The sequence below is a fragment of the Rhinopithecus roxellana genome, chromosome 3 (assembly GCF_007565055.1).
Source record: "Rhinopithecus roxellana isolate Shanxi Qingling chromosome 3, ASM756505v1, whole genome shotgun sequence".
Taxonomy (NCBI): Eukaryota; Metazoa; Chordata; class Mammalia; order Primates; family Cercopithecidae; genus Rhinopithecus; species Rhinopithecus roxellana.
The window spans coordinates 109,450,436-109,694,228 of record NC_044551.1 but is presented as its reverse complement, the minus strand read 5'-3'; the positions used below and the strand labels follow the sequence as shown (position 1 = coordinate 109,694,228).

The following is a 243,793-nucleotide window of genomic DNA, read 5'->3' as shown; positions in this document are numbered from 1 at the left end:
AGTTGTTCAGAGAACTCGTTCTTTAAGAACCAGCACAAATATTGTGACCCTAACGTCTAGGGAGCTTCATCAGTACTTTGTTCTTACCTCCAAATGGCAACTACAAAGGCCATGTCAGTCTCTTTGCAAATGAGGAGGTAGAAACTACATTCTAGTTAACTGTGTGCCTAACAGAGCCAGGCGCTATGGATGTAATTCAAGAAACACAATTGGAGATGGCAATTTAAAGGTTACTGGGTCACTATAGGTATGAACTGAGGCCTCAACCTGCAGCTTCCCACACTCAACTGACTTAAAACATCAAAAAAAAAAAAAAAAAAAAGGGGGCCGGGCGCGGTGGCTCAAGCCTGTAATCCCAGCACTTTGGGAGGCCGAGACGGGCGGATCACGAGGTCAGGAGATCGAGACCATCCTGGCTAACACGGTGAAACCCCGTCTGTACTAAAAATACAAAAAAACTAGCCGGGCGAGGTGGCGGCGCCTGTAGTCCCAGCTACTCAGGAGGCTGAGGCAGGAGAATGGCGTAAACCCGGGAGGCGGAGCTTGCAGTGAGCTGAGATCCGGCCACTGCACTCCAGTCCGGGCGACAGAGCGAGACTCCGCCTCAAAAAAAAAAAAAAAAAAAAAAGTCAGAGGGTCAAAAGTAAAGTACTATAGCTGAAGACTTATTAAAATAATTGTTTTAAAAACACCCCAGAGGAAAACCTGATCTAGGCATTTCATAATGCTCTTTTGCAAAAGAAGAATCAAGCGCTGTGTCCCAGTATACCTCCAACTGTGTCTACTGGGTTACAAAAGATAAATGCTAACAAGGAGTAAAATCCAGCCCCCTCCACCTTATTAATATGTAAAAAGACTGAAGTCACATCTGTGCAAGGATCTATTTTTAGTGGACCCTACATACTAAAATCCTAGCTTGATCTCTTAAACTATCAAGCCTACCATAAATGTTTGATGATGAACAAGCCCATAAAAAGAAAATGCATAAAATGAATAGAAGGAGCCAATGCGTGCTCTGCCTTTTAATTACCCGTGGCTTCTGCGAAAATCCTGCTCCAGGCCAGGTTTGAGCAGAGCAACCGTCAATAATTTGTGTGGGGGTGGCTGGGTGTGGACAGTGCAAACAAATACATCAAACTCTATAGTTATGTACGCTTTGGAAGCCAGATAGAAATGGAAGAAAGAGTAGAATCACACCCACAAAGGGTGGGGAGAGCAGCTTAAAAAGGAAAAATTAAGAGATAAATAAAACCATTCAGGACACAAAAAATAATGTAGAACAGTCAGGTTTTATTACTTTTAAGTAATAAAGAGCCTTTTCCTTGCTTTTTTCCTTTTTTCCCTTTCTTTCTTTCTTTTTTTTTTTTTCCCTTTTTTACAACATACATTAAGTCGTGAATCAGACTAAAGTCTGAGATGTTAGGGGATGTGGAGATGGAAGGAAAATTGGTGACATCACAATATTTTTACAACTTTACAACAAATACAAATCTGAATTTGTTGCATCTACCAGTGTCTAGCAAGGGTGGAAAGCAAAGGCACACTCGGGTTTATGGACCCTCCCCCAACACACAGTGGGGAAAACAAATGGGAAGAAATACTTAAATGCAGAAGACCAGCTCAATACATGTGGGTATTTTAGGGTTAACACCAGAAGTGATGGGTTGTGGGGGCGTAGGAATGTGGATGTAAGTTTTGACACAGGTCTCCTTAACAGTTGAGGCAGTGAGGCCCACAAATACTAGACAAGACAGCCGCTCACGTCAATGATGGGTGCTGCACAGCCAGTACTCTCAGGAGTCAAGCATGGGAAAGAAGGGGGCAGGGGGATACAGACCCATCGCCTTCCTAATTTCTATATTTCTAGAGAAAATTCAAGGAAGAAAACAATATTTCAATTTCTAGAAAATACTTCAGGGTTTCAGGGGACAGAGTTTACAGGATGTGAACATGGATTCCATTACAAAAGCCCCCCCCCAAAAAAAAAAAGTGAAAACAACCACCACCACCACCTACCCCTAAACAACAGCAAAACTGCAATGGACTTTTGGAACAAAGGGCTCTCACCCTCAGCTAAGTACTTAGGTCTGAAGGCAACCACACTGATTATGGAGACTCCACTTTTTCACTCAAAACTGTCATTGTCAGTCTTTTTTTGAATTCTTTTTAAAGACAAAACTAAATCCAGAAGATCCAACTGGAAATAAAAACAGACAAAGAGACCACCAAATATACTGTATGACTGTTTAAAACAACAACACTGCTCATGGTTTACAGTATATGGACACTTCCTTTGTTCATGATAGAGTAAACAAAAGTCCCTTTTGTGTTGAGCAAATGAAAACCAAGGGGAGAAAAACACACATCACCTCCCATCCCCTAAAAACAATAGTAACAAAATAAAAAATAAAAAAAAAAATCCTTTGCCCCAGTCAACGTTTTTGCAGCATCCATTGTGGTCGGCCTTGTACTTGGAGTTACTCGTTAATCACAGCAGGGACCAGCCTGCCTGCATCTATTTCCATGTCATTTCTTTGTGTGCACTGCATGTGTGTGCTGTGCACATGGCTTGGGGACTCCTCCCAGGTGTCTGCCCAGCCACACACAGCCTGCTCTCTAGCCAGTGGACACAGCAGAGAAGAGGAATGGGACGCTACTCCCTTTTCTGCTAGCAAATCCTTATTTGCTAATCACCATATTGAAATAATCTAAGGCAAGAAGGGAGCTCTCGAGGATGAAAGGGGATTTGCCACCCACAACACTGGGGTCCATGCTTGGCAGCACAGCCAAAGGGTGGTTCGAGTTGGCACAACTAGAAGGCAGTGTGAATTGGAGGGTGTGGTGCTGCCCAGTGTTCTCAGGCTGCGGCATGACAACTGTCACCACTGCATTCTTCCATCTGCTTGACTCCAGTATTTCAGAGGGCTGGAGGGGGGATGGGGGGAAGGGAGGGTTAAATAAATATCTGCACTTATTTCAAAAGGGGGAAAAGTTGATCATAACGACAGTTGACACGTGTACACAACTCAAGGTGTAAGGCACAAATTTACATGTGGAAAACAGGCCATTCACAGATGTAACCCCACGAAGAACCCGTGTGAGCAAATCATTAATTTATGCAAGGTAGCAGCCAGCATATTAATTAGTTCACACCGTTTGTGGATTTTGTTTGCTGTCTCACATGCAACGTGAAATGAGATGGCGTATTGCAAGCTGGTGCCTTCACAGAAAGTCGGAACCATGGACAAAACCATGTTGGCACCAATAGGATATGATGTGCCATTCTAAAAGCTTCTCTCTTGATTGCTTTAGAAATTAGGATCTGGAAGGACTTTGACATGAATTAATTTTTTTGCATGTTTATAGGCCAGAGACATGACCAGCAAATGAACTGATAGATTTAAATAAATATTCCTCTCCTAACTTTTTCCTTTAGCTACAGACCAGACAGTCCAAACACAAAGCTCAGAATTCCAGCTCCAACTTATTTACTCAGTGAATTTATTGTAAAAATAAAGAAACTCAATTATTCCAGTTAATGGTTTTCATGTTAAATAGTTTAACTTTCAGTGGGCTTTCGGAAGAGCTGTTCATAGGATGATATCTGGAAGAGTCCTTTCTTTAAGGAAAAACAGGGTGAACAATAAATAAAGAGTTACTTGCGTTAACGGTCACGTTATTTCATTAAAAGAGAGGAGGAGCAGAAATCTACGACATAGTTGCCCAACATGGCATTGATCTGCTGTAACAGAAAGCTGTAACACTGGCGGGCATTTCACAGTATTTGCGCATAGTAAACTTCTGCCATTGTTAAAGTCTGAGTTAGAATTATCAATGAATTCTTTTTTTTTTTTGTCTTTTTAAATTTTCATGATTTTAAAAAATGTATTTGTGTTTTGCAGGTTGGAACGCAAACCCAGTGTGGCCACGTCCCGTTAAGTTATGGACAAAATGTTTCAGTTTCCGTTCACCTCTGTGCGTATGTGTGTGTTGTGTGCATGTGTGTGTGTATATGGGGGATGGGGTAAGTATGTGCTTTTGGCTCATGTTTGTGATGATAACTGAAGTCTTTTGTGGGACCGACCTATTGTAGGGTGTGGGGGAAGAGTGAAGGAAGAGAATGCAGGTGAGTCCCCGCCGTTGCAAACCTTCACCAAACCACGCGGCCCAATTTTCGTGCGTACCCCTGTGTCCCGGAGAGGAGGACCCAGCGTCCTCGGCTCGTCTTCGGCTCTGCCGCGGGCCCTCTTGGTCTGGTGGGTACTCGAGGCAGTTGAGAACCTTGCTGAGCGGAGCGGGCACCTCGCCTTGCCTGCTGGTTCGACACCTGACCCCCTCCCCCGGGATTATGTACACGCATCATTGGGCTTCATGGATGTGGAAAGGGGAGCAAAGGAAGGTTTGGGGGGCACGTCCGGCTTTAGCGAGGGCGTGCGCTTCAGCCCCGACCTGGTCAGTGAGTTGCAGGCGTTGAGGCTGGGCTGCCTGGAGACAGTCACGGCCTGGCCAGATGGCTGGGAGCTGTGCACCTGGATGGAGTCCACCCTCTGCGGGGCGGGCGGCGGGTTGTCTCCCCTGCCAAAGCTCTGGTTTCTGGAGAGGTGAGAGGAATTGGAGGAGTTAGTATTGTTTCTTTTGAGAGTGGTGGCCTGGTGGCTTCTCGTGAGCGAGTTCGTGGGGTAGCTCCTCTTATAGTCAAGCCCGTAGGAGGAGGAGTGGTGCATTTCCAGCCGCTTGCTCAGGCCGGTCTGAGACAGGGAGGCTCCCGGGGGGCCCAGGGAGGCCTCCCGCTGTGGAACTTTGGGGGGCAGGCTGTCCAGGTTCTCCACAAGGTTCACCCCATGGCCGGGGCTCTTGCTGCTGAGATGTTCCTTGATGGTCTTGTACTCCAAGGTGGCTGCCTGGTCCTCCAGCGCCATCTGGGCCACCTCGCTCCCTTTGGGTTGCTCCACGTACTCATGCTGGTAGCCCTGCTGCGTGATGGGCAGGACCACCACGCTGGGGATGTGGCCGGGGGAGGCCCGCAGGGGCAGGTCCGTGGGAATCACAGGGGAGCCCATGGGGGGCAAGTCCTTTGTGCAGGCATTGATGAGGTTCTGGTTCCTCTCCCACTCGCGGCTGCCGCGGCTGGGCTTCCGTTTCTGCTGCAGCGTGGGAGTGGACTCGGGGGTGGGGAGGGCGGTCAGGTCCAGGTGGTGCTGGTCTGCTTTAATGAGCATCTTGGCCGTGCTGCCCGGAGTGGCGAGCTTGCCGTTGTGCATGAGCGGCGTGAGGATGGCCTCCGGCTTCGGGTCTTTGGATTGAGTGTCCCCGAAGAGGCCGCCGAGCTTGGTGACGCTGCTCATGGAGCCCCGGCGCGAGTGGCTGAGCTCCTTCTCCTTGCGCTGCACCACGGCCACGTCTTTGCGCCGGTGATCACAGACGCAGTAGACCGTGATGCCCGAGAAGACGGCGCCCATGACGAAAGCCAGGATGACTGCAATGGCCAAGAGGGTGACGGGAACCAGCTGGTCGTGGCCTTTGAGGAAACTTTCCCGAATCACTCCTGCAAGAGACATCGCACACGGCGTGAAGACATGAAAGCACACCCCGTTTTTGTTTAGCATTCACCTTGTTAATTAGTAACAGTAGTAAGTGACAACAGCACCTCGGCACAACTTGTCTTCCAAGCTCAGCTTGCCAAACATTGACTCATTAATCCTCCCCAACCCCTCGTGTGCAGTATGTAAATGGACTCCATTTGTAGCCTTCTTTGTTGTCTAAAACAGTGCTGTTCAGGCCGGCTGCCGCGGCTCATGCCTGTAATCCCAGCACTTTGGGAGGCCAAGGCAGGTGGATCACGGGGTCAGGAGTTCAAGAGCAGCCTGGCCAAGATGGTGAAACCCCCGTCTCTACTAAAAATACAAAAAATAAAAACAAAAATAAAAAAATTAGCCAGGCGTGGTGGCAGGGGCTTGTAATCCCAGGTACTCTGGAGGCTGAGGGTAGAGAATTGCTTGAACCTGGGAGGCAGAGGTTGCAGTGAGCAGAGATCAGACCACTGCACTCCAGCCTGGGCGACAGAGCGAGACTCCACCTCAAAAAAGAAAGAAAGAAAGGAAGGAAGGGAGCCAGTGAGTGAGGGAGGGAGGGAGGGAGGGAGGGAGGGAGGAAGGAAAGAAAGAAGGAAGGAAGGAAAGAAGGAGGGAAGGAAGGAAAAGTGCTGTTCACTCTCTCCAGTACCTGCACTTTCTACTCTGCTTCACTCCGTGGAATATGGGAGATTTGGGCTTTCAAAAGTTATTTAGCTTTCTTTCCCTCTTTATGGCTTTTTAATCTTCCCCTCCTAGAATTGGGATAACCAAGTTATCCTGAGTCTGGAGGAAGAGGCAACAATTTTATGCATGTTAAACGAACAAATCACACAACACTCTAGGCTTCCAGGTGGGATGTTTTCCGATGACCCCCTTGTGGCCACCCGAGCCTCTGTCTGGGGAAAAGTATGTTTGCCTTTCAAGCAACTAGCGGAAAGACGGTGTGTATCATAATCTATTTACACTGAGAGAATAAAGCTAAAGTTCACAGACTACAAATGTTTGTGCTGATTTTGTATCACCTCTCAAAAAAACAGTGCAAACTCAATTTCAGGTGAATATGCTGAATATTTGAATGAAGCTCTCTCATTGGAACTGAAAGAAGATTTAGAAATAAGACCGTTTGGGGCCCTGTAGTGGGTTTAAGTGTTAGGTCCCATTATTGCACCTAGAGTTTGCTGTCACAGTGAGATTTTTCAGCAAAGCTAATCTCTTCAATTTAATAAAAATTACATGACTACACCTGTCCATAATCTTACACTACATTAACCAGGATTCAGTGTTTCTGAAGGAAGGTGCTTTCGCTATTCCTGCCTAATCAGCCACCCAGCTGAGCGACTCTAATCAAATGCAAACACTGAAGCTTTTATTTTTTAACGCCAAGTGAGAATACACATCACAATTGTCAGATCTTAAGTGCTTGATGCAGTCACTAAAAAATAAAATCTCAAATACCTCAATTCCTGCCTCTGGAGAGTGAAAGAACAGGAATACATTAGAGGCACTGCATGGGCTGAGGAAATGTAAACATTGTTCCTATTATGGAAATGATAGCAAGACAGAAAATGTACCTTCTGGGGTCTCGGGAGACACATTTTTCATCTACTAAATCAACTCTTTCTGGAATATGTTTAATGTATTTTACTGGCAGGTATAAGTGGCACAGAATTAGAATGAAATGAAATAAAAATCTCTACCCCTTCCCAAACCCACAACACGCAACCCTTAAACTTCTACTGAAATGTTGTCTTTGTCACAGCTGAGACCTTGAAGCTTTGTCGTGGGGGTTTTTCTGCTAAAATATTTTGATTTCTGAAGTGATGGTTCTAAAACCCAGGAACCTTAGCCTGAAAAGTACATTCTCTTTTTCTTTCCTTCCTAAGGGTCCTCCTCCCTTCAGTTGTGACATCACAGTTGGTTGCTGTGGAAATGATTGTCCTGTGACAAAGGATTGTGACTTAAGTAGAAGCAGCAAATATCTCTTAAGAAATAAAGATTCTGTGATCCAACAAATACCCTCGGTAATAAAAGGCAGTCGAGGCAATTCACCATAAGGAAAGAGTGTGCAAGATGGTAAGATATCAAATAATTTCCAAATGTGATGCTTTTCAAATATTTCCAGATTTATCTCCGTCAGCTTTTAAGGGGTAGAAACTAAGAGGCAAAAAACAGCCGGAAAATTTGGCTGTAACTCACACCTTTTATGTGTGAAGCTCCCCAAACAGCGGGGTGTCCTGCATTCAAATATATTTTAATACCTATTCACCAAGTTAGTGTGCTAATGAAAATTTTCTTTCTTTCTTAAATTTGCATTTCCTTATTATGCTAAAATAGCAACTGATTTTTCTTCAATTTTGATTATGTATGGGGTTCTACTGAGCATCATTTTTAACCCCCTACATATAATTGCACACAAATGTACACCTGTGGATAAAATGGGTTTTAATTTCCCTCATTGACTTGGTGATTTCAGTGGGAGTTTAACACAGGCTAGACCCCAGTGATGGGGTAGGGGTGTATTATGTATGTTTTTCATGGCAATGAGTATTTCATGAAACCCTTCCAGGCAACCAAATTTAGGGGGACTGGATATTCCCAATAAATGTATTATTATAATAGGAAGCTATTTATAATTGACTTTGGCATTCTATTATTTAAATTGCCCTCTCAGTTTAAAAGGAACGTGGAAAGAGTAAAGCTAGAGCAATTCATTGATTTCACTGGGAGAATTGCAAATTTTTCACATGTATCCATTGCTTCTTAGCCTTACTTGTAGCTCCCAAATATCATTCTTCTTTCATGTCTGAAGGTCCTTGGCTATTTTGGACTCACGAAAGCTACTTATTCTTTCACTGGGAAGAACTCTTTTTTAGTGGATGATATTTGAGTTCAGGTTTTTGGTTGTTAACAAGTTAAGTAGGATCTGACCTTTCAGGAAAATGGTATCTCAGACAGATTTTTTTCCCCTGTCTCATTTTGTTATATAAAGAGTGGCCTTAAAAACATTTTTGCATCTCTTCATCTATCCATGGGGAGGCACAGGGCTTTCCTCATCTGCTTGTGTAAATTCAGAAATGTCCAAAGATAGAAACAGATCAGAGAGTAAGTTGAAAGTGCAGTTGAAGAAGATAAGGTAAACGTTATTTTTGGAAATGACTTTCAAACTTAAAGCTTTCTGCTTGTATCATGAAAAAGGCCAAAGAAGCATTCACAGAAATGATCAAGTCAACTTTGTGGCATAGCCATTGTGAAGGCTTGGAAACAGCAGACTTGTCAGTGGTGGTGATATAAGCAGCTAGAGAAGATCTCAGTGGGCTTGGAATTGCAGGCTCCCACTTACTGGCTGAGCGACCTTTTGGCAAGTGGTTTAACATCTCTGGGCCTCAGTTTTTTAATCTGTAGCATGAGGTGAACACATCTAATCTTACTGCCTTACTGGGTTGTTACAAGAATCAAAGGAAATAAAAAATAGGAAAGAGCTTAAATGCTGTAGTTTGCTGGATAAATCTAAAGCTCAAAAGAAGCCACAAAGGAGGAGTGGTGGGTTAGTGGCTCACACAGGGCTTCCAAGTGATAGGTGCAGCTGCTCCATTGGATTCCATTTGCTATTGGTCTCCCACTGGAGAGGAGTAGACCTGTGCTTCCAGGTCTAAACTTCATGCCTTCTAAATGCAGGCAAAAAGGTGATACGAGATTTCGAAGCAATGTAAGGGAACACATACTGTTTCAGGATGCCTATAGTTACTGAACTTTGAAATAATTAAAACAACAAAAGTGGAAAATGTTGGCAATTATAGTTGGATTCTCAGTGGAGTACAAATCCTGGGCAAGTACCACATTTTTTCTGCATATATAACCCTTGCCATCCACAGAGTTCTTAGTTGGGTAACTCAATACGTGATTGCTGAATAAATGGCCTTTCAATACATTGTAGAGCTATTTTTAAATGAACTTCTAAACTTAGTGGGTCATCTTTAGAGTGACTACCCCCTTGCTTTTGAAGTCATGGAAATAAATTCTATCCAATCGTATAAAAGAACTTTAATAGTAACATCTATCAGACAAATAAAAATAAATCTATAAAGGTGCTCAGTAATTTGCTGAAAACAATAAGAAGAGAAACTATTTCAAAAATGAAATTAGTTCTGGGAAAAATCCAAAAGAGTTGATGACGATAAATGGGTTATTTGCAACAACTGAGTGCTCTAGTGGAACTGAATAATTAGAGAAAAAAAAAATGCATCCCTGCAAAGGGCAAAGGGCAAAGGGCAACAGGCTAGAGCTGAGTATCCTTTGCTTCAGATGTTGCGTGGAAACCCTGGGCAAGTGAAGGGCCCTTGGAGGGTGGTATACTTCCCTTCTCAGGTATCCTCCCACTGCAGAGAGAACAATCAGAGTTGGCTTCTCTACCCTAGGGTCTTGAAATTCTTTCCTCTTCCAACCCCTGCATCCTCTTCTGCTCTCACCAATTGAAAATGGGGCATCAGTAATGAAAACAGTATTTGAAAACTCCTTTGCATTGATTCATTAACCACCAGCTATTTCTCACCAGTCATAAGGTACTAAATGGTTATTCTTTCCACCTTCCTACTGCAGGAAGTAAGGCACACCCTGGCTTAGAAATTTCTCTGAAATCATGTCTTAAACTGGCAGAACTGAGAAAGAATAGAATCTCCACTGTTTTTTGATTTTTGTTTTTTTTTTTCTTTTCCTGAGGTGAGAGTTTTCAGATGCTGGAGGGAGGCCTCAGAGAGGCAATTTGAAGTTCTTTAGAGTCCAAAGCAATGAAAAGATTATGAAGGACCCCGCCCCCAGGCCCTGCAACATGTGATTCAAAATAAGAACAATTGTAAACTGTAAACCAAGAGGAAGCCCAGTACAATTCTGACTTTTCCTGTGATGACCATGTTAATAAATTTTGAAATATCAAACACTACATTCCTTATTTTAAAAAATGTTTTCTAGTAGCCCTGCTCATGGATACTATTCTGTGCAAAGGGAACCTAGCACCAGGCTCTGAGACACTTTGCTTTAGAAATGATGTTTTCCCCTAACTTAGGGTTGGGGTGTGTCTTTATTATCACTCTCCTAGTATAACAAGGTTTTGGCTCCGAGCATCTTTGTGGCTGCCTTCAGCAAACATTTACCAAGCACTGCACTAGGTGTCGGGGAAGGACAAGAATGAATGAGGCATAAACCAGCAGGGAAGAAGGCAAGTGCTTGCACACAACTCCATCCAAAGTGTGGCTATGTCATGAGATATATCACTTCTGCTTCAACAGTGGCCAAAAGCTTTACATTGGAGATGGCATTTGAGCTAAGCCTTAAAGATGCATAGGATTTTAGCTGGAGTGGAGACAGCGACAAGAACTGAGGCTTGGAGGGAAGGAAAGGGAAGGCCGTGGTAATAGCAAATACTCTAACTCCCTTCTAGTCTCTTAGGCTATAGGCATGAGCCACCCTTCCATACTCTAGCTTGCTTCATGGCTCTCATACAGGCTGTTCCCTCTGCCTGAATATCCCTACTCACTTTCCCACTCATCAGACCCTATCTTTAGGGCTCAGCTTAAATGGGGAAGCCTTCTCTGACTCCTTAGGCCAGGTAAGTTCTTCCTTCTACAAGTGTCCCCAGAGCTCTGCATTTCCTTTATCCTAAAATCATCACTAGTATGATAGTTGTTTTTCTCACCTGAACTGCTAAAACTCATTACTGAATCTTCAGGCAGAAAGGTGCTCAGTAAATATCTTTTAAATAAATAGTAAAGGAATGCATACATGAATGAGAGCACTTGTAGAGAAAATATAAGAGCAAGAGCTAGAAACATCATTTGGAAGGCTGTGGACAGCCTTGAATGATTAAAAAAGAGGTTTAGAAGATCTGCCACTCATAGAAAGAAAGTTCTTGGTGAATTTATCTGCAGTTTCTCTTGCCCGAGAAAGCTAACTTTCAGCTTGCTCTGTTCCACATTGAATCCATTATCGAAAAACTCTTGGCTTCAAAGAGTCAGTATCATCGCATCAAAAGCACAGCTAGTCTACCTGCATTTATTATTACTGGTTTCAAAATTAAAGCTTTCAATCTACTTATCCCCTGTACGTTACACAAACAGCTGGGAGATGTTATCCGTCCTATCAAAATGTGAAGCAAAAGAGACAAGCAAAAATACGTAAAACCAATCACACCTATTAAGCTAAATACAAAGGAGGAGCTCTACTCACTCCCACCCCAATTACCACCCTAAGTGTGTAAGACCCAGGCAGCCAGTAACCTACCTCGAAATGGTTAAGTGTGCACTTTCCCCTCTCACCCCCTTTCACTGGATGGCCTGTTTCTGAGCTGCTGTGATATGATGGATGTGTCTGTCTCCATAGTGAAGTGATTAATAGGCATCTGTGTAAAGCGGACCCGGTGACCACAAAGACAACAAAGCCTCTCTGTGTCCTTTAGAGAAATATGCAAAGGCAAAAAGGAGGATGGACATTTCCTCCATCACTGAGCCAGAGAGGGTTTGTGTTGGGTCTGAGAGCTAAGAAAGATGGCAAAACACCAAGAAAAGCCCCGGAGTAGGATCCCCTAAAAATAGATTCTTGATTCTGCTTTATAGTAAGACAAGCCTACAATTTCCTTGAAATCCTCATAACAACTTGAGTGAATGGAATCTAACAGCCCAATTTTTCTTGTTTGCAAATCTTATTGCAACAAAATGCCAGGCTCACGGTCCTGCAAGACAGTATGAATGAATGAACTAATCACGAGCCAGGCATCACCCCGCTAACCACACAGGGCCCGCTGTAATCCCTATTAAGAAGAGAAGAAAACAAACAGGGGAAAAACCCTAACTGGAGACAATTTATTCTCAAAGCCACACCCCAGCCAATCGAGATGACCACACTGAAAGTGAAATGGGAACTCTCTGTGGTTATCTGGGCAGGAAGCAGCCTTCTTCTTGTCTTACGGCATAATGTGAACCAGATGGCTTAGGAATAAACTGACATGCCAGCAGCCATGGAAATGGGCTTGGAGTTTATAACTCAAACTTTCCTGTTCCCTTAAGAGTGTGTGTGTGTGCGTGTGTGCGTGTGCGTGTGTGTGTGTGTGTTTCCTGGCAGGCTACAGATTAGGTACCAGGAGGCGCCATGGTCTTCAAGATATATAAAGTTAATGACTGACCATGCCAAAGTAGAGGTAGCTTCCTGGCCTCGCTATTTAATATCCTCAATTCAGAAGCTATTTTAAAACTCACATATTGAAATAATGCTTGGTGTGGTTGACTGTAGACGAACCCACTTCCACTGCCATCACCTTTAAAAGTGATGCATTTTTCGTTGGGATGTCATCACAGGAATAGAATGAGCCTGGAATTCATTCGATATCATTTTTTTAGAGAAGAAACAGCTTCATTTTTCCCTGTGTGCTGGGAACGCTCAGTTCACTGTTCCTCCACTGCTCTACTGCTTTAGAAATGGCATTGCCAATGGGAGTGCTACAGCCAGAGCACGGACTGATGTCTAGACTGAGAGTCATGATAAGATAATTTTTAAAAGCCATGCCCTGGAATGTTGGTTTGTGGTTTCATGTGTTAGAACTGTTACTGTCCCTGTAAAGGTAATGATTCTTTTATGTTGGCAAAGTTTTAGCGGAGTCTGCAAGGAGTATTTTCCTGCTTTTTGAAGTTTTCTTTCATCAGTTTTCTTAAATAAGACTAGAAACACAATGTCTAAGTGATTTCTAAAACCAGACAAAGCATTTCTATTTTCCAACTTCCTGGTCCCATCTTCTTCCTTTACTCTCTCATAAGGCATCAAAGCCACAAAATGGAGAAGTGGACCTCCTTAAAAAATTGTGAAATTTGGGCCAGTCTTTGCTTGGATTATTTGATTACTTGCTTTGATTTTTCTCTATAAACAAAGATAAAACAGATATGAAGAAACAGGTCTAGTTCAATACTGCTAAATCTTCCAACTTGAATTTTCTAGAAATGTAGTTCTTGAGATCTAGTTAAAGATGAGACTGGGTGTTATTGGTTAAGAACATAAACTTTGAGCTCATAAAGACCTGAGTTTGCATGTTGGCTCTACAAATAGCTAACTGTGTGACTTTGGGCATGTCACTCGGTCTCCAGGCCCCAGTAGTGTTGGCTATAAGATGAGCATTGTTGGAAGGATGAAATAGGTTGAATAAACGAACACAAAGCAGTTGGCATTGTGCAGAAAATGTGTTAATGCTCAATTAATAATGTAAGGACAGTGTTTCTAGAATGTTTGACAAGTTGCCTGTCTTGTACAGGGTCCAAGATTAGACTATTTTAAGGCAACACTTTGGTAGGGTTCAACTGTGTTAGCCGAGAGTGGAAAAATAAGGATTTAAAACTACAACAAAAGCTTGACTAGTGAACTTAAATAAGACAACCCATCAGCAATGTGGAAAATGTCCTGAATCAGTGCCACTCAGCATTAACATCACCTGGAACTAGTTAGGGACACAAATCCTCAAGTCCTGCCCAAAGTTTCAGCACTAGAATCTCTGGGTTAGGCCCAGAAACCAGGCCTCCAGATGATTCTTATGTTCCCTAAAGCTTGAGAAATGCTGTCCTGAAATGCCATAAATAATATTCCAGAAAACACATCTAAATGTTTGGCTTTAAAGTCCAACCTCAGACACCACTGAGGCAGTGTATAGCCAGACTTTCAAAATAATCTGTAAAATAAATAATAAATAAATGCACTAAGTATTCCTTGGTGTTCAAAGTATGTTCTACGTCTTTAATAGGTCTCATTGGATAATTTCGTTACTATGGCTATCATGCTCTGATCAAGAATATGAAATCGACCTTGTTTTATTGGAAAGACAATCAAATTCCTAACACTTTCCCTGGGTATCTGTCAAAAGCATGGCATATAGCGCAAAATACTGTGCTGCTACTCCTGCAAAAGAATCAACCCAATTTGCTTGCAGCAAAACGGCTGAAAAATGCTTGTGGTCTCTATTTGCTCTGGTATGAAAACATGGAGGGGAACTTCTGATACTCCTCATGTCTGTAACTGTGGCCATGAGATAGTGACTGGTACCACACAGCTCACATATGTCCTAGACTGGGTCAGCCCAGGCATAACTGGTTCTCAAATGCAGAAGGAGCAGAATGCTTGATGGAGCCCACCATTGGATAGAGTGGCCTCCTTTAAAGGCCTGCATCTAATATCATCTCAAAACTCACTCCCTCATGTCAACTTACAGCTATTAAGCAACGTTTGAGAATGGTTTAGGGGATGCCAAAATCTTTACCTTCATCTCTGCATGACTAGACAAAAGAAGAGAAACTCACGAAGGTTCTTCTCCTTTATATTCCCGGGGTGAAAAGAGGGACTTGAGTTCATGTGTCATTCCCCAAAGTAAGGTCCTGATTTACAATAATAAAAGATGCCTAGCACAACAGTTCACTCAACAGAGCTCTGTGCTTACTGATCTGCTGAGTTCAACTGAATCTGCAAATCCATAGAATTACATAAGACATTTTAAGTTACATTAAATTTCTGCTGTGTGCTTTTAAATCATGGAGTGCAAGACCCATCAGCACTTAGGGTATATTTATTACCTTAACAAATGTCAGATGATTTTGTCCAGTGCTATCTATTATTTATGAATAACAAGAGGCTGTAAGACTGGAAATGACATGCTTTAATATGTCCAAAAGGTTAGGCATAATGCAGTTTGCTGCCCTATAAATTTCTCTACACCATTTTCCTTCCTAATAAAGCATTGTCAGTGGTTGACTATACCGAACTTCCATTATTTCTATACAGTTCATGACTGCCTCTGATTTCAGTAAAAAAAAAAAAGTAATTGCAGATATCTCTTTGAAAAGGAATGCATCCTTTTGAAAAATATGAAATTTGAAAATAATTGGAGTAGAAAAAATTTTATTACGCCATTAAAAATGAATCTCTTTACAAAGATAGTTGTCAGGCTACAGACTTATAAGAGCTTAAGAAATATTAATTAAGGGTGACAAACCTTCACATTGCCTGTAATTGGCTTTCTGACACCAATTAAGATCCCATCTACTGTGCACCCAGTATATTTTAATACATCCAACTGCATTTCAGTAGTTTACTTCAGGGCGTTTCCACAATTTAAAGTGCTAAGAGATTTACATATGGTGAGGTTCACATGGCTCCTTTCAGTCCCTCAGAGCAGCCCATAGGCTTTGCAAGAGTTTATCTATTACTTGCATAACTTACGTCTCCCTGGAACCAGCAAATGAACCCAGCTTTTTCATCCTCTGTCTTTCCAGGATAATGGTGTGCGTGATGTAGTTAGTTTGAGCAAGCCCTACGTAGTTTGAGGCCATTCTCATGTATAATGACAAGAAAAGAGAACCTATTCTCAGGAAATTACCTGATTTCCACTGTTTTGCCCTCTGTGGACTAGTTTGCCTATGGAGCAGTGAAGTTTGCAAAGTAAAACTTCTAACAAGCCTTTTAAAAAAAAAACTTGATGAAATTAGGCTATCAGAAAGAAAGGTCTGAGATAAAGCGAATATTATTTTCCCACTTTTCCACATAATGCAAACTACAAATTGATTCTTCACAATTTTATTGTTAGGACAAAACAAAATCTAGATGAACACGGTGCCGTTGAACCAATTAAAGAGCAAATTTTTAACTACTCCAGATGTTCTGTTAATAAGATCACACTTAACCTAGTCCCCGTAGTCCTTGAAAGTTCCATTAAGCTGTCAGAAAACTTTGTCATTGTGTGTGTTTTTGTCGAAAAGATGGGAGAGAATGGGAAGAGACTGAGGGAAAAGGGTGGGGGTAAAGTGTCATGTCAAGTAGATGCAACTTGAAAAAGTGGCGAGAGATTAAAGGTGAGAAGCACCTCTAGAAGGTGAATTGATTTTTTTAATACCCTAAGGTTTAAGTTGGCGTTTTAAAAGCAAAAGTTCAAGCCTCCATAATCATAATTTAAGTCCTTCATTTTTTGAGAAAATGAATGTTAGGTTAAAAAATAAAAGGTTAGTGGTATCCCTAGAAAAGAAAATTCAAATACTGGTGTGCAAATTCAGGCAGGCAGAGAGATGAAACAGCTTTCTACATGGCTGACATTTAACTTTTTTTTCCCTTCTACCCTTTCCACAATAATCTCATCAAGACCTTAGATAAATTCAGCAAGTTGTCAAAAGGATACAAAATTAATTAGATCAAATCTACATCTATGCCCACACTACTGAAAGAACAATTACAGCCTCCCACATGGGCTTCTCGGCTTTGGACCCTCTCCCCCTGCACGCATTCAAACATGGAAACCCACATCATCCATTTGAGAGCCCAGCACCTTACTTGCTCACAATATCATTTTCCTCAGTCTCTCAAAGAAAAGCCGGAGACTACATGTAGATTCTTTTTCTCATAGGTGACCAAGAAATATTAATATAGTAAAAATAAACAGTGGCATCCTGGATTATATTATTAATGAAGCCACCATGCTCAGCTGAACCCTACTGTTTTAACTAAAGAGAGGAAGAAGCCCAAGTTTGGAGTTCAGCTTGCCTGGGGTTTTACCTAGGATAGAGCTAGATAGGCAAGAAGCATCTACCAGGAAAATGCCAGCGATGTGCAGTAACAGAAACTTTAGATACAAAATTGATGCAAAATTCCACTTCCCAAACTTCTTGTGTACATGTAATTACTAACCTAATATGATTAAATGACCAATTTATTATATATGTATCGCCTATCAATCTTGCTATCTTTGTCTTTCCCCACTTCTACCCTCCTGTGGTCCTTTTCTTCCCACCATCTACCTTCCTACCCTCCACTGCCTGTCGCTAAAGCCAAAGCTCCTTGGTATGGCATTTAAGGTTCCAGGCTATGATTTCAATCTCATTTTCCATTCCAGTCCTCCATATACTTTAGTCACCGCACACTCCTTGCCTCTTTATCATCACACTCTGTCATTTCACAGCGTGGTGTCTGGGTCATGGACTTTATTCAGCTTGGAATGCCCTTCTTCTTGTGAAATCTAACTTTTCCTTCAAGACTTTGCAAGGTCTTTCCTGTGTACCCCACTTGGAATTAGTTGTGCCTCCCCTTAGACTCCCTTAGTACTCTCCCTCTCCCTCTTTCCTTGACTTCCCTTACTGTCAGACTTCACTCTGCCCCAGCATTTAGATCACCTTTGGGTATCCCTCACTAAACTGTAAGCTGTCTGAATGCCAGGTTTACGTGAAATTCAAATTAGTATCTTCTGTAACACTCAGCATAAGGTTTATATACAGCACATGTTTGTTCAATTTCTGGTGAATGCAGGAAAAAAGAAACAAAGGAAAGGTTGCTGTCTTGCCTTTCTTTGAGATGAGATTGTCACCATTATTAAACTATTCTTTTTTAGTGCTTTCAGAATTCCAGTTCTTCCCCTCCAAAGCCATGAAAATGACAGATGAAAAAAAAAAAAAGGAGGGCAGCCATATAATTTAGGAAGGAAAAAGGAATACATATGGTTAACATAACAGTTGTTAAAACTTTGAGGTTAAGTAAAACATAAGAGAACAAATAGTTTTAACCATGCTCTTCTTTAAGAACAATTTGATTTCTGAGCCTTCCTTACTTGAAAGTGGCATTTGAAAGCCTGTTTTCAGTAATAATCTTTAAATTACTCTTTATCACATTTCAAACACATATATAATATTTCATAGTCATTCTCTGAACTTAAGTATGCTAAGAATATTTTTCGTGGAAAAAGATTTTTTCTTAAACATATCAGAATATGGGTTATTCTAAATTTCTAAGAGTTAAAGGTCAAATGTAATATAGAAATCAGATCTTATATATTCACTGAGTAAGTAATCAGTAACATCTTCTATAGAATTATCAGGTAGTAAAGAGTATAAGTACTCTCAGTTAATTTGGATAAACAAAAATGTTTTAGTTAAAAGTATGTCCTATGCAATATTTGGGGTATACTTACACTAACAATTATTTAGTTTTGTTTCAATATAAAAAATATTATTCAGGTGTAACTGCAATTCAAATAAACTGAGCATCCTATATTTTGCCTAGCAACCCCTCTTCTTCTCCCAAGCAGTATGCTTTAAATGACTCCCACAAATATTCTTTAAACCCCGTCTAAACTTTCAGCGATTAAAATTGTTAATCTCTTTTTTTTTTCGAGACGAAGTCTCCCTAGGCTGGAATGCTATGGCGCGATCTTGGCTGACTCAACCTCTACCTCCCTGGTTCAAGTAATCCCCCTGCCTCAGCTTCCCAAGTAGCTGAGATTACAGGCAGTTTAGAGTAATAAAAATGATGGTAAATCTTTACTCTCTAAAAATTAAGCTATTTAATCTCTAAAAATTTAGAGTAATAAAAATGATGCTAAATCTTTATGGGGCAGATATAGCACAATTTATAAATAAAAAAATACTGACGAACTAAATATTAAGAATTGTATTATATTTTTCATAGTCAGCAACAGTAATAGCTTATGTACCAAATTTCTTATGAACTTTGAAGGATACCTTTCCTCTAAGCTTCAAAATCAGAAATAAGTGATCTCTAATTCAAAAGAGTTTTTGGAACCATCACCATCAATTCACTATCTCTTCATGTTCCTTGCCTCTGACCATGCACGTTCCTTGCCTCTGACCATGCACGTTCTACCGGACTCAGTTAATTTTCCATTGTTGAGTGGAAGTGAAAACCCTTACCCTCCCATTATTAGTACTCCCCAAGACAAAGGCCCTTTTGCTGAAGTCTCCTTGAAACCGCCTTGCTGTACTCTCACATTTAAAAATGACTGCAATAGGATCATTTTTACTAACAAAAGGAATGCAAATTAGTATGAGTTTTGTTTTTTCTTGAAATAAAGCTCAGGCTTAAAAAAAATAAAAGCCTGAGTTTGCCAACACTCCCACAAAAATTTTACATATGACTCCTTTACCAAACATCCATCACTTTCCTCATCTTCCCTGTCAAGTGATGTGTTATTGCTGTAATACTGGTACTGAGGGCAAGAACTGAAGGAAAGGAGCTGAAAAAACTGTTTCACAGTTCTATGTCCTTGATGTGTTCAGCCAAGTTGTCTTTACTTGTCTAATATATATTTTTAAAGTCTGTGGTGTGTGGTTTTGGCATTTCATAAAGAGAATGTTAGTCATAAAGGCCTTTTGGTGTGCTTTCGTGTTTACCTGTGCTCCATCTGTTTGGTGTTTGATATTTCTTGGGCAGGAACTATGTCTATCTCTAATATAGCCTCTTACTCCTTATTGGCATCCAAATTGCACCACAGAGCCAGTGATAAATTCTGCTTCAGACACCTCAGAAAGTGTTTTTGTTACGGTAATATTACTGAAGAAATGGCAGAGAAAATGCAGCCCAAGTTTAAGAGTCAGGAAAAGAGGAGAGGCCTATTTTTCTTCCTTTATTACAGTCATCAGGAATAATTTTCTCTGTCCATAAAATCACTTACATATGACTTGATAGGAGCCAAAAAATTACCTTCTGTGTTGGGAGAACCAGGGTGCTTTAAAATCCCAAATCCATTAGATTTTAAGCATTGGAGAGTGTTAAAATGTAAGAGTAACCAGGGGGTAGAATCTATTATTAACTATACTCACCTAAAATGAGATTTCTCAGTCTGTTAATAAAGACAGCTGACACTGAAGGCTTAGAACTTAGAAAAGGTAAAGTTTGAACGGGAGAAAAGGAGAAGGGTCAAGTGTAGGCTATTGCCAGGCTGGGCAACACTGTGTAGCACTAGATTCCTTATGGATATCAGCAAAATAGATGAAAAGTGGAAAGGCTACACATCAACTTTCCATAGGCCACAATTTGAGTAATAACTAGCGGCAGACCACACTACGGTGCTTGCTGCTGGTGTGGAGAAAAAACTTGCCAGATGTTTAACAAGCCTAGAGTAGCTAATTTCTTATTAGTCTAAATCCATGTTACTTTAAATTCCTATTTCACGAAACTTTCTACCCCCAAACACAAAGTTCGGTAGGTAGCAAAGAAATCAGAAGGGCACTGGATTGTATAATTACAACACTTGGAGTGACACATGTATTCACTTGGTTTTGCAATACCCAGCCAGGAGAGGGTATAGTGGTCATCAAATCTCATTCTTCCAAATGTCAGAACAAAGTTCTTGGTAACAGTTTAACCTTCACTGGACTCCTTAAATTGCTATAGTACATAGTCACCTAAACTTTGGTCATTCAACTACCAATACTACAATTTTAATCATAACAATGAATCTCACCTACCATATTATTTACTTAGTATTTTTATATCCCTCATAACTCCTGCATTATTTACTTAATATTCTATTTAAATTACCTTTAAAATGTATTTCAAAGGGAAACTTGGTATCATTATCACAAATGAAAAAAAAAGTATCACTTTTCAAAGATAAAATGTAACCAGAAAAATAAAAACTAACTTAAAGCCAAACAATGTTAATTCCAGCTAGGTGCAGCTGGAAGACAAAGCCCCAGTGTAAACCCTATTCTCTCTTTGTCAAAAAGAGAGAGTAGCAAGTTTAGGGAGTTGTTAATGAGAAAACACCAAACTGAGGCTTTTCCTTTCACATAATCATGAAGATAATGCAGAAGACTGAAAGAGCAATGAAAAGGGCATAAATTTCCACCACATGACTCAATACTCTTGAAGGCCATCACATCCCTGCCACCTAAATCATCCCGTGTAAGGTGCTGCTCATCTCCCTCAGAGGCAATACTGCTGTAGGCTACTGCACATTTAAAAAATAAATAATTAACTATAAAGAGAATTATTGATAACCTCTGTGATTTATAAAATTCCATTTAGGATTGTGAGATATGGACAATACTAATCATAGTTATAGATCTTATGAATCTTACCAGAATATTATTTCCCAAACTAAAAACTGCTTGCACATATAGCTTATACACTGATTAAAATATATTCAACATTTGCTATCCATTTTAGGTTATTCACTTAATCTCCAATTTAAATTCTGTTTCTATAATATGTGTTATTCTCGTCTGTAATGGGCATATTTTCTGGACTAAATGTAATAATGTGATAATATCTCACTTTAAGGATTTCCCAAAAGATAGAAGCATACTACAACTCTGGCATTTCTGATTAAATGGGAACTGCTCTATATTTACTATTTTGTCTGTTTTCTGAGAGCTCACGATAACTCTTTATTATAAAATAAAGTCTGAAGTAGGAGATTTTTATTCTGTTCAGGATATATTCTTGTATCCTCATAGCAGTGGTCAGCATTTACATTTCATATGTATGCTACATAGCTCTCTTGGCTGCTCTGGACATGGCTAATTTCCTTATATATCTCACAGACTTCTTGGAAATCAGCTTTAAAGTCTTGTTACTTTTGGTAAGGAATAAGAGGCACAAGGGTGGCTATTTGTTCTCAGTATTGTTTAGCCTAAAAACGAAAGCTCTTATTTCTTTTGATGTGGGAAGCAGTGGTGGGGAATAAGCCAGATCTAAAAATAAACTGGGTTTTCTTTCTTATTTATATGTAATTAGAGCCCCTTTGTAACTACCTATTGCCACCTCAATAGTTATAGGAGGAATAAATAATATGTATTTTTTAATGTGGCAAAACCAAGAAAGAAGTAGTCAGGGCTGCATCTCATTTATCAGCTTGGTGACTAAAGGGCTCACTCCAGAGGCTCCAGACATCTAGGGACCCAGAGATAAAACAGAGCAGTTGGCTGTGTTTTCACTAATGAATCCAGGGCTTGAAAGATATCAGGCAATTTTAAAGAAAAGCAGCAAGGACAAGAGACATTAGACAAGGCCAGTAGGGTAATGAAGGGCAAGGCCAGTTACTGAGAGAGAAAATTACTTCATTTTCTATGATAATGCTTCCGCGTGCTGTGCAGGTCTCTTCTCACGCTTTGTTAGTATGACTGTATATACATACAGCATCAGAATGCTACTCACAGTGTAGAAGGAAAGAGCCTTGGAACATTCCACAGAGGGGCAGAGGGCTTGGGTCTGTTATTTTGAAAGGGGGAGGCTAAGAACAATGGTAGCAGAAGGGAGTTAGGCTGCAAGGTGAGGAAGGGTGTTTTGACAGAATGTGAGGGACGCACAGGATTAAATCAAGACGAAAGACATAGCAAGAAAAAGAAAGAAAAACGCAGCAAACATACTCTGGAAATGGAGAATTGTTTGGAGGATGAAGTGGACAAAGAATGGGACCAGCTCACTGGCAGTCAGCGTATCTGCAGCGTAGAGCCATGGGCATGCCTTGCTCACTGGCCTTTTTACCAGTGACCATAATAAAATGGGCAACGGGCACTTGACTCCTCAGCGAGCTGGTCAGTGGACACATTTTCTGCTTAGTGGGGAAATGTGATGGATTTTAGAAACAATTCCAGAGTATATTTAGCTCCTAAAGCTGGGGCACACAAATGTCACATTCTCATGAGACAATCGACCCAGTAGAAAGAGCACCCATCACAGGCCCTTAGAAAACCCATGAAACTCTTGCATCCCGGGAGATGCTGCATACACGGATGTGACATCATTAAGGCACTGACATCAGGGAATGAAAAGAAGCAAGGGGCATCACAGATTGGTTCAAGTTAAGGGATGCCATGATGAGTCAGAAAAGGAGCAAGACTTTTCCAACGGAGTAACGCCATCACCAAGTCATACCACACAGTGCTTGGCAAAACGAAACGAAAGTCGAAAATAAATCATGAACATTAAACAAAAAACAATTTGGAACAAAATGGAAATTAAAATCATAAAAACTATGATAAAAGGAACATTAAGCTACATCTTTTGTTTAAAATTTCTGCACAACTCATTGGCATTGCCCCATCAAACATACAACCAATGGTAAAAAACAAACTCAAATTTGACAGGGCAAGGCAAGGAGTTACTAGCACAAGAACAGTGATCATGTTAAACACCCATGCAATCACCTCTGCCACCATTGTTTGACAATATGTAGACTGCTTCCAGCTTTGCCAATATAATAAGACCCAAGAGAATGAACAATGCCGAATTTTAAAATGATCTGTCAAAGTGTTAATTGGACTCTTTGAGAACCTCCATTCCTTGGGGGGAGTTAACGATTACAGAAAATTCACGCTACCCCTCTCAGTGAAGTGAAAAGAAAATTACTGCAACCAACAGCTAGATATTTGGTTGGCATATTTAATGCTTTATTGGAAAGGCTGTTTGTTTTATTTTGTTTCAGAAAATCGCAGTGGGCAAAAACAAAGTGATTTCTACTAAGTTTTCTCTTCTTGAGAACACAGAACTAGCACATCTGAGGTCAGGAGCCACACATAGCAAATAATGGCATATGCTAAGGCTTGTAATCTGTCGGGACAGTTTCTCTTCTATCTGGAGCTTTCTCAGGATGGAAAGAGCAGGGAATCCCTCAAACAGAAAGAAGCTGATGAGACAAAACCAGCTTACAAAAAAAAAAAAAAAAAGAGTTGGCCGGGAACAGCAGCTCAAGTCTGTAATCCCAGCACTTTGGGAAGCTGAGGCGGGCAGATCACCTGAGATCAGGAGTTTAAGACCAGCCTGGCCAGCATGGCAAAGCCCTGTCACTACTAAAAAAAAAAATACAAAAATTAGCTGAGCGTGGTGGCAGGCACCTCTAATCCCAGCTACTTGGGAAGCTCAAGCAGGGAGAATCTCTTGAACCTGGGAGGCAGAGGTTGCAGTGAGCTGAGATCGTGCCACCGCACTCCAGTGTAGGCAACAGAGTGAGATTCCATCTCAAAAAAACAAAAGCAAACCAAAAAAAAACAAACAAAGATTTGAGGCAGGGCATATTACTAAGGGGAAGGGGAAGTCTATAGAAGAACATAAAATCAGTTAAGAGGACATGCTCAAGAACAGGACAAAAGGGGCTCCATCTTTACATTTTGACTTGGCAAATAGAGTAAGCAGAGTGCCCAGCACTCTCAGGAGATGAGAAGCAAAACAGCAGATGAAAACGTAGCCTGAGAGTCTGACCAGAAAGCATTGTTTAAAAGTGAAGATGGAGATACGTTTGCGGAACACTCTGGGGGAGGGCCCGATAGCGACTATCTTCCAAGGGTCACGGTGGCTGCTCTGCCCTCGAAACTCAAACTCCCGCTTGGATGAAACTCTTGAAAACATATAGAAGTAAACAATTCTGAATGGGGGGAAACAGCTCAGCAACATAACTGGGCTTTTCAGTCTCTGATTTACAAGACTGTTTTTTGGACAAGTAAAGGCCTCTTTGGTTGCAGCTGCAACTAAAGTAGGATGTGTTACCAGAAGCAGCAAATGGCAAGAAAAGAGATGACATTTCCTGTCTGCAGCTAAGCAAAGAAAGCAAAGGAGAATTTAGGACAGTTCACAGTAGAGTCCCTTTCATTTAGTGTGGCTTCCTTTCCGTTTTAAATGCATAGCAATTCTGCTTGATTAAATAACATATTTTTGTCTTAGCTACTGTCCTCTAAGAGCAATTGCAGTACGTCTGAGGACCATGGCTCTATTCAAATTCAGCACCATGCAAGAGTGAGAGATGCTACCAGCCAGAAAAGACTTTGCCCTGCTATTTCTCAATTCACTGATTAACAGGGCCTTTACTTCAATTGCATTCACTTGCCAAAGCCCGAACCGCATTCCATCACATTATGGTGGGAAAAGAGGGTCCAAAAATCTCAGAATGAGACTAAGAGGAATGGCAAGGAATGTCAGAAGCCAGCATGTGCTTTGGGCCAAGCCACACCTTTTTTTGGGTAGAGGAAGCTCAGAGGATATATTATTTGTTTTGTGTGGTTTTCCTTGCTCAGAGAATAATTTAGGATCAAGCCTCACATAGAGGATGGGGTTGCAGTCTTTTCCGAGAAACTTTCCATCATAGCGCATTGGAGGTTCCTTAAATGCTGCTAAAATTCAGCTGGAAGCAGTTACACAGTCCTCCCCACTTTTCCCTCCCTCTCCCCCGAGAGGAAGAGGCATTTCCAAGGCCTTACCCTTCTTGTCTTGGTGATTATGGGAAGACACTGCCCCCAAAGGGTCTGTGCTGTCAGGTGAGTCAAGCAGATGCTTCCAGTCCAGCATTCCTCCCCTAGACTCATACCCCTCTTGAGCCGTCGAATCTGATGTGGTTGTGCTGGGCAAGAGGGAACTGGAGTGCCCTGTTTTCGTCACAAATACAGTTAGGAAAACATCATCGGAGAGACCCACATTCCCTTTGCTCAGAGGCCTGGAGGTGGGACACCCAACCTGGCTGTAAGACTGAGAGGAGACCGCCCTAGAAATGACACAGTTTAGTGGTGGTGGTGGTGTGGGGTGTGTTCAGCAGAAAGCCCCTTGAACTTGTAGTTAGAAAATGAAGGGTCAGATCCTATCTCTGACACTTGCTGGGTGGGCCTTGGGGAATCACTTAACCTCTTCCTGTGCACCCAGTGGGGATAAAGACACCTCTCAGTGTTGGGAGGATAGGGACATAATGGTGAAAGCATCTTGCATAGTGTCTGACACATAGTAGGTGCTCAAGAAAGGCCAGTGTCCTTCTCTGATATTTTCGTGGCAGGACTAAACACAGAAAGTGTCCACTCCAGGAATCCCATTTGTGACTGATGGGGCAGGTTTCTGGTAGTGGGTAAGTCTTGTCCCTGTCACAAGTAACTCAGTTACTCTGCACCCTTCCTATGGAGGTTCTACGGTGTGTCTAGTCTTCAGGTTCAACTCAACTTCACAGGCATTCCTCTTTCTGGGAGTAGTTATTGCTTTGCAAAGGGATCTATTCCCACTGTCTTTTCATTGGAATGGAGGCTTCAACTGCTACACACTATTACGGCTGTCCCTTTTGTGTCTTATTTCAATAAAAATAGTTTCCATTTTTGAGGCTGCATTGACTAAAATGATTCAAATTAGAAAAGGATATATTTCTGAGGTTCAGATAAGCTACCATAGGATAATACGAGAAGAATGGCTGGGTTGAGAGTTACAGTAGAAACTCTAGCCATTTCCTGTGAATTCGTTCATAAGCTCTCCCTCCATCGTTCCACAAGGTTGAATACAGATTGTATCAGGTGCTTTGATCCAAGCTGACACAATGATTTAAAGAAGCACTACTACCTGTTCTCTCTGGCAGAAATAAAATATGACCTCCTTGTGATTTTCAACTGGAGTTTTTGGATTACATAGAGCAACCTCTTGAACAATTTTTAAAAGATATAAGGGCAACTACTGTGCATGTATAATTGGTGCCTTTGGTGGAAAGTAGGGCAGACTCACAACAACTCCAAAAGCTCCAGCCTTGAAGTATGATCACCATGCACATGATAAATAAAATATTGGCCTCTAGAAAGACAGATTATAAGAACAAGTACAGTGCATTCTTCTTCTTTTTTTTTTCTACAATTATTATTGGAAGTTGAATTCCCCCCAGGAGACTATAATATTGCAAATTACAGACAAAACATATATAACAAAGATAGCTTTTTATCTTCTTAAAACTTTGCTCAGCAGGAAAAAGGAAGCCAAGTGGCTCGTCCATGCGATGGTGACTTCTGTGGAGTCACTACACCTAAATGCTGCCACAAAGCTTTGGTAACATTGAAGAGGTCCCTTTCTGTGTGGCACTTGTTTGGCTCTCACACAGCTTCAAACATCCAATTCGTTGAAAATAGGCTGCTTCGTATCCAGCTGCTAAAAGCATGTTCATTTAAAATTCAAGGAATGCTTTATTCTAGACTTTGTGTTTTTACATTTCTGAGTTTCACATCTCATGTCATGATACAGATAAGAGAACAGGGGCAGGAAAATCAGCCTGAGAAATGGAAATATAGAAGTTCCTTTATTTCCTTTCAGCTTGCATTGAGGTCTAAAACATAACTTATTTTTTTGCGCTCCTGAATTCAAGACTACTCTAATAAAATATAGGCTCAGCCTAAGAGAAAATTCAGTGCCCAGCATAAGCAAACAATTAGAAATAGCTTTGTAGGGAGTTAGAAAGAGAAAGTGAGGAAGAAAAAAAAAAAAAATACCTCCCCTCCAAGTAGCAAGATTTCTTTTACCTGAATTGATATGCATTTTGAGCACTTTCAATTTAACTGTGTTCAAGGGGCAATTTTATGGTAATGCCATAAGTATGGTTTAGGGAGAACATTTCTTAATACGGTAATCTAGGGGAAATATATGCCTAAGGGACACATTCTCTGTAGAAAGATTTCCTGGCCCATATGCTGTGAATACATGGAAAACTCATTGGTAGTGGAAAGCTATGGCTGTGAGAGGAAATTAATGTGGACCAGATGGTAGTTAGGTAGGAAAGTGTTTGACACAAATGTGAGAAATCAGTCTCTTCTTCCTATCACTGAAGTGTTAGTCTAATACCCACCACATCTCGATTTGCTACATGTAAACCTAGAGAAACCATGCCTCTGATTTACTCGAAAGAAAAAACTGAGCATCATGAGGTTTGTAATCTTTTAAACTTATGCTTGAGGATAGGAAACACGTGCCAGTGGTGAAGTAAACAGTCAGAGAAAGCAACACCTGATTCTCAAAAATTTTAGAAGCACCCTGTAAAAGCACTATTAAGCAGTAGTCCTCAGTCTGAATTCAAAGATGTGTTATTACTCTCCAAGCTTAAAAAAAAATGACAAGGAAACCACGTATATTCCTTCTTCTAGTCTGATTTTTAAAGTTGTATTATTTTTGTGCATTCCCTAAGAGACTCTGTAACCAAAGTCATGCTACAAAAATAGGCAAACATTTGTGGAGGTGATATCTATGTCAATAGATTTGAAATCTATTTTTGTTTTGTCAGTCCAATAAGAAAGGTCACATTTTAATCAATTGAACTTATACTTTATCATTCTCATAAATACAAATAAATAGGTATATTTTGAAAGTTAACTTTAATGCAGCATGTTGTTTCTCTATATCTACAAGTCATTGTAATTCCAGAGGTTAGACACCCTTCATACTACTCTAACCTATTAACAATGTTTGTAGACAATTAGACACAAAACGGAGACATTAAATCAATACAAGAGAGGAAGAGAGAAGGAAAATAATCAGGGCCCAATTCACTAAAAGGGGTTCTTGCATATGTAACTGGTGTGGCACAGAGCTTTTGACAAGCAGAAAGTCTGCATTGTTTATTGAAATGATCCCTTTTCCTAGGTTGGGCATTTCTGGTTTTGTAGTTGGCTCTGTGAGCCTACACTCAGCCACAGAGTGCAGGACATGCAGAGGACACAGCTAGAAACAGTGTGGGTGCACTTTTTACTTTGGAGTTGGCTTCCTTGTCTATATCCATGCTCATAAAAATAGCAATTTATTTCTTCTTTTGGTGCTACAAATCAGCACCCAGTACAGTGCCTAGGACACAGTAGCCACTCAACAAGTTTTTGCTGAATGAATTAGTGAAATCTATTCTGGGTTTATTAATTCCAAAATTAGCATCCCTTACAATGGTTTATTTTTTAAAATTGCCAATATTTTTGTAAGTACTGTCTGAACCAGTCGTCATTTTGATGGTCAATTAATCATCGAACTGCTTCACACTGAATAGATTTAGCCTGAAATGGATAGGATCATTAGCTGAAAGGAAAATTCCAGCTCTTCTTTAGTTGCCTCCCCCAAGACCTGCAAATGAATGAGCATCATCCCTTAAAGTGTTAATACGGAAGCATTAATCAGTACCTTTCCTTTTGTAAAGGAAATAAGAGAGAACATAGCTTGGGAGTGATTTTTGCTCATAAGAGTATCCCATAGTTTAATTATTCTATCTATTTAAGAAATTACCTGGGAGTTAAAATTGGTCTTAGTATGACTGATGAATGCTGTGCAGGTTGCTGGTTCAATTTGTTTCAAGATCTTAATGTCTCAATATCTGATAAAGACTATTCAATTATAGGAAATGATCGCAAAGTATCATGTTGGAAAAGAGCAGATACGAAGTGCAGTTTTTTTTCTCAAGGCAGCCTAAGCTAGACGACATTTGCCTCCTGAGCAATTTTTCTTCTAGTCTTTGGTGTTCAATATTCTGGTTTCAGTCATAGATGAGGGAACATTAAAGGTGGATGAATTCTGTGGGCTCATCTACTCCACAATGCCTTACTTCACAAGGGGACCAGTCAGGAGAAACCAGGCAATGTTTTCCATACCTAAACAGTTCCAGGGTATAAGCCAGTCTTTTAAGATATTCAAAAAGGCTTTTTATGTATGCTAATTTGACACAGGCAGTGAGAGTTTACAAAGAGCTATTAAACACATTTGTAGCCATCATGAACTATTTTTTTGGATCATAAATCAGCATTGCTTTCTTTTCCTTCCCCTTTCTTTTCTTTTCCCTTTTTTAAAATGTATTTTTCTCCCTCCCTTATTTACCTACTTCTGTACTTAAAGACTGTCCTGGATCTGTTGCTTGATTATTTATCTTAAACACACAAACTATAAAATGGCTGTGTATACATGAAACTCTCAGCTTCCATTATAATGCAGAGGCTTAAATCTGCCATCACACACATGTTTTTCATACCATATTTTTTTAAAAAAAACACATGGATAGTTTACCCTAATAAATATTTGGGGGTACCTTGAGAAATGTAAATGGAACAGCTACATTTCAACTTCTTACATGAAGAGTTCAGAATATTCTGTTTATGGGCTTAATAGCTTTGTTTAATATAGTGATTGTATATTTCAGACCAAGAACAATGAGATAAATCCTGTTTGCACATCATTTCCACTGCGTCACTCTTCCTTGTCTACATTCTGAAGAAATCGCACTGAAAACATGTCTAAATATTCATACTCTTTTTGAGCTTAAATTTCAGGGGCCAATTTCATACCATATTGGAAAGTTTTGTCTAATAAGAGCCTGACATGTGTGTCCTGTATAGATTTTCGCCAGCAGAGGGTATTGTCTTGAATGCCAGCATTTTGGGGGATGGTGCACTGTATCAGCTGAGGAGCTATAGTCCATTAGTTATCAGCACTGTTCCTTTGTCTTGGATATACTTATGTTCGAAAGCAATTTCTTCTCCCTCAAGAACTCATTAAATGTATTCATCAAATTCCCTAAGGTTGGCATATTTCATGTTCCCTGGATTAAAAATTTAGGACTCAGTCTCCCACATCAATTGTCTCACATAGGCAGAGTGATTTTTGAAGGATGGTGAAATTGATAAATAATTTTAGTGAATTGGAGCCCTTAAGTAACAAAGAATCTGGTCCATGATGTTTAGGAATGAAAACTATAAACTACTGCCAGATGAATGACTTAACGAATTAAAAAAAAAAAAAATCCGTAAACTGACCATACACTGTGTTGTAAGACATTTCATGATCTGGTAGAGGAGTTGAAATGTCTATAAAAAGACAATGAGGATAAAAAATTAATTAAAAAGAAACTTAAGATTCTTAAGATTTGAACATACTCAAGGGGATTAATGAAATAGAAATTCTCAGATAGGTTTCCACCAGTGTGAAATTATGAGAGTAATATCTTCCTTACCATTCAATGCCACAAAGGAATCTGAAAGACAAAAGGGAGGAAAAGGTTACTTAATGTTTTACACTCTGCTTAGTGCGACTTACATAAGTGGGAATGAGCTAACACAGAACTATGCCGACGTACGTATGGTCCCTGATACTAAGTAAGTGCTTTTTAATTCCTGCGTGTAATGTGAAATGCTTTATACTCAGTCCAATTTCACACCTCCATATCTCTTCCACCAAGTGAATTTCCTCCAAGTCACTGCCTTTGCCAAGAGGCAGAGAAAATGCAAGAGTTGGCAAACGAAATGGTAACCGCAATTATAGGTGACTTCGAGAGTTTAAACCCTTCTTTATACAGAGGGACATGCATGTGCATAAGTGATACCTGGATTACACTTACAAAGAAAACATTTTTTCTTTACATTCTCTTTTTACTTCATCCTCACAACCATGCTGTGAGAAACTGTCCAGTGTTACAGTGCTTTGAAATCATCAGGAGTTTTAGTTTGGAAGTTAAAAAACAAACCCTTACACATATTAGGCAACATATCTGCGTGTGTGCTGTGTGTTGGGGTCAGATCTCTGGTTCACTCAGCCTCTAACACTGGCTATTTGTGATTTCCTCATTTCCCTTTAACATCCTGCTAATTGTGTACCAGTTATCATGACTGCACCAGTTAGAGAAACCCTCCCTGAATACCTGTGTGGGGATAGGTCTGTCTAATAGAGGTAGTTCATGCTCCAGCAGGAACATGGGGAGAGGAGAAGCCATGAGGAAAGGCAGGGAGGCAGAGGGGCAGCCTGACTCCTGCCCTGAGCAAGCACCCTATGTGCCTCAGCAAGAGTGAGGTTAAAGGTCAAGGACACACTACAAAGCACGAAGGCAGATCCAGGGGCTTGCCACTAAGATTACTCTGGAAATAAAGAATAAATCACGGGGTTGGGACCTGAGAGCCTCTCCTATGCTACATACAGAGGTTTCCTCAGGTTCTTCTGCCTGAGAACGCAGATAAGGGTGTGAGCCTACTGGTGTAGTGGGCATTTTATAGACACAGTAATAACCATTTTTACATGTTTCACGTATTTTCTGATTTGATCCAAATCTACACCCCTATTTTTCTACAGACACCACTATCACAAGTAATATAAATATGATGAAAATGGCTCATTAACATCAGTTAACTAAGCTGTTAAAACACACACACACACACACACACACACACATGCACACACACACATCTTAAACCTGTTTCCTTGCAAATAAAGCTATAATGCACCAAGATGATTAAGGTCAACTGATCAAACATCAAGCTATTTCCCTGATACAGATGAATGCACACACGTAACATACATCTTTTGGTGATGACACTTCTCCTATGCTTATTTATTAACTCATCAATTTTGTGTGAAAAGACATAATAAATAAGAATTTTTTGCCAATATATAATATTTGTAAATGAAAAAAATGTATATGGCAAAGATTTGGAGATAAGGCTGCCTTTAGCCCTCTTTATTTCATTATAACTAATCTCTAAAAAAGGTAAGGTAGAAAGTTGAATGACACGTTAGAGTCTGAAATTTCAGTACTCATGACTGAAAGATTAGAATTATATCCATGATTTTCATTATAGAATCAAATATCAGGATAATATAACTTCATTCCCTTGGGAGCTATTATTTGCTGCCATTTTGAATGCAAGCTTCTTGAAATTCAGCATATGTAACATTTGAAACAGCACAAACTAAACATATTTTCCAAGAGTATGGTATTATTCTTTAAATTAGCATCAATAAAGCATTTTCAGGAGAATATTGATATTAATCAGGTCACATGACAACTGGGCAGAAATTTGAGCCAGATCCTTTACATAAAGTTCTAACTAAAATGTTACCAGTTAATAATGAACTCTGAGATTTACATAGTAGGCCAATTCCTATAAAAAGGTTATTTTGAATTGCCTTGTACTTGTGGGTTATTTCTGAAATTTTTTTCCTGTCATATATGGCAACGGACACAAATCTAATTTAAAAACATAATTACTTTTGATAGTCGATATGTTCAAGAATAAAGCAGGCCCACTCAATTAAAAAGCTAGAGTACAATGATCAATCTTTTTATTATTTGGCTAAAAATGACAGTATAAAAGCACATTTTTAAAAACAGCAAAACTGTCATTTTGTAATGGAAATGCTGATTTAACTTACTGCTTTGCTACAATTAATATCCTCTAGAGTGAATTTGTTCCCCTGCATTAGAATTAATGAAATAGGTGCCAGCATTTATAGTGACAACATTGACAACACTGGCTTTAGAACAGAGTGCTTTCTTTATTTGATATTTAGAAGATGATTTCTGTCATTTATGTATGCTTTAGTGTCTGCTACACTCAGATCCACATGTGAGCTGATGTATCTAGGCCGTTCACTGAAAGCATCTTTGCCCAAAGATAAAAATGGATAAAAGACTGTACTTACTGTGACAGTCCCCCAGACCATCTGTATTGCCACGCTCTATGTCCTGCTCAAAAGTCAGTCTTTTACAAAAGGAAGGGAAAGAGAGACAGAAACGAATACAATAATGTGAGTCTTCAGAAATGAGTCTTAAGTTTCACTAAAGACAGTAACATAGTTTGATGAGTGGTAGGTGCAAAAAATAAATAGTTAACAGCTTGAAAATTTATCTCTGAAGTTTACATCTCTGAAGTTATAGAAAGTCTTAGGTGACTCTTCAAAGAGAAGCCATGGTTTAAGCAGTTAATTCAGATATTATTCAGGGAGATAATAAGCTTGCAGATTATTTATATCCTTCTTTAATTCTCTGAGCATTTCTTAAACATTTAAGAAGTTTAGATGTTAAAATACACTCCTCATAGAAACAATATAGAAGTCTATAAATTAAAAAGAAAAGTCTTTTTCTCTCTACTCTTTCACTCCTACCCTTGCCTTCCTAGGCAAGGTTTTTTTGCCTAGACATTTATCTAGCCAAAAGTGTTCAAAGGTCCAAGTGGCTACAGAGGAGACAGGAGCTGGTGGTGCATTTTGTGGAGACCACCTGGCTATTTGTTTACCCCTAGCCCTGCCCCAGTCATTGGGAGTATTACTCTCATTCTCTTTGACAGGCTCATGTTTCTTCCAAGTCTACTAGGTCACCACTGGGCTGTACAAGCGACATGACATTAAGAAAACCAATTTTAATAAAAGCTATTTTGATTTTTAAAATAAGCACACCAGAGTCACCTTCCTTTGGGGGCACTTTGTACATATTCCCATAATATAATTGAAACTCTTATTTTGCAACTGCTTTCAGAGCTTATTTACGAGCCATATAGGAAAACTATTTTGAAAGTCACAGCTTGATCTAATAATCCACCATGTTTTGTTTCTAATCTTTTTTGCCACATTAAAAATCAAATCCCTCAAAAGATGAAGATTTCTAGTGGTCATGACAGCCAATATTCACGATGCCCTGGGGCCCACTCTCCAAAGGGCACGCCCCATGTTTTGAGCAATGCCAGCATCATTGAAATATGAATGCACACCTTAAGGAAACTATTTTGGAGTTCTTATATTGACTTAAAAATAATTTTTAAAATATCAGTCTTATAGCCTTTGGTCACATGTTGAACACAGAAAGGACATAGGTCATTTCATAGCTCCCCTCTCCATGCTTGGTGATCCTTTCTCCTCCACTTTGAGGGGTCCAATGAAAAGGGACAAACCTCTAATATTACACCATGTCAATAATGCTACTTGCAAAGCTGTTCTAATAATATACAGTGACTCAGACTTTTGCATTAGTCAAATTTCCAGGTCAGATTTTATAGTTATCATCAGCTCTGTTTATGAGAATACTTGTCCTCAAATTATGCAGGTGGTGGTCATCAGATACGCCCTTGGTCTGTTTGTTTAGCTATTCTGAAATAGGAAAGGAGGCACAGAGTGATGTAAAGATGGTTCTGTTCCCCCTTTGGATCTGGGGAGGTTGCAGAAATGGCTGTGTTGAAGGAAGATCTGTGCTGTCTGACTTCCTAAATTGCTTGCCACAACCCATCAAAGATAAACATTGAATACTTTTGCAAATGTATTTTGGATTTCACATCCACTGAAGTAAAAGCATAAAAAGAAACCTCTTAGCCAATGCCATCTAAGCATTTAAAGCCAAGGTAACAATTTTAAACACCAAAATCACAGGCATGGTGGACTGGCCTCATCTAGCTGATCTGTTGGAGAACTGCCAAGAATTGATTGACTGCCTAAAGAGTAACAGGGTCAACCGTTCTTCAGCGCAGGAGAAGGTTTATTGGATGTATACACCATGCTTGCAGTACAATTGCATTGCTTAACAAATGTTCTGCAATTTCTTCTCAGCCCTGCACAGTCAATTACAAGAGCCAGTTTTGCTATGGCTAAACAAACCACTCACTAATCTAATTGGTATCCTATTGCTCCTTTTCTCTGCTTTTCTCCCACCATGATGATCAAGCCAGGCACTTTCTTGTCTCTCTCTCTAGGGAATACATTGAAGCCCACTGTGTTTCCATTCTGTGTTTTTAATCAGTCCGAGGATGATTAATCAATTGGAAATCTGCCACATGTGATGTGGTGAGGCTCCATGAAATGGGAAAGGGAAGGAGAAAGGCTGACAGTCCCGTTGCTGGTGTTTGTGCACAGAAAGCTGTGTGGTGGAGTGTGTGAGCAGAGCAAATCTTACATCTAGAATACACCTTGGCTGGAAGCCACTGTACCCTCTCCCACTCCTCAGGCTCCTTACCTGCTGTTGGGTGATAAATGGGTGCAGGCACCACCTTCCTTTATCCACCCACAATACGGGTCTCTGGAGGCAATACAGGTTCTGCAGGAAGAGGATGACCATGAGCTACCTAGGACTGCTTCCTAGCCACCACGGACTTTCTAATTGTCAGCGAGGCAAAATACATACTTTTTACACTTCCCATGTCGTTCACACCGGCCAAGGGGAACTTTTATCACACAGGTAGAGAATGCAACATACAGAGAGCTGCTTGCTCTGTCCAGCTGCATGCCCATGATCCTTTTGTCTTCGACTCCATCATAGCTGCATCTAATTTCATCAGGCAAGATAATATCATTAATAGACTCTTCTCTTTTTCTCGGCACCACCCTCACATCCCACTTCCCAGCCCACAAGGCAATCTCTTAATCTGATCTAATTGGCAGTGAAACAAACAAATCCTTATACTCATGCACACATGTAGACACACAATATGTATGTATCTATATAAACACACACACACACATTGGCAAGGAGAAAATAACGCTTTTTAGATGTTAAAAAATTTTTACAAACGCATTAAAAAGTCACCTAAAAATGCATAAAACCTAAGTCGGCCATGATTTTCTCTGAATGAAAGGGACCATAATAGCATAACAGATAATTACTAAGAAAGAACCAAATATTCTACTTACTTTTCAGGGTTGTAAACGCTCATCTCCTCCAGGAAAAGGCTGTCATTTAGAAAACCACTGTTTCCTATCCTGGCCAAAAACTTCAAGATGATTCCCTTCTCTGATCCCAGAAAAACCACAGTGTGATTCTGATACGGCCCAGCAGCCGTGTCCACTGCAATTTTGGTCAGGCGGTATCTAAAATGACAGGAACACATTTTTTATCTCTTTGTTAGTCTGTCATTAAAGTGTTCCCTGTTCCACTTCAAACAGCCGTGCCATAGCTTTCTAGTAACAACCTCAAGAAAAATGTATGCGTATAAATAATGTTCTCAAGTGGTTCTGGCCCTTTATTTCCATTTGCAGAGCATTAGTGTGGCTCCAAAGGGGAGGAAGGAGGTGTGGATGTGTGTGTGTGTGTGTGTGTTTGTGGGCCAAGTCCCATAATACATAGCCAAAACCACCTGAAACCACTTAGCAATAATCCCTTCCGTGAACAACAAGGAAAGACTAATGTCTCCTATGATGAAGGTAAGAAGTAATAAGAAATTCATTTAACTTTTAATTTAACATTGAAAAGCAATGACTACCATTTCTCCATACTCCTCCTCTGAGGTACAAAGCCTCCATCAACAACATGTCTGATTGGAAACCTTTCCAGTTGTATGTCAAGGGGCTGGGAGACTCCTCAAGGATGAAGAGGCAGAGTGCTAATGGCACTGCTAGAAACTGCAGGGACCTGCAAGCCAAACAGTATCCATTTAAAGCTGAAGGTGAAGGGCATACCTAGGATAAGTCCTACCAGCAGTTTACTTTCTCTGAAATCTCTTGGACATTCGGCATTCTATGGGGACCCAGTTGTCCTAAGCACCATAGCTGGAACCAGAAAACAGACCCTCCTGCAAGTTATATACCATGGTTTCCATTTTATGTGCCAGAGCTATTACAGTGCTTTAATATATTTTAATAAAGTCAGAGTATAAAAATAGTGGTAAAGTCAATTAACATTTTGTTTGATGACTACCACAGTGGGATGGTACTTGGGAAAGCCTGTCGAACTGTTTGGAAATAAGCTCTGAATAAATACAAGGAAGAGTCTTTTTAATGCAATCACAGACCTCTAATTGGCTGTCCCTTCGCTGTTGGCCACCAGTTCAGAAAAAGAATACTAAACTAGGAATCCTTCACACTGGCGAATGTGGTGTCTGTGCTCTGTGTGACAGTGAACAATCCATGAGCCATGCTCAGGTGGAATCTACTGCAAGTTTTGTAATCATTTCCAACCAATCAGGTATCCACATCCATTCACTGGTTCTCCTTCACTGCTCCTCTATTTTTGCACAGATTGGATCAATGGGCTAATCCAGAAGGAAAGGTATTTCCTTCCTCTAATTGCTGGCGTGTGTCCAACTAGCCTGAAAATATTGGAACTCTTCTCCCTGGGAATGTGTGTATGGGGGGATAGTGGCATCCAACCAACCGGCCAGCATTCCACAGCTGAATGAATGCCCAGGATAGCAGAAGATGTTTGTGGCATTTCGAAGCATGATGCACCGATCGGTTCTCCGAGCATGAGATGAAGTTAGGAAATTCATCAGGACACGGTTTGCTTGACACCCACCTGACCATTGTTCTCAGGAACCATGGCCTGTTGAAGATGGAGGGCACTGCCTCATCCATGAGCGGGTGCGTCTTGATGAAGTTCAGGGTGTCATCAGGAAACTCATTGGAGGTTGCATATCTTTCTAAGGAGGATGAGCCAGCACAGCAACCTGGCCTAAAATGAAGCAAAGGGTGAAGAAGGAGGGAGCTCATTTTGTGCCTTATGGCAAATTCTTTGAATGAACTGCTTCTCTAAGCATCTGGAATGGAGAAGAATGTACTGCAGCCTGAGAGGAGGAAGTTGAACAATGCAGAATGCCACCAAGCACAATGTGCTGAGATTTCCTCTGAGCCGCCTCCTCATTTCATAGAGGAGCCTCAGCCAGCACAGTTCAGCCTCGGCTGGGGGCAGGCTGGCTTCCTCCCAGAAGCACAAACAAACTTCAGTAAACAGTGATGGAGCTTGAAACAAGTGAGTGAGTGTGGTTTGCACGTATCTCGGGGATGGTTTTACTTATCCAAAAAGGCCTGCTAGAGATTCCTCATGCATTTACTCTATAGAGGGAGAGAATTAGGTTGACGTTTTCACAAGTGTAGAAAGCAAAGACTCTCCAAAAGCCAACAGGGTACGTGCCAGCAAGACTCCATGTAATCATGTTTCATTACCTGGGGCTCCCTCAGAGAACATTTGGGTTTTGTTTCTTATTGTTGTTTTTATTTTTGTTTCATTTTGGCAGGTATAAAAAGCCAATTATATCAGATTCTTTCCTGAAAGGTCATTTTCTTGTCATTGAATGACGACCATAAAAATTTGCTACTACAAGAAATTCTATGGTTTCAGGAGTCAAGGGTTATCCCAGCAAGATCAGATTAGGGAGACAATGAAGCCCATCTGGTCCAGACACCTGGTTTGCCTGGGTGGTGCAGGAGAGGAGACTGGACCCTCACGACACCAGCATAAACCACTCCTATGCCCACACTGTCCCAAGGCAGCGTCCTGGGAGCATCCTGACTGCTGCAAGAAGGACGAGGCAGGCATGTGGAAGTATGTGGGCAAACTCACTGCCATTAGTAGAAAATCACTTAAAGTATATGTGCTGGTATTGGTTGAGTGATACCATCTTTACACACCAAGGGGTATTACATAAGAACTTTCTGAAACCCAAACCCTCAGGCTTAACTCCCCTTCCTGCTTATCTAGAAGGTAGTTAACAATCCCAGGCAATGATTTAAGACTATCTGTCTGAGGTTGCTGGGGTGTGCTTTTCACACCTAGTTTGCTATCCGTAAGTAACAGAGTATGAACATGCTAGATAATTCAGGTAATGAAGATGGATGAACCACTAAGTTTCTCCTCTGGGTATAATTGGTTTATATTACCTAAGTTAGTTCATGTAAGTGTACTTGGCCAGGTACATTGTGGGGAGGACTGGAGGTTGCGGAAGAGAGTTGAAAAACAAAAAATTAGTAAGATCTTGGGCTTCCTTCCAGAGGCACACAACTCCGGGGGAAGACAGACACCATGGTTGTTTCTATGGAACCTGGAGTGCAAATGCTGCGATGGAGGTGTGAGTGTGTGCCACAAAGAAAGGCAGGCAAAGGGCTTAGGGGGGACTTCCCTCCTGTCCCAGTTAGGATGAATTAGCCTGTTTAGGAAGCGACTACATAGGACTGAGAGGTCTCTGGGTTGCCTCTGGACCATAGTATCTCATGAAAGCAATTGTAAGGCATGATCTGGGGAGGAGGACACTGCACTGTATTTGGACCCAAAACAGACAAGAATCTGGCAGACCAGAGACATCTTAATGGTCCACCCTACCCACTGTATTCTTCTCACACTCGGTCTGGAGTCCTAGACTCAACTCTGATCCAGCTTGGCCACAAAATCCAGAAAACACTATTTACGTTTCATATTTTATTTGGGTTTGAAGACATGGGTCTCTATAAAATTGAACGGAAGCATAAAGAAGCAGTGGAAATCATTCCCCCTGCTATTGAACTTGTGCAATACCCTTTACCTCTCTGGGCCTCAGTTTTCCCAACTATAAGCCAGTAAGGCCTCAGATGGTTTCCACCATTGTAGTATTACATTGGATAAATAAATATCTGAAGGTTAAAGCAGAAGACTAGAGGAACATTGGTTTGACTATATGAGAAGGTAACTTTGGGTTTTGGTTAATGAGATGAAGGCAATCTGCTTGGCTGGCGTGGAAGGCACTAGTGTGCAGTTCATAGGATGTTCATTATCAGAGGTGCAAGCTTTGCCATTTCTAAAGTTTAAAATAGCCATATGAATATTTGCACATACCTGGGCTTAGGAACTCGTTCATCAGGAACTGGTGTCCAGGTGGAATCGGGAGACTTCTGTTCCTTGAATCTCCCAGTAAAAACACTGGCAATGTCAAGCATGTCATAGGCACAGACTGCAGACCCAGGGATGCTACAACATGACATTTCACATCAAGTGTTACTCACGCACTGGTTATGCATGTAGTTTGGAACATACTCCAGAGAAACTTTCCTCGTACAGCAAGTGAAATTTAAAGTTCATACATTGGACAACTATAAATGTAAGGGATCTTAGTACACAAAGAAAACATTTCTCTCAATCAGATTTGCATCAGTTGCCTTAAAGAATGTGCTAGTTGTAGCAAGCTCACAGAGAGGAAAAAAAACCCTTCGTGTCTACATTGCCTCTTGAACTGCTTTTGTTTATAAAGGAAGAATTGTTGAGCTAGTGATGGAAGTTTCCTGAATTCCCTAATACTAATTATCAATGACCTCTCTGAAGTTTCTGGAGAGCATTCTGTATCACTAATATTGGTGAAAATTTGAAACAAAAATGCCCTCCCAATGTCCACATATTGCTTCTTTGTATTTGGTTTTTCAAGCCAAGAACTCAGGGTGTGAGAATATGTTTGTGGGGAAACCCACACACATTTTATGTTAGTCTCTGTACATTTAAATTTTTACCTTCCTGATTACTTACATAAGACTACACAATTTAAGTCTCTAAAATGCCATCACTTTGCAAATAAAGTACTTTATAAAGTGCTAAATAATAAAAATGGCCCTCAGCTCCACCTATAATTATATCCTTGCCTGGCACCCCTGGAAGGACTTACGCTTCTTTTTTTAATCAATGATGGGAAGGAATGAATTATTCATTCATCTGGGTACACTGTTTACATTTGGACCCACATTTGTTTTTGACTAGAGTTGCTCCATGATTTTGATCAAATAAATTACAGGCACCAGCTGGCCAAGAGTTTTAATCAGGCTTTGAGATAGTGGGTCATTACATGGCCAGAGCGCCCAGGACAGGAGACATGGGTGCCCTGCAGTGCGGGAACACCATCCAGGGCAGGGAATATCATCCACAGAGAATGATTTGGTCTTGAATTTTGCAAATGTTGAACAGATATAAAAATAACTTCATAAATGATTAGGATAATTTATTCCATCTTTAATTTCATAAGAAAATTATTGAATAATTGCTTAATAATAATTGCTTAAATAAAGCAAGAAATAGGGAGAAGCTTAAAATGCTTATTTAAAATAAAGTGGCAAAATAAATTTTAAATACATATAAATGTATACACATATATATGTTGTTCACAGAACTAAGTGTATAAGACAGTGATAGGGCGGGCGCAGTGGCTCACGCCTATAATCCCAGCACTTTGGGAGGCCGAGGTGGGTGGATAACTTGAGATCAGGAGTTCAAGACCAGAGTGGCCGACATAGTGAAACCTCATCTTTACTAAAAATACAAAAATTAGCCAGGACTGGTGGCGGGCGCCTGTAATCCCAGCTACTCGGGAGGCTAAGGCATGAGAATTGCTCGAACCTGGGAGCGGAGGTTGCGGTGAGCCGAGACTGAGCCACTGTACTCCAGCCTGGGCGACAGAGTGAGACTCTGTCTCAAGGAAAAAAAAAAAAAAAAAAAAAAAAGACAGTGATTCTCATTTGTTTTGGAATTTCAGAACCTTTGCATTATTTATTTAGTTCTGTAAGACTCTCGTCACATATTCCTTTTCTGAAAGTAACACAATTACATATAGTATTTGCCCTACATATTAAGAAAAATAGGATAAATGCTGTTTGAAATATTTTATGATGCATCTCATAATAACTAAAAATATCCTAGGGTTTCGTAGTCTTCCCGAGGTTAGAATCAGTTGTAAAATCCTTTTTTCTTCCTTCCTTACATTCCGCTCTCCTTCCTTCCTTTCATTCCTTTCAATTTGCCTTCATTCCTTTCTTCCCATTTTCCATTCATTCAACATATATTTATGGAACCCCTACTTAAGGCAGTAAGTGCTCCACAAACAACATATGGTCTTTCCTTCAGTTGGCTCACAGTTCAGTGTGGAGGCAAGTATAAGAATAATGACAAAAATAAGGAGAATTGCTTGAGTCCAGGAGGTGGAGGTTGCAGTGAGCAGGGATGGCTCAGTGCACTCCAGCCTGGGTGACAGAGCGAGACTCCATCTCAGGAAAAAATTAAAAAAAGAATAATAACAAAAATCACAACAACAACATGAGGTGACTAGCTGACATTTGAAGCATCTGCAGGGTTTCAGTGGGCAGATGTTGGTCAGGTGGGCAGATCTTGCAAAAAGCAAAGAGTGAGCACAGCATGGCACATTCAAGGAGCAGATCTTTGCTCCGATCAGCCCATGGCACAGGCTGCATAGCAGAGGATGGGAGGGGATGAACTAGAGGAGGAAATGGGGTCAGACCCTGTGGGGGATTGCGTGTTATGTCAAAGAGCAAGGGCTTTATCCTCAGGGCAAATAATGGATTTGAAACAATTTGATATGACCAAGTGTGCATGTATAAAGCATGAAGTAGAGAGGGATGAAACCAGAGAAAGTGAAAACAGAGGGACTATAATTTATAGATGACAATGGGTATGCATATTTTTACGTGGATGTTAGATTATCAAACAAGTATGATTTCCGAGACTGCATAAGCATGCACTAAGTGGATACTTCTTAGGGTCTTTTAAGAAAATACTATAAATGGAGTTATCTATAATATTTAAGGGCTTACTACTATATTGTAATCACAAAGTAACCCACACCCTTAAAAAACAAGGCAAAACAAAATAGAAACTAGAAAACTAGAACTGCTCTTAGATTCCACTAGTCCCTGCATTTCCATGTGCCAAGACAGTATACGTTTACCAAATCCTAGAGAGACAGCTTCTGATGTATGAGCAACAGAAGCCTGAATTTTTAAATATCATTGTTATCCGCAAGTCTGAAAATCCCTACAGATGTTTAAAGCTTACTTAAATCGAACTGAATACTTCTTGGTGCAATATGGGTTCATATTTTCGTATTATTTTCAGTGGGGAGCTTGACTCTCATCCGCTGTATAATTGAGGAACATGATTTCATCCTTCATGAAGTTTGGTCTGTTCCGGGCTCTACTCAGTTCTTAAGCATTTCTTTCTAGATGTTATCCTCTAGTTTTATCATTTGTGTGTCTGTTATTTAGGCACTCATCATGTTCTTAAAAGTCTTTGTAAAAAGTTTAATTCAAAGCGAAATAGTGTATTACTAGAGGAAGATACTCAATACAGAACACCCAAAATTCTGCACAGAAATGAGAACACACCACATGAATTTAGATTTCACAACCATGCACACAGTTAGGATCATTTTCACACAATAGTACTAGGATTCTGAAATCTCATTGGCTTAACAGAGAGATGAGTACTAAGGAAAAACACTAATGCTTATCTTCCTTCTGTTCTGTACACATTTTCACTGCTCTAGGAATAATTATTAGTGCCTCATTTAGTTGCCCAAAGTCTTAGTCTTAACTAAATACAAAAATAGGAGTGACTAGGCTGACACTCATAATTTGTAGGTACAATGTTTGATGATTTATAAATTATCACTAGGACCCTCCAGAGTCAGATTCCGGTGCTGTGGTTGGGGTCTGGGTTGTGACCCAACTTATTGAGTGAGCTTGCCTAAGGGTGACTTTGTTGGACAGGATAATAACCAAAGTCCTTTATAACTCACTTGAATCCTAGATTTTACCCTGTAGCATTTTAATATATTTCCAATGTTTTAACTTCAAAAGGTACTGATCCAGTCATGAGAATATTAAAAGTCAAATACTGCAAATTATTAGATGACCTAGAAGAGACAGGAGGAACATTCTTGAGTTCCAACGCTGCCTCTTCCATCTACTGACTACTTGGACCAGGTAGTATAATATGTTGAGCTCAGATTCCTTAAGTGGAAAAAGAGGACAATATTATCTAGTTTCTAGGATTACTAGAAGGATTTACAAATAACACATAAAAAGTGTTTATGTAACAGGCTTATATAAATAGAAGATATTGTTATAATTTATCTAATGACTTCCCCTAAAACCTAACTTAATAATGCTTATAAACTACTATTAATTTGTTGATGAAAGCTAAGTGTTAAGTGCTTCTTAGCTACACACAGTGAATGCAATTTTCATTCAGTTGCAAATATTGTTTATTAGAAGAGAACCCCCCGGGAGAAGGAAGCCAGGAAGAATTGATGAGGTCAACACAGCTAGGGCATGATTACCTGTTATAAGGTGTAGAAAAGGTTGCCAGGACAACATCACGCCCATTGATACGAATCACATCTGTAACTGCCTGGAGAATGTTGAAATAAAAATGAGAGTCTCCGGGAACTGAGCAGTTCAGGCGCGCTTTCAGGAACGATGTCCACTGTTTCTCCAGGACTCTTTGAGATCCTCCCATATCATTCTTACAAACCTGAGCCACTCTTGGGAAAACTACCTGCAGAGGGAAAACACATAGGGAAAATGAAATGCATTCATTCTGCAAGAAGATCTTAGTAGAATTTCCATCCCTTGAAAGCAGAAACAAAATAACAAGGTGCTTAATTTAATACTGTTTCTAAAATCAGTAGAAAAAAAAAAAAAAGAAAAGAAAAGAAAAAAAGAGGAAAACTCAGCATTGGAGCAGCATGTTTTAAAAGATAAGGCTGTGGCATTTAATACAGAGCCATAAATCCTTCAGGGAATCAGCTCCCAGCCACATAAACTCATCTCCATACAGACTGCTTAGCTTTTTATTTCCTCAAACAAAAGCACACTTTGTATGCACCATCTCTGCCATCCTCACTAGCTGCCTCTGGGCCCTGAATCTGTGCAAGCCACCCTGGCATTCTATGTTACGCTTCAACTTAGGGACCTTGATCTACTCTCTGGTAAAAAGAACTAAAATGGATATCCCCTAAATGTTGTATTGCTTTTTGCAATAAAGACAAAAATCAAGACTCAATTTGATTAAAGATACCAGATAGTTACGGTCTCTGTGGAGCCACTCAATTAGGAAGAAGAAGAAAAAAAAAAACTGTTGAGTATACCTGGAAATCACATCTCAAGACACTTGAATCTTGGGCCAGGTGTGGAGGCTCATGCCTGTAATCCCAGCATTTTGGGAGGCTGAAGCGGGTGAATTACTTGAGGTCAGGGGTTCAAGACCACCCTGCCAACACAGCGAAATCCTGTCTCTACTAAACACACAAAAAAATGAGTGGGGCACGGTGGCGCATGCCTGTAATCCCAGCTACTTAGGAGGCTGAGGCAGGAGAATCACTTGAACCAGGGAGGCAGAGGTTGCAGTGAGCCGAGATCGCACCACTGCAATCCTGCCTGGGCAACTGAGCAAGACTCCGTCTCAAAAAGAAAAAAAAAGATACTTGAATCTCAGCATGAAACCAACCAAACATAAATTTTCAATAGAAATACTTAAGAAATTTCCTGTGATTTGCTACTGTTCTGCAAAAGCAGATAGGGCTTCCAAGACTGTTACTAGATTTATGGTTCTCATTTCAAGATCATTGATAACAACATTTGTCCAAAGGTGTGGGTTTCTGAAAATGTTACAAAGTGAGCCAGGGAAAGCATCCCCTCTTACCTTTCCCATGGTGTTATACTCCACTGCTATTTCCCTGAAGAAGAAGTAGATATAATCTCCGTAATCCACAGCTTGAACAAAGTATGGTTCTGTAGACAAATAGGCACTTTAATTGGGAACATGTCATACAGAGTTAACAGAATTTCAATCAAGTGTAGCCAAAGACATGTTATTAATTAAAAGTGTAGGGCCATTAGACATTTGGTTAACACTAACCATTTCTAATGACTTCACACATGCAAGCACTGGTGATTTCACAAGGCATTCACACTTACACATTATATCTTTCAGAAGCTTTGCAATCAACAATGAAGAATTATCGAATTTTGCATATCTCTGTAATTTTATTTTCCACAATGGAATGCCCCTATTACAGAGAAGATTTTGTATACATTGCCTTGTCACCCTGACTCATACAGGGCTGTGAATAGCTTTTCTCCTCTTCCCCACCACCTCCACGCCCCTGTCCCCTTCCATGAATGCATTGTTCAGTTCCTTTCATGCAGGGCTCAGAAATGAGAGCTTGAAGCAAGAAAAGATGAATGTAATGTATTCTATTGTTGTGGCATTGGTAGTTTTGTTAATACTCCAGAAACTCAGGGGAAGGAAAAAAGGGAGGTAAATAAATCCGTTGAAAACAAAGATGCAATTTACATGTTTCTGTCTGTCAGAAGTCATTACTAAAATGAAGCTACAGTCTGGTCCCCCCAGACTCTAGATCTCCCACAAGATATGTATTCCCCTCCCCTCCGACCCTCCTTCTTTTAATTGTTTGTTCACCTTTCAACCATTTCGAATCGTGCTTGACGGTCCGCAGGGTAGGGCTTTCTCCAAGACTCCGGTAAATGACTGCGTCAATGGCAAGGAAGTCAGTCACTGTGGCTGAGTATAGCTTTCCATCTTAGAAGGAAAAGAAAAGAGGTGAACAGGGTGGGAGCAAGTCAGTGGGGGTGGAGGAATAATAAAGACATCCCTTAGATTGCTTTCCAACATCAGGCAAATGAGATAGGACAACTGGGAAAAATCCAAGAGTCACTGGGAAAACTCTTGGCCCACATTCCTAACCATTTTAAATTGGGATCATGAGAGATGAAACATTTTTCATTTTTAAATTGCACGGCAATGTTTTTTTTTTTAAGCAGCAGTACCAGCAGCAGCTCAGAGAACAGGGTAAATGAAAAATGTTTGCTTCACTTGATTAGCTGGACCTTGACTGAAACCTCAAGGCCAAGGATCCTTGGACACTACGACTGCCACCACACCATGGTAAACTGGATTAGGTGAGAGCCCAGGGAAAGATGGATGCTGATTGTATCCCCAGAAATTTTGGGCACATGCATAAGTAAAGGAGTCCTCAGTCTGATCAGGTGAGAGGAGTTGAAGAGAGAGGGTTCATATGCAAAAAAGGGCTGACTAAATTGCTGCTGTCCTGGGAGTCACAGCTCCCCTTGACCTCAGGTTTGACAGTTCACTAAATCCTGGCAATCTGGTTTCAATAACAGGTATTTGCCTCGGTATCTCCAAAGTCACAAACTAAAAACATTCTGAAATACAACATGCTAAAGCAAAGAAGAAAGGGGAAGGAGTGACACGGAGTTCAGACAGGTCTTTCTTCAATAATTCATGCTTTGGGGGAGATATGATTGAGAGTAGATCCCAGGCATAAGAGAATAAAGCAGACTGAAGATTAGTCTGCTAGACGTTTTTGTTCCTTCCTGGCTTAGCAAATACTCTGCCAACAAATAATCAAAAGGGGTGTTCCAGAATAGCAAAATCTATGTTGAGTAAATAGAAACAAGAATTATATTCAAAATAAAAAAACTACTTCGGTGATTCACTTTTAGTGGATTACATGTATTCATTAGCTGTATGTCAAAGTGACTTATATACAACATAGTACTGTTCAAGCTCTTTTATATGTAGTGTAAACATAATGGTTTATGGTTTTCTTTGTTTGTTTTAAAAAAAACTCATATCCAAATACACTTAAACAAAGATCTTGATGTCTGTCTTTGGTCTTAAAATAATTAAAATTTATCCAGGTTCAATTTAGAGATGTCTTAATATCTGCAATATTAATAGCTATATATCAATAAGTTTTAACTATTTTGGTAGATGTAAACTGCAGAGAGCAAACCTTTAAATTGCCCCAAAAATGTCTACTAATCTTAACTTTTCTTACGGATTTTGAGCCCCAGGTCATAGACATTCTTTATACATTTATGACTATAGAATACATATTCTATATTCCTATAGCCCCAAGCCATACAGATATACCTGGGTAGTGAGGGAAGGTAGAGGGGAACGTAGGTCATGGTGATGGCTATTCCTTGTAACTACTCCCCAAACTCTTTTTGTTTTGCATTCTTTTAAAAACTGAGTATCTCATCAGAACATTCACTTGTAGAACAGAATACTTTTCTGCCACTGTTTTTTTTTTTTTTTTTAAGATGGAGTTTCACTCTTGTTGCTCAGGCTGGAGTGTAATGGCAGGCACTATCTCAGCTCACTGCAACCTCCACCTCCCGGGTTCAAGTGATTCTCCTGCCTCAGCCTCCTGAGTAGCTGCGATTACAGGCATGTGCCACCACACCCGGCTAATTTTGTATTTTTAGTAGAGACAGGCTGGTCTTTTTAGTATTTTTAGTTGGTCAGGCTGGTCTTGAACTCCCAACCTCAGGTGATCTGCACACCTTGGCCTCCCAAAGTGCTGATATTACAGGCGTGAGCCTCTGCGCCCAGCCTCTGTCACTCTTAGTAATATGATACCATTCATTTGCAGTGAGCATCTCCTATTAATAAGGGCTGAGCTTTTATGAGATTTCAAACACTTAAATGAAAATCTATTTAGATACAACACTAGGGGTGGGGACAGTCATAGTATTAACTCATGTGACTTGCTCTGTATAGCTCCTAAAAACTTGGTGGCCATAGTAAGTTCTCTGCCTATTCTACCTTTTCTACCATAGGCTACAGTAAGTCATCTTTTCAGTTTACATTTAAATTATGTTTTTATTTTATTTTATTGAGACAGGATCTCCTTCTGTCACCCAGGTTGGAGTGCAGTGGTGCAATCACAGCTCACTGCAACCTCAACCTCTTGATCTCCATGCCCACCTAATTTTTTTCTTTTTTGTAGAGATGGTGTCTCACTATGTTGCCATCTGGTACTGAACTCCTGGGCTCAAGCGATCTTCCCGTCTTGGCCTCCTACAGTGCTGGGATTACAGGCGTGAGCTACCACTCCTGGACCTACAGTTAAATTTTAATTCTCCCCTGCAGTCCACATTCTCCAAGGTCCCAACTAATGCAGGTTCCAAGTGTCAGTGAGGGCCTCCAGCAGGAGTCATGCACTTGGGAATATGCCCAAGTACTCTCTCCACTTGCCTTGCTCATACCTTACAAATAGGTCTACAAGACTTTGTGTTCTTGACAGAACTGCTTCTCAGTAATACTGTGCTCTCATTTAGGGGGAGAACCTGAGGAACTTGCCCTTCTTAACTTGACAATCTGTCACTGCAGATTCAGGCCCACACATGGATGACACTGAGGGAGAGGTTCAGGAAGCCAGGAACTAATCTTGTTTCATAATCAAAGCCCTAGTGTCCCTCATCCAGCCTGTATGTGCCAGTTTTTAGCTGTTGTGATGGAAATTATAGTTAACTGCTTTATTACAAGCTATAACAATCACTATTATACCAACACTTCGCTTACATCCACCTCCACATACACAGCTGGTAATGAATTCCTAAATAACTTTCTAATTAAGGCACACAATCTCATACACAAAAATCCCACTAAATCTGAAAATGATGGTTGTTTGTGATTTCTTTATATCTTTTGCAGTGGAAAGAAGGGGTAGTGTTGGGGAGTCGAGGTCAGCCTAAGCAATTAGCACCCTCCCCTCAGCCACCATGGTCTTTCAGCCAGAGATGGGCATGTAACCTAATCAGGTCAATGATATTTGAGAAGATGTTTGTTGGAAGCTTGTGGGTATATGGCCTCATTGCTCTGAGAGAGCTTCCAGAGGCTTCCTTTTGTTTCTTTCCCTTTCTTTTCTATATGTGGACAAGAAGACATGTAGCACTAATTGGGGCTGGCAGCCATCCTCTGATTGTGAGAACCGCCAGTCTCATCATGAGGTTGATGCAGAGCATGGGAATAAAAAGCAGCTGCCTCCCGGATGACACTGTTGAGTTGTTGAATCTAGCCAACCCCAAAGTCCATCCTAGCTTGAACAATAAATGCACATCAGTAGGGGGTTTTAAATTTAAATTTTATTTTTTTTTTACATTGGTGGTTTGAGGTGAGATTTTCTATTATTTTAGCCCAAACATTCCCTGATTCATCACGTGTTCAGTGCTACGCTGTTTTCCTTTCCTGAAGGCACAAACGCATGGGTAAGTGTGGCACAGACTTCGTTTGAGAAGCAAAAGTACAATTTTCATACCAATTTCAAACGGAAAGGCATTCTTAATTACAGTATTCACCAGAGAATCAAAGCACAACTGTGACTCCATGAATCCTCTAGAGCAGATTCACAGTGACAGGATGAAACACGCAAAAGCAAATGCGACGAGGAGAAATCAGGTCGCTTACCTGCAAACAGTGCAACGTTGGCATGTTTGGCATCATATGGGCATCTGGCCATTCCGCTGAATTCATCCCCAAATGGTTCCAACGTATCCATCTAAGTGAAATAATCGGATATAATTACAAACAACAACCTTTTCTTTTGCCCTAAACCCTCAGAAATAATGTCCAGGATGTGATAGGCCTTTTTAAATCTGTAACCACTTTGAGATGGACCCTGTTGAAGCCACTATGTATATTTTTAAAACTGTAGTTAAGAATCACATAAAATAGCTGTGTTAAAGACATATTTTTAGAGGAAAGATGGTCAAATCAGACATTCTTTCAAGCAGTGTACTCTTCCACCCAGCACATTTTTTAATCAAAGTCTTTTTCAGATATTTTATACCAACCATGAGCTTTCTGTTGAACTCTGACAGACTTTGTGGTCTGTGGGTCTGGCATGTATTCAAAATGATGCCTTAGCACACAGTGATGCAACGGATATGCCTTTATCCTAAGCTGTGCACGCTCTAATCCTAGCAATAAGGAAACAATAGACAAGGGGTATATGGTTTTCTTTATAATGTAACTAATCCTTAAAAAAAAAAAGTAGCTATAGCTATAGCTGGTCAAAGGCAAGAAGTAGTGAAGTACAAATATATCGGTTTGTGAGGTTGGAAAGGTCCAGAGACAAAAGCCATGGTGAATTCCTCTTTCCAAGAAGTAAAAACTAACCCTTGAAGCAGTCATCAAATCCGAGACTTCACAGCAGCTCCCGGGAAGTTAAACCACTATCGGGTACAGATAATTATACAAAGACCCAGCCTGATTTTTGCAGAAGTTCAAAAGGTTTAGAGAACAGGAGGAAAAAGGCGGGGAGTGCAGTTTTAGATTTATAGTGTGTAGCCTTCAAAGCTCTCCCCCAGATAATCTTGATAATCTAATTTGGAGCTATAACCTTTCTAACACATTCAGCAGAGCAGTGCATGGTAGAGAGGCAGATACTGAAAATTTGTTACTCTCTTGCTTCATGTCGCTCTAATCAACTTGATGCTTGTGTGCTATGATAAGACTTGGGTTTTTCAGTGGAAGGCTGGTCGTTGTTTTCACTTTGAACCTTTGTCCTGATCTGTTGATAAAAAGCACTTAAGAGAGAAGCTGTCATTCTCCCTGCAGCCAAATACATTATGTCCCATATCATCAGCAATGTCACGCTGTGCCCTGAGTCTAAAAATACACTTTTCAGAGCAATGCCAAGAGTTCTTACTACCATTCACAGTGCTAGGCATATTGTTGGGAACTAAGCATAAGCAACATCTCATCTGCGGCTTCTGAGAGGCCTGGGCTCCTGGAGCATGTCTCAGCAGGTGTGGCTAGAACAAGCTAGAGGTGATGGCATTACTATAGGTGTAGAATCGTGGGAAATGGAACATGTACAGGAAGAAAAAGCCAGATGATTCATGGCCTGTATATCACTGTGCCAAGAAAACCTGTAATTTGTCATAAAAGATAGCTTTCCAACTAAGGAATTCCTTGGGATTTGTTAGAAGCATTAATCTTAATGAGTCCTAAATAATGACAAACAGGGATGGAATATTAAGTGGTAAATCAAAGTTGAAGCCTTATCTGCATGCTGTCACTAGCTAGAGTAAATGTTGGGCTAGACTGGCTACCTCTATTATACACTGATAAAATAATTTTTTAATAAAAATTATTAAGTATAAAGATCTTGTCTTTATACTTAAAAACTTGATCTTTTGTTTATAACAGACCTTTATGTACTAATTTTGATTTTTAAAAAATATTGCATTAAAAATCTAACTAATATTACTGAATTTTTTGGTGCTCCCTTCTGTTTTGTGCCTGAGCCACGCGCCTCACTTGCTCCACCCTAATCCTGGCCCTGTTGGTGCCCATTTCCAAGTGTAAGATGGAAGATGAGTATGAGGGTCAAACAGACCCTCACTTCACTGTACATGCCAAGAAAAGACAGGGGGTCTTTCTCGTGAGCTTGCTGGTGTAGATTCCAGCCCATCATTGCTTTTCTCATTCTTCCCACTCCTAGGGTTTCACTTTATGATGATGGAACCTAAATCTATATTTCTCCCCACATCTCTCTCTAAACCAAAGCTTACTGATCCATCTTCTTGCTAGATAGCTCTATTCATGTCCCATAGGCAGTGCTGTTCACAGTGCTTGGCATTCTCATAATGTGCAAAATGGAACCCTTACCTTCACACTCCCCCAACCCCCAACCCCAGTCTCACGGCTCTTCCTTTATTTCCTGTCTGAACTGGTGGCAGCCCCATCCATCTACTCACCAAGAGATGGCCTAGCAGTTATGCTTGAGTCACCGCTCTCTTTTCATCCAGGATAAAGAGAGATTGATAATAATTGCTTATCAATGATTAAATCCTACCGGTTTTTGTCACTTCAGTATTTCCTGAATCTATTCTCTTCCCTTCATCCCTGGGGCCATCTACATCTCCAGCTTTTTTCTGTTAACAATTGTCACTTCACAGTCACACAATTCAGAACCAAATAAGGTTTCTCAAGCTCAACAGGCCATTTCTTACTCCATGCCTTTGTTCATGCTGTTCCCTGCTAACTGGAATGCTTCTCATCCTTCATTTGGCTAACTTCTCCTTACCCTTTAAGACAAAGGTTAGGCATGACCTCATTTAATGCTTCCCAAAAATTAATTAAGCACCTGTTTGGGAGGCACTATGTGAGGTTCTGGAGAAGCACAGATGTGATCCCTGGCCTTGTAGAACCTGTGTTTCTTAAGGGCGGTGGTGTTTGTGTTCCAGGTGTGAGAACAACAGATAGGAAAGTTTGAAGACAGGGGCTCATTTTATGAAGCTTTCCCAGACTCCTCACCTCATGCATGGCAGGAACTTTTGTGTTGTGCTTCCATAATCCATTGTATGATGTCACCATGGCAGCAACCCCATGAAATTGTTTTCTTCTCCCTGCCTGGCTTCCCTAAGAGTTGAGGCCTCCTGTCTGTCTTTACAACCTCAGCGACGGGCCACAGTGGAAAACACAGTACATGTTTCCTTCGAGAAAGGCTGGCAGAAAGATATACAAGGAAAGCTAATAGTGGTGCAGCCAAGACCTCAGATCGCTGCCACCTCTGCTTCCACGCCTGGCAAGGTCCCTGCTCCTTCATCAGTACCTCTATTATAGCTGCATTAAAACAGCTAGATCTACTAACTCTTTAAGACGGCTTTTTTCCCCCTGCTTGCATAAAGCCAAGGTAAGTAAGGCTGTGGTCAAGAAAGCTGAGTGCTCAATGGAATTAAATTCCTGTGTTCTTGTAGGAAAGTCTATAGTTTCAAATGGCATGCTTTTGAGATACCTTTTAGAATAGAAATCACTCACCATATAAGTGTGCTTTTGTGCTCAGAGGTTAGATAGTGGGGTGGGAGGGAGAAAAAATAGAGAGAGGAAATCCACATGGTGTACATGGTAAGTATGTCAGTCTTCTGAACAATAGAGAAAAGGGTCTTACAGAAACTAACTTTGCTAGGCAGGCTCTTTAAAAATGTGTCAATCAATCCTCAACAAACAGGAAGCTTAGAGGCCTGCTCAGGATCACTCATGTGGAGCAATACATTACGTTGAACAAGTGAGAGGAACTCAGGTGGTGTTGAATTACCCCTCTTAGGCTGCTGCAGGTACAGTCACAGTAAATTATGAAATGCCTCCTGGCAGTGTGGTTCTCACCGACAATAGCATTTACCTTATAGTTTCTGCAGGAAGGGTTGAAGGCATTAGTCCCACAGACAAACAACGCATCATCGTTTTTCTTCAGAAGAACTTTAATAAAGTTGTGGCACTCATCCTGAAAAATAATTCAAACTGTTTGTATCGTGTCCATTCAATACAGAAACTGATTCTTCACTGTATGCCATGGTCAGTAAGGTTAAAATGGAGGTGGCTGAGGACTTCTCCCATTAAAAGTTCAAGTTCCTCCTGATATTAACCACAAGATGATGCCGATATCAACGATTACTTTTTCAACAGTAAATAAAAACAAGGCATAGAATGGAAGAGTGTGTGTTTACTTTATGTCACAAAAGGAAGGCAAGCTTGGAAATGCCAACGTCCCATCATATTAATTTTAATGCCAGATGCTCCAGTGTTCCCTGATGTACAAAGCTGCTGGCTGAAGTGTGTTTTTATGTTGTCATATGACCAAAGGCAGAAAACCCCGCATGTCTGCGGCAGCCTTTTATGAGCTCTTCCACAGACTCCCTGTGGGCCTTGGACTGCAGAGGTGGGCATCGGAGTGCACTCGGAAGACTCTGTGCAGCCGGCTTTGTGTCCATAATCCTGTGTGTGCCTAAGTTGTTCATGATGCAGGCCTAGCAGCTGTTGTAATGTTTCATCACATTAAAAGCAAACTATTTTTGCAAATTAAAGCCTTCAATAAGTTGATGAAAAAAGCAATTACTGAGGGAAAAGGGTAAAAGAACAATCCATTCTACATCACGGTCTATGGCTGGATATGACAGTCAAAAACTTAACCCAAAGTGGCAGCTGCAGGAGAAATGAAAATTGCCTACCTTATGTTTTCCCTTCATTCTGCAAGTGTCTACATCAGCCTGTCTAGATTTCCATGTCAGTTTCTGCAGGGATCAAGAAAGAAATCAGTTAGAGCCCAGAGGTTGTTGCATTTGATTTTAGAAGTAAGAGTTCCCTTGGGGAGACTAAAGCCTGAACATATATTTATTGAAAGCTTTCTGCACCCTTTCTCCATGATTAATTCACCATAACAACAAAAGATTCCAGATGAAAACGTTCGTTTAATTTTGAACTCCTATCAATTCATTAGACCACAAAATGATCTTCTTCTGTTTGAGATAAAGATGAAGGAGAAAGGAAAGAATAAACAACAGTGTGAAAATTTTACATAAACTATCCAAATTAATTTGCCAAATTATGCTCATTTTGATAAAATATGTGTCCTTGCCCTTTCCTTTCAGTTGATAAATCAATTTTTATAAAGAAGGCTTTTTTCTGAAAATATGGAAGTCATTTTCTTAAACATAAAGAGGACATTGACTCTAGGTGGACAAAGATTTAATTCAGGTTATACTCCTTCACATAGATTAATGGACTGAAGGGATCTTCTACTCCTATGGTACAGGTTTTATGAAGTAAAATATCCCCATGTGGAGTTATGAGGAAAGCTTAGCTTATACTTTATGTCTGTCTTAAATGGGTAACAATCAAGTTCCTGAACCACAACAGTCAAATCAAACTTAATACTGCAAGACATGGAAATTAACATTGAAACCTTTGTAGAACACATTTGTGGAACAAAATTTTACTTATGGAAACTGATATTTTATTGGACAAATGAGGCAATATTTTTATAAAAGAAATGTAGAAATTACCTAAAACTTCAAAATGTATATGTACACATATATTTGATGAATAAAATATGAAGTACATAACTGTTTCTGAACATGGATTAAATCGTAACCTATTCCCCAATTAGGATTTCACAAAATGCATGTTGGTCTCTCTAAGTTATGATTAGCTACATCATCTTAATGCACTTAAAATACATATTCTGTTCAAGAACTATCCAAAGGTCCTTCATTTTACAAATATGGCGTTAAAACAACTTACTTTGCTACAATAAATTTCTTCCGTGTGTGATGTGTCTATATCAACAGTATAAATATGGTCCCTATAGGCAAAGAAAAATTAATACAAGGTCAAACACAGAGTCAAAACAGTTCATTTTCTGCTTAATGAGTTATGTCTTATCAGGGCAGATAAGCCCATATCCATGTTCTTAAAAAAACATGATATCCACATGCAAGAAGAAAAGAGCGCAGCCTTCAAGTGATGTCTCCGGATCTCATTTAGCACCTTCTGATAAATCATGGCATTGTGCTCCAAGGGACACCTTTTATGAAAACTTTCCTGTATTAACTCTTCTCTCTGACACTAGATCTATAACATCTGCATATATGTAGCTCAGAAGGGGGGGCTCTGAAAGTTAAACTGGCCCCAAATCTAGAAAACAGATGGGTTCGTGCGCCCTTTCATTATCTTCAAATACACGTACCAAATACTTGGTATTCAACATGCCACATTTGTTCATCAAGAGGGCTAACAAAAAACTGATCTCCATCTCCATCTTTCTTTTGAAAATATATTTCCATCTTAACTTTGATTATTTGATCGACGGGATGGATGACGATAAAGGTAAAATTATTTCCAGAAGCCACTCTTTTCCTCATAATGATGGTCAATTAAAGTCTAAAATGTACTTAAGCTAAAGTTTACATTTCTTGCTTCTGTTCACCTTCCTGTTTTGCTGAGAATTGGGTTGTCTTTACAATTTGCTGCCAATCTAGCCTTGGAAGGGGAGAAAGAGAATCAGCAGCTCAGGTGTGGGGCTATATTTAAACATCCCCTTCTGTGTGAGCTGAGTACAAGGGCGTTTTTGTCTGGAATTCGTAAGAAAGAAAAGAACTACATTCAACAGAGGAGATGGGGGCTAGTGAGGGAAAGCAAAACAGCTCATTTTCCCTTGAAATAACATTGACTTTTTCTAAAATGCAGGAAGTCCTGGGGCTGGAAAATTACCCACAGCTTTAAACCAGGACCTCAAGTCTTCTATGCAGACTTTTAAGCCACCTCGTTAGTTAAAAGAAAGAGTGGGGAGCTGATAAGAAAGGAATTATTTGCAGGATTCACATATATATATATATATATATATATATATATATATATATATATATATATTTTTTTTTTTTTTTCAGTTCTTGGAAAATCTGTTTGATTCTTGTTTTAGAAAAGCACAACACAGAAAAATAACAGGCCATCTCACATGAAAATAAAAGGAGCAGGAAGGGCAGTTGGCTTAGAAAATTCCCTTGCCTGCTACTGTGAGTGTGCATGGGGTGAGAGGGGGAAGGGCATGGTAAGGGGTGGAGGAGTAGGGGCCTGTTTTGTAAATTGCTGAATAGGGAAGTTTCTTCAGACTTCAGTAGGCTGCCAGAATTGCCATGCCCTTTAATTTCAAGGCAGTTTTATTGCATGTTTATTACTTGTTTGACTTGATTGGTGGTGCTGTGGTCAGACTCATTATTGGAATGGAATTGCCTATTACTTTGGTATCAGGTTTGAGATGACTTGAGGCTTTTCCTTGCCTGCCTCCCCTCAAAACTGAAGTCGGAGCTGAACACACGAATTGTAAATGAACAACTGATTAATATGCATTGGCAGCTCCTCAGAAAGCTCTCAGATTGCCCCCTTTTGGCATGGCCTGTTTATGTTAATTAGCAGTTTAGAGATTAAAAAAGAAGAGGAATTTACAAAGTGGATAATAATAAAGCAGAATTGAAAGGGGTTCTTGCCACCAACACTCACTCAGTCCCCTGGGTTCTGGAGGGGACTTGGCTTGCGATTGCTGACACCAATTGTCTAGAAGAACTGGGAAGCCTTTTAAACATAGAATTCTGTGAATGAAATCTTCTTTTGGACAATGACAATCTTCTTCAATATCCAAAAGCTCACATGGCCCTAGCAAACAAAAATGGTGCTTTATGGTAAACCACAGACCATGGTCAGGGGTCATTCCCAACCATCTTAGTGTGCATCCCAGGTCTCATACACTGTTCTTCCTGAATTCAGTTATTTGAACATAAACTGACTTAATCCTAGGACTTCCTCTTTCCCCTCCAGCAAGCACCACTGAATTGTGTTGCCATGGCTTGAACCTGGGCGGCGGGGGGCGGGGGGAGGGATTTAGCTTTAAATCATGTTATTTGCTGCCTAGAAACTTGGATCTCTCAGAGCAATGTTGGGAAGTGTAACATTAAAGTGAATTAAAGTTGGAAGCGTAAAAATAAAGTGTAAAATTAAAAGGAGAGAAGAGGCCCTAAATATGGTGGGCATGGAATCCCTTCAAGAATTTGTCTAAGGGTGTGTGTTGAGAGGAAGTGGCTGCGTATGGTGTGAAAACCAATATGTCAGTGCTACAGTGATATAAACTTGACCTCTAATCAAAGATGAGTTTATTTAATAGTTTCAAAAATATTAGTGTGTTTCTTCTTTTTATCCTTCTATTTCTTCTTTCCCTTACCTTCCTTGGGGTGAGGAGTTAGAATAAAACTGTCTTGGTTTTAATGAGCTAGAATAAAGGTCACTTTTAAGTCTGCATAGGACCTTGCTCCTAACACTCGTGTAGCCCTGGAACCTGTGGTCCACGCGCTGCTAAATCATTGAGTACAAGGGCAGTCTGTTATACCATTTTTTCCCCCGGAGACTCAATTGGAAAGTGAACAATTCACAAGAGATTCTTAAGTCAACCTATTTCTCACAGATTCAATGTTTTATCATTTGTTTTGATCAGCCCTTGAGTACTAATGTCATTTTCCAACCCTATTATGTTTAGGAAAATAAAAATGACATTTAAGAAGGAGCTGGTATTCTATCAGAGAGGTGACTACTGAGCATCTTATGGAAAGGCTTTATAATGACTACTCATAATGACCATGTTCTTGGGCAACAGCTATTACAAGGGTATTCTCAGGACAAACAGTACCAGCTCTATTCCTCAGTATGCAGCAAAGTACAGGGAATGGCAGCATGGACTCTAGAGCAAGACCATCCTGGTTCAAATCCTGCTTCTGTCATTTTGGCCCCATCATTTCACCTATCTGTCCCTTGGATTCCTCCTATAAGACATGGGAATAATAACAGCTCCTTCTTATAGGGTTGTTTCCAGGATTGGATGAATTGACATTCATAAATAATCTACAGCTATGTTTGTTAATTGTATGTGCACAGCATACTAGTTGTATATACTGTATAAGTATTTGTAAAGTAAAACTTTAGAAAAGTATTTGGACATTGCTTCCTGTAGCCAAGTTGGGGGCAGTTTCAGGACGTTTTAGTCTAGCCGTTTTTTTTGTTTTGTTTTGTTTTTAACTTTATGTTGCACAGCTTGTCACCTCAGAACATCTAAGTGCTTTAGAAGAATCAACCACTGTTATTTACTTGTTCTTTCCTTATGCCAGATAGAAACGATCTCCATTTCTAGGCCGGGCATGGTGGCTCACACCTGCAATTCCAGCACTTTGAGAGGTCGAGGTGGGTGGACCACTTGAAGGTCAGGAGTTCGAGACTAGCCTGGTCAACATGGTGGAACGCCATCTCTACTAAAAATACAAAAATTAGCTGGGCATGGTGGTGGGTGCCTGTAGTCCCAGCTACTCAGGAGCCTGAGGCAGGAGAATTGCTTTAACACTGGTGAGGAGGAGGAAGTTGCAGTGAGCTGAGATCGTGCCACTGCACTCCAGCCTGGACAATGGGAGTGAAATGCTGTCTCAAAAAAAGCATAATCTCCATTTCTTCTCCCTAGTGTGAAATGATTAAACAGTGTAGAGCCAAGAAAGACCACAGGGAACACTACAAGATAGTGCTCCATATTGCTGTTCATTTGGAATTATTTTGAATAGCTACACACTCCCAAAATGGAGGATCATATATTGTTGGACTCCTTAGGGACTTCATTAAGGTAATCAAATACAACATCTCATTTGGCAGAGGATACTTATGGATGGCCACAGAAGTTGTGGTCCGGCTAAATTAAGGGCAGAATTATAACAAAAGCCTAAATTTCTGTGATCCCTGTTTGAGCCGTATTCTTACCATGCCATTCAGCCTTAAGACGTCAGTCTGTCTGTCTAAATAACATTTCCCCAATGGATGAATATTTTTTTTACTAAAACCAAATAAAAACCTTCTGAAATATATATTATGCTTTCTTTGGTTGTCATTGCTGTTCTTTCAAAGTGATGATATGTATTATGAATGATATATATGATAACTGCAAAAAATATAAATAGGTTTAATGCACACACCTACATTTACACTATATAATACATGTTTACACATTCTACTTAATTTAACAAATAAGTATTAGGCCAGATGAGGTGGCTCAGGCCTGTAATCCCAGCACTTCGGGAGGCCAAGGTGGGTGAATCACCTGAGGTCAGGAGTTCAAGACCAGCCTGACCAACATAGTGAAACCCTGTCTCTACTAAAAATACCAAATTAGCCAGGCATGATGGTGCCTGCCTGTTATTCCAGCTACTTGGGAGGCTGAGGCAAAAGAATTGCTTGAACTCACGAGAGGGAGGTTTCGGTGAGCTGTGATTGTGCCATTGCACTCCAGCCTGGGCAATAAGAGCGAAAACTCCATCTCAAACAAACAAAGTATTGAGGAGCAGAGCATTCTAATGGGTGCTTGAATAAATATTTGCATATATGTTCAAGATAAACAGTGGATTATTTGAGTGTAAGTGCCCAAATATGCTATTATTTCTATTTAAATCCACATAGGGTTAAACAGACACAGACAGTTTTGAAATAATGATTGCTTGACAAATTACAGGAGCCTTTAAATTAAATAACACTCTATTTAGAAACCTCAAGATCTCAAAAATAATGCAGAGCTGGTAAATTTAGGACCTTGGGCTTTTGGACACTCTGAAGGCAGACAAGGGGAAAGGGCCCCATACCTAGCAGCAATGTAGAGGGTTCCGTTCATGATCATAATCATCTGGATGTCCAGCCTGTGCCTCTGTGTGGTGTTCCGTCCTGGCTTGTGGCCCACAAACACCGGATACTGTTTTGTATCTGTGAAAAGAGGAGATGGCGCAAGAAAGGAGAAACAAATCAAGCCAGGAATTGACAGGGTAGGGAGGGGAGGGAAACAGGCCACAAAAGAAAGCCGTGTTTAAGTCAGACCATGCCACCATTTTCCATTTCCATATGAGTCTGTTATTTTAGGAAATATGATAGAAGAGTGCTCTTTAAGGTTCATCAAGTTAGTTTCATTTCTAGATGATAATAAGCCTGGATTTATATTTCTAAGTGTCACAATTTTTGATTTGTCTCTCTTTCTCAGGGCTCAACTTGCTAGCGAACGCTGTGCATGAAGGTGCTCTTTTCTTCCACAGTTTTCTTTTCATCTTCTGTAGAGCTAAGCCTGAGGGGCAGTCTGCCAAAGATCTTGTCTCGGGACAAAACTATTTCAAAGCAGCCTTCCCATCAATCACCACAAATGCAATGTGGTCTGGAGGCGAGAGCCCTTGTCCAGGAGCCAGAAGAAAAATACAGTCTCCACAGGCGTCCAGTTGGAATAATCCACTATTGAAGGCAGCCCTGCGAGGTTGGTTGGCATTCTAGGAACTGTGGGAAGTTCACTCTTGAGTTAAGCAGTTGGCTAACAATTTCACAGAAATGTGGGCTTTGACAGGACAGGGTCAAACTGAGTGTAGCCAGTCAGGTGATCTGAAATTTTCCCTGACTTGGTGAGTCAATGAGCATATTTCTCTTTTCCTATAGTTCTCTTTGTCTGAGAGTGGGCAATTTGGATTCAGATCTGACCTTTAAAAATACCTACATCTCAACATCTCTGCCTTTACACTTACAATCTTGAGAGCACTGGTGAGCCTCCAGAGAAACTCAGGAGGAAAGAAAGATGAGCCACATTTAAAAGGCACTTGTTTTCTGGAGAGGGGTGGGGGTGTAAATAATGACTAGAACCATTCACAGATTTATGCTCAGACCCTCACTTCACACCCTTGTAGTATCTGACCATTACTCACAATGGGTATCTTATCAGGGGTCTTACTATATTTTATTCACAAGAGAGCTTGGTATAAGACAATCTTGTGCTTTCCCTTCCACTGCTTTGAAATTTCATGTACCCATTCATTAAGGAGATTGCTAAAACAGTTCAAATGTCTCCAAGATCATGGATTTGAGTGACCACAGAGGGGTGGTTGATAGCAACCCATTTCGGCTGGAGTCCCTTCTTTTTTTTTTTTTTTTTTTTTGAGATGGAGTCTCGCTCTGTCACCAGGCTGGAGTGCAGTGGTGTGATCTCGGCTCACTATAATCTCCACCTCCCGGGTTCAAGCGATTCTGCTGCCTCGGCCTCCTGAGTAGCTGGGACTACAGGCACACACCACCATGCCCATCTAATTTTTTTTTTTTTCGTATTTTAGTAGAGACAGGGTTTCACCATGTTAGCCAGGATGGTCTCCATCTCCTGACCTCATGATCCGCCCACCTCGGCCTCCCAAAGTGCTGGGATGACAGGCATGAGCCACCACACCTGGCCCCGGAGTCCCTTCTATACTTAGGCATCCAAGACAGAAATCTTACCTCAAATGGAAATAAATAAATGTTTATTAAGTTTAGAACCTTGAGTTAGGTGGACTCTGCCATTTCAGGAGTGATGACCTTGAACTACACATTTGTTCTTAATAATGCCCTTTGACTTTGGACTTTCTAATTGTTTTGTGTGTCAGTTTTGCTACCTCATTTTCTTCCACCCCAGAAGGAACAGCTGAACACTGGGCATATGTGGATCTCCTTAGTATCCCTTCTGAATGTTAGACACCTTTCTATGGCTCACTCCGTGTTTGTTTTGGGGTGATTACTATGAAAAGAGATATTTAGAAAAAAATGCTCTCTTACATTTTTATTGTAATAAAATACTTAAGTCTTTTGAAGGGCATGAAAAAAAAGTGGTAAATTGAATGTTCCATGCAACACATAGGCAGGACTCTCCTCTTTTGAGGAGACATCTGAATTCTTAATCATGTCAGTATCTACTCCTGACGATGAAGCAGAGACCAAAGGAAAGTTACAAACAGTTAAAATGGGTCCTCTATGAATTCAAAATTACTCTTTACCCAAGTCTATTAACCATGTAACTTCTAAGTCCAAAAAATAATAATAATTTTCTCTGAAGTACTCCAAAATGGTCATTGTTTTTTGTTCATATTTTGCAACAATCCCTATATATGAAGTGTATGTAAAGGTGAGTAACATAATACTGCCAATACCCAGATCACAGTGATATTCTCCCACAGGTTGATTTTAAGACATGAACACCATGGCCTTCATGTAGTAGCTGAGACTCCATCAGGGTTACAAGGGACGTTTCAAATCCTCACACATGTCCCCACAACAACATCTGATGGAGTTATAGAAAAGTCATCCTATCAATTTGACTAGACTTGAATTATCCACCTTTGCCACGTACAGAGGTCTAAGAAGTCACCTTTTCTATTTCATTTTTCATTTTTATTTTTGGCTAGTCCGATTCAGGCTAAAATGTTCTCAAAGGGAGACAGTGAGTGAGACCATGGGTACTTACAGTTGCCATGCGAAATACTGATTGGCTCAGAATCTTCTGGGAAACCAGCCCCAGCAAAGGGTAGCAGTGTGAAATATAGCAGCAAGGCTTCTGACCTCATAGTAGTTCAGCGGGGAGACTTTATTTCTCTACTTCACCCTGCCAAAAAGTGAAGAACAGATTTTTTTTTCCAAGTCAGCTTTGTTCAATGCCATAAAATGAAATACCCTTAAAGATAAATTCAAGAGGAAAAAAAAGCTTCTGCTTTACATCTTCTACATGGTGAATTCGCTGATTTTTGTGTTTGGAACTTGTACCCGTTACCTACTGTTACCTCTTTCCCCATGCATCTGAGCCCTTTTGCAAAGTTTCTCCAATATGGTACAAAGAGCTTTAGTTCCTTTATCCTGAGCCATCTTTAGGCTTTTATAGATGGCTATTGCACAATCATGAAACTCTGCATTCAAAATCACTCAGAAATTTGAGGTGATTGCCAATATCAACAAATAGGAGATTTCTGATATTAATCTAGATTTTTCAATTTCTTTGTAAAAATCAAAATACCTGCCATACTGCCCTAAATGACAGTTTCCTTAGGCACCACACCTCCACTTCCAACACACAGGTACAGACATGCACACGCACACACATACACACATCTATAACTCGTCCTCTTTACTGATTTCCATTACCTGCTTGACCCCTTCATTGAGATATTCACCCCTGACTCATGTCATTCTACAGTGACTTAGACATAAATAAATAAAATCACACAATCTATATTTAAAGAGAAGTAGGCAGATCCTTTCACACTCTAAAGATTACTACAAGGAGAATCTGAAACCGCATTCTGAAACGGTATTGCTGATTTAAAAAGTCGTATCTCTGCATATTTTAGTCTCAATACTTCCTTGCAGTGAAATAGTAGTGAATAAAAATGTCAGATATACTGTTCTACCCATCTGTATTTTCTTGATGAAGCTCTTTATGTGCAGAAAAATTCTCCTAAATCTTGGAAACAAAAACAATCCCATGTGGGACTGCTGGATACAGTGAAAAAAAAAAAAAAAGACTCATAATATGGTAAATATCACTTAATTATCAGGCATATTGCAAATAAGCATTGATCTATCATGAAAATTAATGTAAAATGAGGGTATCTTTTCATCTTTCCAGAGCAGTAAACTCTTTGAAGTAGCCTGCCAAAGATTATCTTTTTTGAACAAAGCTATTTTACAGTAATCCATCAATCATTTAAGATTTGTGTGTAGAAATGTCAAACTTAGTAACCTAGATGTCTTTGAAAGTTAATTTGGCAAACAAACTGCTAACTTAACGCTTTTTGGAACACCCCATTTTGATTACATACCTATGTCTCTTCTCTTCATGCCAAAAAAGTATTAATCAGTCCCAAGTGTTGCACTGTAACTTATAATTTCACAGGCACAGCTAGGTCTTAAGCATTTCTTCAATTGAAAGGTGCACATTAATTAATTTGCTTTATCTTGAAAATCAAAGAGGGAGAGAGATCGAGAGAAAAGCCTAAACAGTTCCATATCTCCATCTCTGATGTGTAGATTAAAATTAAACTTTAAATGATTACTTGTTCATAAGGGTGAACCATTACGAAGAGACATAAACATGTATTTATTAGACAGGTGAGAAGCAAGAGTCTATTCATTCATTTATTTGCCAGTTCTTCCTATCCTAGAGAATCTGAACTCAAAGGAAAGAAGCTCTGAAGTGCCCTGATATGCTTCTCATGGCTCCTGTTCAGTTCAGTATTAAGGGGGAGAAATAAATCACAAAAGTAAGTAAAACATAAACAAGACACCAGTCAGCTGTTAGATTTTAGGAGAGAAAGCATCTGGCGGGAGGGGGAGGGGGCAGGGAGAACTGGCAACTTTTACCAGGAGCTCAAGAATAGTATTATACAGAAGCATATTGCCTCAGAGAATTTGTAGCATATAATGGAAGAAAAGAGGAAACTCAAAAGTCTGATTCTCATTCCTTTAGAAATGTTTAGAGATGTATGTATGCTTTTAAGGCTTAATTTTTCTTGACATGACAAATGAGTCTCCATCCTTCAACAACTGCATTCATTTTGGTGCAAATGTCCTACAAGCTAACAAGACAATGTCCTGCTACTTTATTATATCCCCCAATTTTAATTTTTTCCATCTTAAGATTGCATGTGTCAAATGTGAAATTGTCAACCCCAGAAGCTGGCAGGAAGAGCAGTGCATGCAGAAGAAATCTATTATGCAAGTCAATGGCTATTCTGGCTATCCCTGCAGCCAGCATCATGGCTGAGATATGTCATTTAAATACCTCCAGGTTTACAGCAGGGCTCTCTGCCAGGAAAAATAGCTGTTTTATATGTCTTTCTATCATTATATCATCAGGTAGTTAACATGTACATCATACGGGTGAAAGTGCTCTGAAAGTATTGGTTCATCTCGGTCAGTCCACGTGAACACTAAAATTTTCTTCAGTTGAAGTTTTGATGTATTATTCCCTTTCTACTCAATTTTGGGCCCTAACCCTTGTAAATATGTAGACAATAAATTTTCTTGTTGAAATGATTACTTTGCGGAGGGATCCCAATTCCATAACATTGTCATTTCTCATCCAAAGAACACAGGCTTGGGTCTGTTTCCTAAGATCACGCAATACAGACTTACACCAGCCCAGGAGAACAAAAACAAGAACTTAACACTGAGTTTATAAACCTCGAGTGAGCTGTGTTGCTGCAATTTAAGAGGCTGTTTAAGTCACTTTCAAAACTTTGAAAAGTGCTACCCACATGCAGCATATTTATAGGTATCTGCAAACATTTGTCTATTTCCCTGTCTGTGACTGTGCTTGTATAGGCTAAATATAACTTAGACTTAAGCAGCTATTCAGAAAATTAGATAAAGGAGGACTGTCAATATAAGGATTCTAAATAAAAGCATTTACTTCATAAGTAAGCCTATTATATCTCAATTTTCCATCTACTTGTCTCAGCCTTTCACTCTTCTTAGCCTGAAGTGAAATGGCTTTTGTAAAACATACCACTACTGCAAAGTTATAATCCTAATTTGCCCCAAACCCCCAAATTCACAGAAAACCTTAAGAACATTCTTCATTTTAATAGCATCTGCTTAGTGAATTTATCAGGTCTATTTAGGTTCATCTGAAATTAATTTGTATTGACTATCTACACCCAAACAAAAAATTTTTTCACAATAATTTTTCCCTACAGTTTTTAAGCCCAAATTGGGTCACAGAACTGTGATGTACAAATGGTGTTGTGATTATTGGTTGCCATGAGCCAGATGAACCATGCAGAATGCTAATTGGCCAGGAAACTAGCTTTCAGGTATTCCAGATTGAAGACGAAACAAAGGAGACCAAAAGAAGGACTGTCTGAAAACCCGGCGAATGCATTCATGTTGATAATTTTTTTTAAATAATAAATTCTTTTCAATTACTAGGGCTTCCATTTATGCACAAGGCTACCTCCCACACCCTTGATGTACAGCGGGTCATTGTGTCAGCCAAGCGTGAAGCAAAAGGGATGGCAGTGGAGCTGGAAATGATTACAAAGTCAGAGAATGAGTCCATCAATTGCCACATCTTACTTCTAATGAGTCAGTTTAATAAGCCACGAGGACTGGGAAGCCATGACAAGTGGACCCAGCCAGAGTACCACTCAGGCTAACCCCTGACTCTAGTTCTAATCCTCTGGCCAACTATCCTCCAAATTCTGCCCTGGAAAATTCTATGGGGGCTCACAAACTTGTAGTACCTGGCAGAAACTGACTCACAGAGAAGAAAAAACCTAAATTAGCAACATTGAGGGAAAAATAGGAGATTTAATAAACAACTCCAGATTTCTGACTTCTTTAAAAAAATCAGAGGTCGGGCTTTGCTAGTCCAAGTCTCCACCTGACAAAACTCTGGAGTTGAGCATTGGCTGTCCCAAATAGGGCTCTCTGCAGTTGGAAACATTCCCAGCCCTTCCCAATCTCTTAGGAGGCCTTTCTTCCCCATTCACCTCATCTGCCTGCTCTTGAAGGCTCAGAGGGAACCTTTATGCTACCCAGGTACAGGACATCAACGCTGCAGTTTGAGGTATTCTGTTTCTCTTGACCATCATCTGCAAGTGGCTGAGCAGCCTTAGCAAGTGGCCCATGAGGAACCCACTGTCTATACACACAAATTAATGAACATTGCTTGTTTTAGAGACCTGGTTGGGCTGCCCCACAAACTGTCCACATGTCCAGCTGCAGCAAACGATGCATAAATGCTTGGTGCATCAAACTGCATGGAGGCCTTGACTGTGCGAATACAATTTGTGTCCTATTTGGTACACGTGGCAGCATCTTCCAGAATGTTGGCACACAGGGAACATTTTAATAATAAGGGATAGTGATGTGAAAAATAATATATCTGGAAACTTGCAAATACAAAATGCTCTTAACAACTCCAAGTGTGGGCTTGAAATAAAGAGGAAATGATAATAGTGGCACTATTTTTCCATGAGGAAAGTCACTTACTACCATGTCTCAGTAATTCTTTTAAAAAGCTCATTTTCTAATATCATATGAAGTTTTAAAGATAACCAACAATTCCTGCTGTCATTAACAGAAGGAAGGGCACATTAATAGCATTGACCGGCCGGGCGCAGTGGCTCAAGCCTGTAATCCCAGCACTTTGGGAGGCCGAGACGGGCGAATCACGAGGTCAGGAGATCGAGACCATCCTGGCTAACACGGTGAAACCCCGTCTCTACTAAAAATACAAAAAACAAGCCAGGCAAGGTGGCGGGCGCCTGTAGTCCCAGCTACTCGGGAGGCTGAGGCAGGAGAATGGCGTAAACCCAGGAGGTGGAGCTTGCAGTGAGCTGAGATCCGGCCACTGCACTCCAGCCTGGGCCATAGAGCAAGACTCCGTCTCAAAAAAAAAAAAAAAAAAAAAAAAAAAATAGCATTGACCGTTTCCTCACCTGTAAAAGGAAAGGATATGAAATGTAATGGTCTATAAGATTCCTCTGGCTCTGTGATCGCACTGTTCTAAGTGATTCTGCCTCAGTGAAGAAGGGTGTCTCTCAGTGTGTGTGTGTGTGTGTGTGTGTGTGTGTGTGTGTGTGTGTGTGAAAGAGAGAGACAGCGCGATTAGGAAGGATGGTACAGGGAGTGGCCTGTCTCTGGGTCATGTTGTAACACATTCCAAGGCCAGGAACATCACCTGGAGAGATGAGGTAGGGGCAGCAGGGGGAATAAGGTGGCCCAGGCTGAGGCAGGGCGAGGGGCTAGACCTCCACACACCTTTCCTCTTTGTCCTAAAGGGCACTGGAAATGTAGCTGGGCTCTTGTTGTTGTGTCAGCCACTCTCAGATCACCAAGGAGGGCAGGCAGAAAAAGTTCTCTGCAGCGGGGCAAGTGACCTTTCCAAAACAAACAGGGCAACAGGGCTCATTTTTCCCTCTACACTCTTTCCTGGTTGCTCCTAAGCAGCATGTGGTTTGGAAACTCTAGGGATATTCAGCGTGTCAATGTGTGGTACTGTTTGTGGCAAGCATGAGGGATAGAACGAACTCTCTTCCATGTAGCTCTCACTGGACTGCAATAGGCACATCATGAAAAGTGGTGAAAAGTTCATCAAGCTAGAGCAAAGAAATCCCAGCCTGCTATACTCCCTAGTCTGAACTCCAGGACACAGTTCAGGTAGATAAGCAGTTCTAATCTGACCACAGAGAAACACTGTTGTGACCATTTAATCTTATTTAGACTTCAGTTGAGTTTTACACTAAATCTAAAATTTTCATTTTTATTAACTCAAGTTTTTGGACATCATCTTTGTACAGTGTGACTGCCTCCAAAAGTCTAAATTGAAATTGATTTAAAAGCTCCTACATGAAATCAAACTATTGCAATAACATAGGAGAGCAGAAGAGAGCAGAGGGTGAAACCCGCGTTTTGAAACCCCCTTCCCCCTTACTAGCTGGGACCTCTGCCAAGATGCTTAAGCTCTTTGAGCCTCAGTTTCCCCTTCTTTATATGGGTAATATACTGTCTTGGAGACTCTCCATAGTCCTCAATAAATGTTTATTTATTCTTCAGCTAAGGTACTAAAAATTACTTTTTAATAGCTTTTCTTGGACTTCCTTACAAAATTCTCGGGGAGGTCCTAGATTCGCTTCTAGTGTTCTAGTGCTTCAGTGGGAGGAGAAGTCCCCTTCTCTCCCTCCCTCCTTCTCTCTCCCCCACCCACTTCAAGTCACTGAGCTTCTTGTCTCTGGAGGTGGGCACTTGGAGAGGCTGGAGAGTCTGTCTTGGGAGTCACACAAACATTGTGTGGTTTTTAAAAAATATAAATCATGGCATTCACAGTAATGCAAAGGAACATAATGATGTGGAAAATAAAGAAAGGACTGGGTGAAAGTAGGGGTTTACTGAGTATCTTCTGTGTGCAAGGTACACATGCCTATTACTTTATTGAAACATCACAGCAGCCCAGAGAGAAAGGCCTTATGATCTCTGTTGTAAACACAAGAGTAAACTGCGATTCAGGGAGGTGAAGTAACATGTCTCGGCAGCACATAGCAAATACAGTTGTCCTTCAGTATCTGTGGGGCACATAGCAAATACAGTTGTCCTTCAGTATCTGTGGGGCACATAGCAAATACAGTTGTCCTTCAGTATCTGTGGGGCACATAGCAAATACAGTTGTCCTTCAGTATCTGTGGGGCACATAGCAAATACAGTTGTCCTTCAGTATCTGTGGGGGATTGGCCCCAGGACCTCCCCAGAGATTCCAAAATCTGGGGATGCTCAAGTCCCTTGAATAAAATGGTATAGTGTTTTGCATGTAACCTATGCACATCCTCCTGTATACTTTAAACCATCTCTAGATTATTTATAATACATAATACAATGTAAATGCTATGTAAATCGTTGTTTCACTGTATTGCTTAGGGAAAAGCGACAGGAAAAAGAAGTCTGTAGATGTACAGATGCAATTTAAAAATATATATATATTTTCTCCCAGTGGTTGGTTGAATCCACTGCTGTGGAACCCATGGATAGAGAGGGCCAACTGTATTTACAGCGCAGTAGTCAAAGGGTAAAGACAAAACGCAAAGCCAGGTCCGTAGAATGCCAAAGTTTATGTCCTTCCCAGGGCATTAAAGAAAAAGGAACAGAAGAAAGATTGGAAAGAGAAAGGTGCTGGCGTAAATGGAAACTGCACTTAAGATCATATATAGGCTGATGCATCTATGCTTATGTGGATGAAATGGCTGAAAGTCCCTAATGGCTTCAGTAATAAAAATCTATAAAGGGAGTGCACAGTTGCTCCCAAACATGTAGGCATGCAAAGCCTCATTCCACTTTATGGCCCTGTGATTGCAGTCTTAAGGTGATAGAAAGATGCAAATGCTTCTCAACCAGTTTTAGAAATTGATTCTCTCACGAACAACACTGTTAAGTAGAACCACTTGCCTGCTTGCAGCCTTCCTCAACCGTGATGTTTTAACATCAACACATCATAGAGAACAGTGTCAGTTGCAAAGGGTAAGAACAAAGTTGCCTGCTTCAGTAGCTGATAGGATAAACAGATGTGGACATATCTCAAATCAATAAGGAACCTCTGTCCAGAGAGAGATGGGAAAGCAGGTGTTCGTGTTGAATATCCAGCTGGAAACCTGCTTCACAGAGACTGCAACTGCTGATCATTCTTGCACCAGAGGAAAATTTAAAGAAATAATGAGTGTTTAAATAGTAGGCATCCTTCACTGACCTGGACAGCTCTGTTTCAAGGACTGCAGCATTAGGAAGGTGCTGCTATCCACAGGATGCGGAGCTGGGTCAAAGAACACGTCCCATTGTAATTGTAATTAGAAACAACCTGGGCCCATTGATCCTGTTTGAAGCCTTTACTGTACCCAGTTTGCAGGAACCATGAGGGCCACCTGTTCAGTGATATTTGCATTAAGATATAAGGTTCGGGCAAATGAGAAAAATAGCTCCAGCCTCTTAGTAAACCATCCGGTCTTTCTTTCCTCCTCCTCTCAACCATTAACAGAGACATAAAAGCACCCATTTTGGAGGAAAGGGAAATGCCACAGACCTAACTTCAACACATTTTGGAGAGTGATGATGGCATTCAATGGAAGATAATAATAAATATCGACTGGGTATAATAGATGTTCCATTTTAGATCTGAAACCACTATCACAAAAGCATAGAAAAACTGTGAATTCATAAGTACTTCTAGAAAAAAAAACCTTTTCGAAAAATAAAGGTTGGTTGTATGCCTATTATCTTTTGAGGGAGAAGGCAAGTCTTACCTTTCAGTTGATTCTTTGCTATGCTGGTTTTCTTTCTCTCTACCCACCACCCCCCACCCCAAACACACAGCCCCGAGCCAATGCACTTTACTTGGATGTTTATTGCACATTTATTGCACTTTACTTGGATGTTTCAGATACAGTCTCATGGCCCACTGGGCTCTAGGCATGACCTTAGTAGGCCTGAAAGTATTGTGGCAAACTATCTTCATCTCAGAAGCCTGCAACAGTCTTAACCAGGCTTACTTGTGGCATGCCCTAGCTTTTTGCTGTCTCCATCTTTGCAAACGTTCTTTGCTGGTTTGTTGTTGGCTTAAAGGTGGCTACCTTATTTTGAATTTTATTTGTAATTTTTGTGGGTCCATGGTAGGTGTATATATTTATGTGGTACATGAGATGTTTTGATACAGACATGCAATGCATACTAATCATATCATGGTAAATGGGGGTATCCATTATAAAGGCAGCTTTTTTTTTTGAGATGGGAGTTTCACTCTTGTTGCCCAGGCTGGAATACAATGGTGCAATCTCGGTTCACCACTCCTCCTCATGGGTTCAAGTGATTCTCCTGCTTCAGCCTCCCAAGTAGCTGGGATTATAGGCATGCACCACCATGCCCAGCTAAGTTTGTATTTTTAGTAGAGACGAGGTTTCTCCATGTTGGTCAGGCTGGTCTCGAACTCCTGACCTCAGGTGATCTGCCCACCTTGGCCTCCCAAAGTGCTAGGATTACAGGCGTGAGCCACCACACCTGGCAAGGTACTTAATTTTTAACTCTTAATCTAAACCTTTAGTTTTAGAATTCTAGACCTGATTTTGTATAATTCCTCTGGAAAACTCTACTTAGATGTATGGCTTACTTGTAAAACTCACACAATATGTCCCCAGACTGTAATCGTTACCTTCATTCCCAAAACTTCCTCTTGATTTTCTTTTTTCTTTTTTTTTTTAATTTCCAACTTTTATTTTGAATTCAGGGGTACATGTGCAGGATGCTCAGGTTTGTTACATAGGTAAGCGTGTGCCATGGTGGTTCGCTGCACAGATCATCCCATCACGCAAGTATTAAGCCCAGCATCCACTAGCTATTCTTCCTTATGCTCTCCCTCCTTCCATGCCCTGCCCTCTGACAGGCCTCATGTGCTGTTCTTCCCCATGTGTCCATGTGTTCTCATCATTTAGCTCCCACTTAGAAGTGAGAACATGCAGTATTTGGTTTTCTGTTCTTGTGTTAGTTTGCTAAGGATAATGGCCTCCAGCTCCATCCATGTCCCTGCAAAGGACATGATCTTGTTTCTTTTAATGGCTGCATAGTATTCCATGGTGTATATGTACCACATTTTCTTTATATCCAGTCTATCATTGATGGGCAATTAGGTTGAGTCCATGTCTTTGCTATTGTGAACAGCGCTGCAATGAACATGTACATACATGTGTCTTTATATCAAAACAATTTATATTCCTTTGAGTATATACCCAGTAATGAGATTGCTGGGCCTAATGATATTTCTGCCGTCTGTTTTTGAGGAATCACTACATTGTCTTCCACAATGGTTGAACTAATTTACACTCCCACCAACAGTGTAAAAAGCGTTCCTTTTTCTCCACAACCTCGCTAGTATCTGTTGTTTTTTTACTTTTTAATAATAGCCATTCTAACTGGTGTGAGATGGTAAACTTGTGTAAACTTTCACGATATTGCTGAACTCGAACATCTGCTTCAGATGCAGAAACAAATGCCTCCTATAATTTGCTGTTAAGAAAACTGAGGCCCAAAATGGTCACTTGCCAAACGTAGGACAGCTCAAAAGTGGCAAAGATGAGCAGCAGCTGAGAACTCCTGACTCCTCTTAGTGAGCTCTTTCCCTGCCTTACGCTACTTTCAGAAAGGAAGCCAGAATTCATTCATTTCTCCTTGGCTTGCTGCCTGATGTTCATTACTACCATTGTCTGATTCCCATCTTACCAACTCCCTGTTTTCTACTGGGAGGCTCTGTGTTAAGAGGCTGATGCAGATAGAGATGGAAATGGCCCCTCCCCTTGCATCACCCCCAGGACCTCACTATTCAGTGGATGGTCCCCATAGCTTTTGCTCATTGTTCCAAAATAGAACACATAAACAAATAACAATAATCTTTCAAAAAGAAATTATTACTCTGTTGGCAAGAATACCACCTGGAAGGTGAAGGTGTTGCAGAGGTATGTAAGGTGGGATGAGTGGTAAAGGTTTCTGGTTGGAGAAAGCCTCAGAGGGTTGCATGACTGTTCACTGTGGAGGGGGCAGGTGGGAGCCAAGACATTTCAGGTAGAAGGGCCAGGTCAAGATAGCAGGGTGTTAAAACAGACAACTCCATGCTTATTGGATTTGCAGACATCAAATTAGACTATTTCATTCTTTGCTTAAGGAATTTCAAACATTTGTCTAAAGTAATGGATGGACTTTTTCCTTTAACTGAAAGTTTGGTTTAAAATATTATACCTGAGAATAAAGATTGTGTCTGATTACTATTTTTTCTAAGAATATGACAGAGAAGAAGGGGCGGGGGAAGCTCTGAAGTGTAAGCGCAGAGTATTGGTATTCATTTGCTTGAGGTGTTGAGTAGATGGGTTATTTTTGCATTACTCTCCCTAACTTTTTCTTTGTAATTTTATTAAAATGAAACAAACTGCAAAAAATAGTAAGCCTGAATCCAGGCATTTTCCCAGCCAGTAAAAAGATATCTGGAGAGTGACTTTAAAGGAGCAAACCAGAGATAATTTAGCAACTAGAGTTTCCCACATACCTTTGTCAAAGTCCTGAGAGGATTTAAACTAAAATAAAGCAATTGATGAACTTTGACAGGATGACTCTCCCTAATAATTTCTCCTCTGCTTACTCTCAGTATAGTTAATAGAAGTAGAATCTCCCAGTCACAACTCTAACCTGCCTGATCTCCACTCTGCCTGGGATTGCTCAGGCTTAAACGGCTGCAGGAATGTGTTCTTTCCCCACTTTTAGAGTGGAAGTCAACTTCAAACGTGGCTCCCACAGAATTAATAACAACCTGCAGGTCTCTCCATTGAGCTCTGAATAACAGCCCCAAATAACAATGTCATCAGTCACGGATGATTTAAACTTTGACCTAACCCTATAAATCCTTACTGTTTTCTTGTTGTTTGTCAACATTTTTGGTAAAACAGTCTCACGACCAGGAAGAAAGTGAAAACATTTCCTTGAACTAAAATGTTGGCGTCAGGTCCTTTGGTGTTTGCTGCCTATGTTGCCTATGTCAGTCCTCATTGTATTTCTTGCCTCTTTCAATGAGCACCGATGCTTTCCCAGAACCCTGAAAGGCAAAAATAGAGTTTCTATTTGATTACAAGCTTCTGATTATACAAAAAGAGGCATAATATCATTTCAGGATCTGCTCCATAACTAAGCATGATATTTATGCTGACTGGTGCTTATTATCAGTAAAGTATCTGTATACACAGTGGATTCTCTGTTTATCTATGTATGTCCAGACACATCGAGAACAGATATGGTATAGAAGAATTGTATCTTGAATTTCCATAATTTTCCCACATTTTTGGGGAAATTCATTTCATTTATCCATAAAAAGCCTGCTTTCTGTCTCAGTGAGCTAGGTGAAAATTGCAAATCCACACATTTAAACCTATTATTAAATTTGATAGACATTTCAGTTTTTCTCTGAAATTAATAATATCTTTATTGACTTTGCTCATTTACTTTACATGTAAAAATGACTCCTTAGCCTGGCTTGATACACTTAGCAAAATAACATAGGTGTTCTCCAAGGCAGTTTATCAGTTCACAAGGTGCCTCTTCCCAAACCAGAGTCAAATCTAGGATGTACCACCCCATAAAATGTTCATTTGCTTTTAATGTGAAATCCTACCTTCAGAATTAATAATTATTCCCAAACATCCTGAAAATATGCTTCCTCAGAGCGAATGAAAATAAATTCTAGGAAATTACGGGTTTGTTTGAGTGTCTCTACCACTTGATGACTGGACCCCTTGCACAGGTGACTTCAGGGTCACTGCACAAACGGAGCAGTCCTGTTCTTTGGGAAGTGGCTGAGCGTACTGAGGCAGCATCTGGAGGAGTCATTTGGTGTTCATTGTTTTTGAAGTCTGCCCTGAGGCTCCTTCAGTTTAAAGGAAAATACGATTGGCCATCCCGTTTCTCTAGATCTGGATGAGGCCAAGGTCATCTCGGGAGCACAGGCACACAATTTATGATCTGCAATTACAAACAAAACGAAAACAAACCCTGTAAATCAGAATGTTGTTTCTCCTCATTGTGTGACAAGCTTGAGTTGGCACGAGACTATCTGTAGTCCATATTTATCCCTCTTAGAATGAATATTGATACATTTTGCTGCAAATGATGAATAGGTGTGATTATTAGATATTGCCCCGGACTCCACTGGTGTATGTGTCCCATGTTACTTTTCTAAAATCTAAACAACTTAAAATTCTGAAACATATATGACCCAAGGGTTTCAAAAAAAAAAAAAAAAAAAAAAAAAAGATTGGGAAACTACATGCTTTCATTCTGAAGAGATTAAAAACAGGATAAAAGGTGATGGAGAAAGGAAATCCTTGAGAGTAAATTCCCGATACTGGTTTTGCTAAAACGAGAATGTCTCATAATTATCCCACAGTGTGTTGTGAAATTCTCACAGAATTTTAAAAAAAAAGTAATCTGATTTCACATATTTTTAAAAGTGTATGTCATATCATACTTGCAAGAATAATTCAGAGATGAGGAATTGCTGACCGAGTTACTTGTTTTTCATTTCCTATGTTCTGGGCTTATGATGACAGTTTTCCAGGCTCCTCTCCAGATAAGGGACCAACAAGGAGAGACTTCCACAAAATAAGTGATGTTCCCAGAGCAGATGTAATCTTGGTAGCAAGGTCTCAAAGCTTCTTACGAGTCAATGACACCATCCAGAAGCAGCAGAAGTGACTGCCTCCCCAGGCTCAGCAACCCCTCCACCTGAGGGAGCTGCATTTCTTCCCATCTAATAGCCAACTACAAGGGAGTCAGCACGCCTTCCTCTCTCTCTGTAGTAAATGGATGCACTTCACAGGCTTTTTGTGCAGTTGGGGGTGGTTTCTCCAAAGGAGATTCCATGATGTCAGAGCCTGTAATCATTTTCTCCCCAATGGAAATGCCTGGTCATGGCATTTTCCAATCCCTGGCATCGGAAGCAATTGTCAGCTGGCAGTATCTGCCCTCTGCTTTGTTACATGTACCTGCCTTTAATTTTCAAATGCCTGTAACTTTCTTTTGATAAATAGCCCCAGAAATTTAGGGACTAGATAATAAAATGAAGAATTTGGATTTCTGGAATATTTGGGGAGGACAACTGTTATCTTGAACAACAGGTAGGGGTGGTAGAAAAGGAAGACAGACTCTCTCCCACTCCTCTCTGAGGTGCCCTCCACTCGCTGTCCCTCACCTTTCTTTCTCCCAAAGTGGACACTGGGCGTCAGACAACAATGTAATCAATTTTAAGTCTGAAATAAAATGGAAGCAAATGGTTAATAGCAGATAACTTGGATATGAGGTTAATTACTGCAATCCAATTATCAGGAGGGAAGACAGCACATGAATATCACCAATTAACCCCTAAATCAAATTTTAAAATCACCATTCCCATAATTAATAGCACAGCAATCACTATAATTACCATCTCTGCCAGACCAGAATAAGGAGGAAAAGTGAAATTATCCAATAAGCTTGAGTGTGACAAGAAGAAACCAAACTAAAGTGCTGAGATCAGACAAAAGAGAGCAGATAAATCAGAGAGAAAGTGAGTGTGAGACACACACCCAGCCTTGCAGGCATGCCCAGGTGTGTCACTCTAGCATAGAGTGACACGTGCAAGGATCCCTGCACGTGTGTGCTCGCCTTTCTTTGGGAGGAAATGGAGGCACGGAGAATGGATAAACGTCTCTAGAAGCTACTTAGCCCTGGTTAGTGGGAAGCATAGAGGTCCATCTGCATCATCCGGGCTTTCACTGGTAAGGATTTCAAGGTCTGAGCAGTGAGAAGGAAAAGACACAGCTATGGAACACATGGAGAGGAATAACACATGAACGTCTTTCAAAGAGGAGACTCCCCAGGCTCACTTTGAATTACTAAAAGACCAACTCAGAATAATTTTCTTCTCAAACACAGTATTTTTCATATTTGGTTAACATAGTCTTCATCTCTCCAAAGAGTTAAAAAAAAAAAAAAAGTCATTCTAAGGTGTTATGCAAGAATAGGCAGATGTGTTCTTCACATATCTATTTAATCAGCTCTTTCCAGCAGCACTAAGGCATGAAAGAAAGGTTGAGTGTCCTCCAGAATCCTCAATGAGGAGAGAGCAAAGTACTGTGTGGAGCTCCAATCTTGCAAGATTCCCCAAGCGGGGACACGGCTCCACCATTTGAAAGTAAGGGAGCTAAGGACACCTCCTCCATTCTCACACAAAAGGTACATTTGAGGAGTCGTCATCAATAATTTTTCCAGTTTTTTGAAAGTAACTCTATTCCAAAGGAACACTGCTTTTGTACATCACAGGTTACCTTTTTAGTGTCTGGGGAGGTACAAGCAAGAATATGAGATGTGAGAAAATATCGTAGAAGTGTGTAGGCATTGAAAGGATGTTCCTTTCACTGTTCAATTAAACCCAGAAACTGCTTTTGTTAGTAATTTTCCTTTACTCATTCATTTACTCATTGAATTCAGTCACTTTAGAAATGGCTGTTTCTAATACGTGCAAGCAAGGCACTGTGCGGAAACAGTGCGGATATTGGGGGCATGGTCTCAACCATGGGTTCTGCCCTTGGGGAGTCTCCAGACCACTGCAGACTATACATAGGCGGCTAAAACGATGCTGTGCGTACACGCGTGCACACACACACACATTATACATATAATACATACTTACATTAAACACTGTGAGTGAAGAGGACCAAGAGACATAATATCCAAGTATGAATTCTATTTCCAAAGCACATGCCAAATCTGCCCACTTCCCTACGTTCTATCTACAATCCTCTTAATCTAACCTAACCTTGGCTCCTGCCTCATCATGACAATAGCTATCTACTTAATCTTTCTACTTCCACTCGGCCCTCCTTCAATTTAATCTCCACACAGCAACCAATGGTCTTTTAGAAACATAGATCATGTTATGTCCTCCCTTCCATAAAACCTTCCAGTGGTTTCTTAATGTATTAACAACAAAATCAAAACCCTCTGTTCTGGGCACAAAAGGCACCACCCAACTGGTTGATCCCATCATGTTCCATTCCACAATTTCCCACTCTGTTCCAACCCCTGTGCCTTGCTTTCCTCAAATGCACAAGCTCTCATTCCTGCCTCATGGACTTTCTGCTCTCTCACCTTGGAATGATCTTTCTTCCAAGATCATAAAATTTCACTTCCTCAGACAGGCCTTCCCTGAGCCCCCAAAGCAAACCAGTGCTTTTTTTTTTGCATCACTTTATTCTACATTTCTGCAATGGATTTGTTCCCAGTTGATATTTTCACATTTATAGTATTACTTGCTTTTGTCTGTTCCTCCCCTCCACTAGAATGTAAGCTCTGTGTGGGTAAATTTGTCTTATTAATCACTGTATCCCTCCCATTCAAGAACAAAGTCTAATGTACAGTAAACTCTTAACAAACATTCATTAAATAGTGAATGAAGCTCTAAAAAAAAGAGTTTATCAGGACAATTTCTGAAAAATCAGTACTAAAACAAGGAAAAGGGGAGATGCAAGGGGCAGAGACTGGCATTTTCAGATATCTGAAGAGAAACCTAGAGGACAGTTGTGAGGGTAGACCTAAGATCAATGGGTAGCAACTGTAAAGGTAATTTCTGCTCAAAATAGGGAAGAACTTTCTAGCAGCCCTGTAACACACACATGGACTAGCCTACCTAAGGGGATGGAGAGGCCAGATGAGTGCTAGGGCAGAAGGAATACTCTCCAGGAGTTTAGACATAGGTTGCAGGGCTGGACCAGACAATGTTTAGGGTCCCCATGGAGAACCTGACTGCCTATGGTTCTTGGATCCTCTGACAAGTCTTTCCTCCCACGTAGTGAGGAAGTACTGTTCAGAGCAGAAAGCCACAGATGGTCCAGAAGGATCCTGCTGTGGACTCAAACTCTTGCTGGCAGCTGCTCCCAGGGCTCTGTTGTTGTAATAATGTCCCTGGAATCAAAAGACCAAAAGAAAGTCCTCAGGCTTTGGGCAATCCTCATTCATTGTCTCCTAGTTTGACCAGATTGTATAGGATATAGGTCTACAGCCAAAAGCATTTGCAAGGAGACAGATGGCAAGAACCTAGTGAACATCATGGGCAATGACAGAAAGCCTCTAGGGGTGAGGACATCCAGCATCTATACAGCTCCAGCTCTTTTTCACTCTACAAAGCCCAGAGGTCTTGAGTGTGGAACACAAAGTGAAGCTCTGGTTGTATGGCCTTCCTGGGAATGTCAAGCACTGGCTTGTTACTAAGGCTCGCTTGCCAATGACACGCAGACCCCAGGAGATGGTTTAACTCTACTCTTGTCCCAAAGCCCTTCCCAGTGACTCATAACTTTCTTTGACACCAGAACAGCTGGGCCAGCCAGCTGGAGAGAGGACATACAGATGTAGCTGGCTGGAGTCTGAGGGGTAACGGGGCTCTCAGCTGTGCAGTCGGCCTAGTATCCTGCAGTGGGCTACAGACTGTGGAAGTCCCCTCCTCTGCAGACAAGTTGTGGGTGGGGATATTGGCTCTGTCATGACCGTCTCTCATCCTACAATACATGTGTGTTTAGAATAGAAAGCACTGCAGCTCTTCCTCAACAGCAACTTGGGGGATGTTTTATTTCTTTTGGGAATATTAGATCCTTGAGCCAATCCATCTGGAGAAGGTATGAGAGAGAGTACTCTGGCCAGAACATACCATCTACCCAGATGTCTCGGCTTAAAACCGAGCTCAAATGAGAGAATGTGTGAAAGGCTGAGAAGTTAGAGGGGTTAGGGAGAGAAGTAGATCATTTTTGTTTCTGAGAAAAACATTTAAAACAAAGATTGACTGACTGCCCTTCCACTAACATAAGTTTAGATTCGTTGATTATTCACCAGAAAAAAAGTATGAAACATATATGTGTAAAATCCTTACTAGAAATGGCTTGCTTAGGCAACATTGTGCACATTGAAGGTACTTATTAAATATTTGTTGATTTTGATCCAAATAGCTTTGGGTATTTTTAAATATCAGTGCATTGAGTACCCCAGTGATTGTAAAGGGGGTTATTTTTGTTAATGAAACTTGAAATACAAGCCAAGACTGATTGATTTTTTAAAGTGTTGTGAATATTGCAGTTCTCATACATAAGCAACTAGTAACGGTGTCTCTGAGGGAGGAGGACTAGGAGGTCAGATTTGGGTAAGAAACTCACTTTTTATGTTGGACTCTTTTATGTTTTATTGACAATATTTTTCTTGTGCATGTGTTTCTTTTTTAGAACGAAATAAAACTAGTTACTATTTTTTAAACTCTTTGTCTCTAGAGACAAACCTGGAGCTTAGACCTACTGATAACCTGCCAGTTCCCACTAAACTAGAAAGAAAAAAGGATTTTTCCCAGGATCCCATCTCTTCCCAGTATGGTCAGCCAATAGTAATATTCTGGAATACAGGATGCGGGTGAGGGAATTTATAGGCATTGTGGTGTCAGTAGTGATAATTCTAGTTGATCTGTGATGCAGATGGATGTATATGGCGGCTGGTGGTTTACACAGCACTGTAAACCCACCTGCATGCCATATGAATGGCTGTCTAATTTATTAGCTTTCAAATAAAAATGTAGCAAACTCAGAAATGCAGAACGCAATGAAGTCTAACAAAAAGAATCAGATGGGCTCAAAGCAAATAACCTTCATATTTTTTATTTCATTTTCTATAAGTGGGATTCCAGTACTGTGGATGGGAACCTTTTTTTCCCCCTGCTTCTCTATCTGTATGTTGATTTCTGGGCTGCCCCCACGTTCTCTGGCTTCACTGGCCTTTCTTCCTGTTCACTTCCCACGGCAAAGGAAGCCCAAATGCTGCTTTTGAAGTATCCCCAAAGGACACCTGACATTTTAAAAGTTGAACGAGTGTCCTCCTCTGGGACAGTCATCTTAGACCGTCTCAGAATGATTGCTCCCAGAGAAGACAGGAGATTGACTAAACTAGAGAGAAAAAAAGACTTGATCAGGAGAGCGAGGAGGGCAATGTGGAGAGGTGCCCACTGTGCAGGGATGTGATCAATGAAAGTTTCCTCCATCCCATCCCAGCACCCTTTCTGGGAGGTGAGCTGCACATGACCGCCTCCTCTTTTCTCTTTTTATTCGTTTATTCAACACTGAGCTAAGCGCGAAGAAAGGAGCAAAGGCATGTTTCCTCCTTTTTTGGTTCTTCTTCGCCTCAGAGCCGAGTCTATTTCGACCACTTTGAGGTTGCTTTTCTCACCGGGTGGGTCACATTATGCTTTTTCTCTTGGGGTTTAAGGTTTTACTGGGGTGGGAGACAGCAGTTTCTTTTCTTTTCGAGACAGGGTCTTGCTCTGTTGCCCAGGTTGGAATGCAGTGATGCAATCTCTGCTCACTGCAACCTCCACCTCCCAGATTCAAGCAATTCTCCTGCCTCAGCCTCCCGAGTAGCTGAGACTACAGGCACGTGCCACCGTGCCCAGCTAATTTTTGTATTTTTTGTAGAGATGGATTTCATCATGTTGCCCAGGCTGGTCTTGAACTCCTGGGCTCAAATGATCCACCCGCCTCAGTCTCCCAAAGTGTTGGGATTACATGCATGAGCCACTGCACCCAGCCTACACAGCAGTTTCGGATTCCAAACTGGACTCCAGCTTGAACCTTGGAGGCTGGTGGCACCCATAGGAGTGTGCATGTTCTCTTGCCTCACTCCACCAGTACGTGCTGCTCTATCCATAACCAAATGCAAAAGTACATATAAAACTGTAAGTATAAACCAGTGCTTTCCAAACTTGACTGCACACTGGAATCACCTAGAGAGCTTCAAAAATTAAAGATGCCTGTGTTCCATACCCAGAGATTGTGACGTAAGTGGCTTGGGTGTGACCTGGGCTGTGAAAAATGTTAGTAGACCCCCAGGTGATTCTAGTGAGTAGACAAGTATGGGAACCGCTGATACAAATACAAGTGGCATCCATATTACAATCTTAATCCCTTCCATTTCAATGCCTTCAGCCACAGCCCGAGATAATTAACCATGATTCAAAGACCTTTACTTGTGCCAGCTGCATGGAGTGGCTTTAAAAATATCTAAGTTTATTTCATGCCCACCTACCCTCATGCCAACCCACTTACAAAATATAATTTAATCCATTAAAAATTACAGGGAGCCATACAGAAACTTCTTTTCCAGCATGGGGCGTGCAAAGTATTTCTAATGCAAACACAGACAATACGTATGTTTTCTTTTATGACAGGGTTGAAATAAAACAGACCTAATTATCCCACCCAGATGCTATGGAGAAGAAGCTGTGTGAATACTGCATGAGGAAGCCTATCTCCCAGTCTTATCAAACCCACTTTTCTCTTCAACTGTGCCCTGGTAACCTGGGAAATATTATAAATTTTGATTACTGATTGCTGCATTGTTAGTAACTGACTATTTATCATCGGTAGCTGGTCACCAGTGTCAGTCCAGACTTAGTTATCTCAGCTGAAGGGAAAGAATTGCTGTCCAATTAAAGCAGCATGGAATACATGACTTGTCTCTCTGGCGCTAGCCAGTTCATACTCCTTTTCACGTTATTTGTATTGTCTTCCTTTTCTTATTACAAGCTCAGAGTTGTGAATCTTAGGTTCCCTGGCCAGAAACACATAAATATCAAGAGGGCAGCTGTCAGACCTTTAAAAAAATCATGAGCAGTCACCACTAAAAACATAACAGTAATTACAGAGTTTCCACTGGCAAATGCTACACTTAGGGTTAAAGACATCTTTCAACATAACCATTTATTTTCACAGGTTCCTAACCTCCTATAGAATGTGTGTATAATTACATGGGTATGTACACACACACACACACACACACACACACAATTTTTAGTTTATTCTTTAGGGGTTAGGATCAGATGCTCTATGCTGTGTTACAGCTATTGGGCCAACGACAAGGAAACAAGGAAACTATTTTTCTACTAGCACAAGTATTTTATGTAAAGATCTAGGCAATGGCATCTCTGAACTCTTCATTTTTCTTATCTTGCTTTTGCCATTAGTTTGATATTTATTTTGCATGTCTGCCCATTTGCCTATCTAGACAATTCTTTATTCCTGGAGCAAGGACAAAAGTTTATCTTATCTGTGACTAACTCAACCCTGATCACTTTGTAAACATGGCCTTTGAAGTCTGGGTTGTTTAAGAAAATATTTATTGAGCACCTACTGTGTGCCAGGCATGCTCCTGGCACTTAGTATTATCAATGAACAGAAGAGGTCTCTGCTTTCATGGAGCTTATATTCTAATGGGCTTCCACCCTAGTCCTTCCATTAGTGGTCAAGTGGCCTTGGGTTATTTAATCTGTGTAAGGCTCAGGTTTCTCTGCTCTAAAGTGGGATAATGATGCTTTCCCTTCATACAGCTGTTATTAGGATAAAAAGCTCCTGGCCCATGAAGAGTGATTTAATTAAGGTAAGCTTCCATTTTCTTCTCAGTCCCCTGTATCCTTGGGGTTGGCACTGGGAAACTCAAAGTATCCTCACCTTTCAGCATTGTGAATTTTGTATACTTGTTTCCTATACCTATACACCATCACTTGTTTCCTAAAAACATTTTCTTACTGTAGCTCCAATTTCCCCCTGTCCTCAAAACTTCCCACCCACAGCCTTCTGTGTCTTGGACTGGAGCTGCCTGTATTTCTTAGAAGATGGTAACTGCAGTTTGGTGTTTAACCAAAATTTTGTGGAAACTTAAATTATTCCTTTGGGAAAAGGAGGGTATATTTTTCAGTACCGTGCCAATGTGAAAAGGAGGAATAGCCTATAGTCATTGGCGTTGAGTCATTATCTACTTGGCTTATAGTTCTCTTCCCAACTGCATTACAAACACCTCAAAGGGTAGGACCATTTTACTTCTATTTACTTTCAGCAATTTAAATTAAGCATTTATTGTCTACATTTATGAGCAAGGAACTCTTTCAGGTGCTGTGTTCAGTACAAAGATGAAGGCTGGTTGGAGGAAGTAGCACTTAAAAACCTCTCTGGAATCTTTTCACCTAGCAGCCAGCTGCCCTAGGTTAAGAATATGTACCAGAATGTCAATAAACTGCCCCTAACAAGAAAGTTTTAAGAATGTTTCACTCTTCGATTGAATTGGGCTGGTGGGTGAGGGCTTTGGAGGGATGGCTCTTATTGGATCTTCCTATGCCTTTTTTTCTCCCCTCTTTTATCTTTTGTGTCTTGCACAACTCTTCCCATGACTACGGTTTTTCTTTTAAATCATTTTTCTATTAACAACCCCTCCCCACTCCACTTTTCTGTCCTTTCCCGTTTCTGCCTTGTGAATTTCTACCCTTCTCTAAAGACACTCTTCAAACATCACCTTCTCTGTGAAGTCTCCCCTGATTCCCACTGACAACTAACCACTCATCTCTCTCTTTTTTCTTTGAAAATACTTGAGTGAGCTGTATCATAGCCATCAAATTGACATCATTTGTTTACTAATCTATCCACACCATTAGTCAGTGAACTTGGCAAGGGCAAATGAATGTTTGATTGGTAAACAAATGGATTAATGAATGAATAATCTAACATACAATCCCTGTCCTCAGAGGATTTACAATTTATAGAGTAGACAGGTATATGAATAAAAAGCTGCAAAATAAAGTGCAAACACATACGTCGTATAAGAAAGAAAAACGCCTTCTTAGTTGGCTCTGCCCTGACTCCAACTCCTTTATTTTTTTGAGGTAGAAAGTATGTCCTTGCTACATTCCTTTTTTGGAGTTCTTTTCTTTCATTCTTTTGGAATGGGAGAGAAACAAGTTGCTTCCCCAGGAAAGCCTGCATTTTCCAAGATCACCCATGGCAGGAGAAGCCAACTGCCATGCCAGAGGGGCACTCAAACAGCTCTGCAAAGGAAGTCCCTGTGATAAGCAATTGAAGCCTCTGCCATCGGCCATGAGAGCGCCATCTTGGAAACAGATTCTTCAGCCTCAGTCAAATTTTCAGAAGACTATACGTCCAGCCAACTTCTTGACTACAATCCCTTTATAGATCCCAAGCTAGAACCTCCTAGCTAAGCCACTCCTGGATTCCTGACCCTCAGAAACCCTGTAAGAGAATAAATGCTTATTCTTGCCTTAAGCTCCTAAAAAAAAAAAAAAAAAAAAAAAAAAAAAAAAAAAAAAAAAAAAAAAAAAAAAAAAAAAGAAAGAAAAACGCTATAGATTTTAAGTTTTAATTTTTCCAGGCGGCTTATATTACTTATTTAGCACACTTTATAATGAACTGATGCCCTTGGAAAAGTTACTATAGATTGCACTAGGCTTTCTTTTTAAAGGTCTTAGTGCTAGTTAGCCTCAGAAATCCTATTATATATACACGCCCAGGTAACCCACATCAGACTGACACACAGCATTTGCCTTTCTACTTGCAAATACAGGTCTTGAAATATACATGAAATGTAAGATGCTGGTATTCTTACAGTAACACAACACTCACATTCTATGAAATCCCTGACCTAGTTACATTGCTGAGGGCATAGCTTAAGTGCATATAATGCCCAACATGAGGAAGAAACTGTTATCTTGAGAAAAGTAAATTTTGCATTCCCCAAGTTCTGTATTATTAAATCCATGACCTTAATTACATTAGAGTGGATATTTTATTCAATTATATGGACAATGAAATAAGAACTGAGAAAGATATAGCTGGCCCAGAATCTCCTGGGTGTGAAAAGATGATGATATTTATTTTGTCTACTCCTGACAATAAAGTTTAAACTGTTACTTAATGCTCCAGCAAAACATCAATTCAAACAGAATTTAATTCTTCACAGTCATACTTAACATTTTACATTTTTTATCCGAACTAAAAAAAAAAAGAAGCAATTGAATATTTCTGCCCTAAAAAATGGATAGAGTTGGATCTTTCAAAATGTTGGAAAAAGAAAATTAAACATGGCCAAAAGACGAATATTGCCAAATTAAACAAATGGATTTGGGCCTTGCTAAATAAAATAAACTATTCCTAATGCTTCAATACAAGGAAATACATGGGCTTTTTTCTACTTGCACGGAAGTATTTCTCACATAAGCACTTTCAAAACAATGATCTTTTATGCCCAATAAGCCATGAAAAGTTGAAAGTATAAGTGAGGTTGAAGAAGAAATTCTTTTCCATCTTCTTCCTAAGAGCTGATGTCCTGTGTGCTGGGAGAAAGAAGTTGGTAACATGTACATTTAAACTCAAATTTATACAAATGTTTTTCTAACATATTCTTTGTGGTTCAACAATTATTTTATTTTTTTCTTGTCAAACCAGTTGGTTCTAATGAGTCTAATTATTAGTCTTCGTAGTCAGAGTTAACAGTATAACGTAACAGTTAGTAACGACTTTCAGTTAAAAGTCAACCCTGTGATGCACAAAACCTTGGATAAGATTAAATTTTAACAGCTTCCAACTAATCTACAGGCAGAAGTCCAACTCAGGTGTTACTATTTTAATAACACTCAACTCTAAAAAGCATAAAGCAAATGCATATTAAAAGAGGAACAAAGATGCGAATTAGAGAACTAAACGAAGGAAGGAAAACAATACAGGTTTTTCCTTAATTAACAACTTTTGCAAGATATAAGTTGCATATAGAATTTCCTTTAGGTCATATCATTTAAGTGAATCTACTTGTAAAGCAATTTAGAACTCTCCAGGAACAGTAGAGTTTAAATAACTAACCAACAAATGTGTAGTCTTTTCTTTTGCTTCCTTTTCCTTTCTTTACTTCCTTAACAATTGGTAAAATATTCTTAAATTATTAATATAGTACCCGATTTGCTTCTCATTTCCCAATTTCATTCATTAAAACTAAAAGCAAATAGCAAGCCTTAGTAAAACTTCTAGCCAGGTTTCTTGCTTACAAATATAATGCGGATTTCTGAAAGTGCCCAGTTAAAGGGAAGTACAATCCCACAGACTCCAGTACCTCGCTGACCAGTGCCCCCTGCCCAGCCCCATCCTCATTTGCCTTTACAATATCAAGCTGATACTGCAGAAGCAGTTGATTGTCAGGAGAGCCAGCTCAGGTAAATTAACTTAATGAAACAGATGACTTTGTATGTATTGAAACTGACTAGGCTCAAATATCCACTCAGCTAATGAGCTTGCGATAGGACCCTGGGAGAGGTGTCATCTTCATTCTGCCACTAAAAGCCTTTCTGCAGCCCTGTATCCTATCTTCCTGTCTGAAAACCAGGCAGAAGCTTAACAGCCGCCAAGCTTCCAAAATGCAAACAGCGGCAGTTGCCTATCTAAGTTGTGATTGATGGTACACAAAAATACATGGCTACTTCATAGATATTCTAGCCTGCAACAAATTAGGGAGCTAAACCTTTGTGCTAGGCAGATAGCCAGTGTATTGTGGGGGACTGCTGTGGCTCTATAATTATATCCAGCCTGATGATAATCTGTTCTACCGCTGTGAATGGCTGTACCCTGGGACTTTAATTTCACCGTCCCCTTCCAGCAGATAATGCCTGACCCTGTGTCACTTTGACTGTGAAACACATGAAAAAGACAAATGAGTTTTTCTCTGACCATGTTAAACTAACTAATGGATTCTAGTTGTGAAACTGGCATAATAATAAGCCAAGGCTCTGCTGGTACTGGGTGGACATTCAGACAGTCTCTAAGGGTGTTATTAACCTCATGCATGTAAACAAAACACAAACACCAAAAAAGAATCTGGCCAGTGTGAAGAAAGTCTGTTTAGTGTGAATAGGGATTAACCACATATTTTATATTCCAACCAGTTATTTTAGTATTTTGAGACACAGCTATAAGAGAGTGTTGAATTACTAGAGGTGAGGAAGGATGGGAAGGAGGGCTTGCCAGAGGTTGGTTAACAGATACAAAAGTACAGCTAGATAGGAGGAATTAATCCTAGTGTTCTATAGCACTGTAGGGTGACTATAATGAACAACAACAACCTATTGTATATTTTCAAACAGCTAGAAGAACAGATTTTGAATGTTCCTAACACAAAAACATAATACATGTTTGAGGTGATGGATATGCTAATTACCCTGATTTGATCCTTACACATTGTATGCATGTATTAAAATTTCACACAGTATCCCATAAATTTGTACAATTTTTATGTGCCAATTTAAAATAATAATAAAGGAGGGAAAAAAGAAGACCACGCAGCTGGAGAACATCAGAAGCAGGATTAAAACTCAGGTCTCAATGGTTCTAAAACCATGAAGAATTTCCATAAATCCACACTGTTTCAAAAAAGAAAGAGAGAGAGAAAAAAAGAGCTGTTTTATGGTCTAAAACTAGGCATTAGCTGAAGGCAAACTAACACAGGAACAGAAAACCAAATATTGCGTGTTCTCACTTATAAGCAGGAGCTAAACACTGAGTACACATGGACACAAAGATGGAAACAATAAACACTGGGGGCTGCTTGAGGGCGGGTTGGGGGAGGGAGCACAGGTTGGAAGGCTACCTATTGGGTACTATGCTCACGACCTGGGTGACAGGATGGTTCATACACCACACCTCAATGACACACAATTTACCCATGGAACAAACCTGCACGTGTACCCTCAGAACCTAAAATAAAAGTAGAAGAAAAAATAAAAATAACAACAACCACAACAACAACAAAAACTAGGCATTAATTGAGCGATTTTATAATATATCGAAATATAACATTTCCCTCTTTCCTTTCAGAGTTGTATTTGGTTTTCAGAAAGTGGCTATAATTCAATATCCTTGAAGATATACTCATTTGAACTAAATGTTGTAAATGTTAACTATCTTAGAAGAGAAAATGACCAGTGTTTACATTACTTTCATTCCAACATAAAAAGGCACTATTGCTTCCAGTAATTAGTAAAAGACATTATAATCTGTACAGAGAGTAATTGTGCAAATTCCAGTCTTGTAGTTATGTAGGCACTTCCTGTTACACATGGTCTTAATTTTTAATATGTATTTTCTTTTAGCTCGCTAAAATATTACAGATTTCATATTAATGCAGCTGAAAAGATAAATGTCCTTTCCCATGTTCCCATCAGAGGTCTGTGTGTTGTGGGAGGTTAAAAAATTATAACTCAGCTGTTCCATACCGTATTAAGATTGAAATTTGGCATCCCAGATGTGAATTTGTTTCCAAAATGAAACAGCATCTGGTAAGCTTTTTTTTAAGAGAAAAAAATATTTTAGAAGCTTATTTTTAAAGTAGACTCATATTGGGTTTATGGGTACTTTTAAGATAAAATTGTATATAGTTTTATTTAAAACTGTTTGGACTTCTGATGGGTAAAACCCCACATTTATCTAAAATTTTTACCTTTAAAAACAGGCTAATGAAAATCCAGAAGTTGCATTACCTTTCTTAATCAGTGATCAAAAATACATGCTTGCCTTTTCTTTAGGTGGTATATTTTCAAACAAGCTCTCTCTGCCCAAGAGGAATTTATTTTTGCAAAGTAATATTTTATTGTGTGTTTACCATATGTCAGACATAGATCTAGCTCTTGATGTGTAATGACTCATTTAATCCTCACAATAGCTTGAGATATATGCCATTATTATCCCCATTTTACAGATGAGGAGACTTCCCAAGGTCACATGCTAACTAGTAAGTTGGGAACAGGGATTTGAACCTGGGACAAACTGGCTCTGAAGCTCACATTCTTAACTGCTATGTGCATCGCCCCTCTGATCATAGTCATTTCCCTAATCTTACATTCACTAAACATTTAATAAGTGCCAATTAATCTATGTGGAGGGCATTATAGGAGAGTTGAGTGTGGGGCTGGGGGAGGAGGTGGGGATTGGGAGGATACAGAGTAGAGAAAAGGGGTCAATAAAGTTTTTTTAAAAAACGCAATCCCCACCACAGTTCTGCAGGTCAGATGGACATGACTCAATGTCTAAACACAAAGTAAATGCTACACTTTGCAGATTGGTCCCTCCAGTTTTGGGGAATTGTAGGACCCGTAGTGCAGTGTCTCTGAGGCACTTAGGTCGCTCTGGATGTTATGCCCAGGTCCAATCTACCTTGTGTGAAGGCCCTCCTGGTCAACTGGAGACATTTCCCAGGACCTTCCTAAAAACACTCAAAATCTGGTGGTGAAAGTCCTTGTGTAACATTCTGAAGCTAGGCGTCCTCCATCCCTTGCTCCTGTTGGATATAGTGATCCCCAAGTTTCTCTTCAAAGAATCAGTATGTCAGTATGTTCAGTCCTCTTACTCTTTGATTCTCCATTTTAAAGTTTAACACCCTGGTTCTCCTCGCCCCCTTGCTTCTAGTTTCAGTAAACAACCTTTTCCACCAGTTTTAATCAGTAGTTCACATCTGTTCCCCTGGTCACCTGCTCTGTCCTGACTCATCCTGGTCACCTGCTTTGACCTGAGTCACCCCTGGTCACCTGCTCTAACGTAAGTCACCGTTAGTTACTTGTTCCTAACCGTCCTTCCCACCAAACCACTCACACCACCACTCTGGTTCATACCCCTGCTCTCTTTAAAATAGCCAATGGGAATTAGCTTAGACTGTGCAGTCCAACCCTAGCCAATAAGGGAAAGACACAGCGGTAGGGACCACCTGCATCAGGAATAAGAACCCCTTCCCCTCCCTTGTTCAAGTGGTGTGCTCTCGCCATTACTCCATTCATGAGTCACACCCTTCTATAGAAGTAAAAATTGCCTTGCTGCAAATTAAATTTATGTTTGAATGCTATTTCTTTGTGGCACCGAAGAACAAGCATTTCTTTTTTTTTTTTTTCTGAGACGGAGTCTCGCTCTGTCGCCCGGACTGGAGTGCAGTGGCCGGGTCTCAGCTCACTGCAAGCTCCGCCTCCCGGGTTTATGCCATTCTCCTGCCTCAGCCTCCCGAGTAGCTGGGACTACAGGCGCCGTCACCTCGCCCGGCTAGTTTTTGTATTTTTAGTAGAGACGGGGTTTCACCGTGTTAGCCAGGATGGTCTCGATCTCCTGACCTCGTGATCCGCCCGTCTCGGCCTCCCAAAGTGCTGGGATTACAGGCTTGAGCCACCGCGCCCGGCTAGAACAAGCATTTCTAACATTCTCAACCTCCTAAGTCAACACCATTTCTTGATGTGATTTATGCCAAACACTTAAGACACTGCTGTATTTTGGATGGATCAAGCCTACTTAATCTTTAATCCTAAAATTGAAAGAAGCAACTGGGGGTCTTCGGTATAGAAAGTGGGGTCAGGCGGCCAACAAAGGGAATATGAATGTATATCCAAGTCACTCAGAAACTTTTATGCAGGTGCAAGAAACTTATGTCAAAGTGGTCATAAGGCTGTTTAATAGGAGACAGACAAATGTAACTCCACATTTACTGCTAGAAACCAAAGCTTTGTGTGAAATCTTGAATTTACAGGGAAGGAGAGAGGGTAGCCTGTAACCTACCTGTTCTTTTCCTGATCCCTTCCCCCCAGTCCTGAACTCCTGGAGATTGAGCCCCTTTGGGCTTTGGTGACCCCATCATTGGGGTATGTTTATGTGATTGTTGATTTTGCTGTACCGGACACGCCCTTTCCCATTTTCTAACCGTCTTATAGCACATGCTGACTCTTTTCCCTTCCCTTCTCTTTTCCCTAGGAAAATCAATGAATCAGTAAAGACATATCGGTACTGGAAAAGAAAAAACAAAGTCCTCTGTATGTCACGGTGCTGTGTTACTCTTCTCTCAAACTCCAGTGGACATTAGTAACAATCCCTCTGGATGTGGTTGCTCTGAAAGAGCCGGCTCTTAGCATTTTGTCACACTTAGCCAATTGTTAAAGTATCATTAACAGGGACCCAGACAGAGATGACAGGTGTAAACAGTTTATAATTTACAAAGTGCAGGATCAGGTTTCTCCACCCCCTCTTCCAAGAGCTCTCAAACACATCTTAACTTGGCCCTGTGTAGGCATGGCAGAAATTCTTACAGGATTGTTTGAAAATAAATCCTATCATGCAACTATTTGGTAAAGTTTTGGTCTTTTGATCTTTTACTGTTAATTCAAACTATGCAAAGCTATGAGTTAATTGCTAAGTTAACATTTCAAAATGCTCTGTACAACTAAATACACACATGTGCCCTGGAATCCTCTGAGTGGGCTTTCTACTCTATGTCATAGATTTCCTTCTTTGTTTTTCCTTTTTTTTTCCCCCACTAGTGGTGCATTGGAGATTGCAGGTTTGAAATGCCTAACAGTTGAAGAGACTCGACACTGCTGCTCTGTGCACAGATGTGGGATTTCTTACGCCTTTTTAGTCAGACCTACTTAGCTGCCTTCTGCATTTTTCAGTGCTGACATGTTTCAGTAAAACTTTGACTAACTGGAATACTTGGGGGAAGGGGGTTCTGGCTGAATGACTTCCTGGTTAAACTAAAAGTTATTTAGAGAGCCCTTTTTATTGAAAATCTTTCTAAAATATATCAGCATACTTTTCTCTTGAGTGAGGCAGCACTGTCAGAGAAAAATTGTACAGTATGTAGCTGTTTGGAAGGACTGTGAAACAGATTTAGCAAAGCTGCTAACTGCTCATCAGCCTTTCTCTTGCTGGAAAGCAGCCCCTCTCAGTATCCTGAGGCAGCTTAGGATGCCAAGCCCTACTGCTCTCTTCAAAATTTATTTTGCTCTTTAAGCAGAGGCCTGGATCTTACCAGGGGACAAACAAAGGTCCTGAGGCCACCAGCCCTCACCTTTCATCCCTCACACCTCCAGGCTTCACTCCCTCCAGTCAGTCTCCACTTAGGTCCACGGCTGCCCCTCCTTCACCTGTGCTGGGAATTCATTCTCTCCAGCCTCCACAAGGCAGCCATCTCTATGCCCTTTCTCTGGCAGTTTCATTCTCTCCCAATTCACTGATACTCCCTAAATATGCCTGTCTCCCTATTCCAAGTGAACCTTTCTCTCCACCTTTTCTTCTCTTGAAGGCAAAGTCCTTTCCTTCATTGCTAAACACCTTGCAAGGGTAAGCACAGCCTACGTTTACTTCCTAACCTCTTAGTCATTCTAAAACTATCTTTTATCTTCCTTCTGTAACTTCACCAAAGCTACTCTCAAAAAAGGCCATCAGACTATCTACTGGATCCTATGGCTTTATCTCAGCAAGTCTTACTGATTCTTCCTACATTTAGCTAGAATTCCTTCCCTTCCCTGTCTTTGCTGCCACCATTTTGTTTTGCTGAAATGCACATGTGTGCAGCATAAATCAGACCATGTCACTCACCTTCAATGCTTCCCACTGCACTTGTAACAACACAGATACTCCACATCTACATGGCTCACAGCCTGATGCTCAGCTCTGGAGAGCTCATGCCTCCTTCTCCACCACATTCCAGTCTGTCTTTTGAGTCCTCAAACATCCTAGAGCGCCCTCTGCTCCTTCTCCCTAATGAAGTCCTCCCCTCACTGCTTCTGGCTGGCTTCTCCACCTTCAGGTCTTAGCTTAAATTTTACCACCTAGGACAGAGTTTCTTTGACCAAACCATCATCTATGTGGGTTCCTGAGAGCCCCTCCTCACCACACCACTCTTTTCAATGCGCCCCATTCTCTCCTTTCACGCTAGTGACCATAAGCTGTAGTGGGAAATGAGCTTGTATGTTTACTGGATGGTTGATCTTTTGTCTCCACTAGGCTATGAGTTCCTTGAGTCCTTGGATCATGTCCCTTTTTCAATGGACACCCACTGCTTAGCCCAGGATCGGGCACATTATTACTGAATGAATGAATGAACAGATGAAGACTTTATACTTTTCTGCAGAAGGGCTGTCTAGAATGACTACAGAAATCTGACCAGACAAGTAACTCAAGAAAGAGTACCTGAAGAAATTCAAATTTTAGGTTTTGTAGCATTTTAAATGTCAGAAAGATGCTCACTCATCCTTGCATATACATAAATCAGGCCGCTCAGCCTGGGGGAGAAAAGCATTTAGCATAATACAGATATATATCCTGTTGCAGGAAATACACAAATATTGTGTTGGGAGTAGTGACTAGGATGGCCTGAAGGAAGGAAGGAGGGTAGCCTGGCAATGGATTGCTGCTAGCTCAGTGAGAGGAGCAAGCAGCACAAAAGCCCGGAAGGAGAAGGAAGTGGAGTGATGATGAAGGAAGTTTTACCCAAATGGGGAGGCCAAAGTTAGACCAACTAAGAAGGTCACTGACCTGCGGGAGAAACAGGGAAGCTGGGTAGAAAGTGAGATGAAGAACTGCAAGTCCTGCACAACACAAAGATGTGTTTGCAGCTGGTTAGGGGAAGAGGACAGAAAGGATTTGGGTGGAGATAAATAGAAACTGCAGTGATAAGCAAAATGCATGGTGGCATGAGGAGGCTGCAGTAAGCATGTATGTATGAGTAAGCAGCAGGAGTTTCTAATAAGTATGTGATTTTGGAGTCTGAATGATTAGAAACCGTGAGCAAGGTAATATCACAGTTACGCTAACTATCCTATCCTGTCCTATCAGCTGAGGTTCAAGGGCACCCACAAAGAATCACCATTTATAATTGATGTCCTACTAATTCCATGGGGTCCTGACACACCTTGAAAAACAGGGCTAAGACTGAGTTAAGGGGGATGTTGAAAGAGGCAGCACTTTCAACAAATGTCCAGTTATTAAATAGGTCACGTTACAACTGCAGGTGTGGAGCTTCTGCTCCAGAGACTGCTATGATAAATGATTTTGTAAAACAGATTACACCTACTCTCTTGATTTTTCAACAATTCAGATTTTCATATACTGAGACTGCTTAAAGCAGAAGTCTTCTATGCCATTCTAAAGCAATAAGATATGCTGGTCATTTTGCATAGCCTTTTAGTTTTTAGGCATTTTTTAAAATGCTTAAAAAATTAAATACCAACCCCCAAATAACTCAATCAACTCAATCCTATTGACTCAAAAGGGAATGGTTTCAGATAAAAGCCCACATGGCTTTTAGTTCACCCAGTTTTTTCTACCTACAAGTAACATAACAATTTCCTTTGCATAGGAAAGTTCTTAGAATCATCAGTCATGAAAACAGATGTTGGGCACAGAGGTGAAGCAGCAGCCAGCATCAGTAAATTTGCCATTATCAACTGCCCACCGCCACCCTCAACCCCATTCCCACCCCCTGTTGGAATTGGATTAGCCTTCTGGTATTATTTTAAGAGTGATTGGAATTTAATTTTAGTTAGGAAGAGCTGAGTCCATTGTTTACTTACAAACAAACAAAAGAATCCTCTCTCCAGCACTAGGATTCCTGCTTGGCTGGTTTTAAATAGATGAAGCTAACCAGATATTTACCATCAGCTTGGTGAAGAAAGAGACATTGTCCTGGGGAGCCAGAGTCATGGGAACTCAGTCCACACAGTAATGCATTGCAAACTGTGAGTGGACTATGACCAATCAAAGTCTCACTGTACATTTCACGGAGGTGGGAGCAAAACAGGAAAGAAAAAATCCCCTACGTGCCAGCATGTTGGGAAGGCATCATTGCAATAAAATTGTGAAACTAATGCTGGCAGGCAAACAACAAAAAACAACAACTGCCACAAACTGCAATATGCTTATCAGGGTCTGACCAAGAAAAAAGAACCCCAATCTTCCACAGAGGACACTGGCAACAATCCCAGGTCCTGCAACTCCTGAATAGCTCCATGTGCCGTGTTCCCTTCAGGTACTGCATTGTCCGCGGGAGATGTTCTCAGCAGTCAAGGAACAGCTGCACAATGCAAGCAGCCTCTGAATGGTCGAAAAGCTTTTTGTTCAGGCCTCGTGTGATTTCTTAAAAAAAAAAAAGAAGCAAAACTGGTGTTCTTTTGTGCTGTACAAAGGCAGCACTTTGCTGACTCCAAGTTCAAGACTCATGGGCTGTTAGGAGAGGAAAGATGGACATTGTATTAGCATGTGTGAAAAAAAGAATAGGAGTTCCTTTAAACCAAGTCCATAATAAGAGCAGCCTGGTATTTGGAACACCTACTGAGCTGGAAGCAGCTCCAACCGCAGTTAGAAGGTAAGTGTTTGCAACAATCACACACACATGCACACATGCATGCACACATATAGACCCATCAGGGAAACAGCAGAATGTGTTCAGAATAAATACATTTCTTGAGAATAGGGCAGTAAAATAAAATATAATCACAGAAAAGTTAGAACTGGGATGTGTGAACTAAGAGGGATGTGACGTTAGTTTGTAGAGAAGCTGTTCTTCCAGAGAAGTTAAATGACTTACTCAAAGACATATGGATACTTCATCAAATCAAGTTCTTAACACCACTTAGGAAGGATGTCCTGGTGCTTCCTGCTCTGCACGTGAAGCAGTGTTGGTTGAGGGGTGAGGGGTCTGTGGAGACCATGTCATGTCAGGGGTTCTAGCATCAGTCTAATCTGAACTTGAACCCCTAGGATATATCAATGCTGAGGGTTCAAGTCCAGTGTTTCCAGTTGCATGACCTAGAGAGAAATTCCTTTATTCTTCAGAATTTCAACTGATTCAACCCCAAAATGGGGATAAAGTAACTTGTGCCTTTAGAGTTGCCACAAACATTAAGTGAACAAAGAGTCAACATTAAATAAATGTTGGTGACTATGCTTATTGCCATGAGGAGTAGCCATAAAGGTGGTATTTTCATCTTCTCAGAAATTTCAATACATTTAGAAAAAAAGAGAGAAAAGAAACAGGAAATACACAGAGAATAAGCATATAGGTATACAAGTAAGCATACGGGGAAAATACAGAGAATTAATGTAGACAACAGGGAACAGGCCGGGCGCGGTGGCTCACACCTGTAATCCCAGCACTTTGGGAGGCCGAGGCGGGCAGATCACGAGGTCAGGAGATCGAGACTATCTTGGCCAACATGGTGAAACCCCGTCTTTACTAAAATACAAAAAATTAGCCGGGATGGTGGTGCATGCCTGTAATCTCAGCCACTTGGGAGGCTGAGGGAGGGGAATCGCTTGAACCCAAGAGGCACAAGTTGCAGTGAGCTGAGATCACACCACTGTACTCCAGCCTGGCTACGTAGCAAGACTCCATCTCAAAAACAAAACCAAACAAAAACAAAACAACAAAAAACTTGGACCAAATACTTCACACATGAACATTATGCCTCTTATCCATTTGTGCAGGCTCATTGGTTTCAGGGTTTTCTTTGCAATGATAGGTATTTGTTGATCCTTTAAAAGCATTTTGTCTTCCTCAAAACAATTTCTTGCTGAATATTTAATTTCATTTTTTTTTAACGAACAGTGGGTGTCCTCCACTTGGACTGCCAAGACGCAACACCACTTTCTGTCCTGAGATGTCAAACTCACACATGGAGCCACCTCAGTGTGTTGGGATAATGAATTGTTTTCAGGTCCATGTTTTCCAAGGTATTTCTAGCACTATTATTTTACATATGTCCTGAAGATAGTTCTGTTCAGAGGAACAGAATTTCAATTAGATGTGTTTTTCCCTTCAACAAGTTTGTGATTTTTTTATCTGTTCTTAAACTCATTAATAATATCTGTTAGAATGTACTTCTTAGTAGCTACTCTTCGTGTACTTATATTAAATATACAAATAATACATGACAACCTTTTCGTGATAAAATAAATAAATGAAATAAACATTTTAGACAAAACTAAAGTCCTGCTTGACCATCACCTTGTCACCATCACCATCATCATCTTGGACCTTTCACCCTACAATATCCCTGGCCTATTCCACAACAGGGGCACCCTGTTACCATGCTGTTTCCTATGTATTTTCTAGAGTTTTCTTTTCCTTCTTTGCCTTTGTTTGTTAAACCAATATCCTTTTTTGTTAATAAATTCTTGGAGTTGGTATAGTTTTCATTGGAAGTAATTCATAGCAACTAAGAAAATATTTTCAACTGTGTGTTTGCAATCAAGCAAATTTTCCTCCATTATCTATAAGATAATCTTAGACATCTACACCCTATTCTTATCTACCACAACCCAATGTCCCCACAATGGCAATGCTAGAGTTGAAGCCTAGATAGTATTTATTTCTTTGGCCCTAGACAACTTTTCTCAACAGGCTTTTAGCCGTGATGATCTGGGCGAGCTTTATACAGTGGTCCTGCTTCCTAAAGTTGAAGGCAATCCAGGGTTGATTCTGTAATTTTTGTTTTTGTAGCTTTCCTTCTGAAGTATATATCACAGATTCCAAATTCTAAGGTTGTTAAAGATCTATAGACTATTGAGTAGGCACATAATGTGACACGCTATGAAAGCATTTTCCCTGTTTTGCAATCTGAGAACAAAACAAATCATTGATAGTCATGACTTGTAAGAATCCTCTTGCCCCTGCAGCTGTACTGGGCAGTGTGCAGAGCTTCCATCCTGCTTCTTCGGTTGTACTCCTGAGAAATGGCTCCCTAGATTCTAGTATGGTTAACTTGTCCTTAGTACAATACATTTTAATAATTCTGTGCTTGCGTGTGTGTGTGTAGCCTTTTACCCCTATAATCCCCTTCAAATCACACTAAAATATATATAATAACTGATGGATTTCCTTCAACAACTTGATCTTCACCACTAGAATGGTTAACACCATTTCCATCAGTGGTGGAAACTAGTTTTCAGGGTCTTTGCAGTTCGGGTACTTTACATTTAATTATTATTTTACTTCTGGCCTGAACTTTTTGTTAACCTCTTGGTTTTTATATAAAATTTTAATTATTTAAGTCATGAGTCATGCTAGTTTGTCTTCCCAGTGTATCTTCAATTCACAGGAGATATAGAATGCATGATATTGCTTCTGTCTGGTTAAAGTAAATTTTTAGTTTATTGAGTAAGCGTTCTTGGGAATTTTCTCATCTCACTGTTTTCTGTTAGTTTTCCTTTCATTGCAAGTTCTTTTTTTCTTATTTTCTTGTGCTAAACTGCATGCTTTTTACAAAACCCCTTTTCTTCCACTGGTTGGTTATATAAACGATTGATCTTTACATGCTCAGTCTGATACTTTTTCCAAAAAATGTGATAGGATTCAAATACTTATTATTTTCAAGGCATGTAGTTACTGTAGCAGTAAAACAGTATATTTTAAATTAGGAAAAGTATGCATTACTATGCCTTTGATTCACAATCATCACTTCAAATACCACTTTAAAAGTAGGTGAGTAAAAATTACGGTAAATGCAAACTAAACTAGGCTCTGCCATCGGTACAAACTTATGCTTGCACAGCATGGAGGCTGTTTTCTGTCCCCTGCCTGTAGATTGCTTCCACCATTTGGAGGTCTCTATACCTGGATAAACTCCTGCTTTAGATGTTCACGAAAGATCCCTTGATTTCTGGCTATAGCTTCAGTTTCTGGCTGTTCCTCCTGGGAAGGCCTGTCCCTTTCATACTGTGAAATCTAGAAGGCATGAATCCCTCCATCATTCCCACAAGTCACTTTAATCTCTACTAGAAACATAATATGGCAAGATAGGGGCTGGGGACAGAGTTTGGCCCCATGTGTCCCTGTTTGCTTGTAATCAAGCATCCCTCATATTTCCTATAGACTGCTGTTGTGTATACGCATGTTAAATACCTCATTTCAAGAGTGAGTGAGAGAGGGAAAAAACTTGGCCCAAACTATCTTTTTTCACTCCAGTGTCTTCCTTGGCAGTTTATTCTCATCTGACTGGCACCAATACCTGCCAACAACTTCTACTTCGGATCAGCATCTTTTGGCACTTAAGATGATAGTATATTTCTACATGGCTGAACGCAGACAGGAAAAGTCTTGTGTAAATAATAATTTCCATTAGCAACACTGAACTGATGTCAAAGTTCTCGATCCATCTCAAGACAACAGAATTCACAATCATGATAATATTAAGATAACAACATAAGTGACTTACAGGGGATATTATTCTGCCCCACTTGATACTATTTGGAAGAAACTACAGGATTCAAATCTACATCATGTCTTTTTCAGGCTGCAAATGCTTGATAACATTCATGTGGATCAGCAGTGATGGGTGTGGGTGTAGACGGTGAACACAACAGTTGAACCACATGCTAGCCTGGCTACACAGAATGCTAATTGATGATGATCAGTGTGTCCAGTGCATTCTAAATTCAAAATATGGCAGATTCAAATGAACACCACACATCTTTATCTCAACCTACTGTGTCCATTTTCAGAACTCCTAGAGGTAAGAGGGGTAAGAATCACCAAAATTCTTATTTGCTTTTTTCATATTTACCAACATTCCATAACACTTGAAAGCAATGTTCTGAAAGGAAGCAACCACATACTAACATGACATAATAAAGTGTTAAACACTGTGCATGTTCCTATACTAAGAAGTCACCCACACAAGTTCATTCTGTTAGTACTAAGTTTGCATTATTGTCATTACAAGTTCAAACACTAATTAATAGTTAGAGCAGGCCAGGTGCAGTGGCTCACGCCTGTAATTCTAGCACTTTGGAAGGCCGAGGTGGGCTGATCACCTGAGGTCAGGAGATCGAGACCAGCCTGGCCAACATGGCGAAACCCCATCTTTACTAAAGATACAAAAATTAGCTGGGCATGGTGGTGTGCGCCTGTAATCCCAGCTACGCAGAAGGCTGAGGCAGGAGAATCACTAGAACCCAGGAGGTGGAGGTTGCAGTGAGCTGAGATCACGCCATTTCTATGTTCATGTTCACTGCAGATGTGTATTAAACTTCCATTTTTCTCTTGTTTAGTTTATACTGAAAATACTTTTTTCTTCTTAGAATAATTCTCACTACTCTGGAAACATAACTGGCTACACAGAAATACTGACTAATATAAAAACAATGCTTATCTCTAACATCTAGACTTGTTATCTTTTAAAATAAGGCCAAGAATTTCATCTTTTAATTGACAGAGTGGTCAAGACTGATTAATACATGATGACTGTTTAATCTTCTCCAAAGGTTTACAATCCGACTAGCTGCCTGACCCTTCAGGGCTGTTTTAACACAGATTAGGTAGCAGAAATACCACTTCCACATGCTGACACAAATTTGTGCTGGCAGAAGAAAAAGAAAAGTAAATGGGACAATATGATAAGGCAAGCAGATGTGTGTTGATAATGTGGTCAAGCCTCAATGCTCCTGACCTAGTCTCCAATGTGGTTAAATTGATGCCAAAACTAGCACATTTTACTTTTACAGTAGACTTTGCAGGCTGTCTCTTCTCTACTTCTCTATTAAGTTCTTTAGTCTTCTGAACTGCTGTTAAAATACATTTTGCAAGGTCTTTGCTTATGTGACAGTAAATGTTCTATGTGACATTACTAATGCAGATTAAATGCATCCTAGTAGAAATAGGAAAAAATAATTATCTTTGGCCTCTAATGAAATAACCTGGGTACTTGAATTTGAAGGCTCTCCTTCCAACCACTTCCTCTATGGGTGGTCCTTCCTTGTCAAAGTGAGTTTCTAGGATCACTGAGAAATTTCCTTTCTGATCCTCTTTCCTAAGGCTGGTGGATACAGCACTGCTCGGATGCAGGGTCCACAGCATGTATGCAGTTTACAGAGGTCTCCTGAGGTCTCCTGTCTGCCACACAGGACTGAGGTTTTTTGTTTGTTTGTTTTTTGTTTTTGTTTTGGAGACATGGTCTCATTCTGTCACCTAGAGTAGAGTGTAGTAGCATGATAATGGTTCACTGCAGCCTCGACATCCTGGGTTCAAGCAATCCTCCCACCTCAGCCTCCCGAGTAGCTGAGATGACAGGTATGTGCTACCACGCCCAGCGAAATTTTTGATTTTTTTTTTTTTTTTTAGAGATGGGGGTCTCATTATGTTGCCCAGGCTGGTCTCAAGTTCCTGTGATCCTCCTGCCTCAGCCTCCTAAAGTGCTAGGATTACAGGCATACACCATTGTGCCTGGCCAACTGAGATCATTGTATCAAAAAGTTGCAAGGACAAGAACAGATTTGTGATTACTGTGATATCACCATTTCTAGTCAATGTTTCTCTAACCTGGTACTTATTGCCTTTAGACTTTGGCATAAAAGGTGAAGTGGCAGAGGATTTATCTGCAGCCTCACCCTCCACTGATAGAGGCAAGTATGCCAGGGGGAAAGCAGTTTATTTATATACCACTGTTAAACATAGTGAACCCCAAGTTTCTCTTCAAAGAATCAGTATGTCAGTATGTTCAGCTCTCTTATTCTTTGATTCTCCATTTTAAAGTTTAACTTCTTGGTTCTCTTCACCTTCTTGCTTGTAGTTTCAGTAAACAGCTTTCCTGCCAGTCCTAATCAGTAGCTCACATCTGTTTCCCTGGTCACCTACTCTGTCCTGACTCGTCCCGGACACCAGCTTTAACCTGAGTCACCTCTGGTCACCTGCTCCGTCCTGACTCATCCTAGTCACCTGCTCTGACCTAAGTCACTTTTAGTTACCTGTTCCTAACTGTCCTTCTTGTCAAACTACTCACCCCACCACTCTGGCTCATATCCCAATAGCCAGTCGGGTTTAGCTTAGATTGTGCGGTCTGGCTCCAGCCAATGGAGACAGGACACAGTAGCAGGGACAAGCTGCGTAAGGGATTAAAAATTGCTTCCCTCGGCCGAGCATGGTGGCTCATACCTGTAATCCTAGCACTTTGGGAGGCTGAGGTAGGTGGATCACCTGAGGTCAGGAGTTCAAGACCAGCCTGGCCAACATGGTGAAACCTCGTCTCTACTAAAAATACAAAAATTAGCCAGGCGCGGTGGCAGGCACCTGTAATCCCAGCTACTTGGGAGGCTGAGTCAAGAGAATTGCTTGAACCTGGGAAGTGAAGGTTGTAGTGAGCCGAGATTGTGCCATTGCATTCCAATCTGGGGGACAAGAGCGAAACTTCGTCTTAAAATTGCTTCCCTCCTTTGTTCAGGTGTGCTGTCACCATCATTCCATCTGCTAGGAGCACCCTTTCTGCAGAAAGTAAAAATTGCCTTACTGAGAAAATTAAATTTATGTTTGAGTGCTATTTGTGGCACCAGGGAACAAGCATTTGACATTTCTAACACCACCTAGTGGGCTTGGCTGCTATGGAAAAATGGCAGCTCCAAATGGGAAAGTGGAGACAAGAACTGATCTAGTCTTTGGATGAAGACTTGGAGATGCCATTCAAAAGAGGTGCTCTGAAGACAGGCATCTCTTTATCCTGCCATCTTCATGGCCCTATCTAGTTCTGCCATTCATCATAACTCTGCAGGGTTAATGGCGTAAGTCCTCATTTGCCTTTTAAAGTCAAGGGACACAGTAGAGCTATCTTAGGAGGCTAAGATGTTTCTTAAAGGGCTACTAAGCATTTTGGAAACAAGATGCTTCAATAAAATAATAAATTATTTCAATAATAAGTGTGTGTTGGAAACCAAGGGCAGAATCTTTGTTTACCAGAGTCAAAGCTCTAAAACCTAGTGATAACCATAATCCCAAAGGCCACTGAGATTAGGATCACTCTTCATATCATCAGGCTTTCTTATATCAGCTCCATTTGTCCACATGGCCTTGGGGCTCTTACGCAAGTACTGGCTTCCTATGACACAGAGTCACAAGCACAGAGTCACAGGCTTATAAAGGTCCATGTTGTGACTTCCCTGAGACACTCTGATTGCTTTATAACCTGAAAGATAAACTACTAACAGACATCTGTACATGCCTACAATGAGTTAGCTCATTAGCTAAAAAGTCTGTTCCTTCTTTTCCTATGATAACCCTACTACTGCACCCCACACTCTATGTGTCCTCACATCTTGTGTCCATGTGTTCCTTCAACCAATGCTTCTCAAATATGAATGTGTGTGCCAATCACCTGAAGATCTTGTTAAAATGCAGATTCATATTCAAGCACTCTGGCATCAGGCCTGAACATCTACATTTCTAATAAGCTTTTGGGTGATGCTCATGCTGCTAGTTCAGGAGCAAGGCTTTAGATTACTTGTCAAGCTGACCATAGGGATGTAACTAGGTAATTACTGGGAGCTCTTTTGTACAACCAGCAGACCACTGCCTGGAAAGCCCCTACACTCATTACAGATCCTGATCTTAACTCCACTCCAATGAACATAACAGCACAAGGGAGAATTACAGTGCTTCCAAAACTCAGAGGCTGCAAACTATACTGAGCCCACCCATTTTCCCTGATTCCGTCTCCTCTCACTTTAACCATTCCCACCTCTTTTTATTGCTCATTATCGCTAGTCTGAGCAAACACAAGCTTCAGCCTGATAAGCAATCAACGGACTTTTCCATAAATATAGATTCTCATGGAAAAACAAAAAGGAAAGGGAACAAAATAGAAAGGTGTTATATATTGAATTTATTTTAGGTTCCAATCCTATTTTTTTTCCTTAGGCTTATTGCCTGATTTCCATTAAGTCATTCTGTTTGCTGTTTGCCTTTGAGTCAGTTTTTCCTGGTGCTCTAAAAGGACTTTAAAACGATTTTTTAAAAATCTATTAGCCTTAAAAGAATTTTTTTTTTTTTTTTTTTTTTTTTTGAGACGGAGTCTCGCTCTGTCACCCAGGCTGGAGTGCTGTGGCCGGATCTCAGCTCACTGCAAGCTCCGCCTCCCGGGTTCACGCCATTCTCCTGCCTCAGCCTCCCGAGTAGCTGGGACTACAGGCGCTGCCACCTCGCCCGGCTAGTTTTTTGTAGTTTTTAGTAGAGACGGGGTTTCACCATGTTAGCCAGGATGGTCTCGATCTCCTGACCTCGTGATCCGCCCATCTCGGCCTCCCAAAGTGCTGGGATTACAGGGTTGAGCCACCGCACCCGGCCAGAAGAATTTATCTTTTTTATTCTAGTGGCATTAAATAAATGCTAGCTAGTACTGTGGGCATGCGTACAAGTGTCCTGAAGAGGTATAGCTTTGATGTTGCTGAAAAATCTCATATTCAATTTTATGGAAATCTTTGCTTTGATCCTTCCAAGTCATCTTTATTGAATTCCTAGCCAAAGCATGCACTAAACCCTCTGAGTGTATTCATCCTACATTTGTATGTTTATTTTTCAAGATTCAAACGTAGAAAATTAACTCCTAAGAATTTGAAATGCCAGCAAATTTCAGACATGCATTGCAGAAAATAAGTGGCTCTGACACATTATTAAAGTGAAAAAGGGCAATATTTTAAAAGCATTCATAATTTTTCCCTCATTTTTTAACTATTTCATTAATATTCTCTAAGTAATGTACTGATTAAGAAGAGGTCTTTGTTTTATCTATTAAGAAAGCTTCTGCAACAGAAGCTTTTATTTCATAACAGTATTACTAACAAGCAAGCATTAAGACTGGCTGATAATGTCTTTGGATCTAAACCAGGGGATAAAATTCAATGATGTAAACTGCTATGTATCTGATACTTAAAAAAAACCCAACCAACAAACACACAAAAAAGCTCTGACTCAACACCCGTGAATGTAAAGTGTTCTGCAAATAAGGAAGGAACATGATCAGCACTATTAATTAAGGTGTATCATACTCAGATCCTTGCAATATGTAAGCTACACTTTGAGAGGAGCTAAAGTGCTTTTAGGGGCTACAAATTAATGCCATCTCCAAAAAAAGTGCTAAACCTTATCCCCGGCCTCACATTTGTGCTGGGGACTCTGACCTCCTGGCTACCATGGTTATTTTGAAGACCACCTACCCTATCACTTACATTTACATCTGCAAACAGGGATGTCTGGCAGCCCTGAAACTTAATTTCCCAGTTTGGGGTTGACCAATCTTGAATTGGCTCCAAACCTCTGTGGTATCAATACAGCTGGACACTACAGGCCAGTTACAATGCCTTCGTCTTCCTTGACGGCTTTCTTCTCTTGACTTGAGATTTGATTTATGGACCTTAGTTCTTGCTTCCAGGGAAAACTATCACACTCTCGATACTGTACAGTTAGATGCCATGCCCCAGGTGGCTGAACAGTAGTTCTCCAGACTCATGGTGCATTTCAGTGAACATCACATTTCTCATCACACTGGAGCAGAAAACTTGCTTTGGAGTGGTATATGGAGGGAAGTTCCAAGGTCCTGCTTGGGTTCTGGAGGGTGACTATGGGCTGCGAATACATCTCAGGGTTTCTAGGAGTCAGGAATTATAAAACAGGCTTCTTGGTACTTGTGTTACTTTCAAGGCTTTTCTCAACTTATGGTGTATAAATATAATGCTACATACCATGGAAAAGTTAGTGTTGTGATTAAATAATACATTTTTCATTGACATAGCTTCTTCAGCTGAAGAGTTTTAAGATATGTTTCCAAAAATCTCCTTTCCAATGGGAAAATTGAGGCCAAAGAACAACTGCCCACAGATTAGACCAAGTCAACAGAAGAGATAAGAAGACAACCTTATTCTCTCTGCCTGGATGGCTTCAATTCACCTTAAAACAGTATTGCTTTGCACAATTCTGTTCTGCAAAAGGGTTTTATCCAATAGCATTATCCAATATCATTTTAAACGCTATGCTTAAATGAATGCTGCCTTGGAAACTAAAATATTAATAGGATAGGCCTGGCCTTCGCTGTATGCAATTTCTACTTCTAGGAAGAAGTATACAATAAGTAAAGCATGATCTTGTAGATAGAGCACTCTAAACCACTGATTTAAAGGTTCTCAGTGCTAGCTGATGGAAAGACCAAATAAGCACATTTCAGGCTTTTTGATGAATCAACGACAAATAAAAATAAAAATCATTATAAGCAAACAATAAAATGGACGTGATAAATCATCTCTTAAAAACTAGATGGAAAAAACATCACATGCTAAATTCCTTTAATATTGCCAGGGACCTACTAAAAGCATACTTTACAAGTCTTTATTAGCCTCTACATTTGAGAGTCTGAGTCTAGAAATAGAAATTTCTCTTGGAGTCAGAGAGGTGAACATTCATAATGGAATAAGTTCCCCCATTCCGAACCCTCCCATAGCATATGGAGAGCTCAGCACTAGAACAGAACAGAAGCACTGAAGCCTGGAAAGGAGATTAGAAGCAGGAGGATCTTGATCATGCTTATCTCCTAGAGAAGACCAGACTACCATAAAGCCCTCATGGATTAGGAAGGGGAAACAAGAATGGGGAGCTGGTATGGAGGTAACTCAAGCTAAAACCCCAGGGACCCACGGTTGTCTATCCTCTGACTGCAGGTTAGAGAGGTTAATTTTCTTTTCATCTCCACCAACATTGCCCAGAGAAACAAAATATAAACAGAGGTGGAAACAGGAGACATGAAATAAGAATAATTTTATTTATAACAAATGGGAAATTACCCTCTTCTCTTCTAACAAGGTGTACCTATCCAATTACTGTTAACAGAATATGCCATATCAGTACTTTTCTGGTGACAACAGGAATGCAGTACACTCTTTACACAAAATTCACAAGGGAGTTTTCCCCTCCAAATCATTCATACTATGTACAAATTATAACACTTTACAGAGTATTTAGTAGTATACAAACAATAATCAGAATGCACAAACAATACTTATGCACTTTCACAAACACCTCTTTGCAAAGTGCTACCTGTACGATTGGTCACAGCACACATTCCATTCAATTAGCTGTGACCCAGAAATACTGGTTGCATTGCTCCTGGACCTTCTAAATGGTCATCCAAATGATCATGTTTGAGTCAGTGATGGATCCTAACCTTGTACAAGCAGAAAATATGAAACTGAATTGCTTTCGGGTTTGAGTGGAAAGGGACTGATGGTTAAAGAGTTAATTCTTTTAGAGGCACTTTAAATCACAGTCATTGTCATGTTAAAATATAAATGTTATTCATATTCATTGATTATTTTAGGTCATTCGTTTTCAAAATATTTCCTCTTATGACTACTTCTAAGCCTCCTTGGTTTTTATTTTAAAAGCAAAATCAACATATCTACTGAAGGTTAGTCACAAATTTCACATTGTCAGCAATCTCTAGATTATTTTAAGAAAGGAGAGATTACCAAGAAAATGATCCTCTCTAAGGTTATCTGACACCATTTCTCCACCTTTGGGTTCTGGACATTGAAACCATGTCTGTGAAATAATACTCCAAAGTGCTAATGTTAACAATAGCTAATGATACAGGAATCCCATGGTAGGCTCTGAGGGCTGGAAACTTTGCCTTTAACTGGGTTTACTGAACAAATGAGAGGGCAAAAGACATGATTTTCCCAGAAATGTTGATCTAATCTTCTTTAATTATCATTTTTTGAAGGATCTGTCAGCATGTGCCCAGTGGACATCTCTGCACCCTGTAGACTGGGGACCTTCCATAGCACCCAGGTGCTCTGCAGTAATAACAGTAGTAACAGTGCCTTAGGTTTACCTGGGCTTCAGGCTTTGTAAAAACAGGACATCATTTGATCTGCACCAAAACTCTGAGAGAAAAGCTTGGCTTTCTAATAATCTTACACATAAGGAACATTATTTTCAGGATGATTAATTAAATCAGAGGCTCCTAATATTGATTGATCATCACAATCACCTGATGGGCATTGACTCATAGATGCCCAAACTTCAACCCTGGAGATCAGGTTTGTTTTGGGCAACCCAGTCCCTCAAGCAGCCTCATGCCTAAAATTCTCACTCTAAACTATAGGAATCTACCATTGTCAAAAGAGATCATAGATCAGTACCAGTTTCAAACGTTGGCATCTGTTAGCACATTCAACAACTAACACTGCACAAAAGGATCATTAGGGAATAGTCTGTGTTCTTGGGGGCCTCAAAGATGAGTGATTTTATGGAATTCATAAAGCATCACTTAGATGAGGTAAAAGTACAGGTCATGACCAAATAGAACATGGGTGAAATAATCTGAAGGGGAAAAGTACAGGAAGCGAGCGACATGCAGGGGCTGTGAGAGTAGGGGAGGTGTCAAAATGGATAAGGTAAGCAACAAAAGTCAAATATGCCCATGTTACAATTAAAGTGTAGAATCAGTCCTGCATGATAGAAAGTCTGTAGCGCGCGTGCACACACACACACACACACACACTCTTTGCAGCTCATCCTCCATCAGCAGAAGATTTACCTTTACAAAGCAGATTTGGGGGGAAACGTAAAAATAGGAAACACTTACCTAGTGCTTATGATGTAATGGGCACTCAAGGGAATGTATACATATGGACTAATTTAATCCTCACAGCAACACTATGAAGCAGATGCTATTACTATTCCATTTTACAGAGAAGGAAACTGAGGTCCAGGGAGCTAGAGCGTGGTGGATTTGAACCCAGGTGCTGGCTTCTCTGCAAGTCACAGTGACATGCAGTCTCTTCACCCATGCACATCTTTTCCTTCCCACCCACCACTAAGTTTTGACCTGATTGTTAAGTTCAGATATAATAGGTATCTCAGAGGTTGTAATCACAAGAAGCTTTCTCTTTCAGCTTCCTGTCTGCAATTAAACACAGATGTGCTACAACAACATCAATAATCCCACTAAAGAATTAGTGTGTCTGGACTGACAACGTAACGTATCAGGAGCCATCAACTTTCTGACAGCTATCATAGGACTTTCAAACATATCTGCCAGATGTTTGTCACAAGGATTCTCCTGAGAGCAAGTCACAGGATTTTGTCTGTAGATTCTGACTGCAGTTTTCTATATTAACCTGAAGAAATGGTGACAAAGGAAAATACAGGCATGCCAATCACTACCCACCTAATGTCACTGACACCAGTCAGAGAATCACTGATTAACCTGGAGAGCACTGCAAGGTGAGCTACAGGCTTGTTCCTGCTCTTTAAAATGTCCTAGAATGTATAAAATAACAGTATTTATGGCCTAAAGGCTTCCTCTGATGTACACATTTCTTTTAAAAAAGGATTTTGTAATCAACCACTTTTTTTAGTATGTTTTAGTTTGTTAAGTTGAAAATTGCAAAGAACAATATTTGGGTAAAGTGATAAAACACATAACTTTACACAGACTATCTTTTTAGTCAAGAGGAGAAGTTCTATTTTTCCAAGCCAGGGTAAAGGCAGGTGCCATAGAAGACTATAGGAATGAAATGAGATGGTGCATATTAAAAAGCTCTGCAAAACTTTACACTAATTACTTGGTCACTCTCTGGGTCAACTAATGCTTTGGTAATAAATGAAATACTCTGGGTTCATTAAAGGGACGCTCTTCTCCATCCTTCAGCATAGCTACATGAGGCCATGGAGCAATTTAGTTAAGCGGCCCGGGCAGTATGAAGGTGAGACAGCCACCGTCTTGGAGGGAGCATCAGGCCACATCCTCTCTACCGGCAGGAAGGTTCAAAACCGATCTATTCTGGTGAGGGGACAGCTATGGGAAAGCTTATTTACACTTACAGGAAGTGTTACTAATGGGGCACTTTTACAAATCCAATAGAAAATAATTTCATAAGTGTTGCCAAAACGTTGCCAGATGTGACAAAAACGAATACATTTTCATTCCACCAATGCCAAACTATGCTGGAACATTGCAAAGAGTAAATTTTTTATGGATTGGGTGTAGGGATAAGTTCCTAATGATGGCGATCCTGTCTCCAGGAGAACAGCATCTCCTGGCACAGACAAGGCCCCAGGAGGAGTTGGCCGTGCTCTAGGGAGCATTCGCTTATTCCCCAGGATCCTTGTGAGTCACCAAAGGACACTTCTCCATTTAGAAAAAAGCAAACTGCTTAGAAAACTACAGAGGGAAAATGAGTGCATACAGCACATATGCACATAAATTATTATTAGACAACTACATTCTATTACTTTGAATAATACGTTACATAACTTTTTATCAGATCTATTTTTTGTGACTGTGTTGGGAAAGTTTTATTAATATATTCACTTTAACCACAAATACGTTTCAGTACTTGAAAATCCATTAAGTATAATCTTAGCGAAATTTCTTATAAACCTCGGTGAAACCACCTCTGAACTCCAGGTTCAGTCCCTCAAAGGGATTAAATCTTAAACACACCATCACAACCACAGCTCTGGCGGCTCACACTTGGTGTCATTAGAGTCTATTTAATATGGCAGCTGATGCCTTGTGGTCCCTTGCAAAAGGGGGAGAGCAGAGCCTTGGAGAGAAGTGAATTATAATTGCCTGCCGCAGGACTGTGTGGCGCTGCCTGTGACAGCAGCAAATGGGGAAAATAGGAAGGCATTAGAGAAGGTCTGTTGTACTGATGAAGTGGAATTCCTAGAACACACTGTGCTATAAAATGAGATTTGGCTCCACAGTGCTGGGAGCAAACAATGGACTCAATAGTACCCGGACTTGGTTGCTGGGCATATTCTAGCTCCTTTAGTCAGAGCAGCCTTTCATTCAAAGGGGCAGGAGCCACACTAGAGAATGGGAAAGAGGGGGTGGATTCCTGGTCCAGAGAAATCCTGAGTGAGATGTTAGGGGGAAAAAAACCAACATCCTTTCAACCAGGATGGATAGTACCATGATAAGATAGTTTCTCACACTCCATATGATATAGCAACCACATCTATCATTTTTTAAAAATAAATAATTATAGAAATGACTGGTGAAATGTGTGCAGCCTTAGCTGGGTTAATACAGATTGTGTTTTGGAAATATCTGTAGTGGAGGATGGATGGATCATTCTTAAATCTGTATTTCTGGAGAGGAGTGGGAAAAAGAAGACTTCAATGGGTAATGATGGGAGGAGGGCCCCAGAGATCCCTGTGGTAGGAAAGGGCTTTCTACTGTAATAAACAGTAATAAACAGTAGCATCAGTAAAGGTGTTTTAAACTATACATTGTAAAACTACATCCTGCCTTAGAAAGAATTATTATTTGCCAGTACATAGATGGGTAACGGATTCCAACAGTATTAATAATAAGCCAGGAGTTAGAGTTTGTTCCCAACTTGCAAAATTGAGAGGAAAAAAAAGAGGAGAGAATGCTTACTCAAAAAGTGTCTCAGGCACTAAAAAGATAGTTGAACTGTTAAAATCAAACTTAATTGTATCCTGTACAAGTAGGAGCAAGCCCTATCTAATGATTTATGGGGCACAGTCATCAGTTTGCCCCTGAAATATCCACTTTAAAACAGTTTTAGATTTTTAAAATCCATTTAACAAAAATATTTCCACAAAACTACATCACAGATAAAATACAATACACACATTTATTTGGAGGGGTTCATATGAAGATAATATGTAACAGTTTGTATAAAGTATTTGTTCAAAAAGTACTGCATAGCAACCAACTTTGTGGAGAAGATTCTGCATTTTAAGACTTGCCTTGGTGAGAGGTGGGTGGTGAAGTCCAAGTGATCCTTCCTTGGCCTACCTTCTTAAAAGGTTTCAATTAAGTACATACATACAAGCATATATACATGTAAAACAAATATTCAATACCTTTTGGGAGTTTCATGTCAAGAAGCCCTGGAACCAAAAATCCCTGGCTATGGAGAAACTCAGTTTCCCAACAGGGCCTCCTCGCTAAGCCAGGAGAGGCAGGCTTTGGCATTGAGATGGTCAACAGCAGATGCAGCCCATTCCTGTCTTATTTGTTGAGTTGTCAGGAGGGTGCCAATTAGTGCCTATTTTGATGAAGGTTTTTGTGTTGTGAACATCTGTCCACTAGCATCTGGTCAGGGCCCAAGTCCATTTCACAAGAAACACCAAACAGCTGTCAGATGGTTCTGACTTTGGGTGAATACCAAATGAACACAATCCTCTCTGCTACTGGGAAGGAGGGGCCCCAGTTCCCATTATCCAGCTCCAGAGACACCCAGTCTGGACAAGCTCTTGTTAGCACATTCCCTAACCCCTGACCAACAAGTTCCTTATTTTTGTGAATCAGGTTCTGCCCACCCGAGTAAACTGGAATGGATAAAGCCACAATTAACTCTTGTTTGCTTGAGAGCTAATGACCAGTTCAGCCCTTGTTTCTCTTCTTGACTCACCCAACTTCTTTTCTATCTCCTCATTACACCTCAGTGAAGTAGGGGTGAAGGCAGGCTCAGAATAGGGCTTTACTTTCCAAATTACCCACTTTGCTGTTTAGTGGTTCAACGATTTGATTTTGTGAAGGACAAGTGTTTAAAGCCTGTGACTCAATTTGACAATTCAGTTTATTGGTACAAGTAGTTAATGCCACATATAACAAAGTTTTATTATACAAAATAAACTTGTTTGTATCTATGCATTGGTTTTGAGTCAAACATTAAGTTAACAGAGCCAGGTGCAGTGGCTCATGCCTGTAATCCCAGCTACTTGGGAGGCTGAGGCAGGAGGGCCACTTGAAGCCAGGAGTTCTGGACTAGCCTGAGCAACATGGCAAGACCCCCTTTCCAAAAAAAAAAAAAAAAAATCGTACAAATTATCCAGGCTCAGTGTGCACCTGTAATCCCAACTACTCAGGAAGATTACTTGAGCCCAGGAGCTCGAGGCTGCAGTAAGCTATGATCATGCCATGCCACTACACTTCAGCTTGGGCAACAGAAGGAGACCAGTCTCTAAAAGATAAATACATATTTTTAAAAAATCTAATTAATTAACAGAGATCTTTGGGCCCTCTTTGTTAGTGAAAACTCCCGAGTACTGTGTTTCCAAATACACAATCTACATTACCTACAATCTAAACACTGCATTCAGAAAACTCACCCAGTGAGGAAACACTTGATATTATGACCTCAGAGTTTCTTCCTCTGAGAACAGGAGACAGGAAGGCTATAGCTCGGGGCATCACGAGCCTGATAAACATAGGCTCCTAACTGGGCACTGGACCCAACAAAGGCAAATAAAAACTGTAGCAAAACGCAGTCACCTAACCCCTAATGCCTTATTTAATATTTTAGAAATATCCAATAGGATCTAATTTAGCTCTCCGCACATGGTAGGCATGTACTATATTTCCTAAATAACATGAAATCATGATTATTTACTCAGTTATTTTAAACCAAGCTCTGACACACAAAAGAACATAGAGACAGAAACTGACAGAAAGATTCATCTGGACACTATCATCTCCTCATCATCCTGTCTTTTTAGTTTTACTTGTCAAGAATCCGTATCCTGCTGGTGACAAAAACATTGAATTTAATTATATTAGGAGGATTTGGTGTCAAATATTAATAGCTAATTTTTATTGTACCAGACATCATTCTGGTGCATACTGTTTCACTTAATCATCAGACTCCCTTTATGAGGTAGGTGACATTAGTGTTTCCCCTTTACTCATGACGAATACGAGGCACAGAGATGTTAAGTAATGTTCCCAAGATCTCACAGCCAATAGAATAGCAACCTCCAGAGCCCATACTTTTAACTACTCTATCATAACACCCCTCTCGGAGAAAAGCTGACTTCCAAGTGTCATTTTGGTGTTCAGCTTCATTTTGTGTGTGTCTAGCACTAATATGGTTTTAGTTGTTCTTCCTGATCTGAGTTTCAAAACTGGAAAATCACTGTTACCAGTAACCATTTTTATAGAACACAGGTCAGTCACTCTGCTGCTGTGAGCTGGATGTACTTGGAGTGTTGCAACGTTACCTTCATAATCCACCGAGAATGCCATCATTATACATGCAAAAAATAGCTACTGTGTCTGAAATTTACTCTCCCAACTTTCTGCAGACTCTGGTGTATGCTTACTCTTCATCCAAGAAAAAGCAGAGTTGGCACTATTGTCAGACAAGTAGTTTTTTTTTTTTTTTTTTTTTTTTGAGGCGGAGTCTCGCTCTGTCGCCCAGGCTGGAGTGCAGTGGCCGGTTCTCAGCTCACTGCAAGCGCCGCCTCCCGGGTTCCCGCCATTCTCCTGCCTCAGCCTCCCGAGTAGCTGGGACTACAGGCGCCCGCCACCTCACCCGGCTAGTTTTTTGTATTTTTTAGTAGAGACGGGGTTTCACCGGGTTAGCCAGGATGGTCTCGATCTCCTGACCTCGTGATCCGCCCGTCTCGGCCTCCCAAAGTGCTGGGATTACAGGCTTGAGCCACCGCGCCCGGCCGAGACAAGTACTTAACACCACCGTTTAGGTTGCGGGTGTGCTTCTCTTCTTAATATCTTTAGAGAATAATCTTTAAAGTGCTTGGATCTACTCTTTGAAGGTTTGGAATAGAAAAATGTGTTGAAGTTTGAGAACTCTTCTCTGAGGACTAATTATATCATAAACTTTGAGGCTGTCTGGTCAAACACATCCCACCCAATGGTGGTTGAAATACTTTTCTTTTTGTTTTTTGAGAGAGTCTCACTCTGTCCCCAGGCTGCAGTGCAGTGGCACAATCTCCATCTCCTGGGTTCAAGCGATTCTCGTGCCTCAGTCTCCCAAGTTACTGGGATTACAGGTGTGAGACACCACTCCTGGCTAATTTTTGTATTTTTAGTAGAGACGGGGTTTCCCCATGTTGCCCAGGCTTATCTCAAACTCCTGACCTCAAGCAACTGGCTTGCTTTGGCCTCCCAAAGTGCTTTTCTTAAAACTTGTAATTTTTATGTAAACTAACTGAAGAAGTTCTTATAGCCTTATTTAGACAGAGCTTATTTTATCACATGTAGCTTTTTTGCACATACAAAATAGAAAATAAAAGTGAAGTTAATTGGTTAAGTCCTAAAACTTTCTGTGTTAGACTTCGTATTCTGGATATGGCTTCAATTCACAGTCATCGGTGTGTGTTTTTTCTAATGTTGTCTTCTATGCCATCAAGAGCACTGGTGATGTGCACATTTTAATTTATTCAAAATCTTTCAAACTATGTATCATAAACTTAACAATCTAGCTGCTGACTAGATGGTAGCATCCTCTGTGTGTTTTGTCACCTTTCATGGGATCTAAACAAAAGTGCTTGTGCTGAGATTCAGTAACACTAGAGGGCAGCCTCCAAGTAAAGTTTGAAACAAGTGATAGCACAACTATGCAATAATGTGGCATGTAATAGATAAATAACCTATAATTCAGTTTCTCGGCATTATGATACCAACTCAAATATGGTGTCCCAACATTTTTTAAAAATCAAATCATTCCTTAATTTTTACTTCTAATATGCCTTTAAAATAAGACATCCAAGCAAACAGTTTCATAAAGGTTCTCTAGAACCTTTCTAGATATTCGGTTTGTTAAAGCCCCTTGAAAATAGTTGATTTTTCCAATCCTGTTTTGTTTTCCTTTTGTTACTCAGCTTCTTTTTAAAATACAGAATGAGAATAAAAACATTCATGTTACAAGTTTTATTTAGAAACCCCACAAAGAAAAATGCAACATGAAAGATAAATATAGAATACCCATCTTTTTAAATTTTTATTTTGCTTTAAGTCCTGGGATACATGTACTAAACGTACAGGGTTGTTACATAGGTATACATGTGCCATGGTGGTTTGCTGCACCTAGCAATCCATCATCTAGGTTTTAAGCCCCACATGCATTAGAGAATATCCATCATTTAAGGATTCTTCTAAATAGTATAAGTAGTAGCTAAACTAGTAGAGACATCAAAAAATTCTTCTGGACGACTGTACCGTATCAACACTTATCTAAAGGTTGAAACCATAAAATGAAATTTGTGATTCCCCAATCATCTATGCAATGAAGATTTACTTATTCGTAAGTAAAATATCACTGAACACATTTTCCTATCCACTATATAAGCGGTGTTCAATTTTAGCACAATGCAGCAAAAAAAGAAAAAAAGGCCTGTCTGATTAACAGTGTCTTATTAAATCAACACAATTTAAGCGTTATTTGTGTTTCGTGAATTGCATCATCTGTAACATCTCAGTTGCACGTGGCAATTTAAGAGATAAATACTCATATAAATATGCCCAATATTGAGATGGGGTGAGAGGGAGAACACATGTATATCTAATTTCAGCATTTTAAAACTTTCATAAAGTAAAATTGTTTGGAATGAAATAAACAGGGACTAGGTGGCTCCATATATGTCCCGATTTTTACATGAACAGACCATTTAGCGCTTGGTCCTCCTGCCCATTTGTAACAGTGGTTTTTATAGATGCAATGAATGCGCTTTCCGTCTTCCTCGTGTTAGCCACCTCATATTATGGTATGAATCTCCCTAAGGTTGGAGAAAGTGGTCCCAACTGCCAGATCAAATGGCGACAGTTTAAACATACTCAATCTTAAAAACTTTAGCACTCTTTGTGAAGAGCTGAGGGTGAGCACAATAGGACTAGTGAAAGATTCCCCCCTCCCGCGCCTGAAAGCTTGGGAGGATGAAGAACTCCTCCCTCCTCAGGCCCAGTCCCAATGCGCCAGCAGCTTGCAGCAGCTAGCAGAAGCAGGCGAGAGCTGGCCGGAAGGTAGTTACCCCCTTGAGATCGAGAGAGGCCGTCAGGCTATCACGTAGCAATTACGTCAGACTGGGACACTTCCTGTTTAGAGGAGACTGTAAAACCCCTGCCCCGTCCTCACTTGGGGCTGACGCCATTTTAGGCCTTAGCCTGTCTGCAGATAGGCGCTCATGAAAACAGCGCATTGCTCCACACCGACTTGTGTTGTTTGTTGGTGTGCTCTCGGAGTTCCGACCGATACAAGCGCGTTGCAACTAGGTGTTGGACTTTGGTGTTGTGCTTATTATGTGTCACTTAAATACGGTTTATGACAGCAGTTAAATGTTTTGTCTGTAAACCTGCGTTCCTGTCCTGGCCAATGCCACAACCATCCACTCAGCTCCCCAGAGGTTATACCTTGGAACCATTTTTTACTCCTTCCCCTCCCTTACCCCACACATCCAACTGGCCCCAAATCCTGTTGGCTGGACCATGCCAACATACCCAAAATCTGTTTCCTTTTTCCACTCACAGTCCTAGCAGATTTATACTTCTAAAACACATATCTGGTGACATCATCCTCTTGCTGAAAAGCTTCAGCCACCTGCAACACCCTGGGCAGAACCCTCCACAAGTTGCCTCAATGCCTCCTCTGTCTTCAGGGCTTCCCCACATCACGTCGTCCCTGTGCTCCAGTCACCAGGAGGGCCCCTTGCTGTTCAGGGGCCAAGTCCTACATTCCCCATCTCTGGGCCTTGCTCCTGCCTTTCCCTTCACCCCACTGTTCCTCCTGCCCCTTGCCTCCCAAATACGGAGACCTCACTCCGCAATTGAAATGCTTCCTCCTTCAATGGAGCCCAGCCTGATCTCCCAGCTGGACAGAGCCACTTTTGGCCTTCTTAGCATCTTCTGCATTCTGCATTTGGGACAGAGAATAGTCAGACCTTACACTAGAAAGATTTTTCACATCTCCACCTTCTTCACTAAAATGTGGGCCTACAGTAGGTACGCAAGCAGTAAATTCTGAACTAGTTCATCGCTGTCTCTCTGCAGTGTGTGGAACTTTTCCTTGCCAAAAGTAGGTGCTAAATATATTATCTATTAAATTGAGCTGCTGCTTTCACTAGATCTAGTAGCCTGAACCAGAGTACAATGACCTTTGTCAGAGGGAAGATTCACTTAGGTTGTGCCATGCAGTCTATTTAATTCCTTGCTAAAAACATGTTTGTTTTATAGGTATGAGTTGCAAGTCCCAGGAGGATATTCCTGACAGAGTATCTAATTCAAACTTCTGTCCTTCCAGTTCTACCCTGTGCCAGGGTCAAAAATGCCACCCTTATGTAACTATTTATTTTTATCCCGACCATAAAATAGGACTAGAATCCCAAATAAAATCACCTACCATTTGCCATTTGATATTTCTTAGGGTGACTTTGACTCAAGACTCTAAGAACATCCAGAGACAGTGAGTGTCCCCTCCTAGCAATGGTATTTCACTGAGAAGTCGGAATTTAGGTCCCGGTTGCACTAAAGCCTCAGATGAAATCCTCAAAAAGCTACTTCTAAACTTGTTCTGTGTCAGGATTCACTTCTGTGTAATAGGAGCCATGTGAGAACAACTAGGATTGGACAATTTTAATACTTTTTAAATTTTAAATACTGAGTAAACAACACAGCGATATGGAGGAGCACAAAACTCAGATTCATATGGTTTGGGACCTTGTCCAGGCCCTTCCCTTACCAGAAGTGTGCTCTTAGGCAAATTACTTGACCTCTTTGAACCTGTTATCTCATCTTTAAATTGGGTGTAATAATACCTATCCTGCCTAACCTGGAGGGTTGTGATAAGATGAAATAAGGCAATGTTTATAAACACACTTTGAAAAATACAAGCACTATATAAATAGTCTTTATTGCTTAATAATAACACCATTAAATACAGTCAGTAAACCTGACTTCTAATTGTATTGTAGAACTCAGCAAGACTAATTTGGGGAGACGTATCTCCTTCCTGGGCAGAACAGCCCTATCTAAACACCTCAAAGCTGGGAGCCAATCTATTCTCTCCCCAACAAGGTGCCACCCAGGAAGGTGTGTTGAGCACTTTAAACATGGCCAAGGAAAAACAATAAAAGATGCAAATACATTATGATTACTTTTCACAGAACAGGCAAGTTAAGACTAAGTATGGTTGACGACTTGCATTGTCCTATTCGTACATTTAAAACTCTTTCATGTTCTACACAGAATTTGCATTTCAATAACAATGTGATAATGTCAAGTTATTCACAACATTTCAAAGGCTTGTCTTGCACACCTGGCATGTTGGAAGATCTGCTGGAGAACTCGATGTAGCTGTTTTCTAGTAGCAAAAGCAATTACATTGTCCTTTTAATTCTTGGGAACGGATGTGTTTGGGCAATATTAACAGGTTTTGTGTTTTGGACACAACAAAATATGAAAACGAAAGCATCACACTCGGAGATATCCCTGGAGAATTAATTAACCAGCATATTGAATATGTTGAACTTCCCCTTATCACAAATGAGAGGAAACACCTTGCAGATAAAAGTTGACTTTTTAATAGAAACCTTTCCCTGTACTCTGAACATCCCTTTATAATTAAAAAAAAATGTATCCAAAAGATGTGTTACCTTTTCTCTTGGCTACATATGAAACTACTCTGCTCTTTCTAACTTTTGACATCTCCTCCTTGGACAAAGGTGGGATCATGCAACAGAGATGACTCTTTTCCTATTAAAAGTAAAGCCATACTGCATGCAGTCAGACACATACTCTAAAAATTATTTTAGATAACCACTACCCTGGAACACAGTACAGCAAATATTATGAATCAATTTAATTTCGGTAATTTCTCATTAAAGTGCCTACAGATCGGTAAGTCTAATTGTAAAAGCTAAGCATTTATAATTCATAAGCATAATTACACTAAACTAGATGGGTTACATGCTATTAGGGTTTTGTATAAGCTACAAAATAATTGTTCACAGAGAAATTTAATTCATAAATTGGCATTAATATATCTAGCCTTTATTAGACCCTCTAGTTAAAAGTTGAATGTAAATAGCACATTAACATCCTTATTCAGGTTTTTGATATCTGTTCTAAAACTCATGACACAGGAAAAAGTACTTTTAATCAAAAATAAGGCCCATTCTTTCCGGTGTGGAGACAATGTGCAGAAATGGCACCTCGAAAGGGGAAGGAAAAGGAAGAACAGGTCATCAGCCTCTGACCTCAGGTGGCTGAAGGAGAAAACGTATTTGGTGTCTGCCATATCGTTGCATCCTTCAATGACACTTTTGTCCATGTCACTGATCTTTCTGGCAAAGATCTGCCGTGTGACTGGTGGGATGAAGGTGAAGGCAGACTGAGATGAATCCTCGCCATATGCTGCTATGTTGGCAGCCCAGGATGTGGCTCACAGGTGCAAGGAACTGGGTATCACTGCCTTACACATCAAACTCCAGGCCACAGGAGGAAATAGGACCAAAATCCCCGGACCTGGGGCCCAGTCGGCCCTCAGAGCCCTTGCCCTCTCCGGTATGAAGATGGGGCGGATTGAGGACGTCACCCCCATCCCCTTTGACAGCACCCGCAGGAAGAGGGGTTGCCGTGGTCACTGTCTGTGAACAAAACTCCTCAAAATATTTTCTGTTAATAAATTGCCTTCATGGGGAAAAAAAAAAAAAAAAGATGCCCAATTCTCCACAGTGTCTACAATATTCCCTAGTTGTTATGTTTAGTGCTTTGTAAACGGTATACTTGGACAATGGAAATGCTACTAGGTCCAGCACTTCTGTAGTATGCTTTTATTTGAAAGAACTGGGGCACCACTTAAAATCTCATTCAATCTTTGGAAGGAATGGCCTCAAATCCAGCCAGAAGCCAGTAAGTATCAGCAATTTTGATAGGTAAATTCCTTTAGAATTAGAAATGACTCCTCTGAAGATTCAAATACTCCACACCACCTACAAATTTCAGTTGTTCCCCAAGTGATATTTCATTCTTTGTATGACCATTCTGAAATGATGCAGAATCACATTTTTCATTGTAATGAGAATCTAGTGTGGTTTGCATGGCAAGACAAAGGAAGCAAGTTCATGTCACTACTGGCTGAAAATACTCTACCTAAATACAGCCTCCAAGGCATACAAAAGAAAATCTGTAATCAGAAATCATTAATTAAGGTTAATTAAAGTCCACATTGTATTTGACTGACATCCACACAAAAAGTACTCTTTACTTTTCTTAAGGCTACGTGTGCAATGTTGTGTCTAACCTGACACCCAAGAGTAATCACAATCTTGTTATCATTTGAGAGGAGAATGAACTCAATTCAACAAAATTCTTTTTAATGAAAAAAGCTTTGATCTTAGTCCCACTGTTCTCCTCCATTCCATGTCTTTTGTTGTTTAAACATTTAGCCTATGCGAATATGGTAAAATGAACAGAACCTATTTTCTTACCCTGCCAAATAAGCAGGGGTCCATAATACTGAATTTACAAATGCACATTTTCTTTGCTTCTTGGAGATATCTGAGGGGAAGTGGAGAAGGGCTGGGAGATAATTGAAGCCTCTGGGTGAGCCAGACCACATGATCAAAAACTGCTGTGACACTTAAAAGTATTTCTCCACAAGAAATTCCAGTGCCTAGAAGCCTGGTGCAGCCAGTGGCAGTTAAGGCCATGTTATCCTTTTAATGTACTTCACATTATTGGCCTCTAAAATCAGTCCTTTAGTGTGGTTGGGTAAGGGATGAGTCAACAAAATAGGCACGTGCATTAAAAATGCTTGTTGATCTTACACAAAAATTTTGGCAGGCTGGATCTGGAGAAATTTAAAACGCTGCTTTGAAGCTCACTCTGAAATAAAAACTAGTCATTTTCTAGTAAAACAGAAAAAAATATGACTAATTTTCTAGATTAGTCCCATTTGTAAGGAATTCAAAGTTTCTTCTTCTAAATCAGCCTAGATTTTCATTTATGCTTTACATGTCTTGAATTCAGCACTGTTTGCTTCCAGTGTGAGATTATTTTATGTTTTAATCTACAAAGGAATTAAATTGCTTGGCTTAGACTGGTAGGAGTCCTTGAAAGTCCACTTGAGAAATGGAAACTGAAACATGAAGTGTACCACTATCTGTTATACAAGGCCGAATTTGCCTCACAGAAGCAAGCTGTGTTCTACATCACACGTGAAGCACATAAGTCACCGGAATGTGGGTCTGTGTATCACCCTCTTACAGCAATTTACTCCCCAAATCCTTTCTTGACCAAGTCACACAACGTATACACCACTGGAGAACATTTTCTAATCAACCCTATAGTCACAAACCTAAAAAAAAAAAAAAAAAGCAAAATATTGAAATTATTAAATAAATGAAAAATGTTCATATACTATTCAAAAGTTGACAAAGCAGCAGACCCACTGTCCAAAATGTATGTGCCTTTTGTTGCAAAATACAGTAAAATGGTCTCTAGCTCCTTAGCAATGAGTGTCAAGTGTAAAAAGAAAAGGTTAAACCTGAAGTAAAGCTCTACATGTTTCCATTGCCAAAATAACACACAACACACAGCAATCATGATGTCATTTTATTTATTTAGTAATCTGCAGAGCCAAAACTAAATTATGAAGCTGAAATTTTAAGCAAAGTCATGAATGCCCTCATTTACCTCCACATTTGTGACTAGCCTTAATGAAGAGTTTGCACCCCTTTGCTTTCTTGTTGAAATATGAAAGTGACATCAGCCTCTGGACTGTATTTTGATTGATTGATTTATTTTTTGCCAGCAAGACTGAGCAAGAGGCAAATCCTGGAGTAAATATCAGCTGGATGTGCACATAACAAGGTCCAGGGAGACACTCTCAGAAGTTGCCTCTTTTAATCCAACACTGAATTATATGAGAAGCGGTTTTCAGTTTTTCAGAGCACAACTGCCAAAATCACTGCAAGGCTTGCAAGCCCTAGTATATCTCAAACCTTTCCCAAGACACCCCAACACTATCTGAGGCACTGAAACTATGGCAACCGAATAAGAAAGCAGCCTCCATGATTAATAGATGAAGATCCCAGCGACAGTGTCTAGCTAGGGCCATCATTCATGATACAAGAAGAATTAGCACAGGATCTATCTCGAAAACCATTAACAAGTATTCTTATAAAAATCAACTCCATTGCCATTCTGCCACATATACTTGAGTTTAGAATGCTATAAACAATTTGGTTTCTATTTATCACTCACTATGCAGGAATGAGAATGTTCTTAGAAACTCAGATGCTCATGTTTTTAAAATAGTGAAAGGCTTAATAGAATGGTTTTCCACCTGGGTATTTGAGGCCTAAGAACAAACACATTGAAAAACCAAAATATGTGAATGAAGTCAAGTGGCTCTCTGGGTAGAAAGGCGGAGGGACAGTTGTTGAATTGTTTTGAGTGTTTTTTTGTGGAATGCAATTTTTTGTAAAGCATTCCATTTTCAGGGAAGGAACGTTTCCATTCAGCAGCTCAATCAGTATTCTCTCAGTTTCCTCATTCAAGGACAGTAGGAGTCTGGGGGAGGGGCGGGGAAGTGCTGAAGTTGCTGCAATATTAATGAAAAGATTGAATATTCTTCTTTAAAAAATGAATCAGGAATAGGACCAGGGAAAGAAGAATGGATCCATCACAGAGAGCTTGTCTGTAAAACTCTCATAGAACATTAAACCATAATTAATACAATCTTTATTTCTTCCCAGTCTCTAACAATGTTTATTTTCCAATGGCATGTTTTCATTGTATTTAATGCCAGATCCTGTTCTGTTCTATAAATGCTTCAAATCAAATCATGGCCAAAGGCTGGTCTTTGAAGCGTAGAGGGGCAAAAGGGCTAAGAAAGGGGTGAACAGCACCAATTTTAGAGCTTCTTCTGCTAAATTTTTTTAATTGGCATGGGTTCTCTGAATTTAATTTTCTACAGATGACAATTATAGGTTAGTTGGAAATTCCTAGAAAGCACCCAGGAATATTAAAAGAAAGCTTCAAGTCTAAAGGCTGCATGAGGAAATATCTATTACTAACAATACTTTCAAAGCAACAGTCACCATACTGGCTGCTAAGAAGGATCTGAAACTTCAGTCCTTGCAGCATGTTAATTACTGATTTATCTCACACTCTTTCCATTCCCTTTCCACTTACAGAGTTTGAGAACATATTATTTCCTAGATGAAAATAACCGTAACTCTAAGCCATGGAGGCATTCCTAGAAAACATCATGGTAGCAGGGAATTGTGGTGATAACATCAATTTATTTCCCCTTCAGCTGTGCCTTTTAGAAGTCAGATTTTTCTCACTGATAAGAACTTGTATGACTATCATTTGAATCAAATTTCAGGTTTTGTAGTAGTGTGTCTGTCAGTAGAATAACTGCTCTCTCTACTGGGGTCAGGCAATTATTTCCTGCCTTTGGTGTGGAAGGCAGTAGTTTGCTTTTGCTGGGAGATTCACACTCTCCCAAACTGATTTCAAGTTTGGCCAGGGAAGAGTGACTTGGCAGATGCATGCCCACCCTGAAGACCTTCTTGCAGAAGGCCTAGCCACAACCCCCTCAAGGGTTCCAATCAGCAGCCGGGTTTCTCTCCTAAGACAGGTGTGGTCCTTGGGAATTCAACTCATCCCTAAAATAGTCATTATGGTGCAGAGTGTACATTTTATTATTAAAATGTTAATAAGTGACAGCTATCATTTTAAAAAAGCTATCCCTTGGGCTCCTGTTTGATATAAGGCTCTGCTTGTTATTATTATTATTTTTTATATATACTGCTTTTTTCCTTCCATGTTTCGAGTGTGATATTTCAAATTCCAAAGTTTCCGGGCTTCCTGTTTCCCTGCAAGTGTCGTGTTCACATGCTCCTCAACTTAAAACCCAAGACATTATGGCCTGTTTATGGTATGAATGTTTATTTCTAGTCCAAAGGTTGTTTCCTTTTGCATCATCTCTTTATATTACAGATTCAGAGCCATTTCCTTTTGTACTGTTTCCCCTGCCCCCACAATAAAGGTACTATCTGCTTTTTCAAAATCCATTCCTAGGGCATTTTTCATAACTACTCTTACTCAAGTAAAAATAATACCTTATGTTGAACGACTGCTTGTTGTGTGCCCAGCATTGTGACATGCATTTTACAGATGTTACTGTGCTATGCATTTTACAGATGTTATCACATTTATTCTTCTCAAAACCATAACATTATCATCATACAAGCACTTTGCAAATGAAAACTGAAGGAGAAAAGAAACTGGCATAAAGTCCCACTGTTAGCAAATGGCAAAACAAATCCATGGTATTGTCTGTCAAAAAAGCATGACTTCAGCAATGCCTCCAACAGTCCCTTCACATTTATTAACTTCATGCCACAAAATCTAATGAATTTGGCCTTGTTACAGCAAAAATGGAAACTTCTACTAGTCCTGGTTCACCCTGACATACCTGTGTTACATTAATGATTACATTGATTTGAAGTATTTCAGAATTTAACTGAGCAAAAACAATTATCTTACTTTTAAAATAATTCCTGGCAGAGTGGCACTCCCATGACCTTGCCTGATTTAATGATCATGTTGAAAGCAATGTTTCCTTGACATGGTTGGTGTTCTAATTAATAAAGTTGCTATCCATGTGCTAAGTGAACTGTACAATTTCAATGAATTCAAACATATTATTTAGTTGCATGATGTGATTTACACTAAAACTACATGAACAGTGTATATTCTTCTAAAAATAATTTAGAAGATGAAGTAGGATCTCTGTTATATCCAGGGTCTGGAGTGGGAAAGAGGGGGTTAACATCAAACTTCCCAAATTTCCAGAGTGCGTGTAATATTTCGCTAAATACATTCACATTCATGATTTCATATTCTCCCAGCAATCCTATAAGTTGGGAAGAAAAGGTTTACTATTCACAATTTTCAGTTAAAATAATGCAGCCTCAGAGAAGTTAAGTGATTTGTCCAAGGTAGTAAGAGTCTGGAACCCAAGTCTTCTTGACTCCAAGTGCAGGATCCTCAACAGCAGATATACTGTACGGGTACGGGGAAGAAACATGGATTAGTAAAGTATGCTATATTCTCCTGACAGAAAGTTGAATTTTAAAACTACTATTAGCAAACTCCAAAAAAACAAGAACGTTCTGTGGTCAGTGGTTAGAATGCAGAACAAATGAGGCCAGGGTCAAAAGCTCAAGCCCCATAAATGCTGGCTGTCTTCTTAGCTCTGTTTCTTGGCAAGTTGATTTTACCTAACTCAGACTCCCTCCAGTTACAACCAGGTGTCTCACAGATGTGTGCTCTTGGACACAGGAGGGGACTGGGTGAGAGTGTGGGAATGAACAGGCTCCAATGCATCACTACAACTAGAAAAACAACAGAGTGAATGTTCCACTAATGATGCATGAGCCATACCACCTATGTGCTTGGAAGATTATACACACACACATTCATGCATGAAGTATCTCATTTGATAAAAACATGATATAAAAGGCAGACAAAATAGATAAAATAAAGACTAGTTGTTTGCAAAAAAGGATTCACTGTTTATTCATTCAACAAACACTTGTTATGGATGGCCCATGATGTGCCAGGCACAGTTTTAGGTGCCAGAGTGAATAAAACCTAAAAATGTCTATCCTTATGGCATTATGTTCTAGTGGAAGACAGAAAATCAACAAGGACAACATATAGTTTGTCAGACTGTGAAAAATGCTAAGAAAAAAATAAGGACTGCCAAGCGGTGGGGAGTTCTGTGGGAAAGAGTAAAGTAAATAAGAGGATCAAAAGGCTTCACTGAGAAAGTGACATTTGAACAGAGACCTGAAGAATGTGAGAAGCAAATCATGTAGCTATCTGGGGAAGGAACCACCCCAAGGCATGAAAGAGTAAGTCCTTGCAAAGGCCCCCAAGTATATGCCATGCTTGACAAATGCAAGGAAGCCCAAGGGGTGGAGGTCAGAGAGGCGGGAGCCTGAGTGCAGATCATGTGGGCCTGCAAAGACCAAAGAAAGGACTTGGCTTTTATGGGAATAAGATGGGAAAACATCTGAGCAGAGTAGTGATCTGATAGGGCTTAGTTTAAGAAAAAATCACTGCTGCGTTTTGGCTGTTGCGCTGAGAAAAGAGCAGAGGCAGGAAAGCTAGTTGGGAAGCTGGCATGAAAACCTAGCAGGAGACGACCATGGCTTGGCCAATTTGAGGGCCACACAGAGAAGCATCACCTGAAGGAAGCCCGCAGGCCTTCCGAAGGTGGAGCCAACAGCACTGCAGCCACCACGGATGTAGGCGTCAGACAGAAGCTTCAAGGAGAACTAAACTCAGGCCAGCAACTCAAAGAATGGAGTTGCCATTTACTATGATGGAGAAGATCATGAGAAAGGCAGATACGGGGGAGAAAGATACAGAATTAGGTTTTTTTAAACCTAAATTTGAGATCTCTATTAGGTTCAGGAGGAGCTGCCTACCCACTAAGCGCTGGTTATTTGTGAGGTCCAGGAGAGAAGTCTAAGCTGAAGAGGTTACTTGGGAATCATCAGTGTATTATGGTTTTATATGATACCCTTTATTGGTGTAAATGGAATTATTGTAATAAAGTTTTGCAAGAGCTCATCTGTTTCACAAAGCAAGATACCCTTGTGTATGGACTATATGCAACAGTCCCATGGTGAGAAGTCCTGAACTCCTCCCCTTGAGGTTTGTGTGGTATGACATCTCATTTGCTCATTTCAAAGGGATTAAATGCCTCCCTCCTTTCTCTACCTTACCATATCCCCAAGAGGCAACCATGTGGTTGCCAGTAGAGAATAGCTCAGTTGCTCTTGCAGCACATTTTAAAGCAGATGAGAAAAGCCTTCACACTGAAATAGAAATATCTCAGAGAAAACTTGGCTCCAAGGCACCCCAAGAGAGTGGGGGGTCCTGATATGGGAGGGCCCGGCAGAACGCTTCAAGACATCGCCTTCCTCAGCATGCACAAATGTGGCTGCCATAACACAAAGCTCCTATATAAATATGTCAAGGAGCACTCGTCTACTCCAGGAGGACAGAAAATTGTCTAAACCTAAAGAAGGGTGTGGAGAGGGGCAGTGCAGAGATAGGCTTTCCTAGGCATTGCCTTACACAAATGGCAGATGCCTAATTAAAGCATTTGCAATTAGCTTAGCTTGTTCTGTGATTCCTTCCTGCAAACAAATAAGATGGAGAGACTATATTAGCTCTTGGCAATCTAGTTCTAAAAAAATTTTCATCCCATCATCACTCTTTTGTCCTGTTCTGAAAAGAGCTGAACCACAATGTACACAGAATAAACTATCTGACTTAACTCCTGGTTCAAAATCGTATTTTTCCTTCCATTTCATATAGGAGTACAACTACCCATTTACTTTTAAAGCATGACTACTTATTTTGAATCTAATACAAGTTCTTAATTTGGATGCCTTATTTTTATTTGGTGAAGATAACAGTCTTCCTAATTCTCGCTATGCTTCTGATTCAACACATTCGACTTCACTAGTGCAATGTTACTCGCCTACTCAAAATGCAATTGCTATATGTGTTTAATGTTGGAAAAAGCATTTACTAGATTTTGGAAGAACTTGAGGGGTGTGTGTTTGTGTGTAAATAAAAAGGTGCACTTATTGATGCCTTGTAATAACCACTCACTTGAAGGCATATATCTTTTTTCACTGTAGGGAAAATAAAGAAGTCCACTCTGAGTGGAAAAACTGTTTCATTCATTTGACATTTACTTGACTGCTCTATACTGATTCTTATAAAATTTTAACCTATTTAAGCGTAGTTGTTATGTCCAGTAAGTATATTCAGCTGATGGCTCCTCAGAAATGATTTTTGGTATCTGCTTAACATTTACATATGTGGATTATATGTGTTATCGAGAATGTAGCACAGCTCTAAAAGGTGATAGCTGCAAAACCTAACATATGGGGAAGGTTGTCACTCACAAACACTGTAAATAAGAAACATAAATAAAGTAGAATGCTTCTTTACAACAAGTTGAAAAATGACTCATAACACAAGAGTAAGATTTTAAATTTGATGTTCGTTCTTTTCTGCTTCAGACTGGTTTGCAAAGTGCCTCATTCAAGAACGTCCTAAAACCAAAATAGTAACAGGGAGCAAGGGTTACTCAAGATCCAAATAAAAATTACCATACACACAAGCATGGGTAAACAAAATTCAAATACCTAGTGCAATTATTTTTTAATAGATAGTTTAGGTTAATAGGTGGAGACATAGTTCTACCACTGTATTTAAGGTTAGGTTAATAATTAACTTCGGTGCCTGGAGTAGTTTAATCAAAGCTTACTGTAAATCATAAAACTGCTCCATGCAGACTAAGCACAGCATTAAAAAGTCATACAAAATTCTTGCCATCTTGACCTCTGGTAGCCATTTGGGTATGGTGTAAAAAAGTGTAGAGTATTTTCATTCAGAATTAAACATAGGCATCTTTACTTTGGGGAGAAAACATAATTAAATAATTAATTAAACCACCAGTCTTCCCCGCCATCACTGTAGCATACCACGGACTCAATGCCCAAGATGTGTCCACCAGGGGAAGGACGACGAACAATTTCAGGACTAAAGAAAGACAAGGCAAAGACACTCGACCTTCCCATCCTGGAAAGACTTAAAAGCCAGCGCTGGGGGGCATTAAATAGCTTTTCTGAGACCTGTTGGCACAACACTGCAAGTGGGTTAAATGGCTTTTCAGATCTGAGGTAAAGAAAGTTGTGCCTACAAGCGCGAGTGTGTGCGTGTGTGTGTGTCCTTGCGCGCCTGTGTTTTAAACCTTTCACAGATCGCATTCAGTAGCGTAAAAAAGCTGAGCGTAAGAAAAGGAGCGATCCCACTGTGGCTGTGCCTGGCCACCGCGGTTCCAAAGCAGCCACCTTTCTCTCAAAGACCGACGCGGAACAGCCTGCAGGGCTCCCCATTGCGATGCAGGCCGGAGGCTCCCTGGAAGTGCTTGCCCTGGCTGTGAAGACCGCCTCCAGTCTCCCATTCCTGGCCCGCTCCACCAACACCTGGTTCTGCTTCGCCCCTCCCTGGATAGACACACTGGGAAATCGTGCGCGGGGCGCAGATGGCTCGGGATGCTGCGCTTGGAGCTGGCTATTTGCAAGCCAGCGAGTCCCGGCCTGCGTCCACACGCACCTTCGTCTCAGCCTCTGTCCACAGTGGCCGCACCTGCCTCCAGGTCCTGCTTCCCCATCCATCCCTTCCCCGACTTGTCCAGCAAGTACTGCGGGCCAGGAGGTTCCACTCTCCAAAGGGCCAGGTTCTAGCTCCTAGCTGCATCCGGAGCTGTCCGCATGACTCCCTCCAGGTCTAGCTTCCCTCAGACTGCACATGCTGAGCCCCAATCCGGTCGTGCCTGCCGCCTGGCTTTCAGGGAAACTTTCCAGAAGCGCCTGGTCTATTGACCCCGCCGCTGTAAAGTGGGAGGAGGCGCTGGGCGGAGGGGCGGCGAGGGAGCGGGAAAAGCAGCGGAATCCCGTTTCCTTTCCCGACGTCCACAAGTACGAGACCGCTCCCCGGCTCCCCCCGTACCGCTCGGGTCGTGCGAGGAGGGAGGAGACCTCAGGATCCTGTTTTGCACCATCTCCCACAGCGAGGAGCTGAGCAAAACGCGGAGAATCGGGACAAGAGACACTTCCCGCCCCAGCAGGATCAGGCAGGGTGGGTGGGCACTGCCCCGCTTACTCTCCAGCGCCCCATTGCCCCCATGGCAGCGCCCTAGGACACAGTGAGGAGTCGGGACAGAGCCCTCGTCTGGGTTTCAAACCCAGGGCCATCTCCTGCCAGGTCTCTCACCCTTCCCCCTCCTGGGTCATCTTTCCAGAGCGAGACCGCGCTGATCTAGGAGGAGGGCGTACTGTGCGCCAGCCCGGTGCAAAGGGCTGGGTGTCTCAGGAGGGACGCAGTCGCGACGGGCTATATCCTTGCAGCTCGGGTTGGGAGCTGCGGCGGCGAACAGGACCCAGGGCGGGGGCGCCGCGTCACCCGAACGGCTGCTCCTGGACACTTATTCGAGCAAACAAAGCCTGGAACCTCTGGTGGCAGCGGCCACAGGAGCCAGGATCTCACCAAGAGACAGGGCGCGCGGGTGCCGAGGGCCATCACAAGTTTCTCGCACTCCACGGAGCCCAGCCCAGACCCCACACTGACAACAAAAGATTCTCTCCGCTTCCACACCGCCTCCGCGGAACCCCTTCTCCCACCTGGCACTGGACGAAAACAGCGCTGTTCTACCCACCCCCCTCCAGCCCTAGAGGGCAGAACCCCTTCCCCCGCCTTCGACACCGGGCCAGGGAGCTTCCGAGAATCCCACCCTCCAGAGCTCTGCTCCCTGCTTGGCCCGCGTGAGGATGAGCCTTGGGTCTCGCACACACACACCCCCGGGAGGAACAGCCATACGCGCCTTCGCGGCCCGGGGCGGCGCCGGGCGTGTGCGCAACGCGGTGGGAAAGCTCTCGACTTGTAGCCTGGCGTACTCTGGGGCGCAGGGCTTGGAGGAAAGGCAGGCAGGGCTCATGGTTCCCCCTCTAGGACCGGGGAACGCTCGGGAAACAGAGACACAAGACAAAATAAAACGTAGGCACCACAAAGCCGACAGCACGCGCTAGCCACGGCCCCGGAACCCTCAGGCTGGAGTTCTGCTGCCTGGGAGGTGGGGCGCGCCGGGGCGCCCGGGCCGTACCTTTTCGGTGCATCGACAGACAGGCGGCCGGGGCTCGGAGCGGAGTGGCACAGCGTGTATCCCATTTAGTAATCCATTATCGAGGGGATCTCTCCGGGCCGCGGGCTGCGCTCTCTCCTTCGCAAGCCTTTGTCATTCCTACATGTGTGCTTGTCTCTTTGGGGGAAATAGTCGCGGCGACTACTTTCTGGGATGCAAACGCGATGTGTTCATCTCCAATGACGAGCGGAGAAGGGGAGAGGAAAAAAGAAAGAAGCCGAAAAAAAAAGAAGAAGAAAAAGAAAAAGAAAACAAGGAAGGGGGTAAATGTTCAAGAAACTCTTCTCCAAATGCAAATTCCACTTGGAATCCACTCCGGTGAGTCCCCTTGGTGGTGTCTGCGCCGATTAACAAGTCATTTCAGAGCGGGGGGTGGGGCGGGGGCTGGGGCAGGGGTGCAAGCTCGGGCCCGGCTGTGCGGCCGGGAGCGCGGTGCCGCGGGTGTGGTGATGCTGGACGCTGCTGGACGCTGCTACACGCTGCTAAGCGGGCATCGCGGGCGACCGGCACCGCGGAGGAGCGCCGCTGCTGGGTCCCGAGCGCCTGGGCAGCCGAGTGCGCGGGGAGCGGAGTTGGAGGCAGCCTCACCCCGTGCCGCTCACTACTCCTCTGTCACCGGAGAGGCCGCCGCTCCCGGGCGGAGCCAAGTCCCGGACTGGATTGCGCAGATCGGACTCTCCTCCCGCTACTCCGCCTACTTTGGCTGGCGTCTCCTCCGACCCAAAGGAGAGCTGTGGTGGATGTGAGTGTGAGTGAGCGAGGCGGGGGGGGGGGGGGGGGGGGGGGAACTACGCGGTGTGGCTGCAGGTGGAGCCTTGGACCAACTGGCCAGCGCCGCTTCCTTCCACCAGGATTCCTGGCCCCACCGAGCGCTAGGCGGAGGCTCAGCGGGGGCGACTCCGGCTGGAGCCCAGCCCTCACCTCCCCCACCCCCACCTCTGCTCTAGCTAGGAAAGAAAAATCCCGGACAGCATTGCTGAGTCCTGCCACATCAGAAAAATAAATAAAAATAGACGTAGTGCAGGAGCGAGTTACAAGAAAGGTTTTGTTCATCGATTTTCTTAAATGGAAAAGTTTTAAAGGATGAGGGTAAGTGAACGGCGAGCCTTTCTGATTCTGATTACTGTCATCAAGAGGTAGATTCCAGAAGCGATGGACGCTCTACGTAGCTAGATGAATTGGATAGAAGCCGGTGAGGTTAAAAATACACTTGGAAGATAAGAACACAGCTATTAGTTACGCACATACACACGTTAATAAAGCATACGAAGTAAGCAAATAAACTACAGTGTAGAGAATGGCGTTTTTAACGACGGCGATCTATTTTAAAACTTCTTAAAGTTTACATTGTGTGGACTGGTCTTAGAAATAAGTGAACTTCAGAAATAACACGCAAGCAATTCCAGTGAGAACCCAAAAGCTTTATGGAAGAAGAAAATCGCAACCACTTCCAAGGCGCTATTGTTATGATCACACGAAGAATGGCAGGCACTGCCTTCTTTCACCACTTGAACTTTCAGTAGCTACAAAGTCTTGCAGTTACAGGCTTGTGCCAACTCGTCGGGTCACACCACGTTCCCCTCCCCCTGCCGCTGCGCCCCGAAAGCAACTGCGCGCCGCGACTCTTACTCCCCAAGGGGGGGCTTCGCCGATGGTGAGGACCATAGTCGCAGCCTTTAAACAAACGAACACCGGGCCACCCAGCAGTTCTCGGAGAGATACTTACTAGTCATGGAATTGGCTGAGAAAAGCCAAGTGCGGAGGTCGGGGTCTCAGTCCAACTTAGGCCAAGTTCCTTTATATTGGAAACTGTGCCTGTTCCCTAATTGAGACTAGGACCACTAATAAGTCCATGTTCCCTTTTCTGTCGCTTCTGCAAGTACAGACCTCTGCTCAAGAGGCTTCACGAAGAATAAATGCACACAGGTCAACACCTATTTCCCCCCACCACTACCACCACCTGGAAAAGGTAGGGAGAATGGTAGGAAAAAAAGAAAAAACAGAAGTACTTCTGCTGTTCTGCAGAACTGTCAGCAGGGGCCGCTATCCCCGCCTTTCCCGGGCAAAGGCCGCTATAGACCTGGGGCAGTGGGGGGCGCGGCCCTAGGTGCGCGCGCAGCCCCCGCGGCTCCGAGAGCCGGCCTGGGGAGGGGGTCGCGGAGTGTGGAGCGGTGGGTGGGATTGCCCATTCCCGCGGGTTGCGTGGGGGCCGCCTGCGGGACGTCTCCCCAGAATCCCGCGGGGTTCGGAGAAGGATCTGGAGGCCAAGACGGCTCGATCCCCGGCTGCGCTGTTTGACACCCAGACTTTGGCTGGTGACTGCCGGGTCAGTGCGAGCTGGTCCCCAGCTGGTCCGTGCGCTCCAGGCGCGGTACTGCTGCCGGGCGGTCCGGCCCCTTCGGCCTCCGGGGTTTCTGTCCCGCGCTCCACCCAACCCCGGTCGCCGAGGCTCCTTCTTCGCTCCCCGCCGCTGATTTACTTGCTAACTGTGTCGGGGAAAAGTTCTTTAATTGGCAGAATTAGGCAGAGCAAACGAATTGTTTCACAGGCCGAACCAAATTAATTTCGAGTTTAGCTTCTTCCCTTAGAGAAACAAATAATTAAGTTGTTTTATTTGCTTTATGGATATACTGGAAATGCCCCACAACGAGTTTCCGGATATTGTTTAAAGGGACATTATTTTCAATGTTAATACTTGCATTTTACTTTGTAGTAACACTGAGCCAAGAAGGGAGCGGTTAGATTTACCTCATTTAAAATTATAGAATACGAGAGTTAAAGAATTGGAGTCTACTTTTCACGGTGAAGAAATACCCCCCAGAATCTTCCTAGCACTCACTAGATCCTAGTCTCACCATCCAAATAGGAGCTGGTCCTTCTGACCACGTGATGTTACGTTTCCACCTGCCAGAAGAGATGCTCCCGGAGCTGGAAGAAAAGCCAGCTATTGTCAGGCTCCCGAAACCCTCAGGGGAGCACCTGTGGGGAAGCCAGGCGATGAAATCTCATGATGTCATTTCCCCATATGTGCGCCTCAGACTCACTTCCAGAAGCTTGCCGTAAGTTTTCAGTAAAACCACTGCCCCTTCAAAGCCTTTGAAGCCTGCAATTCATACCGTGCCCCTTCAGGGAAAGAAAGCCAAAGAGTTGAAGAATTACAGAGCGATTAGAAGGAGACTTCACTGTGTTTTTTAAAGTGACATAAAATGCAGTGTTTAAGGCCCTGGTCTCTGGAGGCCATCTGCGGTTAGTGTAACTTAGCTGGTGATCTTGGGCAAGTCACTTATCTCTCTGAAGTCCCAGTGAATTCACCTGTAAATGGGGATTCTTACTCTACTCACTTCCCGAGGAGCCTGTGGATTACATTAGATGGTCTTTGTAAATCTGGAGTCTAAGGCACACACTGCTTTGTAAAGATTAAGTGTCACATTGTCATTCTTGCCCTCCTCCACATCAGTCCTACCATCACATTTTACGGGAGTCACATGGAGGCACAGCGGAAAGAAGTGGCTTGACCTGTGTCAGTGATTGGGTCAGGGCTGGAAGCCACCTGTAACAACTCCCCCTCCCCTTCTTAAATGCCTACAGGACAGTTCCTGCTTTCTTCAGATCACCTGGAAAAGTGTGGAGGAAGATTAAAATAAAGCAGAAAGATCAACTCAAGTTCCCGGCAAAGACCACATCTAGCTGTTGGATCAGAATCTCTGCTTTGAGACAAAAAGGAGTAATGAACTTGGGAGGAGGGGCTGCTGCTACTCAGTTCCTTGAGGGTTCATGGGGGCACAGGCACACTTGGAGAGCACAGTTTGTACATTCAGGCCATTATCGTTTATCATCGAGAAACCTATCTGTACCTTCAGCCCCTTCTCCAAAGTTCCCTCCACCTCTTTAAGTTAGTGGTTTTAAAATCCACTTGCACATTAGATGACCAGGGGAGCTTTTCAGTGATGCAAATCTCCAAGCTCAGGATTCTCATTCATCAGGAAGGACCTGGGACCTGGGACCTGACACCTGGGACCTGGGACCTGGGCATGGGTAGGTTTTCGACTCCATAGATGATTCTCATTTGCAGCCAGGGATGAGAACCACTGTCACATTAAATCCTGGCTGTGTTCTAGACCAATTACTTTTCCCTAGCCTTTTCTTGTGGGGGACTATTTCTTCTTCTTGTCCCTTTATTCCTCTTCACAAAGAAAGTGAGGTCCATGTCCTTGCTCCTCATGCTTGCTCCTCTAAAAACCTCAGACTGACCTCGGTGGCTAAACTCTACAAATACATTTGTGGTCTCATTTTATCAAATTCTTCAAAGACTTTATTGTCCTCCTATCTGTCCCCCCACCTGTCATCACTCATGGTAGTGTTAGCATCCGTATAACCACTGACCCTCTGGTTTTTCCATTTCTTGCCTTCTTCATTTGTCTTTCTACTTCCCTCCTCCAGGCTTCATGCTGGGCCCCATCTTCCAGATCACTAATTCTCACATCCTGCTTTCCAATCACTTCTTCTCCTTCAATATTCCTTGCTCATGCACCCCCCTGCATTCACTCTGATTTCTTGAGGACCTCCAGATTGTGGGTTTTGCTTCTCTCTCGATCCACCTATTCCCTCCTTTTTTCATTCCTCTCTATGTCTAGCATAGCTTCATAGTATCAGTTCCTCTCTCTTGCAGATACTCCATTTGCTCCTCTGTCTTTTGGTCAACCTCTATCTGACTAAAAGCTAGTTCTGAAGTGTGTAAACATCAGCTGTCTCTGCTCCTGAACTAGGCAGCTGAAGCCTGCTGGAAAAAAATGTCGATAGGTTGTTATTAACCTCAGTCTCATCCAAAGCACCACCTTATCTCAGTTAGTTTCTGACTTTCTCCCCTTAACCAGCTGTCTCACCCTTGCCTCGTACTTCCCTGAAAAAAAGAAAACAGTCTATCAGAAGGGAACGCTTTTGCTTCTGTACTCATTGTTTTCTTTCTCTCTCTCTCTCTCTTTCTCTCTCTTTCTTTTTTTTTTTTTTTTTTTTTTTTTTTTTTGATGGAGTTTCACTCTTGTTGCCCAGGCTGGAGTACAATGGCACAATCTTGGCTCGCTGCAACCTCTGCTTCCTGGGTTCAGGCAATTCTCCTGACTCAGCCTCCCAAGTAGCTGGGATTACAGGTGCCTGCCACCATGCCTGGCTAATTTTTGTATTTTCAGTAGAGACGGGCTTTCACCATGTTGGCCAGGCTGGTCTCGAACTCCTGACCTCAGGTGGTCCACCCGCCTTGGCCTCCCAAAGTACTGGGATTACAGGTGTGAGCCACTGTGCCCGGCCTGTACTCATTATTTTCCAAGTGTCTCTTATGAAGGAGGCAGTGTCCCTCCTCCAGTAGGAGGCCAGTCCCTCCTTATGTTCTCAATAATTCACACATTCTCGGAAATTCTGTCCCATTGTCTCCAGACCCTCTCCTGAATCTGCCCATCAGCATGTAAGCAAGCTTCAGTCTTTCCCATCTTAGAAACAGTCTGCCTTGGTCACCGGGTGTGGTGGCTCACTCCTGTAATCCTAGCACTTTGGGAGGCCATGGTGGACAGATCATGAGGACAGGAAATCAAGACCATCCTGGCTAACACAGTGAAACCCCAAGTCTACTAAAAATACAAAAAAAAAATTAGCCGGGCATGGTGGTGGGTGCCTGTAGTCCCAGCTACTCGGGAGGCTGAGGCAGGAGAATGGCGTGAACCCGGGAGGTGGAGCTTGCAGTGAGCCGAGTTTGTGCCACTGCACTCCAGCCTGGGGGACAGAGTGAGACTCCGTCTCAAAAAAAAAAAAAAAAAAAAGAAAAGAAAAGAAAAAGAAAAAGGAAGAGAAACAGCCCGCCTTGGATCCCATTTCTTTCAAGCTACTCTCTTCTCTCCTCTCTTTCAAAGCCAGACAGCCCCAGAGATTGTTGACAACCAGTGTTGCCACTTCGTCCTCTTTCTTCTACTCAGTCCCCTTTTGCTAGGCTTCGGTGACATTCATGACAGTAAATACAGTGGATATTTTAACATTTTCATTTTAGTTGAATTATCAGCAACAATGAGCTTGTTTCTTGTGAAATACTCTCTGCTCTTGGCTTTGATGACACACCACTGTCTCTTGGTACTCCTCTCACTTTTTTTTTTTTAACTTAGTTTTTCTTTTGAGGAAGTTGAAAGATTGTCAAAGAATAATATAACCAACATCCCAATTTTCATTACTCAGAATTAATGACTGTTAATATTTTGTCATTTTTGTTTACCGTCTGTATTTTAAGAAATAAAACATGGTGGATAAAACTTAACTTCCTTATCATCGACATCTCTTTCTTACTCTCATTTTATTTTTTTATAAGTAATGATACTATGAGTTTTCTGTGCATCCTTACATTTTGTTTCTGTGCTTTTACATATGTCATATGTATCTGTAACCAATATGTAGCAATATTTTTGGTTGCTTTTTCTCCCAAATTAGCATTAAATTCTATTCTCTCTTGTCCTCTTATTCATTCTCCAGATTTTAGCCTAAGTGATCTTTGAAAGATGCACATCTGATCACATCAAGCCCCTGCTTAAAACACCTCGGAGGCATCCATAGACACCCTCAAACCATAATACAGCCTTAACACTGTGCGTGATTAGTTTCTTGCCTACCTCTCTGGTCTCATCTCTGCTGTGCTCCCATCACTGTCTCCCTTTCTTGCAGCATCGCTGGTGTTTCAGTTCCTGGAAAGCTCCATGTTTCTTCTTTATAACTACAGGCCTGCCCTTGTGCTCCTGCCTGGAATACTGGAACTCCCCCTTCTCCCTGTTTATCTGACTAACCTCTACTCATCCTTCAATGTCCCCGCCTCAAACAAGACTTCCCTGATAGTCGGCTGGGCATGGTGGCTCACGCCTGTAATCCCAGCACTTTGGGAGGCCGAGGCGGGTGGATCACAAGGTCGGGAGATCGAGACCATGGTGAAACCCCGTCTCTACTAAAAATACAAAAAATTAGCCGGGCGCGGTAGCGGGTGCCTGTAGTCCCAGCTACTCAGGAGGCTGAGGCAGGAGAATGGCGTGAACCTGGGAGGCAGAGCTTGCAGTGAACCGAGATTGTGCCACTGCACTCTAGCCTGGGTGACAGAGCAAGACTCCGTCTCAAAAAAAAAAAACTTCCCTGATAATCTAGAATAGATCATATTCCCTATTATGTATTCTCGAAGTACCCTGTGAATTTACTTCACAGTACATATCAGACATTACAACTAGTATTAATATTTGGTACAATTATTTGTTGAATGCTTCTCTAGCACTTAACCAAGAGTGAGGGTACATAAAGGAGGGCATGAGTTAGTGAAAGCAATGAGTTCATTTTCAAGGATTCAGTAGGATAAGGAATAGATCCTTGGATGGAATAGGACCATTTAAAAAGGAAAAGAAAAAGAAAACACTAGAAATATATTATGCTCTTCAGATTTTGAGATTCCAGTTCTAAGGATGAACAAAATCTAGGCTTTCTCCCAACACAGAATTTTGACTGTAATGTGTCTAATTTGCTTTTTGAATGGGGAGAAAAAGATTTATAGATGAAAATGATGAGTACATATAACAATTACAGAAACAAGATGCTTGAAAATAAGATTCAATAAGAATTTAAATAGAACTCTAGAAGACTCGTGGAAGGAGATAAACTGCAATTTGAATTCACTGGGAACAATGTCAGAGCATCTCCAAGGACCAGCTCTACTAGCAAGCTAGAGTTTGCTAATAGTGATTTACTGTCTGCCCCTCCATGAATAGCTTCATGGTGGGCCCCCACCCTGTGTATAACAAGCATTCCACTGTACCACAGTAGAGCTTTGGCTCTATTCACTTCTGATATCAAATTATTGTTTGGGAAATTAAGAGAATGGTAGATTAGAAATAAGGTAATGAATGAACAATACATGTTAAGTAAACCAGAACTCCATTTTTTTCCTCCACAAAAGCTCTTTACATTTAGTTGAAATCTCTAGTTATGTAACACAGAGCAAAGACTGTCTTCAGCCCTGTTTTCTTCTGTCCGTTCCAAAATAACTTCTTTTAATTGCCCCACCTACTAATATTTAGACTTAAAGATATGTACTGGGGTGTGAGTTTGTTTAAAAACGCAGTTACCTAAATGTAATTCATACTTTTCATAACCAGATAAACTGGTTGATTAAGTACCACTTTGGAATTTGCTATTTGGCCTAAAAAATGATGAAAATTAAAATATACTTGATTTTGAGAACTGCCTTTCAAGGCCTTTGCTTCCAGGTAGTGAAAGCCCTACTAGAAGAGAAGATGGTTCTGGCACATGCTTAAATATAAAATTATGCTTCAGTTTGTTCCAATTCTAGTTTTTAGATTATGTGAGAAAATTCTGTACTTATATCAACTGAAAGATTTTTCCAGGCTATTTATTATAATGAATGTGTATTTAAGAGTAATTTTATAACCAGAGAAATGAAGACAACTAAGGGTGTTTTGTTTGCTTTAACATTGAAACTTTAAAACAGAAGACAGCTGTTTTAAACATCTAAACTTAGGCTGGATAATTGGAACAATGAATGTTCTTAAAAAAGTGATATGCTTGGATCTAAAGTACGTTCTTAATGAAGTGTAAAAAACTACATTGTTGAATATAAATTTATCATCTGAAAACTCCCCTGTATATATAATTATAAAATATAAGGATGGTTTCCCATTATCTTAACTTGATCTTGAATTTTGGATTTTGTGTGTGGGACAAGTCTCTAGTTAATTGTCCTATAAAATGCTAACTAAGCAGCTAGATTTAAGAGTGTTTTCAGATATAACTTTTTGGCTGGAATGAGCTTAAATGATACATTTCAAAATAAATAATATATAATAATGGTACTTTCCAAAAGTTTCAGATGATTCAGTCACTAGTTACCAGTGCCTGATTTGTACTTCGCTAAATATAAGACAAGTAGAACATCTGATGTCAGTTTCTTTGTGAAACCTCTTAAATATATCTTTATTCATAACCAAGTACTTATTAATATAAACTAGAATGTTACATTTTAATGTTTGAACTAAAAACCTACACAAACCTGTTTTCTTAAGAACTACTGTATTGTGTCATTTAATTGTATTATTAAGACTCTTACAAAAACATACATGTTGATTTCCTCATAATTCCTCTCCCTTTCTTTGCATGCCTCAAAGCAATTGAGTCATTTCCTTTCTCCCAGTCGCCTTTTAAAGCCTTTCCTTCTGTTGAAGCAAACTTTTCAAAGTCCCTAAACTTTTTCTCCTCCTCACTATTACTGTTCCCTTCTATTCTCTACTTTCTGAACAAGATTGCAGACTTGGATTTTTAAGTTATTATAGTCCAATGTTTGACTTTTTTTTTTTTTTTTTTTGCTAGATTCCCTTATTTTAGGGAATTTCCTCTTTTTGTTTAATTCCTTAGTCAATACATTACTTTTTTAGGTTACTTTTTTTTTTTTTCTTGTAAACTGGTTAGTTATTTTTCTTACAAAACACACCAAATAAACTTTAATAAGAATGGTGTATGACAGTGTTAATTCGCTATGGACCAAGAATTAGCCTTAGACTCTCAGGTTCCTTTCAGTGCGTTGTTGATGAAGGTGACTCAAAAGGCAGAGATACTTATCAACGTTGCTTCTCCTGATCATGTAGCAAGATCCTCCTTCCAGCTGCTCAGACCTCACAATCTTGAGCTGCCCTTGACTCCTCCCTTTTTCCCATTTGTCACATCCAATTCATCAGCAAATCCTGTTAGCCTACCTTCAAAATATATCCAGAGTCTGATCCCTTCTCCTTTTCACCATTATCTCACTGGTCCACACCACCATCATTTTCATCTGGGGTTTTGCAATAGCTTTAAAACTGGCCTCCCTGCTTCTGAACTTACCTCCCTAGAATCTAATCCCAAAGAGCAGCCAGAATAATCCTTTAACTCATTCATTAAAATCATGTCCATCCTCTGGTCACAATCAGTGTATAAGCCAAAACCCATACCACCTGGCCACTTTTGCAGCTCTCTGGCTTTGTCTTCACCACTCCCCCTCGCTCACTCCGCTCTGGCCAACATGCCTCCTGCTCATTCCCACCACAGACTTGTTTCTCCCTCTTTCTGCAAAACCATTTCCTCGGATATCGGCTCACCCCATAACCTCCTGCAGGTTCTTGCTCCAATGTAAGTGTCTCAGCTAGGCCTTCCCTGACCACATAAATAGAACTCCCCATACTTCTTCCTACTCCCCTTACCCTATTCTACTTTTCTTCATAGCACTTATTGCCATCTGACCTTGTATATATTTACCTGTTTGTTTAATGCCTGTTCCTACCACTTAGTGGTAAGCTTCATCAGGGCAGAAATGGACTCTTTCATTAGCCACCATAACCCCAGCAATTAGAATAGCACCTGGCACATCCTATATCTGCAGTCAATATTTGATGAGTGAATGAGTGAATAACCACATCTTACCACATTTAATGTCAATCACATTAGGACCACTGAGGCACGTACTATAAACTAGGTAATATTTAAAGCAAATGAGCAGCTTTCTGTCAAAAAATACTCCCAAATGTAGAGGTTTTTTAAAATGTACTTTATTTGTCTAATGTTGCAGTAGACAACCTGTGGTACTTTTTTTTTTTTTAATCCACTTTGCTGGATGTTGCTACTTGCTGGTTACTTCAGATGATCACTTCCACAGACCACAAGGAAAAGGAGAGCTAGCTTTTGTCATCACCCCCATCTAGACATCTATGATCTATGTTAGTCAGCTGGAGCAGATAAAACAAAATACCACAGGTTCCATGGTTTAAACAACAGAAGTTGATTTCCTCAAAATTCTGGAGACTGGAAGCCTAAGATCCAGGTTCTGGGCACTTTGTGTTCTGGTGAGGTCTCTCTTTCTCTTACTGACTTACAGTTCAACACCTTCTCACTGTGTCCTCACATGGCTTCTCTTTGATGCATGAGAACAGAGAGAGAGAGATGTTGAGAGAGAGAGAGAGAGTTAGTTCTCTGGTGCTTCTTCTTAGAAAGGTACTAATCTCATAGAATCAAGGCCACACCCTATGACCTCATTTAAGCTTCCTTACTCCTAATACAGTCACACTGGAGATTAAGGTGTCAACATATAAAATGTGAGTGAACACAAACATTGAGACCTTAACAGCCTCCCTTTCAGGCATAGCTGAATCCCGTGGTATCCCAGGCCTGCTCTTGCCTGGGCTGGCTTATATAAAGGAGGGGCCAGCAGGGCTATTATCTTGAATCTCACATTCAGAAAAGTTCTCTAATGATCTATTTTGACCTTTTCTTCAAATAATGTTCACGCATATCAAATACATTAAAATGTTATAGATAACGTATTTCTATGCATATGAAATATATAAAAATATGCATAACATATATACCCCAAAGCACTGCGTTTTTTGTCTTTTTTTTTTTTTTTTTCCTTTTTGTGGAGAACGGGGTCTCGCTATGTTACCCAGGCAGGTCTCGAACTCCTGGGCTCAAGCTATCCTCCCGCCTCTGCCTCCCTGAGAGCTGGGATTACAGGCGTGAGCCACCGCGCCCGGCAGCACTGCGTTTTTATTTTAAATATTAATATTTGCACAGGGGAAGCTTGTTTTAGTACTTCTTATTTTTTTTCATGGAGTGGAAGGATGAAAGGTCTGGCCCTATCTCAATATCAGAGAGTCCTTACCTTCTAGATTTGGGTACAATGTCCACCAAGCTGACCATCCTTATTAATCTTATCATCCCAACATTGGCCCTTGTTGGCAGAAATTCTTTCCTATGTGTTACTGTCTACACAGCTGTGTGCTGCTTGTCCCCTAACTGTGACTCCCACCCATCTCTTGCTTTCCAGCCCTCCTTTTTATAGTCTTTTCTTCTCTGGGACTTCTCCAAAATGAACAAGGCCTCCCATATCCTCAGTGTCTTCCCTGACTCATCTTTCTATCTCCTACTTCACCCCTACTATGGCAAGCAAAAGGATCCCAAGCACTTTGTGTCCATTTTTGGGTGACAAGAACTTTATTAATGGCAGGGTAGATGCAAAACACATGAAACCTGCTCCGCCACAGTGGGGTTCACAGAGAAGCCCCTACAGGGGCACAGAGACCTGGTTCTGTAAAATGAGGGACTCTGCTGAGATATTGTTTGGCCCTTGGGGAGGCAGCATATGTGTGAAAAAGCAAAGACTTGAGACCTAGAAAATCCAGGTGAGCCCAGGCAACCCTGAGCTTTTCTTTTTCTTTGGAGATTATGTACTGAAATCTCCAAGCAGTAAGTGTTTGGAGTACAAAAAGGACCCCAGTGAATAAACATGGTGAGCATGCTCTTGAAGCTTTATGGGGGGATGTGTGATTTCCCCATCAATTGTCCCAGTGTCTTCTGCATTGGCGTAATTCAGGCCTGGGGTCAACTTTCCAGGGTGACTGTGAAAGAGCCCATAATTGAGGCTTACATTTCCTTGGAATCAAACTGGGGTGTGGGGATCGAAGTGCTTGCCACAAAGACACCTTGCAACTTTCTTTGATAATGAATTTGGGACAAAGACTCTATTTTAAAAAAATACACACAAAAAAAGTGGTGATAATGGAAAAGAGAAGATAAACTGAAAACATGCAAAGTTTTTAAAAAGACAAAAGTAGGACATTATCAAAGCAGCACACTCTGGGCTGAAATCTTCCCCAAACACTGAAACAAAGGCCATGTGGATACTATTCTAAGAGCTTTGGAGTATTATCCCATTCAGTCTTTATAATAATGATTCTAATATGTAAGTCTTTTTATGATTTTCATTCAGCAGACAGGGCAAATGAGGCAACCAAATATTAAGAAGACTTGGCCAAAATTTTATAGGTGTGAAGTGGCCTAGGCAGGGTCAGCGCCCGCACACCTACTGCTCTGCATGGTCAGGCAAAGAGGGTACACATCCTCTATGCAGTTGGTTCCTTGTTTTAGCCCTTAGGGAAAATACACATAAGTCCAAAATGTCTTTGAGGCATGTGTTGTTTAAGGTTACTGTTAATTTAACAAAATATAGGTTGGTCCAAAATGTGTGTGATGTTATAACAAATCTTTCTCTAACACAATTTCAGCAAATTGTTTCCATTTAAATATGTACTCATTCAAACAAAAAACAAATTATAGGAAAATCTTAATTACAAAAGAGATAAAGCAGAGGTTGGTAATTTGATTTATGAAAAAGATTATTTACTTTTGAGAGGGATCAATGTTGAAGAAAGCTCTTGATTCAGGCTTAATGTCTAACCTGACTAAAATTATACTTACAACCTATGTCTGCTGCATGAAGAATGAATGCACCGTAGGTTCTGTGCTTCCAAGTGTGTGGCCAATTTCTTCTGGACATTGTTGGGCATGGCTGTGTACACCAATTGATTTTCCTCTTGAGCTGGTTCCAGAAAAAGTGAAATACAAAAATGTTTTCTCTTCTTAGAGTATGAGCTTTAACAACAACAACAAAAATCAACTTTCTTCACTGGGATAACTGACTATACACTTGGAAAATAGTAAACTTAATTCCTGTCTCACACCACTTTTGGAAATAAATTTCAGATGGATTAAATATCTAAAAGTAAAAGAAAAACAGAAACAAAATATCAGGGTTAAAAATATGAAGGTTAAATGCATATATGAGATAACACAATTATGATCTTGGGGGAGAAAAAGCCTTTTTACAATACTAAAAGCAAAACCTGTAAAGGAAAAAAATTAAAAATTCTGACTATTTTCAAAATAAAAGCTTTCCAAGGCAAAATATGCCATAAATAAAGTAAAAAGACAGAAGGCAAATTAAGAGAAAATATTTGAAGCCTAATTTACAGACAAAGGATTAGCATATAGAATATATAAGGGAGTTATACAAATTTAATAAGAATGATAAACAATTTGATAGGAAAAATTGGCAAAAACACATAAAGGGGCAATACTTAGGAAGAAATGAAATTGGTCAATATATATTTCAGATGTTCAACTTCAACATCAATCAGGAGACTACACATTTAAGCAGTGACATAATGTTTTCTTGTACTCATCAGATTGGCAAAGATATTAAAGTTTGATAATACCAAGTGTTGAAAAATATATGTTGATAATTCCAAATGTTCAAGCAACCTCGTAAATTACTAGTGAGAAAATAGATTGACATAGCCACCTTAGAGGATAATTGGATAGTACCTATTAAAATTGATAATGTGCATATTCTGTGACCCAGCAAGTCATCTTTGAGAAACATTCACCTTTGTACACAAAAAGGCATTTATAAAGATTCTCATTGCAGAATTGTCGGTGATTGAAAATAAATAAATAAATAAATAATTGTGAATAGGTGATAGTTATTTAAAATTGTTAAGAGACTGGGCAGAGATTAGTCAATGGTTACAGAGTTACTGTTAGATAGGAATAAGTTCTGTGTTCTATTGTATAGTAGAGACTAGAGTTAACAATAATAGATTGTATACTTCAAAGTACCTAGAAGATAGGCTTTTGAATGTTCTCATCACAAAGAAATGATAAATGTGTAAGGTGATAGATATGCTAATTACACTGATTTGATCTTTACACAATGTATACATGTAAGAAAATAGCACATTGTACCCCATAAATGTGTACAAATTATATGTCAATCATAAAAAATAAAATAGTTCATAGGATCTGGTAATTATATATTAGACTATTATGAAGCAGTTAAAAAATAACAACTACACATACACTACTATGAAAATTCACCGAGATATATTTTACAAAAAACAAGTTAAAGAAGCCTATGTACCGGAGGATTTTTTAAAGTGCACAGAATAAAAATAACTTCATAAATCTATGGGTACATTTTATTTTCTGTTTTAGAAAAAATCTGAATACATGCTTGTACTTAGAAATTGATTATGGAGGTCAGAAAAAAACAAGAAATAGGGAAAGGATTCCTTATTTAATAAATGGTGCTGGGAAAACTGGCTAGCCATGTGTAGAAACCTGAAACTGGATCCCTTCCTTACACCTTAAACAAAAATTAATTCAAGATGGATTAAAGACTTAAATGTTACACCTAAAACCATAAAAACCCAGGAAGAAAACCTAGGCAATACCATTCAGGACATAGGCATGGGCAAGGACTTCATGCCTAAAACACCAAAAGCAATGGCAACAAAAGCCAAAATTGACAAAAGGGATCTAATTAAACTAAAGAGCTTCTGCACAGCAAAAGCAACTATCATCAGAGTGAACAGGCAACCTACAGAATGGGAGAAAATTTTTACAATCTACCCATCTGACAAAGGGCTAATATCCAGAATCTACAAAGAACTTAAACAAATTTACAAGAAAAAAATCAAACAACCCCATCAAAAAGTGGGCAAAGGATATGAACAGACACTTCTCAAAAGAAGACATTTATGCAGCCAACAGACACATGAAAAAATGCTCATCATCACTGGCCATCAGAGAAATGCAAATCAAAACTACAATGAGATACCATCTCACACCAGTTAGAATGGTGATCACTAAAAAGTCAGGAAACGACAGGTGCTGGAGAGGATGTGGAGAAATAGGAATGATTTTACACTGTTGGTGGGACTATAAACTAGTTCAACCATTGTGGAAGACAATGTGGCCATTCCTCAAGGATCTAGATCCAGAAATACCATTTGACCCAGCCATCCCATTACTGGGTATATACCCAAAGGATTATAAATCATGCTGCTATAAAGACACATGCACACGTATGTTTATTGCGGCACTATTCATAATAGCAAAGACTTGGAACCAACCCAAATGTCCATTAATGATAGACTGGATTAAGAAAATGTGGCACATATACACCATGGAATACTATGCAGCCATAAAAACGGATGAGTTCATGTCCTTCGTAGGGACATGGATGAACCTGGAAACCATCATTCTGAGCAAACTATCACAAGTACAGAAAACCAAACACTGCATGTTCTCACTCATAGGTCGGAATTGAACAATGAGAACACTTGGACACAGGGTGGAGAACATCACACACTGGGGTCTGTTGTGGGGTCAGGGGAAGGGGGAGGGATAGCATTAGGAGATATACCTAATGTAAATGTCTAGTTAATGGGTGCAGTACACCAACATGGCACATGTATACATATGTAACAAACCTGCACATTGTGCACAAATACCCTATAACTTGAAGTATAATAAAAAGATTAAAAAAAATTGATTATGGAGATCAGAAATGGGGAACAAGCATCTAGGTACAGGGGGGTATTGCTATGGACTGAACATGTGTGTACCCCCAAAATTCATATGTTGAATTCTTAACCCCCAGTATGGCTGCATTTGGAATGGGAAGTAATTAGGGTTAGATGAGGTCAGAAGGGGCAGGATGGGGTCCTGAATTGATGGGATTATTGTCCATATAAGAAGAGACACAGCTAGGCACAGTGGCTCACGCCTGTAATCCCAGCATTTTGGGAGGCCAACGCAGGAAGATCACCTGAGGTCAGGAGTTTGAAACCCGCCTGGCCAACATGGCAAAACCCTGTCTCTACTAACAATACAAAAATCAGCCAGGTGTGGTGGTGGGCGCCTGTAGTCCTAGTTACTCTGGAAGCCAAGGCAGGAGAATCACTTGAACCCAGGAGATGGAGGTTGCAGTGAACTGAGCTTGCGCCATTGCACTCTAGCCTAGGCGACAGAGCGAGACTCCATCTCAAAAAAAAAAAAAAAAAAAAGAAGAGACACCAGAGAACTCTCTCTCCTCTTCCTCAATCCCTTTCTTTTCCTCTTTCTCTTCTTGCACAGCAGGGAGGAAAGTCCATGTGAAGATACAGTGAGAAGGCAAGAAGGCGTCCATCTGCAAGCCAGGAAAAGAGCCCTCACCAGAAACCAAATGCTGTGAGAACTTGATCTTGGACTTTCCAGCCTCCAGAACTGGGAGAAAATTAATTTCTGTTGTCTAAGCCACATAGTCTGTAGTATACTGTTATGAGAGACTGAGCAGATTATGACAAATGTCAAAGAGGACTTCAACCTTACCTGACATGTTAGCTGTAATCTTTTTATGTTTTAGAATGAGAATGTATTTATGTATTACTCATGCAATTAAAACATTAACTTTTTAAAGTCAACTTTCTCTTTCCTCTTCCCCCATAACTGCCCTTTTCTGCTTTATCTTCCTTTGAACAATATTAATCAAGGCCTGTGGCAGACATATACATTCTGAGCCTTCCAGCAAAATTTTTCAAAAAGACCTCTCTTCATGTCAGAGTCCCTGAAAATAAATCTTCTCACCACAGAACTCAGGGGTGTGTTTATTTATTTTTGTTTAATAAAATATTTATTGAACTTTTAATAAAGTTCAATTAACTTTATTTATTATAAAACAATATTATACTAACATTGTCAGAAACTTAAAGACAAGACAATTTCCTCATTACCCCTCCACTGGAAACATAGACCTGATTTCCATTTTTAGGCATTACTTTCCAGGCTATCTATATGCTTACCTTTCTTTTGGTAGTCATCAAATAGTTTATATAATTTTGTACATAACATTTTTTCACTTGCCATAAAACCTTTATAATTGCCATTTTAATGGCTACTCAACATTTTATTCAGTTTTAATTGAATAAAATCCCCGGTGGTCAACATCTAGGCCATTTCCAACTTGTTATTATAGATAATGTTGAATAAACATTTTCACATACATGAATTTTAAAATTTGAGTTATTTCCCTAAAATAAGTTCTCAGGGGTATTACTAAACCGCATGATACAAGCAGATTTTATGACTATTGATCAAAATTACTCAATAGAGTTCCAAAGCCTCGTGCCAATTGATGATGCCACCAGCAATGTGCAAATATACTCCATTTTCAGCATTGGTAATACAATGTCAAAGTTTTTGCCGATGTAAAAAATTCAGAGGGGGATTCCTCAGATCATCTAAGACTACTTGGTAAGCTGATTGAAAACCACAGAGGAAGGCCGGGCGCGGTGGCTCAAGCCTGTAATCCCAGCACTTTGGGAGGCCGAGACGGGCGGATCACGAGGTCAGGAGATCGAGACCATCCTGGCTAACACGGTGAAACCCCGTCTCTACTAAAAATACAAAAAACTAGCCGGGCGAGGTGGCGGCGCCTGTAGTCCCAGCTACTCGGGAGGGTGAGGCAGGAGAATGGTGTAAACCCGGGAGGCGGAGCTTGCAGTGAGCTGAGATTGGGCCACTGCACTCCAGCCTGGGCGACAGAGCGAGACTCCGTCTCAAAAAAAATAAAAAAGAAAGAAAACCACAGAGATACGTAAAAGGACATGGATTATCTTTTCCAGCTGAGGATCCATCTCCTTTCTCTAGGAACAGCACCTTGAGGCTTCTGCTCTCTCAATCCATATGGTTTGACAGGACCCCAGCCCCACCCTCAGATTTAAGAATTCAGCATATGACCCAGCTTGGTCACGGGTCTCTCTTTCTCCTTCTCTCTTCCTTAATTTCTCTCTATCTCTCTCTCTCTCTGTCTCTCTCTCTCACACACACACACACACACACACACAAACACACACAAACATCACCTGGAAACTCCACATCCCTTATAGGTCTCAGTCTTCTGGTAAGGTAGAAAAGGCTAACGGACTCATCAAACAGCAGCTCACACACACACACACGGGGTGAGGGGTGGATCCAACGACAAACAAAGCAGAGCCAAGAGGAAGGAGTAAGTCCTGGTGACAGTGTTCGAGTCCCTCGATCCAGCTGGCAATGATGCCAGTCTACCCCGGGATTCAGGGCCACTATATAGAGTTGAGCCAACTGTGAACTGCGAAGCATTCCCAGCCAAAGGGGTAAACGGGTGCTGAAATCTGTTGTGTGCATCTGGGAGTAAGGGCGTGTCTATTCAGAGAAAGATACTTGTTTAATTTTTTTGCTTCATTTTGCTTTGTTTTGTTTTTTACTAAAAGTCCCCATTGCTTGCCAAGCCACATGCTCACTCAGGATCCCCTTTTTTCCATTCTCAGAAGGTGCTATGCAGGCTGCCAATAGCTTTGCAGTTATGTGAACCAATAAATCTCCCCTCTTAACGGAAGTCAGTTTGCAGTCTCTTTCTGTCACTTAGAACTGAATGAATCCTGATTAATACATCAAAGTAAGGGATTTTAAAACTGGGAGAGATCTTAAAAATTCCTGAGTACCTAGTGGATACTCTACAGATGAAGAGACTGAGGAGTTTAGCAACGTGCCCAAAATTATCATACCTCTATGTGAGCAGCAGGATAGCACTAAGAGACTGGTTCCCAAGTTAGCTTTCTTTGTAACAGAATATACTGCCCTTCTATTCACTACCTCTAATATCATTTTATAAGTTTGGGTTTGAGAATCGAACACTGCAAAGATGGTTTATCTCCTCTCAGCTACTCTGGCTACAATGCTGCTGTATTGGCCTCTTGGGTATAACTTTGTGACTCAACTACCAGTGTTTCTTAATGACATAAAGATTTGAAAGATTTGAAAAACAAAACATAAGATGTGATTTGGTAAAATTATTGCTGTGTATAAGAAGTCAACTCAGAAATTGCCAAAACACTAGTATTAATTTGTGAGAATATTATGATTAAGGAAATTAAACACTTGTACCCTTTGGCCTAACATTTAAAGAAATAATTTTTAGATATATTTACACCTATCCTTTAGCTGTTATTAAATACTGTTTAATTTGTGTGTGGTTGTTTCCCAGGCGTAAGCAGAAAATTCATCACAGGACTTAGCAGACTCACAGCTAAGTTCTCCAGAGGGGTAGGCCCGGGCCAAGGACCAATGAAATGCTAAAAGGCCTTAGTGTGTCTTCTGACCATGCCGCATTTGGTTCATCACTCCCACTTGTTTCTGATATTTCTGAATTTTATTTATCCTGGAGAATCTGTCTTCTGCTCCATATGCCTGCTTAAGCTGAAAAAGCAGGGAGCTTTCGGCTTTTTGATAAATATAATGAAAGGCTGCCCAATTTATCTGGGATTCTGTCAAAGCCTGTTGTAGTCTCTTCCCAGACAGAAGAGAGTAATTTTCTTCCACCAGACAGCCTTCTCTCGACCCAAATTTGCCCTGCGACAATATCGAATCTGATTATCTGCTAAATTCTATAGATGTCTTCTTGTTTTGAGGCCTAGAGTTTTTGACAGTGAACTTTGAACAAACTACTTTTCAAGGAGTAGGTCCTTTGCCTTCTGCTCATTGTGAAACCCATCTCAACAGAGCTCTCAAACTAGCTCCTCCTCTTATCTCATTTTGCCAGTGAAATGGTATTCAGAGAAAGGCACGGAGTGGGTATTATCAACCCGGAGTTGCCCCTCCTCTCACTAGGAGCTAGACCCTGCCTCTGAGCTTGGATTTTATCTCCTTCTGTGTCTCAGGAAACTTCCACTATCTATGCACCTTTGTATCATGTTTTAATCATGCTCAAGTCTCACCTACCTAAAAAAAAAATTCTTAATCTAAAATTTCCCTTCAGATATGGCCCTACCTTATTTTCTCCCCTTCATCCCATATTCACTAAAGATTTGTCTGCATGCACCATCTCTACTTCCTGATTTACACCATTCCATATAGGCCCCCCTTTTAAATATCTTTCCATAAAAACAGCTTTAGCTAAGGGCATTAGCCAAAGACACCTAAATGACCCAAACACAGTGGATCCTCCCTGAGCACTTGTTAATAATTTCCCTGCTGACTCCTTCTCTTCCATCTGGTCTCCAAACATTTGGGATCTGTACTGGGCCCCCTTTGCCTTTCTTTACTTTCTTATTCATTTTCATGATTTTAAAGACTATCCATATGTGATGACTCCTGAATATGCATCCTCAGTCTATAACTCTCCTCTGAGAATCAGCTCTATATGCTCAATTACCTGTTTGACACCTCCATTTAGATGCCACATGGACATCATCACCCAAACAGGACTTCGCTTTTCTTACCAAAAACCTGATCCCTGCTTAGACTTCTCCATCTCTGTTTCTAGACTAGAAGCTCAGGGACATGACTTGATTCCTCTTTACCCCTCATAATTAATCTATCATCAAATCCTGTCTGTACCGTTTCCAAAATATGTCACGTCACTCTCTTCTTTTCTGTCCCAGTGCTACCAGCCCTGTTGAAGTCACTATAGTTTCTCAATTGCTTTGCTGCAACTAACTTGTTTCTTGAGTCTAGTCTTGCTTCTGTTTAACCCATTATTCATACTTCCTCCAGAATAAAGATACAAATTTCTTTATCGTGCTCTGTTGCATAAAGCCATTTAGTTATTTGCCACTGAACTTAAATACTTTCCATGATCTACAAGGCTTGGATAATCCTCTAGAATGTAAGCTTCCTGAGGACAGTTATCACTACTGCCTTGTTCTCTATTGTATCCATAGTGCTTAACATCATATTTAACACATGAAAAGCATTTGATAGATATTTTTGGAAAAAAAAGAATAATAAGCACTCACCATACTGTATGTGGGGTTTTTAAAAATGTTTCTCTAAACTAGTATGTGAGCGCTGTGGAAAGGGAAACTATGAGTTTTCTTCTTTAACCCTTTATACCTAATAGTTAGCAAAAGGATTTGTAATAATTATAAAATAATTAGAAATGATGGACGGGCTGTACATGGCAATATAGTTGTATCCAAAAATGTAGTGCAGAGTGTAAGAGGTATGAAAGAAATTAGACACTGAACACAAAAATATCTAACACACAAAATATAATATCTAACACAAAAAAATAAAAAATACACGCATGCAGACAGCAGTATACATTTTGCAAAAGCACAAACACAAAGATATACATTACACACATCAGATTGGCTGCTTATAAAAGGAAGTGGATGGGCTTGGGAAATAAGATAAAATAGAAAAATAACTGAGGTAAGTGAGGGAAAATATTTGTTAAATGAATGATGAATGGATTCTGCAGCTGGAATGAACCTCCAACGTGAGTAAGCATGAATCTTTAAGGGACAGCAAAACAGAGAACTGACTTCATTTATAAAAATCCTTTTGTTAGTTGGGGATTTCCTCCAAGGTTCTGAGAATAAAGATAGAAACAAAGTTGCAATGGCCTGGTCAAGTTGTAATATTCTCAGAAAAGTGACTTCCAGATCTGATTTTGCTGGTCTCTAGGAAAGCTGCAGGCATGCCACCACATTCTTAGAGTTTATTTTTAACTCAATGTAATTAGGACAAGTAAATATATGTCATGTAGCACTCATAAGAGAAAAATGGATTATCACATGATATTAATGAGGGTAGGCATTCATTGTCTTATAATCAAAACCTCAGGCTCTGTACAACATAATTTAAGTTTTTTCCGAGGTCATCATATGATATATTTGTGGCTCAGCCTGAGTATACAGTCTGCACTGTTCTGTTTGAGAACCACAGGCTCCAGCACTTAAAGCACCAGAGGAGCCAAAGCAAAATTTAAAAATATAAATAGATGTTAATGAACAAAGAAAAAGTAAGAAGGCAAAATTGCAATAAATCTCATTATAAATAAATACTAGTATTTTATCAAGGAAGGCCAAGCTCACTATCACACTATCACGGGCACATACGTGACACACACAAACACACACACACACTCTTTGTTGTATAGCTTAAATTAGACAAATGTAATTCTCAAAACATCGTGCAACTGCAACTTTTCTTATGAGGTTTACTACTTGGTAACTGCAGCTGTGTTGCATAATTGATCATGAAATATTTATAAATTTAGGGGATTTGATTTCCAAACCTCATCAATGAGTCTCACATATCAATTTAATTGCAATCATAAACTTGGCTTCAGCATCTGGATTACCACATCCTATGTTTCTTGATCATCTTAACTATCTTCATTTCCAAACAGAGAAGGTATTAACTGGGGATCAGACTCCATTTATAAAATATAACCAACATATTCTGTAGTGAGGAATATAACCTGGAGTGTTTTTACTTAGTTGCGGTATCGAATTTGTCACAGGTGGTTTATCTAAATAATAATAACTAGCATCTCTTGAACACTGTTATGTGCTGGATTTGGTTAATCAGAATGGTTGATACAGGTGGTTCTCAAATTTGAGTGCACCCCAGAATTCTCAGGAGGGCTTTGTTAAAAGACAGACCGCAAGTCCCATCTTCAGACTTTCTGAGTTAGCAGGTGCTATGGTTTGGACATGATTTGTTGGCTCCATGAAGTCTCGTGTTGAAATTTGGTCCCCACTGTTGGAGGTGGAGGCTGGGAGGGAGGTTTATGGGTCATGGGTGTGAATCCTTTATGAATAGCTTGGTGTCATTCTTGAGCGAGTGAGTTCTCACTATGCTCCCATAAGAACCCATTCTTGTAAAGAGCCTGTCACCTCCTCCTTTCTCTCTTGATTCCTGCTCTTGCTGTATGGTTGGCTCCTCCTGCCTTTCACCATAAGTGGAAGCAGCCTGAGGCCCTCACCAGAAGCAGATGCTGGTACTATGCTTTTTGTACAGTCTGAAGAACCATGAGCCAAATAAACCTGTTTTCTTTATAAATTACCCAGCCTCAGGTATTCCTTTATAGCAACACAAATGGACTAAGACAACAGGTCAGGGTTGGAGCTTGAGAATTTACATTTCTAACCAGTTCCCAGGTCATGATGGTGTTGCTGACCCAGGGACCACACATTGAGAACCATTGGTTTCTGCTATGCTGCAGTAAGAACTAAACTCCAAAGTCTCTTGCTTTTGCTAAGTCCTATGTGGGTGGCAGCCCTCCCTCATGTTATGGCTATGCCATGTGCATACACAGCTTCCTTGGTACCTACAACCCAGGAAGAGAGGGATGGAAGAAGCACAGAATCTCCTTGACCCACCTGGGACGTGGATCCCTTGGCTCCCCATCCATTAATTAAAACTCATCCCAGGAGCCTCTGGAGATCCCAGGAATATTCTTTCTGCCACTTGGGTGCTTTACATTTACAGTCCTTTCTTTTCACCACAAAGCTGAAAGGCAGGTGTGCATACACCGGATTCAGAGATAGAAAATTTGAGCCTCAGGGTAATTAACTACCTTCATAGATTACACAGCTACCAGGTAAGGGGTGGTGGAACCGGGATTTAAATCCATGGCTGTCTAACCACAGAGATGGTGTGATGTCCTCTTCAGACCACTACTCCAAATGTGCTGAAGTGGCTAATTCCACTCCAGGTTGGCATGGAGTACACTGCCTAGGAAACCCATCTGACATCAATAGAAAAGATCTGCAGTAAGGCCGGGCCCGGTGGCTCAAGCCTGTAATCCCAGCACTTTGGGAGGCCGAGACGGGCGGATCACGAGGTCAGGAGATCGAGACTATTCTGGCTAACGTGGTGAAACCCCGTCTCTACTAAAAAATACAAAAATCTAGCCGGGCAAGGTGGCGGGCGCCTGTAGTCCCAGCTGCTCGGGAGGCTGAAGCAGGAGAATGGCATAAACCCGGGAGGCAGAGCTTGCAGTGAGCTGAGATCCGGCCACTGCACTCCAGCCCGGGCAACTGAGTGAGACTCTGTCTCAAAAAAAAAAAAAAAAAAAAAAAAAAAAAAAAAAAAAAAAAAAAAAAACTGCAATTGAGGGCTTGTAGCAGGCTCCTGCCTCAACTTTCTTTTTTTTTTTTTCCCCCTCCAAGACAGAGTCTCTCTCGGTCACCCAGGCTGCCAGGCTAGAGTGGCTCAACCTCGGTTCACTGCAGCCTCTGCTTCCTGGGTTCAAATGATTCTCCTGTCTCAGCATCCTAAGTAGCTGGGATTACAGACACGCGCCAACATGCCTGGCTAATATTTTTGTGTTTTTAATAGATACGGGGTTTCACCATGTTGACCAGGCTGGTCTTGAACTCCTGACCTCAGGTGATCCGCCCACCTGGGCCTCCCAAAGTGCTGGGATTACAGGTGAACCGCCGCTCCTGGCTTTTCTTTCTATATAGAGTCTGTAACCTGAGAGTCTTTCAAAGTAGAATGAAATAATCTGTGTATTTTCATAGTGTCTTATGTTCATGTGATGATGGCTAGATATTTTGAGGAAAGAAATCCTGAAGGGAGATAAAAAAGATCTTTAGAGAATAAAACACTAGGTGATGGCAGAAGAAAGATCATCACAAGTCATGATAGATGGAATTCTTATTTGGAAACATTGAGGAGAAGTTGAGACTGCTCAGCTCTTAGTCTAATTGGCGATTTTGAGAAGCTTCCAGCCATGCACCTCTTTTCCCTCGTTCTCTATCTACAGCTTGATCTCATCACAAATAATATCTATTTTAAGTTTTAAATACAAATTTCAATTGAGTGACTTGGAACACAGTGATACCTACATAACATTTGTGGAAGAGTTTGAACACAATGTTGACATAGTGCTGAGAAAAAAAAATCAAAAAAGTAAGTTGAAGGGTGCTGTTGGGTGTCTCCCACAATGCTAGGGTTTCCCATGCTTCCCAGCCCTTCACGAATATATCCCCACTGCACCCCGCATCCCCTCACCCCTACCCATCTTGCTTGGACAGCTCCTACTTCCTGCTTCCTCCAAAAAAGTTTGATCATTCACTGTGCTTCCCACCACTCCTGGGCCAGACACACTGTCCAGTTGATCTGTATCACATCATATTACTATAGTGGCTGTTTCATTTGTGAGATTCTTAAAAGCAACGCCTGTGCCTTTTACTCTGGAATCCTTATTTCTGAGCACATTGCCTACAGCATGGAATAATGAATGAATGAAGCAGATTGTTTAATTGGATTCACTAGGATTCATTTGAGGTGGCCAGACAGTCACATGGTTCACAGCTGAAGAAAGTTATAGACAGTTTATCTTTTTATTTCTTTGAAGGTCATTAATAGTTTAAAGAAAATGATTATTTTCCAAGTGCAGAGAACCTCTGAATGTAGTTAAATAAATACACCGTTACACTGGAAACAGAAATGTCAACTCCGATCCGCTTTACTAATTGGGCCTATAATTCGTTTAAGGTCGATTTCTGGTGCCAATTACATTCAGCTTTTAAATTTCCTTTTCTCCCTTCCTTTTTCATGTGGGATCCACCTTTTGGTTTACATATCAAGAGTTTAAATATTGACCTTAATTTTTCTGGGAGTTGATATATATTTTTTTACAGCTTTGATCACAACTAGATTGACTTCTTCAGTCACATAATTCGGGGAAACTTGTCGAGGTATGCAATCCATGTAGGACACTGAACTACTGGTAATTATCCTGTGGGTAGGATCTTTCACTTGAGGATGTTGTCGGAACAGTAACATTGCTCAGAACAATTCTGAACTTACATGCAGAGGACATTTTCATATGGATCTAATAAAAAGCCTTCTTGAAATATTGTATTTTCGTTATTATCAATCTAGACCATTGCTCCATCACAGAAATAGGTCAAATTCCACAATCCCACCACTGCTGCTACTGCTACTACTACTATTACTACCACCACTGCAACTAGGCACTACCTCTCTTACTCCACTGTGACTACTATACCTATACACACACTCACACATACATGCACACACTCAATTCCACAAGCACCCAAATTATGTTGCAGCGGGGGCTGGTTTTAATAAGTATTAATTTATGTATGTTTTCAGTCATTCATTCAACAAAGATCCACTGAATGTCTACTCTCTCCAGGTAACTTTTACCTATGAGAGATGAACAAAGCAAAGTCTCCATCCTCATGAAGTGTACGTCCTGTTGCAACAATAGACAAGCAAACAAACAGATGAGAAAGCAATGCAATTTCCAGTAGTGGGAAATGCTATGAAGAAAAATAAAGCAGAGTGCTGGAGTCAGAAGTAACCTGGTGGAGACTGGGGAAGGCAGGTTATTTTTAAGTTTCCTATTGCTGCCATAAGAAATTACCATATATTGGCCGGGCGCGGTGGCTCAAGCCTGTAATCCCAGCACTTTGGGAGGCCGAGACGGGCGGATCACGAGGTCAGGAGATCGAGACCATCCTGGCTAACACGGTGAAACCCCGTCTCTACTAAAAATACAAAAAACTAGCCGGGCGAGGTGGCGGGGCCTGTAGTCCCAGCTACCCGGGAGGCTGAGGCAGGAGAATGGCGTGAACTCGGGAGGCGGAGCTTGCAGTGAGCTGAGATCCGGCCACAGCACTCCCGCCTGGGTGACAGAGCGAGACTCCGTCTCAAAAAAAAAAAAAAAAAAAAAAAAGAAATTACCATATATTTGATGGCTTAAAATAATGCAAATTTATTATCCTACTGTTCTGGAGGTCAAAAGTTCAAAATGGGTCTCACTGGGCTAAAATAAAAATGTCAGCAAGACTACATTGTTTCTGGAGGCTCTAGGGGAAAAACTGTTTCCCTGCTTTTTCCAGCTTCTAGAAGTCACCTGCATTCTTTGGCTCAATGCCCTTTCTCTATCTTCAGAATCAGCAGCCTAGCATCTTCCAATCTCTCACTTACTCTCACCCTCTCATGAGGACCCTTATGATTATGTTAGGCCTATCCCAGTTATGCAGGATAATCTTCCCATCTCAATATTCTTAATCATACCTCCAAGGCCTCTTTTGCCATGTAAGGTAACATATTCACAAGTTTCAGGGATTAGGATGTGGACATCTATCAGGGCTGTTATTCTCCTTCCTACGGGGTGATCAGGGAAGGTCTCTCCGAGGGTTTCACCTTACAGCAGAGACCTACATGACCTGAGTGAGCCACTGGAGGACCTGGTGGGAGGCTTTTCCAGAAAAGAGCACGTGTAGAAGCCCTTTGGCACATATGAAGTGCCAAGCAGAGAAAAGGCCCATGCAGCTGGTACAGAGTGGGGAAAGGGGATGGGAAAGGGGAGGGTCTGAGATCCTAGAGGAAAGCTGGTGTTGCAGATGTGGGCTTTGCAGGTCTTCCTAAAATGCAATTGGGGATTTCATTCTGAGCGGGATAGAAAGCTTACTGGCAGATTCTTAGAGCGGACAGGCATGATCTCATATATTTATAGAACTCAATGAACTTGTAGAAATTCCTTTCTTAGCAAAGGTTTTAGGAGCATATTGAACTGCTTCCCGGGGTCTTTGGTGAGTCACTCAGTGAAGAGGGCGATGTGTCCTAAACCAGAAAGGAAGAGTGAGATGTCATGAGAGTCCTCTGCCCTTCCTCCTGTCCCTCCGCTGAGGGGCTGAAATCCTGTGTTGACGGGTCTGGCTGGGTGTTAAGAATGTCAGGTGGGAAGTAGAGTGGAAAGTGATAGCTTCTTAATAGATACTTTAGTAGAGGAGCTGAGATGATCTTGGCTCTTTTTCTTTATTTTTATTTTTTCCAACATGAGCAAAGAACAAAAAGATACCTAAGTGTTGGGAATATAAGTTCTCTGGCAGAGACCTGAGAAAGCATGTAGTCCATAAAATAGCTTGTTATATAGAATTAACCTAATTAAAAATCACTGTCATCCCATTCTACTCCCCAAGATATTAAGATAAGTTAACTATCCAGAAATATCTTTATAATATTTTTGTACTGGCATACTTGGTAATGTAATTTTACCTGCAAGCTAAATTGGTCTGGCATGATTTTCCTGTCATACAACCATATTGGTTGTTATTTTATCATCACTACTTATATTCTGCAAGGATTTTTGTATTACGTATTTTCATGATCTTGGCTGGCATTAAAATTAGACTGATGAATTTAATGTTATAAGCATAATTTTTTTCTCTTTAATTATAAAGGATGTTAGGAAAACGGTATGTTTGTAGTGATCTTTAACTAAATGGGAAACTATATGTTTGTATGAACATAACATAGCTCCCTACCTCTGGAGATCACACAATAATTATTTTAAAAATCAAGATACTAGGCCGGGCGCGGTGGCTCAAGCCTGTCATCCCAGCACTTTGGGAGGCCGAGACGGGCGGATCACGAGGTCAGGAGACCGAGACCATCCTGGCGAACACGGTGAAACCCCGTCTCTACTAAAAAATACAAAAAACTAGCCGGGCGAGGTGGCGGCGCCTGTAGTCCCAGCTACTCGGGAGGCTGAGGCAGGAGAATGGCGTGAACCCGGGAGGCGGAGCTTGCAGTGAGCTGAGATCCGGCCACTGCACTCCAGCCTGGGCGACAGAGCGAGACTCCGTCTCAAAAAAAAAAAAAAAAAAAAAAAAAAAAAAAAAAAAAAAAAAAAATTTCATTGAACAGGCATGTATTTAATAAGTGCAATTTATATCAAATCAATAGAACAGGCCCGTTAAGGTAAAATCAGAGAAAAGGGAAAAGAAGGAGGTGAGAAAGTCAGAGAAAATAACACACTCCAGCCTGGGCGACAGATACTTTCTATTTTCTTGTTTTTTTTTTGTTTGTTTGCTTGTTTTTTTTTTTTTTTCTTTTTTCTTTTTTTTTTTTTTTGAGACAGAGTCTTGCTCTGCCCCCAGGCTGGAGTGCAGTGGCCGGATCTCAGCTCACTGCAAGCTCCGCCTCCCGGGTTTACGCCATTCTCCTGCCTCAGCCTCCCGAGTAGCTGGGACTACAGGCGCCGCCACCTCGCCCGGCTAGTTTTTGTATTTTTAGTAGAGACGGGGTTTCACCATGTTAGCCAGGATGGTCTCGATCTCCTGACCTCGTGATCCGCCCGCCTCGGCCTCCCAAAGTGCTGGGATGACAGGCTTGAGCCACCGCGCCCGGCCTCTATTTTCTTTTTGAAGCTCTTTTTTTAAGTATGAAGTCAGCAGCTTAGGACCAAAGATAATAAAATTCACAGTTTTGCAGCTGCTATTCTTGTTTCTAGGATCTGGGGCTATAGCTAAACCTACAGTTTTGTTTGGAGAAGAAAGAGCCCTCCCTGGGAATGTGCAAAAGGCATCCTGACAAGAGCGTCACAGATTAAATTCTGTGTTCACAGCAAGACTTCCTAAAGACAGAGCATCAATCAAGAATTTAGGGGAGCAAGGAGAGATGATTGCATTTATCTTGGCAAGGTCCATGTTATTACAGCACAAGACTATATAGCCCAGTGTGGACCATACCCACGCCCTCTGAAATAGCCCAAGTCAAGGAAAAGCATAACTGCCATAATTGTAAATAAGTGGCCCAGAGAAGTCTGCATTATATCATAGGGGTTTTACATACAATTATAACATCAAACAGACTGTTAAAAATCAATTGAAATTAATTTTAAAAAATGACTAGATAAATAAAGCTGTCTCTGTGTGACCTTTCCCTTGAATTCTGCCATGGACATGGTGTGGTAAATTGTACACAAAGCAGGCTCCCGGCAATTAAGAAGCCATTTATGCCTTATAAAGGCTTGAGCATTGGGTTTTAATGAAGAATTTCAATTATCGTAAAGCAAATCATTTTTCTTCCTTGGATAAAAGGGATTGAAAAGAAGACACTCTTAAAAAGTTTTCACAGTAAAGATTGCGTTAGGGGAACTAGAGAAAGTTAAGAAGAAAAAAATAGGAAAGAAAAGAGGTGAGAAATAGAGGATAAAATAGAAGAAAACCATCAATGTACTGAATAGCAAGAAACAGAAGCGGCAAGCTTGTCTTGGAAAGGCAAAAAGGGAGAGTGTTTTTTCCACATGTTAATATTTAGAACATGGCTAATATTTGGCTGTTCTTATTAGCTGAAATAAGCTGAATGCCAAATCTAGATGGAAAGTGAAAAATGTAATCCATTATCCAGATGTTTCCAAATATCTGGGTTTTTGGCATCAAATAGTTAAAACATCTCCATGATCAACTGAATTTGTTGTTTTGTGTTTATACATGTTGACATTAGAAAGCCAAACATTGTCTGGTGCCTGTGCATACAAAATATGTGTCCAACTCTGAACCTGTTTAACATATAGTTACACTTTAGGGCAGCCTCTTCAAGCATGTGTTTGCTTTAGGCTCTGGTGCAGTGCTATGCCACCACTATCTCTGTATATTAGAAAGAGACTTAATGTTAGGCACATTGTCATCACCCTGAAAAGAGGTGACAGTGTTTTGAAAGATATTGCAAAATACTTGGAGAGGATAAGAATGCCTCTCTTTCAACAGCTTGATGCTCACTGGTGCTCAAGTATTTTAAAAATCATTTTAATTTGGAAAAGATTGAAGAATATATTCTGAAACTAGTGAAAAAAAAGAAAACAACAACAACACACTAAAACAGGGGTCTTCAAACACTTTCCGTAAAAAGCCAGATAGAAAATGTTTTGGGCTTTATGGGCCATCTCATCTCTGACACTACCTTTCAACTCTGCCACTATCCCATGAAAGCAGTCACAGACAATACATACATGAATGAGCATAGCTCTGTGCCAATAAAACTTTACTTATGGACAATAAAATTTGCATTTCATAGAACTTTCATGCATCACAAGATAGTCTTCTTTAGATTTTTGTCCAACCATTTAAAATACAAAAATGACTCTTAGCTCTTGCACTATGCAAAACCAGGCAGTAGGCAGCATTTGGCCTGTGAGCCACAGTTTGCCAACCTCTACCCTAAAACATGAGAGATTTAGATTAATAATAATAATGCAATAATAATAGTAAACATTTGTAGCATTTTTAAAATGTGCCAAGCACTATCCTAAACACTCTACATGTTCCACAGCAATTATGTCCTCAAAATAGCCCCATCAGACAGATACTATTATTTTCTTCAATGTACAAAGAAGAAATGAAAATGCAGATTTCGAGTAACAGAGCCACTGTATACAGTTACGTGGATTGCATACTGTGCATGGGTGCCCATTCAAGGGAGTGAGTCAAAAATGAGTCCTACAGTCTCCTTGGACTTCATCTACCCAACGGGGTACCTGTATCTAATTCGCACCAAGGTCCTAGGGCTAGTCTTTTAAGTAACTTCTCCAAGGCCACGTTTATTAAGTTTCAGGGTTGGGACTTGAAGTGAGGACTTTCAATCCAAAGACTCTGCTAAGCTGCAATTTCCTGCATACCTTTTGAATATATTTTATGTTCTAAAGGTAGTTTTTGCACAAATCTTGTTTGTTTCTTCATAAATTCTCTCTTAGTTACCTAGGACTAATAGATTCAGTTACTCTAAGGTGACTTTGTTCCTAAAATTAGGCATGTTTGTCCTCATAGTTGCTTCATGCAACAATGTGTCAAAGTATCAGAAGACGTTAAACAGCACTAGCACCAAACATTATAAAAATGAAAATATTGTGAGATTGCAAACACTTGTTTCCTCTTTACTTCTGTAATTCTTTCTCACCCTAGTCAAGACAACATATTTTCAAAGGGGCCAAGGTGAACAGCAGCTTACAATAGCAAACTGAAATATATTGTACCATTTTTGCCTGTAACATTACTTAAATAAACTGTCATCCCCAGTGTAATCAGTTGATTGTGAGCTCAGCTAAACAGCATGCTGGAGTCATAATTCCAACTTGCCAAAGTGAATTCCATTCTTCAAAACATTTTCTTTCACTATTTCTTGTACACATTTCCTTCTCCATCTATCCTTAATGCAGGCACCCTTTTTTCCTAGATACTAAAATGGCCTCCCCTATACTCAGCTTAGTTCTAATTTCACAAGCCATCAATAGCTTAGAATGCTAGTTTTAAAAATCATTTCACAGTCCAGTTTGAGGCTCTCCACTGGGGTCCTGTCTATGGTGTCCATACAAATGTCTGAGCCAGGCACTCAAGACACTGTAAGGCTAGTCCACTTTTACTTATCTAGTTGTTCACTGTTCCCTCAGTTCAGTCCATCAAATGCATTTCCTTCTTATCCACACTCTTGAATACATATGAACACGCCCATCTCTGAGTCCTTGCTCATGCTGTCCTTGTTTGGAGAGCCCTTCTTCTTCCCCGTGCATCTGTACTTTCACACGCTCTGCCGAGGTGCCATGCCACATTCTTCCTTCTCCAGAGAATTTCACTGGGTTCCCAGCTCAGGATTTTATCTCTTTCTACCACGGGTTCTATCTTTCAGCTATTTTCTGTTTGGGATGTTCTCAGATTTGCTTTGCCTCTGTATTCTGTAGGCCAGAAGAGTCTAAACTCTTATGGCAGGATTGCCGCATTCTCCTGCAGCAGCCATGAGCTCCACATGCCAAACTCTGATCTGCAAACAATGCTTCCTCTTTTGCTTTTTGTATCTCAACCTAAGATCTGATTATGATTTTCCCATTCTGTTGGACCTGTGAAAAAACAAGCCAACAAGCAAACACAACTAAATTTTAGCTTGTCTTGGGATAATCTAACTTCTCCCCTGGGGCTGTGCCACAGTTCTGGCATCTTCCACAGAGCCAAGTGGTGCGGAGGTTAGAGACACTGGGTCCTCTGTTATTGCACACAGGGTAGGCCTGAGAGCTTGTCATCTCTGTCCTCAGTTTTAATGATCTTCTGCTGTTCCCATGTCATGCTGTGAGCCCAGGAATCTTTGTGAAGGCTGCTTATATTTCTGTCAATGTGCACAATGCAGCCATCCCTCTCCAGGCTGGCAGCCTTCCTAGTGGGCTGCTTAATGCGGGACACAATTCCTCTCTGCTGTTGACACTGGTCCCAGACCTCCGCCTCTTCCACCCTTCCCCAAGCCCAGGGAAGTGGAGTTTGGAGGAACTTCTCCATCCCTGTTTCTTTAGAATGTGAATAGAGAATCTCTTTCCCCAAGGGTTTAGGCTTTTATAAAACAAAGACACAAAAGCTTGTGGTTTGCCCTGTTTCCCACTCTTTTCTGTGTCTCTTCCAATTGAGTAGAGATCTGATCTTGTGCTAGAATGGGGGTGAGGTAGGAGAGATTTACTGGAAAGGGAGGAAAAAATGAGAAATGCAGAGAAGTAAAATAAATGAATATTTAAAAATAGTAACCATCTGTATGCACTTCTTGTTATTTCTTACTTTACCTTATACACAGCATTGATAGCAATGCAGAAGGAGCTTAATAAAGACTTTCTCAATTAACTCGTAGAGTTCAGTCTTTGCATTTTCAATGAAAATGATGAGAACTTCCATTTCTACCACCAGAATTTTTAAGGCATTCTTTTATGTTTTGTTTTCTTTAGTTTTACAGCTGCAATAGGTTTAACCAACATTGTTACAATTTTAGTAAAAAGGCATCCTTTTTTTAAATAGATGTTTTTCTCATCCTAATGTAACATCCTTTTCTGTAGAAAGGCATGAGGAAGAAATGTAGAATCTGTTTACTAAAAGGAACTTTGACTCTCAGTGAAATCACCAGGTGAGTAGGTGGAGGTGAAGTCTGAGCAAGCAACTAGCAGGAGAACGCCCTCTGCTTACCTAGTTCCTTGGCATAATTAATTCATTCACAAACAATGCCTATGTGGGTTCTGCCAGGTACATCCCTGTCTGAACACCTTGTTTCATCCAGATGAATCTTAGGTATTTCTGCTGGTTTTCAAAGGATGCTACAAACAAAGCATACTCAGGGAACATTCAGTATCAATAGCTGGATCCTTCTACACCAACCTTAAAGGATCCAAATGGCAAAAGCAGCAGAGGGTAGTGGTGCCAGCACTGTAGCCAGACCTTGTGGCTTGAATTGCAGATCTTATTAGCTGTGGGTCCTACGGCATGGGCACCTCTGGTCCCCCTATTTTCTTTTTAGGAAACAAGTGGGGATAAATATACTCATATTGCAAGACTATTAGGAAGAGCAAATGAGAAAATATGTCCTCTGCCTTGAATACTGCTGGGCACATGGCAAATGTAATGTAGCATTAGCTATTATTATCATCAGATCTTTGTTCTCTCCTTTTTGTCTGCCATTCCCTTCCTGATTATACCTCTTTACCCAACAAAACCTCTGAAAAAGACACATCTAAAATTTTACCATTTACCATTCTGTTCAACATAATTGGAACTGCAAACGACTTCGTATAACCTGTCATTTTAGGACACTTGGAATCATGTCCTGCTTAAAGTCATCGCTTTGAAATGGGCAACTGCATTCTGATTTTTGCATTCCTTCCAGGTCTTTACACAACTGTATTTCCAGTCAGTCTTTAATTACGTTAGTTTAATCATGTTAGATATAAGGAATCAGAAGCCCAACAAAAAGTAGCTTCAATAAACAATAAAAGCATATATAGGCCGGGCGCGGTGGCTCACGCCTGTAATCCCAGCACTTTGGGAGGCCGAGACGGGCGGATCACGAGGTCAGGAGATCGAGACCATCCTGGCTAACATGGTGAAACCCCGTCTCTACTAAAAATACAAAAAACTAGCTGGGCGAGGTGGCGGGCGCCTGTAGTCCCAGCTACTCAGGAGGCTGAGGCAGGAGAATGGCGTAAACCCGGGAGGCGGAGCTTGCAGTGAGCTGAGATCGGGCCACTGCACTCCAGCCTGGGCGACAGAGCGAGACTCCATCTCAAAAAAAAAAAAAAAAAAAAAAAAAGCATATATATAGTGGTCTGTATATCTGGAAGTCTACCAGTAAGAAAAAACTCTGGATTGTGAAATTCAGTGACTCAACAATGTCACTGAGGTTTCTTTCCATTTTTCCTCTGCCTACCACAATGGCAGATTCCCTCTGAGGCTAGCCTTATCTAGGTGGTAATATGACTTAGTCTTACCTCACGGTGGTCATTTGACTGCTGACATTTTCTCAAGATACTTGCTTTCACATGTGTGCTTGGAGAGAGCCAGAGAGATGCCCATTTCTAGAAGGTTTCAGAAAAGAGAAAGTATACTTCTCAGAGGTTACAGAACATTTCTTCTCTGGTCTTATTGGCCCACATATTGTGTCATTCATGCTTGAAGCAATCACTGTAGCCAGGGGAGGGGAGCACACTGAGTAGGTTATGCCTGAACTACATACCTCACCCTCAGTGGGAACAGGGGGCATTCAGCCTCCTTCAATGGGGAAGGACTCATGGGAGGTGTGGCTACCTGAAAAAAAAAAAAAAAAGCCAGAACAATTACCCAAAGAAGGCGAGTGGACCCTATGGTGGTGTATTAGTCATTCTTGCATTACCATAAAAAAAAAGGTGAAACTGGGTAATTTATACAGAAAAGAAGTTGAACTGCCTCATGGTTCTGCAGGCTGTACAGGAAGCATGATGCAGGCATTTGCTCAGCTTCTGGGGAGGCCTCAGGAAACTGGCAATCATGGGGAAAACGAAGGGGGAGCATGCACATCACGCGGCCAGAGTAGGAGTGAGAGAGCAAGGAGGAAACTGCTAAACACTAAGTAGCCAGATCTCATGAGAACTCATTCACTATCATGAGAACAGCACCAAGAGGATGGTGCTAAACCATTCATAAGAAAACCACCCCTGGCCGGGCGCGGTGGCTCAAGCCTGTAATCCCAGCACTTTGGGAGGCCGAGACGGGCGGATCACAAGGTCAGGAGTTCGAGACCATCCTGGCTAACACGGTGAAACCCTGTCTCTACTAAAAAACACAAAAAAAGCTAGCCGGGCGAGGTGGCTGGCGCCTGTAGTCCCAGCTACTTGGGAGGCTGAGGCAGGAGAATGGCGTAAACCCGGGAGGCGGAGCTTGCAGTGAGCTGAGATCCGGCCACTGCACTCCAGCCCGGGCGACAGAGCGAGACTCCGTCTCAAAAAAAAAAAAAAAAAAAAAAAGAAAACCACCCCTTAGCTGGGTGCAGTGGTTCATGCCTGTAATCCCAGCACTTTGGCTGAGGTAGACGGATCACTTGAGGTCAGGAGGTTGAGACCAACCTGGCCAACATGATGAAACCCCATCTCTACTAAAAGAATACAAAAATTACCTGGACATGGTGGCAGGCACCTGTAATCCCAGCTACTTGGGAGGCTGAGGCAGGAGAATTGCTTGAACCTGGGAGACGGAGGTTGCTGCGAGCCAAGATCATGCCACTGCACTCCAGCCTTGGTGACAGAGTGAGGCTCCCTTTCAAACAAAGAAAAAACAAGAAAGAAAGAAAATCACCCCCATTATCAAATCACTTCTAACCAGGCCCCACCTCCAACACTAGGGATTACAATTCCACATGAGATTTGGGCGGGGACACAGATCCAAACCATATCAGGAGGCCATTTCAATATCAATTATAACAACCATGCCACCTGACTAAAATTATTCTTCTGCTCTCCGCTAAAAATCTGATTTCACCTCATCATACTCAACATAGGACTGTTTCTATTTTTGTTTGCTTGTTTGTTTTGTTTTGTATTAACAGCAAATATCACGACCCATACATGTCTTGACCACAGAATTGTAACTGGCCACAGCATTGAGTCAAAAGACACTACCCTTGTCCAATTCATGGTAGAAATGACTATAAAGAGTTAAGTGCATACAAAGGCCTATTCATATATTTTAAAAGTAATTCTATATGGTGCCCTGCTTTTAAAAGTGGATTTTAGTGGAATTAGAGTTGAACAGCTTGAGCATATGATTAGATACATTCAGTTTTAGTTTCTAGCTAATTCAATGAACTAGCAGTGAATAGCATATGTCAAGGTGAACAGGTGCTTCAGCCTCTGGCCTACCAGCCCCAGTGTGATAATCTGCTGCTCTGCTGTTCTCGATCTGTTCCTACCAGGTCTCACATGAAGGAAGATGTTCACCCTAAAGACAAGGCCCCCGCATGCATTCTCAGCACGTTCATGTTTTCTTTACCCATTACCTTCAACTCAAATGCAATTGAATAAGAGAGGTATGTTTTCATAGGTATGAATTTGAATCAGCCCTAATTTATAAAAAGAGAAAGGTTGTTTTCAAACTTTAGTTTTTGCATTAGGCAGGTTTGGCTAGTTATGCTGCAATAAGAAACAATTCTTCCGGGCTTGCCACAGCAACATTTTGTTTTTCACTCACTGTGAGCTTACAGCAGAGGGGATGCTCTGCTAATCAAGACCACCCAGGCACCCAGCTGGCAGAGACACCATCTCAAAGCAGCTCACAGGGTTACAGAGTTGAGCGAAGGTGACATCACCAATCATAAACTCATTCTTTATGTTTTTGCCCTGGAATGACACATCATTTTTGTTCTCATTTTATGACCAAGATAAGTCACATAGGCCATGCCATGTGGGGACAAGGAAAAGCAATCTTAACATTTGCTTTGAGAAGAAAAAATGGAGTATTTGTGAGTGTTCTAATTACCACTACAGATTTAATAACAGAAAAATCATTAGTAACAATGAGTTAGGATATACATCACTGTTCTGCCTGACAATTGCACCTCCTGCTAGCCAATAAAACTTAGTTGTGCCATCTCCTAAGCTGAGGAGGTTCTTCTTGGACTATATATTCTCCATGTTGACTACATGGAAAGGGGGCTTTTTGGATATTTTGCTGATGTTCACATATTGTTAAATTCTAGTTTAGCAAAATTTAACGTTGTGCATATATACCTATATATTGTAGCATATTGTATAGACAAACACAGGGCCACTCTATAATAGGTTCAAAATCAAAAGATAAAAACAGTTCTCTCATAACACAATGAATAGCCAGACTGAAAATTTCGCTTAAATGGTTACCTAATATTAATCTGTATAGCATCATCTTCTTTCGAGAAAGACCTACATATGTATATTTATAATGCTTCAGAAAAATCTGGAAGTAAATTCATTAAAATGCTAATTATATCTGGTTATAATACTAAATAGCATATTAATTTTTATTTTACTTTTATCTGCATTTTCTAAATTTTCAGTGATGAATGTCTTAAATGATAAAATTATTATCTCATTGCATTTGTGGTCAGGTGAAATAATTGAAAGCAATTGTGGTAGGCAGGATTCTGAGATAGCACCAAGATCCCTCCCCACAGTGTACTTTGTGTATAAGGAACACACCTTGTATAATCCTCTCCTATTGAGTGTGGGCGGCACCGTGAATACCGTGGGATATCACTCCTATCACTATGTTATGTTATATGACAAAAGGGATTTTGTGGATGTAATTAAGGTCCAAAATAAGTTGAGTTTGAGTTAATCAAAAGAGACATTGCCTTGGGTGGGCCTGAGCTAATACAGTAAGCCCTTAAAAGAGACAAGCAGCAACAGAGGCCTTCCTCCACTGACCATGAGGAAGTAAGCTGCCCAGTTGGTAGAGGAAGGGACCATGGGTTCAGCATGAGAAGGTGGCATCTGGGAGGCCTGATTGACAGCCAGCAAGAAAACTGGAACCTCAGGAATACAGCTGCAAGGAAATGAATTCTACCAATAACCGGCAAGCTTGGAAGAGGGCTCTGCCTCTCAGATGAGCTAGCAGCCCTAACCTACTACTTGATTTTAGCCTGGCAAGGTCTTGAGCAGAGACCCCAGCTAACCCATGCCTGGGCCACTAACCCAACAGGATTAACAGATAATGAATTTGTGCTGTGTTAAGTTACTAAGTTTGTGATCAATTTGTTATACAGGAATGAAACAAAACAAAACAAAACAAAATACACAGAAATGTCAACAACTGCCAAAAGATTGTTCTGCATAAAGTCAAGAAAAAGTGAGGATAAACACATATTTTTTTTAAAAAATGGTTTTTTTTTTCAAGTGGAAATCAAAATTGCAGTTAGCTTTGTGGGAAGTTTGTTATTGGGAAGGGGCAGGCAGGCGCCTGCTGGAAATGTTCTATGTCTTGATTCAGGTAGCGATTGGTATAGATATTAAAATTCATTGAGATGTATACTTAACGACCTGTGTGTCTGTACTTACATCCCAATAAAAAATAACGAACTTGTCAGTGAGCTTGACATCAATCATTACCAAAATTCTCTTAGGCAAGTCTGTGTGTCTTGAGCATGATAGGGACTCAAGAAATACTTTTCTTTATTGAAGTAAAATACACATAACATACAATTTGCTATTTTAATCATTTTAAGTGTACAATTCAGTGACATTAAGTACACTGGCATTGTTGTGCAACCAGCACCACTATTTATCTCCAGAGCTTTTTCGCCATTCCAAACTGAAAGAAATATATTTTATTGTTGAGACACTTGGCTCTGTTTTTTTTTTTTTTTTTTTCTTTCCCTATGCACAAGTCAAGGAACAATACTGGATGATTATCCAGGCACTTCTCACATTATGCTTGCTTATGTGTGAAGCTAACATGAGCACTGATATGCTTCTAGGTTTTTGTTAAGTAAAAAATCTTGGAAGATAGCCATTTATTTTACCCAATTTTATCAGCTTTGTTTTTTATAATCCCTTTCCAGCCCCCTCATTCATAACTTCCTCGCTCAAACCATATTCTCCATTTTAACAAGTTGTGATTCTCAGAACACCCCAAGACCACTTTGTCCTTTCCCGTGTACTGCGCCCACCCCACCCCCCGAAATGCTGTCACACCCTTCCATGCCTGGCAAACTTAATTCAGAAAATTGCATTGAGCACTTGCTCTGTGCTGGGCGCTGGGTGCCCACTGGGGAACCTGCCTCAGTCTTGTAGGGAGGTGGGCACTAGTCCTTTAAGTCGTTGTGCAGATATCAGCTCTTTGTGACACCTTCTCTGACTGCCTTCCTTCTGTGCCCCACTCTCCCATTGCCATCTCTTGAGGCTCTCTTAGAAATGTGCGCATACAGCCCCCTACTTCAGAAATCTCCCTATTTCTTGACTTTTTATGTATTCTGTCTCCTCTACTTAACTGAAATTTACTTGAAAATCAGGTTGTACCTAGTTCACTTTTGTGTCCTCTGCACCTACCATACTGCTGGGCCAATGGTGGACCCTCTTTTGATATTCGTTGAATGACTGAGTTGAGTGTTGGGTAAGGATATCAAGGTTATAATTACATTGGAGGTGCTACCTAAAGATCAGGGCACCTTAACATCTGAAGGTCACTGAGAAGTTTAGTCAATAGTTGTGACAGGTAGAGAAAATGAGGAGGGCACTGTTAAAGTCTTTTCCGCATGACGGGCTTATTAATTAAACAGCAGAATGTGGGAACCTGTGAGCATTGACTCCCTCCCCTAGAAAAGGGCTCCCTTTCTTATTAATTAAGTTGAATGCAGTACAGTGTAAATCTCCCAATGCTTATTCCACTCAGTTCATACATACTAATGAGGACACATGTATGAATGTGGTGGTGGAGGAGGAAATCATTTATTCAGCAGTAGGAAAAAAAATGACATCAGGACGTGGACCCCCTGCTGACTTTCCACAAACAGTTTTCTGAAAGATTTATATTGACAGACCAATTAAGTAACTGAGTGCATTAGATAAAGAGCATGTCATTGCAAAGGTTACAAGAGACTCTTCGTGTTTCTCCACTTAACATCCTATAGCTGAGGGAGGAGAGTGTGGACACAATCTCTCCGGCTCTTTCCTCCACACATTACCTACCATGTTTAAGTTTTCTACTTCCATCAAAAATTAATAATAGAATGTTCAGAGAATTTTCGGCATTCCCTGTAACTATAGAAGACAAATTTTGGTGCGAGATGACACAATTATGTTTGTCTCCTTTACACTGCCTGTATTTAACATTTTAAAATGTAGGCGATAGTCTCATTAGCTGAGACAGAATGTATTCTGAAAACATAATCTCAGATTTTATGACTGTGCTTATGTTATTTACTAACTTCCAGAAAGAGGAAAAAGGGTAAGAGAAGTCCTCAAGTTATTGTTTCATCTGCAGGAAATGACTTGAGCTCCTCCTGGAAGTGAAATATGCATTATTTTCTACAGGCCCACATGCTTAGTCAGCTCTATTTGTATCCTGCCTGATGACAGTTTAATGATGGCAAAACCGAAACAGTGCATGTGAATTTCATAGTATATCCACCTAATATATTGTGTTTTGAATGTCAGTCCAAACAAAATTTTTAAAAACCTACAGAGAAAACATTTTTATGTGTGTGTGTATGTGTATGTGTGTGTGAATATATAAAGATGGCTTTTAAAGTATTTCATAAAGAGATTGAAATGGAACAATCTTCTCATAAGAAATCAAGTGACGTGGTATTACAGTTTGCTTCCTACCCTTTTTCTTTTGTGTACATTATGGGCCTAAAGGTGAAAGGTGTAGGAATAATTTACAATAGGCAAGTGCCACTGGATTGATTAATTGGTTGAATGGGTTTCTTTTGATTGTGGTCGAACAAAACCTGGAACTGAGGGCCAGATAATGGGCAGTGTCTTGGGGAGTGTCACACAGCCTGTTAGAAACACAGCAGAGGCCAACCCCTCAGCTCACCTGATACCCAATGGGTTGTCATTTCACTAGAGAAAGAGACATAGTTGCTAAAATTTTCCCTCTTTCTTTGCTTTTCTTATTTATTTTTTTCCCATATGGTGTCTTCCATCTGTATTTTGATACTGTATCTATTAGCAACAACAAAAGAACTCACTTTTGTTTTCATTTTTAATTTCTCTTGATGCATCCAAATCTTTTTCCCACTGGGTTCCCAGCTAACTCTTTCCACTCTTCTTGTCAATACTCTGTTCCTGGGAGGTCTGGGTCTGTTTACTATGCTTTCCTGGCTGAATCAAGATAGCAGGAAGAGTTGGAGTAATGACTTTGTTCTGTTCTCTATTTTACCACAAAAGTTGAGGGAGGTGGGGTGGTGGGAAGAGAAATTTTAACTACGGGTGAGAAACTCTTTGCTTCCTTTTATAAGAGAGGAGGTTTTCCCATCACACCAGCTGCTGTGTAGTACTAACTCATGAATCAGATCACATTCTTTCACCACCTCGCCCAGTGACACCTTCCTCAAGGCTGGACTTCTGCTGGAGAAAAGCAGGAGGAAGCTCTGCACAGTGAGCAGAAAATATTCAGCAAGTCTTGGAAGAAATATAATACACGGCCAGGTGCGGTGGCTCACCCCTGTAATCCCAGCACTTTGGGAGGCCGAGGAGGGCCGATCACCTGAGGTCAGGAGTTCAAGATCAGCCTGGTCAACATGGCGAAACCCCATCTCTACTAAAAATGTAAAAATTAGCCGGGTGTGGTGGAGCATGCCTGTAATTCCAGCTACTCGGGAGGCGGAGGCAGGAGAATCTCTTGAACCTGGGAGGCAGAGGTTGTAGTGAGCCTAGGTTGCACCATTGCACTCCAGCCTGGGCAACAGAGGAAGACTCTGTCTCAAAAAAAGAAAAAGGAAAAGAAAAAGAAATACAATATACAACACGAGAGCAAACTGTCAAGCTTTGATTCTTGGCTCTTGCTCTCTTCCCAGTGTAGGCCCTTGGGTAAGTCATGACCACTTTGGACCTCATTTCCTCATCTACAAAGTGGGGACAAAAATTACCTCCCTTGCAGGCAGGATGTGAGGATTAGCTAAAGCATTTGTCATAAAGCCTGGTCTGGAGTTAATTCTTCTTTTTATCAAGTAGCACCAACAGGTAGGACATAATTTCTTGGGAACACTGACAGATTTTCTCTGAATCAAGAAGTCAAGAAACAGAGCTCTGGCACCCAACATCCTTCCTTCTGTATCCCCACCACCATATATAAGTTTTCTTTCTTGGGAATAATGATAGGAGAAAGAGTTTAGGCTCTTGGGAGGGTGTCCAGATAAGACATCAGGGCCTCAGCCAAGTGGTCTGAGTCCTAGGTATGTTCAGGTCCTCAAAGAGAGCTGCAGTGCCAGGCTGGGCACTGAGGCAAAGCCCAGAGAGCCACCGCAGCAAGGGTCCTTCCACTAACTCCACGGCTTACTGGCTAAGGACTCCTGCTGAGCTGAGGAGAGCAGAACTGAGCCTGTGGAGCAATGGCGCCACCCAATCCTGCCAAGTTTGCTATGGCTCCCAAGTTCCCTCACCACCTGCTGGGGGGTGGGTTGTGCCTTCCTGCCATCTCCATGTACCTTGTGATACAGGCCCGCTCCCTTCACATGCGAACATTGCCCTCTTGGGTGCTTCATGCTGCCAGTGCTCTGCTCTATCACCTGTATCCCCATATGCCCCAGGCTCCTGCCTCCAAGCACACAGACGGCTTCCCTGCTCCATGAAACAGTGTCTTCCTTCATCCTTAGACTGAAACACTGGCCTTTCTAAAGTCACTTCCATATGTGCAGTTTGAAAGTGTCAACACTGGCTTTGTAGACAGAAACCTCACCTGGAGGTGGAGATGGACAACCTCAGACAGCAAAAAGTAGCTGCAGGCCTCCATGGATTCCCAGCTGCCCTGGAATCTCCTGTTTCGGGGGGAGTTCACAGGAAGCCGTGTTAGGGCATTTCCATGTCATCCTGGTCCCAGACTTCCAGCCCAGAGCAAGGACTTCAAGTCTTGGTCAACCGCCATGACAGGGCCTCAGCATAGCAGCTCTCACTGCAAAAGCTGTGCAGGCCTTCAGAAGAAGCCAAAGGTTCCTCTGCCATTTCCAGTGTAATTCTGTGAAGACCAGGCCCAACCAGTTTAATTGAGCCAGCTCCCCGTCTCATACTCTTGCCACGGTGATGAGAAGCAGAATGAGGCTCACTATAACACACTGTGAAACAGATCAGAGGAGGCAGAACCTGGGCACAAATTTATTTTCCTTGTTGCCATGCTTCCTTGCTCATTCTAGTTTCTTTGCACCCTAGAGCTCTTGTCAGCGACCCATTTTGTGAATGGAGACATTTCTGCTTTGAAGTCATTATTTATCCTGCAAGAGCTGCTAAAAGAAGCACTTTTAAACTCAGATCTAAGCGAAGGTTGGGGAATTTTAAGTCACCTCTAAGCACTTGGGTAAATTGCAAAGAGTAGAGTCTTGACCTCAGGGAGTTAATTTTAACTTACTGCTTTTTCCTCTGAAGAATGTTTTCTCAAATATTTTCTCCCGCTTGCTTTCATTGCAAATTCTGGCTTAGGTTGTACAGATTAGCAGTCTGTGATTTATTTATGACATTTAGTTTGCTGTAAGTTAACTTGGGACTATCTCATCATTAACTATCTAGCTAAACAAGAGTTTTAAAAATTAGCCTATGGGCCGGGCGCAGTGGCTCATGCCTGTAATCCCAGCACTTTGGGAGGCCGAGGTGGGTGGATCACGAGGTCAGGAGATCGAGACCATCCTGGCTAACACAGTGAAAGCCCGTCTCTACTAAAAATGCAAAAAAAATTAGCCGGGCGTGGCGGCGGGCACCTGCAGTCCCAGCTACTTGGGAGGCTGAGGCAGAATGGCGTGAACCCGAGAGGCAGAACTTGCAGTGAGCTGAGATCGCGCCACTGCACTCCAGCCTGGGCAACTGAGCGAGACTCCGTCTCAAAAAAAAAAAAAAAAAAAAAAAAAAAAAAAAAAAAAAAAAAAAAAAAATTAGCCTATGGAAAGCCTAGGGAAACATTATATATTTTTTGACCTGCTCAAAGACAATTACAGTTACTAGCAGCCATCCCTCTTCATAAGTCTTAGAGAAGGGATATGGAAGAGAAGTCAAGAGGCTTCACTCACTTGCATATGCCTGGATTCAAATCATGTCTTTCCCTATAGTCATTTCTGTGACCTTGGACAAGTTACTTAACCTCTCTGGGCCTCAGTTTCCTCAACTATGAATGGAAGTAAAGCTTCTGCCTTCCTCCTAGGGTTGTTGCAAGTAGAAAATGAGTTACAGATGTACAAAGACATTAGAAGGCTGTCTGCAACATAGAAGCAAAATGTAAGTACATTTTATTATCAAACTATCTTCTAAATGTGTTCAGAATATGTAAATACATGGAGAAGAGAGACATACAGGTGGACTGGGCAAGTATTTATTTGTAAAAACAGGTATCTTTTGCTTTTATGGTTTGATTAATAATTAAATAGCTATTCAAAGCAGATCAGATTTAATGCAAAGACGTTTATTGTTTTAGTCACTGAAGGTGTTTTGCTTTTTGTTAAATACAATCAGGTGCATCATCTATTTAATTCTTCTAGGTCTTGTGACAACGCTGTTTGAATCCCATGTTTTAAAGGTTGACAGAAAATGACTTCAGTGTGTGAGTTTACATAATAAAAGCCACCTGACTGAATAGAGCTATATTAAGTGGCCAGCGTCTCTGGTATCTCCTCCTCACCACTCTTCCATACCTTCCCACACGCTCTCAAGAGACACATGTGGCACACTTTCTGTAAGCGACAGAAAAGAAAAATAATAAAAACACGTCTCTGTCTCCATATGTGATTGCATTTTCTACACACTGCGTTTTCAGAGTAACTATCTTGTTGTTAAATTTACTTGTTGCTGACAAAGCTATTCAGGAGTAAACAATACCCTCTGTCAGTTGATAGGTGGCCAATTTCCCAAAGAGGATTCTTTTGGAACCCCTTAAAATATCCCTATGTTGCAACCCACAGAAAGTCACAAGAGAGCAGTTGAAATGTGTAACTGAGTTTTATTAAGAACCCACTGGAACAGGGATAACTGCTTTCTTGCTTACACATTCACACACACACACACACTCCTTTCCCTTCATTCCTTTATTTTTGGGGGGGGGGGTGGTTGGCGGGGCTTTCTTAGCAAAGAAATAATTTGGAGCTAAATCTCTGCTTATTGGGGGCCATTTCGTCTTCACAGTGCGGATTTAGCAAGGCTGTATTATCATACCCATTTTATTGCCAGAAAGTCCAAGGGATTTGGCCAATTTTGGTATACATTAGATGAATCACCTGGCAGTCACAATTCAGCCACATGGATTTAAGCAGCTCTTTAATAGTTTGGGGACCCCTAAAGGAAAGGTCTTGCAATGGTAATTTTTAGAGAATGGGAGATGAGAGTAGCCAGAGGGAAGGAGGTTTGCAGAGTCTTAACCTGGAGGCTCCAAGTTCTGTTCCCTGCACAATCGTCTTCCTTCAGACCCAGAGCAGACAGACCCTCCTGTCTCTTGCTTTCAGAGCTCACGTGATATCCTTTCTCTCTCTCTCTCTCTCTTTGAGGCGGAGTCTCGCTCTGTCGCCCAGGCTGGAGTGCAGTGGCCGGATCTCAGCTCACGGCAAGCTCCGCCTCCCACGTTCAGGCCATTCTCCTGCCTCAGCCTCCTGAGTAGCTGGGACTACAGGCGCCCGACACCTCGCACGGCTAGTTTTTTGTATTTTTAGTAGAGACGGCATTTCACCATGTTGGCCAGGCTGGTCTTGAACTCCTGACCTTGTGATTTGCCCACCTCAGCCTCCCAAAGTGCTGGGATTACAGATGTGAGCCACCATGCCCAGCCTGACATCCTTTCTTTCTAATGTGTATCATGTTGCAAACTTATATTAATTTTTATGATCACCTGAGTAATCTCTGTCTCTACCAGGAGGGCAGGAATCCCATGAGAGCTGCGAGGGTGTTTTACTTATCACTCTATTCTCCACATCTAACCAAGTGCCTGGCATACAGTTGAGGCTTAATAAATAATGACCGGTGGAGTGCTGTCTTCTGTACACATTTTTTGTACCAATTTTCAGTATCTTCTGTAATACCACTGACTTTCAACTGTTGCCATTGGCTAAGGTCAGACATGATAGGGGTGGCTGAAATAATCTTCTGGGCAGGCAGGGAGGCATTCCATCAATCAATAATTTAAAAAGAACATATTAGATTCACACCATTTACTTACTTTGTGCTCAGTGCTAGAAACTGAGGGAAATATTAAAATGTCTGTCTCTTTGGCTAGAGAACTTCAAAATCTAGCTGGCAAGATGAAGCTTATACAAATGTCACAATTAAATTCTAATTTTTTGTTTTAAAAATTAAGACTTATTCTAGGGGAAGCAAAGTTTCAGAGAATGGAGAGATGAAGGTGTTCTGAAACGACTGGAAAAGGTTTACACGGGATTAAGATTTAAACAGGAAAGACAGTAGGATTAGAATACGTCAGGGTCAGAGGCAAGACTTTCTATGTGGAAGAGAGGGGACAGGGTGAGCAAAGACATAAAGCCTGGCATGAGCATAGCTTAAGTGAGCAGAAGAGAGCCACTGACCAGACTGGAGTGCATGAGAGAGAAAAGGAGGAGACCAAAGTCAAATTATGGAGTACCCCAAAATGTGCTCTGTGATCTTGATACCAGCCCTGAATCCAACCTGGTCAGTCTAGGATTGTGATACCCAGGGTGGCAGGGACAGGGCAGTGGTAGAGCTTGGAGAGCAACGAAGGAGCTTATCCTAGCACCTCCAATCCACATTCTCCTCTTGGTTTCCATTTCACTCCAATCAATTTTTTTACTTTAAAGTACTCAATTTTTTTTACTTAAAAATCTCGCAGGGATGAATGATTCTACTCCCTATGAGGCAGTGGTTCTCAAAGGTGGATGTACATCAGAATCCTCAGGGATCTTATTTTACGTGGTGATTCCTGGAACTGCCTCCTACCCCACAGCCAAGTTATGATTTACTAGAATAAGATTAGGGTCTAGGTGTCTGCGTTTTTGCAAAGGCCTACCTAAGATGGTCTATGGACCACATTTTGTGGATATGGCCCTAAGGGGTAAATGACCTAAGGAAAGAGCAGGAAAAATCTCAGAAGATGGGTAGCCAGAGAAAGGCATTATAGAAGCAAACTGCACAGTGACCTGGATGAGAAGGGAGACTGTTACTCTAAATGATGTAACTCAGGAATGGAAAACCAAACATCGTATGTTCTCACTGGTATGCGGGAGCTAAGCTATGAAGACGGCATAAGAATGAGACAATGGACTTTGGGGACTTTGGAGGAAGAGTGGGAGAGGGACAAGGGATGAAAGACTACAGATATAGTGCAGTGTATACATGGGTGAAGGGTGCACCAAAATCTCACGAATCACCACTAAAGAACTCACTCATGTAACCAAACAAACAAACAAACAAAAAAAGAAACATGCAGTTAGTCACAATGCCACTGATTTTTGCTAAAATTGAAATGCCACCCAGAGCAATTCTTATCTTTTCCATCATCTAGGGGCTTACCTTAATTTGATGAGTAGGGATGATATGTATGATAGTTATAGAAATTATCCAATTTCCAGAAGCCCAGGTAGTGAGCATACTAAAGCTCACCTTAATCCAAGGGCATCCTGAGAGCAGCCACTTGAATTTATGCTTTGCTATCAGCTGGGCCCAGAGTAGCTCATTTTAAACTACAATTAGTAGCAAATTACAGTCAGACTGACTTTCAAAAGTGCTGGTTACATTCTGCTAGGAAACAATTTAAAGGATCAGATTGGTGCTGCCACTAAATCAAACAAGCTCATCTAGCTCCAGAGACTTGGGCCTCTCAATCCTGCGAAGTCTGCAAGTCGGCTTCTCTTTTAGTGAAAAAGCTTAGCTCTAGGCTTTGGTATTCTAATCAGTGCTCACTCTAACAATGGCCTGATCTGCTTGAGGAGGGTGCAGTAAACTGATGGGCAAAAATGCAGAAATGGTGAAAACATGTATTTCTTCTCCACCTCGGATGGCAAACCTTTGCAGGACTTTGGTAATACCTGACCCAGTTTCTCTGTAGGTTCTCTGCAAACTCATTGGGAAGTGAAGAGACCTCAGAGGAGACACAAACTCCCCTCTGTCAACTGTTCTTTCATTCAATACGTAGTGAAGAAAGGCGGACAGTGCAGAGGGAATTCGTGCCACTGAGCTCTCCACAAAGTCACACGGTTTGACTGTGGGAACTGGAGCACCGACAGCTGATACGGTCTGGGACCGAGCTGGAATGTGGGGTCGCAGTGTGGGGTGCAGCTTTGAATGGATTGAATGGGCTGAGTGAACTTACTCAGAGTTATAATTCAAGAAAATTGTAAAAAGTTTTTCAGTTCTTACAACATAGCTACAAGGGGGGGTAAAGCCTCTGTAATACTTATTTCACCAGAAATCTGTATTTTCTTTGTGTTTCTCACTCTCCCACAGTTTTATAATGAGAGCATGGCCATTTCACCTGAGTTAAAAGCAAAGAAAAGAACCCTACTAGTGAAGGAAACACACTTGAGGCCAAATCCCGCTCCTTTCATTTTTATTTTTAATCAGCAAGCAAATAATGTTTGGTTTTGTTTTCTGTGATCCTGGTCGCATAGAGAGCTCAGTGTCCATGGGGATGTGCAGATCCATCTATCTGCAGGAGAAGTGAGCACAGTACACTGCATTGGCCCTTCTGTGCCCAGGCATAGACACCTCTCATGCCTGGAGCTGAGGAAACGAAATTCCCCATGTCTTTGAATTACCAACTAAAGGCACCAAAGGCAATCCTCACTTTCCTCAAGGGCAAGCAACCCTCAACACGAGATGGGGGAAAGAATGCTGTTGAACTAAACTGAATTTAAATTAAAAGTCAACACCCTTTCCAGAAATGCAAGAAATTTTGCTTGTTTAGAATATCTACTGGGCACTGAATGGGCGGGTCTCTGGCAGTTGTCCGGGACCACCTAGTTTCTAACTACCACCCAGGCATCTCCCAGTCTCCAGTTCAAGATAACACCTATCCTGAAAGACATCTTGCCCATTCTGGCCAGTACCTGGTATTTTCTTCACTCCCTCATATGCCTCATAATAAAATATCTGGCCCAGCTGTTTCCTCATTTCACAAGTGTCAGCTAGAAAAGAAGGGTAAATTCGGAATGACTGATTCAAGGAGTCTGGACTCAGGAGCAAACCTGGAGGAAAGCGTCTATATGATGGGGATCTGCTTGAACCTCCTCTTCATGCCCCTCTCCTGCCTGCCCCTGCCCCTGTAGTTTGACTCAAGAGCCATTGTGACAGAAACTAAAGGGGAAGAAGCATTTCCAGCCTTGATGAAATTTTGTTTGTGTATACATCGCTGAACTTCTTACCTATCTATTATGGGAAACCGTCTCGATCCAGACCCCAAGAGAGGGTTTTTGGATTTAGCACAAGAAATAACTCGAGGCAAATTCATACAGTAAAGTGAAAGCAAGTTTATTAAGAAAGTAAAGGAATACAGGATGGCTACTCCATAGACAGAGCAGCCCTGAGGGCTGCTGGTTGCCCAATTTTAAGGTTATTTCTTGATCATATGCTAAGCAAGGGGAGGATTACTTATGCCTCCCCCTTTTAGATCATGTAGGGTAACTTCCTGACATTGCCATGACATTTGTAAACTGTCATGGTGCCGGTGGGAAGGTAACAGTGAGGATGACCAGAGGTCACTCTCATTGCCATCTTGGTTTTGGTGGGATTTAGCCGGCTTCTGTAATGCAAACTATTTTATCAGCAAGGTCTTTATGACCTGTATCTTGTGCCAACCTTCTATCTCATCCTGTGACTTAGAATGCCTAACCATCTCAGAATGTAGTCCAGTAGATCTCAGTCTCATTTTATCCAGCCCCTCTTCAAGATGGAGTTGCTCTGGTTCAAAAACCTCTGGCATATCTACCATTTGTCGAGTGGCATTTATGCTGGCTAGATCCTATGTCTTCCTGCATCCTCTGGGACTGGAGTCTCTGAGGAAATTGGAAGGAATCCCTGTCACCCTCTCCAGCAAAGCCTTCTTATTCTTGTAGGTGTTCTGGAGACTGTGATCCCACCTCCTATCTTGCTTGCAGGCTGTCATTCCTGTGTCCATTTACTTCTTTTCTCTTCCTCACAGATCAATTCAGTTTTTCATCAAATCTCAAAATCATGCAACCCAACCTCCTTATTTTATAGATGAGGTCACTATAGTCTAGGAAGCTTGAATGACTTTATGTGCCACCAGATGTGTTCCTCTCATTTACTCCTCTGTACCTTTTGTCTTGTCTTGCCTTGTGTGTGTGTGTGTGTGTGTGTAAGACAGAAAGAGAAAGAGGGAGAGAAAGAAAGGGTGATTTATTCATTCAGATTAATTGATTATTTTATGCAAGAGAGAAAGCATTGATATTTTTTGGGCTCTTACTATGTGCCAAACTGAAGCTTTTTGTATATTATCTTTTCTGAGCCTCATACCGGCTCCATGAACTAAGTGTTATTATCCACATGTACCACATGAGGAAATTGAGGCTCACAGAGGTTAAGTAATTTGCAGAAGATTGTACTTCTGAGGGTATCTGGGCTTGGGCTCCACGCCTGACTTAGCTCAGGACTATTTCACAATACCACATCTCTAGATCTCTGTTTGCAACACTACCTTGGACTCTAGAGATAAGAGGCTGCACATGGGGGATGGGGGGCAGCCTGAGGCTTGATCAAGGGGAGGGGCTGTAGGCAGAGAGGTCCCTGAAGGACCCCGATACATATGAGAGGGGATATTCTGCTGTTCAGTAGGGCACTGCGCCTAAGCCATCTAGCCATCTACTTTACTTCTCTGCTTTCCACTTTGAGGCTATTTTTTTTTTTTTTTTGTATGAAGTGACAATGGGAGGAAAAAAGGGATCTGGCAGAGGTGTTTAGAATGACAGTACTAGGTGTCATGGTGCTGCCTATGCTATCTGATTGCATAGATGCTCCCAGGGATATGGGTGGGGATGTGGGACTGGAAAGGAACTGAGCAAACATTTTCACTCTGTGGTGGGATGAAACTCTCAGATCACCCTCTGGTTGGGCAAATAAGAAATTAGATGACATCGTTTCCTTGTGCCCTTTGTGGGGAGGGTGTTCATGGAGCAGCCCTTTCACTCACATTTTTCTGGGCATCTATTTAGGAACTGGTTTTCTCTCCAAACGCCCCTCTGAAGAAGGTGGAGAAAGAGATATTGAGAAGGAAATCTACAATTATTGACAAGGACAGCAGATCTGGCACAAGGCCCACTGGTTTACCGGCATTTTTCAGAACAAGGAATGAAGTACGTACTTCCTCTCTGCCCAGATAAGCAGATTTGGAGCCTCTACATTGGGCTGCTAAGACTGGAGTTCCATGAGATAAATGTTTTCTAATGTGGACTTCTCTTGGAGAAAGACCTCTGGAGAGAAAAACACCCTACTATAGTTAGAACGTGACTTTTTCTTTTCTTTTTGCTTGCTCTGTGCCCTAATCAATTCCATTTGTCTTTGAAGGCATTGGGACTACAACTCTTCCCACTTTCTCTTTTTCTCTAGGGATTTAACTTTAGCTCATTTTAAGATGGCAAGTTGCCTAAAACTTTTTTCCCCATCTTTCCAGAGAGGTTTGCAAACTGGTAGAGTCATTTAAATGCAGGTAATCTGAAGATATGCTGGTGTGTTCTGTTCATACACACTTTTTTTTTAAGAATAGTACAAAGTGATTTTTAGGGGTTGAGAGGGACCTAATGAAAGTTATTTTATTATTTTTCATGAAAAACAAAGCCCCTAGAAAGAGCAGAAAGTCTCATAAGACTACATCAGACTGGGATAGAAGTTTCTGAAGGTTCTCAGTGCTTTTGATTACCGTAAATACACACTGCCCTTTTCCACACAACATTGTTAGGAATGCTGGCTTACTACTGCTGTCTGGACAAAGGTGGAAGAATTAGTTTACTGACATGAGGTTGACTAGCAGGATTACCAGCAAAAGAAAACCTGTGAAAGTGTGTCTTATCATGGACAGGACAGGCTTTTAAGGATATCTTTTTTTTTTTTTTTTTTTTGAGACGGAGTCTCGCTCTGTCGCCCGGGCTGGAGTGCAGTGGCCAGATCTCAGCTCACTGCAAGCTCCGCCTCCCGGGTTTACGCCATTCTCCTGCCTCAGCCTCCCGAGTAACTGGGACTACAGGCGCCGCCACCTCGCCCGGCTAGTTTTTTTGTATTTTTTTTAGTAGAGACGGGGTTTCACCGTGTTAGCCAGGATGGTCTCGATCTCCTGACCTCGTGATCCGCCCGTCTCGGCCTCCCAAAGTGCTGGGATTACAGGCTTGAGCCACCGCGCCCGGCCAAGGATATCTTTATAATTCCTTCACTATGTTCTGTTTTGGTACAGTTGGGTCTGACCTACTTTGTGCCTTCATAACAGGATTTTGCGTAGGTAATAACAAGTAAAAAGATGAGGAGGCTCTGATGTTAAAACTCATCCCTGAAACTCAGCAAGGTTTCTCAACTCCCAATCCCCGGGCCAGGTTCATACATTTTATTTGTGTATATGATGTCTGGTGCTGAGACTTGGATAAAAAATTGAAACATAAATTCATCAGAAGGATCCTTGTGGAGCTTGATTAAAATTGGAACCTCTGAACTACCCGACACCTCCTCCACAGAAATAACAAGATCATTACTGAGCTCCGAAAACAAAGGAAGCGCTCTCCTCTCCCCAACAACAGGCCAAAAGGCAGACTTGAGAATACTCACACAGCTCACAACATCATTTATGACATCCCAAACCATAACAAAAGCAACTCGCCAAGCAGCCAAACAAACGGAGGAGAAGTCGGCCTCCAGCGAGCCCTGGTGAATTGCCAAATTTGGCTCTGGCTGTTTGCCCATGAGGAATTACGTAACTCTAAAACGAGGGCTCTCAACTGAGAGTTTCAGCCTCTCATCTTTTACTCCCAGGATCTGGCAGCAAAAATAGGTGAGAATCTCACTTCCACTGATGCAATGAGACTGCTGATTTTGATTAAGTAATTTTGTTGTTAGGGTAAACTGCGGATGTTGTAGAAGGTAATGCTATGTTTATGAGATTACAGAATGAACTCCACTCCTCCCTCCCCAAAAAGTAAAGTACCATCTATTTCATACTCTAAGTGATCCATGTCTGCAATTCTCTGAGGTCGATAAATATGAATATCCAAAGCAGGAAGCCCTGTTGACTCTCTTCTTCCACAGTGGGATAGCAAGCTCAGACTGAAGAACTGGCTGATATTCTAGGGATTCGCTAAGGAAAAGCAGAAGTAGAAGAATGTTGAGGTTAGCAAGTTGAGGCTGGGGTCTGGTTTCAGGGGGTGTTAATAAAATGACCCCTATAGACCAGACATCTTACAGATGTTCTCTCATTGATATCCACAACAGCCCTATAAAGTATTATTCTCGTTTCACAGATAAGAACACTGAATCTCAGAGAGTAAAGCGCTTGCTTGAAATCACACAGCTGGTGAGCAGTGACCTGGGGCCTGAATGAATCAAAAACCTGTTTCAATGGATTTAGGTGAAAGTGCCCATGCTCTCATTAGCTCCATGGGAAGGTGTGATTGGGGTCTAAGGGTGTTTTCTTGTAAAGTCAGTGCCCACACATTCCCTAGTCTCTGTGCTGTCCCGTACAGTAGCTATTAGCCACATGTGGCTATTTAAGTTTAAATAAATTACAATTAAATCTAAAACAACTCATTTCCTCTGTCACAGTAGCCACATATAGAGTGCTCAGTAACCACATGTGGCCAGTGACTCTCCTGGACAGCATAGACTTTTAGAACGTTTTCATCTCCACAGAAGGTTTTGTTGGACAGCAGCACTAGAACATTCTAGCTGTTAATGGGACCTCCCCTATGAGGCTGCGTTTAGTTCTTCTGGGCCTGGAGAACCAGATCCATAGTGCTTACTGGAGCAGGAATGCTTCGTTCCTTCTGGGTTTCCAGCAACAGGAATCTTCCCTAAGCATATTTCTGACCTCTCTCTTCCCCTTTACTCATTCTGTTCCTGGGAGGTGGACATCATTTACTGATTGATTAATCTGGGAAGAATTATTGGGAATGAGCTACCTATGGAAACACACAAGTTCTGCTCTTCCTCCAGGGCTCTGCCCTTGGAGTGGACAGGATTTAGGGATGACCTGAGTATCTTCTGTCTGCCTTTAATCCACTGTCTACGCTTCTCCACCCGTCTCCAGGCTCCAGGAGGCTGACCTGAATGACATACATCAGTGAACTCCTTTGGTCTCTGTCAGACCCACCAAATCATAAAATCTTACACTCCTACAAGAAATTCGTGGTAAAATGAAAGAGCCACATCTGGGGCTGGGCACCTGCAGGCACAGACCCATTCACCTGCCACCCTTGCACTAGTGTCTCTCCCTCAGCTCACACCCATGTCTCCATGGGGGCAGGAGCCCCTAGGATCAGCTGATGAAGGAGGTAAAAGGCCAAACTTGGTTCACAGAGGGGTTGGCTCTTTGTATGGGTATGAGCAGTAAACGACCTGCTTACTACGGCTCTGTTCGGGGGTGGCCTGAAAGAAAAACTGAAGAGAAATTCTTCTAACAAGCAGAGATCCGGGAAGTGTACATGTTTACCCACTTCATGTGCAAAGAGAAGTGGTCTACAGTAAGAACACTTGTGGGCTCATTGTCAGTAAAAAATGGCTTGTCCAGTTAATCAGAGCCAGGAAGGAGAAAGATTGGAGGATTAGGGATGAAGAAACCTGGGGAAGAAGTGCATGAAAGCCTCTTTGAGAGAGAACATAATGTGTGACAAGCTTTGTATCAAATATTAATGCTCAACAGAGAGCACCCAGGGAAAAGGCACTACAACCCAGTAGGCAAAAGGACCCAGCTAGTTGACATCAGTCATTGATCACTCTGATGCTGACAAATGGACCTCACACCATGGCAGCAGGGATGGAAGCTATGCATAGATCCAACAGCTTGGGTGCCTTCTTACTGAGACTGATCTACCACTCTGAATGTCCAGCCTTGTAGGAATACAGGCCAGTACTGAGCCACTGATTTGGCACATCCTCTGTGGAGGCCAACCAGCCAGTTGGTGGCAAGAGACTGCATTGGAAACTCTCTCGTCTCGGGAGGAGCAATGTTTTGTGTTGACTGAATCAACACGTACACCAGATACAAGATTGCCTTTTCTGCTGAAATAATCTACCAGCATGACTCTCAAAGGGCTTGACTCACGGCCGTAGGATCCCATGTAGCACTGCGTTGGACAGAGAGATAGAGAACTCAGTTAAAAACAAGGAGGTGTGGCAGTGGGCCCTTTACTATGGCATCCCCTAGCCTTATCACATCCTGTGTCACTCAGAAGTTGAGGTCTGATAGAGCGAAAAAACAGCTGCTTACTAACCACTGAGGACCCAGCTTGGAGAAGATAAGCTGTAAAGATCGGCACTGTCCTCCAGACATAATATATATGTTCTAAATCAACAACCATTCCTGGGGGCTGTGTCCCCAGTAGATAGCAAGTGTGAGTCTGGAAATCAAAGAGTAGAAATAGGCATAGGCCAGCTTATATCACGTCAAGTGACCAATGTAGGGAATTTATGCTTCTTACTACACTCCCAGGCTTTTGTGGTTTAGAAGTCCTGGTTTCTAAAGGGAGAACATTTCCACCAGGAAACTCAGCAGGAGGCCCATTAAGCTTTAAGCTATGCTTACTGAATGTTGCTCATACCAAAGTCTATTAGAAAACGGAAATAGTCTTCATCCCAGTGGGAGTAATGGGCCCTGATGATCAGGAGGAGGTAGGGCTGCTGTTACTCCCTGGGGTTCTCTTGGAACCCCCTTGCCTGATTTCAACAAAAAATGGACAAATGCAGTGGTCATGGCCTGAGAAAGGCTCAGATCTTATTGATGAAGGTGGGAGTGTCCCCAACAGGTAAGCTGCTTAGACCATCAGAGGTGTTAGCCAAGGGTGAGGAGAATCTAGAATGAGTAGGAGAGGAGAGAAATGATGTGTGTAGTTACCTTGAAACCAGCTGCAGCATGGGGGTGGAGGGTCCTGGGGCTATAATTCATGTGACTAGCCTTCCTCTTGTTAAGTTTACCTAGGAAAATAGGCCAGTAAGAATCTTGGAGGGGCTGTTCTCAAGTTTTACTATAAAATGAAAGTGAACCCAAGTGGCCTAGGGCTGAATCTGAGTTCATGCTGTGGGCACTGCCCAGATACCTTGTCAGAGCTAACATCATTCTCCCAGCTAGTGAGAGTGTGGGTAACCTGTGATGCTTAGCTGAGTACCTCTCCAGTAATTGCCTTTAGCAAAAACTGAGCCACATCTCTTTACCCAGACCATACTCCCCTCCCCAGGGAATGTACAGCCCAATTCAGTGTGTGGTCAATGCAGAGGTAGAAAGGTTCAGTTTCCCTGCACCTAGCAAGGCATCTAGGAGGGTTCATCCTACTCCCCAAACGAGTAGGTGTTGACTGAAGCCTTCGTCACAACTTCATTGTAGTTCATACCTCCCTTTGCCCAATCCCACTTCTTTCATTCTCCATGGACTCTGATCTTGATCAAGGCCACTGCCCAGAACACTCCCTGCCTGCACATCTGTCTCAGGTGTCTGCTGCCTGGGGATTGGATTTAGTGCACATGCTGGTCTTCACCTCAGAGTACTTTCCCTGTCCACACTTTTGATCAAATTTCCTTGAATTATCTTAATTTTGAATGTGCCATCTGAATTCTGCTGGGATCTGGACTGACGGGGGCAGGGTATTGGGCTAGGGACATGAGTGGCAGGTAAGTCTGCCTAATTCTGAGGCTCAGTATTAGTAGGACTCTTTACTGACACATGGAATTTTTAACCTCAAACCTACCAAAATCAGCTTACTAAAAGTATTTTGGTCTCCACCTTAATTCTTTGTTTATTAAAAGTAATGGCAGAAACCACAATTACTTTTGCACCAACCTAATAAACTATTCAGAACTTGAATGGAAGCCACTGCTTGGTGGTTCCCTCAGAAACTCCAGCCCCATCCAGAGCCCTTGTATCAGATTTGGATGCAAGGCCATGTGTTTAGCCTTTTCAAGGGTGCTTTTTAGTCAGTCCTGTGTGTGTGTGTGTGTGTGTGTGCGCGCTCACGCGCGTGTGTATGTGTGTAGGTTCAGCCTTTTTTCAGTAGGACAGTTATTTTCACTCATAGGCAGGCACCCTGATGGGAGAGGCAGGCTGAATGGATCTCTTTGATACTCAAAGTTGTTTAAGCCATTGATGTGTTATGTGTCTAAAATAATATTCTTTTAAAAAAATTATTGTTTCATGATATAATTAATAAATTGTTTTCATTTTTAAATAATTAAAAATTATGTTAATGATTATGTGAATAATTAATAATTATAGATAAGGATAAAATTCCTTTTGACTGTTACAGCAGTCCCCTCCCCAAGAGAATAAACTATTACCTTCCAGACCTTTTCAAAATTGACAGGATCTATTTAAAGTCCCGCATTTTCTTTGACTAGGAAATTCTATTTTTCAGATGTTACATTTAAGAAAACCTCTTGAATGTACCTAAGAAAGAATGAACAAGCATATTTATTGCAACATTGTTTATAATAGCAATAAAGGTAAACAGCTTAATAGGAGACTAAATAAATTGTGGTATATTTTCACGATGACAGAGTATGTAGTAGTAAAAACGGTGAGGTGGAGCCATAAGTGCTAACCTGGAAAAAGCTTCAGGAAATATCACTGAGTGAAAAAGGAAGTTGCAGAATGATGAATGTAATATGATGCATTTTATCAGGGCTACTTAGGAAAATTATGGTCTAATAGAAATGACCTGGGCTGAGTGAGAGGCGCAGGAATGGGGAGAGTGATCAGTGCCCCTCCCTTGCTTTGCCGCCTTTAGCAGTTTCTTCCCATTCTCTCAATCATTTCTTTCCCCTCTTTCACTCCACATTCTTCCCTTTCTTCATCACTTCTTTTCGTGGTTAAAACTGAAGCCAAGTCTACCCTCCAGGATCTGTATGTGTTTATGCTCATTAACAACCAGTTGAACTCTGTTGATTAACAATACAGCCAATCCAAACTGGTTGTTAAAGTGTCACAATAAATGGATCCAATGCCTGCACCCTGGCTCACATGATCTCGTTGATGAATAATTAATATAACCTCAGTATGATGCGTTATATGGAAACCTGCCTGCTTTGGCTACTGTGAAAGCTTAAAAATAAACCAACCACTTGACAAAGTTACAAAAAATATATATAAAAAAGAAATTTGCAGTATGGGTTGAATAATAAATATATAGTGTTTGCATTAAAGAAAGTACCAGTGGCATTGTACTTTGTGTTATTATTAGAGTGCGTGGATTATTTGATTTGAAGAATTCTAGTTTAATGACTTCCTTTTGTACTGAAGGAAATAGTGGCCCAGTGAAGTGAGATAGTAAAGCAGGGCTGTTCAGTGGTTTTCCAGTAACACACTTTGTAGGTAATAGAGATGGTCATTCTCCTTTCCTTTCGGAATAGTTCCATCTCTCTCTGGTATGGTAGGAGCCAAATATGTGGATCCTCTCTCACTCACAGGTCTGCATCTGGGGCACAAGCTTTATGGGATGGATGGAAATGGCTGACACAGTGCTGAGTGGGCTTAGGAAAGGGAAGACCAACGCTGGGTTTCTCTGGAGCTCTGTGTCATGGTTTGAAGATGACTCCAATACCAGAGCCTCTGGGAACAAACTAATATGAGAAACGGTCACAGAAAGGTCATTTTAAGCTGGAAGAAACTCAGAAGACGGGTTACCAGATACTTAGAAAATACCCAATTAAATATGAATTTTAGATAAACAATGAATACTTTTAAAGTATAATTGTACCCCAGATATTGCATGGAACAAACTTATACTAAAATTTATTCATTACTTATCTAAATTCAAATTAATTGGGTCTCAAGTGTTTTTATTTGTTAAATCTGTCTAGCCCAACAGGATGTATGTTGGAATATATAGCTCAAAATGTCTTATAACCTGAAGAACACATTATTCTCTATGTTTCTTTGTCTCTCTGACCCCAACATTTTAAATTATGACCAATACTTTAAACTCCAAAGGTATTGGATATTAGATCAATTCAAGGACAAATTTTGTAAAAACTGGAATGTTCTGCAGCAGAACAGATTGCCTCAAAAATAGGGAATTCCTGTGCCAAGGATATGCCTGTATCAACATTCGTCATGGCAAAAAACTGGGAGAAACATAGAAGGTCATGAATAAGGGACTGTTTAAAAAAATCAGGGACTCATCTATGCCATGGAATTCTCTATAGATTTTTTTTCTAGCCTCAGCTGCTGTTGTAATAGGACTGTCACCACTGTCATAACCTGACCAACCAACTAGTTTCCCAGCGGACAAGCTGGTCTTTCTGAAACCTTAGAGGCATTCCTCATGCACTTCAGAATGGTTTTCTGTCTGTACATAATGGGGATTTCCAAGTAGATCTTTAAGTTAAAAAAGCATAAAAAGCAGCATGCATGTTGACATAGTTTGGGTGTTTGCTGAAATGTGATCCTTAACACTGCAGGTGGGGCCTGTTGGAAGGTGGTAGGGACATGCAGGTGAATCCTTCATGAACATCTTGGTGCTGTCCTTGCTCCCCTCTCTCTTGCTCCTGGTCTGGTATGTGACACGCCTTCTCCCCCTTCTTTTCCACTGTGACTAAAAGCTTCTTGAGGCTCTCACCAGAAGCGGGTGCTTCTTCTACAGCCTGGGGAACCATCAGCCAAAGAAACCTTTTCTCTTCTTCTTTTTTCTTTTTTTTGAGACAGAGTCTCGCTCTGCCACCCAGACTGGAGTGCAGTGATGCAATCTCAGCTCACTGCAACCTCTGCCTCCCAGGTTCAAGTAATTCTCCTGCTTCAGCCTCCTGAGTAACTGGGACTACAGGCGTGTGCCATCACACCTGGCTAATTTTTTTGTATTTGTAATAGTGATGGGGTTTCACCATGCTGGTCATGCTGATCTCAAATTCCTGACCTCAAATGATCCACCCACCTCGACCTTGCAAAGTGCTGGGATTACGGGTATGAGCCACTGCACCCGACCCCTTTTTTTCTTTATAAATAAACTAACTGTATGAGCCTCTTTAATATATTTATCTTCTAATTCATGATCTCTCTTCTATAGTTCATTCCCAGGCTTCTTAACTATCCTTTGTTCTTTTGAAATTTATTTTCCTCTGTCTCAGTCTCAGATATTTATAGCAACACAAAATGGACTAACATATATGTTAAACTCCTATTTGTGTAAATTCTAAAAAGCATAAACATAAATACAAGTAAAAACATAATAATTTTTCTGGTTAACTACCTGGGAGACTCTTAAGCATGTTTATTTTAGGGAAAGAGATCAGTTATTGAGGATAGGTGAGGAAGACTTACTGTTTATTTTATACCTTTACAGATGGATTTAAAAAAACTAACTTTGCACATTGAAAAAGGGCTAGGCCAGGCGCGGTGGCTCACGCCTGTAATCCCAGCACCCTGGGAGGCTGAGGCGGGTGGATCATGAGGTCAGAAGATCGAGACCATCCTGGCTAACATGGTGAAACCCCGTCTCTACTAAAAATACAAAAAGTTAGCCAGGTGTGGTGGCGGGAGCCTGTAGTCCCAGCTACTCGGGAAGCTGAGGCAGGAGAATGGTGTGAACCCGGGAGGCGGAGCTTGCAGTGAGCCGAGATCGTGCCACTGCACTCCTCAAAAACAAACAAACAAACAAAAAAAAAAATAGAAAAAGAAAAAAAAAGAAAAAGGGCTGGATATTTCCTTTGGTAACACTGTAGAGGCACTCCCTGGGATGGGGGGACGGGAGGGAGAGGATGTGTGCTAGAGGAAGGTCACCTCATATGTCTTTCAGTTTAAAGATTATAGAAATTTAAGCTTTAACACTTTAAGAGAAAGCCCCATCAATTAGTTCGGGTAACACCATTGATGCTTCAGGCCATTCTCAGTTGCCCTTGCTCACTTAAAAGTTCAGGCTAGAAGGAAATGTCTCCTAATACACTCATGGCTAATCATGCATGTGTTCACAAATGAGGGTCTGTGGACCACATGAGGGTTAAAAATTACTCAACAGATGAGCCCAGTGTCCACAAATCCACATGCAATTCTTGGTCTTAGGTTCAAGGCAAGCCCTGGTAGTTCACAACCAGGGAAAGCAAACTTTTTGATGCCCCACTTAATAACAGCTTTAAACAAATGAAATTGCTATAAAGAAACGCTGAATAGCAATAATTTGATGTAGTTCAACAAATACTATTTCTGGGCATCCTTTTCTACTTTCTCCCTTGATCAATTAGAGAAACAAATCAAAGTAACTAAAGTATGTATTTGTCCAGGTTTCCAAAACTGCCTTTCCTTTGATATTACATAGTATATTAGATAGGGCAGCTATAACAAATACCATAGACTGGGTGGATTACAAACAACAGAAATATATTCCTCACAGTTTTGGAGGCTGGAAGTCTGGTATCAGCGTGTCAGCAGGGTCGGGTTTTGGTGAAGGCCTCTTCTGGGTTGTGGACAGCTGACTTCTGGTTGTATCCTCACACGGCAAAGAGCAGAGGGAGAGTGAGCTAACTCTCTGGTCATTTTCTTATGAGGACACTAATTCTGTTCATGAGGGCTCTAGCATGAGGACCTAATTACTTCCCAAAGTTCCCACCCCCTATACCATCACCTGGGGTAGAGGTCCCCAGTCTGTGGCCTGTTAGGAATTGGGCTGCACAGTAGGAGGTGAGTGGCAGGCGAGAGAGCAAAGCTTCATCTGTATTTACAGCCACTCTCTATTGCTTGAATTGTTGCCTGAGCTCCACCTTCTGTCAGATCAGCAGCGGCATTAGATTCTCATAGGAGTGTGAACTCTATTGTGAACTGCACATGTGAGGGATCTAGGTTGTGTAATCCTTATGAGAATCTAATGCCTGATGATCTGTCACTGTCTCCCATCACCCTCAGATGGGACTAGTTGGAGGAAAACAAGCTCAGGGCTCCTACTGATTCTACATTATGGTGAGTTGTATAATTATTTCATTATATAGTACAATGTAATTGTATTAGTTCGTCTTCACGCTGCTGATAGAGACATACCCAAGACTGGGCAATTTACAAAAGGAAGAAGTTTAATTGGACTCACAGTTCCATGTGACTGGGGAGGGCTCACAATCATGGCGGAGGGCAAGGAGGAGCAAGTCACGTCTTATGTGGAGGGTGGCGGCGAAGAGAGAACTTGTGCAGAAACTCCTGTTTTTTTAAAGCCATCAGATCTCAAGAGACTTATTCGCTATCACAAGAACATCATGGGAAAGACCCGCCCTCATAACCCAATCGCCTCTCACAGGGTTCCTTCCATGACACGTGGGAATTGTGGGAGTTACAATTCGAGATGAGATTTGGGTGGGGACATAGACAAACCATATCATTTCACCTCTGGCCCCTCCCAAATCTCATGTCCTCACATTTCAAAACCAGTCATGCCTTCCCAACAGTCCCCCAAAGTCTTAACTCATTTCAGCATTAACTCAAAAGTACACAGTCCAAAGTCTCATCTGAGACAAGGCAAGTCCCTTCCGTCTATGAGCCTGTAAAATCAGAAGCAAGTTAGTTACTTCCTAGATACAATGGGGGTGCAGACATTGGGTAAATACAGCCGTTCCAAATGGGAGACATTGGCCAAAACAAAGAGGCTACAGGCCCCATGCAAGTCCAAAATCCAACAAGGCAGTCAAATCTTAAAGCTCCAAAATGATATCCTTTGACTCCAAGTCTCGCATCCAGATCACGCTGATGCAAGAGGTGGATTCACGTGATCTCGCGCAGCTCCATGCCCACTGAGTTCATAACATCTATTATTTACAATATTTATGTTAACAGCTAAAACTTACATAACATTTGTATATGCCAGGGTGTTTTAAATGCTTTAAATCAATGTACTCATTTAAATTTTACGATAACCTTATATGATGGTTATTTTTATCCCATTTTGCAAATTAAGGAGCCTGAGACATGCAGAGTTTAAGCACTTTGCCTGGTTTGGTGCAGCAGTCGATTTTGGAGCTGGGGTTTGAGCTCAGGTAGCCTTCTGCTGGTAACCACTACGTTACACTGCCACTCACTCCGCTTTTATCACCTGACCAGCCAACTCTACCTACAAGACAAGTTGGTCTTTCTGACTCCATGAGGCATATCTAATGTACTCAAGGATGGTCTTCTGAGGCAGTATAGAAGTTTCTCCAACTGCAGTCAGGCCAGTGTGGACCCGTATCCAACTTTTTGGAATGTAGGCCCTCAGGCAGACAGCCTGATTTTCATCGGCTCCAGTGCCAATCTCATGACAAGGAAACCATGCCTGATAAGAATCATCTGTTTTTTTGGTTGCTGGTGTTCTTCAGGGCTCATTGCCATGGACTGCAGCTTTCCCTAGTCCTCTCTGTTTGGAGACATCCTGATTTTACATCTCCACAAACATGTTCTCTACCCCTGCCCAACAATGAAATCACCTTTGTGTCTCTATTTATTTCCTCTTTCCTAAAACAGTAGGTAGTGCTGAGGCAGCAGCAAGGCAAAGTGGCTAGCAGGTGCTATATAGATAGGAGAGGATCCACCACTCAGAAACTGAACGTTAATTCATTTTTCTGCAATTCAGTTTTTCACTTGTAGAGTGAAAATAATAATACTAATATTATGGAATGGTGGTGCGACTCCACTAGCTCTTGTATTCAGAGCCCAACATTAACTTGGGACATGTGGTCAAAGATATGAGAAAGCCCCATGGAACTGGTGTCTGTGTGTGAGGCTGGACCTGCCATGTAGACTAACAGACAGATTTCCCTGGCTTACAAAATGTCCCTCTATTTAGCAAAACCATCTCATTAAAGGCACCTGTGAATTTATTGACTAAATCTTGGTATCTGTAAGTGGGGGTAAAGAAGCTTAGATGCCACTCCTTATATTTTCTTCAATGAGGATGAAACTCCACTATGTTTGACATCTTGCTGCTCACAGGAGGGTATGAAATTAGCTATCTGGTGAGTTTCTCCTTCCTCTTGGGATTTGTCACCTACGATGGTCTCTTCTGGTCCACCAGAGGAAGTCCCCCATAACTCACTCATTCAGAATCCGGATAGGGAAGACAGGTTCTACTACAATTTATGTTGATGTGTTATAGTATTGGCTTTTTCTGAGCAATATCTTTCTGAGCAAGATCTATCAGAATTCAATTTTCCCTTTGCTCCCAGACTGTGCATTGGCATGGCCAAAAATTTCAAATGCTAATTAAAGACATGAGTTGCATATATTTAGCATTGTAGGCAATAGCTACCAAATTAATGTGAACATTAGAGATTTGATATTCAAGATGTTTGAATAATTTGATACTAAAATATTATAGGCATTTATACTGATTTTTAAAAATGTGATGGCGTAATAGGTTTTTTCATTTATTTTTGTCACTATTTTTTTTCTTTAGGCTACATACTCAATTTTGTAATGGGACTAGGACAATATTTATTTTAGTGTGATTGAACTTCTGGCTTACTGATGAAATGAAAGAGTCCATTCCTGCAAAAGCATCTCACAGTTTGTTTTTAAATTAAGTAAGACAAACATACAGGAAAGGCATTGTCAGTGTAACCAGCACCCAGATAAAGAGGTACAACATCACCAGCACCCTGCTTGCTCCCAATCACTGCCCCCCCACCGAGTAAACTACTACCTTCACCTCTCACATCATACATTAGTTTTTGCCAGCTTTTGAGCTTCATAAAAATGCAATCATACCACATGCACTTTTTGGTGTCTGTCTTCCATTAGTGAGCACAAATATAGTTTCTTGACTCTGCAAATAATGTGAGGGTTTCTGAACCAATTCATGAAAAACAAAGGAAGGAAGCAGGAAAGCAAGAAGGAGGGTGAGTAAGAGAATGGGAGGGAGAATGTGTTTGTGGGTATTGGTTATCTGCAGCTACTCTGAAAGTGATGCAGCTCCTGAACAATTTTGAGAGAATATCAATAAGTTGTATTAGCCAGTCAGTGACTACCTTAGTTCTTATTTACAAAGAAAATAAATCAGATTTGAAGGAATATTTTGTTGAACTGACTTGCTTTGGCTATGCAGTGGGGGTGTGGACTCATGGTTTCATTGCCTGTGAACCTTAAGAAGGCCCCAGGGGATTAGCCTGTACAGATTTTACAGCCCTGCCCCTGGGTCTCCTTTGCTTCAAAGCTATGGTCTTGTACTGTGGTCATCTGCTGAGGGTCTAAAACCAATTTCTTTTGGGACATAGACTTTCCTGCTGAGTTTTCATCATGGTCTTAGGGCAAATGAATGAGAAGATAACAGCATCTTAACTCCTTCATTACACATCCGCTTTGGAACACTAGGACTTTTTCAAAATGAGAGAGTCTGTGTTTGTCAAGCCATATTCACATCACAGATACAGGGTTAGTGATGGAGGTGGCATGTTTGTCTTTTAGTGCCTCCCCCAATTCTTCAACTTCTGTTTCCAAGGACACATCCTTAGCATTCTCTTTAGGGGTCTGCGGGGTTTCATCATGCCCTCCATTTTCAGTGGAAGGAGAAGTCAGGCAATTGTCTCAAGCTACTAAATGAGAAAGAATTTGAATCTAGCTGTCTCATTTCCAGTCCGATGAGTGGGCACTCTAATTCACTACGTGGATGAAGTGTAGTGCTCATCATCCACCCCTTCAACTTCTAGGATGAGAATGGGAAGATCATGAAACTCTACCAAGGCCCAGTGTCCTGTTTGCTTCATCACTGTCTCTTCCCTTTACCTCTTTGCCAACCCCAAACCAACTCTTCTCTGAGCTCACACCAACATCTCAGAGTAACTGTATGTTTTAACTATTTGACTCCACTTTCTGGACTAATCACTACTGATTCCAAAGGTGGCACTTTTAGGCCAGAGAAGAGGAGAGAATGGTGGCATGGCATTGCTGTGGGACAAAAGAAGTCCTGTGATGTCCCTCAAATCATATGAGGTAAGTTCACCTCTATTCCATTTCTGTATGGCTCTTGTCTTCACAATATTTATTAATTCAAAATTATGCACTCAATGCCTATTATTTTTCCTTTTTCTGAATATAGCTTCAGACGAGACAGTACCTATTATGCATCAGGCAGTATTCTAGCAGTTTAGGACACATCCATGAATAAAATAGACAAAATGTCTTGACCTTGTGAGGCTTACACTCTAGCAGGAGTGATAGAGGACGAAAAATGTAGATATTATAAATAATAAATGAGTATACTAGGGTTACTCAGGGAAACAGAACCAATAGGATAAATGATACAGAGAGAGAGAGAAGGTAAGAGGGATTAGTAATGCTGGGGGTCAGAGGTTACCACAAGTTTAACAGAGTGCTCAGGAGGGTAGCATCTGAATAAAGACTTGCAGTTGACAAGCCATTCAGATATTTAAAAGAAAAGCAGTCCACAAAAGGGATGAGTCAAGGCAACTGCCTTAACGTAGAAGCATGCCTAGAATATTCAAAGTAAAGCGTAAGGCCAGTGAAGGGGGTAGCCTTCAATCAAAGGTGAAGTCAGAGAAGTAATCAGGAGTCAAATCATGAAGTGACATGTGGCTCATTGTTAGGACTCTGGCCTTGCCTCTGATTGAGATGGGGCAGGGGGAGGGTATCGCAGAGTTTTAAGTGAAAGAAGACATGAAATAACAGACATTCTAACTAATCATTTTGGTTGCATTGTTGAGAACAAGCAGTAGGGGAGTAGGGAGAGAGAGAGAGAGGTCAGGTCAATTAGAAGGCAATTTCAGTAACCAAAACAGAAGATAGTGGTGACTTGAAACAGTGAAGAGAAATGGTCATAGTCTGGATACAGGACTTCTTGATGTTTAGGCAAAAGAGAAGTCAAGCATGACTTTCAGGCTGTTGGTCTAAGCAGCTTGAAGAATCGAGTTACCATCCACTGAGATGGAGAAAACTGCATGATCAATAGAATGGGAGGTGGACCGAGAGTTCAATGCTGGGTATGTTAAGAATGAAGGTCTCTACTAGACATGTAAAGTGGAGATGTGGTGTCTGGAGTTTGGAAAACTATTCTACTTGGAGACAGAGTGTAGGAGTTGTCTGTATATAGATGGCATTTAAAACTAGGAGAATGGAAAACTACAAAAATAGTGGAGGTAGAGAGAGAAGAGTTCAAGATCTGTGCATGGAGTTGTCTGGATATAGATGGCATTTAAAACTTAAAGAATGGAAACTTGACAAAAATAGTGGGTGTAGATAGAGAAGAGGTTCAAGAACTGTGCATGGAGTACCCCAACATAAAGACACAAACGATAAGAGGAGGAGGAACCAGGAAAGGAGAGAGAAGATGTGTCAGGGAGGTAGTGGGAGGGGTGTCGAAATGTATGGTGTTTGGGGAATGAAATGAAGAAAGTGTATGAAGAAGAGAATACCAACTGCCTCAAATTCTGCTGATGGGTCGAGCAACATGAGGACGAAAATTAGAAACTAGATTTAATACTGAGATGTTCCAAAGTGACCTTGAGAAGAACAGTTTTGGTGGAGTGGTAAGGGCGAAAACCTTGTGGAATGAGTTTAAGAGACAATATGAAGAGACATAGAGGAGACAGTACATGTAAACAACTTTTTCAAGTGATTTTTTTAATGAAGAAAAGAAAAATGGACTAACGGGAGAAGTATGTCAAGAGAAGTAGTTTTTAAGATGGGAGAAATAACAGCATATTACTGTGCTGATGGACTTGTTGGTGTAGAGGACAGAGGGGATGGACTGCTTGGGCACTGTGGGGAAGGAAATGAGACTTGGTGTCAGAGCAGAGGGACTGACTGGGGTTAGAATGGACAGGCTGGCGCGGTTCTGCCCCAGGTGGGAGGCAGAGGGCCTATGTGTAGAGAGGGTGGTAGATGAGAGGGCAGAGGGTGTTTGGGGACTCTCTTTCAAGTGCTTTGTTCTGTCAGAGAAGTAAGAAAGTCATCAACTGAAAATTAGGGTATAGGAGAAGATGGTGGAGGCTGAAATAGACATCTGGAAAGGGGACATCGTGAATGAACTAGGGAAGTATAGCACAATTGTCAGGCAGCATTTAAGGCCTATTTGAGCTTCTTGGTCATGGAACCCTGTTAAAATGAAACCTGTCAGTATGATTATGTGTTCCAGGGATTTCCGGCTGCACAGCTGATGTACATAAAAGGTGGAGAATTGGATCTCTTCTCCTTTCAAAATTTTTAATGCAGCAATTTAAATGTTTTGAGAATCAAAGAGTCACTTCAAACAATTACGCCTACCTGTTGAGCTTCCATCTTTCCTTCCTCTTTCTTCCTTCCGTTTTTTCCTTTCTTGCTTGCTTTTTTCCTTCTTTTTCTTTCTCCCTTCTTTCTTTTCCTCCAAAAGAACTTGTGAATATCTCCAATGTGTATAATAATTGCACCCAAAACTGGTCTAAAACAGTCCACATTTCTTCAATAAACTTTATTATATGTTTATTAAGTGCCAAGAACTCTGTTAGGTAGTGTGGAAGACACAAAAAACACAAAGAAAATTCAACAAGTTCACAGCAGAGTGGCAAAGGTGAAATATGTCCATAATAACTACATATAAGATAGAGATGGCCGGGCGCGGTGGCTCAAGCCTGTAATCCCAGCACTTTGGGAGGCCGAGACGGGCGGATCATGAGGTCAGGAGATCGAGACCATCCTGGCTAATACGGTGAAACCCCGTCTCTACTAAAAAAAAATATAAAAAACTAGCCGGGCGACGAGGCGGGCGCCTGTAGTCCCAGCTACTCGGGAGGCTGAGGCAGGAGAATGGCGTGAACCCAGAAGGCGGAGCTTGCAGTGAGCTGAGATCCGGCCACTGCACTCCAGCCTGGGCGGCAGAGCAAGACTCCGTCTCAGGAAAAAAAAAAAAAAAAAAAAAAAAAAAAGATAGAGATTGGTGAGCACCAATTTGAAAATATAGCATTGTGAGACTTTAGAGAAGAAAAAGCTTATTTCTAGTTGGAGATGGGGAATCTGGGAAGATTTGAGATTGTAGTTTTCAAGGAAGGAAGATCTCCTATCCCACATGCTCTTCTATGATAAGACATTGGTACTCCTCCCATTGGGAGTTGGAATTGATGTCTTCTCTCAAACCTGGATGGGCTCATGACTCGTATGTAACCAATACAGTACACAATAGAAATAACACTTATAACTTCTGGGGCTAAGACAGAAAAAGAGGTTCAGGTCTCCCCCTGTTTACTGGGACATCAGGTAAAAAGTCCATCAAGTGAGAAATTGAATTCCCTTGGGGCTACTGTGCTTTGGAGGAAGCTCAGGCCACATGGGGAGGTGATCTGTAGGTGCTTTGATTGACATTCCAGTTGAGGTCCTAGCTGATGGCCAGCATTGACAGCGGACATATGAAGAAGGCACCTCCATATGATTCTAGCCCCCAGGTCATGAGTCACCCCAGCCATTAAGTATTCCCAGCTCAGGCCCCAGACATCATGGAAAAGACTCAAGCCATCTCTGCTACACACTCTGAATTCCTTACCCTCTGAATCCATGAGCATGATACAATGGTCTTTTTATGTCACTGAGTTGTGAAGTGGTTTGCCATGTAACAATAGTAACCAGAATGGAAGATTCTTGAAAGAGAGAACATTCAAGCCAAGTTAACTTTAGATGTAAAAAAAGAGTAATATTAAATGAGACTGGGTAATTGTATTCTCAATTGCGTAGGAAACTTTTTGAATTTCCCTTTTACATTTGATGTTCTGGCTATTGAACATTCTTTTGTAGAAATATCTCTAGATGTCTATCTGATTCCAGAGCATTTACAAAGATTTTGGAATGCAGCTCTTTCTTGTGATTTGATTCTGAGATGACACAGCACCATTAAATACAATTTAGCAGAACCTAGCTTTTTAAGAGAGTAACTAACTTTCATACAAAAAGTTGACAACTTTATTAGCAGAGTTACCCGTACACATTTTATATAAAACTAACAATACTATTTACACGGTCACATAAAAAGTTTCGTAGGATATCTATCTATCTATCTATCTATCTATCTATCTATCTATCTATCATCTATTTATCCCTCTATCTAAACAACAGGAACATATTAATGCATTGTTAGGCAATTTTATCATTTTGAGGAGTGGTCCCCCACATTTTTGGCACCAGGAATTGGTTTTGTGGAAGACAATTTTTCCATAGACTGGGGCGGGGGGCGGGGGGGGATGGTTTTGGGATGATTCAAGCACATTACATTTATTGTGCACTTTATTTATATTGTTATTATATTATAATATATAATGAAATAATTATGCAACTCACCACAATGTAGAATCAGCGGTAGCCTAAGCTTGTTTCCCTGCAACTAGACGGTTCCCATCTGGGGATGATGGGAGACAGTGACACCTGAAGTGTGTTGCTTGTGTCCAGTCTATGCCATAATCTCGTTTTGGTTGCTGTCACTGCAGAAAACCCTGCTTCACAAAGATAGATGTTGGAAATGGAAGCATACTGTTCAGTGCTTCTGCGGTAATCTCAGGATCCACTTTGACTTTAATTCAGAATGTTTGGAGATTTGAAGTTGCCTCAGACATACTTTTAAGGGCACAGTCATTTGCAATCTCAAGCCGTTGATCCTCTTCTAGCATAGACGAAGTCAATTCCCCTGGCTTATTCACAAATGGGTGATGGATCCATTCCTTCCCAGTTCAGGGTCTTTCATGGTTAGGAAGCGTATTACTCAGTGTTCTCCAGGGGACAGAACTAATAAGGTATATGTATATATGAAAGGGAGTTTATTAGGGAGAATTGGCTCACACAGTCACAAGGTGAAGTCCCATATAGGCCATCTGCAAGCTGGGGAAGAAAGAAGCCAGTAGTGGCTCAGTTCAAGTCTAAAAGCCTCCAAACCAGGGAATCTGACAGAGCCCAAGAGCCTCCAGTAAACCACTGGTGTGAGTCCCAAAGTCTAAAGGCTGAAGAATCTGGACTCCGACGTCCAGTGACAGGAGGAGTAGGAGGAAGCATCCAGCACAGGAAAAAGAAGGTAACCAGGAGGCTCAGCAAGCAAGGTGATTCCACCTTCTTCCCTTGCTTTGTTCTAGTCATGCTGGCAGACAGTTGGATGGTGCCCACCCGTATAGAGGGTGGGTCTTACTCTCCCCATCCACTGACTCAAATGCCAATCTCCTCTGGCAACACCCTCACAGACACACCCAGAAACAGTACCCATCATCCAGGCATCCTTCCATCCAATCAAGTTGACACCTAATATTAATCATCACAGAAAGTAATGTTGAAACTCTTGAAAGCTGAGATAGGTGACCATGCACCGACTGGGAGAAAGAAGGCCCTGGCTCAGACTCTTTCTTTCAAAATTTCTGCTAATGTTTGAAACATGTTAGAAATCCCAGAGTTCACTCATCACCCCTTTGTTCCAGTTTAGTTTTGAAAGCAGCCACTTTATCTGCTGACTTGAACACAGTTGTTGTTATCCCCTGAAGTGACAGATTGAGTTCGTTGAGCAGGTTGAATGTGTCACACAAGTAAGCAAGTTTTGCAACCCATTCCGTGTCACTGAAATGTGCTGCCAGTGGTGCCTGTTTTTCTAAAAGAAATCTTTGGAGTGTCTCTCATAACTAAAAAACTCTGACCAGTGATCTGCCTTGAGAAAGCCATCTCACTTCTTTGTATAAGAGAAGACGTGTGCTCTGTATCCACCTCCTCTCAGAGCTGCACAAACAGACGTGAGTTACGAGTATGTACTTTATTGTGATTGATAATTTTAATCATATCCTACAAAATGTTAAGTTCAGGTGACATTTTTCGTCTACCCAGCATTTGTCTGTGGATGACGCAGTGCATAGACTCATATTCAGAGGCAACCTCTTTGACCCAAGTAGTGAAACCTGAAAGCCGTCTGGTCATGGCAGCTGCTCCATCCATGCATATAATGATGCAAAACGACCAATTCCATTTTCCTAATGTGTAATCATTCAAAGACTTGAATAGTTCTGCAGCTGTGGTGGTAGTTGGTAACAAAAGCACACATAATATACCCTCATGCACATTCTCCTGAAAAATGTATTGCACGAAAACAAGCATTGTTGCCTTGTCAACATTGCTAGACTGGTCAACCTGGAATGTGTACCACAGTGACTCATTAATCCTCTCTAACAGTTGTGCCTCAATATCCTCTGCTTTTTCATCAATTCATCTAGTTACGGTGCTAGCTGAATGAGGAACACAGGGCATCTTTTGAACCACAACCTCTCCTAAAACTTCATAACAAATGTCTGTAGCAGTGGGCAGGATCAACTCTTCACCAATAGTCAAGGGCTTCTTAGCTTTAGCAATGTGGTTAGCCACTAAGAATGATGCTTTCAGTGCAGACACATTTGATGAAGTGGTGGCCTTCAATAGTTGCTTCTGTTCTTTGTGTTCACAATTTAAAAAAAAGAAGAAAAAAGAAAAAAAAAAAACTCTCCAGGCTTGTCTTTTAATACAGGGTGCTTGGTCTCCATGTGGTGAAGCAGTTTTGAAGGTTTCATGGCTTCATTGAATAGCTGGTCGCCACATACTATACAAAGCAGGTCTGGAGTATGTGAATCACCTGTTGCGATGAACCCGTAATTTAAGGAGGACCCTTGGTATTTTCTTTTAAGTGCAGCTTTCTTTTTCTTGGCAGTCTTAGAGTCTTCTGCTGGCTCATCATTGGGTGTTTCCCCCTTTTTGAGGGAGCTCTCCAGTGATGTTTCATTTTTACTCATTTTGGCTAGGGTTAGCTTGTGGACTTACCAAAACCATGACTGAGACAAGTGCACAGTGCAGAAAGAGGCACGAAAGGAAATGGCAAATGAAATAATCGGTGGGCCATGCATGGACTAAAATAAGTGTCAGATTCTGACTTAAACCCTGCCACTAGGTGCAGCTGTACAATTGAAGTACATCAACTCATTGCAACTATAAAACTTGCCACCAGATGCAGTTTAATTGTCACTTGCCACTCACTGATAGGGTTTTGATATGAGTCTGCAAACGATTGATGTGTTTTGGTGTCTGCATAGTGAAACCTCTGCTAATGTTAGTCAGTGTTTGCAGCCACTCCCCAGCACTAGCATCACCACCTCAGCTCCATCTCAGATCATCAGGCGTTAGATTCCCATAAGGAGCATGCAACCTAGACCCCTCACATGCGCAGTTCACAGCAGGGTTTGCTTTCCTACGAGTATCTAATGCTGCCACTGATCTAATAGGAGGTGAAGCTCAGGCAGTAATGCGAGTGATAGGGAGTGGCTGTAAATGCAGACACTTTGTTTACTCACCCTCTGCTCACCTCCTGCTGTGCAATCTTGTTCCTAACAGGCCATGGACCAGTGCAAGTCTGTGGCTCAGAAGTTGAGGACCCCTGTCATAGAGTGTACTTACACACCTAGATGGTATAGCCTACTACACACCTAGGCTATATGGTATAGGCCTATTGCTCCTAGGATATAAACCTGTACAGCCTATTACTGTACTGAATACTTTAGGCAATTGTAATACAATGGTAAGTATTTGTGCATCTGAACGTATCGAGACATAGAAGAGGTACAGTAGGCCGGGCGCGGTGGCTCAAGCCTGTAATCCCAGCACTTTGGGAGGCCGAGATGGGTGGATCACGAGGTCAGGAGATCGAGACCATCCTGGCTAATACGGTGAAACCCCGTCTCTACTTAAAAATACAAAAAACTAGCCGGGCGACGAGGCGGGTGCCTGTAGTCCCAGCTACTCGGGAGGCTGAGGCAGGAGAATGGCGTGAACCCGGGAGGCGGAGCTTGCAGTGAGCTGAGAGCCGGCCACTGCACTCCAGCCTGGGTGGCAGAGCAAGACTCCGTCTCAAAAAAAAAAAAAAAAAAAAAAAAAAAAAAAAAAAAGAAGAGGTACAGTAAAAATATGGTATTATAATCTCATGGGACCAGCATCATACATGGAGTCTGTTGTTGACTGAAACGTTGTTATGGGGCACATGACTATATATGATTTTTATAATTCATTTTTAAAACTAATTTTTGTTGTCACAACACTAATGCTTTTATTTTTCCTTTAATTGTTTAAACTTTTGTTGACTTACCAAACCAAAGGGGAGAAATTTTAAGTATGGTGGCTATATACTTATTATTGGCTCATTTATCCTAGGCTATTCTGGCTTTTCTTGTGCAGTTGATTAACAGGTAATCAAATGGTTTGATTTCCCTGATTTCCTCTGTCCATCTCCCTGTGACTGCACAGATGTGTTGGTGTTGCCGGGCTGATTTTATAGTCAGGATGCTCTGTTTGTATGTCTCTGGGACTAACAGTAGCCAACTCAAGGAAAAACCAGGAACAATAAGAGGCTGCTTTTATGGGATTTACTGCGGAGTAGTGGGAGAGTTTATGGAATCAAAGAAAAGGATGAAGGACCAGACCTGGGCAAGAAGAGAACCAGAGCAGCTCCAGGATAGGAGACAGAAAAAGCCTCTACCGAGTCCTATCCTGGAAGCAAATGAGCTCCTTCTGTTCTAGGGCTGCATCTGTTCTGCTCACAGCTCACATTCCAATGAAGTGTGACTAGGGCCTGGGGAGGGTGGGTCCCTTGATGAAGCTCCCTGCAGGTCTGCATCCAGTGGAGGAAATTTCCCAAAATAAAAACTGTACCTTTTAACATCAGAAAGGAAATGGAAGTTAGGCAGCCCAAACAACAGATGTATACTCTACCTTTAGTTCCTGCAGTCATCTAAATGGCCAGTAGCCGACTGGATCTTAAAGGCATTTAGGACATTCATTCAATACAAGTGCATCTGTTAACTAGCAACATACCTTACTGAAAAAAATCATCTTCACACCTACATTTGGAAAAGAGTTATTATTTTTAAAAACAGCTTCATATTCATTAGCTGCTACTATAGTTAAAAACTTGTTGAGGTAGATAGAAACAGAATTAAAATGCCCTCTTCTGAGGTGAAAACTGGAGGGGCTGGATATTTAAGGCACTTGTCCCAGGTCACAGTGATGCCTTAAAAATATAGTCAGGGCTCCAGCTGAGTTTCCTTATGTATAGTTTCTGCACCTCCTGCCCCATCTAAAAAAGTCTCGGCATATATTAGGAAGCTGCACGACAGAAAGGAAAGTGCTTTGGAAAGGTGAGATTCAAGTTTGGCTTCAACATCTATGAGCTGGATGGTCTGCTTACCTGCGGCCTCCTGGCTGACTTTCTCCCATGAATGACAAAAGAATAAGGTGGCATAATAGATAAGACAAGCCTTTATATAAAGTGTCACGCAATTGTGAAATGTTATGATTTCCCTCATTCACACTCCAAATTCTCCTTACATGTGTAGGCATTTAGTGACATTATCATTGACTACTACACCATCTGCTAGTTGAGCATGTGAGCAGTATCAATGCAAGGTGTATTCTCTATGCTTATCAATGTGGCTGAAATCAATGAACACAGTGCTTCAAATCTGAATCACATTTTCTTCAATTTGTGTTGTTGCTACCTGCTAAGCATGCAGTAGTAAAGGTGTTCAATTTCCAAAGAATAATTAAGCAAGGACACTGTGTCCCATCTTTGATGAAATGCAGATTTCACATTAAAACCAGATCCTTCATTTTTAAAGGTTGAATAGAATAACACCTAAAAAAGGAATTCCAACTGGTTAAATTTAGGCAGCTGAAAAAAAAGTTTAATGTAAGATTATTCTTGGTACAGAAACATTTTTGCTTGGCTGTGAATTGGATACATTTGAAAATCATTTTAAGCTCTTGCTTTTGGAATTGTGTGTGATCAGGGAGATCATCAAACAAATGTCAATAGGCATGTTAGACTCAGTAACACTACTCCCCTCATTCTAACGAGCTATTTTATGAGGATAGGTTCAGGTTAGGATAAGGGGGTCTTCTGATTGCAGGTACACTTGCAGTGATTGGTCACAAAGGGCTGATAGTATTATTGTAGGTGTTAGCCTCCCCATTCAAGCTTGGCTCACTCCAGTGCCTGGAACAGACACTTGTCTTGCTTATTTAAAACTTATCTACCTATGCCTGTGAATCTGAAGTGCCATATGGCAGATGTAGCCATTTTAAGAGACATGCCAACTGATGTCTCTGTTGCATATCTTATGCATATAATTATAATAATAGATGAGATTTAATGAATTTATGCTATGTACCAGGTACCAGGCTGATCACTGTACATATTTATTTTTACTTCATGCCATGGACGTAGAAATCACTGAAGAAGACAAAATGACTTACCTGGCCATAAAATGGCCATTTAGCACCTATAAACTTGGCCATCCCTGGCTTAGAGGAGAAAAAAAAATATTTTTTAAAAAACATTTTTCTGGCCGGGCGCGGTGGCTCAAGCCTGTAATCCCAGCACTTTGGGAGGCCGAGACGGGCGGATCACGAGGTCAGGAGATCGAGACCATCCTGGTCTACACGGTGAAACCCCGTCTCTACTAAAAAATACAAAAAAACTAGCCGGGCGAGATGGCGGGCGCCTGTAGTCCCAGCTACTCGGGAGGCTGAGGCAGGAGAATGGCGTAAACCCGGGAGGCGGAGCTTGCAGTGAGCTGAGATCCGGCCACTGCACTCCAGCCCGGGCAACAGAGTGAGACTCCATCTCAAAAAAAAAAAAAAAACATTTTTCTTCAAATGTAGAGATTATTGTTTTCTTGCTGCTTTGCCAAAGAAAGAGCTCTAAACAAAAAAGAGGGATAGTTCTTTCCCATCCTATCCTGTTGCATTATCATCTCCCAGACTGGATGAAGAGGGTAAAGACTCATGCCAGCCCCTCTAATGCCTCAAACCCTGTGTGCTGTGATACACTCAAAACAGGAAAGAAAGTATAACAGTTCTCATCCCTGTCCCATGCCACTCCTGCCAGACAGAGCTGTTGGCATGTGCCCAAGTGGGCAGGCTTCCCGTTTTGTGACTCTTTCCTTTGGCTATCCGCGAAACCTGGTCATGGTGTTAGCCTTGGAGGACTTTTCCGGGAGGGCCATGAAGCCACTAGGTTGCCTTCCCTGCTGTGGGCCTTGGGGCTCCCAGTCATGGCTCTGTTGACAGGAGAGTAGCTGAATTATAATAATAACCTTTCCTTCCACCCCACGGGGGTGTCGTTAGCATGAGATGACATAATGGATGTAAAAGTTTTTTTGAACAGTATAAAAATATAAGTCAAAATAATAAAAGAACAAAGAGCATTATGATTACAATGATGTCAGAGCACTCCACCCCAGGATCGTTAGAGCTCTGAATGACAGAACAAATTCTCTCTGCAGGCCCCAGGGTTTTCACTCAAGGTTTTAGCAGATTTGTCTAAAACTAGCCACTCTCTTAGTCAGAGAAACAGAAGAATGGAAAAAGTTCAGTGAGCTGCTATTTGGGGCCAGATACTACCCCCAAGTTTCTCTCACACATATATATACACATTTGCATATCCACAGGTACGTAAGACATACACATAGGAAACGTGTAAATGTTGACAGAGGGGAAAAGTATAATCCAGATGTAGTGGCAACTTCTCTGCTCTTAAAGATCTGGGTCACAGATCTTTTTTTTTTTTTTTTTTTTCCTTCCTTTTTGTGGAGAACGGGGGGTCTCGCTATATTACCCAGGCAGGTCTCGAACTCCTGGGCTCAAGCTATCCTCCTGCCTCTGCCTCCCTGAGAGCTGGGATTACAGGCGTGAGCCCCCGCGCCCGGCCTGGGTCACATTGTCTTGAGCCCCAACTCTGCAGCAGGCATAGCACCCCTAAGTCTTTCTAAAATGTCTGCAATTTCCCCAGGTGTCTAGTGGTTATGCCAGCTTTTACAGTTTCTGTCCTTGGGTTTCCATTTCTTGTAGGCAGGCTATGCTGCGTAACATGGACAACACAGAGAAGCTCAGGCTTTGATTTCAACAATCAATATCATCCACCCTGAATATACGAGTAGATGAATAGTTCAGTGGATGCGCAGGTGGGATTGAGTTTACACAGCAACAGTGAAGTTCACATGGCAGCACTGATCAGTTCAGGAGGTGTGATCCATGCTGAAATTTCTGTTGATCACCCCTTTCCAGGGGGTACTGAGAGTCTTTCTCCAAAGGCCTGCTCTTCTACCTGTTTCTCCTCACTTCTGTCTACCTCCCCACACCCCACATTCCTAATCCCACATCCCATATCCCCATTTTAGAAGCCAATAACTGGTTTCCTTTCCCTGTCTCAAGCACAGCAACCCTCCCAGTCCCTGAGTGGTGGGGGGAGCTACTCCTTTTCCACAGGTGCTCTTTCAAAAACTGAAGGAGGCTTCCCAAGTGAATCTAGACAATAAATTGTCTTTGTCTCCTTCGACAAGTGAGAAATAATTCCATATTACCCAAATCCTGCAGCCCATCAGGGCTGAACACAGATTACAAAATCATATTCAATACTGTTTAACCATGACTTTCAATGGCTCACTCACTAATCTTGAGGTTAGACACAATCTTTGAAAATCTAGCTGGACTCTAACATTCTATGCTGCTCTGTTATTCTATTGAGAGGAGGGGAGGGGCATTAAAAAAAAAAAAAGATGAACTGTGTAAAAATAATGTAAAGGGAATACCCACTAATCCTGTCCCTTCTCAAATGTCACATCACATTGATCCTGGTGAGCCAGGAAGTCACTTAATGCATTCTTTAAAAAGTCAGACTGTCCAGGGAAAGAAGAACACCTTCTTTCACTTCCAATCAGCCAACCCATCACTCCTTTCTTCCATTTGTGAGTCTGCGGAGTAACTTAAAAGGCATGAGTCATGTTCTGAAAATCAAACACGCGCATGGAGAGCATGCAAAATGAACCGCGGAGAGAGTCGGCATTACAGACACAATGTGGCCTTTGTGAAACGTGACAACGTCCCTGGGGACCGAGGTTTCTGAGTGTTGCTGAACTGAGGAGAGTAATCACAGGGTCCAGGGTTTGCCAGAGAGTGTGACATAACATGGAGATTTTAGGAAAAGTGTGGAGTCCCTTTAATCACCTCTGAGAGGAGCTTTGCTAATAGTGCCTGTTTGTCCGTTGTTTATGTGGTGGGTGGGTCAACATCAGAACTTTACCCTTTTATTGTTATGAAAGTTTGTAGAGTGTTTATCTATTTTCTTTCCCTTTTCCAAGGAAACATTTGCCAAATGTTAATTATAGAGATTCTAGCTTTACCTTTCCTGAAAGATGAACTCTGAAACATTACTTTCACTTGGGATCACCTCTCTTAAATGGGGGACTTTAGTTTCAGTGACTTTGCCTGCCACTCTGAGCAGGGTTTGTGCTCCAAAGGAATCTCTTGGGATCCACTATTTGTCTGGGGGACAGGGATATTATTTTGGGCTGTGAAGTCTGTCTGCTAAAAAAAACGCTGGGAGCTTACCAACCACACACAAACGTAGGAATTTCTACTTGTTCAGCCTTTCGGTCTGCAGGGGAGTTGTTGCGTTATTTCTTATAGCTGCTTGTTCAATGAGAGAGAAGTATGTTTGAGTCTCTGATCTCATCTCCCAAAGTTTATTGTGAAACTTTCATATGAGCACCTGTGTTCCTGGATTACAAAATGACACCATTAGGCAATTCTTACAGTCATGGATAATTGCCATAGAAAGGGGAATAGGATAGAGGACTAGAATAATCAGTGAAAGTAAACACTTATGGGGAACATTATGCTTTAGAAAAAGGCCTTGCAATGTAATAGCGTGATGATTTTAATCCCAGATTCATAGTGATATAATGAAATAAGCAGCATCCATAGGCTCAAAGCATATGTTTACAGAGGTAGATGGAATAGCAGATATTTCTGCTGTAAAGTAGTGATATTTTGTGTCCAAAATGTATCTTCAAAAGACATATAGTCCTTTGAGGTCTGAAAATACTGACAGTTTTCTTTTTATGCTCCTTGTGTTTAGTACTCATTGTTTTATCTTGGAAGACACTTTCTATTTCTATGTACAGCCATCGTAATAGGATTTACATTTCAGCCGGCAGCAATCCCTAAGACTAATAGAAAAGCTGGAAGGAATAAGAAGACTTCGTATTTTAGCTGTCACAGATGATGATTGGGTTTATAAAGGACTTAAGATACAATGACAGGCAGAATTCATAACCTCATGCTTTCAAGTCAATTTCATGTTCCGCTTTTAATTAGATTCAGCCTTCTCTCTTTTTCATTTGCGTGTAACATACCTTTCCTTAATTTCTGGGGGGAAAACCCTCTCGAAACAGGGGTGAAAAAACTGTTGATTTAGAATCATGTCATAAAATAGAACTCAAGGAAAGGGTTGAACTGACTGCCTCAGACTGAAACAGAGCTCTTCAGGGTTGGTCGCACTGACTGTGCTGTTGACGGCAGACAGAGGCAAGGCAAACACAAAATTGTTAATGTGGCAACTAACACAACCCTAACCATAAATACTTGCCAAGGCTGGAATGCAGGATTTCAATGAACCCACCTAGTCTTTTATCCCACTGACATAATTTAAATTGTGGGGCCGGTTTCCACACATGACTAGAAACCCCACCTCAGTGTGGTTTTCAACATAATGCTCACCTCATTATATGTTGATTTTCAAATCTTTGGTCCCTAACTTTCCTTTACAAGGACTTGGTGTTCTCCAATTACAGGACCTTCAGTGTTTAAGTTATACATGTAATTCTCAACGTTTCTTTGAGTACAGACCTGAGAAATTGTTACTGAATAAAAAGATTCAGCAATTGCAGTTTAACATTGTCCTGTCCCGAGTTCTTGAATTCTGCTTTCTTTAGTCTTGATTTACCCCTGCACTAGGATATAGTGGCCACTTTTTCCCCACGAACTTCTTCATGTCTTTTGACTTAAAGAAAAACTCTCATTTTTTGACATTGTTTCAAATTTGAAGAAGGAGATTAGAAGATTCAGATGTTATTCTAAATAAATGTTAAAAAAAAAAAAGCCAAACTATCAGAAATGAAGGTAATATAGAACTGAATAAAAACCCAAACACTTCCAGTTTGAATAAAAAAAATTCATCAGATTTTTTTCTTGGATATCAGCCTTTTCACGGTTTTGGGTGCCTAGTCACTGAAAAGCTTTGCTCATTTTTTTAAAAAACATAATAACATATATAGATATTGCAGTAGCTAATTGCAATTATTCACCCTAGACAAAGACGAAAAAATGAGTTTTTCTTTTTCTAATTTCTTAGCTTGTGTGCAAAGTTGCCATTCCAGATGGGGCCCATTACATGATGTTGTATTTCAAAGGGAAACATTTCTTAAAGTTGCTGAAAAAATGTCTATTAAGGAAATAAGAGCTGCTGAAGGAAAGACACGTGTTATCTATTTCTTCAATTAGTGGCAAGATTCTGGTAGTATTCCTAAAGGGCTGCAGGGGTTCTAATTGAAATATTCCAATCCTTCGTCTTCCTAACCCACACAATGCCATTGTCAAAAGGGTGAAAGAATCATATAATTAAATTCTAGGTAAAACCATTTCTGATTTCGTAGCAATGAGAAAGGGTTGCACTATTTTTGCTTCTTGCATCATTTATTAGAAGTTTTTCTCAGTAGGACAGCAAGCAATTATCTGAAGCAGCTGGGTTACGTGAAGGACTGATCACATGTTGTAACACACAGAGGAATTATGGATTATGGAAAGATGAACAGTGTAATTATGCTCATGGAGTGTCACTTATTAATTTTAAGGTGAGATTTGTAATAATTTCCTAATAGCTATAACAATCAGAGCAAATGTCTGGATTTCTAAGGGTCTCCAAGGTTTAAAATTGGTTCATAAATTTAATTTTGTTAAAATGTGGTTCCAGTTGCTGGAAAGTTTTTGTTTCAAGGAGAATGAAATCCTGCAAGTGATGAAGACAAAATCTAAGACTTTAAATCGTTTTAACAACTTTTATTCATCGCAACTCCATTTCCTTTCTGGGTTAGTGTAGAGATGGATTCATAATAGGACAGTTCACAGCTATCTCGTATTTCCTATGAGTAATTGTGCAAAGGTGAAAAGATGACATAATCATGGCAATTAACTTCTTTTCTGGCTCCACCATGGTAATTACTAGGAAACATCACCTGTGGGAAACCCAACACTCACCCAAAAATCAGGGCTACCTCTGCTTTTCCGAAGTACCTTCCCTAATCTGTTTAGCATAGTTTCTCTCTGTTACACTTTTCATTGCCTCTTTCACTCTCTTTATTCCAGTTTTCTTATTAACATTATTGCTAATTAGAAATCTAAAGTAGGCCGCCTTTTCAAAACAGAATGAGGACCGTTTCTTTTCCAGGTAAGTGGGTGGTATTTGCAGCAAGCAATTAAAATGCACTTTACCCAATTAAAAAAAAAAAAGACTAATGATAACAATAGTTAAAAAAAACAACATCACAAAATGAGGGTGAAAAACTTAAGTGACCTCCAAATTAAGCTTTGTTAGTCAGCTGTGATGTGACCAGAAAATGATGCATTACAGATAACACAGTTTTCTGAGCAGTAGCCATCTGACACAAAGTAAAAAATAAAATAAAATAAAATCATAATTCTCCCAAGTCTACTGTATTTTTAAATTTTTTACAGCTGCTGGATAGCTATAGGGTTTTAATTTTCACCTTTGAGTATTTTTTTTTCCAAATGGAAATAGCTTTTTTTTTTAGCCTATCAATGTAATGGGTACTCACTATTAATTATTCAAATAAAGTAAAAATTACCCCAAATCCCCAGTGAAAAACTGCTAAAATTTAGTGTCTATATTTACAGTACTTTTTATGTGACATATGAGTATAGAAAACAGGTACAAATATATGCAAATATATTTTAGTAAAAATTCATTTATTCAACAGTATTTATGGAACACCTACTATGAACATGCAATAGAAAACCATAGTGAGCAAAACAGACATGGTCCCTTTACTTGTGGTGCCTACCAACCTCCCACAGGATAGAGATATGAATTAAAGACTCATAAAATTGAATATAATATCACAAATGTGGCAAGTGCTATGAAGGAGGGGCACACAGCATAAGACCTTATGTTAGGGGAAAGAGACATTATTGGGGATGTCAAGAAAGATTTGTCTGAGAAAGTTATAATACTGGGTATGGATTTTAAGGAAGAGTCAGAGGAGAGTATCTAGAAGAAGATGAAGGTGTGGGGAAAGAAGGGATCTAGAGCAGCTGAGCTTTCCAGGCAGAGGAAGCTGCTTGATTAAAGGTTTTCTGAGAGGAGAGAGCCTGCGCATTTGAGAAAGAAAGGCTAACATCCAGAGAATACATTTGTCACATTGGAAGACAAGCCCGGAGTGGTGGATAGAAAGCAACACCTCGAAGGGCCTTGTGATTCTGCTGGGAACATGGTTCTCAACCTTAGTGGTAAGGGAGAGCAGTGACTGAAGGATGGAGGTAATATGTGTTTCATTAAGCTTCAATGTGGAGGACTGATGGAGAGGGGCAAAATGGATACAAGGGAATCCACTTGGAGGCTATTGGAGAAGGGGAAGAGAGATGATGGCAGCGTGAAATAGGGTCGGGGTGGTGGAGTTGGAGATTCAAGAACATGGGGATGAATTTTATGTGAGGAATAAAAGAGGTGTCTTTAAAACCTTTTGCTTTTTTGACTATAATGCTATCTTTCTTTTTCTTATTGATTCATAGGATCTATTTGTCTATATATTGCGGCTGGCTATTATTACTTTTTTTTTTTTTTTTTTTTGAGACGGAGTCTGGCTCTGTCGCCCAGGCTGGAGTGCAGTGGCCGGATCTCAGCTCACTGCAAGCTCCGCTTCCCGGGTTCACGCCATTCTCCTGCCTCAGCCTCGCAAGTAGCTGGGACTACAGGCGCCGCCACCTCGCCCGGCTAGTTTTTTGTATTTTTTTTTAGTAAAGATGGGATTTCACCGTGTTAGCCAGGATGGTCTCGATCTCCTGACCTTGTGATCCGCCCGTCTCGGCCTCCCAAAGTGCTGGGATTACAGGCTTGAGCCACCGCGCCCGGCCTCCTTTTTTTTGTTATATGTCCCACTTATTTTCTTTTGGTTTATTTTTTGTCTTTGAATTCTTTTTATTATTTTTTTTCAATTGAGAGTTTGTTTTGCACAGTTTTATTTGTCAATTTATTCCTCTTTGAGATTTTTGTGTCTCCCAATGCTTTTGTAATATTTATTTGGGTTTTTAAAAATCTATTTGAAGTCTATTTTGGGGTTTAAACTTATATTTTCTAAATAGGTAAACAATTGTATTTATACATTTATCATTTATTACTCACTAATTTGAAATAAACTTACACACACAGACACACTCACACATATGCATACATATAGCAGGTATTTGGTAAGTTATTCTAGTCCATTTTTCTGGCTGACTTTTCCTGTCTTAATTTTGCACTGTTTTAATCAGGATAGCTTTATAGTGTATAGTTTTTACTCTTCTTGTGTGTTTTCTACAGAAATCCAGAGACCCAGCTTGTCAGCTCCATAAAAGGAACTGTTAAGATTTTACCTGATATTGCACTAGATTTATAGATTAATTTGGAAAGAATTGACAGTTTTTACAAAACTAGGTCTTCCTAGCTAGCAATGTGATATGTCTCGCCATTCATCAAAGTCTTCTTTTACATCCTTCAGTAAAGTTTTACGATTTTATTCATATAGGTCTGAAGGCAAAAGTATTTTGTGTGCTTTAAATTATCTTGTAGTTTCCTACTTCTTGACTTCAGTCAAGTGTGCGTAAATAAACCCATCTTTTCTGTTGAAAATATTTAGGCTGATAATTTTGAGGTTTGTATACAGCAGATAATTAAGATATCTCCTCTCTCCAACAGGTTTGTCATTTGTTCCAGGCAGGAGCATGTGAGGAAGGTAATTTTTTTTTTTCTCTTGGAATTAATGCCTTTATGGAGAATTTCAAATCAACCTCTCTTTGAAAGTAAAGGCTTGCCTTCTCTAGTACAAAGTTTAATGTGGGCAGGAAATATGTATCTATGACTGTATATCTACATCTTTAGAGACACACTCTATGATGATTTGGACATATTCCAGTATAATTCCTCTGCTGATACATGTTCAAGGCCCCACTGAAAAATTACTCATCTTCACCCTTGTATGTTTATCTGCTTGCTGGTCTTTCTCTTTCCTACTACCTCTTAGATTCATTGAAGGGTCAAGAGAGTCTAACCATAAGCCCTTAAGCAGTGACCCTGAAGTTTATCTTGTATGTTGTTGAAAGACATTCTCTTCTTTGTCGCCTCCTGCCGAGATAAGGAAGTTATTAGTAGATGTTATAGTTGATAATGCACATAGAAGTATGCACAAAAAAATCAAAGACTTCAAACATATTTATCTGTTTAATGGATTCAGCATTCCTTGTTCAAACAGCTTCGCTTAAAATTGTTCTTTCAGCCTCCAAGTTAAGCTTGTGTCTGGTAGCCACAGCTTGATTTAAGTTAGAGGCACGGTGAATTCCCTGGGAGAGCTGGCAGGGACAAAACTGAGTTTTCTCAACCTTTTCATTTCCTCCCTATTTGTCCTCAGACTCTACAATTTTGCTTGCATGTGAAGCTCCGTTGATGATGCTCGTGTCTTCATTTTATAGCTATAGCCTGGGCTCTGCAATGGTGATGGCTTGCAGTTTACTATCTATTTCGTTTGGGATTAATACTTTCCTGTTATACTTATTGTTCAGCCCCACTCTCCTGCCTGGTACTGTAATACACTGCTTTCAGTATTCTAATGGGATTGCATGAATCTGCCATCACTAGCTTGATTTTTAACAGGAAACTAGGACAATAAGAGCCTTGAGAAAGTGAATGTGAGAAATGTATGCTTCTGTCTAGGGACATTAGTGCAAAATGAAAACAACACTATCTTCTATTGCTTGCTTCTGCCACCCCATTTTCACCAGTAAATAACTAGAGCCCTTCCCTGCACTATTGGCATGAACAAAGAAAAATGGCTTCAGCTATCAGGGGCTGCACTTTGAGATGTAAAATATCATTTTGCTTGTAAACATATAATTGTCACCTGCTGACTGCTTTCTTTCCTTCCACTCAATACTCAACTCTAAGCAAATTCTTGGTTCAAAGAGCAAACCTTGAACTAAGAATAAATAAACCTATGATTATTATTATTAACAAATGACATTTTAAAAGAAAAACTCAGGAAACCTAGTGGCAGATAAATATTAACAAGTCCTTCATGCATTAATTTAACTTAAGTGGATAACCAGTAAAGCTTTGTGGGAACCAGGTCCATGTAGAGCTGGTCTTTGGGGAAGGGACTTCTGGTTCTTTCCAGACCTGGTTAATGATGCTCCAGGTAATAGTGACAACTTAATGGGACTATAAACAGGATTTGGGGGCTCCTAGGAAGGAAGAACATTTAAGAGAGAACCATAATTTTTCACTACTCTAAAGAAAGAAAATACAGGAAGCTAGACATGGTTTCTATTTTACCCGTGAGATAATGTCAGGTATCTGGTTTCTGGCTTTCTTTGCTGAGTCTCTCTTATGTTCCTCCACTGCAGTTAGCCAGTTGCTATTGCTGACACGCCTTTCTTTCCCCTGGGTCTTTGCTAGTATAGTTCCCTGCCCTCAAATGCCTTCTCCTCTCATCCTATATTGACAAGGATAGACACTTAGTTATTTCCAAAATTCTATTCTCTTCTTTCATAATAATAGACTTTTGAGTTGGCACGCGGTTGCTGACCAAGAAACTACATTTCCCAGCCTCCTTTGAAGCTAAGATTTTGGATATAAATTAGATTCCACCAATATAAGTTCTCTGAAGAGATTTAGAAGAAGAAAGACAGGGGCTTCTTTTGTATTCTGGCTGTCTTCACTGGCCAACAAGATTGTGGGTTTCCTGTGTCGGCCGCCAGTCTTCCTGGTTGTCAAGGGCCAGTCCAGAAGCAGTGGTGGTGGTAGTCACATCTTGATCTGGTCTCTAATTCCTGAACAAAGCATCTCATGCCCATTCTCTGACCTCCAGCTACGCCAGGGACCTCAGACTAGACTGCTGTGGCTCTAGTTGTGGCTCTGAGTTGGCAGCTCCTCTACTAGGCTGGCTCTGGGTTGTTCTGAGAGTCATTCCAAGACTTTTACCATTTCAGTGACTTTGTAAGCCTCTCAATCTTTGTATTAAATCCATTTTGTGGCCGGGCGTGGTGGCTCAAGCCTGTAATCCCAGCACTTTGGGAGGCCGAGACGGGCGGATCACGAGGTCAGGAGATCGAGACCATCCTGGCTAACACAGTGAAACCCGGTCTCTACTAAAAAAATACAAAAAAAAAAAAAAAACTAGCCGGGTGAGTTGGCGGGCGCCTGTAGTCCCAGCTACTTGGGAGGCTAAGGCAAGAGAATGGCGTCAACCCAGGAGACGGAGCTTGCAGTGAGCTGAGATCCGGCCACTGCACTCCAGCCTGGGTGACGGAGCGAGACTCCGTCTCAACAACAACAACAACAACAACAACAACAAAATCCATTTTGTTTAAAACACTTGGAGTGTATTTTGTTTCCTTAACTGACCCTATAGCAAATAACATTAGTTATTTGCAGCTTCATAGAGTTTGAGGGCAGGAACATATTCACTGTTCTGAATAAAGCTGGCATATAATAGGCCCTCACAGAGAATGAACAGATTTCATATGACAGGCATTGTGCAGGGCACTTTACCTACATCCTTTCCTTGAATCATGCCAACCACCCTAGGAGGTAGGCATCACTGATGGCAGTGGTAGCTGGTCTGGAGAGGCCACTGGCATAACACTGGCTGCAGTGGGGAAGCGTGACTGGGGCAGTGTGCTCCATGGAGCCAGCAGGAGCCTGAAACAGGCAAAAGCCCCTCTTTCTTCCAAGCTGGAGGGGTGGGAGCCCTGCCCTTCCAGGTACAGCTGCAATCACTCAGCCGTGGCTACAGACCTGGGCATCTCTGGACTCTTAGGGGCCTGAGAAGTCCCCCTGTCCCTACGGGCTCAGAAATGCCTGCTCTCACTGCCTGGCCTGTCCCTGATCCTGGTGTCTGCTCCAATTTCAGAGCAAAGTTGTGATTGAGCTCAGGTGCTGTCACTATCCGGCCAGGTGTGCACACACTTGGGACAGCCCTGACATGCCAGCTCCCTGTTGCCTCAGCATCCTGCAGACTTTGGTCACCAACAAACACTGGAGGGAGGCTTGGGAGAGGGGCTAGGGCAGCTCGGCATGGGTCCTGAGGCACCCCTTGGTGCAAATAGCCTGGGCACTGTGGGCACTGTGGAAGCAGGTTAATGGCAGCAGAAGGCAGACAGGCTCCTGGGCAGAAAGCAGTGGGTCCTCAGTGAAACCCCTGCTTCAGGCCAGGCATGGCCTAAGGCCTGGGGGCCGGGCTGCCAGTTCCACAGACTAGAGTGAGAACTTACGGTGCTTTTTCCAGACCTGCCTATGGCCACCCACAAACCAATCAATATTCACTTTCTCCCCTCTGAAGACCGTGAAAACCCCAGACTCAGCCAGACTCAGGCAGACAATGGGACAGCCTGCTTGCAGAGAGGAGCTACCCACTGTGGTGTCCTCTGAGCTGTTCTGTCACTCAGTAAAGCACCTCGTCACCTTGTTCACCCTCCACTTGTCTGCATACCTCATTCTTCCCGGACATGAGACAAGAACTTGGAACCTGCTGAATGGCAGGGCTGAAAGAGCCGTAACACAAACAGGGATAAAACATGATCCTTGCTTGCCACGTTGCGGGCAACAAGAAGGAAAGAAGGAGAGAAGAGTTGTAGCCTTCACGAAGCCCAGACCCAGGAGCTCCCGGAGCCAGGGCTGTGGCACCCTCTTAGGAGACCTGCGGTTCCTTGTGTCTCCAAGCTTCTAAGCACCACTGTGCTCCCTGGTGCCAACCATGGAAACTGCTTGTGGTATGCCTGGTCCAGCCACAGCCTCACAGGGAGCTGGCACCCACAATGGACCCCACACTTGCTTGCTCACACACCCACTGCTGTTCTGTGCCTGGCTTGCCCTTGGCAGGTGTGGGAACCAAGTTGGTAGTATGAGCTGAGTGCAGCCTGCCAGGCCAAGTGGGCAGAACAAGCCCCGTGGGCCCAAGCAAAACTCAGGCAAAGGTGCCACCAGTCACAGAGGGTTTTGGCCAGGAAAGTGACACCCGAAGGATCCTGTGACATTGCCACTATTTTATTGAGGTCCGATCTCTGAAGTGAGGGTCGGGGTGTTCAATAACTTGCCTAAGACCACAGGGCTAAGAAGTGAAGTCCCATTCTTCCTGTAAACCTTCTCTATCATTCCACCTATGAGCAGAAAATGGTTAAAAGTCAAAATAAAATGTTGCTGACTAGATTTTAACATAATTTATTTCATTTTCAAATGGTGAAAGTGAGGCTGAAAGAGGAAAATCTTATTTCTTTGACTCTTCATTGTAAACTCTCTGTTCTTCAATGCTGAATTAGACTATGACCCCTGAATTCACTGTGGAATTTTATGCCTCTCATTCTACTCTAAGGAGGAGTAGATGCTATGAATCAGTACCTTCTAAGGACTAACAGTGGCTAAAGATTACACTATACTCTTTCAAAAACAAGTGAATAAAAGCACCAGTGCATGTATTGTGAAAATTTCAAAGGATCCCACAGGCAAGAGGGGAGATGAAAGTAGCCTGATTGCTTCTCTGGCTCTTTCCTGCATCCTTCTCTTCCATTCCTAGGGCTGGAAGTGCCAGGCTTTGCACCCTCAGGAGAAGCCTAGGCCCCTTCTTGTAGGCTCTCCCATCCCTCTCACCTGCCAGCCCCGTTCTGCCTAAGGCATTGCAGCCTGTCTCTTTCTAATTGGTTCCTTTTTCTCCTGCACTATATTCTGGATTTGCTTTGCCTAAAATCAGAGTGGTGAGACATACAGTTTGGCTTTAGGTGAAATAGAGGAAGCCTTGTATGCTGTTAGGATTCTAGGACACTTCAACCATCTAACTTAGGTAAAGGCCTTCTCCTTGGGCCCAGCCTAGCTTCTCAGAGTTTACATAGGGTTTGGGGTGGAGGGGCAGGAAGCTAAAAAGAAAATATTGTTGACTTTGTGTGTTTGTTTCTGTGTGTGTGTGTGTGTGTGTGTGTGTGTGTGTCTGTGTCTGTGTCTGTGTGTGTATACCCTTTAGGGACCTCAGAGGGAAAGGACTGGAGAGGCCAAGGCAGAATTTAGGTACCATTGTGGTGTCATTTCATTATCACCCCTTATTAACTCCCTGTATAGCCATCCCCTGCAAAGCCCTCCCTCTCATCTATGACCCTCCCGTGGCCTGAGTGAAGCCTGTCCACTGTGGAGGCTCAGCCTAGTTGTTCCCACCTCTGTTAGCATCTTTAAACCTGCCAGGCAGAAATATTCCCTTTGTCTTTGGCAGCCCACGAGGTCTGTTGACACAATAGAAACAGTGCTATAGCACTCACCACAGTGCACTGTAATGACCTGTTTACTTATTTGTGTTTTTCACTACATATTGACCTCCTTAAGGAGCTTGACTGGATCTTATTTATCTCTAAGCCTCCACAACTAAATAAATATTTGCTAAGTCAAATTGAATTCCCACCCCTAATTCATTGCAATATATCAGGTAGAGGGATGCCATAGAGTTCTTTGATTTTAAGGAACCCTTGATTGTAAAATGCACCTTAGATTTACTGTTTGGGAGGTCGATATATTATTCAATGTACTTGTGCACATGTTTACTGATGATGCACAAGAATTCTGGCTGAGAATTGAACTCTGGTTTGAACACTGGCTCTACACTGACAAGCTCTGAGGCCCTGGACAAGTGTCTTAATTTCTCTGTGCCTCAGTTTCCTCAACTGTAAAATGGAGCAGATGGATCTACCTCATATGGCTGGTTGTGAGGATTAAATGAGTTAACATATGTTGAGTATTTTGAGTATATCCTAGCACACAGTAAATGCGTGTGCTATAGTATTTGTACCTATATAATCAGAAACAGTAAAATGTAAATATACATACCTTAAACTCATATGAAATTTAATATTCTGAAAGCAGACTTTCACATGTGTTAGTTCAGAACAATTTCCACAGCAGTTAGTGCCTTCATTATTGGCTGTTGTTTATCTGGGCACTTGAAGGGTTACTTTTTTTTCCATCCACAGGGACCTTGCATACTTTTCTTGTATTATCATCCTTTTTTCTTTTCATCAGTCTTGTTTTCACCTGAAGGGCTGGCCCAGTATCTTATATACTTTAACATCAGCTGGCAGGTAGTCTAACAAACAGTAAGTATATAATAAAACAGTAAATGAACAAATGACTCACCAGTGGAACCCACACATAACACCTGGAATCAATGAATAGATAGTATATATTCGGATAACTGGAGTTGTAGTCAACAAATTAACAAGCCCTCACCTTCTTGTTCGACCTCTGACAGGCACATACGCGTATTTGGGGACAGACTTCAACAGGTGCCAGATTATACATTCATTTTGTGCCCATTTTCCCATTTGTTGGTCTTATCTCTTCTCTTATCTGTGCTGGAATATGGACAACTTTCTCCATGCTCATCTTCATCATTGATCCAGTCACACATTTTGTTCTTTCTCTGCCACCCTAAATCACGTTTCCTTACATGAGCCTTTGCCTTGTCATGTGCACATGACAACTGCACATGACAACTGCACATGACAACTGCACATGACAACCTTTTACCTATTCAGAATTTTCAACTGACCATTTATATTTTGATACTGTATTCTTAGTCATGTGTCCTGCTCTGTTAAGGTATGAAGTTTCCTGCATTATTATTATTATCATTATTATTATTGTTGTGTTATTATTACCATGGCAGGACTCCTTCATGTGCTACAACTGGAAACTATTTTTTTTTTTTTTTTTTTTGAGACGGAGTCTCTCTCTGTCCCCAGGCTGGAGTGCAGTGGCCGGATCTCAGCTCACTGCAAGCTCCACCTCCCGGGTTCACGCCATTCTCCTGCCTCAGCCTCCCGAGTAGCTGGGACTACAGGCGCCCGCCTCGTCGCCCGGCTAGTTTTTTGTATTTTTTAGTAGAGACGGGGTTTCACCGTGTTAGCCAGGATGGTCTCGATCTCCTGACCTCGTGATCCGCCCGTCTCGGCCTCCCAAAGTGCTGGGATTCCAGGCTTGAGCCACCGCGCCCGGCCTGGAAACTATTTAATAAATGCTTTTGGATAAAATATTGACATCAGCTTGCATGACTTGTTATTTGAGAGATAAAGAATGTGGAAAAGATAGCCAGTACAATCATTCAGTATTTTATTTATTAAAAACCTATAAAGCCTCTGTGCCAGGTACGGTGCCAGGTGTTGACAGTCTAACTAGGGAGATAAGATTAAAAGTTATTAAAATATATCATTACTTGCAATATTGTTGAACCCAGCATTGTAGGCCTTCAGCAAAGGGTCCATCCATTGAGAAAGGCTAGAATGGTCACAGTCAATTTTCATGAAGAGAATGGAACTTGAGCGACCTTGAAGGACTAAAAGATTGACGCTCACGATGGGAAGGAAGTCAAGTATTCAAGCAGAGGAGTATGGCAGAGAGGCAGGAATGAGCACGCCATATGAGGGAGTGAGACCAGTTTGACTGGAATGGAGACTGTGAATCTTCAAATGCGAGGCCCAGGCATTTGATGTAGACTAAAACAGGTTTCTGAGAGAAGAATGATGTAGTGGAATCAGTTAGGAGAAGATAATCTAACAAAATTTTGCAAATAGGATTGAAGAACAGAGGGCATTGCCTTGGGGAGGCCAGCTGGGAACCGCATTGTGAATGAGTCCAGATGACAAGATGGGAATAGAGAGAAGACAAGGACATGAAGATGTTTGGAAAGACATGCAGAGCCTGACAGATCATTCTTCTTGTGATTTGCTTGGAGTTCAGCATATTTTCTTGCCTGTGGGACTCCTGTGGTGGCTTTACTTCACATTTTCCTATTTACCCCAGCCCCCATCTCACCCCATCCATCCTTTTGGACTATTCATATAGAGTACAGCCACACCACAGCACGACAGGTGGGGACCAAACATTCAGTCATGTAAAACACACATTACTGTCATTGGGTTGAATGATGATGCTGGTGCTGGGTGTTAATAAAATGACAGGAAAGACTGCAAAGCTGGCCAGTGGCCTAGGACTTAGGTGAATTTGTCCTTGTTATAGCTATGCTTTGGCATAATGAATGGCAGCTGTCTGACACCCTTATTCTCTTAGCCAAGTCCCTCCCCATTTTGAGCAAGAAAGTCAAAACTGGAGGATGGGAGCCAACCAACCATCAATCCTCCCCCCTGCAAATTCCCAAATGCACATCTTTACTATGTATCTTTGTGGCATGAATTCTCCAGAAGACGAATGAAGCTGCTGTGGTAAGAACCCTCAGCCGTCTCAGGCACACTTCGGAACTTGACACACATGGTCACTGACATTTCTTCCCTGTTCTCCTGCCATTAACAGTTAGCCCTTGGCCGGGCGCGGTGGCTCAAGCCTGTAATCCCAGCACTTTGGGAGGCCGAGACGGGCAGATCACGAGGTCAGGAGATCGAGACCATCCTGGCTAACACGGTGAAACCCCGTCTCTACTAAAAAATACAAAAAAAAAAAAACTAGCCGGGTGAGGTGGTGGGCGCCTGTAGTCCCAGCTACTCGGAGGCTGAGGCAGGAGAATGGCGTGAACCCGGGAGGCGGAGCTTGCAGTGAGCTGAGACCCAGCCACTGCACTCCAGCCTGGGCCACAGAGCGAGACTCCGTCTCAAAAAAAAAAAAAAGAAAAAACAAACAAACAAACAAAAAAACAGCCCTCATAGACGCTCATAGTATTCCATGTGATTGTTTCATGGTAATTAATTTTCTCTCCCCAACTCAGTTCAGCTTCCTTTGAGGGCCTTCCATGTCTTATACTTTTCTTCCTGCCTAGGCAGAGGAGCTCACTAAGTAGTGGTTGGAAGAACGAATGAATAAATGATCACTAGTAGCAGTGAAGAGCTCATAACAACACAACCTTTTGGATTGATTGCAATTTTTGAAGAACTAAAAATAAGCATATTCACAAGTATGCAGATAAGGTTATTTGTAATACAGGATGAGTATCCCTTATCTGAAATGTTTGGGACCAGAAGTGTTTCAGATTCCTGATTTTTTTAGATGTTGGAATATTTGCATATACATAATGAGACATCTTGTGGAGGGGATCCAAGTTTAAACATGATATTTATGTTTCATATACACCCTATACACACAACCTGAAGGTAATTTTATAAAATATTTAAAATAATTTTGTACATGAGACAAAATTTGTGTTACACACTCGTGTGTGGAATTTTCCAGTTGTGGTGTCATGTCAGCGCTCACAAAGTTTTGGATGCTTAACCTGTACGAGGTTAGGTGTAGCATAAGCATCAAGTATAGTTATATGGACCTGAAGTTACACTAAATGGGGGAATAGCCAAGTCTCAGTCAAGGAACCGTATGCTTTAAGGATCGTCTACTGAGATCTTCTGACTTTCAAACTGAGGTCTAAAGGAAAGAGGTGATTTGTCCAAGATCCCATTTCTGGTGGAAGAGCCTGAAATAAAACTGGGAAAAGGCTATTTCTAAGTCTGCCCTCAGACTACTACATCTGGAGCCTCATCCTTCAGGGACCCCTCCAGGAGATCTGTGGGTGCTGCCAGAGCCCTCCATGCCAAAATCTCTTGTTCCAAACTTTTTTGGCCAACAACTCTTCCAAAGTCTTGCCAGTTGATGAGTCAGAGAAAAAGAAGTGGCAGCAGCAGCAGAAGAACTAAGAACGGAGGAAGGAGCTGGTCCCAAATGTGGGACAAGGGCTCTGGGGAGACACTGGTGACGGTGGTGAGATGGGTCTGAGACCCAGGGTAGTGGAGACTTAGGCATCTGCTCTCAGAGTTTGGAGAGCTCCTTTCTGCTGCAGCAGCAGAAAAGAGATGCAAGTTTCTAGTGAACCAGATACTTCCAAAGAATATCTGCAAACCTACTCTGAGATTTTCGTTTGAAATATATTTGAACTGAGACATGATATAAACAGGGCATTTTCTGCCCTGAGTGTGGAGAGTCAGAGAAAATTATTCTCAGAGAGAGAAGAAAGAAGCAACCTCACAGAGCAAAGGTGAGAAATGAATCATCTGAGCTGGAGCAGAAAATATTAGCTCCTGACAGCTTTTCTGTCCCAGGCCTCAGTCCCTCTGTTCCTCTTTTTTTATTTAAACAAATTTAAATGAGTTTTTGTTCCTTGCAACCAAATAGTTCCTGACTAATATCTGGGCTCATAAATTGCAATTCTTCACCTTCTTTCTCCTACCAACTTGAACACCTAATCCAAGAAAATAAAGAAAAACAGAACAGCCAACAATTACGCAATAGTAATTAAACACTTTTGTGCAATCATAGTTTTGTTACTCATTGGTAAATTAGTCTGTGAGTCTAATCACCATTTGCAACATTATTTCTGTATCAAAATACATTTTGAGCTCCCAAAATCCAAGTTAGTAATTTTAAAAACTAGCTTAAAGGTTAATTTCTGCGCATGTGCATGTGTGTGTATGTGTGCGTGTGTGTGTGTCTGAAATAACTGTCTGTTTATAGATTAATGTTATAGTGCAAAAAACAAAATGGACTTTGGACTCTGTTGGCTGAATCGCTAGTGACTGTAGGACTCTGGACAAGTCAATTCAATTTTTTGAACATCAGTTTCTTTCATTATTCCTAAAATGGTTGGGGACCATTACCCTCACCTTTGGATTGTTATGATGATTAATTGACTTAGTTCCCATTAATTGCTGGTGCTTGACACACAGCAGGCCTTCCATAGAGAGTCATTCCTTCCTTCTTCTTCTTTGCCTTCTTCTTTTTCTTTTTCCAGCATGGTCAGATGAGTCCTACCCACTGATATAGTCCCTCGCTTACATAAGAACCTCAAGCACACTAATTATTCAGTTTATTTTTGCTAAGCTGGAAACAGATGAAAGTTGACTTTTGCATTACTGACAAGCCTCTTTCAAAGTATGTTGTCTCCTATTATTTCACCAAAGCCCTGGATTATTTCCTGATCTTGGGAAAAGAAGAGAGGGTTTTTTTTTTTTTTTTTTTTTTTTTAAGGCTATTGACTAAATGCAAATCCGAATTCAAAGAGTTACCAGTATAATTTATTTATTTTATTGAATGATAATTCTAGCATGTAGAAGTAAGATCTTTAGGAAACCAGCAGTGATGGCATCCTCTTAGATTCTCTTTATAGTCAGCTAGAGGGATCCTGATGTGATTTAGGTATGATTTAGTTTGTCACTGGATTAAACTTTGAACTCCATTGTAAACCAATCAGCTGAGTCTCCCTGCAGGAATTTTGCTTTTATGAGCAACACTTCATTTCAGAGCCCACTTTTTTTTCTTTTGAAAGAGTTATACAGCCTACAGCTTTCCTGGGTTATACTTATTGGGGTCTTCATATTTTAATTTGAATAAGGACATGAGTAAATGAGAGAATCCCAGTTGACCATGGTTTTGTTCTTTGGAGTGGAGATGAATGTCTCAAAGTTCTTCTCATCACTTATGCTGTGAATTATATCACTGAAGAAGTTGAGAATTACTATGCAGAGCATAAGATTATGAATTTAAGAAGAGATTGAAATATGTTTTAAGAGCTGATGCAAAATAATCGGTGTGTAGAATATACAGGGAGAAACAGCTTGGTGACTCAGATGGGACAAGGGAGTCCACATGACTGATTGTTCAAGTCTAAAGCTCATACCCTCTCTCTTCTGTACACATACCCATATGTACATACAGTACATGTGTGTTGGTTTGATAAATGTGCTTTTTAATAATGTTGCCTTTTAATTTACTGACAATAGATTTTTTCTTGTGACTGTGCCACTAGATGTTCATTTTAGGAAATCAGACACTGATAGCTTTGCAATAGAAATAATATTATCAACAGAAATAAGACTGAAAAACAGTGACTGACTAATGAGGACTAAAACTTACTAAGCACTCACTTTATGCTGAGTACTTGCCAACTGTGTTAAGCACTCATTACCTCTTTTAGTTCTTGCAGCCACCTTATAAGTTCTATTGTTGTTCCTTTATACCATTGCTGAAATTAGATTAAGTTGCTTGCCCAGGGATATACACAGTGCAGTGACATTCAAACAGAAGCCGTTCATTCTGCTGGGCAATATGTACTTTGTGTCTGATTCCATAGAAGAGTATTATTTTAACAAAGTCAGATTGAACTTATTAGTGATGTGGGAACTATTTAACAGATAGGAACTTCGGAGCAATTGGAAATATCTCAGTTAGTGACAGATGTTGTTGATCACAAAGTTCTTCTAGATTGCTTGCTTCATCGGTCAAACTCAATTTTAGAAAGGTGCCGATTCACTGACACAGTGGTTTTGTATTATGGCCAGATGCTTATTCAATACTTGAGAATGTTTTCTCTCCATTCAGTTTAATGGGAAATTAACCAGTGGCTTTTGGGGAAAGCAAAAAAAATGAAAGGGCTGGGGTAGGATACAGATAATAATCTTGTTCATAAAGGAGCTGCCAATCCCCCACCCTCTGCTGAGGGCATCCCAGGGATTGCCAGTTGCTTTGTCTTGTTTGACACAAAACTCTGTTGTTTGTCCAACTGTTGCCAAGTGACACTTTGACATTTGCATAGCCAGGAAGTACTGGAAAATAGAGCTCCAACATTTCCCTGTATTATTTTTATAGTAATTAGGAGTAAAAGTTATTTTTAGCTTTCTGGCAGTAACTATTTTTTGCAGTGCCTTTTTTAACTTTGTAAATAAAATTCTATTTCCTGGTTGCCTGGAATGAGAGGTTTATGACAAATACTAGCTCCTGGAAGACTAAGCGACTTTCTGTACATTTTTGTGAGACAAATTCCAGTATTCTTGGGTAGGAATTAATTCTTCATGGAAGAACACTTTCAGTGGGAATAAAATATGGGAAGAATTATTCATACTCACTATTACGCATCATTATACATAAAAGTACCATTCTTTTCTTGTTTTAATTGTTTAAAATGTGCAAAGATTGTTAATTTATATGGAATCAGAAAAATCCCTGTGTTATTCCTACAGATGAGTAGAGTGGAAGAATCTGTATGTTGTTTGGATCTAAACGTTGCTGGGCTGCACAGTAGCTCTTGTTGTACTTTAGTATACTGAGTACACTTCATCATTGAATCAAGCAAGATTTCATTAGGAAGATATTACAATGTGCCTATGTATGTATTACTTATCTTGCATTCTTAAGCATTAGGCACATTTTATTTCATTGTCTATTGGTCTGTTTCATAAAATTGCATGAGATATTTGCCTGGGAAAAAAGGGATTGCTTAAAATTCAACCATTTTGTGTGCCTGGTGTATACTTACACTGTAATAAGTACTGGGAGGGGGATTCAGAAATGAAATAGACATAGTCTCTTCTCTCCCCAAAAATGGTAGTAGAAAAGTCACAAATGAGAGTCCTGCATGGAAAAATAAAGGGGGAGAAAAGAACATCCTAAAATATGCATAGTCACTTGGAAATCTACTCTGCTTCTCTCCAAAGTTTTGGGTTTGAAGGCTTGACTTGTCTATAGAATCAGCACCCCAAAATATCAATGAGTTCGCAGCTATTGACCTCTACCTTGGGAATTTGCAGAATTGAATGTTTCATATTCTATTCCCTTGGCAGGTTAAAAAATACTTTTCTTACTTGATATATTGCCTAAGTTAACAGTTTCTGAAAAATGCACGAATCAACTTATTAGAAATACTGTAAATGCACAGCAAATGCAAAGTCATATTCAAATAATTCTACTGCAAGAAATTTAGTACAATGTGATTTAAACATGCCCCTAAAATGTGAGGCTTGAGCTTGCACTTTTCTCTGGGATTAGGAAGACGTGATGAGCTTGAAGCTGAAAAAGAAAAAACCATTGATAGTTCTGTTTGCACTCTACTCCATTCTCATGGCCTCTAAGTGCGCTTGTTTGTGTTTTGGTTGAACAAGAGAGGTGATTATTTCTTCAGCATGTGACTCTTTCAGTTTCAAGCATACGCACAGGCTTTTCTCATCTCTGTGAGGTCATAGAGATATGCCTTTTACATGATAGGTTACTGAGGTTGGGGCTTGGTGCTGTGGGGGTGTACCAGTCAAACCTCCTTTGTCTGCTCTGTTGGTTTCAGTTCCTTGCTGGCTGTTGGCTGGAGGCTTCAGTTTCACTACCACGCAGACCTCTCCATAGAGCAGCTCACAATATGGCGGCTTGCTTACCCCCAGGGAGAACAGTGAGGGATAGGGAAAGAGAGAGAAAGAGATAGTTTGTGCAAGCAAGCAAGAGAGTGCAAAGGCTAGTGGCAGTCTTTCATAAGCTAATCTCAAAAGTGACATATCATCACTTCTGCCATATTCTTTTGTCACATAGACCAAACCTACTGTGATGTGGGAGGACACTATCCAGAGATGTGGATGCCAGGAAGGAACAGTGGTAACCATCAAGACTGGCTACCATAAAATGTTTTTGTTGGTTTGGGAAACTTTCTGGGAAAGCTTTCCTGTTTATGTTGTGTTGGTAAAGTCTTGTTAAGCTTTCAGTCTGATGGTTTTGAATATAGGATTAAATTTGATTAAACTAATAGTTGACAAAGCATCTCAAAGAATGTGGGTTTATAACTGGTTGCTGACGCATCCGTAACATCAATGGTGTGAAGTATAGATATAATGCATGTACACTTAAAAATAGCTTTGTATACCCGGATACTTTCTGTCAGTTTTAGTATATGAGATTTAGACTTACCTAGTCTTTACTCTTTCAAAGTTGTTAGATTTTTTTCTCTTGAATTGTCTTCAGTTTGCTGTAATTTTATGCAAGTGTAAATATGCAAACAGCCTACCTTTACTGAAAGTACCTTACTTAACTCATTTGATGGACTTTAACTGTTTGGGACTCCAGTGTTCAATAGTGCTTTGTACAGCAGAAGGAAGTACGTGTGGTGATAGGTCCTGACATCACACCACATTCCATTAGCTAATTATTATTTTATTAATTAACATCCTTTGGCATATGGTATATTGATGGGCTGTGAAAGAAGCAGACAGGTTGAGAAATAATATTTAACTAACTTGGACACTAAGTAAAACTTTGTTTTTGTGCAAAAGAATGCTCCATGCCTTAATAGAAGAAGATGGAATGTGTTCCAGCGATTAAATAAATCATGTTGAGCCTGATTTTTGTTTCCTTGTTCTATCCTTTAAGGTACCAGGAAGGGCCGGGCGCGGTGGCTCAAGCCTGTAATCCCAGCACTTTGGGAGGCCGAGACGGGCGGATGACGAGGTCAGGAGATCGAGACCATCCTGGCTAACACGGTGAAACCCCGTCTCTACTAAAAACTACAAAAAACTAGCCGGGCGAGGTGGTGGGCGCCTGTAGTCCCAGCTACTCGGGAGGCTGAGGCAGGAGAATGGCGTGAACCCGGGAGGCGGAGCTTGCAGTGAGCTGAGATCCGGCCACTGCACTCCAGCCTGGGCGACAGTGAGACTCCGTCTCAAAAAAAAAAAAAAAAAAAAAAAAAAAAAGGTACTAGGAGATTGGCATCTTGGAGGAACACAAATAGAGATTTGAGGTGATAGGGAGGGGCTTCCAGATTTGATACCTCATATATAAGGTGAAGTGACGATATGAGGGTTTTTTTTTTCTTGAGACAGGGTCTCACTACATCGCCCAGGCTGGAGTGTAGTAGCATGATCTAAGCTCACTGCAGCCTCGAATTCTGGGTTCAGGCAATTCTCCCACCTCAACCTCCTGAGTAGCTGGGACCACAGGCACGTCCCACTACGCCCAGCTAATTTTTTCTGTACTTTTTAGTAGAGATAGGATTTCACTATGTTGCCCAAGGTGGTCTTGAACTCCTGAGCTCAAGCAGTCTGCCAGGCTTGGCCTCCCAAAGTGCTGGAATTACAGGCATGAGCCACTGTGCCTGGCCTGATAATATGAATTTAAACAAGTGTGTATGATAGATTATCACAGTTTCTTTAAGGGGGTACTCTGTCCAGCCCTTGGAGTCATTGGCAAGGATGACTCCAGGTTTTTGGAACTCTTTAGGAAAAATAATATACAATTGCATATATAAATAAGGTATGAAAATAAATACTTATTTCAAATGAGAAAAGAAGCAACAAATAATTTATTAAAATCTGTCAATTACCACACACATGATGAATCCAGAAAAAAAGTCACAATAGCTTTTACCTCCACACATTTAAGAGAGCTTTTCTCTGTTACCACCCACAAGCTTTTGGTACTGGGCACTGTGGGACAAGTTTCTATCACACCATGACTTCGGGCCTTGTATCTTCATGTCTCAACACTGGGTGAATTGGCACTGTGGGTGCTAGGACTATTCCTGAAGTTGTTAATTGGGATGACTAATGATGACTGCACACAGAAGTCACTGCAAACCACATAAACATATCACACTCAACCCCAGTGAGGGGATCCCCACCTCAACATCTCCTATCAGATACTGAAAATGCACATGGCCACTCTGGTTCCTCTCAGCATGAGGGGAAGTGTGATGGAGGCCAAGTCAAAGGGGACAACAGTCTCTATCCATGATAATACAAAGATCTTGCTTTTAGAAGTGTTGTAATAACATGGCAACAAGAACACATAGGCCCTTTTCAGGGTCTGTGTAAAGTGAAGAGCCATGAAATTTAAATGCCATTAGCTTTACTAGAAATCCCTTTCTGATCCTTGGACTCAAAATCATTATTCTGAGACATGCTGACTGGCCCAGACAAGCTGATCACATTTTGCCTTTAACTTAAGTGTTAACCCTTATGACCAGAATTGGTGACCTTAGAGCTGTGAAAAGTTCTGCTGTCTTCGTATCCCTGCTCAGCTGACCTGGATTCAGTATACTTTTCTTCATTAAATTCATCATTTAGGTCCTGTGTTTCGGAAGACGAAATTTTGGTATTGATAGAATGTGGCCAGGGTTGACTATGATATCACTTTTTTTCTCCCTCTTCCCCGGTGGGCAGTGAACCTTGAAAGGCAGTGAGGAATGTTAATTCAGGCCTTGTTTATTATCATTGTACACCCATGGAGTACTAAATTGCAGATCTAAATGTATGGCTAAGCTTTTATGCTATGTATTAGATTAGTGAGGTTGATAATTAGTTGAAATTAGGAAAATGGAACATAAGACAGGAAAGTGATACCCTGGAAAACCAGAGTCCTCAGAGTTCTACTTGTCCTGTTGTTACTGGCCAGTTCTTGCACAGTTCTACCCAGGGTGGGTGCAATACAAAAGTCCTTATGCTTAAGAGTACTTTTGTTTTTCCTCTGGAGGCAGAATTGAAACAACTGACTTCTTCTCAATGTAGACAAGGACTAAGGATGGGCAGAAAGTGAAATCATTAACTTTCTATAGATGTTGGGTAACATAAGCCTTAACCTTATGAATTTTAAAAAGCAGGCTTGACTCATCTCTGCCTCCATCATAAACATTTTCTCCTAAGTCCACGTGTATTAAACATGCATCTTGCAATGTAATGGATGTCCAAGGTTAGATTTTAGTTTAATCCATCAAACATGTCCGTAAGCATAAGGAATTCTGTGTTGCACCCACCCTGGGGAAAACTGTGCAAGAATCAGACAGTCCCAACAGGACAAGTAGAACTGTGAGGACTCTGATTTTTCAGGCTATCACATTCCTGTCTTACTTTCCATTTTTCTAATTTCATCCTCTAACACATAGCATGAAAGCTTAGCCATTCATTTAGATCTGCAGTTCAGATTCCCTCCTGGTTTTTATTTCAGTCTCCTCCTCCTTCCTTTTATTAATCAATTCCTAGGTGAACAAAAATCTAGTCTTTCTAGTCCAAATTTGAATTTTCACTCTATGTTGGCAAGATTTTCTTATCTATCCTGGTGAGAGATTTGGGCAAAAGTCAGACCTCCTGCTGCCTGAAACACCTGACTGAATTTGGAAGGTAAAATAGGTAACATGTGACCAATTTAACCAGTAGGCAGGGTGATGTTTTTGTTTTCCTCTCCTCTTCTCTTCTTTCAAGCTCTTATGTGCTATATAACCCCAAATAAAATCATGCACAACTTATGTATATGTTTAATTCAAAAGCATTCTGTGTAAAGATAAAACTGAAATTTCATCTTACATAGATCTATTCATTCAGTGCTTTAGAGGCCAGCCAGGAATGAACTCCAAATGTGAGAGTCGGCAACAGCAACCAAAAGCACATGCTCCATGTGACTTAAACCTATATTTTGAAATGGCCGATAGAACAAGTTTCAAATGCTTTCAAGCTGCGACTAGGCTCATATGGAGAGATAAACAGAGGCCCCAAACTGTGCGCTGAATATATAAGTCATCAAAGCAATTTTAAAATCAATTCAGCATTTGACAGGGAGCCAATATGGTTCCCTTGTGATTAGAATGACATGCTCAGGCTACTACTGTGGGTAAAATTCTGACAGCAGTGTTTTGTACATGTTGGAACCTCTGAAAGATCCCCCTCCTGCCTCCCCCCTCCAAGAAAAATGATAATGAAGCATTACAATGGTGTATCTGTGAGATCACTAACACATGGGCGCCATTTGACTGTGAGGGCATTGATGAAATTTTAGTGACTGGGCAAAAGAGCCCAAGACCCGAGTTTATGGGATGGCCTCAACCACATTTATAAAAACAAAAAGAACAATCATCTCTGACTCTAGAGATAATTGAAAACAGGCTTCTTCTAAGGATGGGGAGTGTTTTTTTTTTGTGTTTGCGAGGAGATAATCAGGACAGAGGGAGAATGGCAGTGACTGAAACACTGTAACAGGCCCTCATGTTTGTTCATTTTCACAAGAGAAAATAAAAAAAGAACTTGCTAGCCAGAGGCCCATTTGCCATTGGTATTTTTCTTCTTTATGTAAGTTCCAGTTTTACATCTCTTTTTCTTATCCTAAGAAGTTCTCTTGGCTCCTCAACGTGTAGAGAAGACCTGGTGGAAAGTGGGGTTCGCTGTACTTTCATTTTATAGCCTAACTTCAATCATTGTTTTTTTTTTCTCTTTGCTTATTTTATTTTTTCTCATTTATTTTATTTTTTTCTTCACTTTGAAAGTGATTACCTTGATTTCTTCTTGGTAAATCAGAAGAGATAAATGTCCCACAGCTGCAATTTTGATGCTAAGCTGCTATCTCATTGTAACAGGCTCAAGGCCAAATTTTCTCCTTGGCCTTCATGTCCCCATTCTTTCAACCTCAGATTCATCACCTGCTTGTGCACTTTTGCCACCATCTGGCACTGCCAGTGTGCCAGCCTCCTTCTCTTTTTCTCCGTAAAGTAGTCCGTCACAGAAGGCTTAGTTGCTTCTATCCTGCCCCACCCCACGTCCCTGGTCCTCATGATCCAAGGAGAGCAGGTAACAGAGGTAAAGGATCCGTACATATCAGGCACACAATAGGGACGTTGTTCATTGTTCGGCTCAGCTTCTCCTGTTGATTCAGTACACTGAAAAATCCTGTACCTGAATCAATAATAAATAATATTGCTAAAGATGCTGGAGCAAAGCCCAGGCGAAACTGTACCGAATGAAGCTCACAAACATGGTTTAGCTGGTTCCCTGGGAAACATTCCTGGGAGAGGCAAAGTTATGGAAAACTACTCTTGTTTTTTCCAAGAATATGAGGTACAGGCTTGTGACAACCTTTAAGGGGGGAAAAAATATCTCCACAGTCAGATCAGGTCAATCTCCTGTTAAACATCCAAACTCGTTTTCATGACCTTGAATGAGCTGCCCAGCTTTCTGAGCTCATCTGCAGGTACTTTCTTTACCTTCTCTTTAAGTTCTAGACATACAAATATCCACACTTTCCTGTTCTCTCTGCCTAGAATATTCTTCCCACGTATTTCGTCATCTTCTTATCACCCAGTGTTTAGATTAATTATTACCTCCTTGGTTGGTTCACTTCTTACTCCATTTTGGCTCCTTAGCAATTACACCTATGTGAATTCATATTTTATATTAGTCATTTGCTTATGTTTGTCTTCCTAGTAGAATGAGCTCTGGAGAGGCGGGAAGCTTATTTACAACTGTATCCTCAACATCTAAAACAATGCCTGGCGTGTGGGAGACACTCAGTAAATAGTTGTGGGATGAAAAATGGATGGGTGCTCATGGAATGACACAACGATAGACCTTTCACAAAGTGGTCTTCCTACAGAAATATTTCTTTTTTTTTTTTCTTTGAAACAGAATCTTGCTCTGTCACCCAGGCTGGAGTGCAATGGCGCTATCTCGGCTCACTGCAACCTCCGCCTCCTGGCTTCAAACGGTTCTCCTGTCTCATTCTTCTGAGTAGCTGGGATTACAGGCACCCACCACGATGCTAATTTTTTCATTTCATGTTGGCCAGGGTGGTCTTGAACTCATGACCTCAAGTGATTCCCCCCACCCGCCTTGGCCTCCCCAAATGCTGAGATTACAGGCATGAGCCACTGCTCCCAGCCCGGAAGTATTTCTCTGAAAACATAAGTGCCCTGTCTGATCATAAATTCAGCTTCTGATGCTGTACCATGGAGTTGTTTGAAATTTAGCAAATGCGGCCGGGCGCGGTGGCTCAAGCCTGTCATCCCAGCACTTTGGGAGGCCGAGACGGGCGGATCACGAGGTCAGGAGATCGAGACCCTCCTGGCTAACACGGTGAAACCCCGTCTCTACTAAAAAATACAAAAAACTAGCCGGGCGAGGTGGCGGGCGCCTGTAGTCCCAGCTACTCGGGAGGCTGAGGCAGGAGAATGGCGGGAACCCGGGAGGCGGAGCTTGCAGTGAGCTGAGATCTGGCCACTGCACTCCAGCCTGGGTGACAGAGCGAAACTCCGTCTCAAAAAAAAAAAAAAAAAAAAAAAAAAAGAAAGAAATTTAGCAAATGCTTACTAAGACCCGACTTGGATAAACTATAACTGAAAGCAACATGGAGGATCTACAGCTAAATGAGAAATTATGCCTGTTATCAGGGACTTGAGACTTTGCTGAGCGTAGTGCTACCTCTTTGTGGGGGAGTTTGACAAAACAAGACAAAATGAAATAAAAGTTAAATAGACACCCAGAAATCCAGCATTTATCCTTCTTCCCTTCTGTTCATACTCAGGTTCACCAAATTTGAGATTTCTACTTCCTTAGTATTTTTTGAGTCTCTTCACCAATCTTTGCACCCACTGCTGTATCTGTGGTTTTGTTTCCGCCTCATCATAGGTTCCCCTGCCTCCACCCTAAACTGGCTCTCATCTTTTCTCCACACTGTTACAGTAATGGAATTTCTTTTTCTTTTTCTTTTTGAAATACTTGAGGGGATGGATACCCCATTTTTTTTTATTATACTGTAAGATCTGGGATACATACGCAGAATGTGCAGGTTTGTTACATAGGTATACATGTGCCATGGTGGTTTGCTGCACCCATCAACCCGTCATCTATATGAGTTATTTCTCCTAATGCTATCCTTCCCCTTGCCCCTTACCCCCAACAGGCCCCGGTGTGTGATGTCTCCCTCCTTGTGTCCATATGTTCTCGTTGTTCAACTCCTGCTTATGAGTGAGAACATGCGGTGTTTGGTTTTCTGTTCCTGTGTTAGTTTGCTGAGAATGATGGTTTTCAGCTTTATCCATGTCCCTGCAAAGGACATGAATTCATTCTTCTCTTTTTTTTCCTTTCTGAGACAGAATCTCCTTCCATTCCCCAGGCTGGAGTGCAGTGGCATGATCTCAGCTCACTGCAACCTCCACCTCCCGGGCTCAAGCAATTCTCCTGCCTCAACCTCCTGAGTAGCTAGGATTACAGGCATGCACCACCACACCCAGCTAATTTTTGTATTTTTAGTAGAGATGGGGTTTTACCATGTTGGCCAGGCTGGTCTCAAACTCCTGACCTCGTGATCCGCCTGCCTCAGCCTCCCAAAGTGCTGGGATGACAGGCATGAGCCACTGCGCCTGGCCAAATTTATTCTTTTTTATGGCTGTATAGTATTCCATGGTGTATATGTAACACATTTTCTTTATCCAGTCTATTATTGATGGGCATTATGGTTGATTCCAAGTCTTTGCTATTGTGAAGAGTGCTGCAATAAACATACATGTGCATGTGTCTTTAGGGTAGAATGATTTATAATTCTTTGGGTGTGTACTCAGTAATGAGATTGCTGGGTCAAATGGTATTTCTGATCTACATCCTTGAGGAATCGCCACACTGTCTTCCACAATGGTTGAACTAATTTATACTCCCACCGTCTATGTAAAAGCATTCTTATTTCTCTACATCCTCTCCAGCATCTGTTGTTTCCTGACTTTTTAATGATCGCCATGCTAACAGGTATGAGATAATATCTCATTGTGATTTTGATTTGCATTTCTCTAATGACCAGTAATGATGAGCTTTTTTCATATGTTTGTTGACTACATCAATGTCTTCTTTTAAGAAGTATCTGTTCATATCCTGCATCCACTTTTTGATGGGGTTGTTTGTTTTTCTCTTGTAAATTTGTTTAAGTTCCTTGTAGATTCAGGATATTAGCCCTTTGTCAGATGGATAGATTGCAAAATTTTTCTCCCATTCTGTAGGTTGCCTGTTCACTGTGATGATAGTTTCTTTTGCTGCGCAGAAGCTCTTTAGTTTAATTAGATCCCATTTGTCAATTTTGGCTTTTGTTGCCATTGCTTTTGGTGTTTTAGTCATGAAGTCTTTGCCCACGCCTATGTCCTGAATTGCCTAGGTTGTCTTCTAGGGTTTTTATGGTTTTAGGTCTTACATTTAAGTCTTCTGGGGATTTTATGGTTTTAGGTCTTACATTTAAATCTTTAATCCATCTTGAGTTAATTTTTGTATAAGGTGTAAGGAAGGGGTCCATTTTCAGTTTTCTGCATATGGCTAGCCAGTTTTCCCAACTGTAATGGAATTTGTAAGCTCAGATTCTCAGCATGACATGTCACGTTATGGCGTGTCACTCCTCTGCTTAAACCCTTCACGGACTCCCCACTGATCTCAGGATAAGGGCCACATTCTGAAGCATAGCCTGCAAGGTCCTGCCTGATCTGGCCTTGGTCAGTCTGTCCAGATTCATCCCCACCATGCCCCACCTTTCATGCTATGAAGTAGCCACAAAGTTAAATATTCCTTTCTCTGAGTGGCCCATGATCTCATCGGCCATATGGCTGTAAGTCCCTCTGGCTGGAGCTCTCACTCACATCAGGACTTAGCTTTCATGTCTTGTTCTCTGGGTCATGCTCCCATCCCCACACCTCAGACTGCCACAGCCATCCACTTTCAGAGCATCCACAACTCTGATTGACCTTTGTGTGTGTTTTTCTCTCATTACATTGAAACCCCCTTGAGTACAGGGACAGCATCTAGTTGAAAAGAAAAGAAAAAAAGAGCAAAAAAAATTATAAATGAATGATTCAATAAGGAAATACAACTAATACGCTATTGGTTTTCCAAGGAGATCATTTAAGGCATCCTGGAAAAATGATATTTTATCTGAGCTTTGAAATATGACAAAAGGCTTTCACAACCAGGGAGTAGGTGTGAAATATTTGAGGCTGAGGAGAATGGCAAGAGGTTAGGCATGGCTGGAAGGCTGTCAAGGACAATAAGGCCAAGAAACTAGGGGAAAGCTCAATCATTGAGGGCTTCTGATGTTATACCATGGAGTCGAGACTTATTCTGAAGGTCATAGGCAGTTGGGATTGTTTCTGTACAAGGGTGTGACAAGAACTGACTTATGGCCTAGAAAGAACAATCTAGCATCAAGGTAAAAGAGGCATTGCAGAAGTGAGAGACTGGAGGTAGTAAAGCCAGTTGGAGACCATGCCAACAATCCAGGTGAGTGACGGGGAGGCTCTGGGCTGAGGCAGAGGTGGGGTGGGGCTTGGGTGGGTGGGGGAAGACATTGTGGCAGGAGAACAGGCAGCATTTACCATGATCAGCTAGAAGGATGGTGAGGCAGACGTGCGACAGGGCTGACAAGCTGTGTGTCCCAAACAATACTCCATTCTCTTGGGTACTGCTCAGCATGCATCGGGAGGAGAGTGTTCCACACTA

General features: G+C 41.2%; 1 protein-coding gene and 2 pseudogenes across 3 annotated transcripts; 1 reads left to right on the top strand and 2 right to left on the bottom strand.

Moving 5' to 3' along the window:
• Positions 1–1,270: 1,270 nt before the first annotated feature.
• LOC115896486 lies at positions 1,271–2,899 on the bottom strand (annotated as a pseudogene). The gene has a single exon (XR_004056368.1). The product of XR_004056368.1 is annotated as an uncharacterized LOC115896486 (transcript).
• Positions 1,271–134,099, bottom strand: SEMA6A (semaphorin 6A). 2 transcript variants are annotated; one of them, XM_010379537.2, is made up of 20 exons: positions 133,347–133,654; positions 63,812–63,949; positions 61,158–61,275; positions 56,245–56,305; positions 55,173–55,235; positions 54,347–54,448; positions 50,626–50,716; positions 46,807–46,926; positions 46,027–46,115; positions 44,663–44,880; positions 40,387–40,518; positions 38,098–38,253; positions 36,498–36,674; positions 35,992–36,132; positions 35,824–35,904; positions 33,528–33,586; positions 31,069–31,089; positions 30,872–30,922; positions 25,565–25,729; positions 1,271–5,545 (listed from the first exon to the last, which is right to left on the bottom strand). In XM_010379537.2, the coding sequence occupies exons 2-20, from the start codon at positions 63,909–63,911 to the stop codon at positions 4,347–4,349; spliced, it is 3,144 nt and encodes a 1,047-aa protein (XP_010377839.1). In that variant the 5' UTR covers positions 63,912–63,949; positions 133,347–133,654; the 3' UTR covers positions 1,271–4,346. The 2 variants fall into 2 exon arrangements, with proteins under 2 accessions (XP_010377839.1, XP_010377840.1); XM_010379538.2 differs by lacking the exon at positions 30,872–30,922 and having other exon boundaries at positions 1,276–5,545; positions 133,347–134,099.
• Positions 121,779–122,226, top strand: LOC115896487 (annotated as a pseudogene).
• Positions 134,100–243,793: the final 109,694 nt, after the last annotated feature.

Coding starts and splice junctions, on each gene's coding strand:
- SEMA6A (XM_010379537.2), bottom strand. CDS start 63,911: ATGAGGTCAGAAGCCTTGCTGCTATATTTCACACTGCTACCCTTTGCT. Junction 36,133..36,497: donor AGCGTTTACAACCCTGAAAA/GTAAGTAGAATA, acceptor TGATGAAATTAG/ATGCAGCTATGATGGAGTCG. Junction 33,587..35,823: donor CATTTATCACCCAACAGCAG/GTAAGGAGCCTG, acceptor CTTTTGTAAAAG/ACTGACTTTTGAGCAGGACA.